Genomic DNA, 226,561 nt, shown 5'->3' on the forward strand with positions numbered 1-226,561 from the left:
TAATGATGCAGTGGCACTGCCAGTGTGGGTGGGTGGTTGCTGGTGGGCACAGCCACCATGGGATGGGTGTATACTGGCTGCCAGGGAGAGGTGGGATTGAAAGCCTTGTCTTGAGGCTGGCACAGCTCAAAGCAGGGGTTGACCATGATTAGCGAGGGTGGCTGTTCCTTTGTTTGTTGATATTATCCTGCTTTTTCCAGCTCCAGACCTACACAGGAAAAAAGGAGCAGACCATGGCGCACTCCCATCCTCAGCCACAGAGACAGAGAGATCTCTGACATTCTAAAAGGACACGGACAAGAAGTTAAGGCATCAAGAGTTTGGCACAGCCCTGGGCAGCCTTTGCCCATGGGAACTGAGGGTGGCTGTTCCAATGTTTGCTATCCTGTCTTTCAGAGTTCCAGGCCAAGACAGAGAATAAGACCAGACCATGGAGCACTCCCCTCCTCAGCCACACAGCCACTGAGATTCCCTACCATCTACAAGGACGCTGATGCTAAGTTAAGGAATCAGAAAGCACATCAGTTCTTGGCACCAACCTAACGATGCAGAGGCACTGCCAGCGTGGGTGGGTGGTTGCTGGTGGGCACAGCCACCATGACATGGGTGTCTACTGGATGCCAGGGAGAGGTGGGACTGACAGCCTTGGCCTGAGGCTGGCATAGCTCACAGCAGGGCATGCCCATGGTCAGTAAGGGTCGCTGTTCCTTTGTGTGTTGATATTATCCGGCTTTTTCCAGCTCCAGACCTACACAGGGAAAAGGAGCAGACCATGGCGCTCTCCCGTCCTTCAGCCACAGAAACAGAGAGATCTCTGACATTCTAAAAGGACACGGACAAGAAGTTAAGGCATCAAGAGTTTGGCACAGCCCTGGGCAGCCTTTGCCCATGGGAACTGAGAGTGGCTGTTCCATTGTTTGTTATCCTGTCTTTCAGAGTTCCAGGCCCAGACAGAGAATAAGAACAGACCATGGCGCACTCCCATCCTCAGCCACAGAGACAGAGAGGTCTCTGACCTTCTAAAAGGACACGCACAAGAAGTTAAGGCATCAAGATTTGGCACAGCCCTGGGCAGCCTTTGCCCATGGGAACTGAGGGTGGCTGTTCCAATGTTTGCTATCCTGTCTTTCAGAGTTCCAGGCCAAGACAGAGAATAAGACCAGACCATGGAGCACTCCCCTCCTCAGCCACACAGCCACTGAGGTTCCCTACCATCTACCAGGACGCTGATGCTAAGTTAAGGAATCAGAAAGCACATCAGTTCTTGGCACCAACCTAACGATGCAGAGGCACTGCCAGCGTGGGTGGGTGGTTGCTGGTGGACACAGCCACCATGGGATGGGTTTCTACTGGATGCCAGGGAGAGGTGGGACTGACAGCCTTGGCCTGAGGCCGGCAGAGCTCATAGCAGGGGATGCCCATATTCAGCAAGGGTCGCTGTTCCTTTGTTTGTTGATATTATCCTGCTTTTTCCAGCTCCAGACCTACACAGGGAAAAGGAGCAGACCATGGCGCACTCCCGTCCTCAGCCACAGAGACAGAGAGATCTCTGACATTCTAAAAGGACACGGACAAGAAGTTAAGGCATCAAGAGTTTGGCACAGCCCTGGGCAGCCTTTGCCCATGGGAACTGAGAGTGGCTGTTCCATTGTTTGTTATCCTCTCTTTCAGAGTTCCAGACACAGACAGAGAATAAGAACAGACCATGGCGCACTCCCGTCCTCAGCCACAGAGACAGAGAGGTCTCTGACCTTCTAAAAGCACACGGAAAAGAAGTTAAGGCATCAAGATTTGGCACAGCCCTGGGCAGCCTTTGCCCATGGGAACTGAGGGTGGCTGTTCCAATGTTTGCTATCCTGTCTTTCAGAGTTCCAGGCCCAGGCACAGAAAACCACCAGACCATGGAGCACTCCCCTCCTCAGCCACACAGCCACTGAGGTTCCCTACCATCTACAAGGACGCTGATGCTAAGTTAAGGAATCAGAAATCTCATCAGCTCTTGGCACCAACCTAATGATGCACTGGCACTGCCAGGGTGGGTGGTTGGTTGCTGCTGGACACAGCCACCATGGGATGGGTTTCTACTGGATGCCAGGGAGAGGTGGGACTGACAGCCTTGGCCTGAGGCCGGCAGAGCTCACAGCAGGGGATGCCCATATTCAGCAAGGGTCGCTGTTCCTTTGTTTGTTGATATTATCCTGCTTTTTCCAGCTCCAGACCTACACAGGGATAAGGAGCAGACCATGGCGCTCTCCCGTCCTTCAGCCACAGAAACAGAGAGATCTCTGACATTCTAAAAGGACACGGACAAGAAGTTAAGGCATCAAGAGTTTGGCACAGCCCTGGGCAGCCTTTGCCCATGGGAACTGAGGGTGGCTGTTCCAATGTTTGCTATCCTGTCTTTCAGAGTAACAGGAGCAGGCACAGAAAACCACCAGACCATGGAGCACTCCCCTCCTCAGCCACACAGCCACTGAGATTCCCTACCATCTACCAGGACGCTGATGCTAAGTTAAGGAATCAGAAAGCACATCAGTTCTTGGCACCAACCTAATGATGCAGTGGCACTGCCAGTGTGGGTGGGTGGTTGCTGGTGGGCACAGCCACCATGGGATGGGTGTATACTGGCTGCCAGGGAGAGGTGGGACTGACAGCCTTGTCTTGAGGCTGGCACAGCTCAAAGCAGGGGTTGACCATGATTAGTGAGGGTGGCTGTTCCTTTGTTTGTTGATATTATCCTGCTTTTTCCAGCTCCAGACCTACACAGGGAAAAGGAGCAGACCATGGCGCACTCCCGTCCTCAGCCACAGAGACAGAGAGATCTCTGAACTTCTAAAAGGACACGGACAAGAAGTTAAGGCATCAAGAGTTTGGCACAGCCCTGGGCAGCCTTTGCCCATGGGAACTGAGAGTGGCTGTTCCATTGTTTGTTATCCTCTCTTTCAGAGTTCCAGGCCCAGACAGAGAATAAGAACAGACCATGGCGCACTCCCGTCCTCAGGCACAGAGACAGAGAGGTCTCTGACCTTCTAAAAGGACACGGACAAGAAGTTAAGGCATCAAGATTTGGCACAGCCCTGGGCAGCCTTTGCCCATGGGAACTGAGGGTGGCTGTTCCAATGTTTGCTATCCTGTCTTTCAGAGTTCCAGGCCCAGGCACAGAAAACCACCAGACTATGGAGCACTCCCCTCCTCAGCCACACAGCCACTGAGGTTCCCTACCATCTACAAGGACGCTGATGCTAAGTTAAGGAATCAGAAATCTCATCAGCTCTTGGCACCAACCTAATGATGCACTGGCACTGCCAGGGTGGGTGGGTGGTTGCTGCTGGACACAGCCACCATGGGATGGGTGTCTACTGGCTGCCAGGGAGAGGTGGGATTGAAAGCCTTGTCCTGAGGCTGGCACAGCTCAAAGCAGGGGTTGACCATGGTCAGCGAGGGTGGCTGTTCCTTTGTTTGTTGATATTATCCTGCTTTTTCCAGCTCCAGAACTACACAGGGAAAAGGAGCAGACCATGGCGCACTCCCATCCTCAGCCACAGAGACAGAGAGGTCTCTGACATTCTAAAAGGACACGGACAAGAAGTTAAGGCATCAAGAGTTTGGCACAGCCCTGGGCAGCCTTTGACCATGGGAACTGAGGGTGGCTGTTCCATTGTTTGTTATCCTGTCTTTCAGAGTTCCAGGCCCAGACAGAGAATAAGAACAGACCATGGCGCACTCCCGTCCTCAGCCACAGAGACAGAGAGTTCTCGAACATTCTAAAAGGACACGGACAAGAAGTTAAGGCATCAAGATATTGGCACAGCCCTCGGCAGCCTTTGCCCATGGGAACTGAGAGTTGCTCTTCCATTGTTTGCTATCCTGTCTTTTAGAGTTCCAGGCCCAGACAGAGAATAAGAACACACCATGGCACACTCCCGTCCTCAGCCACAGAGACAGAGAGATCTCTGACATTCTAAAAGGACACGCACAAGAAGTTAAGGCATCAAGAGTTTGGCACAGCCCTGGGCAGCCTTTGCCCATGGGAACTGAGAGTGGCTGTTCCATTGTTTGTTATCCTGTCTTTCAGAGTTCCAGGCCAAGACAGAGAATAAGACCATACCATGGAGCACTCCCCTCCTCAGCCACACAGCCACTGAGATTCCCTACCATCTACAAGGACGCTGATGCTAAGTTAAGGAATCTGAAAGCACATCAGTTCTTGGCTCCAACCTAACGATGCAGAGGCACTGCCAGCGTGGGTGGGTGGTTGCTGGTGGACACAGCCACCATGGGATGGGAGTCTACTGGATGCAGGGAGAGGTGGGATTGAAAGCCTTGTCCTGAGCCTGGCACAGCTCAAAGCAGGGGTTGCCCGTGGTCAGCAAGGGTGGCTCTTCCCTTGTTTGTTGATATTAAACTGCTTTTTCCAGCTGCAGGACACTCAGGGAAAAGGAGAAGACTATGGTGCACTCCCCTCCTCAGCCACAGAGACAGAGAGGTCTCTGACCTTCTAAAAGGACACGGACAAGAAGTTAAGGCATCAAGAGTTTGGCACAGCCCTGGGCAGCCTTTGCCCATGGGAACTGAGAGTGGCTGTTCCATTGTTTGCTATCCTGTCTTTCAGAGTTCCAGGCCCAGACAGAGAATAAGACCAGACCATGGAGCACTCCCCTCCTCAGCCACACAGCCACTGAGATTCCCTACCATCTACCAGGACGCTGATGCTAAGTTAAGGAATCAAAAAGGACATCAGCTCTTGGCACCAACCTAATGATGCAGTGGCACTGCCAGAGTGGTTGGGTGGTAGATAGTGGACAAATATACCATGGGATGGGTGTCTACTGGATGCCAGGGAGAGGTGGGACTGACAGCCTTGGCCTGAGGCTGGCAGAGCTCACAGCAGGGGTTGCCCATGGTCAGTGAGGGTCGCTGTTCCTTTGTTTGTTGATATTATCCTGCTTTTTCCAGCTGCAGGACACACAGGGAAAATGAGCAGACCATGGTGCACTCCCCTCCTCAGCCACAGAGACAGAGAGATCTCTGACATTCTAAAAGGACACGGACAAGAAGTTAAGGCATCAAGAGTTTGGCACAGCCCTCGGCAGCCATTGCCCATGGGAACTGAGAGTTGCTCTTCCATTGTTTGCTATCCTGCTTTTCAGAGACCCGGGCCCAGACTGAGAAAACCAGCAGAACATGGAGCACTCCCCTCCTCAGCCACACAGCCACTGAGATTCCCTACCATCTACAAGGACGCTCACGCCACGTTTAGCAATCAGAAAGGACATCAGCTCTTGGCACTATCCTACAGATGCAGTGGCACTGCCAGAGTGGGTGGGTGTTTCTTGGTGGGCAATGCCACCATGGGATGGGTGTCTACTGGCTGCCAGGGAGAGGTGGGACTGACAGCCTTGTCCTTAGGCTGGCAGAGCTCAAAGCAGGGGTTGCCCATGGTCAGCGAGGGTCGCTGTTCCTTTGTTTGTTGATGTTATCCTGTTTTTCCAGCTCCAGAACTACACAGGGAAAAGGACCAGGCCATGGCGCACTCCCGTCCTCAGCCACAGAGACAGAGAGTTCTCGGACATTCTAAAAGGACACGGACAAGAAGTTAAGGAATCAAGAGATTGGCACAGCCCTGGGCAGCCTTTGCCCATGGGAACTGAGAGTTGCTCTTCCATTGTTTGCTATCCTGTCTTTCAGAGTTCCAGGCCCAGACAGAGAATAAGGACACAGCATGGCACACTCCCGTCCACAGCCACAGAGACAGAGAGGTCTCTGACCTTCTAAAAGGACACGGACAAGAAGTTAAGGCATCAAGAGTTTGGCACAGCCCTGGGCAGCCTTTTCCCATGGGAACTGAGAGTGGCTGTTCCAATGTTTGTTATCCTGTCTTTCAGAGTTCCAGGCCAAGACAGAGGATAAGACCAGACCATGGAGCACTCCCCTCCTCAGCCACACAGCCACTGAGATTCCCTACCATCTACAAGGACGCTGATGCTAAGTTAAGGAATCAGAAAGCACATCAGCTCTTTGCACGAACCTAATGATGCAGTGGCACTGCCAGCGTGGGTGGGTGGTTGCTGGTGGACACAGCCACCATGGGATGGGTGTCTACTGGATGCCAGGGAGAGGTGGGACTGACAGCCTTGGCCTGAGGCTGGCAGAGCTCACAGCAGGGGATGCCCATGGTCAGCGAGGGTCGCTGTTCCTTTGTTTGTTGATATTATCCTGCTTTTTCCAGCTCCAGACCTACACAGGGAAAAGGACCAGACCATGGCACACTCCCCTCCTCAGCCACAGAGCCACTGAGATTCCCTACCATCTACAAGGATGGTCACACTAAGTTAAGCAAGCAAAAAGGACATCAGCTCTTGGCACCAACCTAATGGTGCAGTGGCACTGCCAGTGTGGGTGGGTGTTTGCTGGTGGGCACAGCCACCATGGGATGGGTGTATACTGGATGCCAGGGAGAGGTGGGACTGACAGCCTTGCCCTGATTCTGGCAGAGCTCACAGCAGGGGTTGCCCATGGTCAGCGAGGGTCGCTGTTCCTTTGTTTGTTGATATTATCCTGCTTTTTCCAGCTCCAGACCCACTCAGGAAGAAAGGACCAGACCATGGCGCACTGCTGACCTCAGCCACACAGCCACTGAGATTCCCTAACATGTACAATTTTGCTGATGCTAAGTTAAGGAATCAGAAAGGACATCAGCTCTTGGCACCAACCTAATGATGCAGTGGCACTGCCAGTGTGGTTGGGTGGTTGCTGGTGGACACAGCCACCATGGGATGGGTGTCTACTGGATGCCAGGGAGAGGTGGGATTGAAAGCCTTGGCCTGAGGCTGGCAGAGCTCACAGCAGGGGTTGCCCACGGTGGGCAATCATGGTGTTGCTTTGTTTTCTGGTATTATCCTGTGTTTTCTTGCTCCAGACCCACAAATGGACAGTACCAGATTATGGTGTACTCCCTTCCTCAGCCACAGTGCCAGAGAGATTTCTGACCTTCTACAAGGATGCTGACAAGAAGTTAAGGCAGCAAGGTTTTAGCAGAGCCCTGGGCAGAGGTTGCCCATGGTGAGCCCGGCTGTCTTCCCCTTTGTTTGTCATCCTGCCTTTTCCAGCTGCAGTCACAGACAGGGACAGGAGCAGGCCATGGCCATCTCTCGTTTCCTCCCTCTGCACCCTCTCTGCCAGAAATTTCTGCAGCCTTTGACATAACCTGTGACCTAGGGACAAGGAAATACACACAGCTCCAGTCTGCACTGAGCCATGGTGCCAAACGCAGCTTGAGGCTCCCCACAGCCATGGTCAAGGGATGCTCCATGCCACCCTCCCTCTCTCTCTGAAGGTGACCTTGAAATAAAATTTTCTGATTCATGAACCATTGGCTGGTTCTTTTACATTGTCTTGTCTTTTGGGGGAAACAGCCTGGGGCTTTTCCATATTGTCTTTATTACACTGAATGTCTCAATCTTTATATATGTCTATAGACAAAAATATAGCTTTCTTAATCTATAGACATACAGAAAATGTACCTGTATCTTCCATATGGGAAGGTAGTGGGGAGCCAATCAGAGGCTGATGTGAGATCATGTGGGTATGATGTTTTCAAAACATGGAAACCAGCCAATCACAAAGCAGTATGAAAACGTGTGGGGTGTGAGCCAAGAGCCATGTCCTTGGGTCAGTGGGATGAGGTAGGAGGCAGAGGTCAGGCTGTGGTACACGGCCTCCATGCAGACCTCACCACGAGGTCATTTGTTTTCAAGTGCACAGCTGGGATGTTCTGCACTCTGTCTCTGGGAATTTTCTCCTGAGGCCATCAAAGGAAAACACTTCACTGTCTTACCCGTTGTTTCCTATAAAACATCCACTTGCCACGGAATTCTCTCTAGATTCATATAAAGATGCATATAGCTGCTATTCTGAATTTTTTTTTGTAATATTACCACATAGTGCATCAAACCCAGGGCAGACTTAAAGATTTTTTTCCCCAACATTATATAGATTTTAAAACCCCTCAAATTCTCAGAAAACCATAAATCTAAGTCAATGATGATAAGACAACATTGGTATCTTAAGAATGTCTTGGTAACTTCCTCGAGTCATGGTAGAATCTAAGTTTTGCCAAAGTATATAAGCCAAATTTTTATGATTCAGATATCTCTGGGGTAGACTATGTCATGAGAGCTGGTGCAGTGCTCTTTTAATTCCTGTGTAGCAGATTCTCATTTCCTGTCTTTCTAGGATTCTTTTTATTATTATTCAAATCAATGAGATTGCTAATCAGATAATATGATGAAACTAATGTACAGGAATAGAATACTGTCTAGAGGAGACTCAGAACCTTACATTCATTGGCAATCTAACATCTGTGGTGTTCTTTGCTTTCCCTCTGCTCTTGATTTTGCAAGCTACACCTCTCCCAGAAATGTCAATGCATAGAAAGGAAGTGCATAAAAGTCACATTTTGCAAAGCCAAGTGTGACATCCTCATATTACTCAAAGTGTTGAGAAAAGTGATTTGTTTAACACAGGAGGAGTGTTAGAAGAAGATCTGTCATGATAAATATTAGTCATGTTTCCAAATCATTCTCTAAAATACTTTTTTACTTTTTTCAATTGGAAGGGCATGCCAACTTGTGAGATGACACATACTACAGCTCCTAGTAAGCTTGAGCTAACAAGTGCACCAGACCTAATCAGCCTGGGATCAGGATTTATGTCATGAGGAACAGTGCAAAAAGAGGCCAGAAGCAGCAGCAGGGAGACTTCACCATATTCCACAAAGAGCATCCCAAAGTAAACAGCTGCCATGGCCACCCTGCCAGCCCAGCACACCCATTTGCGCTATCCAGCTCCTTTGAACTCTAACAACATCAGCAAAAGCTGCTTGCCTCACTTCTTTTTATTAAACATCATCATCATCATCATCATCTAGTATTACTTTTTTATTATTTATTATAATGTTTTCTTATTTTATTTACTATTTCCTCAACTTGTATAACTGATTGCTTGAAAAGAGAAAAAGTAGAAACCCTCACCATGTTCAACACAATATTCAGCTGGGGGAACAAAAGGACAAGTCTTGTTTTCCAGAATATGCCACATACAGAAATATAAAGAAAGCATCATTTCTATTGAAGTGTCTTCTGTACTTTCTTCCAGCCTCTATTTCAAACTATTTTCTGTTTCATTTTTAATCCTGTCATTTCTGCTCAGTAAATGTCCTTGATGGCATTCATTTTCTAGTAGGTTTGCTATGAGTTCAGATTAGTGTCTCTGGAACCAGCATCTCTTCACATTGTTTAGTTTTGTATGGTGATCATACTTAACTTTCTGGAACACTTGTTTCACAAAAATTAACACAACAACAACGTGTTCATAATGGGCCTGGATGAATGTGTAACAGAAACAAGGAGAGCACTAGGATCCTCCTCCTTCCTGAACACAAGAGAAGCAGCCAAAAATGAGCCGGTGAGCACAAGCAGGCCCCCCCTGAGTGCTGGCCGCCCCAGCCACAGTACCAATACAAGACAGAAAAATACTCCTTGCAATGGCAGCAGTCACACATGACCTGCAAAGGCCAGAATTAGTGCTCAGGCGCTTTTGATCTGATGATGCCATAATAATGCAAAGGCAAACCGACAGCTCAATAAGAAAATCAGGACACTTCTCGCAATGGACACCCATCATTACCAGAGTCACTCCAGTGGACTACACAATTCCTTGCTACGGTCCCTCCTTTAATAAAAGATTCCTCTTGGCATCTGCTTGAATTACATCAAACCAATGGGATTTTAAAAAGCTGTTTTGTGGGACCTCTCTACTTCCATACGTATCTTTCACACGTCCTTTCCAAAGGCAGGATGGACTCCCTCAATATTCAACACAAAAATACAAAATTACTTCTGGTCCAGAATTCCACTTCCAGGAGTTGGAAGGAAAAGCCTTTGGATATAGTAGTCCCCCGTCAAACATCATGCAACCGTAAATCCTGTGAAGGAATAAGGCCAATTTCTCAGAAGACATGACTGGAAATACAGTTTTTAAAGGTTTATCTAGAAGGGTACTCTGAGCAACCTGATCTAATAGAAGACATACCTGCCCATGGCAGGGGCGTGTGACTAGATGACCTTTAAAGCTCCCTTCCAACCCAAACCATTCCATGACTCTATGATATCTGTATCAGGAGATCAGGCTACAATAAGAAAAGAAAATAATTCTAGTTCATGGGGGTACCAAGTAGAAACCATCTGAACCCATTTCAGACAAATTAATCTCCCATTCACATCAGTGTAAGTCCAGACATCTATAGAAGTCATCCTGCATTTAATCCAGATAACACAGTGTAACAATTACCCCATCCTACTGATAATAAAAAACAACACTTCGTGAGGTTTCTACTCCATATTTTTTTAAAGTGTTTACATGGAAATTTTTTTGCCCATTCAAACATATCTCAGAACAATCAAATGTGTCACATTCATAGAATCATAGAATGGTTTGGGTTGGAAGGGACCTTTAAAGGTCATCTAGTCCAACCCTCCTGCAATGACCAGGGACATCTTCAACTAGATTCCCTATCCTTCCCATTTTTTCTAAAGATTAATATACTGTAAATGACTTTACCTCGGGCGGGGGGGAGGGGGGGGGAGAACTTCCACATAGATCTTTCTCTCCCATGTGAGCAGGAGACTGGGACTTAATAGAATTTCTCAAATTATGAAACCCATTCAGCAAAGAGCAACTTCGCCTGATTTTCAGTTTGTTCATTAAAGCATTGATTTTCAGATGTGGTCAGCGTTCAGTCTTCTGTGTCAACTTAGGGAGAGTTAGTTAAGGATGCTTAAGGTCTTTTTCCTTACTTTTTTCATAGAAAGCATTCTAAGCTAAGGCTCCAAGACTCAGACTGAATTTTAGACATTCCATTTTGAAACCCTACTCTTACAATAACATAAAGCTTTTTACAAACTCCATTGCTTCTGGCTAATTAGGCATAAAGATGTATGTGACTTTCTAGAACTGTGTTTATTTTTTCAAGTTTTTCTTTTTTAAAAATGAGGTCACTATTAGCAATCTCTGTTTTGATTAACGGAAGAGTTCATAAACACAAGATTTCATACAGACAAGATATAGATTTTAATATTTAGGAATGCCATGCTGTGCTGAACATTATCTCAAGCAACTGCTAGTGCCAAGTACCCTGGCTGATGTGTTTAAGTAAGTGGGAAATTCATTCCTCTGATGTAATTATATTTGCGTGAAAATATGCGTTTTCATCTTTAAAAAAAGTGTATTTCCAGGTTCATCTCGGAGAATGTTCTGTAATAGGTATTTTCTCCAGTACTGAGAATTACTTCTGAAAATCAAGATCTGATTTAATATAGCAGACTGCATCTGTGTTCATATCTATTGCTATGAGCTCCCTGTCTTTCTGTCTGCTTAGACATACATCTATACCCAAGCCTGAATCGGATCGCAGAAGCCAGCTGGGGTTAGCCTTAATCAGCACTAGGACAGACATAGAATCACATGCCCAAATAGTACCTGCTAAATGCTGAAGGAAGCAACATTGTCCATGCCAAACACATAAATCTCCCTGTCCAGTACAGTGTGAAAACAATAGACAGCTGCACCAAGGGCTGCGCCATTAAGGCCCTGTAACAGATTTTGTCAGGATAGTTGTTTCTTCATCCTGTCAAAATGGTCATGCTCTAAAATCGACTACTCCCTTCTGGATCACTGAAATTCACCTCAAGTTCCAATTAGTAGGGTTTTTTTTGTTTGGTTTGTTGTTTGGTTGGTTGGTTTTTTACTATTTCCCGGTTTACACTATTATGAACATTTGTGGTGTCATCTCTGTAAAGTGTCTGCATTGTACTCAGCCAACAACATCCTCTTTCTGTTGCAGCAGAACAGAGAGAAGTTAGCTATCTTGCTGAGCACCCTAAACTCCCAGTCGTCACTGAAGTCACTGAAGTGCACTTTCACTGGAAACTGAATAATCAAAAAGTCCACTACACTTAATTTTCATAAAGTATTTTGATCCCTGTGGAAAAATTGCTGTATAAGAGGAAAGCACTCTATTTTTACCATTTAAATTACCCATTTGTCCTGATTTCAGCTGGGATAGAGTTAATTTTCTTCTTAGTAGCTGGTACAGTGTGTTTTGGATTTGGTGTGAGAATAATGTTGATAACACACCGATGTTTTACTTTTTGCTAAGTAGCGCTTATCAGAAGTTAAGGATTTTTCAGTTACCAATGCTCTGCCAGCAAGCAGGTATACAAAAAGCTGGGAGGGACCACAGCCAGGACAGCTGACCCAAACTGGCCAAAGGGATATTCCATACCATAGAACATCAAGTTCAGTATATAAGCTGGGGGGAGTTAGCCAGGAGAGGCAGATGGCTGCTCGGGCATTTGTCAGCAGGTGGTGAGCAAATGTATTGTGCATCATGTGTTTTTTCTTGGTGGGTTTTTTATTTTGTTTTATTTTATTCCTTTTCATTACAATTCTTCTTCTAATTATTATTATTATTATTGTTAGCATTACATTTTATTTTACTTTAGTTACTGAATTGTTCTTATCTCAACCCATGAGGTTTTTTTTCTGATTCTCCTCCCCATCCCACTGGGAGGGGGGGAAGTGAGCTAGCAGCTACATGGTACCCACTTGCTGGTTGGGCTTAAACCACACCACCACACAAATCAGGTCAATTGTGACTGGAAGTTTTTTCTTTCTGATAACCACTACACTATATGGGAAGCAGCTAGTTGTTGCAGTCAGTCTCTTACTCATCAGAGTACAAGACAACAGGAAAAAGCGGCTAAGGACTCAGCTGGTATGGTTCCCATATTCCTGATCATACATACCCCAGGCTTCTGGGGACCTTCCATACCAGGCTCCATGCTTTACCAGATCTCTGGTTGAAAGGGTGCATGCCTCAAGACCTGCATGCAAAACTATGTCCCAGGCACAGCATCCACAGAAATACAACACTATGCAGTTTTAGTACAAAATTCACTACAGGACCTAGCACTACAGAGTTTGCAGAACAGGAAAGCCATCAGGAGGTTCACACTTACATCGGCTACAATACAGTGATAAAAAATCTGGTGGTGTATGGATTGGAAAATTTAAAGCTGTCCAGGAACAGAAAGTTCATAGAGTTAAAGGCTTTTCAAACAACCACGTATACATATCTTTCCCACTGAAATACTTGAATTATGGTTGATTTTCATTACAGTTGTTCACTTCTGGGCCAACACTAAGCTCAAGGAAATGGCAGTATTCATTTATAGCATGCTGACGCTTCATGCAGGCACTACTGCTTAACAAAATATGGCTAATCCTGGTAGTGCCAATACAATTTAGAATTTAATTCCTTACTCTTTAAAAAGTATGCACGAAGCAACCCAAACAAATGCAGATTTGCTAACACCCCTGATTAAGAGGATTGCCAGTTTGGTCAACCTTGGTTCTTATCTCTCCTTCTATAGAGCTCGAATGTTAACTTTGCATTGCCAAGAAGCATGAATTAAAGCTACCCTTGCCAGTATTTCAGCAAAACATGTTGCATGTTCCCATCTTTTCTTGATTAGAAATACTTTGCTGTTAGCTAGCAGTGTTGCTCTAATGTCTAAGAATATAAAAATGACATGATTTGTAAAGTGAGGTGTCATCTCTTATATTTGGAATAAGACATTTTGGGGTGGGGAATAAAAACTAGTTTATATGTTGGATCCATACACAGCAGACATCAAGCTAAGTACAGGCTGGGAATGACTCTTCTGAGTGTAACCTAAATTAATATTCCTCAAACACCTTAAGAGAGGAAGACAGCTGATCAAGTATGTCAGCTAGGAGAGATGACAGACTATAGAAGTGAACTTCTGTGGAACAACAATGGATGAACAGTTGATGAGATGTACGGAAAACTATAGTGGTCATAAAACTTTTACTGAGCAAATACTGAGTCTACAGTTTTCAATACTGAGCGGAATTGGTACTTCTGGTTCCTAGGTTTGCCTTTGCAGGTCTTTCCTGAGGCTCAGGTTTCAGATGTGAATAAAAAGAGTTATCCTTGTTCCAGTGGGGTGTTTCTGGTTTTAATTGATCATCTTTGTGAGTCAACCCTGCCGTGGAGCTGTTGAATAAAAGGAGCTTTTCTTGTTCCAACTGGGTGTTTCTGGTTTTTTTTATTGATGATCTTTGTAAGTTAACCATGCTCTGGAGCTGTTATTTGGTTTCACCCACACCATCTCCACAAAGCCATTTTAACATCTCAAGGACAAAATGGGTCTGAGATATTTATGTTTAGGATCCATGGATTTTGACGATTCTGGGACTTTCATTTGTAATACTTGTGTGAATGCCCTAGCAGTTATACATCTACCTCACCAACATAAGAACAACTTTCACCAATCAGGGACATTCCTCTAAGAGGTCAGATTGTACCTGTGAATGAACTGCCTGAATGTCAGGGCCATGAGTGCATTACTAAGCCTTAATTGGTAATAATAAGCCCTGAGCAACCTCACCTGGGACCTCCATTCACACACCCTCTGCTCATTCATCCAGGAGCAATCTTTCAACTCTGGCCTGAGCCTTCAGTCCCTGCCTGAGCTGCATCATAGCTCTGCCTGTCCCCAGCCCTGTCTCCGACTGCCCTGATTTAGTGACTGGTTTTCCTGGAAGGACTTCAGACTGACAAAGGTGGTAGTGTTATATCCTGTCCCCTGGATTGGCATAGGACCTATGCCATAGCCTTGATTCTGAGCCATCCCCTGCTGTTCCCTCCCAGCTGGACTCCCTGGATCCAGAGCATCACCCTGACTTGTCCAAGACTGCAGGTGGACCCTGCCACTATCACCACCCCACCCTGCTCAGGTCCTGTGGGACTGCACCCTGGCTGGTGAGCTCCTGTGGTCACCCTCAACACCCAGCTCACCTGCACTGTGGGGTAGGCCCATTCTTGCTGCTCCCTGACACTGAATATCATGTACAAAATTAGGAAAAAAGAAAAAAAAACCCTCACAAATCCTATTTTTATGTGGGAATCTATACAGGAAATCATTAATTACACCGTGTACTAAAAGGAGATGATAATTTCCACTTAATTTTCTCAGAATGTTTCCTTCTCAGCATATAAACAACTCCCAGCCACCTCCAGATACATTGTCAGAAATTCACCTCCCACAGAACAACAAACACCAAATGAAACAGGATCACACCAAAGCAATCAACACAAGACCTTCCAACACCTCTGCCTTTACGCAGTAAAGAGCTTGTACTATATTGCAACATGTCACAGTTCCTGCTAACTCATGACTTCTACAGGAGTTATGTAGTTATCTCCCACAAGCCTATAACTTCACTTTGTTCCATGTATCTTAACTCCTCTTGTCCTGCAGACAAGAGTTGAGCAATGGTAATTAGGCTGTTCCAAACTAAATTGCTTCCAGTCTGTTCTAAGCCTGATGTTCACTGGAATTGTGCAAGAGCTGAAGGACTTACATAATTAATATCTTTATCCTCTAAATATATGTTACTTTAATAATAAATATTCTTTCTCACTATAAGCTTTTCCTCTATAGCCAAACAGAGGCCCTTATACTTAGTAACATATGGATTACTAGTATTTCTAAGCTCTTCTGGAGTTAGGCTAGCTGCAGATATTACTCTTACTGCCATCATAAAAAAAAGCTTTGGAGGACCATCTCTGAAAATTCACAGGAAAAAGTTGGTCTTCGGGTTTTTGTCATGAGGACCACACAGGAAGCAATGCAGAACAAAGGCGTAGGAAAATGCCAGAAGTATAACGCACAGACCCATTTTTCACTGAACGCAAACTATGGGACCTAATTCAGCTATAATTAAAAAAAAATTAAAAATCTTCACTCAGCATTTTAGTTTACCACTTGCTTGCTGAGACTTACAGAGCAAATGCATGTAAAAGGATAATTCTGTCATTAGGGAAAGGAGCTAGGTTTCACACACTACCTGAGCACAGTTTCACAGCCTGTCTGCGAGCTCTCAGGCCAGTCACTTTCCCTCTCTGGCTCAGACGGATCGCTTGACATGGAAACATCGTTGTGCTGCAGCAAACATAAATGTAGTAACAAGTGTTAAATATTCTACTGCGGCTTTGATGATGATCCTACAATTATCCACATTAAAAGTGTTCTTCTCTAACTTATTAGAGAGCGATTTGTAGCAGTGTATAGTCTTCCTTCCTTTGATAAATAATTTTCAAGTCGTTTTCACTCTTAAGAACTTGTTAATAAATTCCCTTTGAAAAATAAATTTCTAACATCAACTTCATCTTAGAAGAACACAAGAAAAAATTGAAAGAATTGAACACAGTTGTTACCTTTCACTTTTCCCTATCACCTTTGCAGTTGGTTTCACAATTTTCTAAGTGCATAGGGAAATATCGGAATATGTTCTCTACGGCATTAGCTCTGGTGACTAAACACAACCAGAGGCGGTATGAAAATCAGCACCACGTAAACGGACTGTGAACGGCAGGACAGTTACGGCCTGCAGCACCTTCGTAAGGTGTTACGAAGACGCCCACGGTGAGCTGCAGATGGACAATCCTGATAACCGCCTTCTGTTCCATGTCATTAACAAGGAGGACGAACCCTCGCTGTTGAGGGCTCTGGTGGGAGACGCTGAAACGGTATTCAGAAAGCGGACGGGCTTACGTTAATGACCGTGACCGCTGCCGGCGGGCAGGACTCCTGGTCCTCGGCACTCCGAGTGCTCGGCCCCCGTTCCGGCGAGAGCTCGCGGACCCGCCGAGGGCCGCTCGGCCAACCGCCTCCGCGTGCACCTCGTCAAGCACGGGCTTCCCTCCGCTCACTAGTCTCTCCTCACGGACGCCACAGCCCTTGGCCGCCCAGCCTGCTGTGAGACCGGCGGGAGAGAGGGCGGGACACCGTCGCGGAGGAGCGGGCTGAGGCCAGACGGCGGGCGGGCCCACGGCGGCCGGGCCCACACCGGGCCGGCCCACACCGGGCGGGCCCACACCGGGCCCCGCCGCCCGCCCCGGCCTGCGCCGCGGAGGCCGCGCCGCGCGGGGGCAGAGCGCAGTTCGCCTCACGCGCAGGACGCAGCCGACGCACACCCCGCCCCGCCCCGCCCACGCCGGCCCGGGCAGGCAGCGGCTGGCGTGCTCCGGCGGGTCCGCGCCCGCGGCTCCCTCCGCGGCCATGCGGCTCCTCACCGGCGCTGCCTGCGCGCTGCAGGCGGCAGCGCTGCTGCTGCTCGTCCCCGGATCCCGTGAGTAGCGGCCGCGGGGGGGACGGGAAGGGCACGGCGGGCGGCAGCGCTGCTGCTGCCGCCGCTCCTCTCCGCCGGCACGGAGGCGGCAGCCGGTCCGCCCGGTGGCTGCTGCGATACCTCCGCCGGGAGGACGCGGGCCGCGCCGCGTCGCTGGTGGCTGGGAGCGGGAGCCGGGGGGCGGGCTGCGCCGTCGCTGCCCCGCCGAGCGCCCGTTCGCCGGGGCTCCCGGCCGGGAGGAAGCCGGGTGGTTGGCCGAGTTTTTCTTTCCACCTTCCCAAAGGAGAGCCGGGTGCGATTGCACCGTGCGCAGGGCCGGTGTCTCCAGAGCGGACCTGTAACGGAGACAGGACGCGAGAGGCTTAATAGTCAGGATGTTTTTGAAGTAGAAACCATAATTTTAAGAAATAAAAAGCACCAAGGACCGTTTGGTGGTGGGGTGAATGTTTGCACACAACCGAGGGATGGGCGAACGCGCCCTGCTCCTGGCCCTGCCCCCCCGGCTCCTCTCTCCCACCTGCCTGCGCGTCGGCGGCGGGGAGGGGGCGTGAGGCACAGCTGGAGGTGTCGTGAGGGGGGGGGTGAAGGCAGGAGGTGTCGTGAGGGGGGGGGTGAAGGCAGGAGGTGTCGTGAGGGGGGGGGTGAAGGCAGGAGGTGTCGTGAGGGGGGGGGTGAAGGCAGGAGGTGTCGTGAGGGGGGGGTGAAGGCAGGAGGTGTCGTGAGGGGGGGAAAGGCAGGAGGTGTCGTGAGGGGGGGGGTGAAGGCAGGAGGTGTCGTGAGGGGGGGGGTGAAGGCAGGAGGTGTCGTGAGGGGGGGGGTGAAGGCAGGAGGTGTCGTGAGGGGGGGGTGAAGGCAGGAGGTGTCGTGAGGGGGGGAAAGGCAGGAGGTGTCGTGAGGGGGGGGGGTGAAGGCAGGAGGTGTCGTGAGGGGGGGGGTGAAGGCAGGAGGTGTCGTGAGGGGGGGGGGGTGAAGGCAGGAGGTGTCGTGAGGGGGGGGGTGAAGGCAGGAGGTGTCGTGAGGGGGGGGGGAAGGCAGGAGGTGTCGTGAGGGGGGGGGGAGGCAGGAGGTGTCGTGAGGGGGGGGGAGGGGAGGCAGGAGGTGTTCCCCAAACCCTGCGGGTGTCCCAGGGCGTAGAGCGGGGACCGTCCCGGGGTGGATGTCGAGGCGAGCGGGCCGTGGGGGAGTCGGGGAAGCCCCGGGCAGGGCTAGGCTGGAAGGAAATGCTTCCCTTGCCCTTCTCGATGCTGTTCTCTGAGGCGTTCTGTAATTGTGGCGAGTGGCTTTTATTAGGTTGGGGGTCGTCGTGGCTTTGCTGTTAGGACAGATGGTGTGTTTTGTCGCGTTTCGGTCGGGCGCTTGCAGCAATGCCTCTTTTTAACGGCTGATTCTAGTAAATACACCACCTTCTGTTTTCTTGTGCTTTAACTCAGGTGGTAGACGACCAGATTCAGGGGATAATCGTCAACGTGCACTCAAATAAAATGAGCGATACAAAAGTCTGAGCTGCCAGAGTTGCCTTTTCGGAAGACTGAAATGCCCCATACAGTGCCCCACAATTTTCCAAAGTAAAGAAGCTGAAAGATAGGTACCAAAATTAACCTGTCTTAAATAATGTTAAGGACTATCAGTCAGTTCAGCAGTGTTAATATGCTGTTGTTTAATCTGGTGAAGCTATAATACAAATTGATACAAAAAAAGTAAAATGAGGAATGTAAACAGCTTTATAATTGCCCTTCCAAAAAAAGCAAGCTTTTTTGGAAGAAGTTTGCTCGTAACCTGTTTACTGCTTTGCTAAGATCGCATGGCCTCCATTTTACAACAGTAGACTGTCATTTCATTTGATATAAGATTTCCCTGATCTGTCTTTTATCATGCTGCTTTCTGAGTGCATATGCTGGTTTACCTCAGTGTACAGTCAGTGCTGTCTCCTGGGGCAGGGATGATCTCATCTAACTTTTGACAGTCAAATGTAGTCCTTCCTCTTTATATGAATTTGTTGTCTAGACCCCATTTATAATATGTTGAGAGAAGTTGTGCCCTTTTAAGGCTCAGTCTAACGTATCTACTGAAGTTTCTTTTTTTTCTGCCCACTTACTCAGAAACTTCCAGAAACTACTGCTGAGATTTGTGTTGGTTTCAGCAAAAGTTTGTGATTCACTTAATGAACACTATCAGAGAAAGTGTGAAACCCATCAAATACTATAATACTATGATCTGCAAAAAGTGACAGTGGCAGTAGATCTGTCCTCATTCCAGTTAAGATTTTTGGGCAGGCTGGTTATTTCAATATAATGCTGTTCTTTTACTCTGCTGGAAAGCCTATTTCTATGTGTCGGTCAAGTCAGTGGAAGAAACATAACCAAAATGTTACAGTTTAGGAAAAAATCCTTCTCAGTGTTGTGTAAAATCCAGCTGGCTTCCTGATATCTGAGTGAGTGAGGAGAATCCACACTCCCTGGCAGGAAGCTGCTCCCACCCCCTTCCTCTGTTCAGAAAAGATAGCTAGCAACATCTTCCAAGAGCTTACCTGTATACAAAACTACTCGCAGTACAAAAAATGAGCAGCAGCAACCGCCAGACCTAAGAACAGGCATGGCGTTTTGATTTCAGCATATTTCCTTACTTCTCTTAGATTCTTGGGTGACAGCAAAAGGTGGTGTAGTTTTTCAGTCTTGGATTGACCAGGGTTGAGAATCAGTTACTTGGGTCTGTGTTGTTTTGCTAGTCATCTATGCATTGTATGCTTTCATTTGCAAGACTGTGAGGTAATTTCACAATGTTAAGGTATGAGAACCAGTCCAGAAAGTTGCTGAGATAATCCTGCATGACCTCCATCTCAGAATGACCTACCTTTTTGGTAGGTCCAGAATGCCACTTCAAAAATAAGTACCGAAAGACCTTGTTGAGTCAAAGGGAAAAGAAATACAAAGTTTCCAGACAACAGGGATTTGAACTGATAGTCTGTGAAAATTGCCTGGCAAATGTTACCACGGATTTGGGGCCAGGGGGGTGTTTTTGTTTTAATCTCCAGAATTTGAGTTTCATCCATTTCAACTGAGAATGAGTACCCTGATGGTGGAGACTACCTAGGGGATGATTATATATTCATGTTACTGCTCTAACATCTCTGCTTTAACCATTCCAGCACCTCAACTGTTACTCATTTGGATTGCTTAGATGTTACTGTGCAAGTCGGAGATCTTTCTGATGGACTGTGCAGTGTCAGTGCCTCTGTACTTTTTGTTTTTTGAAGCAACAAAAGTGGAATGGCTTGGGCATAAGATGCTCCTACTTACTTGCTATGAATCAAACTTGAAAGGAGAAGATGTCTAGACAGAATTTTATCTATGACTTTTGAAATGTCCCCTAAATGAATGCATAAAATTGTGCTTAGTAAAAATGTGAGTTTGTATACCAACACGTTTCTGCAGCGTGTGGTGTAGTTAGACTAGATATAAAGTCTGTAAGTCCTTAGAAATGCGTTTGTCTTAAATGTGAATTTGGGAGTGGGCAAATTGACCTTTGTCACATGCAGGGAGTTGAATGAGTAGTGCCAGTCACCAGTGTATGCTGCTTCTACCAGGCTTCATCTACAAAGAACAGTAATTTGGTACATATCTGAGCTGGAGAGTACAGATTCCTAATGTTAAAGGTTCACAGGTGTTATCCAGTGTGTTGATTTTTGCAGGATCTGGCAGAATCTGTTCGTTTTCAACAAGTATCAGAACTATCCCTATCACGTTCCCTCCACCTACCTACGTGTTTAGCACAAGAACGGACCTTCAGTACCTGTGTCTGAATGCCACTTCTGGAAGCCGAATTCCAGCTACAAAGCTGGAAGAACTGGCCTGATTTTGCCCTTTTCAAAGTTTGCTTATCCAAATTGTCTCCAATTTAGGACTTCTTACGTGCTAGAGCAACAAAACCACGAGAGGCCCTGGAAGCGCTCAGCATGCCAAACCGTGCCATAGCGTTTCATAGGAAGCATGCTTGCCTTCACATACACCCTGGCCAGCCACAAGTAGTTATGTTTTTAGCTGCATCTGTGCCTGACCTTAAACAGAGGAAAACAGAGTTGTCTGACAAAAATGTTGTTACTCCCTCTTCCCTGTCCTTTTCTAGTATGTGGTGCTTTGGTGCATTGCTTTAAGTTGGGTATTTCCTTGGTTCAGTTCTGTTTCATCATCAAAAATGAACATGGAGTTTTGTGGGTTTTTTTTCTTCCCGTCTCTCCTGTGGATCATGGCGGGAACAGGGATGAACACAGAGTTTCTCTACTCAAGATTTCTAGGCCCAATATTGCAACTAATCCTGTGGCCCAAAGAGCTTTACTTCTGCTCATGTGCAGGACCTTCCACGCTGCAGCTGGCTGCCAGCTTTCTCCCCGCTTCCTTCCTGTGCTCACGCCTGCACATGTACACCTGGGACAGTGCAGACTTCTAACCCTTGCACTTCTGCTCCCTGGAGAAGGCCAGAAAACCGCACTGTTTCACTTTGGGCCAGTTCCACTGTGCAGTCTGGTCTTGAATGAGAGTGTCCAGTTGTCAGAGCCACCGCTGTGTAAAAAGTGTATGCTGCTTTTCCCTTTGCCTTAACCCAGGAGTCCTTCCTGCCTTCCTGGTTGAAGTTTTCTGCTGTCCCTGCAGTGATACACACAGCTTCAAATCCGAAACCACATTCCGAGGATAGAGAACAGTTTGGGAATAGTGTCATTTTAGAGATTTTCTTTTTCTCACCTGTCCCATTCACAGCCACGTGTTCCAATGTGGCATATGCTTATGCAGTACCCCATATTAAGATGTATTTGTATTCTGGAGCAACTGCTTGTGATCCAAATTAAGAAACTTAAATTTTTTTTGAGAAGGAAAAAAAAAAGTATCTTATAAGCTGGATATGGTCCTTGATGTCTTTCAAGATGTGCAGTCCAAGCTGATCTGAACTAGGACTAATACAGTCCTGTCTTCCCTTCCACCTCTGGTTCCTGCCCCTCTCTTTCATCTAATGCTACAGGGAGCCCATTCTGCTGGTTGAGGCAGCAAAAAACATTGTGTGCTGTTGGGGAGGGGGGTAATGTCAGTTTTCTGTTGGCTTAGCTTCCTCAATCAGATCATTGTTAAATGCAGGAGGACTAACTCTGGTGTAGACCACTTTTTGCAGGATTGGGCCCTTGCTGGGGAAGCTTAGTTTAGCTGTGTTCCATTCTCCCTTTTTTGTTTGTTTTCTCTAAGCTCCCTAATTAAACAGTCTAACATATCTTGCAGTGCTGCCCTCAATCTTGATATTGCAGGGATAAGATGCAAATGATTCGCCATTTGTATTTGCAGATTTTACCATTCTGAGATCTTTACTTTGTAACTACTGTGAAGTGCCCTATTTCTGTAATACTTAGTTCAGGTTATTTGCTTGCCTTTAGCAGAATATTGTTATAAGTGATCAAAACTAAACTCTGCTTGGCAAAGGCAGAATCCACAACTGATCCTCTTGCATGCATGTGAATGCCAGACTTTTCATTCTGTGTGGTTTATCTTTAAATTTTACCATTTGTTTGTAGATCAGGCCTAAGCACAGAGTAATCAGGCCTCAGTCTTTAGGATATGATGATATTTCAACAGAAGCATGATCCTTCTGTATCCCACTGCCCACCTGTGAAATGCTCAGTGGGTGGATTAACATGCTGTTAGTCCCAAACTAAGCAATTCAGCATCTAAGTGGAGCTTATTGTCTTACCATGCTGTCCATATAGGGGCAGAGCAAGCACTCATCTGCTTGCAGAGGCCTTGCAGACTTCATAGGAAAATATTTACATGAGAAGTTCTTTGCCTTCTGCTGTAGGTGATGCTGGTCATATGTTATTACTGAAGGAAGATGCCTGATTTTCTACCTCTTGCTTCTTTCAGTCTCCTTTCATCTCAAGGAGGAAGAGAACTTGGGATGGTGATGGTGGGGAAGATAAAACTGAGGATGGGAAGGAGTTCCAGTTCATTTGATGGTTGGGTAGTGCAAATGTTGTCATTTTTTATGTGCTAAGAGCAGGCTGTTGTGGTACCATGCTTTTATATCATCATTATACCTAACTCTTGTCCATGGTAGTTTGGTCATTTATATGCCCAAAGCAAGTGAGAGATGCTGTGCTAACTTTTTTTGTTTGTTTCTTAGTAATAAAGAACCTAAAACTATCTTATTCTTCTTGGGTTTTATGTAGGAAATGAAGAGACGAACAACTCCAGCAGTACTACACCCTTTACTACGATGCCAGACCATAAGTTGCAACGTAATACTTTTGGCATTTCTGTTGTTGTTCCTCAGTAGCATCGAGAAAAGCGATATGTATTATTGTATGCCTTAAACTGTCCTGTAATAGTTTGCTCTTTATTTTATTGAATTGTGAACAGCTGTAGGGCAGGAGGGAAGTACGCTGATTGTTGCATCTATTCTGCGACAACTAAAGATACTGAAGAGGAACAGTAGAACACAACTCAATCCTCGTATCCTTAGGTATCCAAGAGCAACAGAAAGAGGAGAAATAAAATGGGAAAATTTTATGTATTTTATGTAGAACTAGTTCCATTATGTAGAACTAGAAATACCTGTCAACATCAATTTACAGTTAAAAAGAGAACCAGCAGCTCAAGAAGTCTGCTGGGCTAGAATTCAGTGCTCTTCAGAAAAAGGGGCAAGGCACTTTTTCATTTGATTTTTAATGTCAAAATGGATCCTAGGCCCACTGTGCTTGAGCTCATTGCCAAAGTACATGTTTATTTCATAGTGTAATCTCATTTTGACTGCATTAAGCTGTACACCTCTAAGCACATGCCATGCAAAAAGCATATTCCTTGAGTCACTTTTACCCTGTACTACTTTGCTTATCTCATTTGCTATTGGCCAACAAGTGAGATGTATAGCCAATACTCTGTTCATTGACTCACTCTATCTTGAGTTAATTGCATCACTGACTCACACCCAAATTCCAGGCAGTGTACATGGCTTCTTTTCACCTGTATGAGCACGCAGTCCACATCCAGACGTGTTCCCAGGGTTGCAGAAGTAAGCACTCAGAACTTGGGGGTAACACAGAGCTGCGGTCTGGTTACAGTATTGGGCCAGTGTGGGAAAGGTTTAGCCCCAGGCGTATCTGTGGCTTACGCTGGTACAAAAGTCAACATATCCAAGAAAGAATGTGTTTGTTTTTCAAAGGCAGTTAAATTTGCAACTTCATATCCCAGGTATGTCAATGTAAGGATTGTGTGTGCAGTACACAATGGTGGGGTTGGTTCACTATGATTACACCAAAGAAAAGGCAAAGTAATTCCCTCTGTAATTCCCCCCCCACACTTTTTGGTAGGTGATATGGAGGTGTAAATTTGTTGCATTTGTTCTTAAACCTGAGCTTGTTCATAACGTGTATGCAACTACAAAGAGGGTTGACAAAACTGGTTTAGACTAGACTTTTCCAGTGGTAAGAAAAGCAGATCTGTTCAAAGGAAATAGGCCTGCTTCTTGATTCTGGTAGCTCTCTTGCTATTCTCATCATCTCTGAGGTTATGCACTTTGTTTTCCAGCCATGCCGAAAAGTGATAGAGCTGCTGCAAGGTGCATAGCACTAACATGTGGGAGGATGCTGTAAAAGATCAGTTCCTTCAGAGAAAAGAATCACAGAGTGGGCGTATACAACAGTGCAGAACGAAGGGAGGGAAGTATGGGCAGTGACACTTCCAGGAACGGGAGGTTCCGAACAGCCCAGTAGATCTTTGCCAGGAGGAAGAGACCGTTAACCTGTAAGAAACATTGAAGAGGGGTGCAGCAATGAGGACAGAAGTGAGAGTGGGAGGGTGCCTGAGAACCTAGAAGTAACATGGGGGGGGGGGGGAGGGAGAGAAGGGGTTTAGGGAGAAGAACTGGAAAAGTAGAAGTGAAAGAAAGGAGGGAAGGACAAAACCATTAAGGATGAAACATGGTTTATATTTTAAGTCTTTGGAAACAGGTACATTCTTAGGACCCTTTCTGTGTAGAGAGAGCATAAGCCCACAGAAAGATGTTTCACAGGGTATTGGTCTGTCTCTACTTGACATGACTACAGTATGTTCCTAGCATGAACCCAGTTTGTAATAGAGATGCAGCAAAAGGAAAGAAAAGATTAAGGGACAGGAAATGGAACTGAATCTAGAAAAAAAACCACAGTGCTTAAGGAGGTCAAGAAAGTCAGTGACAGTATGGCTGCTGACGGCAACTGCAGTACAGCATGATGTGGAAGTGGAAGAGAGCAAAAGAGGAGATGTAGAGAATTCAGATGCAGACCATTTGGGCACTGCTGTGCATACAGTGTAACTATGTTCTTGCTGCACTGAGATCTGGAAGCATTTTGCAGAGGGATAAAACCATGTGCTTTGGGATGGAACACTCTGCTCTATTCCCATTTGTAGCCTGCAAACACAGATACCCTGAGGAGAGTACTGTGTTGTGGGTAGTTTACTTATAGTATATTAACATGAAAATAAATAATATTTCTTTTCTTGTTTTCTTTTTTCCTTGAAGACAATAGCAGTTCATCCAATCTCACTGTTATGTCATCCACACAATCTACAGCAACATCTACAGTAGGTACGTATGTGTTCATCTGTCCGTTACTATGAACCTAGAAGCTAGCTCCAAACCTACCCCAGACAGTACCAAATTCTAAAGAAATATCCATCAAAAGTGGGTATTTGAGAGAAGCGTTATCATTTTAGGGCTGGGAGGCAACATGTAAAAAAACTCTGAGATGAAGTTATACTGTGTTTCAAGTTTAGGTAGCACACTTCATCAGTAGAAGCAATGATATCTGTGGTGCCATTGAAAAACAGGAATCAAAACTTCAAAGAAGTTTTGAAGAAATGAAGGAAGAATTGAAAGAAATTGGTCTTTTTAATGTTCATTCTTTGTCTCTAACCAAACTTCTTTCATTTTCATGGAGTAAAGATGAATGGGTTGTGGTGCAAATAGCGCATATCTGTTTAATGTTACTTCACAGTAAATAGATTTAGGGTATAACAAAGTCCTGGGGGCTTGATTTTCAAGAGTAAGACTCCATTTCCGTTTAGGTAAGACTCATGGCACCTTATACAATAGAAAATAGTCCTTATAGAGCTCACAGCATAAAACAGTGGTTTTCAAGGAAGACATGAGCGGCAGATCTGTGACAATCTGTCGCGGGTACTTCTGCATTGTTCTAGCACTACTGTCTTTCCTTCACAACTTGGCAAAAGAACTGTAGGTAAGAATGATTTCCCAAGGCAGCAGCGTTGCAGTTGTGATGCTTCAACATAAGTAACGTGTTTACAAAACACATCTTTGTAGAAAGAAGAAATAGCTGTATTAGATAAACTAGTAGAGTTTGAAAGCAGATACTTAACCTGGGACAGAAACAAACAGTTCCTCCACTTGTATTTGCAGTGTTCCAACTGTTGGCTATGTCAATGAGAGATTATTAATAAAGGAAATTAAAACAATTATTTTCTGGAAGAACTTGCACAGGCATATTTTACCACACTGGATAATAATTAATGTCATGCAGTTGTTCAGTCTGCAATGCACAGATACAAGGTTGTATCTGAGAGAAGAGAAGCTAGTTCCATGGATGAACTGGGTCCCCTTTGTGCTAAGAGCCATGTGAAAGCAGGGCAGAAATATTGTGTGTACCTCACGATGCTTTGTTTATTTGTGGAGTTTTATGCTGATCATAAGGTCCCAGCTACGTCATTCCATTTCCAGCACAATTCTCACTTTGTGTCTCTGTAGTCTCCAGATAACCTCTGAGCTACCACAATCAGAAGTTGCTTCTTATTAATTTAAGAATAAAATACTCACCAGGGGAAAAAAAAAAATCTCTGCAAAGACCTTCCTTTTGATAGCAAGGAAGTGGTGCAGTGTCTCATTCCATTGCCTGCAATGTACCTGTTTAAGCATGTCTGACTTGGAAAGTGGAGAGATTTTTGTAATCCCCTTGTTGCCTTAGGGCCTTACCCATGTGTAAAGCCATTGTTAACCACAGGTGTTTCACCCACCCTGTGCTCCAACCCTTCCACCCTTTGCTCCAGTGCTGACTATGGGTTTCTTGCAGGGGTCTGAGGTTTGTCTGGATAATAACAGTAAAAAGATGCCTGAGCCCTTTACTGCTCGGCACAGTACAAACCTAACAAACAGCTATGCCTTGATTCACATTGTTTATGATTCACATCCTTCTTTGGCTTTTTCCTTTTTTTTTTTTTTGTTATAAACTTCATAGATTTTAAGACAATGTTCAGCCATTTTGATTATCTGTCTTGACCTCTTCGGAATAAAGACTACAAGATAGATGCATTTAATTTTGCTTAGAGTCTCTGCCTTTTTTTTTCCTTTCTTTTTTTTTGGAAGCTTTTCATGGCAGAAGCAAAAGTCTCTTTCATTCAATCATTTTCCATGTAAAGGAGAGTATTTATTTATTTTAGGAAGAGCATTCAATAATAATACAAAAACAATGTTTTGTATATTAGCACAGTGCTTATGCAATTTGAGTTCTGTTTGTTCTTGTTGAGTTAGAACGCTAAGGGGGTAGTGCATGCTGCTAAGAATTATTATCTTTATGCTATATATATAGTTTGATGGATATAGCATAGCTATTTAATGTTTAAACACAGGTAGCATACAAAGTAAAATATTTGTCTCTCTTAAAAACAAAGCATCATAAACCTGAATGATATTACTGGCATGCATCCTTTTTAAATAATAAAAATTAACTCAGGCAGTCTGGGTTTGTTTAGCATGATGTTCAATGAAGCCCAGCTGGTCTTTGGGGGGAAAAGTAATTAGGGAAATAAAAGGACAGATGTTGCTAGCAAATGTTTTTTCATCTTAACTCTGTTGGTAAAATAGTATGGGTAAGATGTTTCAGAGGCACAGAAGAACAGATTGGTGCCCAATTCATGTCAGCTTCCCAAATTTTCCAGCTGCCTCAGATAGCCTCCCACTGATGTTTTGAAATGACTGGTGCTAAATATATCATGAAAAGATAAGTCTGTAGGAGATTAACCAGATTTTACTTCTAATGTTATATCACCAAGTGCTGTAATCTTGATAAAGTAAGAAAAAAGGATCGCTAGTAGGAAAGGGGGCCGGGGGGGGAGTAATGTGCAAATCTTGCTGAAATTCCTTACGATAGCTGCTTGGATATTTTTTGTGCTGACTCACGTTTTCTGTAGGGTAATGTAATGGCCATAGGATAAGTACCATCTCTGTGTAACATGGTTTAATAATGTTACACATAGAACAAGTAGCCATTGTGTTGCTCAGAAACACAAGCCAGTTTGACACCAGAAATCAAAATAAAAAAAAAAAAAAAAACACAGAAAACTGACTGATTGACACTTGCATTTAGATTAGTCTTTCTTCTGGTATCTTTCGTATTAGGAATGCAGTTACCAGCTGTGGTTTCATGTCATGTAACTGTAGATGGTTTCCATATAGACATTTCTGTGCTTATTTCTTACAATGAGGAACCATTTGATATTTTTAGATCATTGTGCCTTTGGGGAGTTTACCTGTCAGTATTAAAATGTGCCCTGAATTTTATCTGATGTATTTTACACATGCTTCGTAGAGGAACTGAATTTCCTAAGTGTAACAAGGTAAGCACATGAATATAGTACTCAGCTGTTCCATCTCAACGAATGCTCATTTCAAAGTGTTTCCTAGGGTTGTGGCACAATACAATTATAACATCAAAGAGCAGGAAAATAAATAACATTTATAATGGGGACTGTATTGGGCTGTTTCAGTAGTTTTAATGTTAAATGTCTCAGAAAAGTGTTGTGTAGGCCAGTTCCTTTCTTAATGTTTAAATTGTATTGTTTGGGTTTTTTAAATTTTTGCTATTCACCTCTGCGCAGGAAGCAGTGATACTTAAGTCTTAGCAAAGACACCATTCTGTGTGTAGCTACTCATGTTTTAAACCACACTTACAGGAAGATTATTCCATAGAAGCATTTTAGATGCTGTATAAAAAAAAAGCGGAAATTGAATTATCAAGTTTACTGTGGAATTGAGATGAAACTACCTGTTCTTCAGTTGTTCTAGTTTTAGAGAGTTTAAAGAAAACATGGGTATAATTAGACATTTGAATATCCGTAATGAAAAGCTTTTGTGGTGTTTAAAATGAACTCGGCTTGTGTTAGGTTATAGAAATAATACAGTAGTAGACAGCTGCAAAGGGAGCTTTTTCTCCCTAAAATTTCTTCATACGTAAAAGCTATTTGCCTCATATTGTCTGCTTAGAGAAATGCTAGTTGCATAACAGGCTCATGTTTCTTCTTAGTTCCTTCTTAGAAAAATAAGTAATTATTCTTAAGATCATTCCAGCTGACTGCCTTCTACTAAGGCTCTAAGAATTTTGCTATAAATATCAATCTCTATTATTCTTGAATTTTGTTTCATGGTATTTTTATTCTGAAAAGTTCATTACAGCTTTCTGAGGAGGGAAGTGTTAGGTAAAAGCAGAGTAAAAGTTAAAGACACTAGGTGTCAACTAAACTTGTGAAACAGCATTCCAATCTTTGTTTTAACCTTGGCAAGACAGCTCACTAATAAATAAATTATACAAGCCAGCAGATTTACTTTAGTCAAACTTCTGTCACGTGTGGAAAACCTTGAACGTTAAGTTTAACATACATACAGAATTCTTTCTGGTAAGTTTAATATACGTGCAGGCTTAGTAAAGCCGGTGTTTCATTCAATAGCAAATTCAAGATTACATCTTTTTTAAAACTGGGGGGGAGGACGGGATGGGGCATATGTTTTCATGCAAAATCCATTCTTATCAGAAAAGCTTAGTTACCTGAAAAGTTGGGCACTTCAAATGGAAAGTTACTCTTGATCCAGAATTTTATCACATTTTAAAATACTGTTAGGTGTGATTCTATGGAATTGCATAGTGTTATCCTAACAAAATTGGCCCTCTAAAAGTTCTCAGGTATTATCCAGGTTTTATTTACAGCCTTTCCTTTAAACCATTCCTGACCCTCAGCCCCAGAAATCAGAAGTTAGGTCTTTCCAAAGGAAATGCATAGGGGAGGAGTCTGTATGCAATCCTGGATATGCATGCACTGGCATTTTCATTGTTACTCTGCCATACTATTTGGGCATGATAAATGCTATCATATTCAATGCGTATACAGTTTATTATTTTTAAGTATTTTTCTTTGTGATATCACAAATAAAAAATTTCCAGGTATGTCCACCAGTACTATTCATCTGACCAGTACCAGTCAGCCCACCAACACCACTACATCTGTCACCTTGATGACTCAGCCCACTAAAACCATCCAGACAACAAGATCCACCAAAGCTTCATCAGTCACATCATCACAACTCAATATTACAGTGGTGACCACTTCCAAGATTTCTTTCACTTCTGTAACAGGTGAGTTCACATTTCAAGAAGCTCGTAAAGGCTTGTATACATGTTGACATGTGTTGTACAATTGTAGAGTTGTTAGTTTGACAGTAGTGTAACAAAGAAAGAAGGTATATGCATGCTGAAAAACAAGAGTAAGGTAGGGTTTTATTATTAAGTTGGCTACAATCATGTTCCTCTGAGTATTCCACTTAAATAAGGCTTCCCTTAACCCAAGAGACCTGGTATATTTAGGAAAAAAAAAAGTGAGTGGTCTGAACCAGCAGCCACCAGCAAGGAGATTAGCAATGTTGGGAGAAAGCCTGGCTTTTGAATACACCTTCTGTATTTGTTCAGCTCTCCCTTCTACAGCTTACTTGAACTCATCTCTAATACTTCCTTTTTCACAGCTGACCTGTGGCTCAAAATACGTCTGCTGGCTTGGTAGAAAGACTGAGTTCTGTTAGCTACATTTGTAATGAGTTTTATCCCTAATGGAGGATAGAGTATGACTGTGACTGAGTCACACTTTATGTAAAAGTTGTCAAATGCAGTTTGACAGTACCCTTTAATACAAAAACAGTAAGCGTAGAATTCAGTATTTCCTTGCGGTTAGCTGCTTGTTGACAGCACTTCACGCTTGCACTTTTAAACAGATCAGGGTTGCTCACATGTCAGTGAAGCATTCTTGGGTAGGTGAAGCTGTCATCAGCAGAACTTTTAGTTGGCCACCTAAGGCTCCCTGTGGCAAGTACAAATAGAGATGGGCACAGACTGGGTCTTTCAGTGGGAGTTTGTAGCAGATAAAACACGTTTTCACACAGAAACTGCTATGGCTTATCTGAGGTCTCACTTGGAGAGTGAGGGTACAATTCCATGACACAAGGTAAAGCAATCCAACAGCTCATCACCACCAAAAGTATTTTACTCGCACCACATAACTATACTGACTGACTTGGTGGTTGTTGGACCCCTCTGCAGACTGACTCGATACGCTCACCTGACTAAAAGCAACTTCCTTTTCTGCCTGGGCTAATTTCAGGCCAGCCTAGTGAGTTAAATTGGCTCATGGAGGGTATGAAAAATACTAGAACTGGCCTAAGAAGGGCAGGAGCTGCATGTGTGGAAGGAGGGGAGAGCGGGGGGGGGAAAGGTAGGGGAGAGAGGGAGGTGGGGAGGAGAAGGGGCAGTCAGTCTTTCAGAGAGAGCAAGCAGTTGGATCAGCTGCTCCGGCATCACCAGAATCCGGCACTTAAAAATGGAGCTCTAGGTTTCAGTGTGCTTGGCTGGTATCTTGCCAGTTGATCTATGTTAAATTTGTCTAATTGGGTCTTTAGATGATATGTCAATGGAGAGGGCAAGATAGAGAGGAGTCCCTCAAAACACAATTTTGCAAGCTCTGTAAAAAGTGCCTTTTGTTTTCTTCTTTTCAGCCACATCAAAATCTGAGGCTGTCGTAGCCAAAACCTCCAAATTTGATGTGGGCAGTTTTGTAGGTGGCATCGCACTGACACTTGGAGTCCTAGTTATTCTCTACATCGGATGCAAAACCTATCACTCTAGAAGAGGCATTCAGTACAGAACCATGTAAGTTCTCAAGACATTGTCCCATGTCAATTTATCACTTTCTTGAGGGGAACAAGGACAAACAAAACAAGGAGAATGAACTCTGATACGTACGTTTGTTTAATGTACATAATATTAATATCATTAAGAGATTTAACTGTAATATTTTGTCTTTCACCACTTCAGCTATTCCTCATTATTATTATGCCTCTCTTCTGTGTGGGGTTGTTTTCTCTGATCTATTATATAAAGTTTGGGATTTTTTTAATAAAGGATCCTTGTCCTTCAGCTGTTCCATGAATAGCTAACATTTCCTTCAAAACATTTCTTTGAAATGTTTGCTGCAATTTGCAAGACTTCTAGTTCTTCCTGACACTTTCTCCTAGACTCTAGATTTGTGTATTCACTCTGGCATTTTCCTCCCCTTTGCCATTAACTTTTTTTGTAGTAGCTCTGTTTTCTATTACCTGTATGACATCTTGTTGGAACTCTGCTACCATCTTTTGTATCACCTTTTATGTACCTTCGAGTCTAGTTTGAGCAGCCAGTTTTAAAGCCAGACATCTAATACTCCACATTCTTAAGCCACCACTGTTGAATTGATTCATTTATTTATTGTCACAGAAAACATTCAAAGATAATATGGCCATTATTCACATTTTTAAAAGCACAGTATTTGATTATTGTCAATATATGAACTCAAACTTTTGCCCCATCTTGTAATATAGGCAGGCCAACTGGTTGATTTGTAAGACTTAGTTTTCTGCGTCACTTTGTTCTCAACTCCAGAATGTCCATAAAATTGGGTGCACTGAACCTGCTCTAAGTACTATTCACAAGTCCATGAAAGGAGAAATCATTTAACTGAATACAGGCATCTGCATCTGAACTAGTCATTTCATATCATTCATATTACCCTAAAGTAGGGTAAATCTGTCACACGAATCAGCCTATCCATGCATTTTTGTATTCACTTACTGTGAGGGCAGCTGAAGAGTCTTAGATAAAGAAGTCTGTGCTGTGGGTATTGAAAGGTATAGGGTGGATCCCACCTATAATCACTTGTTTACCCTGTCCTCTGTGACTTTAAACCTTCTTTGAGCTGCAGGCTGCTGCTACTTTCCCTGTGGAGTGTAGGTGCTGTACAGCAAATACAAGCCTATTGAGAGTAAGCGTGCTTTTCTTAGTTACCTTTTCAAGACCCATTAGAAGTTGTCTGTTGGCTTCAGACAGTCTGTAGACTACAAGTTAAAAAACACTGATTTAAACAGATTCTCTGCCACCAACTTTTTCCAGCCAACGGGTCTCTCTCCTTTATGATTATCAGATTGGGGGACAGGAGGTAGTAGGTCCAGTCTTGTCTTGGGTATGGTTCTTTGTGGAGCTACTCTTCCTCTCCTTTGCAGCATTCATTTCTGAGAGCACAGAACCAGTCAGACATCTATGATTTTGACTTCATCTTGTATCTCACCCCTTTTGTAAGTGAATAGTTAATCAAAATTGTACTATCCCATTTGCCAGTTCTACTCAGTTTTCTTCCAGGCTTCCAGACTTGCCTCCTTGTCCCACATTTAGTTTAAGAACTGGGAATTCTTAAAACTAGGTTGCTTTTCTTTTTCCTATTCAGTATCATCCATCTCAGTTGAGAAGCTTGTTTTAAGTGAGGTGATGTCATTAGATTTGTTGGGATGCTAGTGTTTACTCTCTGTCTTGACTCCTGCTTGCTGGTCATGGTATTCAACCAGTCCCTGCTGCACATGTTTACCCACAGTAGTGTTTGAATGGATATTGTAGAATTAAGATCAACAGTATTTTTAAAACAAAAGAAACCTGTCGCTGACCTTATAAACTGGCTTTGATTAGCTGTTACTATTGGATATAGGTAAGATAGATAGGATAAAAATGCCTGAGCAACAGCTGATCTAAAAATATGTACTTGAATGAAATGTGAAAGCCAAAATGTCAATAAGGCTAGTGAAGCTGGCAAGTGTTGACAAAATGAAATTGTTCTGTTAACTTCAGGCTTGGCTCAGAAAGAACTGTAACTGCCAGATCAACGTGCCCTTAGCCCTTTCTGGCAAGGTGGCCTCTGTTCACAAAATGACCTTCTTAGCAGCAGCCGGGTGGCTGTTTCTCATGTTGACTGTTGCTTGTACTGCAGAACATTAATTACTGTGTTTCTATTACAGTGATGAACATGATGCCATCATTTAAAGAGACTGCAGGGAAGACAGTGTTGGACACCCATCCTATCACAGCTGTTGTAACTTCTGAAAGAGTTCCTTTTGTAAAGATGATCAATCTCTAAACCTGTCTTGGTTTGCGATCCTGCAAAATGTTGAGACACTCTTTAAACATCCTGATTTTTTTGCATTGGCTTTCATAAGAAGAAGAGGAACTCAGCACTTTGTAGAGACAGTATTTTCTTTTTCCAGTATTTGTAACCAAATTTAAAGAACGCACATATTGAGTCACTTTAAGGTACACAGACAAGTCTCTGAAATAGCTAATTAGTAGCACAGTGGATCGCATAATTACGCTTCTAAGTAAGTTCAATTATTTCTCACATACTGTGCAAATCCAGTGTGTTCCATAATGGATATAGTAGGTTAAGTAGGATACCTTTGAGACCAAGTATAGGTTTTTGAAAGTAAAATGGGGTTTTTTTCCTAATATTTTGTATTCAATTGTATTTATTTTGAAGTTTGGTGTGAACTTCAGTTTAGAAATTTTGGGTTTTGAACAATTCGGTTAGTTAATTTTTATTAGGCTATAAAGGGACATGGTTTGCTGTGTAGAAGGTGATAAAGAGTACTTTAAACTTCAATCATTAGCTCACCTGTGACCTGCAGAGACTTTCCTCAACAGGCTATACAGTGAGACTAGCTGCAGGAAGCACAGACAGACTGGAGATATCCATCCACAACCCTGTTCTCTAACTGGGTCCTTATAAGAAAACAAATTATGCGATCCATAGCTTTTTTTTTTCTTGCATGTACAATTGAAGATAAAATAAAAATGGAAGAAGGTAATTGCACCATCATAAATACAATGAATTTGTATTTATGAATGGAAAATTGCTTCTAGAAATTGGCTTTTAAGTTGAATGTAGCAATTGCTTTGCTCTTGGTTTTTATTATTATGAAGCTGTATGCAATGTTTTAGCAGCATTTGATAAGCATTGAAAGTTACACAGAGAAGTGGAACATCTGTAAGACAGCATTTTAGAAGAATATAATCTGCATTTTTACAACTATTTTCAGAACTTGGTACTGCAGCACACATGTACAGAGGTCTGGTCAAAAGCCCACTGAAGGCAACAGGGCATCTCTCAGGCAGCCTTTAGATGGAGGCCCAAATACACTGGGGGTCCTGTGCAAGATGGCTGATGCTGCTTCCGTATCACTTCTGCATCTATACTGAGGTAAACCTGCTGACCTAGTAGATGGGCTCCTGATTTACACTGGTGTATGGAAAACTAGAGCAAGGATCAAGAAACAGAGGCCTGCATCTCCTTATGTCACTGAATAATTGTTCAGTCCTGCTCAGGTTCTATTTGTAGACCTCTCCCTGGTGAAGAGGCTTGGTGTGGTGGGACTTGACCATCCTGGTTACTGCTGGCACTAGTCCATCACACAGGGCACAGGCAGGAGGTGGGAACTGCATCTAGGCTGGGGTACAGCACATCAGGGAAAACAAGACTACAGCTCTGGTACAGGTTAATTTTTTTGTTGAGCAATAGTTTATTCTGCCATGCAATGTTAAAGTGGCCATATAGATGGGTTTTTTCCTTTTTCATATGGAGTAGTAGAACTGTTGTGTCTGAGGCACAGCCAGCTCCAGCAAACCATGGCTAACGAATAGTCTTAATAGCACCAGCCATGCACCCAAAATGGGGGTAGCAGAGCTGTTTAATTTTTCACTGAGATTGAGGTACAGGGGGAAAAGTGATTTGAAGTAACGCTTGTGATTTTTCTTAGTTGCATTGTTTGGTGGAAAGCTGGTTTTGACTTGAAGAGTTTGGAAATAATTCTTCTATAGAACTGCAATTCTTTACTTTGTAGAAATTAAGACAATTAAGTGCAACTCAGTTACTGGGATTGTCTCACCTCTGTTGTACAGATGAATAAATAAATCTTTGGAGTTACTGTATCAATTTCAGTTGGATTTTTATTTTATTAGATGGTTTCATAATTCCCTCAACCCCTTCCACAGTCATAACCATTGAATAAGAAGCATTCACTATATATACCTTTAAATGCTAGAATACCAGACCTAATGCATTTTTGCCCAGTTCAATCATTTGTAATGTATTTTGTAATCCCATTACTACAATAAAGCAAAATTATGTGCTTAAGATTTCAGAGGTATCAGTGCAAATACAAAACCTGGCCTCCTTTCAGGTGTTTGGATAGTAGACAAAGTAAGGTACAATAATTGATAAATTTTACCTTTAACTTTACATTTCCTTTCCCACAGTAAGTGAAAACCCAGCTTCAAGTTACACACCTAAAGTGGGATTAACAGGGCAGCTTTTCAGTGTACCATACCACTAAGTACATATTTAGGCCTCAGTCCTGGAGGTCACTTTACAGCATTGGAAGAAGCAGTGGACCTGAATTTAGCTATGCTCTACACATGTAGAGGGGCTGACCGTATTAAGTAACTGAAACAGTAATTTAGCATTCAAAAATCCTGATTATGTTAACAGAAGATTGGCACTTAGTTTCTGTAAGGAGAGAACATTTGGATTTTGGTCTACCAAATCTTAGACCTATATGAGATACAAAGCTGACATAGGAGCAAAAGACAGAAAAAAGTCTTTCGTCTCATAGACTGAAGTCTAGCACTATCCTGGGCAACTGGGGAATAGAATATAGAATAGTTGGAACAGACCTACAACGATCATCTAGTCCAACTGCCTGACCAGTTCAGGGCTGACAAAGTTAAAGCATGTTAAGGGCATTGTCCAAATGTCTCTTAAACACTGACAGGCTTGGGGCATTGACCACCTCTCTAGGAAGCCTGTTCCAGGGTTTGACCACCCTCTCAGTAAATAATGCTTCCTAAATATCTCTTCCTCATGGAAGTCTCTTCCCACTCACTGCTTTGGTGATTAGTTATTCTAAATTCAATCCTAAGTTTATGATCTGGTTATATTCATTTTATGCACCAAGTTTTTAGCATAAATAGCTCCTCCCATTATCTTGGTATACTTATCCTACAGTCGGTCTTTCAGCTGTTCCTTAACTCAGTTTATTAATACTGTAACGATGATTCAATTGTTTATAGTTCAACCTCTCAACAGGACTGCCTATCTGTTGCTCATAGCTGAGCAATACAGTTCAAGGCAGAGCTATGATTAGGAACCCCTCTGGTGACACATCACAGAACTGCATTTACAGTATCATGTTTTGAGCTCATCACCAGCATTCAATTGATTAATAAAGCAACCCCTCTAACTCATTTTTAATCCTCAAAATTCACGAGTTTGTGCTTCATATGAAAATCTATTTATTTCACTTAATACTACAGGCTTGGGAAGTCATCCAAAGGCTACAGAACATAGCCACCTTAGGTCAGGTATCATCATTTCTTTTGCCCTTCAAACATGGCAAGATCAACCATATGGCCACATCTCAGGACTCCAGCATAGCATCCTTGCTTTTCCCTCACAGGTCTGTCTTTCCTTTTTGCACAACTCTCCTTGAGCCTGTATTCTAGTACCAAATCATAGCCCTTCCAGCTTAATTTTTTGATGGAGCCCTGCATCAAAGGCTTCAAAGCAGTCCAGAAATGCTGCAGTGCTATGTTTTTTTATTAAAAAAAAGAACTATTAAAGCAAGATCATGTTACTGGGGTAATATTCAGTAACTTGAACATTATCCTTTTATAAATTTACTTTCATACCTTTCCTTTTTGTTCAGAGACTGTTAAAGCTCTTTTACATATTCATGCCACTCTGTTTTTGCCCTGAAAACATACATAGCATTCTTAGCATGCTTTATTGAAAAAGATACAAGCAACAAAATGACAATATTGCCAAAAGCAAAGTAGGACAGCATCGGAGACTGAAAATTGCCTAGATAACTCCAGAAGTTAAGAATTTAGCTGTGATATGGAAGCAGATAGAATGAGAATGGACCTGTACAGAATGTAAACACATTCTCTAGACAACACTGAAGGAGGCCCGATTGGTGTATGACTGAGATAGCAGTCTTAAAAAACAGAAACGTTAAATGAATTTAGGAATCTGAATTTGACAGTTCTCACAAACACCACAGACACAGGGACTGCCAATTCCTGGTGTTGATCCTGCAGTGTCTAAGCTTTAGCTTGCATTAGAATTTCACATTTGCTTTGCTATAAAAACACTACTTTGAAGACTGGATCAATGATTAGTTTAATCCCTCAGTGCCAGGTCATCCCTATACTTCAAAACATCCAATTCGGGAACTCTGAAAACTAAAATAAAAGGGAGTCCACGTTCTGGAGGCTAAGTGTCCTTTTAGAATACCAAGAGGAAATATATTCTCACTCTGATACTCAAAATTTTGATTTTGTCTATTGTTTGTTCTGACCTTTTCCACATCATGTCTAAAGCAGTTTAGAAACCAAGGTGTTGCACCTGGTCAGCACTGAGGTGATGGGTACTTCTAAACTGTTACAAGAAAAACTATGTAACATAATTTCTTTGACAGGGTTCATAAAGAAAAGTAACAAATGTCTGTACAAATGGGGCGCTTGGTTCTTTTGATAGTTGCATATATGACAATCTTTTCTAAAGACTTTATTCTTCCCTTAGAATTAACACTGTCTTCCACTGGGCAAATCACAACCCTAACTACTATCCTATACTCTGTAAGTACCAAGTATTTCACTTCTCTATCTGCCAAAAGTAGAGCATCAGTAAGTCAAGCTATACAGATCCAAAAGAAAGAGATCTTTGTTCTGACCACATCTACACCCTCTAACACACGAGCTTAGAAACCTTTGGCAAGTTCTCCAGCATTTCCCTAAAAAAATTTCACCCATCAAAAACTAAATGGGACAGCCACTGCTAGGATATTGCTTATTATGCACACAATTTCCTGCTATGTTCCAGTGTATTTTGATCTCTTCAAAGAGAAAAAAAAATAATTCGCCTGTTTCTGTTTTGAAAATAGCACAGCAGGATCTGCTGTTTGGAGTTCTGCTCTTCCTTGTGCAGGATGTATGCAATACCCCAGACTCTCAGGCTTGAAGGGTCCCATGCCAGCAGCCATCAGTGAGGAAGCTGGGCTGGAGCATCAGTAACCATTGTGATCAAACACTCAAGTTAAAAACAGAAACAAAGGGCTGGTGATTTATTATTGTCTCAGGAAGTTTACTCCCTGCACTAGTAAACTCTGGAGCAAGAGTGACAATTGCATGTTAAAGCAGTTGAACAGAAGAGATAATACCTTTTCATGTCCAGAATACACCTCCTGCCTGAACTCACATACCTGAGGCAGGTCACTTTAGGAATCACTAACAGCAAGAAAACTGAATTTGCAAGTTCAGTCCATCTGAAACATTAAACATGATACCACATACCTCAGCCTCACTACACTACAATTGCCACAGCACAGAATTAAAGGCAGATGAATACGCTGTTTACAATTTAATGTGCTTCTCTTCTGATGTCTTGTGAGGAATATAGCATGGCACTATGGAGTTACTAAACAACCACTAACTCTCTCAGTCACAAAAAGCAGCAATATAAAGATTTTTCTTTTATGTCATGCTAATGGAGCTCCTAGACACTTCATGTATGGCCATTCATTTCAGCATATAAGAGCAGTGCTCTGTTACAAAGACTGGTGGCAGTCTGACCACTTGTGGATACTAGGACTGCATGCTGTCTTCAATTTGAAGAGCGCTGGGCTTCCTGGTCAATGCTCAAAAGCAAACAGAAGAGAAAGATACACACTCAGTTAAAAAAAAAAGAGAACACACCAAAAAAAACCCCATGCATGAAACAAGAAAGCTTCATGGCACTTGCTTCACAAAACATAAAGCTGCTACTCGGGAAGCCACTGTATCTTGCAGTGTATCTCTCAAAGCAGTATGAGACACTGCAACTGCTGGAGGTTAGATCCTTTGCAGATATGATAAGCTTTATTCAAGTAAAGAAATTGCTCATTTATAGAAGCTGGAAACATTGCCTTCTATCTTCATCTTACAGCAAGTCTGACCACTGAACTCCAATGATACCAAAGTTCCCACCCTCTACACCCCATAAGCCGTGCAAACATGCTCTGCTAGCTCAACCTATGGACCTGGAACGCTGATGTCTGAGAAATTGAGCTGCTTGATCAGCAGAGCTGCACAGGAAGCTGGGGGCAGGGGGTGCTATTTATTGCTGTTTAACCCAGTCAATGCTCTGGAAAATGCTTTCAAAGAAGGAAGTGGACACAGAACAAAGTGTGAACATAGTCAGCTGGTTCACAAGTAACAGAAGTCACTTGATCCTCTCCGAACATAACACTATGCAGACAGTCTTCTCCATGGTTTAACATTTTGCTAGGGTTCTGTTTGCAACGTGCTACAGACAACTAGTTTTATTATAGCTTTCTTGAAACAGTACTGAGGAGAACGTAACTACTCACGTGTACAGCACTACAGATCAGGGCAACCACAATCGCTATAGTGGGGAGTAGTGGGAAGCCATAACCTAGATTAGTCTTCCTGCCAAAAGTAGGTCAAAGAATTTTACCTGATAGTTTCTAGATCAAGTTCTTCCACTTCTCAGAAAGCCATTCAGGTGCCTAGATGCAGGCAGCCAGTGCTGCTTGAAGTTGCCCAGGACATTCAAAACACTCACCAACCAGGGCTGGCACGTATGTTGCAGGTCCTGAGATATCCTCAGGCATCACAAATGACACTGAACACCTGAATCACTCTGTTTTTAAAGCCCTGTATATCCTGTCATCTGATCTATACAGAGTAACTGCAATGTTTGAAAAACTCTAACCCCATATGGTTTTAAAGAAAAATGCTTAAAAAGTCTGCCTCCTACAATGCTTTTCCCTATTCTCTTCCCTGTTCAGAAATAGGGCTTACCACACTCTTCAGGTGAGGCTGACCTCTCCAGTTCCCCCTGCAGACTCATCCTAATCTGTAGAAAGTATACTTCGTTCTAGTATTGCAATTTCTGGGTCTGAACATCAAATTTCAAGTGATGTGCTTTATTCCTTAACAAGCTGTCATAATCTTTGATAACTTTTTAAGTTGCTAGACAAGACAGAAGAGCCTTTAGAAACATTTCAAAACCAGAAAAGCAAGAGTATGTTAATCAAAGCTGTTTAAAACTACATGCTTTCATACATACGGGGTGGTCTCTTTTTAGAAGAGAGAACACATGTATAGCTAAAGCCACATACGAAGCAATGAAAGCCAGTTACATGCACACAGCTTGCAAACATTGGCATCCTAAAGCTTGAAGAAATGGCATTTTCATCTTACACTACAGAGTATAAGACACCAGAGTACTGTTAAAAACATCTTATTGCTGGCAGGTCTGAAGATTGAGAGGTCCACTCTTGGGAATTAAGATATGACTGAAGACAACTGACTTAATTAGAGCCAGATAAACTGACACCACTACTGCAGGATCTGTTGCCATTATGCTGGCAGTATTATTCCACTGTTTGACATGAAATCCTTGCAAAATACCTATAAACACTTCCCCTCTGTAGGCTATCTACTACTATGCAAGTCTAGGGATACAAAGCTAAAAGGTAGAGTCAACCACTAAGGAAATAGATGTCCCTAGACTACCAGCTTACAAAACAAGACCCAAGACTTCAGAGGTGGCTGGAAGATCCTACTATTTAATTGCACAATCACTATGAAGTTCAAAACACAGAAAAGTAGCTTTTAAATTTTAATCCCTGGCTATATTGTTGTACAACTACCCTCTGCCTCATCTCTAAGGTCATGAGGACCATTCCCGGCCAGGATTTCTATGCTTTGAAAAATCAAGACAGAAAGAATTATCAGATGCTGTTAGGGTTTGGGGCAAGGGGGCGGGGGTGGGTTTGTTTTTAAGTAAGGATAAAAATCTGAACCTCCTACTTTACCAGAGGGCATCACCAAGCAGCATAGAAGCTCACTTCCCTGTTCAAAAATGAAAGAAAGACACAGAATTAAGTTTTATTGTACTTTTGCAGGCAAACAAACCACCCTAAACTTTTGTCAGGACAAGACAGCACTCTAGTCACTGCAGTCTACAGAGAAAAGCCATCAATTGGAACAGATTAAACAAGCACTCATTTGAGAAGTAGAAATATTTTAATTCAGTCTTCATATAAACTATTATTAATACATATTACACAAGCATCTAGACATGAACAAAACTTAAAAAAAGTCCTGCTGTTCCTGCAACAGTTAACCTCTTTTCTCCTCAAGTCCACAAGAAAGCCAAAACAGAATCAAAACAGTAGCTGAAGTTAATTAATATTAATTACTAATAAACAGCAATCTTAATGTATTTCCTCACATCCACATGGAAGAAACTCACAAGAAGAGTTATGCCAAGCTCCATTTTAGGAGCTCTACCAGAAAGTTTTTTATTCAAAGTGACACAAGGGCATACTAGTGAAACTGCTTTCCTTACTCGGAAAGGAAAGCTACAAAAACTTCAGTGTAGTATTGAGTTAGTTTCATGAACAGAAATAGCCTTTGGCAAGGAAGACCTAGCATACTCATAATGATGATACGGTTTACTATTACACAACAGTGTTAGGTAGTTGATTAATCATCTTCTGTACCACAATTTTCCATTCTTAAGACACTGCTGGCTTAAACTTCAGCAGTTGGAGGATGACAGGAACAAAGACATTTTGCAAGTTTCCCTCTTTACGAAAGAAATGTACGAACTGTACCCTTTATTGTCCCCCTGCAAATAGGGCATTTTCTAAGGGACGGTGCGCATTCTTTGCATACCACTAAGTGACCACATGGAATAAAAACAATAGAAACTTCTTTGTCCATGCAAACTTTACATGTTCTTTCCTCTTGCAGTCTTCTTAGCTGCTCTTCCATAGGTAAACCTGGAAAAAATTATTTAACTTTTTAAGAATCCTGAATATATGTGCAGTCTAATTAGAATACAGCCATGTTCCATTTTACCCCTTATTTCCCTGCCTGTATTCACCAAATATAGATGGCAGTGAGAAAATAAGTACATTTTCCAGAGCTCAGAAAGTGGCATGCAAGAACTAGTTTGTATTTTCCACTTTTGTGAGATGACAAACAGCTCAGGGATTGGAGGCCAACTGTAGTTCTTAAGACCAACCAGTGTTTACATTTTAGCAAGTGTTCTACTTTTCTTGCTTGGATATTAGAAGCACAGAGCACAGCCTCACTGGTGATAGTGAGCTATATGCAGGCTTGTATACTTTTCTGCAGTCTATTAACATATTAAACTACAGGACTAAGAACAGAGCAAACTCAATCCCATGCCTGACAAGTTTTTACCTACCCAGCTGTTGGTCAAGCTAGATCTTAGGACACCTATAACCCACTCCAGAAAAGTAGAGGTGATGGCACCTGCTGTGAAATGCTAACCTGCTATTCACTGTCCAGTCTTTACCAAATGCCTGAATGAGAGCTTGTACGAGGATCAAGTCCAGCATGTGCTTGACTTGCCGAGCTCCAGAAAGCTCTGCCTCCTATGGTGCAAAAGTATGCATAAGGCACAGAATACATATAGCTTATAGCAGAGAGACTTGCTTGCAAGTCTGCACATGCACTTAACTTTTTCAGATAAGTCCACCTTACCAAAGCAGAATTAGGGAGAGGATAAAGCATAAAACCCATTTCTTAACCAAAGTAATTTTCTTTTTTATGATGTTAGCTATTTGCCCCACAATACCCTTTAAAGTAAGAAGGTAGAGTTTAAGGTACCTGAAACATCTTCTGTGGGAACATACTTCATGTTCTTCTCCACTAAAACAAGAGGAAAAAAAAATCCTAGTCATTTAACTAATCTATATTCAAACAGCATCTGATTTTTTTTTTTTTTTTTAATCTTTAGGTTGCTATGACAGCACTGGTTAGAATTCTATAAACTTACATCCTTAAAAAAAAGACAGACATACCAAATAAATCTTTGTACAGTACAGGGTCACAATCTCGTAGACAGTTTCTGAATATGCTGGCTGCTTCATTTCCTTTCACTAAAACTGTATCTATCAGTTCCCTTGCTTGCAATGGTGTCTGTGTCTTTTGCTTAATAACATCATGCTCAAGTTCTGTTATCACTTTAGCAGATAGTAAGCTCCCAAGGATTGGAAGTACACATGTTAAACGTTGGAATAAAGCCATTCGATTCTTCCGGATTAAGGACAAATCATCTGGAATGTAAAAGAGATTAGATGTTTGTTAAGAATACACTACTCCAAGTTAAATTTCTGCTTAACAATAATTGATACATTCTTTAAACTCTACTTGAAATGTTCACTTACTACACATCATTAATAAAGACCTCAGTAAGTTTTAGTGGTATTCACATCAAACACAGACTTAAGAAAACCACATACAAGCAGCTTCTGAGCTGAAGCCTTTTCACCAATGAAACCTCCTGCTCCCATCCCTAGGTTAAATTATCTGAGGGGATCTCGTCTAACTTCGCACTAGAAAGACTTACATTCTGTGCAGCATTGCAAAATATAAACAATGCCTCTGTATAATACCAATGCTAATTCACCAACAACCAACAGGTTAACTTTAGTCAGTGACAGGCAAAATTATGTCTGAGATGTAGACAGAATCAAGCTTTTCTAAGGTGTCCAACAGAATTATGTGCAAGAAAAGCAGAAGTACAGCACAGCCAGACACAGGTTTTTTTAAACAGTCTTTACAAACAACAAAAAGAATCATCCCCATTAAGATTTAATCAGTGAATCCACCTATGCTTTTTTGATAGAACATGCAAGTAGGAAAGAAGCAGTCTCATTGCAATTTATAATTGAGAAGTTTCATTACCGCTTCAGAGACTCAAAAATAGTAGGATTTTTTTAGGCTTCAAAGCTTACATGGTATTAAAACAATAGGAAATGTTAAAGACATCAAATAAACACTGTTAATAGCTGACCTACATGGCTGAGTCAGACACAGAAATGCAGACCTTTGGACATCTTACAGAATCTAAATTTGTAAAAGTTTATGGCCTCTTCTAGAAGGTAGATATGGTGGCTCACCAATTCAAGTAGCTTAAAGAGCAGGCAAATTTGGAAAATAAAATAACTCTACTAATTTTTTAACAGCAATATAAAGACATACAAATTTAAAAAAAAAAAAAATATGGCTTTGTTTCTGTGGAGAGAATCAGATGATTCAGAACCCTTGGCACCTCTATTAACCATCCTCCTGAAAGGGAATGAAACAATTCTCAGACTGCTAGTTCCATACAGATACCCTGACAAAGCTTTTACAAAAGCTGATCCTAATAGCAATTAAACTAAATCACTTAGTGAATAAAAACAATTATAAAAACTATACACAATACAAACCACTTCTGCTTTCACTTTTATTCATGCCTTATGCATACCTGATGCCGCTTCTTCAAATTGTCTCTCTTTCTCTTCTTCCCTCTTCTCATCTTCAGCAGTGAGCAGATCAGACACAAGATCATTAACAGTCTTGTAGTTTTCTCCAGTGGCCAAGATTTTACTTTGCACTGTTTGCTTTATTAGCCTTCTACTGAATCCCATCTCCAAGGCAGCTTTAACCACAGGTGTGTTCATCATGATGGCATCTTCTGAGTGACTCTCTCCAGGTTCAAAATGAATAACTAATCAAAGAGGAAAATCACCATGTATAATATAAAGAATAAAATACCTATACAACCCAGAAGTCAGACACATCAACATTACCTACACACATGCATATATACATGAATACGTAGCATTAAAAAGTTTCAGTGGTTAAATAGGCTTTTTTTTAAGTAGGTAGTTTTAAAAATGGAAGCCAGGTACTTAGATTCAATTGGATTGAATCCATGATAAACTTCAATCCATGTCAGGCCTTCACTAAAATCCAGGATAATCCAGAGAAACCACAGAGAATTCCATTGCATCTTAGTAGCTTTGTTTATACTTAGTCATTTCTAGCTTCAGCCTTGAAAAACATCTTGCGGGGGGAATCAAAATTCAGTTTATAGTACAAACAATTGCTCTATTCCAGCTCTTGATCAGTATTTTTCCATTCAACTTACTAAGCATCAGACACATGGTATTCTGACTCATTGTCCTAAGCCAGCAGGGGCTATGATAGCATAACCCACTCACCCTCTGGGAGGAGTTTATTTCCACCGTAACTAGAGTCCAGCTCAGAAAGACTTCACTTTATCAGTTCGTCCTACCCTCTCCTTGACCTGCTGCTCAACTCAAGAGCATTTACCTAGCTATGTGCCTACAAATGGAGTTGCATAACCGCGTAGTCATGACACCCTCTAGCAACTGTTCCACCAACTCCAATACCATAGGTCAATTTAACAAATGCCAAATTGACTTGTTTAACCCAACCATGAAACTAAAACCCACAGATACAGCAGATGCCAAGCATTCAAAAGGAAAAATCTTAGTCTGAGCTGCTAGCATGAAAAGAAGAAAAATGAAAGACAAGATCTCTTAAAGGTGCTTCCTTGAAGTTTGTTTGTCCACGTAATGTTGAAGCTATCTAAATTTTATCATTAGTTAGAAAATCCTTATAATATTGTTGTTTCCAAGAAAATCTAAGAATTGTTAAGCAAGTTAGCTTTGGATAGCCAATTACTAAGTTTGCAAAATGTTGAGGAAGTTTAAAAACATGCTTCAATATACATACTTGGGGGATCAATGTTTTCATCTACAGGAGTATCAGAGGTTGACAAGAGCTGTAGAACACAAGAGAACTACATTAGTATCAGAGTACTGCTTTTTCCCCTACATACCTTTCTAACACATTCTTCCCTCATCAACTACGCTAAGATTTTTTATCTGAATGGTATCGTTAAGTATTTTACATGGAGTTACACAAGTCTGCAGATTTGTGCAACTATATAATCAATATAAAGTTAGTGTTGACCATTTCCGTGAAGAAGTTTGGCTTACTCTTGCCTGAAGAGTTATGGGTAGAAATAATTCAGGCTGTCCATAACCGATTTCTGAAATAACAATTACTGATCTGCATTATTCACTGAAACATATATAATCACAGTTTCCCTCTCCTGACACAAAGGAGCTCACTGCTTCATAACACTTTCCATGAGTAATCTGTACTGGTTAAACTCTACTAGTCCAAGTCCATCAGCCATGGTTCAGCACTGGTTTCAGTTTTGCGCTCATGAAGAGCATTTATTATGTTAGAAACCTAGCAGAAATACACACAGAAATGAGGTAGAAGGATGGACTGAACTCCCCAAAAGAATGTAGCACTCTTCAACAAGGGAAAACCAAAGTTACAGAACAGTAAAGTTTACCTGTTCAAGAAGATGGGGGAACCTGGCCTGAATTTGACTTACAAACTCTCCTCCTTTTACACGAAGCAGATACTCACACCTGAAACATTGACAAAAATGTACTAAATTATACTGTCTACTTGCCAAAGGAAAAAAATGCAGAAGAATGAAGCAGTTTACAACGACACAGCATAACTTAAATACATATTTCTCTTCCTTCAGAAAGGAAAGTTCTCTTACTTGGAAGCTTGACATAGCCTAGTGTCTAGTGACACTTTGATAAAGCTTCTCCATGATGTTCAGCAGCTTTACATTCTGCTACCAATTCTAATCAAAATGGCATGTCATGAGAAATGACACCATGTCAGCATGAGTACAAAGTGCAGTGATAAACAGTTTCTATCTCTCATTGCACCATTCTTACCTCCTACTCAAATCATTCAAAATAAGTCAACAAAACTTAACACCACTATCAAAGCCAGATCTGCTTCACTAATGCAGAGTTATATCTCTTAAGTACATTTACTGACAGATATAACACAGAAGGAAACAAAGGTGTCATTTAATTTTACATACATCGTATAGTCCAACAGTAGCTGGTAAATTACCCCTGAAAGACTAGTTGGAGATTTATGATGTGAAGAATTATTATTAGCTTTTCTGAAATTAAGTGCAGCGATTTCTGTCATTAATGTAGGTGGCAATTTCCACAGGCACAGAGAGCAATTAGGTATGCAACTGTGATTTAATTATGGGGGACATTAAAAAGTTATTTCTGTCGGTTTTCCAATAGAGATATATTAAACAGCTGCTGAAACCTTCTTCACAAGCCTTTCCACACCTAAGAAACTAAACCGCATCAGCTGAAAAACTGGTTCAAGAGCATTTGGCATGTGCACAGAACTAGACCAAGGGAGTTAGATGTTCCTTCCACTTCATGTCTCAGCAGTTTTTGCTCTCCTCAGTCTGCTTTCTGACTGCTTCTCTTATATAAGTATGCTCATTAGCAATGCAGTCCCACTTGCTACAGGTGCTTTGGGGATGCACACAGCTTTTAATTATGAAATGGAAAGCATTAAATATCATGTTTGATGAAGAATTGTTTTAATTAAGGCCACCTTAGCACTTCAGAGCTTTTAGATAGAGGTCCATGAAATACATCCAAATGAAAGAGTGAATTTGTACATCACATGGTGAAGTTAAACAAAACTATCAAGTGCAGTACATATCTGCCAAAATCATAAGTATTTAAGGATGTGAACGAATTATGATAGAGATTGTGCAAGTTACCTTGGAAACCACTTTGCATGCTCAATCCATGGATCATCTCCAGATTCCCAGCACCTTAACCCACCATCACAGCAAAAACACTTGACATCATCGTTCCGGCCTTTAAAAAAAACACAAGCCAAATTATCTCGCAAACGTTCGCACAACTTAAAGTAAATGCTGACACAGAAGTATGAATAATACCAGATACTTCAGTTTTTCTTACCTACATAGTAAAAGCCAGCATCTGCAAGCTGTTCAGGCTGAACTGGAATTCTAGTTGGCCAATTTATGAATGTTTTAACACGGGCTTCATGGGTTTGCATGCTCACATTTGAAACATTGAAACTTGGCTGGTCTCGGGTAAGATTTTCCACAAAAGGGCAGTTCGGGAAGTGTCTCCGATGCTCTGACACGGCATTATCTTTTGGTTCCCAGTTACTCAGCTGGCCACCACAGGAGAAACAAGCAACTTTGTCTGCTGTCCCCAAGTAATAAAGTCCAGCCTTTGCCAGATCAGTAGGCGAGAGAAACGTCAGTGGCCATGAGTGAAAAGTGCGTAGTCTAGCATCTTCTGTACTCATAGAAGGATTGTGAAGTTTAGGTCTCAAGAACGAAAGGTCTTCAACTGCCCTAGTAGTTACTGGGTCTTGAGGAAAACTGGAAAAAGAGCCACTGAAATATCCAACTTGTTCTAAACTTGGAGAAAGGGCTATGGAATGTAGAGACGGTGAGGGAGTGTTTGCAACCAGAGGTGAAAAGGCGGAACGAGAGGACAGTCCGAGGTTGTTAACTGAAAGCATGTTTTGAACAAAACTGCAGCTAGAATACAGCTGCTTATGTTTTTCCATAGCATTATCTCCTGGTTGCCAGTTGTCCAATGTTAAGCCACAACTGAAGCACTTAACTTTATCTTGCACACCAGTGTAATAAAACCCAGCTCGGGCAAGACTCCGTTCTGACACCGGCACATTAATGGGGAAAGTAGAAAACGTCGACATTCTGTAGAGTTCACAGGATAAGTCATACTTCAGTTCACGACACAAAGCACCCTGCTTCATGATGCTAGCCAAGAAAGGGCTATTTTCCATTATGTTCATAATGGACTATTTTTGGAAGAATGGGACAAGTCTTCCTCTGGGAGGTAGTTGTGTGCATTAAAGGCAATTCGGAATAACCCCTGCCTCTACAAAAGTAAGAACCTGAAAATGAAATACTTTGAATGCATATGTGAATAGAATTAGCCTCATGATTAACAGCTTTTAAACATTTGGGAAGTTCTTCTACTTTAGCTTACACAACTGCTTTCAGTGCAAAAGCTGCCCCGTCCCTTTTTGACAATTGAAGAAAGCATGTCAAAAAGGACTTCCCCTTGAATCATACGGGCATTACACGCTTTCCTTGTACTGTATGTCTGGGAGAGCAGCATCAATTTGTCAGGCTAGTGGAGGTGGGATCCAGAGGGGAAAAACCTCAGATGGGTTTATCAAAATCCTTTGTCAATAAAGAAACTAAAATGGGGGCCAATTAAAATGCCATCATTTTTAACCAGAACATATGTTAAGTGATTAAGAACTATTTCACCCTAGACAGCTGATGAATATGCAGCTTATACACATGTAAAGACTTTAGTTTGTAAACCTCATTAGGAGGCTGAAAACAATGGTTTATCAAGCCCAAAAGGCATATGAAAAAAGAGCCCCTGAACTGACATTACTGAACTGATCTGGAATATTTGCTACTACTAGACTTCCAAAAAACCCTCAACTTCTGCATATTGTTGTAATAATTGTTAAGACTAAAGAAGTTAGCTTATACTCAACTTCACATGTATAGAATATTCAGCTACGAGATAAATCCTATACACTGTCTCTGACAAGGATGAACTGCCTTAATTAACAAGCCTGGAATAGCCTCAGGCTTTTCTGTCTATAACGTCAGCACAGACTGAACGGGGCATTACAGTTTTAACCTGGTGCCTTAGTTACAAGTATAGGGTTATCAAATTTAACATAAATTAATTGCCTTGTATGGGGACATTCTAATGCTTTATAATGTTGAATTGAGTTTTTTCTGTATTCCATGTTTATGGCATACAGAAACAAACAGAATCCTCAGATTAAAAAAAATTTTTTTTTGAAGCCTTAGTTTCTTTATTTGTGCACAGAACTACCTCCCAGAGTTCAGACTGAAGTCCCTTCTAAGGTGCCTACGCCTCCATATTGATACTGACTGTCCGCCAGAAGAAACTGTAAGTATCTATGGTTTCAATCATTTAATTCTTTTGGGCAGAACAAAACCTGCAGGGAAGAAAGAGAGGAGTGTTTCAAAATATACAAAAGGAGGTGCATGTAACATCTAGGCAAACAGAAACTACGCAAATAGAAACACTCAAATCTCAATGTAAGCTTTTTTGTAACATTAGCTAGGAAGTTTCAGGAAGTCAGCTTTACATACTGTCATATGGAGTAGATTTTACACACTTAACTTCCCTGTTACTCATACATATGCAAAACTGTTTAATCCACAAGCAGACCTTTTCTGGTAGGCAGATGAATCGGGCTGCTTGTTGGCAAGCTGTGTAACTAAAGGTAAGATCTTGTACTAAAGAAGTTGCATCCATTTAAACTGGTTTAAGCCTGCAGATTCTCAAAAAATGAAGGTCCAGTTTTATTGCACTAACCTAAATTAAGAGGACTGAATTTCTTATTTAGGTAAATCCAATGATACTTGAAGCAGAGGACATCAGCAAAACTGAACTTCATCAAAAATTTCAAGTAAAAGCAAAGACAAAGTTCAAAAGTTTTTGAATATACAGTTTTATATTTATACATATATAGCATTCTGGTTTACAGTATCAGTTCCTAAAAAGTTCTTCCAGGAAAGATTCAAAACAGATATATTTGTCATGATGACACAGCCCTAGAAAAATCACCTACTGGAAAACAGCAGAGCATTTCTTACTCATCTCAATAGCTCTCAGTAGATTTGTTCTTAATCTGGTCACACTATTACTACTACTAGCTTCTTAATCACTGAGGACACGAGTTACAAATGCCTTACACCAATCCACTTCTTTAACACAGGTAAGTGGGACTAAGCTATCAACATGCATGAACGATGCTAGTCCAAGAAGCTAAGCCAGTTTCCGTACTGGAAAAGGTCAGATACCTCAGAGTATATGCTAGAAATACCAGTGCAAACTGCGACCCTGATAATCCTAAAACATTTAGGATCACTTAAACCTGAGATCCTGCGGTCATTTTCTGCCAAATGCTCTTCTAATATTATCCTCCGCTATTGCCCTGAGTATCCTTGATTTCCTGAGTCATCCAACTGCTCTGAATCTCATGGGTTGTTTTTTTTTCCATTATCCTGCAGCGACACTAAGAAGTTATTTAAGCCCAGAGCAGTGAAATTTAAAGTACAGCAACCTCAAAACTCCATTTAATATCCTTCCGCTCTTGCGTTACAAACCAGGCAAAACAAGCTTACCTCCTAAGCACCCTTCGGCAAGTCTCGAGCACCGACATCCACCCAGCGGGGCCTGTGCCCGGTCGCACCACCTCAGCGACAGCCCCATGCCCGCCCCGTCCCCCCCCGGCACGGCAGGGCCTCGCTCGCCGCTCCTCCTCCCTCACGCTACCGCCGGTTGCGGTCCCGGGCCTCCCACAGGGCCCCAGCCCCGCTCCCCGAGCGGCGGCCACCCAGAGAGACCGGAGACCGCGGCCCGCGGCGGAGCGGGCCCCTCAGCCCGCCCCGCGTCCCCTCTGCCGCCGGCCGAGCCCAGCGGCCGCTGCCCGGCGCCGCGAGGCCGCTGACAGGCGCGGCCGCCCCCGACGCGACGCGCCGCCGCCCGCCTCAGCCGGGCGCAGAGACCCGACGCGCACCCCCGCAGCGGCGGCTGCTGCTGCTGCAGCAGCGCCCGCCCGGCAGGGCCCCGCCAGGCCGCGGCCCGGCCCCCGCTCCCGGTACTCACGGTCTCCGGCCGGACCCCCCGCAGCGGGCGGCCCCGGTGCGCGCCCCCGCCTATATGCGAAGCCTGGCAAGGGGGCGCAGGGGGAGAGGAACCCCCGCCCGGCACCGTTCCCGCCCGGGAAACTCCGACTGCGGGCGCCGCGCCGGGAAAGCCCCGGCGGCCCCCGGGCGCATGCGCAGCCTGAGGCGGAGGGTGGGCGGCGAACGGCACCTCCCCTTCCTTCCCTTCGTCCTTCCTCCCTCCCGCCGGGCCGGGTTGTCCCTCCCGGCCCTGGCGAGCGCCTTCGTGTGGCGGCGGCCGCGCTCCCCGGGGCGGTCCGTGCCCCTCAGCCCGGCGGGGGTGAGGGCAGCCGGCTCCTCCGCTCGGCCTCGCCGCCCTCCCGCTCACCCAAGTAGCTGCGCGGAGGGGCGGAGGGAGGCCCCGGCCCCGCCGGCGTCAGCAGGGACGTTAGGGACTTTCCTCCCGGCCGGGGAAACCCGCCGGGAGAGCGTGGTTCCCCGGCGGGCCGGCCCGGCCCAGGGCGGGGATTTCCAGCCCCGCGGGCCCGGCGCCGTGCGAGGCTGGCGGGCGGCCCGTGGTCCCCGCCGCCGGCAGGGGGAACGGGCGGAGGGGCGGCGGCCCAGGCCCGCGGCCTTGCCCAGGGGACCTCGCACAGGCGCTGAGGGGAGCAAGCACGGCCGCTGCAGAGACGGCCTTTTGGGGTGCCCGGGGTGGCAGCTGGGCCCTCGCTAGCAGCTAGCACTGCTCTCCCCACAGCAGTCGGCTACAGACACAGCCGGCTCGTACGGTTCTGCTGTCCTGAGGGGGTGGCGAGGAGGGGACTTGCTGCATACCCCGCGGTTGTAGCTTTTCTCCTGGACGCCAGCGTAAAACGCAGTTGCTTGGCCACATTTCCTAATATAGGCAGCTCTGCAGGCTGCAAGAGGGGAAACGGCGTGACTGATGAGGACTGCAGACATTGAGAGTCACGGGGGAAGAACAGGAGGAAGACAAAATAGAATATAAATTTCCACTGGAGGGGTTTAAAACAGTATCTCTGCATACAGAAATCTCAAAAACTTCCACGGCAGGTACCAGAACACTGACCGAAGCTCAAAATCTCCCAGCACGGTCATGGTCTGGCATTTCCTATGGAGAATCAGCAGATAAAGACAAAAAAAAAAAAAACATTTTGTGATGACAGATTGGTAGTAGGGTGTTTACACAAACGAGAACTGAAGAGTAGAAATAAAGGAACCATAACTGAACAGAGCTTTATGACGCTAGCGGGTAATTTTCTGTAACAGTTCCAGTAAGATGAATTTGCAAGAGACTTATTCATATCTTTTCTAAAACTGTTTCATATTTCCTGTCATATGTGATGACATTTATCATACATAACAATACTATCTGTCAAATTTCAAGCATCTAGCTGTGGTGACAGCTAGTGTATAGTATAGCTACTACTGTAACACCATTTAACTTTGCATGATTATAGAAACGTTTGCTGTTTCAGCAGCTCACAAAAAAAAAGGTTTAAAACTCCTTTTAAAAGTTTAAAATGGTTATCACATCACTGTGTCATTTTAAGGAAGCTGCTAACATGGAGAAGACAAAGGCTACAGGTTCAAAAATTGAGTCAGCTTTCCAAACACCGTATCTGAAGAGTGATGGGGTGTGGGATTTAGAGATTTATTGGATGTAGGGAACTGTTTAATGTCACATAAGGAACCGAGCCCTGTATATGTACATGTGTGGCTTTTATTGCAACTGCTTAAAGATTTACTTTCACAGAGCAAGTTGGGAATGCTCCCAGTTTGGGGACTTCAAGCAGGACTCCCCACATGAAGTTACATTGAATCTATTGTGAGAGATTCTTGACTTTTTACCATACATTCTCCCAAGACTAATTAATCCAGTGTTCCTCCTTAACTCTCTGCAGCCTGTATCCCTCTCTCCCTTGTGCCACTCCACCCCCAGCCACATATCTGCCCTTTGCCCCTCTGCCTCCTTCCAATCTGACAATATAAACTGCTCTTTCCTCCCCTCCCAGGCCTCAAGGCAAGCAGTTTCAGGCTCTCCCTTTCTGCTTGGCAAGCCTCATGACACAATGAGGAGGAAAGGAGTGGGAGGAACAAAAAAGCATGCTAAAATGCTTGTGATAGCAGAAAAAGAGGTGTAGCTGCCCTGAGCTGCCAGGCTCTTTCTGCTTGCTTTGTCTCTTCCAAGTATAGTAGCAGCTCTCCCAGCCCTCCATTCCCAGCAGTTCCTTTGCTTTTCAGAGAAAGAGGTAAGAGGGAACTTTCCCCATCTACTTAGCTGTGATGATGGACAGTTCTTTCCCCAAAGGACATGAAGTAAGAACATAACTAAAAGTTTCTTCTTAGGACTGAAATTCCTGAGGAACAGCGCGTTATCAGCATCTTGAGCCTGGCTTCAACCTGGGATCAAGGTAACTCTCCAGAGGCAGAGAGAGAGGACAGCAGTGGTGCTTAAGTCCTAACCAAGCTAAATGCAGGCTTCGGCTTTGGTTCTGAGGCTCTGGCACATCACAGTGGAACTGATCCTTATTCCAGCCCTTTCACCTGCTGCAGCAAGCTTCCAAGATCACAGTCTTGACCTAAAAAACAGTAGGATTGATAAACTGAAACAAGGCACTCTGCTGACTCTTAGCTCTGGAGACGGGGGAAGAAGATAAAGGACAGATAAAGCTGTCCTCAACCAAAAGAATCTGCTTTCTTAAGGAGTCCCATATAATCATAGAGGTCGAAGTGCTAATAAAAGCCTAGCTGCCACATTACCAGTGTTTATGAAAATAAACCTAATGGCAGTGTTGACTGAAACAGCAAAGGTGATACAGCACATTTCTGGAGGTGGAATGCAGTGACCCTACAGCATGAGTGCATTATCAATGCCAAGATCAGGTAGCACAGACAGCCCTTGAAGTAACTGATGTAACCACGTGTCCAGAAGCCTTCTCGGACAGGCCTGATGACTGTCAGTCTCCTCATGCTGTCATCCTTCTCTGATGCCTTCTCCAGTTGACTGTCTTCCACAGCTTTAAAACATCTGGCTTTAATGGTGCCTCTGTAACACACTCCTAAACATCTATGAAGGGGAGAGAGGGAGAAAAGGCACTGTAACTTGTCTTTCCATTGCTACTGCTCTTCTCTCCCATAAATTACAGAAAAAATACTGTTACCTAGTTTCTCACCACTATAAGTGACTGTCAGAATATCTCTCTAGGATATCAACCTTACCAATTACACACACACAACCTTAACAACCTGACATGCGCAAATATTAACCATGATTTTTATCTTAGCTGTTTTCTGGAGATACAACCAGCTCAAAGTAGCAAATTCATCATGTCAGTGCTACCAAGGATAAGATACAACATAATCTTCAGTTTCAGTAACACTGCTCTGCTCTTTAATCCTAGCCAAGAACGTAACCCATAGTTGCTTTTTTGTCTTAGGTACAAACATTCAGTTAGGTGAAGAAAAAGTACTCCCTAGAACATTAAATGTGTTATTTCAACTGTATCTATAGCCCACCTGGCTGTTCATATATAGAAATAACAGGAACAATCTTAATTTGAAGCTGCTTTTAGGAGTGAAAAACAAGGCATTTCTCCAAGGCCTCACGAGGCTTCATCGGAGAGCCATGCAACTCAGCAAGTGAACTGAGCGATGGAAGGAGACTCCTGTACCCACTCTCCCACAAATCTAAACCCAGCTATAAAACCTGTATTAAAAACCAAAAACAATTATCACTGGCTAGTGCCCACATTTTTCAGCTTCCCAAAGGTATCAAATGCCTCCAGGGAACATGATCTACTTATTCTGAACTTTGAAGCATTAGCTTTATTGCGAGCATCAACCCCCTTTCCAGCAGTAAAGAGGTAGCGTTTCTCTGTTAAATTGATCTAAGATGGCAGTTAGCATTCCACAAAAAACTACTCACCAAATTTTCTTTGGAAGATGTGGCTCATCAACTCCTTCAGAATATAAGAGGAAGATAATGACGAGAGAAGTAGGAAAAAAAATAGATATTAAGGAAAACTTAGGAAAAGCCAACTTGAGACCGAAAATATTAACTGTAGATAAAGTTGCACTATCTATTTAATTTACAAATGAAGCCAAGTCCCAAGAGCAGAGTAGTTCTGACATCCTGTAAACATGAGATCAGACAAACTATGTTTTGATAATCTAGGTGGATGCAAACTGCCCACTTTGTTTTGACTAAACACAGCAATAGGGCACCTACTTCTAGACCAGCAATAACTATTACTTTTTTCTTTTTTTTTTTTAATGAGACTTTTTTAATTGCATTTGGGCATATAGCAAAAAATGGGTAAAAAGCTCACAAGGGACAAATATCATATCTAGACATTAAGGGCATCCATGACTCATTGTAATAACCTCAAATGTTCAAGGAAAAAAAAACAAAACCCAGAGAGTACATCTTGCTGCTCCTTTACTGAAGGTCAGTACATTCACAATCTGGAAAGTTTCCATTCCCTTTGTACCCAGACAGAGTTTTGTTTTCCACATCCTCCTACACAAAAGATCACAAGTACAAATGTTAAAGTTTACCTAAATCAGTTTGGGGTTTTCTTTTCTCACATTTAGTGCTCAGATAAATTCTCCCATAAGCCATAAATAGTCTCAAGAACATATCAAAGCCACACGGAGTAAGTTGAGGCTTTTAAATCAGTCAGAAACTCTCTTTCATTGTTATTTACTTGGAGGATAAAAAAGAGTTGGAATGAGTTGCAGGAAGATCTTGGTAAACTTTGAGTTCAATTCCCTTTTTAGATTTGAGAATCTGCTCACTTTTCTAAGTTTTATTCTCTGCTTCTAGGAAGATAATTTTGTTCTCCTGATGGTATAATAAACATTACATTCAGCAGGAGATAGGAATGTGAAGAATGCCAAAACAGAGATGATTGGACTAAAATAAGCCACATTTAGGTGGGAAGAGGGTGACCTATATATCAAAGAAATCAAAAGGCTGCTATTCAGCTGCATCAAATTGTGTGAATTCAGAGCTCCACATTCCTGGTTCTTCCAAAGGAGCTGTCTTTCTAAACAGCAGGTTGTCTACTTTGGCTCCAAGTTACTTCCTGCTGTCATAGTAAGAAAATTTCTCTAGATCTTATTTCCCTCATTTATTGCCCATCATCTCTGCAAATTTTAGATCCTTCCTAAGGTGTTTGATTTGCTTTAGTTGAACTAGCTGTTGCTATTCACTTTCTTGAGGAATCTTTTATGTCAATACTCCTTCAGCTGAAAGAGAATCAGATGTGGCACTGTTTGATTTCCTGAGGATTACACTGGAGGTTTACTACCAAGACAACTATTAGGTTCAGGAAAATACAAGTGGCTTGTGAATCACGCTAAATGCGATTACATCACACTTTACCTAGGAACTGGGTCATTGTCGTGATGAAGCGTTCCATTTAAAAGGCCAGCTACCTCAAAAATTAAATCATCCATTCAGAGATACAAGGTGAAGTTTCCCAAGGTATCCACATCGTGGTTTCAAATGGCACATAAGCACATGGGAATTCACTAACTTCCAAAAACCTGTGTGCAAAAAGGAGCTGAAGTCTTATGTTGCCACATGCAAAATAAGGCCCTAATTCTGGAAGCAAAACCAGAAATCTGAGCTCTGTGCCTGAGTACCCAGTGCGGCTAATGGGGAATCAATCTGTGGTTTACAGCAAAACAAACAAAAAAAACCTGCTGTTTGCAAGCTGAACAAGACATAAATCAGCTCTACTTGAACAATGATGGCACAAACATTTGTAGCAGACACAGGATTCGATGACAGGAGCAGGGGCTGCTTAGGTTAATCCTGCTGCCAAATGGTAGTAAAACTGCAGCCTGAGGGAAGCTGGGCTTTCCTTTTTGTATTCTGCTGTGCAATACTGTGTTTTCTTAAGCATATTTTGAGAAATAAGAGGAATCATAGTTGTACGGAAAACCTTTTGTCTTTTTAGCACTTATGGGAGTGAATAAATGAAAAGTAATCTAACATGCACTACTGAAAAAAAAACTTTCCTTTAGACTTTGTTAAATTTGTGCTATTTTCATAAGTATATTAGAAGGAAAAAACGCAGTGAAAACAGGAGGAAGGATGATGAGCCTTTGATAAGGGGTTAAGCTAGTATTTTTTGGCTAGCAGCTACAAATTGAATATTAACCCACATACCAATACCCATTGGATACAAATAACGGTTTGGGGGGAGAAGGAGACAAGTGCTAATTGAGTGAATATAAATAGCTATTTAGTGAAAAGGTTAGAAGACTGGGTTTCCAGTGGCTGGAGTTTGCTGTCAAATTTTGACAAATTTGCTGTTAAATTGGTCAAACAATTGAAAAGTGATTGTGGTAGAATAGACAAACAGATACATTCTTACACAAAAAATGATTGCATAAATGAGATGCCAAAATCAGGCTAAAAAACACACACTAGACATCATGCTGAATACTCGCTTCTTTTTTTTTCTAGTGGAGTAGGAAGGAAAATTGCTCCATTCCTGGTGCGCTCATTCAGAAGGACCACCTCATACTCAGAAAACAAAGAACATTCTAACAGGGCTTAATTTAGCATCAGCCAGTGGCTGCACTGACCTAAAATCTGTCTATCCCGGTACCAGCCAGTACCAAACATCTCAGGTAGCAGATAATCTGTTTATGGAATGGAAGCCATCTGGACCTCTAATACAACAATCTGGGCCTATTATCTGGAGTTCTATGTTACTAATTGTGATAATCCAAAAGGTCACTCAAGTCCTTAGTTTATGAACAAAGCTTTTTGGGAGAAAAGAAGATTGAATCCAGATAGAAACATTCTTGGGCCAGAAATTCAGAGCGCTGGCAAGCGCAGCTGGCTCAGGGAGCCGGAGCTAGATGCTGAGTTCATTACCTCACGGTGCTGCCGAGACAGAGGATACAGCAGCCTTGGAGGACCAAAGGGTCCTTTGTTACCGTGTTGAGTAATTTCAGCAGAGAGAGACCATTTTTAGCTGGAAAAGCACTGTCCTAAAGATCACTGGGATCAAAGAACATGAGGAGAAGGAACAAATTAAGGTTCTCCTGTCCTTCCGTTATGTGAGATTAAGGAAACAAAATAAAACACCCCATTGCTAACACACAAAAGCAATGAGAGCGTGTTTTCAACAAAAAGGAAAACCTGGTAAAATATGCTTGTACAGCATCTGGAAAACGAAGCCCTAGTCTCTGAGGCTTTAAGAAGTCATTATTTCAGAAGACATTAATGTCATAAGTAGACATGAGATGGATTTTATCCTGCTCTGAGAGTAAGGCACATATTTAAAACAGACAAGACCACCAGTTCTGAGATTCAGGGTGTTGTGCTCTCTTCAGGCTCTGGTACTAGTGGAGATTAAATTACCATCTAAGAGCTGGCACAGAAGAAGTCTGTGTGTCTCAGTAACAAACATTTTGAAGCCTTAAGCACATAGCATCATTTCTAGCACCAGCTGTACGTTGGGAAGTACAAATGCAAGGGTCTGAATAAAGTACCAACATCTTGGGTTTTGATACTGGCCTTTTGCCACTTCCTTATGACTTCCTTGGTTTTATTTTAGAGAAAGTTAACTTTTACCCTCTCCCAAAGCTCTTCCTAATATAATATGGTTTTGAATGGATATCAAACTGTGAACCTGGTTTGTATCTGAGGTTTGTCAAACACATGCTGTAGGTCTGCAGAACACTGTCTCCTTCACTTGCCCACTCAGTTATAAGCATAAAATAAGCTATCATGAGAACATATCCAAAATTAAGCAGGTTATCTTTCTCTGAAAGAATACACAACAGTTTGGCATCAACCCAGGACTGCAGGAGTTTCTCTGTTTTCTGCGCGTCTGTTTTTCTTACTTGGAAACAATAGTGGTATTCATGCCTAGGCAGTTCATGAGGTTACCGCTTCTGAAGCTGCATTTCTCAATATGCCGCAATTGCTATAAAAGATGCAGCATACTTCAGACCTTAGCACATTCAGTGTTACCACAGTGATTTCCCTTCTGCTGGCTCCTATGGAGTAATTAAAAAATTAATTTGTTTTGAAGTGAAACATTGCATGTACATACGAAGCTGCTCAATCCTACATCCAGACATGTAGACCTATGGGCCAAGGCTTTGTAGATTGAAATACATATACATTGTGAGTGCAATTCTTTTGTTTCTGTCCTTTCAAATCTCTTTCCCCCTCCGCTCAGTTCCCTTCTAGCCAATGCTAATCTTCTTCACACAGAAAATGAGAACATTTATACAATATCCTGTTTTTGAAATGTTGTTTTGTCCCATTAGTTATTACACACAAGTACTCTTCAGCTGACAAGTTGTCAGCTACATCATTTGCAGGTTCTCAGGCCTCCCACATTACTGTATGTTTGCCTAGCCCCAGCAAGAAAGACTATGGCTTTTTCACAGACAAAGATAAGCTAGAAATTTCATTGTAAACCAATTTCTTCTGTTCAATAAATAGTAAAACAAAAGACAAGCTTCTGCAAAGCAATGTGTGTTTGTCTTCTGTGATATAACACTACGACAGGCACTACGGAAAGCTATAGAAGGCAGGCATGCTACAGCAGTTCTGAAAACAAAAAGAGCTGCTGACCAACGAAACTCTTAGGAAACACCAAAAAAGGGTGCAGAATTTGAATGTCAGGCAAGAGAAGGACAAAGGTTACAATGATGCAATTAGCAAGAGAGAATTATCTAGTAAAATGTAGAAGAGCTGTAGCATAGATATATATCTCTGAGCTGGTCAGTCTTTATAGTCAAATGAAAAGAAAAAGGTGCTTTTAGGATGTGTTTTTTATTAAATCTTGAAATAGACATTTAAAATGGATTACATGCAGCAACCTGAAGTGCCTTTTTCCTCTCTTAATTGCTAAGGAAGTGAGAGTGTTAAGTGACCAGCGAGCCTGTTCCGAGGCTATTAGGAAACATAACAAAAAACAAATCTGTTTTTAATCTCATGTTTCTGTGACATCATAGGAGGCTCATCTAACTAAAATCAGTGGACGAGGGAAAATGATAAATGAATCAACGCTTGCTCCAGATCTACATGCTTTTCAGTGCGTGGCTTAGGTATCAAAGGCAGGAACCCAACAGTTTTTCCCACAAACTGGACCTGTGGTCTGGCTGGGGCAGTCTGCTGCCATTTCTAGGAGGAGCAGGATACCAGAAATTCTACAGCAGGAAATTATGGATAAGCACAGTAGATCTTCAGATACCTTTGTCTTTTTGTTTCTGTCCATTTTCACTTTCGTTTCATCAAGGACAGGATTTGATAGAACTGCAGAGAAATGAAACTGAAATGTTCCCTTCTGAGGTAGGGGATCAGAACCCATGAGCTAATTGGGGTTTTTTTTAAATGCACTGCTTTGGGGTAGTCTTCTTCTTTAGAAGATAATCAGGAAAGGGTCATTGTTTTACTGGAATAATTACACAGAATGAGCTATGACAATAACATATTCCTAGTAGGACACTAAAAACTATCTGTAGATGTCCATTTGGCAGGCCTGAGCTCCTAAAACACCAGCCCAGAAGGCCCAGGCTGTGTAGCCACATGCACTGGTCCCAGAGAGCCTCTTCTAAGCAGTGAGTACCTTCTTTTGGCTTGGGCTGCTCCTCCCTGTGGCTCAGGGCACCACTGTCCCCACTGCTACTTCTGAGCATGAAAATCCAGGTACCCACTGGTCACAGCAGCTGCATCTCATGCATTAGCAGCACTTCTGCCATCTTGTCCTCATTCTGTGTGCCCAATAAGTAAAATGCAGTAAGTGGCTGCTGCTTGGGCAGCCAGATGGGAAGAGAGGGCATAGTGATAAACTGCTCATCGGGAGGGTGGTCCTGCAGAAGAGCACAACAGTGTGTTTCACACATCAGGATTTTGGAAAGCTGAGCAGTCTACAGGCAGGTTCAGACACATAGAAACTTTTAACTTTCGACACACTTACGAAGTGTGGCGTGGTGCCAAATTTCACAAGACAAGTAGTCAAGCTAATCAAAATGATCTGGCTGTTCCCACCAAGGGCTGCATTTTCCAGAGTATGATCTATCACACAGCGTGACAGTGGGATTTTATTGCCAAAGAGGCTTCAGTGGAATCCTCAGTGAGGTTTCAGATTGGTTTCTGGGAAACGAGGTTTCTGGGAGAGGGCAGGAAATTTGGCAGGATTACCCTCAAAGTTTGTGGGATTCATCTTTGAGGCTGAAGGGATGTGAGTTTGTGGAGTGAAGATGGGTCTCCCAAGCCCATGGAGCCAAGGACTCAGAGGAGAGAGGCACACCACTGCTGCAGAGCCAGAGTGTTTCCATGGTGAACATCTGCTTTTCCGGCAGAAGCGTATTCAGCAGGGAAAGTCCACCCCTGGGGTTCCTTGGTCATCATAAGAGCTCCAGACCGCACACCTCTATGGAAAGCTGCTGTGAAGAGAGGGCAGCAACACAGCAGACACTCTCTCCTTTGCCTTCCCCTTGGCATTCCCCTTACTCCCAAACCCTCATCCCCATCCTCTCCTGCACCCAGCCACCGTGGAGCCCACGAGGCCATGCTTCCCCCATCTGTGCCCCAAAAGGGAGCCACAAACAGCTCGCTCTCTCCCTGAAAGGAGAAGTTATGGGGTCTTGTTGACTCACACCACAGGAGAAGCCAGGATTCAGGTAATTCCCTGTTTCCTGAGCAGCCTGTGAACTGGAGGAGGTCCAGCCCTGGCAGAGCACAGGAACTGCCTGACTCAGTGTCACCCACAGGCAGCCAGTGTGGGACTCAGTGCAGAGGACAACCTGGTCGTGTCCCTGGCACATGGCCACATTCCTGGAGCATGAGCTGGTTCTTGGGCTTTTCACACAGAATTTGAACGATTAAGAGGTCTGTGCACATCAGCAGGTCATGAGCTATAAATTAGGCCATTAACCCCCAACACTGCTTCTGGTCACAGGAAGTTAATCAGGTAAAAACTGGTATGAAGAGGGAGAAAAAGTACAGCCTTGTCTGCAAGGATATAACCGCCTGTGTGCCCATGAGTGCTGGGGATGCCTGGAGTTTTTTCATAAAACCAGAGTTCAGAGATACTATTACAATTGTCCACACAGCATTATATTACAAAAATTAATACAATAAATGTAATCACATTGCACACTATATAGGTTTTTCGCACGGATTTTAACTTCAGAGAATCCTCCCCACGTACGTACTGAGCCACTTGCCATTTTGTGAGTGTTGACTCTGAGAATTAGAGTTAGGAAACCTGTCTGGCTGTTGAAATCCTGATCCTTCTTGCTGTGTGCCACTCCACACAGGATGGGCTCTGTGCTGGATGCTGAACCTCAGGCTCATCTCACACACTACTTTAAAAGTAATTGAACCTGAAGAGAGTTGTGTGTTGCAGATTAAACTTTGGGTTCTTCACCCATCTTTCTCGTATCAGAAAAAATGATTTTTTTTTTCCCACAAACTTTGCCAAGCAGCGTCAATTCTCCTCTGTCAACTCTTTTTGAAAACAAAAACAGAATCCCAAATTAATTAAATTATAAGCAACATAGAGAAAAGGATCATGGGTTTGCTAATCTCTTCCTGTGTAATTAGGTGTGACGAGTCTTTTGTCTTGTTTATCTCTGTTCCATTGGAAACGAAGCACCAGGGTAGGAAGCAGCAACCCAGGGAGCTAATTAGGTTTCCGGGCTATTGGATTTGTAGAGGTAGTTTTTTAAAGCCGTGACTTGAACATCCCCAAAGAGCACAGACACTCTGCCTGACACCCGGCAGTGAGAAAATGCCAAAAAAAGGGCGGTGTTGTTTTAGCACCACCGAGTGGACAAATAAGGGAAAAAAATTCATTTTTGAGACTGCGTGCATGGGCGTCCTGGGCAGGCGATGGTCCCACCATGGGGCTGGAGCCCCCAGCAGTGCTTCCCCGTTTCCCCTCCATGTTCTTCTTATTGACAAGTGTCTTGGGAAGCTTTCATACACCTTCTTACCAAATCAGGCTTTTTTGTTGCAGTGCATGTGTCCCAGAGTCTGCAAAATCACTCCAGAAAACATTGGATCTGTAAATACCAACATAATATCTGTAATAAATATAACTGTAACGTAAAACCAAACAAAATCTGCAACTTGCAATACAGAATTTCAGTTGCCTCAGAAATAGCTCAGATACTTCTCAGTATTTTCTGCCAGTTCTGTGCCTCCCTTGAAATCAATGCCCCGTTAGGAAAATGAGTGGGTCACACCCTAAATCACAGGAAAAAAAAAACCCATTAATGTAACGTTTCAAAGTGTTTCTTATACTCCAACTGTTTTGTGGGGCTTTTGGATAGTCACTCTTGTGGGTGGCTGGCCTTGGACAACTTTTAATGCTGTTCACAGAAGATCTATGAAGACACGTAGCAGCTGTAGCTACATAAGAACTACTTTCCCCTGGCATCAGATAAGATAGTTTGTTGAATTAGATAAAAGTGCACTCACTCACCCACCTATATTCTCTATACTTTACTGGCACACTTCTGCCTAAAGCTTTGGCCAGCTCTGTCTCCTGTGACTTATCTGTTACGGATCTATTCTTTGGATTACACTACAGGCTAGGGAGCCCTTTGTGCTACTCCACAAATGCACTCCCTGTCTCTTTACCGAAACATTTACTATTGGCTGAGATAAGCCAGGGAGAAAATGAAAGCATGGGCCACTTTTGCTTTCTCAGCAGCTGTGCAGCAGGACCATCGAGATGGCCTGCGCTGTGCGAGGGGTCTCGGTGTCCTCCCTCAGCGAGCTGGTGGAAAGCAGGCAGAGATGGCTCCTTTCCAAGAGGGGATCTGCATTCTGGTGGAGAGGCAACGCTCCTGAAATACATCCTATAAAAGGTTAACACTTGGATGGCTGGTGAGTATCCTTTGGGATACCTGACCGCACTGCTGTGGCCAACAGAGCTCTCCTGGAACCAGTGCAGGGCAGACTACGTACACCCTTTCTGCAAATTCCACATTTAACAGCACGTTTGCTGCTTGCTTATCACATGCAGCCTGCTTAAAATAGAAGCATCTGAGAGAGAGCTGACGTCTTGGGTCCTCTCAGCTTTGAATGAAGGAGAAAAAAAATCCCCTTTGAAGATTCAAAGGCTACAAATTCTAGTTATTGCTAATCTTTGTTGTGTACTTCCCCTCCCACACACCTCTGAAGGTCAAGCAAATGCTCAGAGCCAGGTCTGGCAGTAGATTTCTCAGCTGTTTATAAGACATCAGAGCACCTAAGTCCAAAATAATGCAGCCAAAGACAACTAGTCACGGGTCTAAAGAAAGCAAGAAGCCTGACTACTATTTTGCTTGTTAAGCTGGTTTGGTGGAGGAAAATCCACCTCCCTACCTACCTGCCACGCTGCCGCACCAGAGGAGGCACTCGCCTCTTCAGCCCTCTATAATCCTTGGCTGCTTAATACTCCAAGCACCTATAGGAAGATCAGCAAATTACAGCATTATTCCAAGTTATCTATAACCCAGGCATGTTGGTTGTACTCATTTAACCCTTCAGAGCAAGGAGGGAATTCACATTGGGTCCTCCACATCCTGGGCATATGAGCTGTGCAGCAGGCTACTAGGTGAGGTGGGCCAGCATGATGGCCCAGATGCCAGGGCTGGGTCACCTTCTTCAGCTGATGGCACCAATTTGCAGTCACAAGAGCACAACTTCTTACTTGCTTATGGGCACTGTGCAACTCATGGGACTGGAGGCCTGAACACATGGGGACACAAAAATTATTCAAAATCTGCAGGGATATGGAATAAGCGTGTTAGATCCCGTGCAATATGCCCTATCACAACAACGTCAACCAAGCCTATCTCTTCTAAGATAAGCTTGAGCCTTTCTTCCAGGAAAGAAATGAATTGCAAAGACAGCTGGGCTCAAGGGACGCCTCTGAGCTATGGACCCTAAGTAAAGCAAGGCAATGAAAACCCTGAAAGGCAAAATTTTAACCTGTGCTTATCCCTAGAACTTCTTTCTGGTTCGTTCTGAGTAGCTTCCCACAAAACAGCTTAGTATTGGGTGGCTCTTGCTCTACATGTTGGCATTTTGGATCCCTTTGAGATCATCTGAGTCCTCCTAAATAGTGCATGCAGGGAAGGCTAGTGCCTAACGTGGGGTCCAGCTTCCATTCCGCATGGGAAGCTCCTTAAAGTCGAGCTTTGCAACATTCAATTTGTAAGCACATAAATCATCTTTTACATCTGGTTCTCAACATCTGGAAGATCTATTACTGAGCTTGTTTAGAAAGTATATTTGATCTCGGTTCTGGCTGGAGCAGAGAGTCTGCATTTTGTCTCTCCTCATTCTGCATTGCCCAGCTGCTGGAGTACCAGCTTTCTGTGTAAACAACCCTGCTCCTGCCTGTTTCATTCAGCAGTTTCACAAGCTGGCATCTGTGACCTTGCAATTCCCAGGCCTCCCTTGCAACAAGGCTGATTAAAGGAGAGCTTGTACTACCCCACAGCTGTCCCGGTACCTCACAGTAATGGGAAAAGGGATACGGAAACCTAGGACCACGTATGCACTTGAATACAATGAAGATATTGTTCCAGCTCGCCCAGCTGTAGCAATGACATTAAGGAAACCAAAGAGTTTGCACTATGATTTTCATAGTAGGAATACGAAGACTTTAAAAAGTGCAGATACAGTATATTACTCGGGTCTCTTGTACCCTTCTTGCCACGTGGCTGGCTCAAGCCCTCAGGCTGACTTACCTGCTGCAGTGCTTTTCAGAGATGTAGCAATCCATTTTATTTCCCAGCTGAACAGAGAGCTAAACCCAGCCGGCTCAGCAGCACCCACCATCTCCCTGCCTCTGGGAACCAGCTTCTCCCCCCATCCCCTCCTGACCCTCTCTGGGTTCTGATCCTCCCCAGGAGGCACCAACGAGCAATTAACCATTCTTCTCCTGAGCTTGTTTCTCACAAGCACCACCCAATAACAGGCTAACGGAAAACAGACATGGAAAGGAAAGAGGACGAGACCCAGCTGACAGCTCCCCACACTCCACATGCATCACATCACCCTACCACACCACATCCCTCTAATCCACAATGCACCGACCAAACTACCCCATTACATGCACCTCCTCCAGAAGACAGTGAATAAAGAAACCAGAAAGGTAAAGCATGTAAAAAGAGTTTTGAATTATAAAACCCATAAATAAAGAAAAACAGGAATTTCCTGCAATTCTGATCATTCTCAGTCGCCTTTCTGATGACGTCTGCAAACATCTCCAGAGCAGGATTCAACAGCTGTGCAAAGGCAAACGCCTCCTCAGTGTAGAATCCTCCCTTTGCTCCAAGTTAGTGGGAAAAGAGATCTTCGCTAATAGAAAACCCAGGTAATTGCATTGATTAGTAGATTGTAAATTAGTTTAACAGCAAATTATGTAAACAAGCCTGCTATTGAAATGTAATAGACTATTTTCAAAACAAATGTTCCTTTTTAACATCTGCAGCTGGTGGAACAGTTCTCGTCCCAGCAAGGAAAGTGCTTTCCTGTGGGGTAACAGAGATGTCCATTAGTATGACTGTGATTAAACTGCTGGTGTTCCCTAGCGGTTGGGTAACTCTGCATCAGAGGGATTCATCACCATGAAGAAGGTGCCAGCTATTTAGGTAAATTTAAGTGTTCACAAGTTACACCCATAGTTAACCTGAAAGCATTACAGCTGCAAAACCTCGGGCATCAACGTGTGAAGTACCTAGAGCTACTGTAAAATTGTGCCCAGGCATTGCTTTTTCAAGAAGACTCTGGTCTAATTGAGTAAACCTCAGTTCAGGGAAGTCCCACAGCCTATGTTATGCAAGATACCAGATTAGATAACAAACCTCTCTCTTGGATTTACAGCTGTGAAAAGGCTGAATCCTTCCTACAACTGACTGGGCAGAATTTTAACCCTCTGTGAATCCAAGCAAGAGCTGGCCAAGCAAGTTGACTTGTGGATAGTTTATCCTGTGTGGCTGGTGAGCAACATACTCTCCAAAGTATACCACTCATATCTATTAGCTCATTTTTAAGCTTATATCTGAAGATTATATAAATGAGATCCAGACAGTGTCCACAAATGGGTGTTATAGACTATCAGGTTTTTTAGTTAGCTTTACCTGAAGCTCATTCCTATGCTAAATCGTAAGTTAATACGTCTTCCTTGCATCTCACGTGGAGATTTTTTGCAGCATCAGCAGTTTACAAAAATCATTTAAAAACAGGCAGTGAGTGAAATGAAGCATCCATTTAATATTTCTGGTTTTGGGAACAGACTAGATTTTATTAAAGGTGTTTTTTAAGATGGGCCTGATCTAATCTGTCAATGGCTTTTCCCCACTGATTTTTTGCCTTCTTCTAATGAATGCCTTCTTCTAATAATGGCTCATGATCAGGAAATAGCTTTACATAAATTGCCCAGTGAAAGTCAGTATCATAAATGTTAATGTATTCAGGATCACATGTATTTGTAAATTTGCCTCCTTTTATAATCCTTTTTAAAACAAACCCCTAATAATCTCAGCTGAGTAAACCATTTCAGAGATGAATATTAGCAGAATGAGGAGAAAAATAAGAGAAAAAGAAAAGGGATCCCAGATATGTACTTAACTGAAAGCTGACAGTAGAGAGTTGATAGAAGAATACAAGAACGCCATTCCAGATGGCAGGAACTACAGAGGAGGAAGAGCACGACTGTGAGAAGCAACGAAGGGAAGCTCACAATAGATGAAGTAGGATGAGAAACAGACACTCCAAGACATGCATCCAATTCTTCAGGTTATGTAAAACTATCTTTACCATTTATGCACTTCCCTCCTTTTCTGGGTGATGCACATTGCAGATAGAGTTGGTAGCACTGCTTGTAATTACCACCGCCTGACAGTTCTCGTTATAAGCTCCTGCTTTCGGTTGCTGGTAAGTTTGTTAGATGTTACTCATCCAGGCTGAAATGTCCTCTGCCAAGGCTTGGCCTCGGGTTGATTCTTCCCCCCTCCATTTTCTTTTAGGAGGAGGAAAGGGGAGGGCAGTTTCAGTAAAAATGGTTCTGTGGTTTCCAGGGCAAGATTAGGCAACCGTTCATTTGAGCAAGAGCTTGAAATTTGGCAAAAGAGGGGTGAGGTCACCCCGATGCCAGAAGACGTAGCCAAGTTATAAATGTGTTTTTAAAAAGTCTGGCCTCACGTACTTTAGCAGAGGCTCGTCAGCTTGGCAGATGAATTTGCAGAGGATTGTGTCAGCACAAGGGCACGCCGTGTCCCCTGCCAGCTTCCAGGCCCTGGCAGGACTGTCCCCGGCAGGCAGCAGGGCTGGACGCTGCCTGTCCCCAGCGCTGCTGGAGCAGGGGCGGCCGCCTGCCTCTGGGTGCGCAGGGAGGCTCAGGGCTGAACGAAGGTGGGTGGGAGCAGGGGAGCAGGGCTGAGTTAGCAAGGGAAAAAGGCACTTGATTACAAACCGGCGAGAGCGAAGCTGTGATGACGTGAGGAACTGGAAAGGTAAATGCTAGCGCCCCAGCCTAGCAAAGAGCCCAGGACCTGAAGCGGGGTGACTGGCAGGACAAGAGGAGCAGGGTGATCAGTGGGAGGAGGAAGGAGAATGGAGGGGAGAGGGAAGAAAAACATCTTGGTGATAGCTAGCACGTCCTTTCCAGAGCCCAGAGCAGAGCTGAGGTCACCCCCTTCCTCTTTTACCAGCAGAAATCTGGAAGTTGGCTGGCACTGCAGTTCTTCCTGCTTGCAGAGGCTTCCTACACTGGCTGAAAACCTGTTACTCCTGTTCCTTGGTTAGCTCTACAGCTTCACTTCTCCACCAGAGAGATGCATTAGTGCTTCTCCTTTGTGGAGCACCTCAGCTTGGGATCAGGGTAGACTTCTCTGCCATCTGTCATGCACACTCTCCCCTAATGCTGCAGGGGAGATGAGAAGTCTGATGTGGTGCATAGCCAGACTAGCTGTCTGTGCTCCCTTCCCTGCTGCTTGGAGGGGGAGAAGAAAAAGCGTCTCTTGGCAGGCTGGGCTGCACAGAGATGATAAAAGGCCTTAATGCCACGTGTTGCTGCAGGCCCTGAAGCATAACACAGAGCAGTTACGGAGGAAGAACCTGAAGAAAGGCGAGAAGCAATGGCCATTAACTGCATCCTTACTCATATGTCCTAATGATCTCTTTCTTCCCCAGCCAAGTCAACAGCCAGTCTCCCCTCACACCCTCACCAGCTCCTCACCCCAATATTTTCAATCCCCATAAAACTATACTTCTGCCCCAGTCACACCAGCACGTCCTCGTTCTGCACCTAAGCATCTCCCAATACCATTGCCCCCAGGGACTGTTATCCCTCAGGCCTCTTAGCCCCAGTATCATCTGAATATCCCAGCATCCTCCTGATAACTCAACCCCAGCAACAGCACCCTGGAGCCCTTCTAGCTCTAGCATTAAACCCTGTTATTCTGTAGCCTCTACACCCTCACGTTCCAGTCACGCCCCCCATCACCAGTGACCCTGCTCACCTTCAGATTTATCCATGTCATCCCAAATGACTATTCCTACAACAACTCCCTCATCCCTGCTGCTGCCCAAGTCTCCAAGGTCTAGTTCCCAGTGCCATCCTTAACACCTTCTCCAGCTGCTGCCTCACCTCTCTGCAAGGGGAGCTGGACAAGACACCTCACCAGCAAAATAGCACAATGCTTTCTTGTCTTTTCTAGATACAGTCGACTTGGTCCTGAGGGTTGGGGTTCTTCCCAGCTGCCCTTAGACACCAGCATCCATCCAAGCGAGCATCAGTTTCCTGTACAGTGAATGGAGATAACTGAACGCTTTTAGGGCACTGTTGATCTAACTCAGTTTAGACGACATTTACTTTGGCTGCCCCAAAAGCACTGTTACCTCTCTAATCACTGTAAGTGGAGATAAGGATTAGCTCAGTTTAGATATGTCCCCAAACAACATTGCATATTTACCCTTCTTTCTTAATTCATGCGCAGCAATGATCTTTATTTTCCTTCAAAACAGCATTTCAGGTTTCCAGGGGAGCGTCCTGCATCGTGAGCTTGCCCAGCGAGGGGTGGCTCAGCAGCAGCAGCAGCACCGTTGGCTGATCGATGCCATCAGCACACTACCGCACCATACCATACCGCACCATACCATACCGCACCATACCATACTGCACCATACCATACCGCACCATACCACTCCATCTAGTGGTAAGACCGTGGATCTCAAAGCATGGTGTAGAAAACAATTCATAACACAGTTGGGCGCAGAAATGCCAGGGCGGTTGGCGTTGTTGAAAAGCAGGAATAACGGAAAGTTCCAGGAATGATTTTTCCACCATTTCCATCCTTGTGCCTAGAAAGTGCTGTTCTCAGCTAGGCGTTGTTTAGAATACATTCAAGAATACGTGATATCTTTTATTAAGGTCAGTATGTTCCAGTTTGATCAGCTTGACCAGAATGGGTTGAAAGTTATAGAGGCTGGAGAACAGAGATGACGACAATTTTATGCACTGGAGAAATCCAGGGGGGGCTTACATCTGGAAATCTCTGGGCAGTTTTCTCTATTGAAAATGATAGCGTAGAAACGGAACGGCGCCCAGAAAGGCTCCAAGGGCACAGAGGTTTGGGACCAATTTCACACAGGGAGTACTTGAACAAGCTACAGTTTTTCATCTCAAAAATAGAGAGGACTAAGGAGAAAAACATGAAATATAAACAGGAAGACAGTGAAGAGGAAACTACTTCTCACCCGCTCTTCCGTTACAAAAATCAGACAACATCAAATAAAATTAGCAGGGACCAGTTTCAAGACAAGTGAGATGCAATGGCTCTTTGCACAACAGTTAATTAGGCTAAGAACTGTATAACTCGTTGCCACATGACATGGTGAATACTGAAATCCTTACCACCTGTCAGGAAAGCATTCAGGGCTTCAGGAAAGCATTCAGGGCTTCTACACTGTACTCACAGAATGCAGTCTGTGATAATACTTCTGTACTCTGGACTTCAAACAGGTATGTATACACGTGCATCTTCCTGTGCTTACAACCTCTCTGCTGTTGGCCATGGCTGGCAATGGGGTACCTGCCTCGGCAGAGCTTTGCTCCAGGAAGTGGAGATGTTCCTAGGGAAAAAAAATTGTCTTTAAATATGAAACAAAATTCAGAAAAAACCCCACAGTGTGCAAATATATTGATAAATATATCCAAGATTTTTTTTCAGTTCATCTTGAACAGTTGTTTTCAAAGTTTTACAATAGAAAAACTAAAAATGATTTTTTATTGTGCATTGAAACAAGAAAATCTGAAGCAACATGGTCTTTCAAAAATTAATCTTGGCTTGGCTCCAAGATCCTTTTACATAGTATAGGTTGGTTGCTCATTCACTGAATATTTTCATTATATGCTTCTGTACGGAAGATGATTTGTAGCCATATTTATTTGAAGACTCTATTACAATGAATAAGCATAAATAATGTATATGAGAAGGCAGGGTAGGATTGCCTGGCAGCCTTCAATCTGTCATTCCTATGACTGCTAACTTGGCAATCTTAACATAGCTTTTTGTGGGGGACAAATTATAAAACAAATAATCCAGAGGTAAGGCTTTCATGCCTACACAGTACTGAATGTATTTATTTTTCAATTCCATTCAAGTCCCAAGTGCTGTCAGAGTGCCAAAGTTTCAGTCAATATGATTTTTCATACTGCAAATCTTCTTTGTTTAGTTTAAAAATGTCACATCTCTCGTGATAACTGGGGAAATGGTTTTTACAGAGATATCAAAAACTATTGAAACATTTCAAGGTCTCCTGAAAATTTGCATAGGGAGACGAGGCCATTGAGGCACACTGAGTCACATCCAGCAACAGCTTGTCTGGAGACTTACAGAGGACCTTATCATCTCTTGAGCCTTTCTCTTTGAGTCTGGTGGTTTAGTAGGTGACATGGCACCCAGCAAGAGCTGCAACGAGCATGTCACGTAGCCAAGAGCCTGAAGGTCCCTCTGCAAAAGCATCACCTGAAAGCAAGGGCTCTGCAGGTTCCCCTCAGTGTGCATCTTCAGCAACACCAAGCATGGTAACTTCATGGCGTCTCAGCATCAACTCGTAATGAAGGAATGTTACTCCTTAATGCACATTGCTCATCTTCAAGGTGCTCTCAAAGGCTTTTTCTCCCCTTTGTATATGGGCAGGCAGTGGTTTGTCTGGGAGTTGGGAGGTGAGCAGATCTCCTAATGGTCTCCAGCAGTTCATTGTCTCCTTCTTCTTCATATAGAAGAATATAGTAGAATAGAATATTCATATAGTGAATAGAGGGGGTGGGAAGGAGGAAACCGAGCCCACTTCTGGGGATGCAGCAGCTGAAGATCCAGTTCAAGCTGCCAGAGAGATTTCATCTTTATTTACTACTGCAGAACAAAATACAATTACCAAGGATTTGGTTAATCTATCATATAAAAAAAAAAATCAATTGACCTAGAAGGCTGATGCTTTTCTTTATATCTCTATAAATGATACATCCTTTTGCTGTTTCAAGATGGGTGGCATGAAAGTTTTAACAATTAAATAAAAAGCTAAAGTAACCACATTAAATTTGTAAGTATGCACTGTGAACAAAATAAAAATAGCTCAGGATGCTAGAATTGTTCCAAAGCAAACACAACCTAAAAATAATGAAGCTAAAGTTACATTTAACAGAAATAAAATATATTAAGATCCAGGAAATCTTAAGCTAAAAAAAACCCTGCTTTGCTCTGACTCTTTAAACAGCTATTTCAGGATCATAAACACTATTTGGATTTATAGTGAGCTGCGATTTTTTTTGATGTCTTATCTATATTTTTTCTTCTGTTTGAGATTCTCCCCTTTACAAATGTTTAACATTGGACATTTATGAAGCAATTAAGCATTTAGAAATGAACATTCCCAACTGACTGTTATGGCTAAGAGATTGTTTTTTAAGAGGTAAAGAATTGAGGACAAAGGAAATTCTTCAATTTAAGATATAATCGGTTCAAAACTTGAGCACTGCTGTGCATAAGAGAATTTTGGTTGAATAATGAAATTTTTAAACAAAACCAAGAAACATATAATGCCATTTACTTCACACTTGGTAAAAATATCATTCAAATACACAATTAAATGCAATCTTTTATGAGAATCTCTTCCGGATTTCAAAACATCAGCAAGAAGATATTCAGGTTGTACATTTTGGGTCCATGCTGATGTATTAACTTTTCCAAATCAGTGTGGTTGCTACCAATACTCCTCTGAAAAGCCCAAAAGTTTCTGACTTGCTGTTGGGGTGGTCTTATCCATCTGGGGGTCCATGGTTTGGTGGATGCATTAGCTAAAACTGCTATGTAGGATACATTTCCTTTTTTCTTTTTTTATGCAAGCAGCTGGTGCAAACTCCATCTCTTTAAAAATTAGTTGTCAAGTATTTTTTTCTTTCTTGGGAGATGGTTTTTATTTATCTCAATTTTCCATCAAGGTGGGTTGAGGGGCCCATTCTGTTTGGGAGAAGGAGGGGAAAAACTGTTGCTTCGTATAGGACTGGCTGCATCCATTTCAAATTCCTTTGGTTTTGAAAAAGTACCAGAGTTAGGCCAGAAGAAAAAAATGGGAAGGGCCAAAAAGCACACAAAAAGTCAGTTATAATTTGTAGACTGTTCATTTATTGTGAAGAAGAGATGAAGTCCTAGTTTTTTCTGTCCATCAGTGAGTAACTGAGAATATCCCAGCTGGTAACAGAGCAAAATTCACCTGGAGTCTGATTATGAACTCTCTCCCCCAGTCAGCCATGAACTTAACAGCTGCTATTGGCACAAATGCCACAAAATAACAAAAGTCAGCTTCAGCTGGAGAGCAACTGCTCTCAGCCAATTTCAACAGCACTAGTGTCCTAAGGACCATCTCACCAGCAGAAGTTAGTTGGTGGCTTCTCCAAAGCCATCAAGCCAAATCTGTCGGCGCACACTTCTTTTCAGATCTGCCTAAAGCTATAGGGATATCTTAAAAAAAAAAAAAAAATTTCCCTTGCCCACATATAGCACTGCCACAGAAGACCAGCTTTTTAGGGGGATCCCTGTTGTTACTGGATTTAATGGGTTAATCCTATTGGCACAAGATCTTTCAGACATGTGGGTTTCCAAGGACTTTCTCAGGCAAGGATGCTGGGGCCTGAGTCACCGAATCACTGGTGGGACAGGAGATCCCAGGCTTTGATATATAGTCCCCTATGTTTTAGGGGGTCTCTGCCAAGAGGAGGGCAGTGCACAGAGGGCTCCTGGAGTATCTGGCACCCTGGCAGGAACACAGGTGGTTCAAAGCAGATCAGCATTGTAGCATTTGGATTACTTTTCAATTCCTCCCAGATCTTTTAATGCAAAGGTGGAATTTACACTGCAAAGGGAAGGTTAAAAGCATGGAAGTATTCATCAAGCAAAACTAGATTCAGTTTGTTGGAGGTCCCTTACGCAGATCTATGATTTGCTTTAGGCTGAAAGCAACGTTTAGACTTCTCTGTCACGGCTCTTAATTATGTTGTGCAGAGCTCCAAGCTTATTTAAAATTGTAGCAGACAATTATAAATTTGTGTGTTTAGGATCAGGGTGATTCACTCAGCCACACAAAAACGCGTGGCCTGCACTGGCAGGGGTACAGCTTGAGGTCTGCTGAGAAGGGGCTCTGCTGGTATCAACTTCAGCTATTCTCTTACATTATAAAGCCAAAAACAAGGAGCAGTTTGAAAGTTATAGTGAATTACTACTGTAAATCAGGGGAAAAAAATCCAGTTAATGGAGAAATCGCTTTTAGAGGACAGACCTCCTACTGTTCCATCAGCTGGGATTCCAAGTAAACTTTTTTCCCCCCAGGCAGAAAAATAAAATAGGACCTAAAACAACAATTGCATTATTAATTTGCAATTTATGGCATAGCAACAGCTCTCCAAAAGGATGCAGGATTAGCTGGCTCTGTGTTTGCTTTTATCTATCCACATTGTGGAAGGATGCATTGAATTAAGCATTCCTTAAGTTTTAACTATGGTCATGCTTTGACAATTGAACTACACCCTGGGAATGGGATTTATATAAATTTCTGACATCTGGCAATCACACCCTCCACTAAAGAATCACAGCAAAGGTAATGTAATGATTTTTTTGTAGATGATGTAGAGACTCCACATACCTACCAAATGGATGAATCAAGCAACTTACCTTTCAGCAAAAACATTTTAAAGGTAGCTTTACAGGATTAGTAAAATTCATGGGAAACAACAGATGAATGACTGTGCTGTCATTGAAGTAATTGTACTGGGCATGACTGCATGCTTACTTACACCTTTGTCACCATTTTTTTCCAGTACCAAGACTGACTACAGATTTCCGTTTCCCTTGTCTCTCTAGACAGAACAGCATTAACAGGTTTATATTGAACTGCGAACACAGTTGAAGAACATCCCAGGGAGAATTTTCAAGGGTCTGTACTACCTGTGGCTATTCATTTCTACACCTGTGATTCGACTTAGTAGCATTTTGCTCCTGCTTTTCGTAGAAAAAGCTGCACAGTGTCTAAAGCACCGCAGAGTCCAGGCACCCTCTGGTACAAGCGAGAGATGCCAGCCTTGCCAGGGCAGTCTTCTGGCATGCCAGAGTTTCATGGCAGGTGCAAGCGTTGCCAGGTATATGAAGGTGACACCATCGACGAGCTAAGCTCCAAGAGAAGGCACTTGAAATACCTCTGGAGAATAGCAGGCCAAGTGCACCTTGGCTCCCAAGGAAGTGTTTCTGGGCCAGGTTTTCTCACTTCCAGGAAATATTTGGGTAGTTCTTAACCCTGCTGTTTTTTGTGGATGCCTTTCAAGAATGACTTGTTAGCTTGCAAAGGGAAAGGAACCTTGAAATTACTTGATAAAGCAAGTTAGCTTCATAGTGGCAAATTAACTATACCCATTTCACAGGTGAGGCATGTGAAGGGAGGAGGTTTGCCAGGAGTCTGTGGTCTATTACAGTTCAGGGTTTGGCTTGTGATCCTGTGCGATACCCCTACCCACCCACTCCCCAGTGACTACTCCGCTAGTCAGAAGTATCAGATTACTGGTTTTGCGGTTTGCCTTTCCATGCAAAGCAAACTAGAAAAGATTGCTTGTATAAAATAACTATATTTTTAATCTCTTATTTTCCATATCAAGGAATCAAGAGAATCAGTGCATTTTGTAGAGCAGGCATCTTGATTGCTGGCATTAGGTGCTGGCTGGGTACCATACAGTTAATAACCTCAGAAAAATGGTGTGTTGTCCTTTGGGCAAGACAGAAGCACATGCATGCTAAGGAGTTCTCTGCTAACTGGACTCAAATACTACTTGAAGGGAACAAAGTGTTCCTATCCCTCTATCCAAAAATAGAAGCAGGAGAGACAATACTTTTTCAGGCATTTGCCAGAATGATAAGGGAGACGAACAAAAACCACTCCCAGCTCTAAAGCTCTAGTTTAAGTTCACCAAAACGCTGCTTCACCCAGTCCAGTGCAGAGAGAAGCAGCGATGCCATCTTGTCTGCATTTTAAAATAAAATCATTTGAGGGGAAAAAAAAAATGCTAGCAAAGTTCTGAAGGAAGTGACAAACTCTTTGATGGTATCACCTAATTTGGCATGCCCGGACTTGAAACTCCACCTCTTGCATGTTGTTTGCTGTACATTTGGTTCACTAAAGTACATCTTCAGGGAGGGGCTGTCTCCTCAAAGCTTCAAGCTACATTGCTTCCCGTCTCCCTAATCAGCTGTGCAACAGGGTAAATTTAGAAACAAAAGGCAGTGCAGCAGTGCTGGCAAATGGATTTAGTGCACATTAAAACCTGTTTTGGAAAAGTCAGAACAGGTCGTGCATGTCCCCAGCTCAGGCAGAACTGACAGGCTTTGCGCAAAATAATAAATGACTTGCATGCATTTAGCACCTTTCATCGTGAGAGAGCCTGAAGTATTTTACATAATAGGAGTTATCGCCTACCCACCCATGAAACAGGCACCTGTGGAAGGCAGGCTGCACAAGCCAGATGGGGCACAAGAATTTTAAAGAGGCAAGTGAAGACTATCCTCTCCTCTATTCAAACACGCAGGAGGAATTTAGGTGGGCACGTGAATTAGCCAGGTTGGAATTTAGCCAGGAAAACAGCCTATGAAATAGTCCTTGCTTGGCAGTAAGTACAGTGAATTATTTAATGACCCTGAGCCAAACACAGAGCATTTCATCTTAACTTACTGAAATTGCTCCAGAGTCCCAAACAGGTTTATATTCCAAAAAATTCTCTTTCAAGTCTCATGAAGCTTACTTATTTAAGGGTGGAATTGCAAACAGCATAAAGTCAACTACAAGGAAGACCTTCCTCAGTAGGAAAAAAAGAAAAAAAGATATTGTAAAGAGAAAGTTTTAAGGTGAAGGGGGGGGAGGAAATGTGCCACTCCCTTAAGGGAAATATATACCAGTAAACAAATGATGTATAAGTCTGCAGGCCATCATTTTTACCACTGTGCTCTGCACCAGAGAACATGCAAAAGACTGTTCCATTAGAAAAGACCACACACTTCTGCTGGATTTTTTCCCCTCTTACCCAGTCTGATGCTTTTGTTTTTGCCAAGACTGGTATCTGGGCTTAGCTTCAAGCTCATCAGTAGTTCCCTTAGAGCTTCAGCCAAAAATACATCTTTTCCACAAAGGCTGGATGATTTTCAGGATGATTTTACTTCTCTGCAGGAGGTTTTTCTCCTACTAAGTGGGAGCTGTGCTCAATCTATTGTATCTTGGCCACACTCAAACTCGACTAGCTGGGTTAATTCACAGACAAATTGAACACATGCAGTACATTTAGTTAGAAGACAGATAGCACTAAAGCGCCTTTTACCACAGTGGAAACATTTTGTCCAGATCATTAAAGCAGTTGAGCTTAATTAAAGCATGTGAGTATTTTCAACAGAAGAAAAGAGCAGGTACTGAAGGACTTCTTATGCAGAGAAAGAACCAACGTTTGGAAATCAAAACTGGACAAATATAAATAGCAAGTAAGGGTTTTTTTTCCATTTTTATACCATCAGTGTGATCGTCCATTGTAAGGAATTACCAAAGTGGTAGAGTCAAAACTGCACCTTTCTGAGGTATTTACCTTAGCTAACAACAAATTATAGGAGCAACAGGGGTTACTAGGTGAACCAAAGATGGAAGGAGTCCGCTGATCTGAAACTCTGGGAACCTGCATTTGCTAACCCAGTGCTTAGGCTCTAACACTGGCCCCAATTCTTTGAGTTGGTACCTGGCAGTGGACCTCAGAGGTCAGCTAGACCTCAGCTAGACTGAGGCTGGGTCAGCTCTATCCCATCTCTGAGAGATGCTCGTCTAACTTGTCCTTTGAAGTCTCCCATGACAGAGCTACTGCAACCTCCTCAGGCACCCCAACAAGGCACTCAGAAGAATAAAAGAAGGTTCTCCTAACCTAAAATTTACCTTACTGCCACGTAACCGATGACTTCTCATCCTTTGCTCTGTGGATAATAGATTCATAGTAGCAGTTGCTTTTTACTTCAAGATCATCTTTAACCATTTAATCAGCTTTTCTCTAGATAAACGGCCCAACTACTGTAATCTTCCTCTCTCACATTTTCCTCATCATCACTACTCTCCTCTGGACCATCTTCAGTCCATGTCTTTCATCAAATTCTGTACCCAAAAGGCTGACCAGCACTCCAGCTGCTCACTGACATGAAGCAGTGTAGAATTGCTTTGTGTCTGTTGTATTTGCTTTGTGCATCTCATGAGAGAATATGCATTTTTTATAACAACAAAAAACTGTCAGATAAATCAGTTTTGTGAAGTTCTTCTGAGTCACAAAAGCAATTTTATCTACTAAGCTACCAGGTCCTAATCTTCAATTCCTGTAGCTGACTATTTCCGAGTACATACTTGTGTATCTGTCTTTATTGGTTTGCCTCCATTTTCTCTCCAAACACTTCACTGTCTGATCTTGTCTTATAGCACACACAGAGCTCCTCTAAATTTCATGTGTGTATTTATAAATACAATTCACAAATATATGCAAATGTATTAATACATATAAATGCATAAAATACAAACATCCCTGTGAGGTCTGAGTATTTGAATAACACAGAAAGTATATTGTACATTTTTACAGATGTTGCAATGGAAAAAAAAAAAGAAAAAATTCTAAGAGAGTGGTCACTGGAGTCAGTACTAGAAGCAGTTAGAGCACTCAGTTTGCCTGTTATGGGATATAAAAACCTCTTTGTTCAGTAGCAGTCTAGGTCCTATGCAAGCACAGCATGCAGTCCAAAGGGCTGATTCAAAACCTAGAGGTCAAAGACCTCTGACTTCAAAAGCACCCTGAATCAGCTTCAAATGCCTAGACATGAGCTTGTCATCTTCTATTCCAGTGCTACCGTTCCACCAAAGAAACACCTAGCAACAAAGTTGGTAGCACAGAAATAGTTACACTCAACTGTGGAATAAATCCACGTGTTAATACGTTTAAAACAGTCTAGGTCCACCCATGGAGGCAGCTTAAATCTTCAAAAACAAAAGAAACCCCAGCAACCGTCCTAGGATCTTGAGGATGGGGAAGTAATCAAAAAACATCTTAATCTCTATTTACAAAGAGTAACTCCAGCAAGTAGCACAGTATGTGCTATGTATCAGTGGAACATGGCACTCAGTTGTATTAGGCACCCGTTAGCGGTTTAATCCCTGCCACGAGTGAACATTTTGCTCCTTAAGTAACTGTACCAGTTCTCTATCTCCTTAACCACACATACACGTCTCTGTGTATGCATGTATATGACTATGCAGTTACAGAATGTACCTATACTAAGATGCATAGCATGGATTATGCATTAAGCTTGAAGGTAAACTTCAGTGTAGACAAATCTTATTTTGAAGCCAACTTCCCTTCTGTCCCCCTTAAAAGCCACAGATGCGCTCTCACAGGAGGGGACTGACTGGCAACCCATCTTCTCTTACCCCTCCCCTTTGGTTTGGTTTTTTTTTTGTGTGTGCAAGGTGCTTTTAAGTCCCCAAAAGCTAAACTAACTTACATATGGTGTGCTATGACTACTCAAGACTGGTTTCTTCAGAAGAAGCACAGCTGAATAACATGTGCATTCACATTCTCTCTCATTGTTCATTTTGGCTTTCTGATTGAAATGCTCCTACATCACACCTAAAAACCTGAAGATTTAAAAATAAGCAACAACCATGCAGATTTTGTAACTGGGATGGCACTTCTATTGTTTGCTTTCCTAATGAGCCTTGAACAAATATCGTAATGTTCACGAGAATCCGAGTTGCCTTTAGGCAGGAAATTAGTGTTTATATATGGTATGTCTATATATAGATATATACACACAAATGCATGCAGCATTACTCTATGTGTATATATGTATAATGATGCAAGATTTCTTCCCCCTCACACTCATAATTAATCAATGTACTTTACACCTAAAAGATTACTTTGGCTTCCCAGAGAGAAGACCAGATAAAGTTCAACAGGAACGCTGAATCTGAAAAATAGCTAAAAACCTAAGGACTTAGGCACAAAAGTTTTCAGAGAAGGAAGAACTGCTGCATATTAATCTGTCAGTGGTAACTGTGCACAACTGTCTTCTGCCAAATACAAGCTCACCCTTCCTACTGAGCATCCACACCCCAGTGAAAACTATAATTTGATATGGACTAACATATTACCTTTCTGTAATGTATTTGTGGGTTTAAGCTAGTATAGAATCACATGCATACCTCATACTACACTGCAAAAATTGATTTTCTGATGTGGTGATGCCACTCAGTAAAAGACCCCCAAAAATAACACAGTTTGAGAATGAATTAATAGAAAGCACTTACCCTCAAAGCCTTTTGCAAACATTAACATTTCAGTGCTCCCAGGACACAAGTAAAACCGTGCCACCCAGCTTTCCTGGGAAATGGTAAAATGCCTCACTTAAAGGCTAAGCAGAAAGTCAGATGTGCCACTACAAGGTGGCAGTCCTCTTCATCCAGGGCAGTGTGTACCCAGCTAGAGTGTACCTGACTGCATTTTAAAAAAACATCTTTATCCTTTGCTGCTGTTGTCACCAATGCACTCACTTCAATAACATGGTCATCTGTTAGATGTTAGTGACATTAAAAATAAAGTGCAAACAAATGTGAAGCCAGTTGCCACAAAGACACAAGTCCCCCAGATGTCTTCACTTCGTTAGAAACGAGACATTTGCAAGAGCAGCTAAGAAACTCCGGCCTCATACAGCAGTACAGGTCTGCTTCCTTCCTATTCGCATGGACCTCACCAGACTTCATTATTTTATTTTCAAGGTAAGGATAAAGCAAAATCCACATAGCACAACAGTAGACTCCACCGGCAGAGATCACAGTTGTAAGGAACCTGAGCCTTACTGCAACCGTGGATCTTCATGTAAAACCAGCACATTTTCCAAGCCATGGCTCGGATACGGAGGAGAGGAACTTGGATATTGATATTACTGTTTGGGTGACAGGTTTTCTAGCATTCTTGCCACTAAGCTGCAAAGAGAAATTTCTATTTCTCAGTGATCTATTGATGCTTATCACATTCAGATTAATTCTTAGAGGAATCTATGTCCATATAAAGACTAGCAGATCCTGAAAGGCTGTTTACCAGAGCAAAGACCTTTAAAAGAAGAGTCATGTCTTAAGTGAAAAACAAAAACTAAGACATAAAGGAGGTCACAGAGTTTTACATACTGGTGTATATAAATCTAAAACCCAGGGCTTTAAAGCAGTTGTTAGAATCACCTGTGGGCAGGACGAAGGTGGTGGGAGGTACAGGCTGCAGCAGCAGGCGAGCTTTAACAAGTCCAGCAGTTGTCACCTTTTGTAGGCACCGAAACTCCTTGGCAGCAGTCTTAATCTCTCCTGTACGGAAAGTGTAAGGCTGCCACACAGGCTTTGCTTTTGCTAGCAACTTCTTGGACTAAACAGACATCCATAGCCCCTTGCAGCCTGCAGAGCACAGGCTGAAGGCCACTGGTCTAACCAGAAAGTATCTCACAGTTACTGCCATTTGCTGTGAGGTATCACCACCTAAATCATGCAATTTCTTAGAAGTGTGTGTCTGGGATTTTGTCATAGACACACATGACCAGTATCTTGTTTCAACTGTAGACTTTGAAAGTCCAGAATTGCAACTGAACCTCTCAGAGGCCTCTGGGTCATACTCTTCAACAACGGGTGATGGGGACGAAAGGATTATATTGCTTGGTGAAGTCTGAAAAGGGTCACTTGTCAGTCAAGAGAGCTAAGACAACTGTATTTGCATGCCTAACAATGAAACTTATGAGTGAAAGACTGAGTAAAACTGTCAGCTTTAAAAAAAAAACACTGTAAACATCAGGTTGAAGTGCTGGTTAGAAGTCCTCCAGCAGGCACAGTGGCACTGGTGAGGGGAGGACTCCGTACCCCTGCTATGACAGCTAGCTGCAGAAATCAAAGCAGCGAAATAGGAAAAGCCGAACTTTCCCACTCTCAGGGAAGTCAAACCAGAACAGGAATACACCACTGCTCAAAATCATGCCTGCCAATAACCATCCTGTGACAGTAGGTGGGCAGCATCTTTGGAGTCAAAACTGCAATTTCTGCATTATAGTACAGACTTTAAACTGGATGACAGCTGAATTCTGGAGAGGAGGAACTCTGCTCTCCTTTGGGGACAACGAGCACCTAGCACTACAGTCCCAGACTTTAGGTGTTAGGCAGGCAAAACTTGCAGGTGGTAAATACAATAATTTAAAGCATGCTAGCGTAGCTCAGAAATAACATATATGGAGAAGGAGAAAGGGTATTTCAGGTGAGATCTAACATATCATATTTATGGAGCTCTATTTTGCTGTTGCATAATATTGAAGAAAACCTCTTCGGCTGCTCCCGGCTTTCCCTGCCCCCCCCCCTTTTTTTTTTTTTAAATTACTTGCTAACAAAAATACAGGAAAATCCAATAAAATTACTTTGTTCTCTGTTCTAATACAAGCCAGTTTAATATAGAAAACACTATAATCAGAGTGACCAACTTCACTGCCTTATAGAGAAAATAACACCAGTCAATAACAGCCTACATCTGTAGCATTCACTGTTACCACCTCTGCATTAAAGAGAGAGGAGCATGTCAGGAAAAGTAAAAATCATGAGTTTTCCACAAAAAACATTAGGCAGCTTTGTCAGATCTATAGATATTTATCCATTTCTTATTCAACATGCTTCCTCAATCTTTTTTCTTTAGAGAAAAACATACTGGCTTTTTGTTTAAGAGACATTAAGTACTGGGTATAGTAGTTGGTACAAAGCTCTACCCCATATTCTAAAGACAATTTGGTTTTTCTGTTAGTGTTGGTTTTACCATTTCATGTCAACCAAGATTTCTCATGCTGTACAGATATTTTGATGACATCTCAATTTAGAGGATGCGGATAACTATTGTTAGCAATAATAAGTGGTGATGACAAGGGGCACGAAGCACACCTTTACTCTTCAACAGAACATGTAAGCTATGGATGCTGATACTGTAAATAAAATCAATGGTCCCACTTTATCACTGAATGAACCTCCAGAACAGGAGGTGCTAGACAGATCATAGCCTGATCTCAGATAATTATTTTGTAATGATCCTAGGTGAAAAACACTTTTTTTGCCGATAACCTGCAACCATAGGGAAGACTCAAAGCTTCCTTGGAAGCATACTATATCTGGCTTACTGAAACCAGTACTTTTTATTTTTAACTAAGTGTTGAAAATATTTCAAGAAGAATTGCCAAGCAAGCCTGGACCACCTGAGCCGGATATCTATCCTGCTTTGCTGTAATACAGTCTATTTAGGGCTGCCTCAGAAGGTCACTCATATTTCAATTGCTGCAATACATCACCACCTTATAAAATGGGAGAGAGTGATATCAGCAAATAAAATTGGTGCCTTGTCATGCCCTGGTACTGGCTTTCTGCTCCCAGGTGCAAGGTGTGATGTTAGGTTTAAATTTAAAGAATCTGAGTGACTAAACCTAGCTACAAACTCATGAGTAAAAGACAAACTGATAGAAGCATCGAGCCCTGGACCTCTAAGAGAACACACAACTGCACTGAATTTGACAGGGTTGAGGCATTTCAGTGCTCAATAGTAGTAACTCTAGAACTGCTAAAATGCAAATAGTGTATGACTTCAGCCACGATGAATTACATTACATTAAAAAAAACATGTTTCAGAATTTCTGTTTTACAGAAGGTCAAAATAAAAAAATCTTGACAGGATTCATTAAAACTAAAATCTTCAGACACTTTCAAGGTATGTCATTACATATTTCACAATTCATAAGTCAAAACTTGGAAAGGAAAATAACGTGTCTTTATTGATAGTCTGCCACAAATTACTGTATAAACGTAGAGTTACCCAAAAACGTATCTGCTACGTGGGAAGATCCTGAACATTGCAAGCATATCTGCAAAAAGTGGATGCTTTCTTATAGTAGATAACAGATGTTCTGTTACCAGCTCTCACTATAGTGCCATATGCAATTAAAGTATTGTTTTATACAAACTGTATGAGGCTCAGTAGTCACTGTCTCTTCGTTATTGCAAACACAGAGATGCATACTTTAACGTTAAGCCTTCACTGACTTCAGTGGGGCTCCCTTGTCTCTTAGGTGAGCTTGTACACAATGTTTGCAGGACTGGAGTTTATGACTACAAAAGCAGTGACAAGGGGGACGAGAACAGACATACTACAATAGGAATTCCAACAATTCAATGCATCCATCTTACTGAAGGAAACAGTATCTTTACATACTATTGAATGTTAAAAACAAACAAAGATGTTTAAGCACAAAGTATATATTTATACCAAATAAAACAACTGAAAAAGTATTACATAAAGAAAAATAATGTAACAGAACGTACTTAAGTACCTAACTTACAGTCATGCTCATATCTAAAAGTAACATTGGTAACTAATATATATAGTTTTTGACAAGGGTGCATTTAAGAGTTCTCTAACATACAACATTCTAAATGTGGAGAGTATTTTTTCCAAGATACAGAAAACAAATTATTTTACACAGGCAAACCTGTTAATTTGTATAAAAAACATGCTTGTAAGTGAAAAGGTCACTTTAGTACTAATTTACCAGATGTGTGAAAGCTATGTAGCGTTAATCATGTTGAAATTGTCTCTCCTCCTTTTGCATTGGTGAGCGCCAACACTGAATGGTACAATATTTGTTCTGTATGGTTTACTGACGCTGCAGCCTGTTTCCAAGCCGTAGCCCTGCGCAGGTGTTGAACAGCACAGTACTGTACAGCCCCATCTCTGCATGTAGTGTATTTATAACTAGAAGCTACTACAATTATTACAATGATTTCTGTTTCAATATATACATCAGTATAAAATACTACCCAAAACACTTTCGCATTTCAAACAATTTTAACCACTTCATCAAACAATGCATTTGCAGAATTAAAAAAAAAAAAAAAATCCAGATTAATGTTGATTGCCAACAGTACAGCATCTCTATGGTATGTTTCCTAATAAATGAGAGAACGGAAATGTATTAAAATCAATTAAAATAAGTATCACAAAACATAATTCATGTTAGAGCAGTTCAAGGATTCCCAGTTTGTCAGTATCTACCCTAAGCAGTGCTACCCAAATACAGTATAAGCCATTTAGTGTTTCTACAATGAGAAGAAAACATTCATATATTAAAGCTGTGACAAACACACAGAAGCAAGGAAAGAAAATTTGTTCTGTACTCATCCCTGTTGTAGCAAGGTACAGCATGTCAGGAGTTTGCACTCAGTGCATCGTATGTGCTATTATACCTGGATACAACTGTGGAAGACAACTGAAATGGAATCAACTCTGAATTTCCTTGCTGTTGTGGTTTTATGTCAGACCATTCAAGTTATAACAACTTAGTGTCTTTTTTTCCTGAAAGGAAGAAAGAGAAGAATTCATAATGAAATTGTAAAAATGCTACTAAAATCCCTATCTTGGACACAATAAACTGCTTTAGGAGCTACTGTGTCATTGCACAATATAAGTGGCCTATTAATCGCTGAATTATTGGTGTAGCAGAATGTATTTGTCATTGTGGATGTGTTTTGAAAATTGGTATTTTAAAACCTGCTTGTATCCCATAACAAGTCGCAAACAATTTTATTTATTTCAAACACTAAGATTATGTAAAGTAGTAAATGTAGATTTGTAGTGGCAAATTTCACATCTCTGCCTCTACTGCTTCAGTTTTAAAATGAGACTTGGTTCAGAGTTTTCATTCTTTATATTATCCCAAAACAGAACTACTTCTGAAGCATAAAAAAACTCAAATGATAATAATACGGGGTTTTTTGTTGTTTTGTTTTGCTGGTTTGTTCCAAACTTGAAAAATAATCAATGTCTTTAAAAAAAAAAACACAAAACAAAAAAACCCCAAAAAATCTCTCCCCAGGAGAAGTCCCTGCTAGCTGAGATTTTTTCCAAAACCAAGTTTCACGCTTACAGTATCTTTATAGCCATGTTATACACCCTTGAAAATAAAGGCTCATGTTGAGAATGGTGACAGGCCCTTAATTATAGAGGTGTTAACTGATGACACTATTTTTTATCAGAAAAAAACAAAAGCCCCACAAAACTTCATAGCTTATACTGAAAGTTTGATTCATGCTCATTTTGTTCATTTAAAAATACTCTTTGGAAACTGTGTCAACTCCTGCAGACAACTTAGTGATACATCTTTTCCTGTTAAAATAAAGATAATTCATATTCACCTCTACCCCATGCTAAGCTCTACTACTAATATACACTTCATTACCTGCTCATGTCACCATCTAACACATATCTTTACATTCTTCTACATATAGTGTCCAGGGCTTATTTTTCACCAAACAGAATTTGATAACTATTACACTTAGGAGTTTTTCTGAGGATTTTTTTTTTTTGGTGTTCTAGCCTTTTCATTGCAACTTAAGAGTGATATTAACAGTTCAGACTTTTTCCATGCTAACTTAAGAGAAACTTTTCATAATTTTTTTTCCCATTAAGGATTTTAAAATCTAAACTCACTTAGATATCAAAACTGAAAACCAGAAGAGAGATTAGATGTATCTGACATTTTAAAATGGTTTCTGCTACTTTAAAATGCATTTTAAAATTGTACATACAGCACTTAGGATTCTAACTTTTACATTGCTGCAATAAGATTCTAATTCAAAATCTTGCAAATAAACATGAAAAATAAGCCACTGGTCATGAATTCTAATGGATTACATTCAAAGCTAGCCTTTAAAAAAATAAAAAAAGTTACAGGCAAAACATACTGGTTTATGTACTCACTAGCTTATCAGGCTACAATAGGCATGTTTTAAGTATAAAAAAGCAGACAATTCAGATTTAAATAAGACTATGTGAAATCAGGAAAAAACCCTTAGATTTCACTATTAAAAAAAAAAAAGAGAACACCTATAATTACTTCCCATCCTACAGCTACAGTTAAACCAACTAACAAAAATAATCAAACTATTTTTGACAAACAAAAGTTAGGCTAGAATATGTGGCAACAATCAAAGTTCATATATGTTTCTATGTAAAATGACTCATGATTTACTATAACATAAAATATGAACAAGAGCACTTTGTGACTAATGAAAGAGCTACTAGTAGAAACACTTAATGCCAAACAGTCTTCAGCCCTCCTTTAAGTTGTATCTCCAAATCAGTATTGACTTCTTTTGACCAGATACATCATTTTTGGCTTGTCACCCCAGTATGTCATGTTTTACCACTTGCCACAGGCAGCAGGAGACAACTAGCTGAGCAAACTACAAGCAGTGACATGCAGAAATTAACTCTCAAATCTGAGTACTTAGATAAAATGATATGCAAGCGCACACTAGGACAAAAGGAATGGCATTCGTCATCCAAATAGGCTCATCACCCCTCCCCACCCCCCTTGAACAGTAGTTGCAACAGCAATAGAAAAAGATCAAGAAGATGTCTGTTCTTCAGAGTCAACTGTGGAAAAAAGTCAGCAATATATAACAGCAGCGATGGACAAGGAAGAGCAAAATGAAAAGAATCTTGTTGAATATCTGTTCATTTACTTTTTCTGAACACAAGCCAAAGTGTGCCACACTGGCTTGTTCTGAACTTCAGATACAGATGTCCTAATCTCCTTAGATCCTTCACAGATTTAGAATTCAGTCTCCCTGAGGCCCCTATAACCAAGTAAGAAAACTCTCTTTATCTAGCTTGGTGGCTGCCAAGACAGATTCCATGTCATTAAGGATGTCAGAGCTCAAAGCCTCTTGCAGACTTGGCATCAGTTCTTCTCCTTCTATATTCATCCCATCTCCTTCCAGTGTCCCAAGGTCCACATTTGTCCCTGGAATGGCTTCAAGGTAGTCTGGGAAACGGTTCTGATGGGACGGTATGTTACTTTGGCTGATACTGTCACCTAGTTATAACACAAAGCAAGATGGATATTAAATATACTGGAAGTACTAAACCCACAATTTATCAGGACAACTGGTTATATGTCTTGCATCATACAAGCAACATGATTCATAGAAATCCATCACAAAAACCAAAGATGACTTGACTGCGTGCAGATGTACAAAGAACATGCCTTTGTTTCAACGTTTTCACCTCTTGACCCAAATCTCTACGTATCTTTGATGTCATTTAGCATATTTTAATTTTTATGCTTAAAGGAAAAAGACAATACTGAGTCAAACATTGTTTTGCAGCAGTATTAGCAACACTGGACAAGGCACTATTCTTAGGTCTGAACAAATGATATTACTTAAAAAAGCAAATGAACACTCAAATTCCATATAACAGGAGTGATACTATTTATGAGTAATCACCCATCCTCTCAGTAGAGTTGATTACAAGTTATGTTTTTCACAAATCTATCCATAATATTTCTATTAGAGAAACAGAAGAAGGTAGAAAAACAATGCAAAAATTATCACAGCTTCTCAGAGTTGCTTGTTTTCATTGCAAATGGATACAAGTATATTTGGAAAACATGCATTAAGGCTGTACACAAAAACAGACCTGTATCCATCTCATCAACACTGTTCAGGAAGTCATCGGGGGTTCTGGGGACACTGTAACTGCTCATGCTAAGTCCACTATCTGTGCTTTCATCTCTGGAGTGATATGTTCCACTGTAACAGAAGAAAGGGAGGAAAAAAATGAGGGTAGAGTACTGAAGAAAATAAAATAAATGCTTGTTTTTGAACCAGTTCAAGGGCTTTGAAAACACTGCTGTTAGGAGAAATGCTCTATTCTAATCAAAATCTGAAGCCTTTGTCTGTGTGAGATACCTGTGTTTTATTTTATTTTATGCAGACCTTTTCCAAACCATTGGAAGCATATCACAGATAGTCCCTAATTATTATAAAAATAATAATAATAACAGCATACCTTTTCACACTTCTATAAGGATAAAAAAGTATTTCTAACTACTAAAGGCCCCATGTTTAACCTAACACTGAAGTCTATTTTTAGGTCACTGCTGTTATAAATAAGAGCTATAGTTGGAACTCCTTTAGTGATTTTTCAATTGCTTCCCACTGTTGCATTACTACTAGTTCAGTCATACATTTCACGGCAAGAGAGCACCCTAATATAAATCAAATACTGGTACAGAAGCCATCCTGTAAGCAAATCCTGTTCAGAACAGTCTTGTTGATGGAACAGTTAACAAAACAGTGATGGCATGGGACCTTACATGCATTCGCTGCCTTATTGCCATCTGACTGCCAGTGGAGCGAGGAAGACCAAGAAAGCTGCAGCGCGCAATTTGGGATGGGCCGGGGGGGGGAGAGCAGGGAGGGAAGTAGGCCAGTGTATTGAGTTTACATAGCAAGGTTTTCGTAGCAGGGGGGCTGCAGGGATGGCTTCTGTGAGAAGACACCAGGAACTGACCCCATGTCAGATGCAGACAGTTCCAGCTAGCTCCAAAATGGTCCTGCCACTGCCCAAAGTTGAGCCGGTCAGTGATGCTGGTGGCACCTCTGTGATAACATATTTAAGAAAGGGTAAGGAATGCTGCACAGCAGCTGGGAGACAGGAGTGAGAAGATGTGAGAGCCCCAGCCCTGCAGACCCTCAGGTCAGTGCAGAAGGAGGGGAGGAGATGCTCCAGGCGCCGGAGCAGAGATTCCCCTGCAGCCCGTGGGGAAGACCCTGGTGAGGCAGGCTGTCCCCCTGCAGCCCAGGGAGGTCCATGGTGGAGCAGATCTCCACCTGCAGCCCGGGGAGGACCCCACGCCGGAGCAGGTGGGTCCCCGAAGGAGGCTGGGACCCTGTGGGAAGCCCGCGATGGAGCAGGTTTGCTGGAAGGAGCTGTGGCCTGCATAAGCAGCTGTAGAAACATACCATTACCTCCCTCCCCCTGCATCTCCTAATACCCAAGCTTCACAAAATATTTTCAAAATCTGTATTTCTTCAGGTTGTGGTAGCATTCACTGAGAATCCTTACTGATTTTCCAGCTTGAATACTAAATGAAGATCAACTTGACTTACTGTTTGAATTAGCATTTGAAGACATACTGATCCTTCCCATAACGTGCTCATGAAATACATAGTGTATGCCTTTTTGTCAAGTATGAAAAACCAAACAGATGATGGTTGAACAGCTATTCAATATCGGATGCAAGTAGAACGCCATCAGCCATAAATATATATATATATGTATTAGATTTCACGAAGACATCTTTGCCACACAAGAAAGAAAACCTAACATTTCTTTATAGTTAAATCATAAATATTTATTTTATTTTTAGATTGATTTAAAAATAGTATCACCACACATTTGATAACAATCCTAATAATTAAGCTATTTAAAACTTATGTGACAAAAATGCTGGTTTACTTCATGGGACCAAATACTAAAAACAGAACTGAGACTATGCTGAACTAAATCACTCTAGTAGAGGCAGCTTTTTGGCTGCTGCTCTCATACTTGGAATGTCCAGCCCTTCTCTTCAAATCACTCTTTAATACACATTTCCTCTTTCTTCAACAAGGATTTCTTCATTTAGTAGTCACACCACCCAAAATTACCACACGCAGCTAAACTGCATTACTCAAAATTGAGTGGATGCTTCCTCAACTAATACTTGTTAGAATATGTGTATACAAAAGAAATCCCAATTTAGGAGTTAAATGGAGAATTACCATCACTACCAATATAAATCTAATAGACAAAAACATATAAACAGAGTGGCAAACTAAAAAGTGAAATAGTCTAATAAAGTCTGCATTGCTGGATGTCCCATTCAAAAAATAAAATATACCACAATGACAGTAAGAACTGAAGACAGCAGGCAGAAGACTGACTACATAAATCAAAACACTACTGTATATTTTCTCAAATTGCTCCAATGTAGCAATTATTTTCTGAGATTTTTCAGATGTTCTGATTATGTAGGCAGTGGAAAATATTCAACTACCTAAGCTTTGCATATTCAACTTTGGTACCCAAAGTTAGGAGGACTGTCTCACCAGGAAATTATATATACCCTATAAACATAGAAGTATTTCTCTAAGTCTGAACTTAATGGACATCAAGGAGATCTTTAGGGCACAACTACTGGACTGCTGCATCCAATTCAGAGATAGCAACACATATCCACAAATTCCTTTTTTAAAATTCCTTTCCCTTATCCACATGCCAGAATTAAGTGTGGTAATGTACATAAAATTACTTAGGAGGGACAATGCTCAAACGAAAATGCAAATTAAGATATTGTGAACTCAAGTCAGGTACAGGTTTTCAGTATTTTGCATGGGGTAAGGGCTACAAAAAAAGCCCAGTTAAACATATTTGCAATTAGGCAAGTAGTATCTTTTTGCACTTTACAGAAAATAGTCCTTGCTAATTATCAACCTGCCAAAAAATTACAGACAACATGAATTTGCCTTTTCTAGCTTTTTTTTTTTCCTGTTTCTAATTAATGGTAAAGATCCATCATTTTATATTTCATGCGTGTAGACTCACAATGGATAAACTGCGTTAGTCCACTGCCATGGCCATTTGAAACTTGAAGATGTTTCTTTCAGGTCAAAAAACAGGTTTTGAAGATGTGAGTATTCTATATCATTTAAGAACAAATTTCAAAATATACCTGGGCTCAATGTATGATGGCAACAGCCTTCCAGAAATTCAAGCTAGTATGTTACTATAACACATAAAGGCAATCATCCATCTACAGAGACTTCTCATAGGACAGCAGGTCAATTTTAAGATTCCTTGTCCTTTTTATTCCTTGGGACAGGGCCAGCACAGTTAAGGCTCACACCAGATCCAAGGATTAATTCTATGGAGGACAACCCCTCCCTCTAATAAGAAATGAAGTTTTCTAATCAGATTTGTCTGTGGAGGAGGTAAGTCTTCCTGAAGGGCTTATCCAAAATTTGGAAATACCTCTTACTTCCTTAGGGAGAGTTTAATAACAAAACATTACTTTCTTCTCCATGTGTAAGGCTTTTTTTTTTTTTTTAACTTGGTTTTCTCCAATATATACAAAGCACTGCGTACCTTGAGACAGAAACTTTTTTTCTCACTCTCACAGTAGCACACATAACACTAGCACAGAAAATACTTCATGCAGTAGGCGAAAAAGCTTAAGAGCAACAGATGTTATTTACATAACCTAAACTATATGAATGACAACAGATTTCACTGGCAAGATGGAGGCTATGTTCTTGCACCATCTCCACTGAACTTTACTAATTTTGAGAATTAGAGTGAGGATAGAGTATATGAAATGACAGAAACATCTCCTGGAAAAGGCAGAAAATGAAACAAACTTAAGCTAAGCTGATGGAATATCAGTAACTGGAAAAGTTACATGGAATGACAGTACATTTTTAGGGATGAAGAACCTGAGTGTGTGATATTAGTAACATGAAGTTATTTAACAGAACATGGGAAGGTATTTATAATTGCAGGAAAGGTTTACAAAGATTTTAACTGTTTTCAGCATCTAAAATTACGGCAGGTATTTAAGCTTGCCCTACTCCAAAATCATGCCAGTTCTAACATGACGTGGACTTATTACCTTACAAGCAGGTTTGAAACTGTATTGGTGGCAAAACCCATGGAAGTCAAGATTTACATTGAAAGAATCAAGATGAATTTTATGGGGTTTTCCAGGAGTATAATAATGTACCATTAAAGAGAAGGACGAGTATGTTGTTATAGTTCATGAGCACTTACAATAAGCATCCTAAAGTTAGGATAACACTTCAAGGTAATGCAGAAAAGCAGTGATGAACTCTGACAGAATATGTAATTTTTCCCTTTTATGGTAGGCGATACTGAGTTGATATCAGTTTAGAATGCTGGCAAAATACAGTCCAATGAAGAACTACAAAATTAACTACTCCAACTTAAGATCAACTACTTGATACTGCTGAAAGGTCAGTAGATTTTTACGCCATTAATTAAAAGTTTATGTGGCTTGGAGATTTGACTGTTCTACCATTTTCACCTTTTCTTTCCAGCATGCTAAGCAAAAAATACAGATACAATTTCTCAAGCTGCAGAAATTTCTCCAAAGCTGTAATGGTTAGTATGAAGTATTTTCAAGCTGTAATTAGAACAGTATTTCCAACAAAACAAACACTCCAACTTAGAGGGATTAAGGAAAAATTTATATGAAAAAGACTAGTCTATACTGTAAAAATCTAAATCCTGAATTAGAAGACCCACTTCAGAATAATACAGCATTTAAAATGAAACATGCCACTGTTTGCAGACCTAACATTAGCAGAGTAAAAATACTGCTAAATTAAATACCCAAAGTGGAGGGGAAGGGTGAATGGAGAAACCTTAAAATGAACCTCAAGGTGTAGTCCTAAATGTGCCTTAACAGTTCATTTGATCTCATAGCAAGCTATTCACAAATTCTTCTGAGACAGTAATTTGAAGTGACTGTTAGTCAACAGATTATGCAGAGGCAAACATGTTATGACTTTGAATAAAAAACCTTCCTACAAGTCTGAACAGACTACTTCCTCCCACAGGAGACAGCTTTTAATCCTCAACTTTTACTAGACTTGCCATTTAAGGAAAGATTCATTTACAGCTGTGGCTTTTGGCACAGACAGATGTTCAAAATAAACTATTACATGCACCAAACAGAATTCTAAATCAATTTTTTTCCCCTCTAGCAGCTACTCCTACAAACCTGTTAAGAAAGGGATCAGAACTATTTGTAGTCATTGTTCTCAGTTCCTGAGACATTCCAGGAGATGACACAGGATTTTGAGATCCACCGTCTTGTTCCATTGTTGGAAGCTGGCTACGGAGAGCCAATTCCTAGAACAGGAGGAGGGGGAGAAAGAAATATCATGTTAGGCATTTGAATACACTTTTCAGATAAATAAACACATGACATTATAGGTAATTGAGGCTTTTACTGTTTGCAGTTACAAGATTTCAATAAGTTTCTGAAGACAAAACAAGAACTTTTACTGGCTTCAATGACAATGAAAGTTCCACCAGTCAAGCCCAGTATTACAGAGACATCACTGTAAATATATTTATGGATATATATATCTGTATGTTTATATAAATCTTTTCTAGTTCACTTCAATATCCTTTTGCTAAGTCTATTCTTAAGATCAAAAAAAGAATTGTTAACACTATATGACCCCTAAGATATGTCTGTCTAGCTCTGCTGACTAGTACTTTTTTCCCATTTCTTTTAAGTTCTGATTTAGTCCCTGGTTTCCTTACCTTGCTTGTTTCATTCAGCAAAGTTTAAAGTCTTTCCCTACAAGTTCCCATTCACTCCTCCTGTTTGAGGCATGCATTTTGAAATTTCTAACTGATCAAATCAGTGATTTGTCCCACACATAAATCTTAAAGCTCTTCAAAGGAATTTCTTAGTAAAACTAAGACACTGCACTTCTGAAGTTATGAACCTAGACTGCATATATGTTTTTACACATCTGACTGTGCACCAACTTGAATCAATTCATCCATAAAGCTTGTCATTACTATTTAATGAAACTAAGTTTTAATATGCACAAAATTAAAGGTGGATGGAGATAAGCAGCATTTTACATAATTTCCAGTGCCCCCTCTCTCCCTTTTTAAATAGGTAATCCATGAGTTACACATGTAAAAAATAGAATAACTTTCTTCAAGCAGCTCTCCTAAAATATCATCAATAGCTCACCAAGTCTGTGCTTTGTTAATGTAGAGACTGGTAAAGAAATCTATTGACTATCTTGTTACCCTTATTAATTAGTAGTATGTGATTTCCAGGCTGTGCCTGGGAAGCTAATCTCAGGCAAAACCAATCTTGTCACTCTTGACAACACTCAATATTTCTCACTTGTAAAATAAGAAGCCTTCATCCATTCTAAATTAAGAGCCTAAGGACTACTGTAGACTTTTGATATATAAAAATAATCTTTCTCCAATTCTTCTTCAAAGTGATTTCTTTTTAAAAAAGTCTAAGGCTATTTTATTTTCCAGCAGATTGTGCCAAATATTGAATGCTTCCCTACACCTTTTTTTTTTTTCCCCCCTTTGCTAATCTGCATATGCTTCAATCCCATTCCTGTGGATTATTATTCTACATATTCCTTTAATATCAAGTTTCATGTTCGTACTAGTTTTTCTCACTCCAGCTGATTACACCTTTGCAGAAAGTGTACAAACATACCCCTGGTTTTTGTGTTCATCACACCCAATTGCCTACTCCAAGTAAATCCAGTCCTCTGCTCACCATCACTTACTTGGCCACTGTTCTAATAAACAGTAATAATACTCCTCCTCATTTTCAGATCACAGGATGGTAGGCACCTTTTAATCATTTCTATAGGCTTATCCATCTGATTTTCATTTGCTTATGTAATAAAACCAAGTGCAAAGACTATATTATAAGGTCTTACAGCTAAGATATTATAAGGTCTTAGCTAAGTTTACAAAATTCTATCAGTCACATCAGCCTTGATACAAGAAGGTTGATATACAAGTGGACTCAATCCATTTAGGAAAACAACAACAACAAAATGTTCTTTCCTGGAATGCTTCCCAAATGGTGATCTGAGGAAGGTAGAAGGCCTTAGAGCAGCCATCCCAGAGATGGCTCAAGAACTGCTCAATCACACCACAATCTTTATGCCATTCCTCTGGAGACTAGTATTCTTCCCAATGTCACCTGAGCCTTCCCATCTCTGAGAAACTGCCTTCCTGTGGTAGCTACTTTTAAATATTTCTATCTTGCTAGCTGTCCAATGAAAGAGGAAGGAAGGAAAAAAAAAAACCCACCCAACTTGATTTTGCACCACTACTTCTGGAACGTTTTCAGCCTTGGGTTCATACCTGGAATACAGTACACCTTTCTTCACTCTGATAGCAGAGCTGTCAATCAGGGAGTGCTCTGCTCTTACGTACCTACAACTGCCTCGCTGTGGCAAGAATGCTCTGTCCTTTTCCCCTTCCCTCTTGCTTTGATCTGTGCGTTGTGTTTTTATTTCCTTGGGCTGCAGTCCCTGACTAGGATGAAGAAGTGGGGCCAAAAGTGCCAGTAGCCTGCGGAAGGAGCTTAATCACACACCAGTGCCCCAAAGAGTGATGACAAAGCAAAATCAACACAGAGTCATTTCTCTATGTAAAGCACTAAAGTGACATAGTATCTCATTGTGTGATAGGCCTGGTCTTTCCAATCAGCACTGCCTCTTGATGCAATAGTTTTTAAAACAAAAAGGGGCAAGGAAGGAGAGAGAAGAGAAATCCATGCAGGTCCCCTTTTCAAGAGTTACTGACACCAGGAAAGAAAACATGCACAAATTTCTCTTCTGTACCTTACGAAAAAAAGTCATTACAAAGGAATAAGCAATTTGGAAAAATGGGAAAGTTACCTTCGCATTTTCTAAATCCTTAGAGGGTAGGAGAGATTGAAGTTTCGTCAATATATAAACTTAAATAGTACGGTAAAAACAAATGTAGCTCAGATACTAGCCAGCTAAAAAAGAAAAATCACATTTCACTGAAGGCCCACTAAAAAGAGATGTATTAAACCAGGAGAGAGAACTGTATTTTGCTTATTCTTTGGCACATACAACATAGTAAAATAAGGCTTTTTAATATTAGTACTACTTTTATCCTTGTTTCAACAACATTGCTAAAAGTGCAAAACTACAACTATTTTTAACTATTTGTAAGTAGCATTACTGCTACTTTTTCAGGAGGCAGAACTACAGCGCTTCCGCCTAGAAAGAATGTTATTCCATTACTCATTCCAGTAATAAATTTCTATCTGGGGAGTCTGAAAGAGAAAGGAATTACCAAAAAAGACGAGCTCTTCAGAAACAAATACAGAGCAATTTTTAATCATTCCATAAGATAAGCAAAGTTTTCTACAAGCCCTGAAGAGTGTATTAAGACTATTTTTCCTAAAAGGTGCATGTAATGGAAGCTAAAGTTGTGTTGCTTGGAGAATGGTCTTTTCATTTCTTCTTCCTTATAAAACTGATTTTCAATAAAAAAGTTATGCCTTTCCTATACTTAAAAAAAACCTATGGGAGTGTACAAGCCTCTCCCAGCTCCAAACAGAGCAATGTGAACTCTAGGCTTTTAGTTCATGCTTTAAAATATATCCTTTATTAGAAGTACTTAAAGTCTGGAGGCAAAAATAAAACCATGACAAAATCCTGGCTTAGATTTCTATAACTTGATCTCATCCTCTTTTTTGTAAGTATGTCAAACTTTTTTTTAAGTACGTCTGGGAAAATAAAAGCTTAGCATTCCTATTGTTAACACAAAAGCTGAATTTTGGTTATTACATAAAGACCAAAATGATCTCTCATCTCCTTAAGCAAAGTAGTTTTAAAAATAAGGTCAGCATCGTGTAATTTATCTGGTTGACCTTATAAATTTTTTTAAAATAATTGCATACAGATTAAGTTTTACATGAAGTTCCAGGTCATTCACACCATGTCCAAATTAACTTTATAAAATTACTCTTTTCAGCGCATTTTTATCTTCATCGTGCTTTTGAGGAAAGGTAAAAGACTCCCTTGTGCAACTCACGTATCATATGCTTACTGTATTAAACATATGATATGCTACTCAACTTGAATTGATATATCCTTATAATTGAGGGTTTTTTGGTAAATTTACTTTAAAAGGTCCAATTGTAACATTTCTGCCCCGAAACACTGCTCAACTATCAAATGATCCACAGGCTTCATTCAGCCAGGGTGGGAGAGAAGTGTTAGGGGAAAGAGAAGACCACAACACTTATGGGCAGACTTACAGCACCAGTTATTTCTTCAGACGAAGTATTTATATTCTTGTTCGAGGGCCACAAAGTTACAGTATATGTACAAAAGACTCAGGGAAAACACATGGACAGATGAAGACGAGTTCAGCAATGAGGAATTATGCAATTAGTGAAGAGTAAAGGGGAAGAATAAATCATTCAGTGTTGCAATCATAAAAACCAACAAAATTAATTTAAGAGGTGATACTGATAGAGTGATAATTAATTGTATTGTATACACTTGCCAAAAAACTCGATGCTACGCAGAGCATTGCAAGTGCAGATAAGGCAGCATAAATTTGAGTAGACATTTGTAAATAAAGTCTGGCTTCTTATCTGGTTTTGCAGTCCTTTGCTGTGCCACTGCTTCATACTCCTCTTGCTGTCTCTCTGCCCACGGCTTCAGTACTGCAACTGCCCAGCCGAGGTGTCTCAGAGCACCAGTAAGGCAGGTACGTGTCAGCAGGAGTCAGCAATCGTGAAGGCCACGCAGAGCTGGATGGCCTCCCTCTACCGATTTTTGTTTGCTTCTAGCAAAAGCTGTTATTCACGGCCATCTTGTACTCAGGTCAACATGACTCATATCTTCTGCTGACCAATTGCTTTAGCAGTTGCTTTAGCAATTGGTACTTCTGTGATTAGGTTTTGCAACTGCAAACAGCACCAGTGACTCCAGGAAATCCATTGCAGTGAGCTACAACTCCTGTACAGACACAAAATGTGTCCTGAAGCAATTAGGGGCATAAAAAACAATGGCAACGAACGCAGATTTGATTTACTCTACAGACTTTTAGACTGGGTATTTATCCATAAAGATCTAAATTCACAAGCAATCAACAAAATTATTTTGTTAAATGCTGTGAGTGGAATCAGAGCTTCTGAATTTTCAAGTTACTCATATCTTTCCTACTGTGTAACTTCTAGCTACCAATGCTCAGCATTTCCCACTTAAGCCAACAGAGCGTGAAACACAAATTCTACAGCTCTTGCCACACAAACACGTTTCACTTACTTCTATGGTTTTCAATAAGGAATGAAGCTATACTATTTCGGAAGCTGAAGAACATTTAAAGCACTTCGTTTCCAAGATGGCTGAACAACAGCAATGTTGCTGTTGCAGTAAAACTAGCTGAATTCCACTTTTTGTATGTTTTGATGGCAGCCAACATACCCTTACCCCCCAAATCCAGCCACACAGGACTCCCTTTCAGTAATGCTTGCCTATTTATGTCCAATCATGCTTGCATTTTCTAGACAGTCTTTAAAGTAGTACCTTAGTGTACTGCTCACCAGAAATACCAAAGACTTAAATAATAATTAGGTCAAGGAACATCTCCATAATTTCTAGAGGACATCCAACTCCAAGCTGAAATTGCCAATGCTTTACAAAACTTTCTGTTTTATTTAATCGTGTTTAGAAGAAGCAGAGTTTGTTAGTCAGGACCAAGGAAGATGTGTGCTTTGATCTCTTAATCACTGTGGGTCACAATCCAGGGGCAATTCCAAAGTGACTTTTTACTTATCATTACAGGCAGCATGTTCTTACCCCTCCCTTCAGCTGGAACTAGCATTTGCACAGCCATACACTAAGACAAGTCAAAAAAACAACCTAGCTGAAAAATAATTTTTCTGATAGATCAGGTGTCTGATCCGTCTTGCAGTGTAGCCACACCAATGCTTCAGCTACTAGATTATGAAAAAACAATGTTAGACATATCCTGTTCTGCTGCCTTATTATTAAGGCAATCTCTGGCAGACAGCTGAGTTTAATGTCTTAAAACTGCTGCAGTTCAGTTTGCCAGATCATGTCTATCAGACCTCTCAGTTAGAAGTCATTTTATTAAGAAGAAAGTATTTTGCTTAAAAAATACCACATAACTCCTCAGCTGGAGTCTTCAGCCCCAGTTTAGGATGGCTCTAGACAGCTGGTTAAGCCTTCTCCTGAATTAATTTCTAAAGTCATGGCACTGCATAGGTGTGCTGCCTTACCTGTAAGCCTCATGGTACTCCACAACAAAGCTCTGTGCAACTGATGCAGAGTAAATGACAGGTACATGACAGATTATCTGAACTAACCTTTAGCTACTTAAAATACAAGCGCCTTCCTAGAAACAGATACCTACTTAAATAGAGGCAATATGCTAAAATTTGTTATTACATGCTGAATTTACTACCATAAACTAAAGTCAGTTCATTAATTACAAAGATTTTTGGAAGGTAGTCCAGTGAATAACAATGGTTTGTTACCTAATGAAGTAAAATATTCCTGCTAACAATAACGTAACAACAGTTCAAAGAAAACTGAGATAAATGCATACAAAATTGATTTCTGTCACTTGGAATCTTCAAGTTACAATGTGGTACATGCTGCTCAGCTCCCTTATCTGCATGACAGTTTTTCAGTAATATTTTGTTATTGGTTTTGAAGAGTAAGAATTTAGTAGCAATTTCTGTTCATTGTGTAAAAGAAAAATCTAACAGAAAACTTAAACCACAAGGAACAAAGCAAAACTTAGTACTAGAGCTATCAAGTGAGTAAAACACAACAAAAGGACAAATATAATACCTGAAATTTCTCATTTTAGTGGAAGTAAATATTGTTTGTGACTACTGATTAAAAAAAGTTCAATCAGAAGCAAAAATTTTAAATGGGAAAAAAACTTTGTTCAAAAGTATCTTGTTCTTCACTGTATCTTAGCTAGCCCTCCTCAAAACTTTTCATATAATGGATCTCTTCAGAATAAGACATATCACAGACCATTTTCTCTACCAAATAGCAAGCAATAAGGCAAATTAAAACCAAGGGACACAATACAGCTATGAATTTGCTGCAAGTATCTTTTAATTTTCTTCCTGTACCTTGTAAATGTACTTTTAAAAAATGTTTCCGTATATCAGTGATCGTATCTTCACTGGTCAAAAAAGCCATGTTCAAAGACTAAATGGCTGGCTTCAGTACCTTATCTCTGTTTAAAAAACAAACAAACAAACCTCCCCTCCCAAAACAACCAACCAACAAAAACCCAACTAAAACCCAACATCAAGCCCTCCCCGCCAACACAAATACCCTTGACAAAACCAGGACAAGTCATTTATGTTGTTAATCTAGGTGGGCTTTAGATAACACATGAGGAACGGGAAACGAGAAATTCAAGGGACAGCAGTGTTTGGGATTCACTAAGAAACTAAAATATCTATTGCCCATGATTTCTACCAAGACTTGAAAACAAGTATATCTTGTTATTTAAAGACATATCACAGGGAAGAGAAAAACAAACCAAAATGTAAGTCCTCAGTAAAATTTCCATCTTCACTAACAGCATGGAAGTTCAAGAGTACAGAATTCAAGACAGTACTTGTTTTTAATGATGTCTTCCTTACTTTCTAGAAAATGTCACAAATCTGACAGTAACACAGCTTTGTATCGGTGTACATGCAAAGTGACTGAAAAAAAATCTTTTACTGAAAAATAGTAATAGTGTCTTAAGAAATAACTACTGTCCTGGAACACTGGAAATCTTCCCAACTAAGCTGATGAAAGGTGTCAAACACCAATTAAGATGAACTTTTAAAAAAACCAGAATCATAGGAAACTAAAATAATATTCCAAACCCAGTAACTATTCAATACTGTAAGTGCTTATATTTTACGCAGTAAGAGCAAAGATGAAAGAAAAAAAAAGAAGACACAAAACCAAGTGATTCAGCAAACAGTGACAGACTGGCCATATGTCTTTGCAGATTCTTCACTGAGTAGGGGAATTTCCAGAATGTCACTCAAAAGTTTATAAGAAGTAAGTCCGGGGCAACAGAACAGAGAGCATGAGAGGTACTTCATAAAATATAAGGCACAAAAGAATGGAGACAATTAACAGAAAGCACATTCCAGGTATGCAGGACTACCAAGAAAGCAGCACAGGGATAACAGAAAGGTAAGTTGGAGAGCACAACTGAGCAAAGTAGCAAGGAAGCAGGGCTGTATCTGGTTCTCAGACAGGGATCTCCATGCAGTGCTAGAAACAAGCAGCAGATACGGAATGAGTGAGCACATAGAGAGGAACCTATCACATAAACAGCTGTGTAGTATGCTGGTCTTACTAGCAAATACCCTAATACTAGCGGCAGACAAATAAGAAATCTTCCAAGTCTTAGCACAAGAAAGTAGTCTGCACAACATCCAAGAATAATGCCATCAGTACCTCAACATTATTTGCCTCTATTTCTTTCCATCATATACTGGAAGGCAAGAAATCTGTTACCTAACATCTAGCGAATTTTATGATTTATACAAAAGTTGACTTGTCATTTACTTTAGGTGAGACACTGTTCACAGCCGGATGCTAATTGCAGGAAAATGGAAGGAGAGCTACTGGGGATGGAGAGAAAGTCAAGTTACTCAATCTCTTAACTAAGACAGGTAGGCATCTAAGGTGTTCACACATAAATGATGATGAGCCTAAGTAACTGGACAGATGGTTGGTGTTTTCAAATTCCTAGGATGTATCAATAGCTCTTGTTTATACACAGTAAATATGGAAGTTGTAATTTTTGCTTCAAATACCTTCAACTTCGACATTTTTAGAATTATAATAAAACACACCCTCATTCAAACAAGAAGAGTCTTTTACAGTACTTGCCACAAAAGATGGGGCTGAGCAATTGCTTAATCTTTCCAGGAGGTATTTCAGTGCTAATGCTTCCATACATAACACTTTGAGTGTTAGTGTCACCACAGCATACTACAGTATCATGGCAGAGAGATAAAAACTGGCAAGAATACAATGTTCACTCAGTACCAAAAATCCTGAACAAAGATATCAATACAACATTGGCACTGTATCCAGGTTACACGGACAAAAATGTCAAGAAGGAAGAGGAGGTTGGGCTGGATGCAGGATGTTGGACTAGATGACCTCCACCAGTCCTTTCCAACCTATTTGATTCTGTGATTAAGAAAAGCTCAGAGATCCAGTTAAAAGTTAAGGAATACTTCTCAGGTTTTTTAATCCATAAAAAAGAGATAATTCATTAGAGGTGAGCTTCAAGAATGCTGGTGTCATATAATTTCTTTACAAATGGAAGACCTTGGCAATCCCTCTCTAAAATAGACTTAGTCTTCCCAGAATTAAGAGCACTGAACATATCAAGATTTTATTTTCAGTATTTCTTAAAAGAACATCTAAAATTTAGCAAGAGAAGCTATTATTCTTCCCCCAAGCACAGCTTTATCATCATGAAAGCAGATAATCCCTCTAAATTTCATTAATTTTATTCACAAAGGAAAGAAAGGATCTGTCAAAAAGAAAAAGTTGACTGAAGAAATGTTCATTCTTTCTATAGATTTTTCACAGATTCACAAGCTTGGCTATGACCTGACAGGATGTACAGATTGGGACTTCAATAGCAGCATCATTGGAGAAGGCAGACAACATTTGCCTCTACAGTACAAGGCCTCAAGAAGCACTTAGAGAACAATTTCCATAAGCAGTTCTCTAAGCACCTTCTTCCATATGTGGTTGCTCACTACATTATTGAAGTGACACATGAAAACACAAAAAATACATTTAGATCATACGACATGAATAATCTAGTATTATAGAACTTTTAAGTTTACACGATTGCCTACTTTTCTATCTACCAGATCACTCAAACACAGCTTGAGTCATTAGCAAATGCAGACTAATAAAACTGATCTCAGGCAGGTGAGTATACAAGTGAGCCTGGTATGAAGCCACTTTACAGGTAACTGGAATCCTGATTTTTGCATAAAACCTTTCATCAGTTCCCATCCCAAACAAAGCAGAGTGACCACTACATATAAGTTTAATTAACTATCAATAAGGTCCCTGTGAGTTTTTGCAGCTTTTTAGTGTTTTAAGCCACGATTTCAAGAGGTTCCAAAAATCTGATCTTATGAAGTACGAAACTGATCCCCAAGTTCTCCACATGCTGCATACTTCTGAGTTGGCAACAGGAAGAGGTTACTGTAGAAGAGTGAACAATTGTATGACAGGGCTTCAGCCATACAAGAAAACATAGAATACACTTTTGGCATTCAGTTAAGAAAAACACGCCTTCTGAATGACCTAATGGTGGCAGAAGATAAGGTGTTTCTAACTGGTGTGGAGGAATGTGCTTCTCTGTTTATTCCCTTGTATAACAGCAATTCTTAAGGAGTTTTTTTCTCGTCCATAATAGGATCTAATATTGATCAACGAGATCATTATGTGGTTAATGCTCTGTAAATGAATCAGATGGTTACATCTCAATTAGAATGCTTCAGTTCTAGAGCTGCACTGATACTGCCAAACAAAAAAGTATTTTTTCCAGGGTGTCAGTATTATTTCTAAGGTCTAAGGTCCTTATTTTGAAGATGATCTTCTCAGGAGAACTAGTAACATACAAATTTTGTGGTACTCTTCAGAATGCAATAGGACACCAGTACTCATGGCTTCCAAACACAGGATGCTTTCTTTTATTCTGTTTTTCTTGCCTAGTGTGTAGAGTGTTTTTTCTTAGAAAAACAAAGTACAATACAAGCCAATATAAACATTGTCCTAAGAACTGGTAGATTAAGAATACTGTTAGCAATAGCAAGCAAGAAGCTCTCTGAATATATCCATAAATCCACCCTTTCAGATATTCATTCCATATTCAACTTCTTAAGAGCCTAAAAGAAGTCTGCATTAAACTGTTTATTATGATTCACATTTTGACCAATTTTCTTTTAGTATGACCTTGGGAGGCTTTTCAGAATTGTTTTTTCCTATACAGAAAATGTATCTGTGCAGGAGCCTGTTAAATGTCAAAATGGAATAATTACATATTATTTCCCCATAGCAATTATTTTGTTATTCTAGTCTATTAAATAATTCTGTTACACTGTACATGCTTAAAAATCATAAATATTTCAAGTGACTTTTTATTAACTGATTACAGATATCCTTCTTTAAGATCATACCTGTTTAAACAAACTGATAAGAACATTCATATGAACAGTACTTAAAAGTCGCAAACTACTACCTTAGATATAATAGGAGGTTTGCTTTAAATACACATCTTGATGACATCAGGACTGGAACAGCAGTATCCTCAAGAATGCTAAACAAGAAGGTTGTTTTCAATGCAGAAAAATGTGCAATGAATTCATCATTTGCTTTTAAATACTGATATAAAGTTGTGGTAATGCAGCACTCTTAAAAACAACGTTAGGGTCGTGACCAGAGAAGTGGTTCAAAAATGTGTATGGCAGAGCTTGTTTTGTTTGTTTTTCTTTTTCAGAATGCCTTCATGTAGCAAAAAGTTCCCCTGCTAGCCTAATTTAATGCTTTCATTTTTCTAATTATGCTGAAACATCAGTTAAGAGCCTACCTGATGTTTTGGAGAATTTGCTGTGCTGGGATTGATATTCCGCAATGCCTAAGAGTAAAAATAAGATGGATAAAAATTACTTTAGCTGCATGGTTTGCCTATGCAGGCTGTCTTATAAACACCATCTTGTAGTATCAAGCCCCCAAGACAGGCCAGATGAGACAGGATAAGGGAGTTAAGAAACTATGAAAATCACGACACAGTGAAACAAAACTGACAGATTTACCAAGGATGCGTATTTGACAGGTAAGCTTAACAACCAGGGAGAACAACGTGAAGGGAACTGGCTGTCACCTGGTCCAAAGTTAGTCAGGTTCTTAATGACAACTGAGGAAGAAGACAATTAGAAGCCCTATCTAGAAGCATGGTAGCACAGGGTAAAATGTTTGTTGGTGGATTAATTGCAAAGCAGGAACAGCAGAAGCCCAGGTGCTTAAGCGGAGAGAAAGTCCTGATGTCACCTTTGCAATGTATTCTTACCTAGAGTGCTATAAAAAGTAACGGCTGTAATGATGACCCATCTTACACCAAGAGATGCTGAAGATTCCTACAAAACAGGCCTTGACTACAAAGGGGATAATGGGAGTCAGATTCCAGGACAGAATACTGCAGGTGATGAAGAAAGAGAAAAGCTGTCTTTGAGGACATTAAGATATTATCCTCTCCTCATACAAGGCCCATCACCCAAAGTGAAAAGGTAACAGGGTAAGATTTTAGAAGGTTTTCCTCAAAGAAAAGATTAGTGCTTTCTCTGGCAGTGTCAAAAAACCAAAGAATATCCTAAGTACGTAGCACAGATGATAGTAACTCTTAAAACATTCAGATGGAAAAATCAAAGCAGAAGGCTTAGAGTCAAAAGGAAGTCAAGCCCAAATTCAAAATCCAGAGATTCCAATGTCCAGTCCTACACTTTAACATTTGCTACAGCTATATTCATATAGTAGAAAAATACTGAAAGGAATAGTTTGCAGCCTAGTTATGAAGTTTGAAATTCTTAAGCATATGAAAACCACAGATTCAAAATGCAGCACAAGTGATTCAGTTGCTCCATGCTCCACTCCACCGTTTAACAGATAAGATTTTAGCAACAAGGTGTCTCCTCAATATATCTTCTATAAACTTTAAAAGTACTTTGAAATCCTACAGACTGTAACAGGTTCTAAAAGTGAAAGACCTTCCTCCACTTAAAAGTGAGAACTAAAGCAGCTGTGGGAACCAACTTCTTGCCTTTTTGCATGACTCAGAACTCAATGAATATGAAATACATTCTCAAGAGACATATCCAATCAGATCAACAGTCCATGATGTCACCCTAATAGTGAAGAAGCCTGTTCTCAGAGAGTTTTGTTAGAGAGAAGAATGAGGGAGGAAAGTAAAATCCTTCAGTCTGGTAAGTCAGATGCTTTCACTACCAAGCTGATATCAGTAGCAGAATGAATGCAGACCTTTTTAGACCTCAAAGATTTTTGTACAGTCACTGGTCTTTAAGACTCACTGAAACAACAATTTACCCAAAACAAAACATAACATACAAAAGAAATAGTGGAAGTAGGTGTCTAACCTGTGGCCTCACCTGCCGAAGCAGTTCTTGATGCTTCAGTCTCAGCCTTTCCTTCTCCATCTGTAGCTGCTGAAGTCTCATCTGTTGTTGCTGATTGGAGCTACTTCCACCCATCACACTGCCTTGGGGACTCTGAGGAGCCAGAGGGGGTGGCTGCTTCACTGGAGCACTTTGGCTGATTCGCTGATTCATGGCTAAGGAACCAAAACAATAAACATTGAAAAATGAAATTCAAACAAATACATGCAAGGCAAGTATTATCCTTAGAAGGCATACATTAAAAACTTTATAAAATTACAAGCCATGACAGTACAAAACATGCAGCTACACTGATGTTCAGACTGTGAAATGTATGCGCACATGTTATTCCTGTGAAATCAATGCAACGGTCTCATGTTTAAGAGTACATACTTGTTCTAAAAGCTTCTGAAAACAGTTAAATGTATAAGTTGGTGAAAAATTCAAAAGTGGTAGTAAAATATTTCAAGTTTAATTAGAAGGATCACTCTTCTTCCTAATAAACTATTCTCAATTTAGACACAACACAAAATCACTTTTCTTATTCATGTGAAATCTTAGAGTCATTAAACTTGAGAACACATAGAATGACAAAACAGATCATCTCACTTACTTCAAACTACATTTGGTTAAAGGTTACCATTCTTCCCAATGTGGTACAGGTCATGCTACTACCATTCACACCCTTGTCACATCAAGTTTGGAGTGTTACAGACTCCATTTAGGGCATCTTGACATGCAAAATTAGAGCTGGTACATAAATGGCAGATGAATTACACAGCCAAAAATACTGCCATCAACATAGGAAACATTTTGCTAGCGCTTCATTTTCTTTTACCCCACAGAAGTACGTGATTTATCTTTTCTGGGGTGTGGAGAAGGAAAAGTGTTGTTTTGTATGCCTAATGCACAATGAGAACCCATCTGCCCTTCCCCATAAAAGAAAGACCTAAGACAATTTTATTTTATAAAATAATGCATGACTGGGATGCATCTACTTGACAGGCCTGATTTTTCCCCCACACAAGGCCAATATGGTTAGTCAACAGAGGCACTGGAGTTCCCATAGCGAAACAGAGGGCTGGGAAAGGCTGAATGTATTACAAGGACACTATTTTCAGGGGCTTTCAGTTTCGGAATTAGTTCTCCATCTTCTTGCATGGAACAGCCTGAGTCTGTCAATATTCACAATATACTACAGAATATATTTGCTGAAGCAGTGACGGGAGAGTGGTAGGGATTTTTTTTTTTTTTTTTTTTCTGGGAATGAGGATTATGGTTTATGGGAACTAAGAAAAAAAAGGGAGTGAGCTTCTTTTACGATGACAGGCCGATTTGGTGCAAAGAAAACCATCTGTTGTATTAATCTGAATTAACGTTTTCATCATATATAGAGGATTCCTGGAACACTAACACTTCTAACTATCATAAGAAAGGAGAATTATCTCATAAAGAATCTGTATTATCTTTTCTCTGAAAAGCCCTTCAGTCTCCACTGTCTTTTCAGTGTTCAACTTAAGGTACAGTAGTGCTTTTCTTCTGTTACAAGAAAGCCTAAATTTATTTATCTCACAATAGCAGTAAAAATGGCTGTTGCTTCACAGCTTTCCTCCCTTTTCCCCTTGCCACAGCTCATCTTTCCATTGAGAGGTAACATATGAAGAAGAAATGCCATATGCTCACTGGAATGAGAACAGAAAAGAAAAAAAAAAGTAAAAAACAGTTACAGACTCAACTCTCTAGTCTATCTACCCTTTCAACTATTCCATAGGTCCAGCACAGAGTCAATAGTCTAAAGGACAGGTGGGTCACATTTTCATGAGACAAGTCAAAATAAAATGAAGTGTCAAATAGTTTGAAGTAATTTGAAATAATCTTTTATGCAGTTACTTGTGAGAGCACTTCATACATGTGATCACAAATAAAGTGAAACTTCCTGTAAAGGTAAGTGAACAGGTGAAATAGGAATAGAAACTGAATCCCAGTACTAAGTAGAAACAACAGAGTGAATACAAAGGGCTAGAGGTTCAACTCCAAACTCCAAGTCCCATCCTGATGCAGTGGGGAAAAAAAAATAGTGGGAAGATGACATTGCTGTGGATTAAAGCTTAAAATCAAGCAGGTGATCTTACGAGGCATCCAGCACCACTTCACCATCAAAACTAAACTTCAGGAAGAAGGTGACCAGGAGGAGCCAATCAACCAGCTTTGCGACATGAGCTGTGGTCCCTAGGCCAGCAAGAGGAAGAGACAGGACAGCTTGTTCCTCTGCTGAACAGACACAGAAGGTTCATATGCCCCAAGACACCAGAAACGGTTAAGCAAAAGTTTCAACAGCACCAACAGATGTCCTACAAGGATGTGAGCAGTGAACTGTAATTACAAGCTCCAGGACCTCCACTGGGCAATCTCTGCTGAAGGCTGACAGCAATTAGACTAACTACAGTTACCAAATTAGGGCAAAGTTGAAGCTAGAGGGAGCAATGCAAAAAGAAAGGCAGCCCACCTAGCAGCTCTAGACAAGCTAGATATGGCACTGCTGGAGTGGGGAATATACCTCCTCCTTTGTCTCTTTTTACCCAGAATCCTATCAAGTCTGGAACCAGGACCATGCCTTTTGCTTTTTATATCTTACCCTCTTCACCTTAAAAGCAGACAATGAAGGGGCTAGTAGGGGACAACAGAAAACAACAGTCTTCTCTTGCTGTTAGCTAATTCTGCAACTCAAGCAGAAGTCTGTGCTACCCTTCAGAAGTTCCAGGATTCAAACCCTGTTATTAAACAAAATGGAAGGTCGATTACAGTGGAAAGTAAAGAGAGACAAAGGTTAGAAAATTACAATCACCTACCTGAAAGAAGCATATCTGAGTTAAAAGCAAGCTACCTAGCTTGTAAAAATTAAGTGCCCAAGGCTGAAGAATGTCAATTTTCTCTTGGTTAAAAAGGCTGCCTTTATGGTCTAGTCTCCAATTATATAATCATGGTTTCGGAGTCCATGCCTCGTGCAGTTCACAGCCAAGTCATGTTACAGGTAACCTCATAAAAGTTTAACAGTTTCTAACCTTAGTTAAGCACTTAAGTGCAGTATCACTAACATCCCTTCAACATATTAAGAATTTGGTTTTCCTGCATGTACCATACAAGTATTACTTCCCTAGGTCTCTTTTCCACTAATATGCAGCTTTGGAAATAATTTCCTTCTCACGCCAAATTCTTCATATTTTATATTCCTGTATCTTTCTGACAGCTGCTTGTATTATTCCTGTTCTCTCTGATCACAGTTTGCTTCATTCTTCCCATCTACTGATTTTGCAATTAAAACTGTAAGAAACAAATCATGTTTAACTGATGTTTTTCATTTTATTCCCTCATCCTAGATCCCTGAAATCCCTTCTGACATCCATTTTGAAAGTAATGTTTCCAAATAAAAGTGTATCTAAACCAGGAATATCATAAGATATTGATACTTCAGTGTATACTTAATATTCATCAGTAAATATTGTGGGAAAACGCAACTATATGATTTGGCAACTCTTCAGAAACCAAACCTAAAAATCTGGTTTCTCAATTCCTGTTCAGGTGTCCATTAAAAGGATTTTTCTGAGCATTTTATTATTTCAAGAATGCAAGTGCAAAACACTTCAAATTGACGAGATTTTCAACTGTCCGCAGAACAGACCATGGAGATGTTTTTCATGTAAGGGAACTATTTTTAACTGTGAAATTGAACTAGAAGTTTGGACTTTAAAAGAAGATAATGTTAACTGAATTTTACTGACTTAACAACATACCCAAGTGAAGAACCAATGGAAAAAAACAACATTAATAACACTGAATGATTTTCAGCCATCTTGGCTGATTACACAAGTGTGCTATCTTCAAGGGGAAACAGAAAAAATAATGTATTTTTCTGTAATTTGCAACACAATATTTAATGAAAAGAGGGAAAACACATCTTGTTTCAAGTGACAGGAAAAAACAGAGGGGTTTAAAGGTTTTTTGTTGTTGGGTTTTTTTTGTTTGGTTGGTTTGGTTTTCAGTTGTTTTGTGGTTTGTGTTTTTGTTTTTTAATTCTCAATTCTCCATTTTTTACTGAGGACATGACTGCAGAAATCTGCACTCTGAAGAATATGCTTATCAGTGTGATCTCAGATGAGCACACTTTATTTTTTCCATACCTCCTGGGTTTGTGATGCTGCTGACCCGCACAGCTCTTTTTAAGTACTTTGAATTCAACGGCAAAGAGCTTCATTTATCTATTAGAGTTAGGACTTTACAGTTTTCTAATGCATCCTGTTCCTTACCTTCCATGGCTATGGAAAGCATTTAAATAAGGGGCTCTGCACCCACACAGCAGAGGCTGCTAAGACCTCACAGGCAGAGAAGGAACAAACAAGTCTTTGTTTCTAGAAGAGGGGGATTTGAGGGAGGAGGAGGAGGAGGAGGAGGGGCAGACAAGTTAAAAAACACGGGCAACTTAAGACAATAAAAAAAGATCTTGCCGTCCTCTAATATGGCTTAGATTCACAATCTGCAGAATACAGTCAATTGTAATAGCTGCAATATGCTTTTAAGAACAGAGAATTAGTGGTCTTCAAATGTTACACATTAAACGTTCTACTGTCCAAACTCAACAGCAATATGCCTGTTCTGTACTGTAGGAGATAATACTTGACAGTTACTGAAAAAAGTTTAGACTGCTGTCCACATCCTTAACGAAAAGAAAAAGAGAAAAATAAAACAAAACAAAAACAAACCAAGTGAGAGAAACGATTACCAGTCATTGGTGCTAGAGAGAAAAGGCCAGCAGATTGTTAACAACTCAAACATAAAAGGCTAATTCTCTCCCCAGATCCTATGCCAATTTAAATCACACGTCCCAGGGCACGGACAGTTTTCAGTGACACAGTACCTTTCCCCTATGGAGAATTATGTGCAAAGATTGCTGTAGAGCACCCTTAATCATTAATAAGGCACAGCTGAATGTGTTTTTTTTGGTTTTGTATTTATCATTTCACCCTTCAAAACTAAAACAAATTTTAATCTTCAAATTTAAAGATGTTATTTGTTTGAACAAACAACAACAAAAAAGCTCAGGATCTGAGCATACTATAACTTACTGCTCTTAAGAGTAAGAATGAATGTTTTTGTTAAGGGAACTGAAAAAAAGAGTACTTGTCCCCTTCAGCTTCATTTGGAAACCAGACAGTTTTTGTGCATAATTTTTGGCTATGGCCAGGTTTTTGAATGGTGCTAGTTTGCAGCACTGCAACAAAGGCAAAAATCCTCTTTGATTAAGTTGAAAAGACCTGTGAAGAAAAAAAAATTACCAGCAGGATTTGAAAGAATGAGTCTCGGAAGTAATAAAAACTTGTTCCAAGTGGCTTTTTTAGAGAGACTTGGTACAACAATTTGTTTAATCAGGATACAAGTCATGTTTCTGGATTGCATTCTTTATAATGCATTCCTGTATTACTTTAAGGAAATCTCAGTTGCAGTTTCATAATGCTGCTGTTACAAAACAACCTAAAAATTAGCACAATAAAATATTCCATTGTTTTCAGTCTCCGGTTAATCTGAAAATCCTGGAGCTTGGAGTAAGGGGGAAACCTGAAACAATTCTCTGGGCTCATCTTGCTGTCTTAAGTGTACAAACAAATCTTAGTGTCTTAGGTAAAAAGGAATATTCACACACTCCTGAGCTGGACTCTTGGTTAAAACAAGATATATCCAATGCAAATATTCTCTATTACAGAAGCATGTCCAAACTACAGATTGATTACTCTGCATTTATCAATTACTTGTATTCAAATGAAATTAGTATTTTTTTTGTTCTGCTATCACTATGGCACCTACTGATTAAAACAATATAAATTAATTTAAAGAGTTCTTAGTTTTCTTTGATAAAGCTGCCATTGTTTTTAAAAATCCTTCTGTATCCTAAAATGCAGAGGTGCAATAGCTGGATTGATTGACCACCACTAAGACTCTATAGCATCCACAGACAGACTCTTAACACACTGGAAACTAAACTGGAGCAAAATGCTGTTGCAGTTGTTCATGTATCTAACTTTTTTCCCCGTAGAAGTTAACAGCAGTATTTATAAAGCACTTTAACTCAATGTATGCCAGTTTCAGAAGAACTGAAATATTCTGGCCAGCCACAAAAGCAAATATAAATGAGATTCAGCAGTAACGTAAATAGCTATAAGAAACTTCTGCTCAGTGAATGCATATAAACCAAAACATTTTCCATTCTTTAAAAAGAAATAAGTTTCAATTTTGGAAGTCTAAACAATTTCTTAAATATTTGACTTTATTTCAAAACCTTCATACAGAATGCAACTGACAGTGTAAGTATTAGGACAGGAGGACAATGCAGGGCACGCTGCATAGGACAGATTACGAGAAGAAACCTCAACTAATGTCATTAAGTTGAAACTGTATGTATGAAACACTGAAGACTACAGAAAGTGCAGGACTCAGCTCATCAAGGACCCACGTCTGTCCACTGAATATCTGGCAAAATATATTTAAGCAAAGCTAGTGTGTGCTTTAGACCAAAGTTTAATCAGCAAAGAGTCCACATTAAGGGTATTAGCTGCAAACAGAGTTTCATTGCTTAATCACCACATAGTACTTCCTGGGTTAATTAGGCCAAAAGACAAGCTTCTGTACAACTAATTATAAAACAATGTCGTTTTGTTTTGTTTTTTAAATGCAGGTTTCCTTCAATTTATTGGAGGGAAAGAAACCTTGTGTATATGTATGTGCACATCTGCATCTTTTTTTTAATCTCTGTCATAAACCCATCAGAAATGATTAAACATGAATTACAAAATGCAGTAAAAACTACTGTAATTAAAAAAATAAAAATCAACAGTATACTGTCAAGAAATGGAGAAAAAATGTTTTCTGTATATAAGGAACTGAAATCATGTTTCAACAGATTGAATTTAAGGAGGAAAAAAGCTGACGCTTCTTTGAATTTTAGATTATATATGATTAGATATACAGTATATAATTATTGTGTGTGTATACATATATTTAGATTACAGATAATGAATGATGTGTTCAAAACGATGCACCTTCAGTTTTTAACATAGTATGCTCATTAACAGAGACGTGCAAACTGCAGTGTTGGAAGGATATGGTGGAAAAAATGACCCTATTAGGAGTGCAGTTTTCTTTCACTGTCACAGCTGTTCTAGCACAAAACTGGAAGTACGCATTATTTTTATTGGCATAAAGACACCATTACCAACAAACCTCCTTTCTCAAACAGGATTAAATTATTCTGAAAACAAAACAAACCTGCAAACAGGTACAAACTTACATAAACCTACTGCTCTGACAAATCCTTAATAGAAGTGGGTTTTTTTTCCCTTTTTATTAGTATACAAGTAATCTACATAAAGGAGATAACTGCATCCTTACGCAATACTTGTGGAGACATTTAAAGATTTCTTCAGGTCTCAATACATGCTGCTTTTGAACAAAACAAGATTTCTCTTTGTTATGATGATGAACAACTAATAAGCATTTATTGTCCCTACTGTAAGAGCAGCATCCCCTATTACAAAGGGATGCTTACCAGTGAAATTTCATCTGCCTCTGCAGATTCGCAACAAGCTCACTTTGACACAAGTCACTGGTTCACTGAAAACTGATGCTACTCCATCTGTACACATTCTCTGACACACATACCAAAATACAGAAGTCTTTTCCCCATCCTAAGTGGTCTCCTGAAATTGTTCTGAAAAAACAGAGATAGGGAAGTGAAAAATCTAATACCAATAGACCTTTCACATGAGTCAAATCCACTTTGTTTTAGAGAGCATGTAAAGAGATTATGCCATTGCATTCGCAGATCAAAACCAACTGTGGCTCATGCTCTGCTTTTGTGCACAAATGGAAGGCAGATCTTGAACTTAAAAAAATCTGAAATGCCACTGTGACCAGAAATAAGGTCTGGGCTTTTTTTTTTTTTGACCACACAAAGGCCCCCCCAAAAAAAGTTTTCCGGTCTAGGGTTCTAGTTCTATCTTGTCCACAAATTTGCCTCTGGCAAGGCTCCTAAAAACTCATGTGAAGAAACACATACTAAACAAAGTGCCAGACAGGTAAGGTATAAGAAAGCAACACTATGGCATACTTTCTTTTAATTTCTGATACTTAAAAATTAGCAGATGCTCTGAAGCTTAAGGTTTTAAGTACATTTCATGTCTGTTGTGCAGTTGGATTTGGTTGGTTTTGGTTTTTTTTTAATTGAAATGATAAATACATGTTTCAATGAAATCTACAGGTGCATTTTACTTCAGTATTTCCGAACAAGCCCTTTCCATTGTTTCAAAGGTATAATGTTATTATATTACAAAAGAAGGAAGCAGAAAACCCTGGTGTGCATTCTCTATACTCCTACTGTTATCACAGAATCATAGAATGGTTTCATTTGGAAGCGACCTTAAAGATCATCCAGTTCCAACCACCCTGCCATGGACAGGGACATCTTCCACTAGACCAGGCTGCTCAGAGCCCCATCCAACCTGGACTTGAACTCTTCCAGTGATGGGGCATCCACAACTCTCTGGGCAACCTGTTCCAGTGTCTCACCACTGTCATCATAAATTTTTTCCTTATGTCCAATCTAAATCTACCCTCTTTCAGTTTAAAACCATTGCTGCTTGTCTTGTCACTACAGGCCTTGGTAAAAAATGTCTTTCTGTCTTTCTTATTAAGCCCCCTTTATATATTGAAAGGCTGCAGTAAGGTTTTCTTGGAGCCTTCTCTTCTCCAGGCTGAACAACCCCAACTTTTTCAGCCTTTCCTCACAGGAGAGCTGTTCCAGCCCTCTTCGTGGCTGGACTCACTCCAACAGGTCCATGTCCTTCTATGCTGGGGGCCCCAAAGCTGAACATAGTACTCCAAGGTGGGGTCTCACCAGAGCGGAGTAGAGGGGCAGAATCACCTCCCTCGACCTGCTGGTCACACTTCTTTTGATGCAGCCCAGGATATGGTTGGCTTTCTGGGCTACAAGTGCACATTGCCAGGTCATGTTGATCTTTTCATCAACCAACACCCCCAAGTCCTTCTCCTCAGGGCTGCTCTCAATCTGCTGATTGCCCAGCCTGTATTTGTGCTTGGGATTGCCCCGACCCATGTGCAGGACCTGGCACTTGGCCTTGTTGAACTTCATGAGGTTTGCTTTTATCATCGCTTTTACTCCTTTTCCTACTTGCGTAGCTCCAGCAGCTACTGTACACAGAGCCCCTGTGGCACCTTCCATAATGATATTAAACACTGTCTTGCCTTGCCTTCCCCCTCATCCAAAATTGATACAGAACTTCAAAAAACATTAACATAATCTCTAAGTGGGAGTGATAAAAAAAGTTGTGGCAATGATTTAAATCTGAGGTCACATCTTTTGCTTCATACCCTGTATGGCAGCTCCAACATTTGAAAGAATAGAAGGAAAAAGACTGGGTGTGTGTAACACTGGTATGATCTCTAGTAACAAACCTATAAAACTGAAGTCTGGAATAAAATAACAAGAAAACTGAAACAGTATCTTGCTTTATTCCAATTCCTGCAGACAGACTTGTCTGACTACGCTAATGGAGTACTCTTGTTTAAACACAAGACTTACATTAACCCAATACAGACACAGAAATCAACTGCCAGTTTCTGGTATTTTCCCACTTTGAGTTCACCATCGCATCTTAGAATTTAACAAATTAAGTATCCTCAAAGGGCAAATTATTTTAAGTTGCATTTCAAAACCAAGTCCTATCATCTGCAAACTTAAATAACAGTTAAAATCCCTTTAATGGTATTCGATACAAAAGCCAGTTCTTGGAAATTTGTAGCAATAAAGCTGAATGATTCCAAACTTCAACTGGTTCTAGGAAATTTAATTTTATAGAAAAAGCAGATGTTCTTCTACTTCACCAACTCCAGCCACTCGGAATGCACAGCTGACCTGTTTCCTACTCAGACATTCTTTGACTATCAAGAAAACATACTAACTTATCTGGAAGGCTTAAGAAAAACAGTAGGATCTGTGAAAAATGACTAATGGACAATAGCAGAATCTAGTAAAAGACAAAACAGTCCAAAACACAAGGTCAACCTGACAGTCCAATCACCTTAAAGAAATAACCTTCTAAAAAGAGTAATTTGAAGCCCCTTCTACAAGGCCTGCAAAGGCACTGAGAAGGTAGGACAGCATGTTTCTACCAGATGCTCCACTAGACAAGAATCCTGCTGACACAGGCCTAAGAACCACCCCCATCCCCATTCCTTTGATCCCATGTCATCTTTTATGATTGCCTGTGCTTGGCATGAGAAGATCCTCCTTTCACACTTGGTTCTTTCTTATATTTTTGAAGTTTGTGAATTCTCCTAATGCAAAACTGTTCTAAAGTCAAATATGTAGACTTGGAGGATCAACATCTGAGCCACAACAAGACTTCACTGCTGTTTAAGTGGTGTAGCTGAAGACCTCAAGCCCACTTCAAAGATGTTAGATCTGAGTCTTGGAACAAAGTTCTTCTCTTCAACTCGGGTTTGGAGCACTCAGGTTTTAGACTCGGCCTACTCCACAGCCAGGTACTCTGACAGGGACTCTTATTTGATACATTAGTCTTAAAAGCCTGCTCCAGGAAAGAATCCATATTAACTGCATCCTTTAATTTTCTGTTTAAAAGCATGAATGCAATACCCAAGTTTCCCTTACCAAGTAATTCAGTAGGTGTGTCTGCCTAAAACAATTTCTTCAAACTGATCCTCCTTCCTTCTCTCTTTTCTAGCCACATTAATGGAAAATTCCCAGCACTACTTAAATAAATAAATAAATAGATAGATATGCACACCTACTAGAGAAAATAAAGATGAATGCAAAGTTTCTATCTGATGAGGAATATACAGAGATAGAAGGGCTGTCTCCCTGGAAGCTAGGCATTCAGAAGCAATAAGGGCAAAGACTCTTCAAACCTTCTGTTTCTGAATGCTGGAACAGAAGAGTATGTTTGCACATACCATTCAATTGCTTTATTGTTTTCAATGGTTCTTCAGATTGGTGGAAGTGGCAGTATCTAGGAAGAAATGAATTTCTCCTTCATCTTCAATCAACATTTATATCACTGTAATAATCAAAAGCTTCAACATTACAAAGATGAATTCACCTAGGATTGCTTCTGAAAGTGTTAGCAGTCAAAAAATAGTGAAAACCAAGCCCTTATATTAAAACAGCGATAGAAAAGAGTATGGTGATCCTCAGGGGGAAAAAAACCAACAGGATTTTCAACCTATATTAAGCACAGAAAGGTAAACTTCTGAGTCATTCACATGCTATTTAGGGTCACAGCACATACTTGTTGAGGATCTCCACATGATAAATAAATGCAAGGCTCAGTAAGTTAGCTCTGTCAAACAGATTTTTTTCTTCTTTACTGGAGCGACTTAAGGAGGTCACAAGTGAGAAAGCAACAGGAACAAGATTTTGTATTTTCTTGGCTCAAATGATAAAAACATAAACCATAATACAATGCGTACAACTTAAGATTTCAAGGAAAACTCCTTCAAGCTCAACAGCAGCTAGCAGCTTGTCTCTATTTGCCGTCACTCTAGATCAGAAGAGCCCACATGCTTTTTTTTTCCTTTCCTGCCCCTTTCAGTTACACTTGAGCTCTTTGACTGAAAAGGTCTGGAACAGATTAAAAGTCCGACCACAAAATAAAGAGCCTTGGCATGTACTCAAGCCTGTCTGGGATACACATATGCAGTGGGCCCAAAAAGGGAAGCTATGCAGCAAGAAACCCTTATGCAGTCTTTTGGACATTTCTAACTTCTTTCAGTTTAACTGTGCAGCCTTAACATTTGATGGTGTTTCAGTATGCACAAGACGAGTCGCTTTTGCCCTTACAGTTAGACCATAGCATTCACAGGAGTACAAAATAGTTCTGAGAAACAAGATTCATCTCACTCACAACCTCTGTCAATTAAAGCCTTTTCCACATTCCTTTTTAATTCCAGTTCATCATTGGAAACTATAATGTGATACAAAGAAAAGAAAAACACATACCCTGCAAAATTACTTAAGTAAATATAATTGACCTGCCTCTTTTAACAGCAAAAGGCAACATTAATTTTCAAAATAACCACTTCCTTCTCAGCCTTATTCACATATTAAGTAATTGTGAAGTTACAAATTACCCACACACTCCTCATGCAACACACAAACAGGTCTGCAACTCTGGCTGGTGTTAAAGCCAGCATGGACATTTGCCAAAGCTGACAACCTTCAATACACCTTGAGCCCCACCTTTGGGCTCAAGTTGCACAGTGGTTCAACCTGTCTACAAACTGGTGAGCAGTTTATAAACAAAGTGTGACAATCTGGTGTTCTCCATAAGACCAAACGGATGTCTAAAGTAAGCACTCAAGCCTACAAAACAAAAATGCTGAAATTTCTAACAGCCATTTCAGAAAAACAAAACAGAACGGTGACTGTTGAGTTTTGTAGCTCTGTGTTTATACGGCATTCATGGAGTTAATGCCTCTCCCAAAAGGGGCCCACAGTTGTTGTTAGGTCAACCCCTGTAAAGCTTCAAAGGCTTTGTATCCCCTCAGCCTGACCTACTCAGTGATCTGCACACTGTTTTCATTTAGTTGCACCGAGTCCAAAACTAAAGCCTGAAAACCACAATGATCTCTTCTTTTTTTTAGCCCTACTGTTTTTTCCATGGCTCTGGAAAAATAACTAAAATCCAAAGAAGTTGAAAATAGTAAGTTATTGGGAAAACAAATCAAGGGCAAATTAATACAGCTAATAAAGCTTACACACACAGGTCATGGCTTTATACAAAGCCTAAAGTTGTAATACCACCTTAAATGCATCAGAACAATCACTTGGACAATCTGAGAAACTAGTTTAGCATTTCTTAATAATATATGCTATTGCTATTCATCAGTGCCAATATTTTATTGAAATGTTTGCAGCTCTTCTCTTCATATAGATCAAGAACATTACAAAAAATGAGTTATCAGTTCTATTTTGTTGAATTTTTACATCTAGACCTTGTGCTCCCTAATTTAAGTTACTATTTTTATTTCCAACATTACATAGTCTTTACCCCACAAAAAGATTATTAAAGTAGAAAAAACAAAGCTAATCATTTCTCTCCATATTGTTTAAAACAGAAAGTTTTGTCATGATCATCACTGTGACAAGCTGGAATTATAAGCTGGTATACGTTTCAAATGTATTTAAACAGCATAAATTATTACTAGACAATGCCTTCTTTAAGATAGCGCAAAGGAAAGTATTTGTTTGGGAATTAAAAGATTCTTCTGTGGTAATTTTTGCAATTTTAAAAGGGAAGAGTGAGCTTGGCTGAAACTGTAAGTAAGTAATTTCTGAATGCCACCAACTTTGGGAACTGTATGGATCATATGGCAAAATACCAACCCCTACCATTAGAAACTCTGGTGACATACACTCCTAAAGGATATATGCTAATCCTTTTTATCTTTTTTTTTAAAAATAATTATTTCAATAAGGTCTCTATAATTCAAATTAAAATATATTTTAATCGTACTATAAAAAGTTTTCAAAATATGCTTGCAAAATTAAAGCTGAGTGAACTGAAGCGAATCAAAAATTCTGAAGCGAGATGAACTTTTACCAAAGCGTGGGTCAAGCCTTGGGTCTAGCCAAGATGTGGTCTTGTTCTTATGGTTTATGTAGTAAATTTCTCCATCCTGGGTCATAGCTTGTTCCCATCCATCGGGGAGTGGGCCTGCAATATAGAAGGAAGGAATTGATGGCGGGCTCTTGTTTGCTCCAGCTGAAATTGATCTAAAAAAAATTCCAACATTTTACATATATAACAGTATATGAAACAGAAGAGTTTCAAGCTCATGTCTAACATTTCTGGGATAAGGGCAAGGAAGTGGTGGGTGGGAAATCAAAGAACAGAAAACACTTGTATCATTTTGATTTAGGATTTGGAATTTAATTTTATAATTTGTTTGCATCCTTACATATCCTTTTGACACTCCCTTTTGCTATAGCATTATAGTACAAAACCAGCAATAAGTCAAGCCTGCCAGAATGAAACCAGCATGAGCACCAGGAAAAAGAACAAGCACAGAGATATTCTACCTCTCATGGGAAAGTTCATCTAGTGATTAAGGACCGGCAGCAGCAACAAGGTAACACTAATGAGATCCTGAAATATTCCTCTATCTTTCACAAACAATTTTAAAAAGTGACAAAACTAATTTTCCCTTTACCTCATACCATTACTTTCTGTGAAAGCATTAAAGGCTTAAGCAAGCAAAAACACAAACCTGAAGAACAGGAGGCAAACAGACAATGAGAAAGCAAAGGTAAGAAAACACCAGGAGCAGACATAGAGACACAGTGCTACAAACAACAGTGCTATGCCTCTATGAGCAGGAAGACAGAGGCAGGGAAACCTACATGTAGGAAATGGTAAAAGGGAGGTAGGTGAGGGTGTTCTGGAGTCCATAGCCAATGGCTGAACACAGAGTCTTGAGGTGTGTTTCCCTTATGTTCCAAATAGCAGCTCTTGAGAAAATCACCTTTCATCGCTATACAGTCCATAAACCACTCACTGCCACCTCTATATGATCATGTACATTTATCTGTATTTTGCTTAGACTGAAAACTATTCTTGAAGTTACATTCATCTCATCTTATCTGGCAGATGCTTTACAAATATATGTTTTTGAATTCTTATACTAACGTAGATATGGACTTCTAAAAATATCCAAATTAGATACAGGAAGATCATGCCTGTATTTCTTTAGATTTAAGTACAGTCCTAAGACGGTATAGCAAAAGATCCACTACAAATGTTAAGAATGTAAAAGAAATTAGAACAAGACCTGCTGCAGGAAGCCACATTGTATTTCAACCTCTCCTTCCACTCTTCCTCAGTATAATATGGTAATACACTAGCAAAAGCCATCTGGCTGCTAGACTTGGACTAACAGACCATTCTGTACAATGTGAGGTACATTAAATATGCACAAACGTCATAATTTCACACATGAGATTCAGATAGACACACAAAAATATGTGTCTGTATCTGATAAATGCCCGAAGTACCTACTAAATCCATTTTTAAACTACATTAACTCTTTGCCTGTCATTTTGTCCTAAAGTCACACTCCTGTTGAAGAATTCGTTGTCTAAAGCTGGGGGGTGAGAGGAGAGGAAGGACATATTTGTTTGCTTAATGTCAAAAGATGTTCTTGGAGCAATGTCAAAAAGAGTAAAATAATAATTCGAATGCATTCCAGTAATATCCCAAGGCATAACCAGGACAAGAATTTCTTACTGTGGTCTTTGAAGATCCCCTGCAAACTACATTTCTAATTTAAACTCTTTCATTTTGGCTCAGAAAACAATGCCTTTTGCTAGCAACCTCACTATTCCACCATTAGAGCTACAGGTTTTTGAGTGAGGAAAACCAGTGATCTAACGGTTGGACATTTCCTTCCCATCCTTAATGCTCAAAAGCTTTACATGCTGCATACAAGTAACAAGAGTACCTCAGCTTTTATCAGAGGCTAATGAACAGAACAGACAAGAAAGAGCGACAACACTGCAAAACATTCATAAACCGTAACATACTCACAAATCCTAACACATTCACAGTGTAACAGGACTTCGATGCAGAATTGGAAGCTCAAGTGTGAAGAACCCTATACTTTGTTACCATACCCAAAGACCAGCCAGCTAATCAGTGAGATGCTATTTTATAAAACAGGGGCAACACGAGCACAGTGATATGCCCCACATCATCCAAGTGTAGAAGCCAATGAAGAACCAAAAATGTTCCAACACACTGGCCATGTGGGCAGACCTTCTCACTACCATTCTCCTCAGAGTCCTTCTAAGCCACACATCCCTCAGAGATGAAACTCAGCAAGAAATTCTCTTTTGAACTGCAAAGCCAAAAAACCCAGCTGGCTCTAGGAAAAACAAAACTAGCCTTGGGGTGTCAGTCCTGCTTAACATTGAGTAAAGCATATACTGGTCCAGCGTGTTCCTTTGTAGTAAATAAGAACAAAATGTCTTTGAAGCAGGATGCCAGGAGCTGATCAGTCCACCTATCTGGTGGAACAATACTGCTTATGAGATTCAGTGATCTGATGAGTACTAGCTTACTAGAGACAAATCTGGGCAAGGTTCTTTTTCTAAATAAAATGCAGAGCTGTGGACAGGACAGGAAAGGAAAGGTCTGTCTGCTCACCTGGCTGTCATAGTAGCAAGTCTTCCTTGCTAAGTGCCATCAATGGCTGCAGAAACAGAACTTTTCGCTCTAGAAACTTGGCATTAATCATGATGTTGCTTTCTTCCTTGGCCAGTAAACTGCTCTCGTGTTTCTGCTGTTACCCCTACATGTTGAAATGGTAGTTCAAAAATTGATTAGTACTGCTTTCTGTAATTCCTGTTTGGTTTTGTGAGCAGCTGTGAAACCAGAAGACTGTCAAGTCTGATTTTGTAACTGGCTGTCTGACTATGTCTGTATTAGAGGCAAGTAACAGAGGAAAAATGGAAAACCATGGTGAAGAACAGCAGACACACTCACTCAGAGCATCTAGGAGAATTCTTGTGCAATTACATGTCCCTTCCCCCCCAAAAAGACTCAACAGGAACAGAATTCCCAGCATTACCTTAAGACTTAAGTTATATAAACTCTATGTTGCTGCTTTTCAGACCTTCTCACTAACATTTCCATAGTTACTGTAGCCCACGTTGTACAAAACCAGCCATGCTGGGTTTAACCACAAGTCCACTTAGCCCAGGCACCTAGCCTGGGGTGATGGACAGAACTTGTTGCTGAAAGCAGCACGTTTAGTGATTGTCACACTCTATAAACTTTTAAATAAAGCACTGAATACACATATTGACCCAAAAAATACAGTGGCTATGAATAGTCACTTGGCCTCCAAGTACCTCAGGTGATTTTTTGTGCCAGATTCTGTCTACTTACTAGGTGCCCAAGGATCTCTCTTTCAAGTACTTTGCCAGTCTCCCTTTGAACCTTCGTAAACATTTAGCACCAACAATATCCCTGTGGCATGGTCTTCTACTAGTTCTGTTTGGTGCCTCCTAGGTCAGTTGAACACAATCACAACCATAAGCTTACAATTCTATGAAATTATTTGCACAGGGGAAGACAGCTTTTCTAGGGAACTCACCATTTACTGCGGTATTTTCAAAGACAAGGTTATCCAAAAACTAGATTCCCATTTCCGAATGTAAGCGCTCCTTACAGAACTACTGATAAGGCATACCTCTGTAAATAAATATTTATATAATGGTGTAACTTAAATACATGTAATTTTAAAAGTCTGTGTGCGTGTCTGTTTGGTGCATGTCTCCATTTTTTTGTGAGTTTTTACTTTCTCAATATACCATTTTTGCCATGAAATGCAGAGTCTTGAACACAAAGCAGAGCTCACTGCTGGCAGATAGAAAGCAACAGGAAGAGTAACAAAAGCAAAAGTGTAGTAGAGACTCAAACAGTGGTGGGATATAAAGTAGAACTTGAAAGTCCCTACGATTTCTGATATTTAATTGTAAAATAAATGTAAATAAAGATGTATTTTATCAAAAGGTTAATGCATATTAGAGAGCATCTGTATCTAGATATTAAAAGAATACGCATAGACAACCTAGGAACTGGAACACCTATGTTCAACAGCAGGAATCACCTTCACCTAATACAAACACTGATCTCTAAGAACCTTCCTAATCTTTCTCTGTGAAAGCTGAAATTTTTCCCTTCAGTGACTGTCACTGTGATTCCAAAACTTTCTAAAATTATATCAAAGTCTACAAAATTTACCTGAAGTCCACCTTTATTCTGTCAAATCAGTAAAACTTACAAAAAGACACTTAAAAAGGGGGCATTTTTTGCAGATGACGAAAGAAATGAATATTACTGTCACGCAGATACTTAGAAACTCAAGTTTCACAACAGATCATATGTAGTGTTGACTGTACACAAAGCAGAATTTGTAGTATGACTGGTAACACAGAAGAGAAATCTGCAACTGAAGGGAACAAGAATCTTAAGAAAAGAGCTAGAACTTCTTTTAGTAACTGCCATATTCCTCCTTACCCTCCTGCCCCCCAAGGGGGAAAAAACCCTCAAGAGTTACGAATTTGAGTGTCCATTTTCCTGCCAATCTTTAACATAGTACTACAGACTTCCCCTAAGAGGCAACGGAATTACACTAGGTCTAAAAACTTTCACCAGAAAGCCCAATTCAAAACTGCAATGTAAGAGGGAAGACAAGAGGACAAAGATAGGTAATCTGCTCCAAAGCTAATTATCTAATGTCTATGCACAAGCAGAAGGGGCTAAAGCAGTGCTGTAAAGCGTGATTCAGGAATTAAAAGTATCTGAAGAATGGAAGTATGTAAAAAACAATTACTATCCCATCTCTGTTATATCAACTGTAATTGTATAAGAAACAGGCATTGTTTACTTTCAAATTTATAACTTTACCTCAGTAAGAAATGCATAGGAGAGGTTCCTCAGAAGAACAATATACTGTTATTACCTTTTTTTTTTTTTTTTTTTTTTTAAACCCAAGACAGAAGAACATAGTTTCTCCTGTAATACCTTTAGGGAAAAAAATGGTTAGAAACACACACATACACAAAATCAGAACAGTCAACACTAATGTTTATATACATATTGCATATTGAGAAGTAACAGGCTTGTTTTCTTTCCATTATTGATGTGAAAATGCAATCCTATTTCACAGAAGATTAACCAACAAATGCCATCTAAAAGAGCACTGTTTTTCTCTGCATACATATCGCCCAAAACATTTTAGCTGATTACATATAGCAAGCTAAGTTCAGCAAGACTAAGACAAAAAAATATCAAAGAACCAAAACAATGGGGGAAAAAATTCTCACTTTTCACATACTGATGCCCTTCTGTAAAGGTTGTATGCTAACTAACACTCATAAACCAGTTCACTCACAAAATCATGCCAGGAACAGATAAACCCGGTTCAGATGCCTATGAATTTCTTTAAAGAAATGTAACTTACAGCAAGATACCTGGATTATTATCCAGTCTTAGCTGCCTCAAGAGGTGGGATTTCTTAAGGAAAACAACCTAAAACCCTCAACCTCATGCTAAACTATACCTTCCCTGTTTTTATTTTAAATGCTCTTTTGACTTGCCTTCACCCATACTACACCTTCTAGTTTTGCTTTCTTCCCATTTTCCCTGAGCTCCGCTTACCCTATTTATCCAGAAAAGACAATAGGTTTATCTTCAATATGCAGATAGCACCTTTCTGAGTTCTGTTCTCTCTCCCTCTTCAGTTTGTTTTCCTGTTCTTAATTCTAGCTAATGGCTAGAATTCTAATTCAGGCTAAATGGCTAAAGCTTCTAATGGCTTTCAAGACAGCTCCTAAAAATCCTCTCTCATGTTTTACCACAGCAACTTTACTCACAAGCTCCTATGGCAGTCTGTAATTAAATATACTGAAACTTGGACAGTAACTTCTGATTAAGGGTTACAATTAATGAGTGCAATACAAGGATGAACCGTACAGAAAGGAAAACATTCTCCCTTGTGGTATTTCAGACATTTTTTTGCAAGTCAGTGACCTCCAGCTGTCACAATACTTACACTTGGTTTTTCCCAGTATCTTTCATGGAAGGCTCTCAAAGCACTAGGGCATGTTTCACTGCCAGCAATATTTCATAACAGGAAACTTCTGTCTTAAAGGTCTCAACTTTATTTCCCAGTTCTTGAGAATGAATATCCAAATTAGAATATTAAGTAACCTTATATTTATGATGTTAGCACTCCAGATTTAAGTTCCACTGTGCTGACGTGGTACACAGTTACTTGATTTTTCCATCTCTCTCAAAGATTCTTTACAAGGCCACCAATGAAGCCTAAGTTACCATGAACTCAGTAGTAAAAAGTAACAGAACCAGATATAAGAGACTTTAGTAAAAACAAACATACAGCCATAATTTAAAGTTAGTACATAAAGATTTGCCAAATCAGGTATCAGAAGCAGAATCATATCAAATAAATGCAGGTTCAGTATTATTTAATTCAAAACAGACTTTTGTTAAGTGCAAGTAAGTTAAGGGTAAGCAGGTGCATCCAAAAAGCCAGTTCCAAGTCATACTACCTTAACAGATTTAAGCTTAAAAAAAGCAATGCCACATAAACACATAACTCAATATACACAGAAGTTCTGATTTCTTCATGCACTTTATCAAATTCAGAGCACTGGGAAAAAAATCCCAAACTTTACAAGATTTTCAGTTCATATCCAATACAGTATCATCTGTGAAATTAAAAATAAATGTTCAATGAGCTCGTATTCAAACAAGTGCTTTCTCAAGTCATAAGACAACCCACTTAAACATCTCAACTCTTTGTTATTGCATGAGCAACAATATCTATGCAGGATCACTTGCTTACATGCTTACATCTATCAATTACATGTAAACTCTTTATCTTCTCTTAAAAATAATACTGATTGCTAGATTCTCTTTTAGATTTTTATCCCTTACAACTAAGCAGTTTATATTTTTTTTGCTAAGGACCCATCATTTCTTTCAAAGTACATAAAGTGAATCCTACTTCACTATCAATATTTTTTCCTCTTCCAATTCTTGGAACAACAGAAGATTTGAGGAGTTATTTTAAAACACAGAATTTATGTCAATATTCAAACAGCAAGCATCTAGTTTTAGCACAAACAAGATAAGCCAAAAGGCAAGATAGACCAACGGGACTGTTTCCTTTCTCCTATTCTCTGTTCTTCAGAAGTGTCTCTGCAAAAACATGTCATCTCTATTGCTGCAGGTTTCCTGGGATATATTTGCAGAAAAAATAATCACAGATACTATATTTTCACATCAGAGCCTGAGACCTTAATTGCTCTGAATCATGACTTCCTGAACTTCAACAGGACTCTCATTTGTTTCAGGATAATCCAACCTCCTGGCCTAGCCAGCAAAAAGTTTGATTAGCTTCCCCTCTAATACTCAGTCATGAACAGCATAGTTTGGTCACGCCTGTTAATCTTTTGGTATTGTCTGCAGTATATGAATTGCAGCATGAAACAAAGCTGTCTAAACGGACAACAAAAAGCAGCACCAGAGAATAACCTTTGTGAAATACAGGAACAGCAGACATACACAAAATACAATCAGTCTGTGGAAAAATGTATAAAACATGAACCTCAGAGACAGACAGAAGGTGACAAAGCATAGGGAAGAGTGTGGCAGTCAAACTAGCATGCAACCAAATTTATCTGCTGGCTCTCTGCATCATCAGAACAAGAGAGCTCTGAAATCACACAGCAGATTCTATAGCAAGAACAAGCACATTTTACTGCTGTCTAGTGAGCCCCCCCCCCCCCGACTAGCTGAAGAACAGTTCTATATTCCAGGAAAAGATAACCAGATTTCCTCAGCTAGAGGAATAATCATCATGATACAGGATTTTGGAAGTGATAGGAAAATAAGAGGAAAATCAAAACGTCGCTGCTTCTAAACAAGATTTTCCAGGTATTTGCTTTATTTATTTAGGGAAGACAGAGAAAAATGAGATGTTCATAACAAACGTAGGAAATGTAAATGAATGGGAGTATATCAAGTCTAGTAAGTGAGCAAGGGAAGGCAGAAAAATACTGCAGAAGTACTATAGCTTTAATGTAAATTGACACTAATTTAATGGCAATTCTGGTCTTCATTTTCAGTCAGAAGAAATTAGACAAAAATGCTGCTTCTTTAAATGTTTGAATCATCTATTTGAAAAAATAAAAACACAAACCAAAGAACTACAGGATACTTTCTGTTGACATCATATATATTATACAAATTCTTTTACCTCAAGTATCAGCCTCTTGCTTGGTGCATCAGGCATCACCAAATTTAAAGTTTAAAACCAGGATAACTAGAAGGACAATTGTGAGATTTTGACTCCCTCCCCCACAATTAAAATAGCTAGTGTATAATCTTTTTCATAAATATAAGTTTTGCTTACCTGATGCTGAGTTCATGATGTTCTGCTGCACAGAAGGACTGGTGGGAGCTGTAACATTCATCTGGGAAAGCATGGCCTTCCTAGGATCTTGCCATGTTGTTGTTTGATCAATGTGACTAAAACAAAACAAAGCAAGAGTTAGGACAGTGATGCCTTCACAACAATGACCTGCTAGCACTGAAAGTTCAACAACAAAAGGTTAAGCCTGCCAACAATAGTGACATTCAAAATCAAGCAAGAACTGTTTGGATTCTTTCCAAGCATCACAGTATGTCAGGTTTTCAAACCCGTACTCTGGCCCCCACCACTTCCCCAACAAACAGCTGTAGTGATCAGAGCTAGAGCAATGGTGAGATGAGGTTCCACACGAGTATCATGATCTAGATTGTTGTACTGTAACTAGATGTTGTACCCTTGAAATAGACATTCTCTTCCTTTTCTCATTGATTAGTTACTTGTCATTTTTAAAACTGACTTCAGAGACTTTCAAACCAAGCCAGTTATGTTTGGAATCTCAAGCACAGTCCAGTAACTTGGCATGACTGAGTTAATTTTCAGTGCCTAGAGAGTTGTAACAAACCGGCTAGTGAGTAACCACTAGTGTTCCCAAACTTTCTGTCCATAGACCACATTCTCATATTATTTGATGGACTACCCCCCTCACCACTGACAACTGAACAATCTCTCCATGGTAATTTAAGTAACTAGTCACGCTAGAGCAGTAATATGAAAGTGATGTACAGCTGCCTTTCAACTCTATGTGAAAAGATGAGGACAGCTGGACTGTCAAGTAACCCAACTAGCCCTCTGCAGAACCTAATTACAAAACTTTGGGAGCTTAGATTTATCTGTTTTGAAAAAACTGGAAAGTACATTCAGCACTGTCATTCACAAAAATATGCAATTCAATGAAAATACAAAAGTTTAATGAATGATTACTTCACCTTTTGAGTATGTGATTAGCATGTTTGGCTAATGAATAACAAAATGCAGGCTATTCATAACAAACATCAACGTTATCTTGATGCCATTAAGCAACACTGCTCCAAGAAGTACATGCGGACAAAAATAAAACTACTAATACACACTGACTATTGACAACAAAGCTTGTTATTGATTCATTTAGAACTGGTAGCAATTAAGATTCATATACAAATAGTATTGTTCTCAGTTAGAATCCAACGCATCATAAACTTGGTACCATTCTTTCCTTACATTAATAATCCTTACAGTTACTTTTTTCTGGATTACATGGAATGCCTGTATTCATTTACTTCAGCAAAAACACAACATTTAAATCTGCAATATAAATTCTATCAGTGATCTGAGTTCAAAACTAGGTACTCCAACTCATACCTCTGCTTTGTACGCATGTCTTGCATTGTGTTGTGTATGTATCTTGGTGGATCAACGTGTATTTGTACTGAACTATCTATCAGGTTGTAAATTTTCCACCTTCTTGTTGGGATTAAATAGTAATTGTGCAGCAACTGTTCCCGATCCACAGTTTCTCTTATTTTAAAGCATAGTCAAGTTTAGGAGCTGGTACTGTATTATTTTAGACATTCTAAAGGGATAAATAATTCAGATTTGTCACCTCAACACTAGCATCTTTGTGGAAACCGACAGCTGACTTTGTCACCCCGCTCTGCACCAACGAGAAAGGAACCTACATAAGTACTGCTAGGATGTAATTAATTTGATCAATTTAATGAACGTACAGAAGGTGAATCAGGCCTATTTTCTCCTTCGAGAATGGACCCTAAGGTAACTAGGTCAAATACAGTGACATTAGAAGAGATGAATCCCAAACTTTATGTATTTGCATGACCACAACATCCAAGAGCTAATCTAAGACCTCACCATAGGTTAAACTGGACGAACAAAACAGAATATTATTTTCTTCCTGCCCTAAGCAACTAATTGCTATGCCAAGAAACTTACTGACAAAAACCTTGATTCCAATTAATAAAAATGTGCTCCACTGAATTATTAACTGTTTTTAACATGTTCTTTGATGTTCAAAAAATTGGTATTTTTCCCCAAAACACTAAATTTTGTAACTACATCATCATTTCAAACAAGTGACCATGAATAGATACAAATTCAGAAGATCATAAAATGGGGCGGTAGTCACCAAAATAATACTCATGTAGAATTATTTATCACATTCTAATCTTTGAAGGGACTTTCTGTTACAAAGGTAGAAGGTATCACTAAATCGCTTTTAAAAAAGTTCTGGTTTAAGATATGTGTATTTTACTCCAGCAAACATGCACACAAACAATTCCAGGCCAAAGAGTTACAGACACACTGTAGCAGGGTCACAAAACAGGCAGGAGTGTTGCTTGTACAAAAATATAATAGTAAACAAAGCTCTACTTTGTCTGCACGTGGCAACTACTACCAGTTTTTCCTTCTATACAGGAAACCTCCCGTTACTACAGTGTTAATTAAAATGGTGTCACTGCCATCTTAGTTTCCACAATACAGCTCATTTAATACAGGTACTACTAAGCACACTGTGTCTGTGGTTGTGTATGTTTTCTAATAGTTTATTTATAAAACAGGGTACAACATAGTCAAGAGTGCTCTATATATACTGGACTATACATAAACCTTCATACATGAGAACATTTTTTCACTTTTCTGCTGGTCCATTTTGCAAAGCAATAAAAGCAGGTAAAGATAATACAGACATAAAAACACTGCACAGTAATGCTTCACAGACTATGTGTTTAAATTACAGTATCAGCATGTGCCACTCCTCCCCTCTATTTCTGATTTGTTGTATTTGCTCAGCTCAGTTCTGGGAATGGTAGAAACTGGGAAAACACCACTGCACCGATGAGAACACATTCATTTATTTCCATTTAACTCCTATAAAAATCTATGTAACACTATGAACTTATAAAATATCTACCTAAGGTACATACTTTACAGCCTTTGTTTTTATATGCTATTTGATTGTAGAGTAAGAAACAGAAGGAAAAAAGTTGTCTCACTGCATTACAGAACCATTTTTGCAGTTAACTGTAGGAACACACTGAAAACATTCACCAGTTTTTCCAAACATATCTAAATATGGAGTAGATGAATGGACTATGGAAAAGGCAATTTTAAAAGTACCTCCAATTCTGAGCATAAAGACAGCATTATCAATTCCTCCAGACTGCTTAAGGATATAGTTAATGTTCATATGGAGTTGTTAACACAGGTAACTATTTTAGGCAACAGCAGCTTCCAACTTTTCCCTAACTGAGTATCACTTGAGAAAAGTCAGCATGTTCCTTACTTGACCAACTAAACTCCCACCAGTAGTTGTCTTAGAGCAAAAAGCCACAGAAGAAAAGTCTCAAAGTAATAAGCAAGTTGATTCTCAAAGTAAGCAAGCTGTTTACATTAAAACCATACTAACCATAAGGATGGTTCAACAAGGCAAACTCTTTGTCCCCTCCCACTCAGCTCTGTGCCTCCTGACCTACATATCCATTTCTCCCACACCTTCCCTCAAAACCTTTGTCTTCAACCCATCAAACCACAGTCCTTACGTGTATCTTACCTACTCCATATCTTGAGTTTTTGAATACTATATACACTAAGAAGCCACTCAAAACACATCACAACAGATCAGTTCTTTTCCACAACTTCCAAAGTCATGCTCATTAACTTATGGAATACAAAGCAGGCAACCCCCCACTTGAATGGATGAAACGTTTAAATAAATCCTAGTACTACAGGAAGGAAGATCTTCATTTTGTTCAATATGCAGCATGTGGACGAGGGTAACTTACTATAAACACTACATATTTCACATTATCAAGTTAAGTATGGAAACAGCATGTTCTCCACAGGTAAAGATCTTTCCTTCTGTTTCCAATAGCAGCACAGAAAAGGTCTAAATGGACATCACAAGAACTCGACACCAACACTATATTATCTTTCCCTGCACTAAACACATTTTTTCCATAGTAGCTGCATTACATGACAACTGCCCCAATCCTTGCATTCATTATCTTCTATTATGCCCTGAGCCATATCTTGATAAAGCAATACTGTCAACCTCAAAATTTTTTAAAAATATTAGCAAATTATATCAAATCAATGAAACCTATAAATCAGCTATTATGTTTAGTACAGTACTATCAAATTAAACTTAAATTCTACCTACTCACAAACTAGAATCATGGCTCTCTACTGTGTGCACAGAATAAAATGAATAAATATTCTTGGAATTAAAATCAACATCTCTAGGACAATCAAGGAATGTAAGACATTTACTTCATAGAATAAATTCTCAAATCCAACATCTAGCTATCTGACACTATCTATTATTGTTCATTTATGTCTAGGTGAAGCAATCATCATTAAATCAGACAAATGTTGTATAAACTAAGGAAAACAACTTAGACTGTACCATAAATGTAGGTCTACGGTAACAGGCCTTAGAAGAAAAAAGCTAAACCACCCAGAACACGCTGAACATGTGTTAGCAAATTTATGTCAATTCTGGTATCAAAAAGAGTGACTGTCCAAGCCATACCACCCCCCACTCTCCACCAAAAAGCACTTTCAAAGTGCTATGCATTATGAAGAGAATCAAGCTGCCTCTCCCCACCCATCCCCAAGTTTTACAATCATACACAAATTATTTACATATTGACAAGAACAACTTTAAAGAAAAATGTTCTCATTTTATGCACACAAAGCGCATTTCTGCAGTTACTAACAGTCAGAACTTCTAATTGAAAGAAATCTTTATTGGCATTAAATACTATCACATGCCTGAAGATTTGTCAGATTCCATTTCTAACCTAATTTTAAAGAGTTCGTGGCTTGAGCCTTTTTTGGGGGGTGGGGGGGTGGTTTGGTTTTTTGTTTGTTGTAGTTTAAAAATAAACCAAATACCAACAGAAAAGAAGCAGGAGATCCAGAGGCCCAAAAAATCATATTTGTTACTTTTTAGTGAAAATAACCTTTAGATGCTGATAGACTAATAAAATAAAACCACTCCTAAAACCAGAGAACTGACCTGCCTTTGCACAGTGTGACACACCTTCACATTTGTACTCCAGTTGCTGCACTGAAAAGACATGAACTGTATTATGGAAAGCCATGTCAGAAACGAACTAACACACAAAGGACACTCAAAAAAATTAATTAAATCATTCAAGAAATGCTTATGTAAGAGGCCTTCGGTTTTGATATTCCACAGTATCTATTGCAACTACAGTGTCCCTGTTGGCAAGTACACTTTTCAAGGTATGTTGAGGACTTCATTCATACAACAGAATTCTCAGTCATTACAAAACCATGACTCTCTCTTCCTTTTTTTTTGCCTTTATTAACATAAAGTCACTTTACATACTGGTGCACGTCTGCTATGTTATTTGTAGTGAGAACCTTCCTTTCACAAGAAAGGATCTTGTCAGAAAAGATATTAACATAAGCAGGCCAGAAATTGCCAGATTATTTTACTAAAAAGTGTAATAGAAATGTGCCATTAGGAAGAAAATCAAAAGACAGTGACCAGATATTTTAATCTTAGGTACCAGATGAACATACTATACGAAATTTCTGCAACAGTAAAAAAACTGAAGAGGTCTGATCTACACATAAAAGAATACAAACAAGGCAGAATAGATCATCCATCGCTTCTCTTTGCATTTGGACATGATTCTTGATAAAAGGACATTTAAAAAAAAATAGTCACAAACATTCAGAAAGACAAGTTGTTCTTCAGTATAAAAGCATCACCGTAAAAAATGATGCAAGCATCTCTCAATAAATTAATGCTTGTGTTTTACAATGTAGACAAGACATATCTTTTATGTCTGTGAGAAAATTATTTCCAGTCTGTAGTGAAGTTGAGATGACTAACTTTTATTTTGGTTTTCAGATTTTTGGGACTGTTTTAGGAATTCACTGGAAATCTTATTTTATTAAAAGCAAAACACAAACACACGCCACTGACCACATCATGACAGACCTACCAAACTGTTGACTTGGCATTGTGTACTTTTTGTATTGGGGATGGATAGGCAAGTGCCTGTGTAACACAAGCAAGCGCACAAATGAAGTTAAATCTAATTATTTGCTAATCTTGGTGTGAAATTTCAACTTTTCATTATATCCCAAATGTTAACTGCTACATTGGCAAACATGTCACCTATGATTCTGTTTCACCTTAAATGACTAAGCTACAGATTCTATTCTTTCATATTTTTTCCTTTGTCTTCCTAACCAGCTGGTTTCCTCAATCCACATAATGCATGACTTTCTGAAAGGTTTTTCCTTTTTATTTTTTTCATCTAAGATCTTTAAAGATTAGATTAATCAAGACCAGAGTAAGTGTCTCCTCATAAATGCCATTACTGAATTATTTCAGAGCTATCACCAGGACATTTTAGTACATCAGGATTTGATGTATGTACTGCAAGTCTGTTGTCCTGGTGGTGCCAGGAGAAACTGTGTATTTCTGCTCTTGAAACGACCATAAATTGTCTCAAAAAAAAAAAAAAAATCAACTTCAAACTAACCTCTTCGCCAAATCTTATACAAACTTGTCCTGTGCATAGGCAGCGTAGGCTACCTGCACAATACCCGTGTACCTATCATTCTAGCAGGCAAAGAAAACAGAGTATCTGCTTCTGCAGAGGCCTAACCTCTACAGAAGAATCACAAATGTGGTGGTCTGACCTTAGGGCAGCTGTGAAAGTGACAGTATCTACTAATTCAAGAACAGAGCTGGATGCAAATTCCTAAGAAGGGTGGCAATAGCTAGAAGGCCACAATCAGTCTGACATGTCAGATGGGCTAGGAGACCCCACAGGGGAATTTTCCACACTTTGGTTTAGAAATGGGATGAAAGAAAAAGTTTAGTGTAGAAACAACCTCAGCATGAACTGCTCTGATTACCACTCTCAAAAACTGGAGTGTAGCATGCAGAGATTTCTGGGTTATGGCTGATGATGCTCTTAGGATATTACACACAATGGAGTGGATTCAGCTTTGCCTGAGGGTAGAAGATGTGACATTCTTTGTGCACCCTTTCTTCTACCCTATTCAGTGGATTTCAAGAATTGGAAAAGATTAAAACATGAAACTAAGTCTTCAGCTATATGGGCCATTTTTAATGAGGTGTTGCTGACTTAAAAGTGAAGTACATTTCTTTGCAAATGCTGTACCAAAGTTAGAGATTTATACCTTAAGTAGCATTAATACGTTGAGATGACACAATTTTCAATTCTAAGCAGCAACAGTAAAGAGAAAAACCTGAAGGGGAAATGAGGCAGCCCTGGTAGCAATTATCTCTACCCCCAATTCAGTCCTCCATAAACACTTCCCTGAATTTGCACCATTACTAGACAAGGAGACACACTTAAAGTGGCCTCAGATCCTTTAAGGACTTTCCAACCGTCTTTGTAAATAATGAATCCAACAAAAGGAAAAACTGTTGGTCACATAGCAAGGAAAATCTCATCTGCTGAGAGATGATAGTCCACCCATTGCTTGGGAAAGCACTGTGTTTCCACTTGTCCTCTCCATATTAACTTGCAATATTTCCTTAGGTTTCAGGATTATTACAGCCTAATACATATAAAAGCACACAGCAGTAAAATCCATAACTTCTTAATCTGTTTCGCAAAGATGTCAGAAAAAAAACCCCTAAAACTCCTAACACAGTTAGCCTCTTAAGGACAACAATGTCTCTAGGCGTGACCTAATTGCCTCAAAGAAATAAAGCATAGATAAAAGTTTCCGAATATTGCTGCAATACACAAGATGGCTGTGTTTTTGAATTTTCCATATTTCTTCTGCTTGACAGGTCTTTATGCATTAACTAAACAAAGCTTGTGTTGGACTACTCCATCTACGCTACTGATGATGTCCTCACCAAAACATACCAAAGGGATACAATGACAGAAAGCATACTGATGATAGGACAAAAGACAGCTCTATCTTACTTTCAGCTTTTAAAAACATACCTTAAAAATCAATATGCAATGTGTTGTGCCACAGCTGTGATCTCATTAACTTTGAGATAGAACACAGGCAACATGCATGAGAATGGTGGGCACAAACATCCTGTTGACCAGGTGGGAAGACAGCCTGTCAGAGCTCCAGCCCCTTGAAGTGTGAAATAGAACCATATATGCTATCCTATGTAATTACAGTCTTAGGCAGCAGAAATTCATTCAACAAATTAATAGTTTTAATCTGAACTAGAACAAGGCAGTAAGAGGAACTTAAATGCCTTAAATGTCTCTGACAAAAGTCTAATTGGCGCAGAAATAGATTTTGCACACAGTCACTAATAGTCAGGCAAGTTCTTCTACAAATCCCTCTGGAATTTATTCCTAAAGTGGTTGCAGCTTGCAAGATGCTAAGAGCTACCAGAAATTCCTGAAAGCATGACCCATAAAGCCATGGACACTGTTACACAAAATAGAGGGGTTTTACAGCTACACAAAATACAGTATTTAACATTAAGGTATTCAAAGGCGCCCTTCATTAGCACTGGCCTGCATGCAGACAGTGCACAATACATATGCCAAGGACTTAATGCTAAGCTTACAGCCTGATTATAAACACCTTGCTGTTTTTAAGTTGCAGAACAGCACCACCGTTCTTAGGAAAGCACTCACAGAAAGGTCCTCACTTCAGAGTGTATAATGCTGTAATGGATGGTGGGCAGTAGGCAGTCTAACCATAAATGCATGACTAACCATAAATGCATGACTAACAGAAGAGATGAAGGCATGATAAGATGTTCAGAGGTTTGCCAAGGTAGCAGCACTTTTATTACAATGTAGTCTTGAAACAACTGGCACTTGTCAAAACAAAAATGGAAGCAATAACATGCTTATTTTTGCATTTATTATTCCTTTTCCTCCTGTCCCTCTTCCCACCCTGCACTCAAGGACATCATCTAGAAAAACAGGGCTAGTATCACAATGCTTAGAAGTATTTTAAATTGATTCTCAAAAATATGATTCTTAGATTCCTCTGTGGATTTCCCAAATAAAATAAGATTATTTTCCAGGTTTCAGAAAAGAAAGGAGAATGAGGGCATTTTCATTTCCAGGGCTTTTTCCAATACTTTGAAAACTATAAGAAACAGCAGTATTACAGAGACTAAGAAGAAAAGTCCTTGTTCTTACAGCCCTTGTACCAGTTCAGTCCTTTCCGAAACTCATAAAGGACTAATTGCTGTGATCACATTCTGCATCACCAGATTTATTTAATTTTACACTTGCCCTCTCAGTTCCACAGCAGAAAAAGAGGCTACTTTTAAAGAAAACCTCCCCCTTCTCTCCACCCTGCCCCCAAAGTTAAGAAGTTTGCTTCCCATGGCCAAGTCACTCAGCACTCTCAGAATTTATCTTTCTTTCTCTCCTTAATTTTAAATGAAAGAGATAAAGATATATCACCAAGGAGGGCAAATCTAAAGGAAGAACTGTCTCTGCTGCTATTTCAAGTGAAATTACTGGGTTTGTTTCACTTTACAGATACCCTCCTACACCCCTGCTTAGCAAACACAGAGAAGACGTTCTCAAGATACAATCATTTTGTCTTCTGTAACACTAAAAACAAGATTACACAAACACTAACTTTCACATTATTAAGGGAAGGGCAGATGATTTTCAGAAGTGATGGGCCATAGAATCTTTTATCACTTTCTTGTCCTTTTATCTCTGAGATTCTATCTCATTTCTCTCTCCTTAGTTCTTAAAAGAAGACAAAGAAAGCAGGAGGGAAATCAAATGCCTCTTTGCATGAACAGGAGCCAGGCAATTTTACGTCCCTTTCTATATACCCTATTTTTGGTTGCCTGAAGGTTTTCAAGTCAGAGAGGCTTGCCTAAGCATGCTGCAATAAAAGCTGCTATAGCCAGCTGCCTTAGTATCTAAAAGGGGTTCCTAGCAAACCTGATGAATAACCCTGAGGCTAACCACCACCAAGGAAAACAAAATATTAAGATAAAAAGATTCTTTAGGTTGTTTCCTCATTGCTCTAAGTAGGAAGTCTCAGAGGGCAGTTCAAACTGGTCGCTTGAGTGTTCAGACAATGATCACTCCCAGATGGCCTTGACAGGATGAGCTGACTCTTAAGAAACCATTGGGTAGGACCTACTGGAAATGAATGCATAGTTTTCTTTACAAAGAATAAGTGAATCTGGTTTTCTTGCCGTTAAAATCATTAATATTGACAACTATTTTTAATGTATGCTTCAGAACTGACACTTCACACCTTAAATCAATCAGCTGTTTAGGTGTTCTCAGTTTTAGTCATACAAATAGTCTTACAGACTATCTTCTCCCTCATTTGAGACTGCAGCTTAGCAAAAAACCAACTCCATTTCCTTTCTCTATACTTATGTGTTTTTTATATTTTTCTTTTTTTTTTCCTTCTTCACTTCCACTTTCTGTATTACAGGGTTTTTTCATCCCTTTTTGACTCCTTATGACCATGTGTCAGGGAGAGCTTTTTACTTTTACAATTCAGACAAACACTACGTGCAGCTGAGGTTGGAGGCAATTATTCTTGTCCCTGAAGACTTTGCAGATTGCCACGTAAAACAAAGAAGAAAATCTTCCAACAGCAAGTTGCTGCCTGAGTCAGTACTTATGAGCTACCTGCTCAGCCAACTCTAGGCAATCTTGCATACTCTATTTTTTTGCCAGCAGATTATTCTTTTTCATCTCCCATGCTTCAACCCCCTGGAGACAGATTTCCCAAGCTGCAATGCACCAGAAGCAACAGATTTCTCGGCACCCAGATACAACACATTATCTAAAGGCTATGCTTTGAAAAGTTACTTTTTTTTTAAACCCATTTAACCTAGAGTGGCAAAGACAATACAGAGCAAAAGCATGAGAAGAAATTAAGCTACTTAGATTATATCTTTTAAAATGATAGCTATAATAACTAAATGTGTAGTATACTTAAATATAATAGCAATTATATTTATTTTTAGAATCGACCTAAAAATGTTTTCAACCTAAGGATTTTCAAGTTCCAGGTTCTACATTTCCCTTCACCAGTCACAAAGAGTTTAAAGAGCATCAGTTTAAAAAGTATTTCAGAAGCACATTGTTAAATAAATAATGCAAAGTAAAACCAAATTTGAACTCAAATTTCATTGCAAGATTCAGAAGTTATCAAATGTAAATTTTCATTTCTATTTTGTTTTACAATTAAGAATTTGGGAAGGTAACAGAAACTTAAAGTTTGACAGTGAAATTGTCATCAGCAAAACAAACTCCACCTTCTTTCTAGAAACAAAAAAATACTGACTCATGTATTCTTTAAAAGAAGTCTTAATTTATTCCATTAAATCAACATAATAAATACCAACACTTCAGCTTTTATGTATTTGATTTGTAGTAATTTGATTTGCTTTCTGAGTATCTTTTGGTATAGAGGGAATTAAAAATAGTGATTATAACATGTGCTAAGCACAGGACTTTATTTAAAAGCACAACTCTTAAATTACTAACAGTTCTTAAAGTACAAATTTCATTTAGAGATATCTAACAGTTTAGTCTTTGCCAAAACTAGCAACTATGATGTTTTATCAATAAACATAGTGAAGTACTTATTTAGAAGCTGTTCAACCCTGCCCTTAGATGCAAAACAGATCACAAAACAAAAATCACAGATCTCCAACTTTCACTAAACTTCAGCAGGAGATGTATAGTAAGAGTTGAAGTCCCCAATAAATCCTAAATAACTTAAAATTATCACCTTAACTTAGTATAAGTTCCAAATTTACAATCCCTGCAGTCTTCATCTACTAGTTATGCAAATCAGCATTCAGCCATTGGGGGTGGGAGGTGGGTGGGAGGGGGCATGTGCTGCTGCAGTGGGAGAAGGGGGAAGAACATTATATTTACTTACTGGCATATATTTTTAAAAAACATGTACTCATAAAATATATTGTCTAGCATTTAAAATCATGCTTACTAGTAACAGGCCTCTCTAATACAATAAAGATATCAATACATCTTACCTGCATAAGAGATCAGAACACAGGTCACACCAGAAGTTAGTTGTGTGTCTTTTTTAATGGCTAAGTAGCTCTCCTTCCAGCACAGTCCCTCTCCACTTTCTCATAGTCCAGTTTAGAGAATTCCCCAACCCAAACTTTATGCTTGAATAGTATGGGGTTTATTTTCCGTTTAGGAAGTGAGGCCAGCTCTTAATACAAGAACTCCCTCACAGTGTTTGCTGACCATTAGTCAGCACTTCCCTGTGACCCATCCCTTTCCTCCACTCCCTTTCAGTTCCAAATGTCGCCATCATCAACTTCCAGCTTTTCCTTTTTCGCCTGTTTTAGAAATTCCCTTGACGGTGAAGAAGCTTTTTTCCATCAGTATTAAGCCACTTTGAACTCTTGGACAAACTGAGTTCCTTTAATCTCTTCTATAAGATAGACTTTCTATAGCCAACAGTCTTCTTATCACCATTCTACAGGGCTACTTTTGCGCACCAACCTGGAACCCAAATTGTTTTAAACCCCTCAATTCAAACAAAATTGTAAGTGCAAGCTCTGAAGGTTGTTTAGGTTTTGTCTGCTTGCTTGGATTTGGCACATTCAGTAGCTATAGCATATAAAATTCCAGAGACAAAGTGTATTTGTTTCACAACCTGTGTTTGGAAGGTATACTGCTACTGATCTCAGAAGTGCCAATATGTACTATCACATATCAGTCATTTCAGCAGCTAAGTAATAGGATACAACTCGTCTGAATTTTAAGCAGTGAATTAGAGAACACAGTTAATGGAACAATATTCATCCCAATTCCATGTCAACTTCTCACAAAACAAGCCTTTAAATAGGTTACCCGATGTACACGCACTGGGACAATCTGCATGAACTGAAAATCAACACACCGTTACAACATGGCTCCATCATAGGGACTCACTGTCACTGCAAACTTCAGAATATATCCACTCTTGCCCTTTAAACTCAGAAATCTAGATTGTAATCTTCAGATCAGAAGATGTAAACCAGTATCTGCAGGCAAAAAAAGGAGGATATATCGAGAGAATGAAACCCTGATACCTTTTTTAATTACTATTCCTTTGTAGTCATCCACAATTAGCCTGCTAAAACCTTATACTGAGCTAATATAATCCCTTTGGTTTGCCCTGCTCCAGTAATTTTCAACATTGTCATAAAATGATCTGTGTTTAGTGATCTGAATCAATTGCTTCTAGTCACCATGTACTGAAAGCTTTTTAAGACATGTTATTTCTTCACATCAATTTTGTATTCAGAATTAGGGAAGAAGGAAACAAACCACTCTGCTCTTCAGCTCCCAGTTTCTTAGTTTTGAACTGAGAGGCTTGAATAAACCAAAAAATAAATACTCACTTGGCTAACGCTTTCTGAGCTGTGGTTTAACACTTTATAGCTCCAGGTACTTACTCAGCAACTTCCTTCCAGAATTTATCACTCAAAGTTCAGTAGCAAACATGCACTGTTCAGTGTTATCTTTAAAATTTATTCTGCAATCACTACACAGGTGATAGTTTTAAACTTTATCTCAAAACCTTTTAAAAGTAAACTGTACATTAAAAAGAAATAAATCTATTTCTAGATACTGTGACTCTAGTTCTACAAATTGGCACATTACACCTTCTAGTCATCTTCTTTCATACCTTGTTATCCTTTAAATATATTTTCAGAAATCTATTTCTTCAGAAAATTATTACAAAATATTTATGGTCCAATGAGAACTGAAAAGGACTGTTATGGATCTGACAATATCATGTTCTTCTCTACAAGAAACCTACTTGCATTTTCATGTGCACTGAGAAGAACAATATGTAACAGCAAAACAAGGGCAAAGAATATGCTGAAGATGACGGACAAAATATCCAGTATGCAATTCAGAAAGTGGACGTGGCCCTGGAGTTGAGTGGCTCTATTTCAGAGTTCCCCTTTCTTTGTGTTCCATTGCTCCTCATCTCTGACTTGACTACTTATATTCTGAACTCTTCAGGATTGCAATCTTACCTAACACTAAATGGAGCTTGATTACAGTAGTCCTGTAATCTAGCAGTCTATCTAGCAACTCACCTACTCCACTATAAGGAACAGCTGCTTGGACAGCAAGCATCACCCAAGGAGCCAAATACCACCTTCTGTGCTGGAGCATGCACAGAGCTGGCTGGAAGCTGCTGCTGCCGACAGTGCTTCCACATGAGAGAGGAGGAGGAGGGCCTGGAGGCACACTCCTCCTGCTCACAGAGCAGGCCAGGAACTGCTCTTTGCCAATTTTGTCAGTGCAATCAATTGGGGAGGTAGGAGGCAGATGTTGGATTTGTCCCTTAAATACAGTAGCTGCAGTGAGACCATATCACACTATCAGTACAAACAATACGAATCTGCTGATGGAGTCACTCTGCTACAATTTACTTAGAAGTTCATTGGTGATGAGGGACTTCAAGCAAATCAGTTTCCTGGGTATCTTCATCAGATGCCAAGTATCTTATCTGAAAAACACTGTATATGTTTGACTAACAGATGTCCTGCAGGTGAAAACTACTGAAGAACAGTTCACACAAAAATCAATCATGTCCATGGAAAATTAATGCGCATCCTATCCAGAACTGTGTGAGGACCTAATAAACTGTTTAATTACTGAAAACCTGTAGCTATTTTGTGAGACAATGAAACTCATTTAAATTTCTGCACTTTCATAAAATTGAAGCGCACTACACTCCAAAACAATGCAGATCGGAAAACTTGGTTTACCTGGCTCCATAACTGTGGAGCTGATTATTTATTTTCAGTCATGTAAGAAAGAAGAAAAACACTGTGAACCACTTCAGCACAGTACTAGGGGTGATTAAGTAGGGAGTGGCAGAGGAAAGGATGAAACATCAAAATAAAGTGAACAGTGGAAATCTAAAAGAAGAAACATGACTTGCAGAGGAATCTGGCAATCTGGCAATATCCACATCTCTTAAGGAGCCAAGCTTCATGAAGAGAAGCTGTAGGTAGCCAAGGAAGGAGGTCAAAATCTGCAAGTTTACAAACCACAGGAAGAATTCTTGCTGAGAATGAACGAACTGTTGAGTTCACTAGACAGAAATATATTGGTCTGGGCGATTAAACTGGGAGGCAGACTCTCACTGGAATGGAAGGAAGTAGTGAATAAAAACATTATGAACCCTCTCCTGTTCTCAGGCAGAGGAAGAATACAATGCACTTCAGCTCAGGTGGAGGAATTAACTCAATTTGTTGAGCAGAAAACTATCACAGGAGGAACACAACTTACCAGAGAAACTAGCAACAGAAGGATACAGCTGCAGCTAAAGAACAGTAAAAAGAACATAACAGAGGAGAAGCTAAAAACTGATACAAAATTTTCCCAATATAAGAACAGATTTTGTTTGTTTTCAGATCTGTACAAGTTAAAATAAAAATTTACATACTTGCAAAGCAAAACCACTGTTCCTTCTATTAAGCATCTGAAATGCATTGTAGGCATCAATTGAGAAAGAGGAAAACATCATCAAAAGCTGCAAAGCAGTAAATTTTACAGTAAAAAAGTATATGCCAGCTAAGAAATGTCCACTTCTCAATGCTAGAATTATTTTTCAAGTGTTGTGCAATTCCTTCCTCTGTTTTGAAAAACTCGTCCGCTAGTGTCCCCCCCAAAAGGAAAAGTTCCCTCACTCTCACATTGCAAATCATTAGGTGAAACACTTTCACTTCATTGTAACTAGCAACAACCAAGATTTTCCCTAGTTTTGAACAGAAGGATTTTCTAAAACTATGCAACAAATATCCCAAGACCCCATAGAAATGTGTATGTATTCTATGTAAGGTGGTAACGCTGTTCTCAGCACAGAGAAAGCCAGCACTGACTTAGCAGTTTTGTGCACAAAGCTGCCCAGTTGCTCCTTGCTCTCCTTGTTTTTGCTTTGCTGATCAAAGAAGTTGCCAAGTTTTTTCTTTACCATTACAAGGCAGGAAAAATGGCTCTCCTCGGAGAGGCCCCTTGCGAAGGTCACAAAGGTTAGCTCCACAAGCCCTGGAGCCTGCTCTGATGCTGGAGTGATTGGCTGGCTTCCCTGCAGTTACCCTGCATTTCCTCTTCTTCACAATAGTGCGCTGGTTATGGAAACTAAATATGAAAGAACGTGGAGGGGGAGGAAAGAATTTCTATGGAGACATAGTCAAAAACACTCTGAAGTTCTACTTGTTTCAGCAGCCTGAAAATCTAGCATTCTAAAACATTTGATTTCCTTCTGGAAAACTCAAAGTAAAGATCTCGGCATGTACTTCCCCCGTAACAAAAATTCGAAAGAAAAAAAAAGGAGTTTGCTTTTTCTTAGAATACAAACAAATGCATACTGGTCTGCCTTGGTCTGGAAAAAGTTATTTCTTAAAATGTTTACTTGCCCCATCCCTGGACTTAATCAACTGGAACCCACAGGTCACACTCTCTTAAATGAAGCCGACTAAACAGGATTCATATTTGTAGCACCTTCCAGCTCCTGAACAATATCACACCAGAGACATTTTTAAAATCTTACAGAATATATGAAAGCTTATTTATAGGCATCAGACCCCAATTAGTTTTAGGTCCTAAAGTTAAGTAATGAAGACATCTTGGAACACCCAGCAAAACAATTGTTACATTTCAGATGGCTGATTGAAAACACTCCCCTTTTTCTATAAATTCAAACCTACCAATCCATAGGCAGCCACAACTATTTAGGTTTTTCTTAAATATAAAAAAAATTAAACTGTAGTGTATACACTGAAAACTCTAGCCACTTCGAAACATCTGCTCCTAGGAAACAGAATCAGTGTTGGTCTAAGTAGGGGAAAGTAGCATAAAATTCTGTATATTGAAGAAGGAGCTGTTTGGGGCTTCATATTTTGGGGGGGCAATTTCATGTCACTTTACAAATAAAACTTTGATTCTCAGCATTGCTCAAAAAGCTTTCTTACCACCCTGAAAGTCAAGCCAGGCTCTTTCCTCTCTATATAACTGTAGGTGTCAAGTTCTGCCTCCAGTGCCATCACCCATATGTTTGGACAGGTGAAGCCAATTAAAACTCAGTCATCAGTGTTTGATGCTGAACCCACCTCTGCAGCTGTTTTGAGTTCATTATGTTACCAGGAGTCAAAAGTACTTCCAGAAGTAGTCAAGTTGTACAGCCCCACTAACGAGGTATTTTAATCTGTTTAAGTACTCTCAAGATTTAACAATATCCAGCAATAGAGACTCATACTACAGCTTTTTCTTCCTAGGAAAAATCAACAGGCTTCCTCTTCCCACCTAGTCACCTCTGTTCACAAAACATCTAGGAAAAGAAACTGTCTGTATTGGGAGACAGCAGTGACTGACAATACCAGAATCCTAAGGAAACTAAGCTGAAAACAATAAGAAACATCATTAAAGAAGAAGAAATATCATAGTTCATAAAAAAGCAAAGAAGTCTAAGTGTGATTTTGACCCAGTTACTTTGATCTATTCACCTGTAAAAATATACAGCAAAAAGTACAGACATCTCAAGGGGTCTCCAGAACTGCTTCACCTACAAATCCAGATTCAAATGCAGAAGCATCAGGAGAGCAGGGAGAAATCTGCGCAATAGCCATACCATAACAAAAAGCAAAAGGTATATATAGGAAGGGGCTGCACCTGATCAGCATTACTATTTCTTGGAGAAACTTCTAAAAAAGCACAAAACCACAATACCTAATTCCTCTTTTCCTCTTTTGCAGGAGACCTTTTATGACCAACATTTGTCTTTCTTTTTAGCTGCTGTAATAAGAGATAGCACTTCTGCCTGAAAACCTTACCAAATTTCTCAAGCCTCTTTGAGGGTGGCTACAAAGGCCAGCACACCTAACATCTACCAAACCCAAGCCTTCCTCAGCTCCCATACAAATGCCAGGTACACAGTGTGTTGGCCACCAGAAGACATGGTCACCACGTTACCTGTAACATTTACAATGCCAACAGATCACTTATCTTTCAAACTTGCTATGACAATAAAACCCAAGAGGAGAAAGAATTGAGTCAAGAACCAATAACACATGCTATTTTGCTAGCAGGCACATCTTTGACCACCTCTGTATGGGACAAAAACTCTTATCCTTCTGGCTGATGTTGCTATGCAGGCAAAAAGTCTCCCACGGTACATGCTGTGCCAAGATTAAGGCACTTTTGGACCCGCCTTGGTTACTCAGATGATGCAAGTACAAGGCAAAAAACTTTTGTCACCTACTGAATCCACACTAGGGGGCTCTGCTGATGTAATCACATTTTCTGAGAGGTACTTGCTTCATGACTAGATTAACCCACTCCTACCTAAGGAATTAATGCAGTATCTGGAAGAGGTGGAACATCACCACCTTACCGCAGCTCCTGTATTCTTTCTTCCAGATGCCATGGCTAAGAGGAAGGCAGAAAAATGAAACAAAAAAATACTTAAAATATCCACGAGTATCAAAACCAACAGAAGACACTAATAAATGAACAAAACCCCCTCCATAAGCAGCAAGACCAAGGCTCCACCCAAACCTGTAACATGGAATAAGGCTAAAGTTTAGGACTATAGTTTTGTAAGTTTTTATGTTAAAGGTTCAGATTGCTGTAATTCTTTAATGATGACACAACTGGGCCAAGGAACAGACACACTGTAACCAGCCTCTTCTTTCTGCTGTATGTAATGCAAGAGGAACTTCCAAGACAGCTTTGGAAAGCAACCCCCTTCAAAAAGACATTTTAAGAAAATGCTGCGTAATTCCCTGGTACAAGAGTCAAGCAATACAAGAATCTGTCAAGTGGATGTAATACCAAGTGCCCTACATCAATCCTGAAACTGTCCAGAAGAAAGATGTCCAGAACTACTGCCTTTTTTCAAGCAAGTTAAAATTACAGGAAAATTACTAAAAACAGCCTGAGCACCTTTCTCAAAATTTGAAAGGAAAAGCGTTTGATGGATGGCGAAAAGCTTAAACATTTCATTAGGTACCTCAGTTTCTTTTAGTTTTATGATGTGCGACGTAACCAACAGGTCAGTAAGCTCATAATTTTTAAATTAACAAAGAATTACATAAATTGATCACACAGAACATGAAAGGAGAAAAAAAAGGACAGAAACAAGGATGCAAATCAAAATCAGCTAGTTTCACACTTTCTACTTCAGTGATACAGATGGCTCAACCCATGAAACATCACATCTAACCTCCAAAGTTAGGTTTTTAGCTTAAACTGTGGCAGGCTTTATTTTTTGTATTTAGCCTATAAACACCAGTAAATGTAACATTACGTTGCTTAAAAGTGGCCAGTGTTTCCTGGAAATTTCAATTCTGACATCATATAAAAGTGCAACTCCTAAAATTTTTATACAAGCAACTGAATCAAAGCAATCTTGCCACAATTTAATTGTTCACACCAGAGACAACCTCACATACACCCATAGAGGTAAACCTGATCAACTAAAAACAAAACTGCAAAATGCTTTGTTCCCAATGTTTTAAACAAGAAGTTACATGACAATACAGAGGTTTTCCGATAGGAAAGGGAAGTAGGACAAAGAACCCAACAAAAACACACATGCCAAAATGCTTGTGATGAGGTAGCTTAGACAAGTGGTTTCCAAACTTTTTGACCACAAACCTTATCAGTAAAAAATTTTTGAATATGCACCCCCAATATATGTATATTTATAATTTATATACATGTACTACATATTATGTACATTATAAAACATATACAAAATTAAGAAGTAAAAAAGGGTGAGCTAAAGATGAACTAAACACTTACAGTACAAAATACATTTTCTTTCCACACTCCAATGGACTCTCTTGCATACCACTTGGGATGCACGCACCCCATGTTGGGGAACACTGGCTTAGACTGTCTAAAAGGTGAATGTCATCCTTCTGAAATGTACTCAATTTCAGAACTTGGAATATGATTTCCCCTAAAGTAGCCAAAAATACAATTAAATTGTTTTTAAAGCAAATTACGCTGGTTGACCACACTGCTCTTATATGTTTGTTGTACAACTATTGGAAAGGCTGATGAGAGCTATACTTTAAGGCTAAAAAAATACATTTTGTTTGTAACATACTTTTATTTTTAACAGGGATTTTATTTGTTACATTCCACCAAAAGTTGCTAAGACTTCTTCTAGAGGTACAGGGAGGAGACAAGGGAAAGCTAGCAGCATTTAACACTGCAAAATATTATTTTACAAGAGATTACATAGTTTCATCTTTCCAACTGGGAAATCCATTTAGGCACATTACAAATACTACCTGAAATTAGGAGTCTCACACTGAAAGCTACTGGGATTCCTTTGCCTTTCTATTTTCATAAATGCAAAGACAAATCTCACCTGGAGTTCATGCTGAAGGACATCCAGTCCTAGTAATTCTCCACCAAATACAACACTATTGCAAGAAGGGGTGAAATGAGGAAAAAACGGTTGTTCTAGTACAAAGTCAAGTCTGAATCCAGAAGACAAGACAAAATCATAGCCAGCAATGAAGCCAGGGCGACACAAAAGGCACAAGCTACTACAAAGGCAAGGTTCCCCCCATTCACTGCTTGCTGCAGTGAAGAAATCCTTTAGTTTGCCACAATTTTAACACCAGCAACCTGCATCTAAAGAGCAACCAGCTAGTCATTGATCACCGTTTGAAAACTACTACCTCAGAGGATGCTGAGTTTAGCTTGAAGGATGTCCTATTAAGAAAACACAGCTATTACAATCTATACAGGTATTTATTTCTTCTAAATGTTATTACTTTTTGCTAGATCAAACAATCAGGTGTTCAGAATGTATTCGACCTAATGAGAAATGGGACAGGTTGGACATTCAGCACTACCCTTAAAGATTTTTGAGTCATTGGGCTACAAGGTTCCATTTCTACATATGGATCAACAGAAAAAAAAAAAAAAACGTGCCCAGGAAACCAAGAGAGACAACACTTGGAACAACAGCCTTGTTTTGACCCAACACTCCTAAGCACAAAGTAGTAGCACCCCAAGCCAGTCATCAGAAAGACTCAAATTCTTCATCAGTACAGTTGACTTAAAAAAACCCAATTTTTATTGGGTTTTTTTTTTTTACTACCAATTTTTATTGGTAATGTGGCAGAGGAAATTATGGCCCACTTACTAAGCCTACATTTGTTATGTGAGAGTGCTATTTATAATGTCACATGCTGCAACTTGTTTCCAAGCTAGCTAAACCTACATGCTTAATTGACTCAATAGCAATGCTGCACTGTCAAGACTGATCTTTTCCTATAGGCTACAGTTTCTAAACCATGAAAGCTTTTACAATTTTAATTTTCTTAGAAGTTCTGAAACAAGAAAACTTCAAAATACACACACAGATATATACACACACAGTATGTATTTGGGTAGCTACTATACTGACTACCACTACAATTCACATATCCATATGCAAACTGAGTCATCAGGAAGTCCGAGCATTTTAACGAACATGGGAGCCAGCAGGTTCTTTAAGTTCCTATTTCAGACATCCAAGATAGAAGGGACTAAGGAAGAAAAAGCCTGGAAACAGATTCATGTCACCAGTATACACCATGTGATGCATGGAGCAGCAGCTCTCACATCACACTAGATTTTGACTAAGCCCCCTTATAAAGTATTTGTTTCAGATTACTTCCCAAGAGTAAGGTTTTGGGAAGAAAGAAATCTAATTAATTTAAAGTCTGGAAGTTGTCAATTAAGAACTAATTTAAAGATTATTATGAATGCTGCAGACAGACTGGATTTCCAACTTCTGTAGACTACTTTTTACTCATATTGATGAAAAATGCTTTCAGGAAAAAAAAAAGGCACATTTAGGAAAAAAAAAGTCAGAAGAGATGAAGTTTTGCACAGTAAACAAGTTTCATGAAGTAATTCACAGTGAAATGGAAATTCAGTTTTTCAACATTTGTATACCAACTATCAAAATAACTACTGAATTTTAGGAATTGAAGTGATTCAATTACTATTTATTTAAAACAGCAAACTGGTTCAATCTCTTCTATAACCAGCTTCAGAAAGCTGAAGTTCATTCAATATCTCAGGATACACTAAGCAATTTTACTTTTTAATATTCCTCCTGCCTCCCCCAAAATTGATGAAAAGAAACATCTTAGAGAACAACACTATTAAATCTCAAAAGCTCTTGAGCAGCTTTAGGAAAAAAATAACAAATGAAGAAGAAAAAAAATAATTAAACTATGCCTTCTCAAACTATTGCCAGATGTAAGTGACCAGCAGAACTGAAGTCTTTGTAATACTGCCAAGCAACTCTGATAAGGGCAATTGAGTTCTTTAAGAAGCTGAAAGTCGATCATGATCAGCTGGTCTAAATGCCTATAAACCACACAACTAAATACACCAAACAGTTACCAAAAATACAGAGACTAAAAGACAAGCTAAACATTAAAGACATCCATGTACAGATGTACATATATTTTTCTGTACAGACTGTTTAATGAGTTTACATTTCAAATTTTTATAGTTAGAATAATGAAGATTGTATTTGAACTCACTCTTGTCGCTAGTATCTCAACAAGATAGCCCTCGACAACAAAAACAGTCTTCCCCTTTTAAATGGCAATGCCTTACTGTAAAGGCAGCTTTCAAAAGGATGTATTCAAGTACATGCAACATTTCTTGAATCCAGCAGTCATGAATGACATAGCTGAGCATATTGCATACAGCACACTGCGGATAAAACCTGTTTCAGATAGTCTGCCGTACCTTGTGTTTCATTAACTCAAGCTGAAAACAACCTTCTAAAACAAAGGAGGGTTAAATTAACAACTATCATGTCTTTCCTCTATAATGTATCTCCTTCTAATTTTCCACACCAAGCAGCCGTCGGGTTTATACTGTAGGATGAAACAGCTTTGCAAAAACAATGTATTACTCCATTTAATAACATGCTGAAGGGCATCTAGTCCCATTTGTTTCACTTTTTTCTGACCTTCACAAAAACACCATTATTCAACCCGACTGCAAAAATTAAAAAAAAAGTTGTAGATAGAAAACTGCTAAATTACTTAAAGCATAAAAAATGGACTCCAAAAAGCCAAGCCACGTTGGAAAGATGTTCTTTCAGTTGCCACGGGGTCTAATGATATTTTGACAAGACTGCAATTATGCTTCTGTTACATGAACAGATCTTGTTCTCCATGTCTTGGCCAGGATAATGCTGCTTTTAATTAATGCTTTTGTTGTGAAGTGTATCCTCAGGCAGTAGTAAGTTTTATAATAATTTCAGTATGTAGCATGTATTTCCCCACACCATTTATTCAAAATTTCTCATCATTCAGCCTCATAGATAATGCCCGAGCCCATACTTCCCAGAATTCTCCAAAACAAGGCTAAACACTGTTGTGCTGAGCAAGACAATGTTAAAACATGTCTTCGTATGGTTGTTTTCCTCTGCTTCCTTCAAGAAGAAAGGAACATTACGTGCCTATCAGACTGGCACAACCACAAGAGAACCAAATTTCCTTTTAAACTTCGGTCCCAGTTTCACTTTCAGTAATCGGCACACATGTCTATCTTCTTTTCAAATACTTGCTACATGCTTTTAGTTTATTAACTTTTAAATAGAGTTATAACCAGAGTTATATAAGAGTTATAATTGCCAAAGTGTCATAAGGTGCTGATCTTCAATAATGTTTACTGTTCACTAAACTTGGGTAAAAAAAAATATACAAGTGCAGCTTTTATTCTTACAATCCACTGCATAACCCACCTCTCACATTTGAAAAGTTGCGCTAAAGGAAGTTACAAACCAGAGCTTCACCAAACAAACAGGCAGTTACTGAAGCCACAGAAATCTAGGCACATATTTATCCAAAGCCTGAGAAAAGTAAAGTACTGTGTGGGAAATGTTATGAAATCCCTGTCAAGAAAAGTAGGCCTCAAATTTAATCCACTGCCTCTCTCTACCACAAACAGCTGTGAAGTAACTAACTTATTTTTTGGTTTAAATGTTATTAATTAATAAAACATGACTGTCTAATTAACTCCACAAGAAGGTGGAAAGTTTCAAACCAATTCTTTTAAGCCAATTAAAATTGGCTTTACAATGTGTTTGGATAAATTGCATTGGCTTTGAAAAGTAAAGTCAATATGCAAACTGCTGCCTTTACAGATTGCAGGGACCCATTTTTAACTGCCACATGTTCTCTGACCATATTCAAGAAAAGAAATTAAGATTTTAAATCTCACCTCCATTGGAGTATTCAAGTGTGGAGTTTGGTTTTTTTTTAAATTAAACTGATGCCTATATTTTAGTAGACTCAGTTCTCCAAAGTGTTCGAGCACTGAAAACGATATTAAGTTTATACCTGCAACAGGGAGAGAAGTTAACTTTAAACATTATTTCTATTTATTTTCCATTACTTTTTAATTTCTCTAATAAAACTAATCCAATATTCTGCCTGATCTCTCAAAAGATAAATTAATTTCAGAATCCTATCCCCATTTCACATAGAAACAATCTTCAGTTTCTCCTGCATGATCTTTGCATGACTTCACTGAAAGTAAACATTTAAATAGCACAGTATTTGGTAAGAATAAATGTACATATTGTCAACAGCAAAATTCATGGATTACTTTATCAGGCCTTTATTAAGAAGGTTAAACTAGGTGACAGCCATCTCTACTGTTTCCAAATTCTCCTGCTGTTGCTGGAAGGTGCATCTGTCTAAACGGGCACCACTTGAATTTTTTTAGTCAGGTTGGACTTGTTAGTGCAGCCTAAAATCTGATGAACTAGTAAAAACAACAGCAGGTTGAACTCCAAGTTGTGTGATATTTGCAAAAACAACTGGTAGAAGAGTTCTAAGGCTTGCAACACCACAGAAAATGAAGTTATTTAGCATGAACTCTATTTAACAGCTTAACAGACATAAGACCACTCACACAGAGACACAAACAATGGAATTGTGTATATGTAATTATTTTTAGAATTAAACCTACCACAACTTTGAACTTTTGCAATCTTAACTGCCAGTTTCTTCTACACCACTGACATATTTGCCCAGCAAATAACTACTGACGGACTTAATCAGAGAGGTCAAAGCCAAACCAAAAATAAAGATGTTAAGCACACAGGCTTTCCTTATAAGAAGTGGCTGAATTGCCACAATCAATAGAAATCCACTGGTTGCCTCTGAACAGCATGCTATAAGCACTGACTAAAGAAATTATCTTTTTGACCATTCCCCCTTTTAAGAGGAAGCCTTACTGCATTACTCAGTTCCCAGTATGTTTCTCGGAATGAAGCAAAACATAACCTTGGAATGAAAATGGATTCATCAAACAGAAGCAGACTGAATAAAGAGTTAAAATACTAGACTTCTGGTAATCAACCTTAATATTATTAATACCAAATCATTCACTAAAGAAGGAAGTATTCAGTCTCTAAAAACCTGTAAATTGGCTTCAATTAACTGTACAATTAAAAAGCTTGTATCTTGATACAGAGCAGTATTAAAAAAAAGAAAACTAAAGAAATATAATTTTTACTGTCTGTCTCCTGTTGTTACTGGGTGACATTACCACCAATGGTATATCTAGTGCTACTAGAATGAAAAAAATAGGTCACAACCTAGAGTATAAAAAAAGTGCATGACTCACAACCAACATTTCTTCCCTCTCTTTACGATTTTTGTCACACTGGCTAAGCTGCATAAAGTTACTCTGTAAAGACTATTAAAGAACACATGAAATAATTTCAAATACAAAAATATCCAGAATCAAAACTACAACCTTTAGATCTCAGGCACACCTGATAATTTCTACTTTGAAAGAACAGAAATTTCATGCTATACCAAGTCCTTGACTAGATTTACACAAAATATCTAACACTGTTACGCCTTTTAATTCCAAGGATATGTCAATCATTAAAATTCTACATTGAACAATGAGAATTTTAATTACATTTATTTCTTAAAATTTGTTTGTGTGTTATAATTCTGACTTCTGATTAGAATAAAATTTTATACCTTTTGATTTATGTATCCAATTATATACATATGGGCAAATAAAAGGTTCACAAATGAGTTGAATACATCTTTCTGTAATGAACACATACGCTGAAACTATTTGCTCTATCATTATCTAGTAGGAAAGTTAATTAAAACATTAAAAGTTTCCTTTCATTTCACACAGCACAGCAGTTAAACCAAGCTGGTCAACTGGAAGAACAAGTTATAAATAAAAAAGGAGCTATGTGTAGCAAGGAACAATTTCAGTTTTTATTCTGGTGTTTGAGATGAACCATAACTGCAGTAACTATTTACGTAAGGAACAAAGTTTAAAAAAAAATTAAACTTTAGAAAGTTTATAAAATACTACCGTTTATTCACACTTTTAAATGTGTAGTAGAATATCTGAAGACAGACAATGGTACAAGCTTAAATTCTTTGTTAGTATCAGTTCCTCCAAGAATAAACCATGACAAATTCTTTTACTAGCAGACCTGCACCTACATGTTTCTTGTTTTCTTGTTTCCCCACATCAACTCCTGCTGGTCAGACACTCAATATTCTTTATCATCCTGCTTTGCCTATGGCAAAATAAACAGCCACCTGTACTTCCTGAGTGAAAAACACAGCACAGAACAAGCCTATCCCTCCTCTTAGGATTCTATATCAAGCCTAACTTGACTACAGGAAATAAAGCAGTAGCATGCTAGTTTTGTCACTGAAAAGCATAATACACTGTATTGTATAGGCATGCAATTATCACTTTAAACTGCCATTACTACTTAAAACTAAGCTAAATCATTACCTGTTTTATTGCTTTTGTGGAACAGCTTTGCTTCAACACAAGGGAGAAGTGAAGAAATGCCAATTCTGTATTGTTTTTCAGTTCCTTTCTATTTCAGTCTCCCTATAAACCCTCCCTCACATTACCTGCTGTATGAATTTGTACCTTGTTCTACACTTGTAAGCTGTTCAACAACAAAACCACCCCCCCCGCCAAAACTGTAGTGTGGATACAGTTATGAACAAAATTATGTAATTAACCTTTTCTTAATAAAACTTGCACTTTTCATGATTTATTCTACTGATGTAGATCATCAGAACAGCTGAGATTTCTGCTTGCACAGGTGTACTTACATAACTTTTGAGGACAGACAAGTACTCATTCTGATTTTACCTGGACCAGTAATGGTCAGTCAAAATAGACCTACTAAAGAGTTGTGCACTAGTTTCAGTGTTAAATACCTCACTTAAAAATAGAACAACTCAGAATATTTATCAATACCCACTGTAGTTCTAAACCACCCTGCTTTTGTAAAAGTGGGGGTTCTTTCTCCATTTTATTTTTAGCATGCTTTGATCAAATTATTACTGAGAATGGTTTCGTGCCAACAAGGCAGATACCACAGTGGGAGTCTGTCATAGACCACCCAACCAGGATGAAGAGGCAGACAAAATATTCTATAAGCAGCTGAGAGAAGTCTCACAATCGCTAGCCCTTGTTCTCATGAGGGACTTCAACTTACCAGATGTCTGCTGGCAATACAGTACAGCAGAGAGGAAACAGTCGTGGAGGTTCCTGGAGTGTGTGGGAGATAACTTCCCAACACAGCTGGTGAGGAAGCCAACTAGGGAAGGAGCTGGACCTGTTGTTTGTGAACAGAGAAGGTCTTGTGGGTGATGTGATGGTTGGAGGCTGTCTTGGGCACAGCGTTCACAAAATGCTGGAGTTTTTGATTCTCGGAGAAATAAGGAGGGGAGTCAGCAGAACTGCTACCTTGGACTTCTGGAGGGCAGACTTTGGCCTGTTTAGGAGCCTGGTTGAGAGAGACCCTTGGGAGGCAGTCCTGAAGGGCAGAGGAGTCCAGGAAGGCTGAACTTTCTTCAAGAAGGAAATCCTAAAGGTGCAGGAGCAGGCCATCCCCATGTGCTGAAAGACGAGTCAGCAGGGAAGAAGACCGACCTGGCTGAACAGACAGCTTTGGCTGGAACTCAGGAAAAAAAGGAGGAGAGTTTATGACCTTTGGAAGAAGGAGCAGGCCACTCCGGAGGACTACAAGGATGTTGTGAGGTTATGCAGGGAGAAAATTAGAAGGGCCAAAGTCCAGCTAGAACTTAATCTGGCTACTGCCATAAAAGACAATTAAAAAAAATGGTTCTGTAAACACAGTAGCAACAAAAGGAGGGCTAAGGAGAACCTCCATCCTTTACTGGATGCAGGGGAAAACATAGTGACAAAGGATGAGGAAAAAGCTGAGGTACTTAATGCCTTCTATGCCTCAGTCTTCAATAGTAAGACCAGTTGTTCTTCGGGTACCCAGCGCCCTGAGCTGGAAGACAGGGACGGGAAGCAGAAGGAAGCCCCCATAATCCAAGGGGAAATGGTGAGCAACCTGCTACACCTCTTAGACACACACACAAGTCTATGGGGCCAGATGGGATCCACCCAAGGGTACTGAGGGAGCTGGCAGAAGTGCTCACCAAGCCGCTTTCCATCATTTACCAGCAGTCCTGGCTAACCAGGGAGGTCCCAGTTGACTGGAGGTTTGCAAATGCAGCACCCATGTACAAGAAGGGCCTGAAGGAGGATCCAGGGAAGTCCTGGCCTGTCAGTCTGACCTCGGTGCCGGGAAAGATTATAGAGCAGATCATCTTGAGTGCCATCACACGACACATGCAGGACAACCAGGTGATCAGGCCCAGTCAGCATGGGTTTATGAAAGGCAGGTTCTGATCTCTCTCCTTCTATGACAAAGTGACCGGCTTCATGGATGAGGGAAAGGCTGTGGGTTATGCCTAGACTTCAGTAAAGGCTTCGACACTGTTTCCTGTAGCATTCTTCTGGAGAAACTGGCTGTTCATGGCTTGAATGGGCATACACTTTGCTGGGTAAAGAACTGGCTGGATGGCTGCGCCCAAAGAGTGGAGGTGAACGGAGTTAAATCCAGCTGGCGGCTGGTCACAAGCAGCGTCCCCCAGGGCTCAGTTTTGGGGCCAGTTCTGTTTAGTATCTTTATCAATGATCTGGACGAGGGGATCAAGTGCACCCTCAGTAAGTTTGCAGACAACACCAAGTTGGGTGGGAGTGTTGGTCTGCTGTAGGGTAGGAAGGCTCCACAGAGGGATCTGGACAGGCTGGCTCATACCTCAACTGTATGAGGTTCAACAAGGCTGAGTGCTGGGTCCTGCTCTTGGGTCACAACAACCCCATGCAGCACCACAGGCTTGGGGAAGAGTGGCTGGAAAGCTGCCCGGCGGAAAAGGACCTGGGGGTGTTGGTTGACAGCCAGCTGAATATGAGCCAGCAATGTGCCCAGGTGGCCAAGAAGGCCAACAGCATCCTGGCTTATGTCAGAAAATGGTGTCACCAGGAGGACTAGGGAAGTGGTCATCCCCCTGTACTCCATGATTAAAAGCCACTCATAGGTCAGTCGTTAGTTGAGCTGTTTTTCTTTTGAATACCAGGTGTACAAAATTTACACTGTTAATAAACCGAAATTAATATTCTGATCCCTCGTTAAAAGTTATCTACACTAAGATGTTGATTTTGTGCAGATTTTAAACCCTGTTAAAGGCTTGAACAGGCTGAAACTCTGTTGAACACCTGTAGGCTTAAAAATTAAACACATATGCAGCGACAAATATCCAAGCTGTCTTCCTCCCAACCCTCTTTGCAAAACCCACAGTATTTCAGATCTTCCAGTTTAGCTAGAGGTTTTTCACTGATAAATTACAAGCAAAAAAATTATTTTTTACAAAGGCAACATAATTTGGTTTCAAAACAGCTTTATTAGCATACTATCCATGATAGCATAACACGTCATACTGGCTAACAGCTCAATTCAATGCCCAAGACATTTTGGTTTTTTAATTTAAAAACCCCATTAAAAAAACCAAAAGCCCAAACAAAAAAAAAAAAAAATTCCAACCACAAAACCACCACACACACCTTGCTGACTTCAGCTGAATTTAGTTCACACATCGAATTCGTAACTGCAGCAAAGCCAAATTTACACATATGTTTAGAATAAAACCAAGCTCAGATCTCAGAGTAGCAGCTACAGAATACATACCGGACCACAGCCAAGTATTATACTTATCCATCATTAAAGTATGTCTGTCTTCTGTTTTTTTAATTGCCAGTCCTAAGTAACTAAGATGTGTATTGGTGGGATTGGAAGAACCACTGTGTCAGCCTAGTTCAGTTTCTGTACAACAGGAAGGTGGTAACTCTACACAGATGTCTGCAATAAAACTTCAATTTCAGTTTACAAGCCAGACAAACACCAATGCTGTTTAATTTTTTTTCTCCATATGGCTCACTAAAACCTGCTCTTCCCCATTATTTTATTTGCTGGTTTTGAAGTTCATATTAAGCTATATATTAATGCATGGTTTTATTTACTGAAAAACAAGCAAACAACCCCAACAACCACCCCCAGAAAAACTCCATCCAAGACAATGATTTGTTACACCAACTTATCTGTACTATTTCCACTGTCCCCCATTGATGTACCACATATTCCTAGCAGAAGACTGACATTTTCTGTTAAAGACACTGAAATAGACCATCATACACCATGTTTCAGATTACTCCATTCTGTGCTTCTATAAACAGCACGGGAATGCATATTCCACAACAGAAGAAGATACTGAACACAAATCTACAGGAGCTCAAACACAAGGTTTTTTTGTGTATGTTTGGGGTTTTTTTTAACCAAATATCCCAAAATACTATTTTAAGAGTGAAATCTTGTAGACTTTTTAAGCTAATTTTCTTGAGGATTGCAGTCAGTCAGCTCTCTGAACTTTAGATTAAGAATAGCTAGTTTTGCTGAGCATCACCATAGCTGCTAGGATGCGGGTAGAGATTAACTGAAAAACAAAAAGAACCTCTTTTCTGGAGGTTCTTAATAGAATCTGGATTCAAGGAAGACAACAGTGAATGTTATACCTTATTACTGGCTTACTCTTGGAATGACTGCGTTCAGTACTCACAATTAATTTGTTTGCAACTAGCAACAGAAGAATACTGCTTAGAAACTTGAGCCAAAAATTAAAAACTAACATTTCAATAAAGCTTTTTAAAAATATTTACATCATCTTCTCTGTAAATGTAGTTTTCTCATTCAGCTCTGCCATTATAAGGTTGATCAAAATATTATTTGAGTAAGTTAGGTTAAAAGACACTAAAAACAGGCTTCAGTTAAATCTAAAGTATATTTATGGAAGACAGTAAGAATGGATCAAACCCCATCTGAAGCTGCCCAGGGTAGAGCAATGTAGAATCCACCTATTTGTCCATAGGAAATTGTAACAATATATTTTGCATTGCAGGGAATAGTATTGACAGTAATTCTAAATAATAAGCAAACTAAAATAAAAAGCCCAAACAAAACACCACAACCAAAAAGTCCCACCTCTAAACCCCCAAACCCATTCAGTACATTCCAAAGAATAAATCAAGACTGTTTTACTGGCTCCAAAATTGCATTTGGTCTTCTAGGAAAATATCATTATAAATGTGGAGGGATCAATAAATTTTTTTTTTTAAATTGATTACATCATTTACTAAAATAAAAGTCTCCAATGCTGTACAAATTATTTTAAAAGCTCTAAAAACTTGAAGTATTTGGTTTATGATTATACTGAATTTTAGATTAACAATACTGAAATCCATCAGCAATATTTTACAGAGTAGTGGCTTGTTCTGACTAAAAAAGAAAACTGGATTCCTATCAGATGGAATGACTCCACATGCATCTCTCTTTAAGAGTAAATTAAGCCTTAAATCAGTGATGCCATTATCAGCATCTGTCTCTACTTCCTCCTCTAAGCAGTCACACCATGAACTGGATCAGAGAATGGATCCAGTTGAAAAAAAAAAAATCATCACAGAAAAAAACCTGGTACACGTCTCATGACATAACTACACAAGTAGCTATGCCAGCACAGCAACAACTATGAAACTCAGAGAGGCTGCCTTAAACAAAGTCTACAAACAAAGCTTGCTTTCACTCTTCAGACCCAACCTATCCTAACATAAGAACATCTTCAACCTCGTTATGCTCTGCTGTCTTCTCATGAGTCTCCTTACTCCCATTCCATGTGCCGTGACAAGTTCTCCAACAACTGACTTGCAGAGAAAAATTAAAAGTAACTGTAGCAGTAAGAACCAGGGAGTAGCACCCAAAACTGACCAAGTACCACTACTAATGAAACAACTGTATCTGTGTATAAACTTGGCTACCTTGCATTACAGGCCAACTACAGGAATCAGCTGTGAAGTTAATGTTGTAAGACTTTTTTTCAAAATCAAACTACATTAAAAATAAAAGACACATTTTCCCAATGGAAATACATTTTTCGCTGTTCTGTCTAGTTCTCTCTTCTCAGTTCTATTTATCTTGTTCAGAAACCCATAATTACAGAACACCAGGAGTTCAAATGTGGAGGATGATTTCATAGACAAGCAGCAATTTCTTCTATTTTGAATAGGATTCCCTGCAATTATGACTTAACACACAGCATATAGATCATTTAAGAAGCCATGTCATGTACTAGCTGAAATGCTATTACTGTATTACAGATCCAGTAACCTGTCAGAGCTTCAAGCAGCTAAAAAGGAATTGCATAGATATGATCACAACAGTAAGCAATAACCTAGAAAACCGATATACGTCAACCAGACATTCCAGGAAGGCAAGTCCCTGTATTAATTACTGAACACACACAAGATTGTAGAGTAGAGCACGATCATTTGGACAACTTATTAGATGTAAGATGGGACATGGGATGTCACCACACATGACTATCTTATGTATAAGAAACAGACCAAGCAAGTGTGGTGAGCTGACCCTGGCTGCCCACCAAAGCTGCTCTATCACTCCCCTCCCCAGCTGGACAGGGGAGAGAAAATATAATGAAAGGCTTGCGGGTTGAGATAAGGACAGGGAGAGATCACTCACCAATTACTGTCACAGGCAAAACAGACTCGACTTGGGGAAATTAGTTTAATTTATTACCAATCAAATCAGAGTAGGATAATGAGAAATAAAAGCTAAGTTTTAAAACACTTTCCCCCACCCCTCCCTTCCTCCCAGCTCAACTCCACTCCTAATTTTCTCTACCTCCTCCCCCCAGCAGCGCAGGGGGACGGGGAATGGGGGTTGGGGTCAGTTCATCACACGTTGTCTCTGCCGCTCCTTCCTCTTCAGGGCCAGGACTCCTCACACTCTTCCCCTGCTCCAGCGTGGGGTCCCTCCCACGGGAGACAGTCCTCCATGAACTTCTCCAACGTGGGTCCTTCCCAGGGGCTGCAGTTCTTCATGAACTACTCCAGTGTGGGTCCCTTCCACGGGCTGCAGTCCTTTAGGCACAGACTGCTCCAGCGTGGGTCCCCCGCGGGGTCACAAGTCCTGCCAGAAAACCTGCTCCAGCGTGGGCTCCTCTCTCCATGGGGCCACAGGTCCTGCCAGGACCCTGCTCCAGCACGGGCTTCCCATGGGGTCACAGCCTCCTTCGGGCACCCACCTGCTCCGGCGTGGGGTCCTCCCCGGGCTGCAGGTGGAGATCTGCTCCCCCGTGGACCTCCCTGGGCTGCAGGGGGACAGCCTGCCTCATCAGGGTCTTCCCCACGGGCTGCAGGGGAATCTCTGCTCCGGTGCCTGGAGCACCTCCTCCCTTTCCTTTCTTCACTTAGTGTCTGCATAGTTGCTTCTCACATGTTCTTGGTCCTCTCTCCCGGCTGCAACTGAGCAGGTTTTTTTTCCCCTTCTTAAATCTGTTATCCCAGAGGCACTAACACCGTCACTGATGGGCTCGGCCTTGGCCAGTGGCGGGTCCATCTTGGAGCTGGCTGGCATTGGCTCTGTAGGACATGGGGGAAGCTGCTGGTGCCTTCTCACAGAAGCCACCCCTGTAGTCCCCCTGCTACCAAAACCTTGCAACGCAAACCCAATACATCAAGTTTAACTGCTCTTTTGTTCTTTTTTTCAAGTCCTAAGAAAATCCTACCTAAAGCATGACATTTCATTTTTTTGGCTAGTAGAGAAACTACAGCCCACTTAAAGTCATTAGGTGTGAGCTGTCCATCAGGAGCTACACTGTATGTTTTGCTCTGCTGCAGAGAACCATTTTCTGAAGGAGCATATTACCAGGAGGAAGGGAGGTTGTGGGATCTCCATGCTTGGAAGTTTTCTAGACTTCACTGGTCACTTCTGACCTGATTTAGCTTTAACAACATTCACGCTTTCAGCAGAAGGTTAGATGGATGACTAACCTTCACTAAATACTAGGCTGGCTAGATAATAATAAAGATACCAACGGCTGTGTTCTTGAACTTTGAAGAAACAAACCCCCCAAAAAACCAAACCATGTCTAGATCACCTGGCAAATTTATGGCTCTTTGAATCTTCCAGCCAACTTAAGACCCTGACAATCCTGAAGCTCCTATGCAGAATTAATCAACCTTCACTGCTGGGAGAAGAAAGCTTCCATCTGAACCACTCAAGTTTTTTTTCAGACTCGGACAATTGTCACTTACTATCCAATCATTTACTGATTGACACATTCGAAACAACATATTCAGCATCACAAAATCAGTTAGAGCTGGTTTACAATCTTAAACTCACGAATTTGGAGAGCCAAATACTTTTCTTTTGGTTACTGAACTGTCGTGATATGTAGACACAGAAAACCATGGCATAAGCATCTGGTACTGAGACACTAAGAAGTAAGACAGGGTTATTGACAGAAGCTATTTTGTAACTAAACTTGAAAGTAGAATATGAAATGACAGTTCCAAAACAACATTGAGATCAACATTCTTTCAGCATTGCTGGAACTGAGTATATGAAGAAATATAACCTGTCTTCCAAATACCCTGGCATTGCTTACTTCTCTAATGACATATCCATTCAATTAAAAACCTACATACATGTGTAGAATCAGCCATAAAATATTTTCTTCTAGAAATTAATCTCTCTTGGATTTTTTTTTTTTTTAGTGACATACACAACATCATTTTATCACACCAGCGTACTTCCGTTTTGTTGCAGCAGCTCCCAGACATAAGCCTGAAGCAAGTGCAGATAACCCTTCCCTTTCAAAGTGAATGTACCAACAGAAGTAGCTGCATCCCAAGACACAACTTCTGGAGACACAGCAATCATAGCAGGCATTAAGTTCCAGAAACCAGTGACTAGAAGATCTGATTAGGAACAGCAAGTATGGTTTGGTTTTGGTTCTGTGGGGTTGGTTTTTTTTTGTTACTACAGGATAAGGATAGGTCCTGATACGACATGAACAAACAGTTACCTGTGAGAAATTAAAAAAACCCAAACAAACAAACAAAAAAAACCCCAAAACCCAAGACAAAGAATCAAGAGCTTTTGCACCAGAGGTAGGCCTCTGGTCAACTTCCACAGGGGCCTATATGCTAGGACCTATGCAAGGAAAAGAGCAGCAGCATCAGAAAGTTTCCCAACGACACAAATTTACTCTTGGTCAATTGCTAACTGCAAAGAACTGAAAAAAAAAGAATATAGAATGAAAGGACAAGCAGCAGAATGAACAAATTGAATTTATTTTATTTTTTTAGATGATGGATGTTGTAAAACATTCTTAACCTTTCATCTGAAAAGTAACAAAAATTGGAAAAGGCTTAGAGAAGGACTGCAAGGATCACTTTTTTCAAGCTTCTATCCCAGGAAGACCCAGCAGGTTAGGAATCTTCAAGTTTCAAAAGAGATGACTTCCAGAGGAAAAGATATTAATCCTGAGCAGAACAAACATGCATCAACTGTTCATTATCACTTCCAAAATAAGAACTAGGCACCACTGAATAAGGCTGATGGGAGCCAAGCTTAAAACAGAATGAAGGCGTTTCTTCATGGAGTGGATAGACAACCAGTGAGACTCCTTGCCAAAGCATGCAGCAGATGCTAAAAGTTTCTATGGCCTCAAGGGGAGACAGCACAAGTCTTGGAGGACAGTTGGAAGCTGGGAGAGTTCTCAGAGAGAATATCACATATGCTTGCCCTGTTCTTATTCTTTCCAAGAAATTTGCTCATGACCAGTACTGGCAGCAAGATACTGATCTGGACAGGCACTTGGTTTGAATCAATCTGGACAGTTTAAAGAGATGCTGCTAACAAGCTCTCTTATAAGAGCAAAGCTGGCAGGGCCAAACAGTTGCTAGGTTTTAAAATTGAACATCTTATCAAGAACAGCAGATGAAGACTTAGGGAGAACAGTATAGCTGCTTCTACTGCCTCCCTACTCCCAGTATTCCTATTTTTTTATCTCCACTGCAACCACACATCATCATCTGAATTTTTTCCTTCACCTCATCATTTTAAGTATACCTTATATTTATTATTACACAAAAAGATACCCATATGAAACAACAAAACATTATCATCTGATTCTGCAGTTCAACCTTGCTATGTCCACCAAAAGCCAAATATTGGCTTTGTAGGATCCACCAGAGGTGTAACAGCTAGGAAATTTTTAGCTGATCTAAAACGCTGGACAGGAGCATGAGCAAAACAACCTAACAGCTTTGACAAATAAATGTTTTTTCTTTAGCAGAAATATTGCCTCAAACAGTATGCAAGTGATATACTAACCTAAACTAAAAGCTACTAATCCTAATGAAGTGCAAATGAAAAGATTGTTTTATGAAGCACAATGTGACAGCACCAACTGCTACTGCACTGCAGTCTGTATCTTCATTAATAAAACTACTTCTTTTTGGACTCATCAGTTTGATAAAGTAATTGCTTAAAATTTGCATCCTATTTTTCTGCAGCTTGCAAAACAGACAAAAGATTTTTAGCTCCAAGTCAAGAACTGAACAGCATCCTATACAATAAAAGAACATGTGCATCTACTTCTTTTATTGAAGGTATATCTTGCAGTTTGACTCAACGGAGAGACAAAGCATATGCATGTCTACCCACATATGGTAGGTGGGGCTGAAATATTTTAATCAACTATGGGTATGTAACTGAATGGTTAGTATTCTAAGCTCTTGTAACTTTGTATCACAACTATAGATAAGGGCAATAACGTTCAAATATATTTATCTGTAGAAATTGGATAGAAGCTAGTTATTTCAGTTAGTTATGAAATAAAAGCATCATGGATTAGCAAAATTCTAAGTTTGCTTATAACTTTCATATAAAGAATTTTACAAAGTTGTAGGCAAATTACGTGCAGATCCTGGCAAAGCAAGAAGCATCAGCACCACGATCTCCTGTATTCCAAATAAATTCCGTACAAACAAACTTGTTCTGCATGCACAAAACAAGACCTCAATGGCTTCTTGTGAGGATAAAAATATTCTTCCCATAAATTTATTTACATAAAATTTATCCATTACAAAAGCTAGCAATTTTCACTTTATTGCAACTCCCTCAACTATTTAAGTTAGCTGTTACCTTGGCTTAGAAAGCACTTAAAATCCTCCCCCTTTGGTTTCACAGAGCAAGCATTTGAGGCCATTTTAAAAGGGCAGAACTTGGCACAGACCTGGGTCTACACTCCTACTCTGATAGGACTGCAGAGTGGAGGAATCAATTAAAGTTCACACGCAATCTTTGAGTTACTCACCATCACAGCATAAACAAGATTCAAATTGTAGCCCTGAGCAAAAGCCACACAAGTAGTTGCACCAGAAGCAAAAAAAAGTCCTTCTTCTGCATCCCCCCCTCCTGTTCCAATGCAACCTTAAAACCAGGAGTTGGAAAATGGGTACCACAACTATGAAACTGCATTAAGATTAAATTTTCTTGGAAACATTACCATGTACAACTGACATTTAATTTATTAAGAGAACAATGAATTGTCCAAGTGCCTCAACAAATCCCTACAATGCAAAGCTGATCATGTCAAGACCCATGTAACAACATAATAAAAAATGGGCACAATTTGAATCGCAAACTATTTCTTAAAAGAATGTAATTAAGACTTCCTTTGACCTTGTTAATAGGGATGCTAAAATGTTAATTCTTAACTGTTTATGCTGATGTCTGTTTCACATTTTCTCTTCCTTATGCCTAGGCAGTGACTAAATTATCAGGATATTGTGAAATATCCAATAGATTTTTTTCTAGTTATTAGTCATTATGGTAAAAAAATAAAAAATATATATATATACACAAGACCCAAAACTCCACAAGCATACAGATTATAACAGTTCTCCTAATACTACAAATTTGAAAGTTCCTGTCCTCTGTTACCTAGGAATCATTTGGTCCCAATATCATAGGTCTGCTTTAGAATAGTTTCAGAAAAAGATTCCCGTAAAAAGTGAAAACCTGAAAGACCAGTTATGAAAGAGAATGCTTACTTCAGTCCAAATGTTAAACTCACTAGCTAGAAGAGTTTAAGTGACATACACAGATGGAAATTAGGTGTGCATGCTTTTAGGGACAGAAGGCAGGAAAATGAAACACAGCTCTACACTGATGATAACATACAGATAATTATGTCAACAGCAGTGTAACAAAAAGCTCTCAAAAATCTATCCACTCACAAACTAGAACGCAGGTAGTTTTAGCTTAGTCAGGCTTATGCATACAAAATCCTGTAACCACAGGTTCTGCTATTAACTCTTTTCACTGGAAAAGACGACTGGAAGTATTTTAAACTTTTTATTGTTAAGCAAGTATAATTCATCCTGACCTAAAGAACAGTGCGGAAGTCAATGGACACCTAAACTCCAATTAAAGCACAGTATTACTTTTTTTTTTCTACAAATATGTTTTTCATATGTATACAAAAATGGCCTATAAAGTTGGGCATAGAACATCCTTCCAAGTCCTTTCACCTTTTTTTGTAACAGCCTTGTATATGTCAGATTACACCTTTTTAAGTATATCTCATTTCATATCCTTAACTCATGGAAAGCTGGTTATTCTGACAATGACAAAGGTTTTGTAAATTAAAAAAAAATAAAAACCACCACTGAATGTGCATGGGATATTTACATCTACCAACTATATTAACTATACCATCAGCATAGTTAGTAAATATGGAAAGAAACTTCTCTTCTACTCTATTTCTCATCATTCTAAAGAGACCACATAAATGCTGGAATGAAAGTAACTGCAGAGGACTTGCCAACCAAGCTTTTCAAATAGGAACAACAAATTTTAAAAAAAATAAAATTTTTGAAAAGTTGAGATCATGTGAGAAAATATACCTGAGCTGCATTTTTCTTTTATCCAGAGAATTCCATTTTGCCTATACAACTTATGCTTGTTTGCTTTCAGATAATGTTTTGTTACATCATAAATGTCTAATTTTACAACATATCCGGAAAAGGCAAAAAGTTTACTTAGCATTTCAGTTACAACAGGTAATCAGAAAGGGAAAGGCATCCTTAAAGCAGTAACACTATTTAAATAAACTTGTGTACTGCAGACAGACTTCCAACAAAGCTCTCCATAAATTATGTCCCACTGGACATAAACTAGCAATAGTAAATGACCTTTACCTGACTTTCCTATAAAACAGTTCAGCAGAAAAAAACTGGATTCACAACATCAATGTAATAATCAAGAACTAAACTTAACCACTAACACTGATCTAAGTTACCAAACAGCATGTCAAAGACTAAACAAAAGGGATCTGGTCTTTCACTATGACGCAGCAAAGTCTCTTAGTGAAATTAAACCAAAGTCCAAGACTGTTTTCAAGACAGCTTTGTTTCCTTAGCAACTAGCATGACTGGCAGGCAGTATACTGGTAAAAGTCTTACTTTAAAAGGCAGCTTTATATTATTAGCTTGACTTAACCAGCAATTTAGACTACCTAGCTGTACTTGCCTGAAACACAGCCTGAAGTAACCTAGTTAAAAGCCAAATAAAACACCAGCAGAGTGAATCCCAGAAAACAGACTCCAGGAAGCACTTCAGAAGGCCATGAGACAGCGACACAGCTTAGTCACACCTTTCAAAAACCCCAGTCCTCCAAATAAAACTCCAGTTTTATTTACCAAAAAATAGCTATTAGGTACCATTTTCATAATAAAGACAAATTTCCCCCATACTCCAGATTCCTATTTAAATGCTTAACAAAAAATACAGTTTATCTGGTAAATTTCCCAGTGTAGCCTTACATCAAAATGAGGTTTAGCAAGCTGTTTGTGAGAGTATGTCCTGCCATAACGTGGCATCTAGCTGTTAACATTCCAATGCACAGCCTCCTCCCAAGAATTTTGTTTCACATTATGCTAACCCCCAGGTTGTCGAATTTCCCCTACAGACAATTCTGTCTTTCTGTTCAGTCAACTACATGGTATCCTGACCATATCCTAGGGGCACCTGCCAGAGGACTGCTACACACACAGAAATATCCTGTAAATTTCCTACATTCAGCCAAGTGGAATTTTCTTTAGAATTTACAAGATAAACTGAGTCATTTAAATATTAGGGTTTACATAATCACGTGCAGCTTGTTTGGGGGAAAAAAAAGGAAGGGGGGGGAAGGGGGGGGAAGGGGGGGGAAGGGGGGGGAAGGGGGGGGAAGGGGGGGGAAGGGGGGGGAAGGGGGGGGAAGGGGGGGGAAGGGGGGGGAAGGGGGGGGAAGGGGGGGGAAGGGGGGGGAAGGGGGGGGAAGGGGGGGGAAGGGGGGGGAACCACACACCTTGAAAGAGGGAACAACGTTTATGCAAATAGTGACAGACAGCAAGTTCCACCATTAATGAGTTTTACTGCATATGTATGTTTGGATTGTACAAACAATAAAGGCAAATATGTTATAGAGTTTATAAAAATACAAGGACACAAAATTAATAGAACTGAGTAGCTATCAGTTTCAAAAGGTTAAACTACATCTAATTACATCATCTGAATTTGTTCCCAGCTATGAAGATAAACAAACACATGCAGTGGTCTGGCCACATATAAAAAGAAGAGAAACATCTCTAGTTTTGGCCGACAGCTCTCTATAGCTGTTTACCTAATTTTTTGGTTTTTTCTTTGGTTGGCTGCAGGGGTAGGTGTCTAGTCTTAATCAAGAGCCTGAAAGAAATTGCTTGTTGTTAACATCAGACTAGTTTTAACAGTTAATCTTGTATCTCAACCCTGAATAACACATCTTGTTCTCCTGGGCATCATCCAGTAACTGCTTATGTCTGATATGTGAAAATATTTCTTTGGGAGCAAACAAGGAACTCTGCTTTAATTTCACATGTGACACAATTTAGGTCCTGCAGTTAAGTATTTCAGCATTCCCAGTGCTGATAAGTTACTTTCTCTGAAAGTCTACTCTAAGAATGGATGAACTGAGTGAAAAATCCACTTGCTTGCTCTGTGTCAGCTTTTAAAAATTTGCAGCTGTTGTGCCACAATTGCAGAGGGAAACTGAGCAAACTATAAATGGAGGGTTTATATTTGGAATTTTAAAGCTACTGATTTTTTTCATTTGCAGAAGAGGAAAGATAAGAGCATAAGAGCTTAACCTTGTACAAGTAGGTATGATATGATTTTACCCACATATGCCACTGATCAGTTCAACTGCGTTTACCCATTAGACGTATTTTTTGCAAAAAACTGGTGGCGTAGTGCCTGTCTTACTTTCATGGGAACTTTCAAATTAACATTCTCTTATTATTTTACTGCCTTCTATCGAGCAGGAATTTCCATGATGTGACTGATGAGTTACAGATTACCCTGTGCTACAGACCAGATGACTACTAAAAAACCACAACTATAATTCTTTGCCATCTTCAACATACAGAAGAAAGGCAGAAGGATAAGAGAGTCCAGAAGACACTCATCTTGATTTATATCAAATTCTTGTTTGTCTTTAGAAGAGGTCAAGACCTGAGAAAACAGAAGTGGTTCCATAGCGGTGTAATTGCTCTCACACAGCTTGATGCTACTGCTTTAACTAAATATAACTTGACAAAAATCTTTAAAAAGCAGAATTGCAGAAGCATTTTTTTTAAACAATAAATTCTGATTAAAGCTGTTTCAGAAACCTCTTCTTATTACTGGTCAGAAACACTCTAAGATTTCTCCTTATAAAATACCAGTTAATAAACCTCTCAGTCACAATTACAGCTTTCAACATAATACAGTTTTCACACCACAGTAAGATAAAACTGATCTCAAATTTGATTTGGGAGATAGGAAAGCATTGCTATAAAACAGTATCAGGCATTTAAAGCATATATATATACCAAAACTACACCAGTGTTCTCAACAGCTAAACCAGAATTAATTTTGACCAATTCCATAAGGGAAGTATCAACTTTTAGTTTTGTACGTCTGCTATTTGAAACAACTGTAGTTTTCCTCCTTAATGAACATTGTGTTAATACAACCTTATTTTTCCAAGTATGCCATTGCTTTCTCTCTCTCTTACATGTATATTCAGATCCTATGTAGATTTGTAAGAATTATATTCACATTGTATTTTCTACAGCTGGCGCATGCTCCCTGACAGTATTAGAAGCTCTTAGTAGAGGTTTAATCCAGTGCTTTCTAGAGTTTATGAAAGATTTCAATAGGCAGCAAGTCAGACACTATAAAGCACAAAGATGGTTTTTATGAGATATTGAAAGGCAAAACCTGTGGGGAGAAGAAGTACAGATCAACAGCCATTTTTTAAAAAAAAAATCCTCATGTAATTTAATTACTAACTTACAACTAATTGCCACAGAGCCTATATCTTTCCCCCAGTTCTATCTTCTGAAGATAATAAATGCAATATGCTTATGAATAAAAGGAAAATACATTAGTGAAAACCACAGGGTATGCTTTTTGTTTACCTGAAATCACATCTATTAAACTGTTTTTGGAATATTCTTATAAAACCACCTTGTATGGCAGGGTATTGAATGCATGGGTATCACTGTTTGCAATTTTTCTTAAGCAAAACAAAACTAAACACAAGAAAAGCACCGTGTGCCATTGCTTTCACTGATGCCCACCCACTAAGCTGGCTGCAAGTTCTCTGAATTCAGAGGGCTGAAGAACATACTTTCATCCTCCTCCCAGCTCAGCCTCAGTGCTAACACAAATAAGGCAGGTTTGCCCTTATTCTTTCTCTGCCCTTTTAAAGATACAGAAATCTTTAGTACAACTGCAAATTCAAAATAGTTTGTATCATTCTTCTTTCACAGGACTCTTCAAGTAAGAGGCAGAAGGAAAAATAAACACTTAGTAACACTATGACTGTCTTCTAAGACGAAAAAAAAAATAATCTTAAGTTGCCAAAAACACACCACAGCATGTTTTACTTTAAAAGTGTTTTAACTAATATTTCTTTCCTCCAGCTATGTTCTGAAGATGACAGTGCCCATTTTCCCCTGGACAAATTTTATGGCTTTTTTTTGGTAGATCATCGATTTTATGAATATTTTCATAAACACTCAGAAATCATCAATGTAAAAATGAAATTAATTTGACATATTACAAATAAAATTTAGCAAACAGAAAAATCTTCAACTGCTTTTTAGTATAAAAAGCATGAAAAACTAGACAAACCCAACAAAACCAGTGGTTGCCATTTCCATTTCCAACAATACAGCTCTTTTAATGACAATCTAGCCTGAACTATAGAACCATAAACACAAGAGCTCACATTAACTGATGATTCTGAATATGCACTTCCCCCGTAAATTAAGGTATTCAATAAAATATGCAACCGTGGCAGCAGTTTTTCCAAAAAACATCTTCTGCCCTGTAAGATGAAGATTACTTTGGCAGGGTAGGGAGGAGAGGAGGAGGGGAGTAGATGATATTGGTGTAGTGGGTGGTTCCTGTCAGGGGCAAAAAGGGGATGGAAGAGAAATTTAACAGCATTGCTGGATATTTTTCATGTGTGACATGAGAGGGGGGAAAAAAAAAAAGCAAAGAAACAAACTTCCCTGTTATATTAAAACTATTTGGTTTCATAACATCCAAAGCCATACCTCTGTACAGAGCACATAAGAAATGTGTAACAGCAATCTATTTTTAAGGTTTCTGCCAGATGGGTAAACACCTCAAACACACCCACAGATACTAATGAAAACCACCTTGGCCTCCTTCAGGAAGTCATTCAACACTTCACAGAAAAAAATAGGAAGTTGTTGATAAACTGCTTGCAAGAACTACTTCCTGTAGGAAAAATAATTACAAGACTTGTTTGCTGGACAATCAGTTAACTTTTCCTCACACTGCAAAATGAGAAGAGGTATTACACAAGTTTTGTGAAAATTAAAAACATAACACTAAGGTAAAATGATACAAGAGTAATTCTAAAATTGAGTGAAACTTATTTTTTCTTTCCGCAAGTTGTTGTCTGCTACTCTCACAGCATATTATCTTTTGCCTAGAGAGCGATCCCCTATCTTTCTCCATAGTTCACTGAAATGTCAACCAGCAGCTGGCTAACAGGAAGTGGTTAAAAAGCAATGCAGTTGACATCACCACACAAACCAAGCAAGTCTTTTTCACTGCATGTTTAAGAATGGGCTAAAGCATGCTGCACAGCAATGCTGAGATGACTCAGATGTGACCACTTACTAACCAGGCAAGTCTTAACTTACGAGCTCTATTTAAGTAACAGTTTCAGTAAAAAATACTATTAGTTTTACCAGCTGTATAGCAAGCATGTCTTAACTCACTGGCCAAAATCATCTGCATTTTCACTAATGGAAAATTATACTCAGGAGTCCTACTCATAACAGTGAGATGAACACTAATGAGTGAAATTCTGGTAAATCATATGTTGGGCATTCATACATAAAGGGGTTTATTTATCTAGATGGCAGACTGATTTACAAGAGTATTTCTAGCTCAGACCCTACACTATCACTCTTGCCCTCTTTTAATATGTATGGATACATGTGGTGTGTATATAAAACATCTGGACAAATAACTCGGTGCATGTATCTATACATATAGACAAGTATTTTCTCTTCCATACACACCATTTTCATTTCTTTGCACAAACTACTATGGTTGCAGTGGTTGACCCATTGATTACTGGAAGTGACTATATTCCGGACTGTATTAAGTACGGTACTCAATTTGATATTATTCTGTTTGCACTGTAGTATATTATTATAACTACAACCATAAGGCTTACTGACATCTGGAAAAGATCTAATACTGTTACCTATTCTGCAAAGGTCTTTCTAGAGCCTGATTACCAGACTGTTCATGGAGTGGCTACAGAATGGAGCAAATGGAAACAAAGAGCAATGCAGCCAATCCAACAAAAAAGCTGAATACTTGGAAGACATACCAAAAATCTGCATATGGTAGAAGGAACCACATTAAATGTATTTAGCATCAGGAATCTTTGTACTCATGCTTCAAGCAAATTTAAGGTATAGCTAGACAAGATGTGAGTTTTAGCGGGCTTGTAGGTATGAGATAGAACTTATAACTCAACACTGAAAAAAGCTTCTGAAATACAAACTTGCTAATCAAAATAACTCTTACATTTCTTTGGATTTCCTAAACATACAAAGCAAACATTTTGCTAGTACTCAAAAAGTTTTTTACAAATCTTCATGAACTCCAATGGAAGTTGGTGGATCTCACCTGTAGATAGTATTAAACAACCTTTTAGGAACAACCAATGTTCTTCAAGTGTGAACAGAGCCTTCAGAACTGTCCTCATTAGACTCTCCCATACCACAGCATCACCCAAGGAAAGCCAAAAGAAAACAGCCCATTAAGCTGTTTAAAATCTCCCAAGGTCAGCATGTGACCCAGCAGGGAGAGGTTCAAAAAGTACAGCCTTTATTTTTCTTCCTAACAACCTGGTTTGTTTCCACTCCTTTCCCCTTCAAGACATATCCTTCACAGCTAGCAGCTCTTTCAATCATTTACTTTGGATGTCTGCTTGAGAACAAACGATCTTGCTCATGCAGATGAGTTTGCCAGACTTGTGTGTACTTTCCAGTCTCAGGCTCTTTATTGTTCTTGCTGAAACCTGACCCTTTGAAATGGATACCAGGACACCAAGAAAGGACAGAAAAACTTGCAGAAAAAAAAAGGAAAAGATTTTTTGTGGTAATAATGAAACTGCAGAAAAGCTTTCCAAGAACAAATCTTTCACTCTGATTTCACCTGAATGAGCATAATTTAAAAAGTCAATTATAAGAGCGTGAAGACATTTTGCAACTCTTAAACAGTTCTACTTTCTGTAAAATTGACAGCGTTATGAAAACCAAACACTTGTGACAGTAAAACTTAAAAATCAAATATCTATTTTTCATGCTTCAGAAGCTGCTCTTTAAGAGCTCTCACCGGGCAGTCAAAATTAGGCACAGTCAAAACAAAGTTTGCTTTTCATTTCGAAACTCAGTCTGTGCTTTCCTCAAGGTCCAATGAGGTACAGTTCTCAAATGGCATAAACTTACAGTTCCAAAAAAATTCTATTTGTGCCCACTGAAGAGTTCACATTCTAGAATACGCTGATTTTTTAAACATCACCAAAGAATATATCACGTCTTCAAGATCTACAGCTAACGCTCATTTTCGCATTCCTAATACAGAATGATTGTTTTCAAAAAGTAACCTTCAGGCTCAAATAATGTCAGACAACTGCTGTAACCTCTTTTCAGTTAAAAAAAGCGACGCTAATTTCTCTGTATGGTAACAACATCACTATAGGAACAAAAAACAGTTTTAAGAAGTTCTGCAAGTTCCATTTTCATTGCAGACAATGTAAATGTGTTTTTGAAGCTACAAACTCTACTACTTCAATCAAATGCACATATTAATGACAATGTTTTAGCAAGAATGGTAGGGATAAAGATGTTTTTCTTGGCTGAAATAAGTTTTACATAAATAACACACTGTGCTGCCCCTCCCCTCTCCTAGCCCTGAAAATGACATATAATGGGTTACTTAAGAGACATGCAGTTAAATAAAATATTCAAAATATGGTCAAAATATTTGAAGGCCAATTATGTGTCTTGGTGGACACACTTTCAGAAATAACGACAAGCTCCTGCTGTTTTAGAAAACTATACAGCATAAGAGATGTTCCCCGATGGATTAGGTGTCAGATGGCTGGCATATGTAACCTCTTCAGGTACAGAAAAGGTGATACTAATTTCACTGTGTGAAAAAGCTACAGCTGCAGGAACAAGAAACAATGTTAGAAGTTCTGCAATTTCCCTTTCACTGCAGGGAATATAGGCAAGTTAAGAGTTACAGATCCAAATACTGCAATCACATATGTTAATTTCCTCATGAGAGTAGGCAAAAATGTTTTGATTGCATACTTACATAATTGTCCTTATTCAAAAAATAAGAAGTCCTGATACATTCTCACTACAATAGCTTCTAAAGTTACTCTGTATTTTTATCTATATATCATAGATCTCTATATATCATAAAAATGAGGTAAAATGTATTTTGACCTGCATAAGAACTCTGGCAAGGTTCAGCAAATCCAAAAGTCACATTGTTTAAAAATCACTATGTGCATTTCACTATTTTTAAGTATACAATATAATGGATAACATTCTCCAGCTAAGATTAAGATAGGATAAATATTCACAGAGTACCATACAGCTTTCAGAAACAGCAGAGAGTTAATACGGAAGGCTGAAGCAGTAGGACCTCCTACTAAAATCAGGACCATGTTTTTAAAAATATGTATTTTAAACACAATGAAATTTACTAAAATTCAAAGACTGTAAAAAAACTCCAACAAACAAACAACAAATAAACCTGCCAAAGATTCTGCTAACTGAAAACAAGTTTTACTTACTTAAGAAAGTATCTCTGTCCAGATGGTGTCTTAGCCATCTCCCAACCTGGTGGCAAAGGTACATCATCAGGGATCTCAAATGAAGACTGGCGGAGATGTTGAGAAGATGGAGCGCCAGGTCCAGTCACTACTCCAGAGGGTGTAAGCGTCCCTGGAGAAACAGCTCCCAGCTGCAGTGATGCTGGAGAGGAATGAGCTCGGACATGCTGTGGGGTCAGGGCTCCTGCTGTCCCTGCATCAGTGCTGGCCTGCCAGGAGTGAAATTATTCCCATTAAGATTCTTATATTTCAGCAGAAATGCAGCTGTCAGAAGACATTTCACTTTAAATGAACCTTTCAGAAGAAATTCATAAGTCAGTCATTCTAAAGTTCTGCTTATTTTCTAGCTGTTGCTGTTCCAAGAGAGCCTCCAAGTAGGTCGGTCAATTAGCATCACAAAAGCCCTTTGTAAGTCAAGAAATATTAACTTTAAGTTATGTGCTAAGTGCCTTTAGTTTTATTTTGAAAACTAAAGTTCTTATTCCTTGGTGCAGGGTTAAGAAAAAAACATGCTCGCAGTCAGCAGACCTCATACAACATATTGCATGGTTCACTACTGGACTGCACCCACACATTACCATCACACACACTTTCTCCTGGAGGAGTTAATTTCCCACTCTCCTTTTGAAATGGGGGTGAGGGGGTGGTGCAAGGACACCCACACTTACACCTTCTGCAGGGTTTTAAAAGATTACAGAAGGAGCAAAGCAACAAAGAAATGCCAACCGACAGCAACAGAGGAAGGCTCCTGAAATCAACCATAAAGAAACCCTATACAAGAAGGCTGAACGCAAAATTTCCTAACCTGCACACAAACCACGATTTTAAGGGTATCAGGAGCTCATAAAGAGTCTGCCCAAGCTTCAGCAAACTGTTTAACCAGTCAATCAGAAATGACTCATAAAAGCGTTCACCAGTTACCAGTCATAAATACATAGAACTTCCTTGCCAGTAGTAAATACGTGTCCACCATGAAACAGAAAAAGCAGCTCTGAAAACCGGATTAAAGTAATATTGGCCTTTTTTTTAATGTATTTACCAATTAATTGACTTTGTAGATACACCAGGACAACATGGACACCTATAAGAAGAAGCATTTATCAGCCCTTGCCACACCTCTCTACACAAGGTATTGCACCATACACGAGGCCCCACTTACACAGTCTTACGGAGACTGACAATTCTGTTTCACGATGTCTGTATGCAAGCACATGTGAAGTTCCATATATTAAACTGGAAACAAATTAGCTTACATTTAAACAAAATACGTAAGTTGCAAATCAACTGAATTTGAGGCATTTTAATTCTTGAAAAATGGGGAGAATTACAGAAACTTACAGACTTTTTCTGTTAAACAGCGTATTTTTGTGGCACAACTAAACAAAAAGGAAAAGCAAAACAGTCTTATTTTAAAAGACAGTCCGCAATGAAGCAAATGATTCTCTGGCTTTAGCTGGATTTCAAGTTTATGTTTTAAGAACCACCGACTGGTACAAGGAACAGTGATCCAACTAAAGATGCATTACAGATGAAAACTAACATACACAAGCAAGATAACGCTCACCTTAAAAGTACAACTTGTATGAACGTCACACATTAAGTGCATTTCAAACGTGATAGCTATTTAACTGCAGTTACTGTATTTAACAAGACACAGCACCAAGTGTTAGCTGAATGCGTATACCAGTTCACATTTGTGTACTGCGATAAGACTTGCACAACTTAGAAAAAAATATATACAATAACCTTATTCCTCGCTGGATTTCAGTATGTTATTAAAGGTCTGCAACTCAGAAGCAAGCAAAACTACAGAAGCAACTCAGCCCCACCCCTTTCTATTTTCTTTCCAGTCTTGCAATATGAAGGCCAGACTGATTTTTCGAGTATTTGGAAAATGAATTAACTCCTAGGCTGAGAGACTACGTGCCAAGGTTCAGCCTGGAGTGAACTTCTGAAGCCAAGTTATAAATCCTTCAAAACAGAAGTTTAATAATGGAAACGTTGACAGACCCTTAACAACAAGAGTACCAGGCACCAGTACACGGAGCAAGTTTCGCTCCTACTGGCTACGCAGATAAAGTGACAATAGCCAATAATAAAACCTATTTTATAGCTTAGCAACAAAGTTCATTACTTCATAAAGCACTCGAGCAGGCACAGCCTCCTTCCAAAAAGTTGGTAACAGCAGCCTAAACATTAACTTCCAGTCCTACCCGCACCAACACTTCGCTCTCGGCACCAAAGTCGCTCTGCCTGAAGACCGAACGCTGCCGGAGGCCGACCGCCGGCCCTGCCCCGCAGCCCACCCCCCAGGGCCGGCCCCGCCGAGGCCTCGGCAGCCCCCGGCCCCGCGCCCAGGCCCCGGCACTCCAGCTCTCGGACGGCGGCTGCCCAGGGTGCGGGCGGTGAACGCGGCGGACCCTCGACGCCGCCAGACCTGCAGGGCGGCCCGGGAATGAACTGCTGAAGCGTGCCTCTGTGTGTGTGGGGGGGGGCTGTTAATCCTGCTCGACCCAGCGCAGTGATGAAATGGTGGAAGAGCTACATCCATATTGTTTGGCGGGGCTGGGAAGTTCGGCACAACCTCATTACCCCCGGGCAACAGACGGGCAGCCCCACTACGAGGCAGGATTAGACCCCAAAGCGAGATCCTCCCCCGTCCCCCAAGCAAAGCGTTTTCACCGAAGTTTCAGTGGCTCCCCCTCCCCTCCCCGCCGCCTTCCCGGCGAGGCCGAGAAAGCGGCCGCGGGTCTCGCCAGGGAGCGGATGTAGCGTCCGAGCCCCCGCCAGAGACCGGGCCCAACGGCCGGCCGGCCGCCCTCCCGCCGCGGCGCCGGCTCCCCTCAGCGCCCTGCGGCGCGGGAGGAGAGGAGCCGCCGGCGCCCCCACCCCTGGGGAAGAGCAAACAAGGGGGACGACGACGACACATAGAACGGCCTCTCCCCCGCCTTGCGCGGGAGGAAGAGCGGCAGCGAGCACCGCGGCAGCGAGCACCCCGGCAGCCCCGGCCGGGCGCCCCCCGCCCCGCTCAGCCCCGCGGAGGGCGGATTCCCGCCCCGGCCCCCTCCCCCACACGCCTCCCCCGGGAGGAGCTCGGCGGCGGCGGGGAGGGGGAGCGAGCGCACGGCCGGGCCGGGCCGGGCCGCCCCTTGCCGCCCCCCGCCCCTCGCCTCCCGCCCGCGGCGCGGCCGCCCCCTCCCCCTCACCTGGCGGGAGTGGGCCTTGGGCTCGGGCGGCTTGAAGAAGGAGTCGGGCAGCTTCCGAAGCCGCATGGGCAGCGTGTGCGGCACGTTGGCGCCCTTGGGGTTCATCACGGCGTTGAACAGCGCCTCCAAGTCGGTCTCCGAGTCGCCCCGCACATGGACGATCTGGTGCCCCGCCGGAGGGGGCCCCGCGCCCGGGGGCTGCGCCGCGCCGGCCGGGGCCCCCGACACCGCGCCCGGGGGCTGCGGCGGCGGCGGCTGCTGCTGCGAGGCCGGGGGCTGGGTCGCCTGCGGCGGCTGCTGCGGTTGAGGCTGCCCGGGATCCATGGCTCCGTCGGGACACCCCCCCCACCCCCCCACCGGCGCTTCCCTGGCGGGGCTCGGCGGCTCAGAGCCCGGATTCCCAGCCCCGCATGCCCCGCTCCCCGGGCCGCGGCTCGTCCTGCTGTCGCCGGCTAGCTTCTCACCCCTCGGCAGGGAAACCGACCCGGCCGCGGCAACTGGCAAAACAACTCTGACCGTGCGGCGCTTCCCCGAGCCCGGCCCAGCCCGGCCGGCGCCTCTGTCCCGGCGGCGGAAACTAACTCACACGACACACCAAACAAAAGTTCGGAGTTACGCCCGCCCGAATCACTCTCCGCCGCCGGCTCCGCCCCTCCTGGGCCCGCCCGCACCGTATCCGACCGAGGCAGCCTCTGCCGCGCAGCCCTCCCGCGCGCGCCCGCCCGCACCGCCTCCCGCTCGAGGGGCGCCCGGCGCGGGGGGCGCTGCCCGCCCCCCCCCCCCCCCCCCCCCCGCACCGCGCGCGGCCCGCTCTCGCCTTACGCCCGGGCCGGCCCGTCACCCCACCGCCCCCTCCTTGCGCGCCCGGCGCCCCTCTGCCGGCGGCCGCCCGCCCGCCCTCGGCTGCCAGGGAGCGGTGCCGCCAACCAGAACTTTTTTTTTCTTCCCCCCCCCCTCCGAACTTCTATCCCGACTTCCAGGCGGCCGCTCCGCCAGCGGGTGGGGAGGGGCGGCCGCGCTCCCCTCCCCCGCCGGCCCGGAAGCGGGGGGCGGGAGCCCGGGCCGCCCCGCGCCGGCCGGGGAGCCGCCGCCGGGCGGGGGGGTGCGCCCCCGCCCGCGGGGCGTGAGAGGGGGGGCGTCGGCCCGGGCCGCCCTCCCCCGGCCGCGGCGAGGGCAGCCGCGGGGCCGAGGCGGAGGGGCCTGACCCTTCTCGGGGCGAGGAGGAGGCCGGGCCTGGCCTGACGGGCCCTTCGGCCCCCCGCCTCACCTGGCGGTGACGGGGCGGCCGCGCCCCGGGCCGGCCCCGGACTCCCGGGGCTGTTACGGCGCGGGGCGAAGCGGGGGCTGGGGGCGAGGGGCAGCGGGGGCTGGGAGGGAGGTCGGCCGGGCCGGGCCGGGCCGGGCCGCCTGACGCACTTTCTCCCGATCCCGCTGCGATTTCACTGGCTCTGGAGCTTCCCCCTGCGTTTACGCGTCGTGGATCTGAAAAGCCGGTTCCTAAAGGGACGAGACATCTAGAGAAATACCTTCTATTAGATAAAACGGGGCGGGGGGTGGGGGGGCAAAACTGCCGGGAAAACGGCTTCAGGAAGTGGGAGTTTTAAATACAGAAAAACTTTTGTCATTTAACCACATAGTAACATCGACGTGAACGTGTAGCCATTCAGAGCATTGTCATCGAGGAGCACATCCTTCCTCGTAAGAAAGCGAGGCAATTTCTACCTGAATTCGTGCAGAGAGAAGGCCACCCCCATCATAAAACTGGAGAACAGCCAGGTTCATAACTAGTTAGTAAATAAGCTTCCACCAAAACAGTGGTACAGAACATGTACGTGTCGCTTGCAGGGATCCACGATCAAATAGGCAAAAGTCTGTTCGTGGCTTTTGCTTGAAGGGTAACATAGGCCATTATCATCCTGAGAGGAAGTAAAAAAAAAAAAGTATTAGCGACAACATGGATACCCATGAGAGAATTGGTAAAATCTGAATGAAATGTATCACTTTGTTCCCATTGTAACTTTTTCTTTCATGGCAAAACAGAACAAATACACCATAGTTCATTTAAGCGGCATTGTGACTCCATGAGGATCTCGACACTACAAAATGCACGGCATTCTAAATGCACAGTTCTGTCTGCATAGTTCCAATAACCCTGAGGCAAATGTAATATTAATACAAAATGTGAAGTTAAACATGTAAGCATGTATTTACACAATTAGAGCCTAAAATACGGATGATTAAATATCCAAGGGTCCAGTCATGTTTCCTTTGAAACAGAAAAATGTTCAGGGACTCTATGCTAATACATAAAGCTGTTCTATCAGGAATTCTTTTTCATTTAACATTTGCTAATGCATCTGTTCAGTTTCAAATATTTGCATTTAAGGAAAACCCTCATTACAGCTCTTATTAACAACTTTAAACTGTTCTTGAAAACATTTTGTGTGCCAGTCCTCAGAAAGAGCTTGAAGGGAGTCTAGGCACCTAGCTCCAAAATCCTCATTCTGAAAAAACACGTTCAGCTGACAACCAACACTACAAGAACTGGGCTCTTCAATTTAACATCCTAAGTCTGCACATGTCAACAAAAGCTTCAGCATTGACAGGGCAGCACAGCTTGACACACGCTTCAAATCCAGTAAGGATCCAGAAACTAGATGGGGGGATTTTTGGAGGGTTAATTTTTTTTTATTATTATTATTATTCATTCAGTCTGGTAATTGAGCATCTAAAAGATCAACAAATACATAGCTGACACCTCCACCTCCTTTCTTTTAAAACATGTAAGGGTTTCCTCCTGCTCCCAGACACCTTTATACAACAGTTGAAGAGATGTAGGTTCTGTACCACTTTTTTGCCTGAGGGAAATTCCTATATTGCCTATATTGTCCATTTTCTCCAGGAAAATTTTAAACTCCTGACTACAGACTATTCCAGATTAGAGGCACATCTCTCACATTCTTTTGTTGAAGCTGTCTTCCTTTCCATAAAATAATCCATCTTTTTTTTTTGGACCAAGGAAACATGAAAACTGTAACCTCTCTCAGTGGTTAAGGCAGTCAGCTTAGAAGGAAAAGGTCTGTGTTCCAATTTCTGCTCCAAGGACCATTTGTGAATTTTATCCAGTAGCTGTTACTGGCACCCCATTTTCTCTCCTGTTATTTCAAAGAGGATGAACCTTCTACTATGTGTTCTGGTGTCTTCCTTTGGGGGATTATTCAAGACCATAAATCTTAAATTAAGATAAGCACTACCAAAAAAAGCATTGTTTAAGACAGGTAGACATTTGATAATGTTTATTCACAGCATTTTCCGATGGCAGTCAAATGCGGCACGCTAAAAATAACATTCTATTTTTAAGCAACGCAGCATACAAGCTCTGTAGCTCCGATTTTAAGATGCCTAGCTCTCTTCAGGTGTTTTTTAGGGATACATGTGTATCAAACACTGGATTCTCAACTGCAGTAAGGAGAGCAAGCTTTAAGATTTTACAGTTCTCAGCATCACAATGCCTTTGGAGTTCGACCCAAAAATAACCTAAGCTCATGCACGAAACCAAAAAAAAAACCAAGGGAAGACCAACATCAAGATGTGATTGCTCATTAAACATTTTTCCTATTGCTACTGAAGGTCCCACTCCTGCAGTCCTTATGGAATCAACTGATGTCAGTAGAGGTTTTAACTGTTTAAAGGCAGTGTTAGCACACTGAACATTTGTGCAACAACTCAAGAACAAAAAAGAGTTAAGTTCTGGTGATGAGGCATTCCAAGGAACTCCAGAATACACCAAACCTGGTATCAGAAAAATAATAAATATACTCTAATTAAATGAAAAGGGTCCTTAAATTTATTTTAATTAGTAAAAGAGGTCATAAACCCCCTAAAATACTTGAGCATAAAGGCTCCGGCATTTACACAGGCTTACTCTGGTTTTTAGAGCAATAGGGTGCACATAAACCAATTAAGAATCATACCAATTTCATCTGCAGTGTGGACTTTGGTTCAGACATGCAGGGGGTGTAATGATTGATTTATTGATGTTAGAGTAGGATAATTTTATTTTTTCTTTGTAGGAACACAGATAATCAGCTGATGATTTAAGAGTACATATGCATAGCATAATGCATAGCATTATACAGAAATAAAGATACTGCTGAACATCTCTCAAAACTGCATCATTTAACTAACAAAGTTGGGGTTTTTAATACTTTCTGAATAAACTATGCATTACAGTGATTTCTAACACTGCCATAGTTCCGGCTCAGGTAAAGAAAGTTCCAAAACACCAGTTAGCATCAAAATACTTCAGCTGTAACAACATTTCATTATGTGCAAGCCCCAAAGCTCTCAAGGGTATTTGGAGTTCAACAGAGTACTTGGTCACAAGATTGAAAATTATTTCTCTTTGATGCCCAGGTCTATCGAGTCTTGATGTTAAACAGATCTACAGGCATTTATAACTACACCTTGAAATATTTACATCTCTAATAGCATGCTTTTTTAGATACTGTTTCCAAAACAAGGGCTTCTTAGCCACAGCTTAGAAACCTAATAAAAAGGAAGGGATTGTTTCAGGATGATGTTACATAGTTTTTAATTCGTGATTCCATTTGTACTGGTGCAAATACACAAGTATATTTATTTGTCCATTTATTAATCCAGCTTGCAAAAATGTGTGTTCTTCTAGCTTCTCAGCTGCTCTTCAAGTCACTTTTACCAGAACAGCTTTTTTTTAAATTTATATCAGGCTAAGAGGGGTATGTCCATTTCTTTCAGATACAAACCAAGAAAACAGCTTAAAAATTAGCAGCTTAACATTAAGATTATAATAACACACTCTACAGTTATTTACCAAATGAACTCAGAAACTAAATCTACTGCAGAAACGTACTTATCTCCTTGAGAGAAACTTTTCATCACAAGCACAAAATATTTGTGCTCCAGTAGGTGGCTTTCCTGTAATTTCCAAGCAGAGTTTAAAGAGTTTTGATCCACAGAGCCATCAAAAAATCTCAACATACCAGTTTAAGCCTTTCTCTATTCTGAGAGAAAATTCTTCAGGATGTTCTTTAATGGAAACCAGAATTTCACAATTCTCCTTCACCTCAAAATTTTCAGAATGTGCAGTAAAGCCCAATTTTCCCCCAAGGCTACAGGGAGGATAGGCTGCTCTGTATTTACACTGGATCATCTTTTGTCCATCCACTTTTTGTTTTCAAAAAGTTGCAAAAGTTCGTCTTTTTTTCTTTTCTTGTTTTTTAATACTGATGATATTTAATGTATGGCAAAGACAGTTAGGGGAGCTCTTAAATATCATGCATCTACCTAAACATAGAAATCTGCAAAGTTCACATCAATCATTTGATTCAGAGATGGGGAGGAGACTAATAACAGAAGAACGTCAAGTTATCAGGGGTTTGCTTTTTTATTTTATTTTTATTACTGTCTGCAGCCTAGTAGAAAGGTAAATTTTGATACACCCATAAAGTGCTTATTTTCAAAAACCTTTCAAAACCCTTTTATGAATCACACATAGTACCTAAAAGATGATGACCCACAGATAAACAAATGGGCTATTGGCAACTTACAGGGAGGTTTGTGCAGTCTGAAATGACATCAGCTAGTTCTTTTGAAAGTGGGTATGTTATCTGACATTTAATTATTACATATTCTGGTTACTCAAGAAGAATTTGGAGTAGTTCATCCTACTATAACAATTAAATGACAGATATGCTGAATCTAGTAAACATGCAGCCAGTTCTCAAACTTATCTTGATGGTAAGTGTATGATTTTGCAAGAGAAACAGATAAGAATGAGACTTGACAAGGGAGGGGAAAAGAGGTTAGCAGTCATCTCACCATCCCAGCCTTTTTGTATACTAAACTTCCTTGCAGTCTGTACAGAAACAGATGCAATACAAGCTATTCAGAAAGTTTCTAGCAACATTTCTAAAACCAGAACTATACAAAGTCAAAAGTGGATTCTTAATCCTTACTGCTATCACAAGTAGATCTAAAACCATAATTATTCAAGCCTAAAGATACGTTTTTTTCATAAACTAGTTTCTGGATGACTACTATGACTTCAAGTGTAATCGAGTAAAACTATTTTTAGTGAGCTACCAAATAAAACTTTAGTTGGTGGTTACTGATGAAGAGTTAGTAAAGAGGACAAGAAAGCAGGATGAGACCAGGGAAAGAGTTCATGAATAAAAAATGACAACGACTATGGAAAAATAGCCCTTTAAAATGGAATATTAAGCTTTCATTATATAAATTTCAATTCATTATTTTCATGTTATGCATGTTACCTCAAAAAAAATCCTGTACTAAAAAATCATTAATACTTACATATGCAGACACTCTGAAGACTGTAGAAATTATACATATTTCTTTTGTTTCAGGATTCTTTTGAACACTGAAATACAGGGGAATAATACATACTTAATATGTACAGTAAGCACTGATTATTAGAATCCTTCATTTAATAAATACTTTTATAACATATGCACTGTGTTCTCACTCAAATTTGATCAAGTTCAAATTAAGAGTATCGGGTTTGTGTGGCAAGGTTTTGGTAGCAGGGAGGGTACAGGGGTGACTTCTGTGAGAAGCTGCTAGAAGCTTCCCCCATGTCCTACAGAGCCAATGCCAGCTGGCTCCAAGATGGACCCGCCACTGGCCAAGGCCGAGCCCATCAGTGACGGTGGTAGCGCCTCTGGGATAACAGATTTAAGAAGGGGGAAAAAAACCTGCTCAGTTGCAGCCAGGAGAGAGGACCAAGAACATGTGAGAAGCAACTATGCAGACACTAAGTGAAGAAAGGAAAGGGAGGAGGTGCTCCAGGCACCGGAGCAGAGATTCCCCTGCAGCCCGTGGGGAAGACCATGGTAAGGCAGGCTGTCCCCCTGCAGCCCAGGGAGGTCCACGGGGGAGCAGATCTCCACCTGCAGCCCGGGGAGGACCCCACGCCGGAGCAGGTGGGTGCCCGAAGGAGGCTGTGACCCCATGGGAAGCCCACACTGGAGCAGGCTCCTGGCAGGACCTGTGGCCCCATGGAGAGAGGAGCCCACGCTGGAGCAGGTTTGCTGGCAGGACTTGTGACCCCGCGGGGGACCCACGCTGGAGCAGTCTGTGCCTAAAGGACTGCAGCCCATGGAAGGGACCCACACTGGAGTAGTTCATGAAGAACTGCAGCCCCTGGGAAGGACCCACGTTGGAGAAGTTTGTGGAGGACTGTCTCCCGTGGGAGGGACCCCACGCTGGAGCAGGGGAAGAGTGTGAGGAGTCCTGGCCCTGAAGAGGAAGGAGCGGCAGAGACAACGTGTGATGAACTGACCCCAACCCCCATTCCCCGTCCCCCTGTGCTGCTGGGGGGAGGAGGTAGAGAAAATCAGGAGTGGAGTTGAGCTGGGAGGAAGGGAGGGGTGGGGGAAAGTGTTTTAAGACTTAGCTTTTATTTCTCATTATCCTACTCTGATTTGATTGGTAATAAATTAAACTAATTTCCCCAAGTCGAGTCTGTTTTGCCTGTGACAGTAATTGGTGAGTGATCTCTCCCTGTCCTTATCTCAACCCACAAGCCTTTCATTATATTTTCTCTCCCCTGTCCAGCTGGGGAGGGGAGTGATAGAGCAGCTTTGGTGGGCAGCCGGCGTCCAGCCAGGGCCAACCCACCACAAACTCATGTCACATTGATCATGAAAAGGTACGTTGACCATAGATAACGTGGTCATTTTACTGAAAACTATTGAACGTATCTAGTCATCTGAGTTCGTTTTGCTGTTTCCAGCTACTAAATCACAGCAATATTACCGAGGCCTAGATGACTCCAATATAAAGTTTGCATTTTGATAGCTATGAAAAGTAATTCAGCTAAACATTTTGTAAAAATTGTTTCATATACTCTTTGAGAAAAAAACCTGTGAAGTAAAGTGCACCTTAATACAGAGTACAAGAAGCAACAGTAGTACTGGTGAAGAAATGCAGACTTTAGCTCATTTTTAATTAATATATAATTATAGTATAGGTTCATTTTTCCTCCTTTGGAATGTTGTATATATAGACAGCTATGCAACTTAGGATGACATTAGTTCTGAATTTTTACATATATCTAGACTGTGTTTGTTGTGAAGACTGCCATTTCTTTCATCACAGTTACTAATAACACTAAGATATTATTGCAAAGCATCCAGGCATCTCAACATATTTTGAATTTAAGTATTTTGAAATCTGTCATTTTTCCTCAGGTCTGCTTTAAGTGATGCTTACATTTCTTCATAAATTAGATCATGTAACTTCTATTATTTTATCTAATCTCACAGATTCCTATTTACATTAACTCACTGTGGAGCAGTTAAGCCTTATGAATTCCATACTTATACAGTTCCAAGAAATGCATAGCTCAAAACCTGCCTTGTCACAAACGGATTCAGTTCCCTGGAAAGGTCCCAATATAGCCAAGTTGCTAGAGGATGTGTGTTAAACACAGCCCAGTTGTACACCGCACCAGCTCCAAGTTGTCTGTGACAGCAGTCCCCTATTACCACTGCTTTTGCAAAGCTTCTTTTTATAAGAACAAACAAACCCCAAATCAACCAACATAATCTTTGTTGATTCAGTCTCTCCAACCAATAAAAGAAATTGACTTTCAGATTAACTGATTTCATCTGTAGAGTAATGACACAGTCATGTATGAATTAAGCCTATAGTGTGAAGTTGATCTTTCCTGTGGTGAGTCAGTAACGAGGCTTTCTCAGAATTTTTTGTTGCAGCTGACATGTTGATATACTCAACAGTGGATTAAGACAGCATTGCTGAAACTGGTACTGGCCCCAGTTGTCTGCCTTACCACCCCTCTAGAGATTACTGCCTTCCCAGCAGGGACAGCTCAACTGGTTCATGACTCAGCTTCTGAACCACTGCAGTTTACAGACTAGCATATTAAGATAAACTAACACGGATGTCAGTTTATGCTAATGTACCGGGCTGTAAACTCCAGCAGTTCAGAAACTGTTTAACCATCTCTGCTAAAAGAGTGACAATTTTCAGAACAAGGTATGGAGGGTTAGTGGTGTGAGCGCTTTCTACCACATATCACCACCTCCTAAAGCTACAGTTGTATTAAGTTATTCTGGCTTCATATTCTTGTGTCTGAAAACAATGCTTTCAGTTTCTGGTTTCTTAATTTTTATGTTATATATATCTAGGATACCAAAGTAAGGGATGACAGAGGATAAGCCTTCCTATTTATTCCACTGCCTTGAGAAATATTCCCCTTGTGGTTAGCTTCCTGTAAGTCATTTGTCAGACTGAGTGTTTATTTCTAGTACTTTGGTTAATTTTTAAGGCAAAATAATATATCTGCCAAAATCGGATGAGATTCTTCCCTTGCCAACTTGAAAGAAACCAGGAGGTTGCCTTTGACAAGCTCATTTGCTCTATTTCTTTTTTTGTTTTCCCTAAAAGGTTTTAGAAAAAACTACATTCTCTTCTTGAAGAGGATAGTATTTCCTTAAAAATGGTCTTAATACCCCCCTTTGTTCTTTCAAATTGTTAACTTCTAAACTATTCATTTAATATGGTAGTTCCTTCATCTTTTTAATGTGCATCTATTCTCTTTTTATGAAAAGCAAACTTCCTCATCATCTCTCAATTCGCCTTGGGTTCTATTTATATCCTAACCTTACTGGCAATATTTTATTAGCCTTTCCAAACATTAAAAGAACAACTCAAGGCTTTTGCATAAATTCATGTAATATGGGGGAAAGGGCATGGCGATGGCAAAGAAGAAAGAAGAGAACAATGACTACAAGATACTACAGCAGCTGTCACCGTGGAGAGATACTGTCAGAAAAATCAGGGGTTAAGTATAGAAGACAAGGTTTATCAATAAAGATTCATAGATTATATTTTAATTAACAAGTTTTTGTCATGTAAATGTATTCTTTAACTAAACCAAAAATACTACAACAAGGATTTTGAAATTATTTAGGTTACATAGGATGTGACACTTAATGCTAAAATTTTGGATGGATTCAACTGGTCACAGAATAATTACTGCTGGATTAGTAACAGACAACAAGTTGTGCATTAATTCATTAGGAAGCAATTATTACTCTTTTTACAAAGGAGAAAATGTCGGCCATTTAATAGTTGTATTTGGAAGTCCCTAGCTGTGCTTGTAAAATATCTAGAGCAGTTAATTTCAAAAGATTATTGCGTTCTCTGGTAATAAAGCAATATACATGGAAATGCTTTAATGAAATGAAATCTCAAGCCTTTTTACACTATTTTGAACACTAGTGCCTTGGAGTTAGAACTCAGGAAAGGCCAGAAGAAAGGCTATAGGAAAGTGGGGAAAAGTTCATAAGAGGCTTGCCACTCCTGGCACTAAAGAGACTTTTGTGGAACTCTTCATGCCAAGGCTCTTTTCTATAAGAAAAACTGTTACAGGACCAAAGTGTGGTGGTTTACACCTCTACAAGCATATCATGATTAGATTAAGTTCATCTGTGGGGGCTAGTTTTTCAATGCACATCAGATAGCAGCTAATAATTATTGTACTATCCATTTGGTTTTCACCAAGTGTTCTGAGCCCTCAAGACATAAAAATTGAAGCTTAAGAAGAGTACAGTTTACAGAATTCTTTAATACCACAAAAAGTTTTTACTATCACTTTACAAAGAGTAGAAAGTATCCAATGTGACTGCAGTCCAAGATGAAAAGAAACCAGACAGAGGATAGCAGTCTAGAAAAGAAGAATTTAAGGAATATTTGATATTCAACAGGAATTTGAAGGTGAACTGGTTGGTAAACAGAATTTAAGAGACCACTACTCTCATTAGCAATTGTTTACTGAAAATAAGAGGCCATAAGAAAGTAATTTTCATTGCTTTATGTTCTGGTGTAATTTATGCAAAAATGAAGTAAGTAACAGTGCAGAGCATGGACTAGAAACTAGAAATTAAGTCAAGACTGTGGCATGAGTATCCGTCTTCAGTGCTGCATTGCTTATTCTTTCAGTGGCTTTTTCTGTCTTAAGATGGTGGTAACAAAACATCATTTTGGATAAACTGGGGGTGGGGGGAAATGAGACAAAGCAGGAGACAACTATGTGAAGGGGAACGGAAAGTCTGAAATGTCAAGATCAAAAGCTTTCTCATGGGACTGACAGAGAGCTTAATATCAGAGGAGCAAGATAAAAGATTTAGTTAAATTATTAGTTTCTTTTTCAACTGCTAGTCAGTGTTAACGCCAGCTCCACTGGCAATGAGAAACCAGAAGACATTTATAGGCACAGAAATGGAGAGACACATGGTAGATAAATATTGAAGATCAGTTATGTCACATGACTGAGTAGATGTACTTCAAAACTTTAGAGGATAGAAAGCAAGCTGCCAACTGGAAAAAAACAAAACAAAACAAAAAACCACCCAAACACCAAAAACCAGAGGAATGGATCTTGAAAAGTTTTCTCCTGATATTGTATAAAGGACAGAAGTAGCACACGCGAAAAATCACAGACACATATAAAGGGTCAATAGGGAACAGGTTGAGGGTATAGCAAAAGCAAACCTTGAAAGCAGGATGAAATTGTGGGGACGATTTTGGCAGCTTTTTTTTTTTTTTTCCAGGTAACAAGAACTACTTGACATCCTTATCAAATTTTACAGCAGGAAAAGGAAAAAGAGGGGGAAAAGGTTTAAGGAGATAGGAAGGTAAAGAAAAGGAGTGGCTTAGAACAAAACTTGAAAATGTTTAGGAGAAAACAACTCAACAGCAAAGGAAAGCAATAAAGTGAAGGAACTGATTGGATCTGTGCTTTGTCCTAGGTCAATTCAACAACACAAGAGCAGAAGCAGCTCTAGTCAATGCAGAGTCAACTAAGGCCAAGGATTAAGGTAACAAACAGCTTGTTTCAAGTGCAGAGTGAACAATTTAGAAGAAAGGGGAGTGTAGAGCTGAAGCACTGATAGATCCTTTTATGTCATATTCTCTATTTCTGAAGAACCCACTTGATTTCCATCTATGTATGGTATGAAAATAACAAAACTAATCACACTAATAAGAAAGCTCTGGTGACTAATCACAGTATTCAAATTAATACATGCAGCAATCTAAGTTAATTATTTCTAAAAAATCTTCTTGGAATATTGATAACGCTCAATTTCTCTGTTTCAGTGGTTTCTCTAAAAGTATCAACTGTTCTACTGCTACTTTGGGAAACAGCACATGACTAAATCAACTTGCACCCTGAAAAGTGCTGACCATTAGAAAATCTGAAAGCTGCTTAGAAGTTACTAAAGATATATAAGCTTCTTTGGTTAAGTATTATGAAAAAAATTCCCAAAACCAGCCAAATATTTTTTTTTTAATAATTTGTTTGGATATAGTAATCTATACACAAGTGCTATACAAGTAAAGAAATATTCAGGTGTTTAAGAATCACTGGGTCTAATCCTTTCACTGTATCTTTGTTCAGACATATAAATTTTACTCTTACGTTTATCCAAAGACATTTTAAGAACAGTCAATGATGAATACATCTTACACGATTTTTCACCTAATATGCTTGTGTATAACCTTAAAATAGGAGTCAATTGGTCATCACACCATTCCAAATAGAACTGAGAAGGAAGAAAAATATCAGTTCCTACTTTAAGCAATTTGAAGCCTTTGTAGTGTACATTGTAGTGCATTACTTAGTATCCACATTATCAGAGTTCTTCTACTATCTCTCATTTCAGAGGTCTGCAATTGCTTTCCATTGTTCAGGTTAATATTGTTCTTTATACTACCCCACAAATACTTACTGTGAGTGGCAAAGTATAATATAATATAAAATTTTGGTAATATTATTGATGATCTTCATATTCCCATTAGCTTAACTATGAATGAGTCTTTGCATAACCGAAAACTACATTCCATTTCCCACTAACCAGGAAATAAGAAATTTTGTCAATTGGAGAAGTCAGCATATGGACAAATCAAAACAGGGCAAAAAATTGCCTGTTTTTTCTGAATTTGAACCTCTGATCAATCACCTCTAATCTCAAGAAAAAAAATACATAAAATTCCAAATGATTCCATACACCAGACCTAGCAAAAATGTGTGTTAGTCCACTGCATCTTGTTAACAGCCAGATTCTCTCACCCTTAGCTTTATGCAGTGAGAAGTGTATTTGTGGAATTAAGAATGCCAAAATCCAATTGTATTTAAAAAAAAAAAAATCAGCTGGAATAAAATACATACAGAACTAAAAATTACAACTGAAGTACTTCAATTTTTAAATCCTAAACCAAAAGCAGCTTGAAAGTAGTCTAACTATACATCCAAGACTTAACTGTTGATATTTTATCAATGACATTGGCAACACAATCTGGTTCCAATGCCATGCCATGTTTTCAGTAGACAATTACAGAAACAAAAATCTTTAAAATGGGAGTTGAATTATAAAACATCAATGTCCATATATGTAGTATAAAAAAAATTTTTATGTGGGACAGATGCCATTAAAATTGCATATATTTTTCCATTGAACTATTACCATTGTTACATGGTATTTTGATAGTTGAAGACAAATAAGCATGCAGATTGATCAAATAACAGCCCCATTTTTGAAGCAGTAATGAGCAATAAATTTATACAATAAATTGACACAAAGTATCTATGCACAGCACATACATATACAATTGTATAAACCAGAAAACACTTACCTCACCAAGTCTTTATATAAAGCTTTTGTAGTTTCTAAGTATGGGCCAACTACATCTTCAAACTGGCAAAGAGTTCCTCCAATGCAAAGATGCTTAAAAAGACAGAATAGAAATTCCTTGCGATCCAGTTGACTGAATAAGTCATAATGGTCTGAATCTTCAAGAAGCAAGACCTTGCGGAACAAGAAAATAACGAAGAAGTTGAATAGATGAAAATTTCTTATTTGAGATTAAGTTTATAAACAATGCAACTACTTTGCTGTATGTCACACAGAGTTTATGTCTAATGCATCTTCCAATGATGCAATTATGTTCAAAATTTATAGATACAATATAAAGCAGAATCACTGTCAGATTTGTGCCCACAAGACATAAGGGAAGATTTTTCAAGAGTCTTGTTATTCACTGGTTAATTGCTCATCATGCTAATGAAATAATCAATAATCTGAAAATAATCTAGCTATATTTGGCATGTTGATCACTGGCAATTAGTTTGTCTTTGGTAACATTGCCTACATTTGCTTTTTTACTTTAAGTTTTCACAGTTATCTCACATTTGTAAAGGAATCCCAAGGATCTCCCAGAGGAGATGCCTCAAACGCACATCATTCTTTACTGCAGACTCTAGTGAGCCTTTATCTGTAGCCTGGATTAACCAGACATGCTATCCAGCTGCCTCCATGCATCCCACCTGCTTTTTGCTGCAATATTATGTGAACACAGAGGACTTGCTAGATTAGTTCCAACAATGCACACTGTAAGGGTGGACAGGAATTGTAACTCAGTATGGCTTCAAGATGTTTGAGTCACATCAGCCAAACTGCAGATGCCAACTCAGGCAAACTGGTCAAAGCTACACATGAACTTACCGCTCTCTGGCCCTCTTTATAACATTACTACACAACCTGAGTAAAAAGGGGTCAGGGCAGCAACTGTTGTTGATGGCCACCTCATATGTATCCCACCCCCTTCTTGGTTGAAGCAAGAGAAGACCTGGCAGGTAGGAAAGAAACGTGGCGTTTTGCAGCTGAGGGCCACCCTCCAACACCAGCAGACAGACAGTTTGCTGCCCCCTACAGTCTACTGTCCTAGGGCGCTGACTAATTTAATGTGAAGATTTGACGTCATTCCTGGAAGATTTTGACTCTTAATTCTTTCTGCCGTCTTAGGTTGTACGAGTAGGAATCACATTCATTTCAAACAAACGTGAATCCTTCAACTTGTAAATGCAGACACACACATCCCTTCTAAGGGAAGGAAACTGGAGAGACTGAAACCCCAATGATTTCTTATTTAAAATGATGCCTGTCACTTCCCTACATCAAATATACTTAATTTTCAGAAAAAAATTCACACGCACCCAGCTTATAAATAAATACATAGTATTTTTAACTGCTAGGCTACAAACCACATCTGAAATTCAAACATGAGCTTGAGTTCTCTCGTTTTCCCAGAACTTTACAAGACAGACCAGTATTTCAGGCCACATCCTGTAACCAGTGTCACTGGTTCAAATACATTGCCTTCAAAGGGTTTGCCAAGTGCAAATGAGTGCAACTCTATAATTATTAAGTACTTATGTTGATTATATATACAAGGAAGAGCAAAATCCAGTTCTCCCACACTATGCTTTGCTAATGCTAAACAAACATAAGTTAAAAAAAATGTTTTAGTTTATGAAGCTTCAAAAGAAACACAGTGAAGACATATGTTAATTAAGAAGGTAGCACTGTCAGAGAGATTCTTTTTCAGAATAATCTGCTCTCTGACACCTCCACTGGGGTACAACAAACAGTTTTTTACCTTGCACGCCTGTTCAGGAGTTATATTTAGTCTTTTTCCAGTGTTACACTGAAAAATAATTTCCCTTTTCATAGTTTCCTCTCCTTGGTTTCAGTGAAAATACATGAAGATGACTTTCCTTAAATGCCTTCACATATGATATGGTCAGCATTCCCGGCTAGGAATGCTTCAGGATGTAGCTATTGACTACATTCAATTTCTTCAACTACCTGGAAGGTTGGATGAACCCACAGCTCTGGGTATCACGGGACCTTTCCATTGGCACCACTTGTTTTCCCCTCCTAGGCAAATGAGTAGCTGCATTTCTGCCCCCACCCCCACCCCCAAGCACTGACTACCTGAGACAAGGGTGGGTAGAAGAAGTTTTTACCTTTTTCTCCCACCTGAAAAGGAAAGAAGGCCCATCTGGAAAACAGCCATTGCTTTCACACATTCAGGCACTGCAGTACCTCAGTCATTTCTATCACGTGGCTATTGATGGCCATTTTTACCATGGAAAGCATGTATTGTCAGAAAAAAAACCCACTGAAAAATGTGTCCTTATGGTACCTAATAGAGTATGAAAAATCATAAGACATTATTCATTGCTATACTCACCTTCCTTAATTCATCAGAGATGAGAATATCATCATAATAGTCATCATAACATTTCACAATAGCTCCAGTTTCTCTAACAACTCCTTCAGAGTATAGCCGATCAAAAAATGACATGGAAATCTGTGTACAGGGCACCACCGTAGCTTCAATTTTTGTCACTCTGGAACCTGGAATATAGAGGAAGGCTTCACTCCAAGTCTCTTGCAATAAATAAAATAGGAGAATTTCCATGAACTAATGGTTTTACAGTAATTTGTAATTCGATACAGTGTGGAAATAATCAACTTTTCTAAACGGTTGTGTGACATATTCTTTAAAAAAATACAGATCACAAACTCAATGACTCAATCACACAGTCCCTCAAAAACAAAGAAAGCTAGGAAAGAAACAAGCGTAAAGAAAACATTAAATTCATCTGAATGCTACCCTCCATTAAGACTCATGTGTTTGCTCCCCCTGTCGGTAATACTATCAACAGAAACAAGTAATAGATGAAACACCCTGGTGAACTTAACATCATGTTAGGTTACACCCTTAGAAAATCATATTCCACAGCTTAAGCCTTAAAGAATCTGAGAACAAATACCAAATTTGGCGTGATGAAGTACTAAAGTCAATAGCTGCTAACAGCACCCCACAAAGTAAAAACCAAAATGAACACAGCCCTGATGAATTTTTGGTTTCTTATTATATCTGAACTTTCTGAAAAGTTATTTTGTAGCTACTGTAAGCTTTACTAACCAGTTATTTCAGAAGTGCTATTATAGTACTTCCTGTATGAATCTGGACTATTATCTCTATAATCATTAAGTGCAGAGTACATTTTTCTACAATTTTTATGTTTTCTGTGCTTGCAAGTTATTCAAGGCCTGATCCTGTTGCTCGTAGACATCTAGTGCCATTTGAGATGCCCTACAGTATTTTCCTTAATGAGGTATCAGTTCATAAGGGCACATATCTTCTCTATATACAGTGTTACATCTACGAATCTGTATGTGTGGTGTTAGATAAATTATGGCATATCAAATAGCATTATACTCCATGTTTAAGAAGCCTTGGACTCAGTCCAGTTCCATCTGCTCTCTACAGTCCAAGTGCTCAGACCAAATGTTAGAATGTATTCTCTACTCATCTCCAAGCCCCCCTGAACGCCTTTCAAAGTGCTTCCGAACAGGAGAGGGGAGGAGAGCACAAGTGAGCATGAGCATGCATGAACATGCAACACAAAGGCAATGTGTCTTGGCAGAGATAATATTCACAGCTTTCCATGAGTTACTCTTATCTTTTCTCCTCTGTAGGTTCCCTTGATGGGAGACTGGTCAACACCATCACAATGTCAAAAGGCTTTTGACCATACAATTAAAGATAAAATGAAGTGGTGTCCTGACAAACAGACCTAAAGGATCGCTAAAGACTAGTATGTAGGAAATGTCCAGATTTCACTCTAGATGACAGTATTTCAGGAACAGAACCATGCCAAAAAGGGATGTATGAACCACAATGCTTCCAAGAGCACCTATCATTTCATCTGATCCTAATCTTTGCAAGTGTAGCATAACCTAACATTTCTCTTGCCCCCACACTTCCAAAAAGTCCTTGGGATTTCTTCCCTATATGAGCATTTTGCTATCAAAACACAGGTAAACTGTAATACCTACCTGATCAACACTAAGAAAAAAATTAAAGAGAAGTTACAAGTTGATGGCTTGAAGATATGTCTACTTAAGATAAAAATACTGGCATGAAATTTTATAATTATTTTATTTGCCCAATGTGATATAAAGAGAATCAGCTATAGAGAAAAGCGCAGCATTTAATTGCTTGGTTTCACATCTACAGCTATGGTTATGAAAAAGGGTACCTTTTACTAAAGAAAAAAGGTTCAGGACATTCTCTTACCTGTCCACATAGTGACTATCAAAAAATAATCAAATTATGTAACTAAAATCACAAGTCACAGAAAACCTATCTTACAGCCTCACAACCTAAGAAAAAAATCAAACTGATTTTTATTTATTTATTTATTCATTTATGCTTTCTCCCACCCCTCACCTCCAGACTCCTCTAACTTCTAATTCTCCAGCTTCCTTTCACAGGGATAGAATTTAAATCAGCCTCTAACAGAAATTATTTTGTAAAGACCTATGAATCAAAAACTGAATCAACACCAATAACAATCAATGTTAAATGACTTGAGAAAAAAGAAACATCTTACATTTTCCCAGTTATTGAGCTCAAGGTATAAGAAATTGAGCTATTTATAGGCCTTCAAACTGTTATGCTTTTATTGGGTCGGGGGTGAGGAAAAGAGACACACTTCTGCTCTGAAACAAGATCTTATGAAAACTTTGATGAGGAAAAAAATAATCAAGAATTTTGTAATTTATTCAGTAGTTCAGAAAACCAAACTATAAATGGAAAAGTTTAAATATACTGGAAGCTCCTATTCTCCATTTGAGAGGTGAGATTTGAAATTGGAGATTCAGAATTTCCTGGAAAAGAGTGACCAGTTTTAATAACACTGTAAAAGTGAGCAATAAAATAGGAAGAAGAAATGCCTTGACAACTCTGCAAGTGGAAAACAAAGAGCTGAGAAGTACTGAAGCAGATTAAGCTTCTTAGAACAGTTAGCTCTGGAATATCTATAAAGTGCTACCAATATACTTTTAAATGAACACTTTGCATATCTAGTATAGGGTAGATAAACCCCAGATTAGGTATATTTAGAATTCCTCCAAAGTTTAAGAAAGATTTTTACCTCAGGGAAAATTTTACAACTTACCATTTACAAAACAGTTTATATAGAACTTACATAATACAAGTTCAGTGCTCTGTACTAAAAAGATGGTATTTCAAAAGTAAAAGGTGCAGGTTGATGATTTATAGGTTCAAATAAGATCTAAAATTTTTGCAAATTATAACCTATAACAGTAGTCTAAAAAATTGCTGATTTAAGATTACTTTCCAGATTTTAAAAGCCCATTCCAAAGACAGCAATTGTTAGAGCTTCAAGTATATATGGCAACTCAAGAATCTTTCTTAAGCAAACACTGAATTTCTATTTACACAAAGACAGTAACCCTATCCCTTTGAAGATAACTTTTCAAGTGTTAATTGAGCTTAAACAGATACAGTCCTGCCTCTCCAAGACTGCTGACAGGTGCAAGGCCAGTAGTGTGTCCAAGGAAAAATTACTATTTAGTTTTCATCACAGCTATTTAAAAATACAAGTCTCAAGACATAAGTTGGTATGCATCAAATTTTGCTGCTTCTATTTTAGAAATATGAGAGTAACAGGTGAAAGGGGAGCTTAAAGTACATGACAGAACTATCAGGTACTCTGCCATGCAGCCGCCAAGAGGGGAAAAAAATACCCCTACTACAACAGGCAAAAAATTGTGGTGTGAGAATAGGTAATTAAGTATCTGCATGATCAGATGAAGCAGACTAGAGAATATCCTTGTGTACTGTTTACCTAAAATGTTATATTTCAAGTAATGTTAAAGCTGGAGACCTTGAGATGATGTACTATTGTGGGATGCTACCAGGAATCCCAACACGTGGGGGAGCTGAGAAGAGAGGTAGATGTTGCATTCCTTGGGGACCCCCTGTTTTATGCCACCTTTTGATCTAACAGATGGAGACTGAGGATATTACAGTCTGATAATATTAAGGTGAGGATGAAAAGCAGTCAAGAGAAGAAAAAAATGAGATTAGACACAGGAAAAAAACAAAGTAATAAAGAACTTTTAGAAACAGATTTTAGGAAAAGGAGATACACAAGTAAGAGAGAAGAGGTAGAGATAAATATGAAAGTGAAACCATGAATTAAAAAGAAAAATAAATTCTTAATGACAAGGTAAAAGGGGACCACGGCCTGGAAAAAGACAAAAGGATTATGAAAACAAACTATCTCATAAAGTAATGTTATATTGATGTTTTATATAATGCTAACATTTTTTTGTAGGTCCATATATACTTTCAGCCCAAGCTCATGGCAGGGAGGAGAAGGGAGGTTTTTAAGAACCTATCTAAACCCCACTTATATTATGCATCCAAAATATCTCCCCTCTGCAAAAAAGCCCTATTTGCAAGAGAATGAATACAGTATTCAAATCAACCTAGGTTATGTAATTTTCTTAATATTTTCTAAAAAGAAAAATAAGCCCATTTCCAGTATTTTCTTTCAAGAACAGGAACTTGTTTTTAAAAGAGTTACTCCACAGTGATAAGTAAATGATATATCTGGCTTAATATATTGGCATGTCTGAAGAAGAAAATACTAGAAGATCATTTTTTACCTTCTCCCACTCAAAGCTAATTCTTACTATATTTTAAAAAAATGCACATGAAGACTAAGTATAGAAAAATGTGCCAACATTCCTCACCAAAAATAGGCAAAGAATGGGAAGATGAAATTTTAAGAGCAAATGGGGTATACCAGCTGTTCAGGATTTAGAAAGGGAACCCTTCCAGTCCTTGGAACAAAATGCATTACTTCTGTGCTCAGAAAGACTGAGCAGAATAAGGAGTTAAGCTGGGATACTTGGCAAGTGAGCCTCCACTCTTAACACAAGGTATGTAACCTACTGACCTTCACTACAGGGACTGGCAAGTCACAGGCTAGACTGATAGCCTAAAAAAATTCTTGCCTAAAGCAGGAAAAGGTTTACCCATGGTTCAAAATATATTTATTTTCTTTTTGCTTGCTAGAGTGAAAAAGAGGTACCTGAAGAGGAACTGGAGATATTTTTTGCATCTTATATATTCCAATTGTTTTAACAGCCAGATACAGTGTTTGGAAAATGAATTTTGCTGACAAAAAGGTGGCCATGTCTAGTGTCATTGTATATAGTGGGGAAAACGTATGCCAATTCCAGAGAGTTGAAATAGAAAAGTTAGAAAATTCCCAAAGCTCCATTAAATATTTACACACAGTAAAGTATCTGCAGACAAATGAAGAGAACTGAGGACTTCCCACAAGCCCCTTTTAAAATATTCCTATTAAGGAAAGTCACTTAGTGATATCAGAGTTCACATTATGCATAAAATCCCATTACATTATCACATACAATTTTCATGAAAATTTGCGTGTCATTTACAAAATCAAAAATACAATTTCAAAGTGGTGCCATAAAATCATGTGCTATTTGCTTTTGGTCTTTCTCCTTTAGTGTCTCATCTCCATCTACAGACATAAGTGTTATAAGCAGTTAATGACATGGCAACAAACTAGAAGTCAACCTCGTGCTACGATTGCAACTAGAGCAACCTATCACATGGCTCTCTTTCTGCACCTAGATCACTTTTGTTGTGCAGATAGCATATTTACACAAGCGTGGGGGTGTGCTCTATCTAATCTTCTGCTCTCTCAACTTTAATGTGTAACAGAGCAATAATCTCAGATCTGTCCTAAGCTGGTTGCATCTATAGAAGAGTGTCTTTCTCCAAATATTATCTGAATAAGGTAGTACTATAATTCCACAATTAATGCAGTTGATTATATCTGGATACACGATCAGGTCAACTGGATGTTTAAAAACACTTCTAGTAGCTTGGTTTATGGATCGACACAGGGGTCAAGGAAAAAAAAGTGTAAAATATGACAATTTAGTAACAAACTATGTAAGAATCTTTTCTTATTATTTAGTAAAAGAAGTAATTCTTTAAGCTATTTCAACCAGATGAAGATACACATATATGAACTGTCATTATTACAAAATGGTAACTTAGAGAAAAATAGTTACAACAGAGACTTTTTTATTTAAGATTAATTTATTCTAAATTTACCCAATGTAGTCCATTGTCCTGAAGCTGAGAGCAACTTTAAACTGGAGTTCACATTTTGGTCATTAAAAAATGCCTATAATATTCAAATAAGAGAATACAAGTTAATGAAATGAAACATAAAATCATCCTTTATAATGTCTTGGATACTTTCAAAGTAAATTATAAGGATCCAATTAGTAAGTAGATTCTGTATGATCTTTCAGTTTGGATACTAAATATCACACCACTAAATACATGTTATGTAGCCAGCATCTTTTATATATTCAAGATATCTTCATGTACATATTTTTATATGCAGTATTAAGGTTTTACAGTAAACCGCTTTTAGTCCAAGAACACACAAATAAGATGTATGAAATCCTTGGAGGTACAGAAAATGGAAGAGGAGATGAAACAATTCTATCTCTGCATGCAATGTTGTTGAAGTAAAAAATGAAATGCTACGTATGATTGTAAAATTTACATTTTGTAAATAAATTTGAAGCTTGGAGAAGTGTAGAGACACACAAAAATTATTAAACAGATACAGAAGAAATCCATAAGTTATTGAAGGGATGGAGAAGTTGTTCCACAGTAAGATTTGAAGTATTCAGTCTTATTGATTTATCAATTTAAAAAAGGAGACATCCATAGTAATATTGGTAGCTGACAAGTTTAAATCATAGATAAGCCAATTAAGAAAACCCACACTTATGTATATGTATACAAGCATAGTGAATAATCATTGATGAAGCTGCTAAGAAAATGATGGATTTTTCAGTCTTTGCATCACCAAATCTCTTTACCACCTCTCTGGGATACAGAGAGATCAGACTATATAATATAATGGTCCCTTTGTTCTCAATTAATTCACAGCTACTCAGAGTTCATAATTTCATAGTGATATTTTTACATTTTTAATTCAAAAGAGACAAGCATTGAGAAGGTAATGCAAATTTTGTAAACTTCAATCATTTGAAATGTTTATCAGTGGGAGATGAAATATTGGTATATTTCTGTGTGAATTTCTTCAAAATACAAAGAGGCTGAATTCTTTATCGAGGATAACAATATAAAGTAGACATACAACCAAGCAAGGAGTTGTTTTTAAAACAACAGATGTAAAAAAACCCCTGCTTTTAAAACCAAAAATTTTTTTTTTTTCTGTCTGCAAATAGATGAACAGATCTGACTTCGCAGACAACAAAAGTGGAGGACACAAAATCAGGAAAAGACTTGAGTCTCAAAAAGCTTAGAGCCCAAAACTCCAGTATAACACAATGGTATCCAATGAATTTTAAAATCTTGTATTTTCTCATATATGGTGCATATGCATGTCTAATTGCACAGTGTATTTCCTGTGACAAAGCAGTAATAGCTGTGAGCAAGAGTACCAACTGCATGTACGCTGTTTAAAGTCTCCCCTGGGTAGACTTTCCAACATTAAATGTGGTGGCCAAGATCAGCATCCAGTTCAGATTCCCACTCTTGGAAATCTTGGATGACTAAATTGTTCCTTCTTAAAGAAGAGTAACATTAGTACAGACTGAAATATTTTTACTGGACAATACCGTTAACCCACAAAGTAAGACTTGAGCACCACACCTAAATCACCTGCTTTCAAGGAGACAGCAAACAGGCGAAGAACATGCTAACACTGCTACAATGTTTGCCATTATGCAGTTTTCCAATAGCTATAATTTCATGGAAAAAAGTCAACTTAAAATATAAAGGACTTAGAACTACCATAACAAATTCATCCTTTTGATAGGGCTTAAACTGCTGGTCAAAACTGAATGCTTGTGCTGTCATCCTGCCTTGCATGGACCTGAAACAGAAAAAGGGAGATTAAATATTCTGCAGACATACTAGGTACTTACCTGCTCTGCAATTTTGCCTAGGTACACTACATAAAGTCCTATTCTGACCAATAATTATACTTTTTTTTTTTTTCATTCTCACTCACAACCGCCTCCCACCCTTCCTGGGAGGGGTGGGGAAGCACAACGGCTGCTCGAGCAGCATCAGAGCAACGCTGAGAAGCTGAAATAGGTGTTGGCGAACTCTGGAAGACAAGGATAAGTACCGTGCACCTCAGAACAAGCGTTTTACGTGCCTGAAAAATACTGAGGAGACTTCCAGCTAAGGGGGTGAGGTGAGACAGACACGGACTCGCCGCCACTTCAGAGCGGGAGCCCTGAGGGCGCCGTGAGGGCCCCAGCCCTCACACCGCCCGCCCTTTCCCTCCCTCCCACCCTCCTCTCATCGCTCCCCGCCACCCCCAGCGAGGCGCCTCTTGCAGCGGGATTTCCCCCTCCCACCATTTGAGGAGTCGGTCCTGGACGTCCCTGTCCTCCAAGCAGGGGAAAGCTTTCTGGGGCAGGGAGCGGAAAACGAAGCCCGCCACGCAGCGCCGATCCCCGGCGGACATCTTCCAGGGCCGGCGGCGCCTCGGCGGTTGCCGTGGAAACGGCGCCGCGCGGGCGGTGCTCTGCCGGCGCGCTCCCGCCGCGGGGCTCGGCCCCGCTCCCCAGAGTTCCGCCGCTCCCCAGTGAGGGCCGCAGGACACCGCTGTCCCCCTTCTGACAGGATTTCTTTGATTTTTACCTATACAATCCCCTAATTAAACATCAGCCTTCTCCCTCCTCCCCTCTGCTCCTGTCTAAGCCCCGGGAAAACTCAGGGTTGTCGAAGGAGAGCCTAGCAGACCGGCATGCGAAGGCAGGGACTACCGTTGCTGGCTTAATCAATGCCACCCCCAATAACTTAATGCCAAAACGAATTATGAGAAGCGCAAAGTTATGAATTATGAAGCTCTAATGAATCAGGGCTGCTTCTTGCTTCCCAGGGTGTTGAGCCATTTGGGAATAGCGAGGCCCAAGCTCTTCCCGGTGGAAAATTTAAGGAAATTACATTGTTACTTAAGGAAGCTATTTTTAAAAGTCCAGTAAAGCAAGAGACACCTTGCAAAATTTGGGGAATTTCCTGCCCTTTGCAGGGAAAGCAGTGAGATTTTAAGGCTGCGGCGCGTCTCGTGCTATACCCTTTAGCAATCCACCCCCCTCCAAAACCAGCTCTCACTTTGCCGTAAATCTCCCAAAAAGTAATTTTCCCATTAATCTGTTGCTCGGGCTAAACAGCAGACCCATTTCTAAGAGGTTTAGCAGTGGTTTTGTTTGTTTCTAATAAAAAAAAATATTCAGCTGAATCCCATTCAATTTGATTAGAAAGCAGAAGAGAAAGGTGCAGCGTGCCGTGACAGCAGGGAGGAAAGCTGAAACTGCTGACATGCACTCCCCTGTCTCATCAGCCCCCAAAAGACATCCTACAGATTTAACTTGTAAGACATGTTAGTCAAACAGGCTTGTACCAAAGGAATCCAGAAGAAATAGATCATAAGCCTGTTAAGAAACCCTGTTTTAACATAGTTTCAGTAGAATTCATCGCTCACTACATACTCATTAAATTTTGTAAAAGAGTGCTTACACCAGCGGGCTGCAGTTCAGCAGATCAAGTTATTGTGTAGCAGCTATGTGACATTTAAGGAGCCGTTCCCCTGTATCTCCTCTATCCTGTTTTCTCCACACACTTCTATTTTTTTTCCCCAAGAAATTTTACTTACACGTAAACAATAGAAAATAAAGCTACCCTATACTTCAAGATGTTTCAATGGTAGAGACAGTTCAAGAGGGAATAAAGAAGTGTGCCTTTCTTCTTAGTATTTAAATATGATCTAAACAGGAGGCACCTGAACCATTATTGTAACCTTATTCTCAACACGTCTCCACCTACTCCAGCACTACCCCATCTGTTAAATTCCTCTTGCCACTAATAATACTAGCCAGAGATTAAATAGCCGAAGTGAAAGAACTGGTTTGGGCAGGGAGTGATGCGTAGCAACAACTACCAAACACATAAATTTTTAATTTCGAGTTGTGCGCACTCAAATACAGGATTAAAAAAAAAAAGAGTGAAACTTTAGGTCTTTTGGGGCAAAAATTCCTACTGACTTTAGTGAGGATTTTCTCTGATTAAAGTGTTGAATCAACAAGCATATGCTTAAATCCCACTGAAATCTAGAGTGTTTAAGTGCTTTGATGAATCAGGAGTAAGGAAATGAGTAAGGACTTCAGGACTGGCTCAGGAGGATCAGGACAGGAAGCTCTAAACCATAGAATTAATTTCTTTAATGTTGTGCCATCTACCTATTGTAGTTTTATAATTCAACATTTCCAGTTCTAAGCAGTTGACAATAATAAAATTTAAACTGGGACTTTCAGTTTAAATGCTGACCTCATTATCCTCATTCACAACAGCCTGAAGTAGTAAGTCAGGCACAGTACTCTTTTAAACACATTTAACTTGTTTTTTAAAAAGTTAAGGATTTTGTGGTCTCACAGAAGATTTTTGGAGGGTGGAAAATAGGTTTTTCTGCTGCAGAATGAAGTCTTGTAAGTATGTATTATTAAGCAATAGTAGTCCCTCACTTTTGACCAGACTAATTTTCAGCATTGCTTGTTTTTTCACATATTTACTTATATGTGATTTTGAAGAGTTTTACAGTCCTGAATAAACTGTGGGCCTTAAGTGCAAAGCAAACAAATCAGCCTTTCTATGGCAAACAAAACTCAAATTACAGCGGACCAGCCCTGTTGCACCTTTGTGAAGTGCATCAGTCTTTAAGGCAAAGGTCAGTTGGTGATGGAGCAGCAGCCCGTTCCATTCGGGGAGGGAGCGAAGAACCAGAACATCAGCTCCTCCCTTCCTCCTGCAGAAGTCTTCAGCATCGCTGAGGGATAGTTAAGCTGCATGAATTAGCCGAACAGAGGAGGAAAGGGATAATTATCAGTATACATCTGTGAAATAAATTAGTCTTTCCAGTGTTAAAATACTGTAGGAAAAGTCTGATGGAAAATAAATTAAAGTCCAGATCCTGCATCTTGTCTGTAGTGAGGACTAGAACCCCCCAGAATAGAAAGCACTGTACACTACAGTGAAGCTCAGCTCCCGCAAAAGACTTACAGGGTATCATTGTCCAATTCTAGGCACTTGCACTGATAAAAGACTTCAGGTTTAGGTCTGCGAGAGAGACAGAAGCCAATTAGAAGCCAATTAAAAATATCTCTAAATTAGCAAACAGGAAAGACACTGGTATATCTGAATTCCCCCTTTTCTCCACCCCCACCCTGAGTGTTGCCCTTCAGTAATCCAAGGCTGCAAGGCAAGAGTCCCTGTCCGCTCCGCAGCCAGGCTCTGGATCCTCAGGTGAAGGCAGGCAGCAACACCTCTGCTTGCAGAGAACTGCCAGAGGTTTTCTTGTAAAACACAACCAAAGAGTGGCCACAATCACAGTGGCCACCTTCACACCATGCACTTAGAGCATTCACCCGGGAAGAGGGAAATCTGGATTTTAGCCTCCTTCAGCATGAGGAAGCTCACAGCTTTTACATCTAAAGTGCCTCAACTACTGAGGCTGGTGCCATGTCCCCTGAGTTAACATATCACCGTCCTAGCAAGCTTATTTCTGGATCATGGTGTCAGGGCCCTGCAGAGACTCAGTAAGCACTTTTCCCCAGCGATGTGGCTGCCTGCACTCAAGGCCAGCTCTGCTGTAACCTTGAGTCAGATGGCTGCAAGAAGACTGGGTGGGACAGAGCTGTGAGGCACCTAGGTGGGAACCTCATCGTTTTGGCTTGGGAACTGTGTTTCAGCCCCAGCTGTTGCCCCTGCTCCTTGCTGGAGCTGCACAGACAGCATGCCTGTGCCTGGCCATGAACCCCACTCATCCTGAGCCTGACCCCAGACTCAACCTGTCTCATCACTACAGACTGGTCTGGTGATCCAGACTCGTGGTTGAATGTGGTCACTGTCACCAGACCTGTTTTGCTGTTCTGGTTGGGGTGCTGTGGGACAGGGCCATGTCAGGGAGGGCACTGCCCTACCAGCCTCACATCACCCTCGGCTCCCAGCTCACCCTGTCTTACAGAGCAGCCCCCTCTTGCTGCTGCCTGACACACAGTATGTGGTAGAAGGATGGTTGCATTTATGCTAGCTTTGTCCATGTTGGCTGTTTTAGTTCAATCAGCATGGTGTATCCGAGTGACTGTTCCATTAATAATCTCTGCTTCCAAAGGACGTGTGATATATTGCTTTATACGTGTGCTACAGCCTATTATGAGGCTTAATTCAAAAAGTGATACCAAAATAGATAATTTACAATTTGCATCATAAAAAGTATTCGGAGATAAGTAGTAAAGAAAATATGTGAGGCTAAATACAAAAAAGCGAGTTTAGGCATTAAAGCAACAAGCATTGCAATGCCTAAATTTTCTTTGGTCCTCAAAAAAGAGACATGAGGTGCTGGAGATGTACAGTAAGAATTAGAGTGAGGCCCAGGAAACTCAACACTGGTGTGTGACACCATCCAGCCCTAAGAGGGAAACAAAGAGGATTCATGCACTTAAGTGTCATTTCTCTTATACAGTTTATGTACTCCCCTGGAGATTCACTGCCTTAAAGCTCTCCTTCGAAGGCTGGTGTCTAAACACCCTTTCTCTAAATCAGATATGGGTTGCTGTTTCTTTTAAACCCAGCAGAAAAGAAAAGGGTTACTGGGCTGCTATTCCTCTTCTCAAGCAATACGTGAGTTGTTCATACACAAAAGTAGCAATTGAGATGCCCAGTTTCAAATTCACCTCATGTTTTGAGAGTTCAGCTCTATAACCCCTTTCTTCTAGAATGCAAGCCAAAACCACACAGCTTACATACATAGTTTTCATACACAGTTTACATACAAAAGCCTATAAGGTGTCTGTGTAATTGTTTCTCAGAAACTGTTTACCTGTGTAGAAAATAACATTTTACTATAGTAGTTGGAGAACATAAACATGAATTTGTCTCTATAACTTCTTGGTTATGGCCTTTAGGAGGGAGGGGGCAACTCTGGGGCCTGTTCAAGGCCCAAAGACTGTGTATTACTTTTATCCAGTGACTGCCTGGCTGATATGAAATATTGAAGTAATCTTGGATTTAGGCATGCAAATTCTTCAGCAATCCTATTTTAAATGCTTTTTACTGATTCTGACTGATTGGGGTTTTTTTCTTATTATTTGTAGACAATTGTGTAGCCATGCTGCAAGGTATTCTGTTACCCTGCACAGTTTTTACATATATACCAAGAACTAAATTTTGCCTATAGACGTGTTTTTGTCTTCATTGATTTTTGATGTTCACAACTCTTGTACTGAAAACGAATTCATTTAAAGTGCAACAGTTCCTCTCCCTTCTATGTGCATGAGTACAGCAGTACCAGGCTACAGGATGTGCTGTTTTTCTCTGGACAGTGATCAGGGTATTTGTAGGAGCGACTGAAGGTCTAAATCTGGAGGCTTTATTAAGTTGCTTGATGACTGCTAACATTTAAGGTCCCTCAAGGGACTAGAACATCTTCATGGGGCTGTCAGATATGACATGAGCCCTAGAGGAGACCTGTGCTCAGACTGGTGGCTGGAGATCAGGTGGGCATTTCAAATGGCACTAGACCTAGAGGTGAGAGCTGAGACATGGGGGTGTGTTTCAGCTTCAGAGACTTAATTCTAGGTATCTACTTGTAAACATTTACGGGTCAGCTAAGCTTCCATTATCACCAGGGGAGATCAAGATCTCAATTTAATTACATAGGGATGCATTTCAGATGCCCAAAGTACCTTTCAGATTGCCCCAGATACCCCTTTTGTGATTTTCTGGAATGGCAGCTAGAGGCTGAATCTACTCTATAAGTAATGATATATCTGCCAGCTCCACTAAAGGCAATATGCTGCTTTGTCTCAGATGGAACTAGGTGGCCATGTGCAGGCACCTGAATTGAGCCCCAAGTCAGTACTGTCCTTAGAGTCAAGAGATTTATTCAGCTGACAAGATGTCTACCATAAGGTGAGCTCAAAAAGATCCTAAACTCCATACCTGAACTCTATTGAATGTATGATTGCATGTATACCTAAAGTACATGTTACATGTATAAATCTACCCATCAGGAATCTAAAGTTAGGATTCAGGGATGAATTCCAGCTGTGGAGGTGCTGGCTGAGTGGCTAAAAAAGCACACCTGTCCCTTCTATTGTAAATTTACTTACTATGCCTCTTAGCTATGTACACCTTATACTCTTATACTTTCTACCTATACTCTTGATAAAGCATATAAGACTATTACTTTCCCCACCAGTACGTTGTACATCCCACTTTAGCCCCACTCCCCCATACATATGAGCAAATTACATGTATCTCCAGGAACCCAGTTCCTGTGCACCTTCCCTCACTCCCTTCCATCTTTGGCACATCATACCCAACCTTGGGTTACTTTGTCCCTTCTCCTCCCACTGACCCTCAGGGATCTTTGCATCCTATGCTGCTCTCTGCCAGACAGTTGTTGACTTTCATTAAAAATAGTGGGCAGAAATATCACCACTATCTTTTTCACCTTTTTTTCTTCTCTGAAAAGGGCTATATATTATTACTATATTTAAAAGGATTCTTTTTGCATATTTTATATTGACTACTGAATTAGAGATGAGTTATAAGCGTATCACTAACGTATACTCCTTGGGTGCTTATTCTGTTACTTATTCACCTTGATATTCCTTGGCTTTCCTTCTTATTGAATGGGATTTTAGAGGGTTTCCATTTTTGGATTACCAAATACAAAATTCAGTTAGTACTGAGGGCTTTACAGGGAGTGATACTGCATTTGAGGAGTTTATAAAAGGTTTCAGTGAGGAAAAAGGAAAGCTTCATTTCAGAACGAAATTGAGTGTGGTTATCCAGCAGGATATATTTACCAAAAATATTGTCAGGGTGACTTTGGAGAAATGTGTATGTGTTGAAATTAGCAAGCAACAAGCAAACGCTTGCCTACAGTATTGATTTCACACTGAGAGGGATACATCAGTGACAAATCTCAATTTAGCTTGACATGAATGGTTTGAAATTAGGATATTTAGAACCCACAGAGACCTTGATTTCTCTCCTGCAGTGCATGTGAGCTGAGTGTTTATGAACATGTCCCATGTATGCAAGCTACCCATCAATTTACTTTGCTTTGAAAAATTTACCTAGTGAAAAATTCTCACCTGCTGTAAAAGTCAAAGGCTATGAAGGGTTAAGGCTAAATGCATTTTTTTTTCTCATCAAGAGGGTGGGGTTAAGGCAAGGAGGGAAGCTATAAACATGTAAGATTTGGAATGTAGCACTGTTGCCTAACAAGACCTCTGTCTTTGACATTAAAGTCAGTCTTTTTTCAGGGCTGGCAGGCAAAGCAAGTTCTAGTGCTCTCTCAAAAGCTGGGTAAGAGGCCATGTGACTTTTGCATTCATAAAAATAGCTTTTATTGCAAAATCCAGTTTCCTTTGTCTGCTGTTTATACTGTTTAAACAAAGTTTATGAAATGTTATAAAATAAGGTACCCAAATGTCATCTTCCATTCAGTCTGACAAGCATCCTTCATTGCATAATCATGAATCTTAACCTAGGCCATCTGAGGGACTGGCAATCTAAACCCTGAACCAGTCTTGGAGGGTGGAGAAACTGTTCTGGTTTTGGATTTGTTTACTAAAATTATGAGGTCTTTGCTGAACTGCAATATTTGTTCTTTGACCTTTATAAAATGACTTATGTTTGGGAGTTTATTTTAAACCATTAAGTCTAAATTCCTACGCAGATTTTTTTCTTGCTATTGTTTTCAATCAGTTAAGGAAATCTAGTCTATTCTGTTCTTCCTAGAAAGGGGAGGAAGAGATGGGCTCTGCTGTGAATTGCTTCTTTTGGGCTTTGGGAACTGAAGTCAGTTCCCAATGTGAGCACAAAGCTTCTACTGCAACTTAAGCATGTAATTTAGCACTAGACCCACAAAGGACATAGAAGGTAGCGTTGTTGGGTTGAGATGCCCATCAAGATCCAGATTCTTAGTTACACGTCTGGGCTACCACTTCAAAATAGGAATAGTTACAGATATCCCCCCAAAAGCCCCAGTCTAAACAAAATTATGCTAAACTAGCCAACAGGAAACAATATCTGACAAAAGGAGAAGTTTCATATGAATTATGAGGACTGAGGCATGCTCTTGGATTGAAGTCTCCCTGATTTCAGTTGAATACTCTGGCCACTAATTTTTATGCTCTTCAGCCCAACAAGTATTACACTTCTACACAAGCAGAGACAGTTTCAACAGTGAGACTGACGGATATCTGTCCTATACTGCCCTCTGATCTGCAAGTTATAAAAGGCAATACATGAATATACATTTCCCCTATGGGTAAAATCCAGCTTTACCCACGCAGATGAAAGGATAGGGGTAACACAGCCACTGGCTCTCTTGTTCTGTGCAGGATTCTGTCTACCAGGACAGCACTGGGAATGCTTACTGAATTGGGCTTGGAAAGTCACATAAAAGAGGAAAGTCTACGCTTTGAATCCTGATGCTGTTTACGTGTAGGACAGATGGTCCACAAAGTCAAGATTAAGGTCCTTGTAGGCTTATCCTCTAAAACAAAGAAAATACCAAGAAAAAGGTTCTTTAGGGGAAAAATATTTTTTTCTTTCATTTGAAATTTTCCAGCTGACAGTTTTACTGTTTTCCTCCACAATTATGACTTCTACAGCAGCCAATAGACTATCAGCCAAGACATTTATTTCTAGAGGTAATGCCAGTACCTCCTGTCATGGAAAAGGCAGAGTAAGAATGATGTTTCATGCAATTTGACCTGCTCAAAGTGAGATTAAGATTCTGCCAGGGAGCTGGTGATAATGGGCTCCTTGCTAAATATCATGAGCTATGACTGTTCTTTTTCACCTCTGCAAATTCAACTCTAGGACAGACAAACATGCCTAGGGACCTAAGGATAATAATTACCTGGAAGCAGATTGGCACCCATGTAAATGTCTGAAGCAAAAGTTTCTTGTTATTCTACTCAACCTAAGAGACAGGCTATAGCAATCAGGACTAATTGAAGAGTGAGGGTAGCCTTTCAAGGATATCTATTTTGGGTTCACTAAGGCAGCACAGCCTGAGGTCAACAAATATAGGGTCAATTTAGGAAACACTGGTGTTGTCAAAACGAAACCGTCAGCTGGTTTGAACAAAAATTTGACATTTCTACATTTCCTACAGCAGAAACAGGAAATAAGTTTGGAAATAGGTAACCATTTTGGTTTGAGTTCCAGGAATTCTGTTGTTAATTCTCACCTGGTGGTGAATCTGGGGCTTTTTGTCAGTGTTGGAGAAGTCTACAGGGTTTCTAGTAGTCAGGAGAACCCCGTGGAGTCTCCCACGGCAGAGCTGAAACTCTAAAACTTGTGTTCCACAGCTTATGATGGAGGTTACCAAGTGTCCAGGCTTCTTCCTCAGTGCCAGGGTGAAGTCCTCGTTAGAATTAGAAACTTTAGGCTCTGGGAACAACAATATAGAGTTTGGAAATCCAGATCTATCTGCACAATAGATCTGTCTTGAATTCACAGGCTAGGGAAGACCAAGCTTCTGATTATCCTACCAAGCAGTGTTTTTTTGGTGGCAGGAAACTAGCAGGGTTTTTATTCAGAATTCTGCATGAGTTTTGGTGAAGTTGGATTTGATTCATACAAATTGAGATTATCTAATGAAAGCCCGCTTACCCAAAGCATCCAGTTACACAACAGAATAAAATAACATATCAGAGAATGTGATTGCTATGTTATATTCACAAGCTCCTCCTCCTGGATCAGGTGGTGTTTTTGTTCTCTATTTTCTATTCTAAGCTGCTGTGTGATTTGCTGTGCAGTGTTAAATGCTGATCTGACAGTAGTGTGCTTCAGAATCCATGTTGAAGGAAGCAATTCCTCTCCCCAGATGCAGGTCCAAGACTGTAAGGAGAGTGTGGAGCTTTTGTTTATGGGTACAAAATTTGTGGCCTAAATCTTGTGCATGTCCTCTGGTAGGAAACCAAATCCAAGAGCTCACCACTTTATCTACAGATGCCAATAGATAAGAAAATACATACATTAGTGTGCTTCTGTAATTTATCTGGTGAGAATAAATTTGCACCTGCAAAACAATGGAACAGAAAGGCTGCTGCAGATCCACAGTGGATATAGCAGGATAGTATACTTTGCAAGTGCAAAAAATTCTTCTAGAATCTGTCTTTATATTGTTTTCCCCACCAGGTTTCCATCTCCTTTCAGTCTTCAGTCTTACAAATCATGCTGTGTAGTTAGAACATCGGCATCAATCCCATCTTCCCTTTAACTCCATTCTGAAAGGATCAGTATAAAAGAGATTAGCTTCGTCTTAGCATTCCAAATGAGTAGATATGGCTCAGTTACTAAAGCAATACTGGCCTGATGAGGAAATGACAAACTCATTCTAAGATATGGGCCAGGTAAGAGCCTCACTTTTTTGTTATTCTGCACGGTATCATTTGAATAAAATGATAGGCAAATGCTTTCTCAAGGTGTTTCTGAGAATATATACCTTCTTTTACTTGAAATAACAAGAAGCCAAATTGAGCCCAAAATTATGAAAATTTATGGAAACCAATCAGTTCCATCCCCTGCAAAAGAGATTGGATTGTCCTTCCTGATCAGCTGACATGATGAAGAATGGATAATCTACTTTTATTCCTTAGCAATGAGTCTGAAAGAGAAGTGGCAACATTTTACTTTTGACTTTAATACTTTCTGTATTTCAGTGTCTAAAATAAATTCTCCTTGCTAGAGCTTGAGCTAAGAAGTGATTGCTAAAGGTTTCAACTTACAAACTTCAGAATCAGAAGTCCTGACAGAAGGATGTGAGGTCTTTTTTCTTCTGAAGAATGCACAATTTAGTGCCTGGTCTGGCTCCCAGAGGGAACAATGGGATTATTGCCATTTTGTCTAAAGTTGCAGTAGTCTTCCTAATCATGTTGTAGTTCATCTGAGGGATATTTAGACTAGAGTGGTAAATGTTTGGGTATTAAGACCCTCTCAGAAAAAAAGAAAAAGGGGTCAGGGAAGCAACATTTAGAGAAATTATTTGTATAACAATAGACCAAGAGATCCTTGCCAAAATATAGACTAGTTGTGCCAGACATGTGCGTACAATAAAAGAGTTTGTAATCTGAAGGAGAGGTGTTAAGGGTTTTCAAGCCTGTACCCAAGACACAAGTAAGGAAAGGATAAGGTGCACTTAATAAACCTGTAACTTCCATCAGAGCTTACAAAATCATCTTTTGAGTGCATTCAGAATGGTACAAAATCTGATGCTTTATAATTCTATCTAAAGATCTCCATACATTTCAGAAAACATTATTTAATTTTCTAGAGAGCTTGTAAGCATTTCCTTATTCCATAGGCACGAAGAGATACAAAGATTTTTCCAAAAGACTCTTCCAACAGAACGTATTATGCTTGGCAAGCCTGGAATTGGCTGTAAGGTCTTTGTTGTTTGTTTTTTTTTTTTTCCTTGAAGGTAAATTTAAGTTAATTCATAAACAAGCTTTACTACTGTGGTGGGTTTTTTTGTTTTGGTTGTATTGGGCTTTTTTGATTTTTTTTTTTTTCTTTTCTTGCTAGCCATTTCTCTTCTCCATTTTAGGTCCCTGAAAACATTTCAGATGCTATTACCACTATAGTTATTGAGTTCTGCTTTTTATTTCAGCAGCGGAAGGACTGGAGTCATACATATTATTCATATGTGAATATCTTGAGATGCAAACATATCACTTTTGGTGGATAATTAGGTTTTCAATCTTAATACACAATTTTAAAGAACATACTTTTAAAAGTTAGATTTAGAACACACATTGAGAGTTAATAAGGGAAAAGAAGAGTGTTCAAGGAATAAACAAGGAGTCTCAGGAAGCAATTTTTTATTCCTATATATTTATATACTCTTATGTGTCATAAATTAAATCAATGATGCCAAATATCCTGTGAACTGTAATTATGGCAAATCGTCTGGCTATAAGATAAATTTGATTAAGCTGGAAGCACTGGAGGTCATGCTAGATATGTAAGGTGGGCCCTGCATTCAGATATTAACAGAAAAACTTCAAGCTCATTGGCATCTACTTCCCTAAGGAAATTGGAAACATAGTCAGATTTAACTTATTCCCATTCATTATGCAGTTAGCAAGCAACTTAAAAGGTTGGCAAGCTCTACCTCTCCCCCTCTGAGGAAAAAATAAACATAAAATTAAAGTAAATGCCCTTCCTAGCATCCTGTTTATTTTGAATGTCTTCCTTATTCCAGACTTTTATTTTACCAAAATCAACATGTTGACTACATCCTAGTGAATCATTGATAGTAAACCTGAACACTCCTTGCAACATTATCAGAACAGACAGGTTTCTCAAACTCTCATCCTATCATTGGACAAAAGCCCTTAGCTAGACAATACAACAGCTTGATCTGTGGGAAAGGCGATGTTAAAAGCCCTAAATTGGCATTAAATGGAATCAGAACTGTTTGCTCCTTTTCATCTCATTGAACATACAGACTGTTTGGCTGTGTTTATACTGCTGAGTTGATTCAAGCCTTGCGGCTGAATAGCACTAGCTGGCTTATGTCCACACTCCACAGGGTCAACTCCCTCTACGACTGACTTCTCTTAGTGACAACTGAAGTGGTCCAAAACAGAGCCAAGGAGAGCACTAAGAATTAAGCAGTGTGCCAGTAAGTGTGAATGCCTGAGCTCATTACCTGGTCTTCTTTGATTTAGCAGTATAGATATGCCCTAAAGAAAAAAAAATATCCAGTTGCTGTAAAAACTTAAAAACAAGTGACCAGAGCAACAGTGATGATGAGACCGTTAGATGTGTGAGTCTATAGGGGTATGTGTCACAGCCTAGGAAGAGGGCTTCTCCCTAGGATTCTCAGTAATATTCATGTCTGGAGAAGCAGAGACCTGCTTCTCAAGATTATGGTCACAGCAATCATGGATCACAAAGAACTCTGCTGCAGCTGCTCTTACAAGGTTCACATGTACCTTGGTATAGCATAGGCAGCTATGCTTGCCTGCGCCCAAGGGCTGGCTACCCCTCTTGCATGTATGTACACACACACATATACATATAGGAGACAAAATTCATATGCATATACGTAGATATACAGATAGATATATGAAATAGAACCAGCAGTGCACTCCAGTTTGTATAAAACCAGCTTGTGCTATGGCACTCAGTATAATTTTAAATTGCTGCTAAGAAATCTTCCCGACAATGGAGTCATTGATTTGAGTATGCTCCTTTTAAGATGTTGCCCTGGGCTGCTGTTGGGAAGCTGCTTCACAGTCTGCCAGATATGTCTTTTTGTTGTGTAACACCAAGGGTGACTTAGGACATGCGGCCATCTGAAATACTGGTTAGTCTGGGAGAAGCCAAATCCAATGTGAGTCACACTCATACTGTATCTTCATGCAGTGTGGGGGTGGGACACTGGCACACACCATCTCTTAGTCTCTGCCTAGTTCTTCCCAGCCCAGAAAGAGCTGCGCTTGCTCCAGAATGGAGCTTGAGGGTAAACTAACGCTTAGACAGCATGGACATTCAGGATGTAAGACTTGGGCACAAAACTCTAGTAGACACCAACAAGTCAGTATAGATGTGATTTTTGTTTACTAAATTTGAAATAGTATTTTTCCTATGTGTTAAATTTTCCGTCTAGAGTAACTCAAACCTTTAGACCAGAGTTGGTCAGGTTGGATTGGGAAAATTATTTAGGTAACATCGAAAATTCTGCCTTGAATGATTGAGTCTAGAGACTAAGAAGCTGGAGTATCAAAACTCCACTCCAGTTTAATATTGAGCATGCTACTGCAATATATTGTTTTCCCTTGATATGCCCTCAATGTCCAATTGAAAATACAGCCAACTGTCCAATATTGATGGCCAGATTATCTTTGTTGAAGTTAAACCACATCCTAGGCATGGAGATGTATGATCTGGCTGCCTGATGGAAACTGTAACCCACATTCACATAGCAGCATGTATGAGCCAATATATTTTGTTAGACTCTTAAACCACCTCTGTAGCTACACTGGAAACATGTAGTAATGCAGGGGATGGTATTGGGCACTGACCTGTTAATGGTCTATACAGTTTAACTGGTGGCACAGCCCTTGGCATGGTATGGCCTGTGCCAGCTGGCACTTTCCCAGACAGTGTCCAAGCCCAGCTCAGGGCCTGGCACAGTCCTGGGACTCTTCCCAAATGCAATATGAACAAAGCCACCTGTTCTAAGTGGAAAGAGAGTTTAGCTGGGTGGTTGCAAGCTGTGGCATGCCGCTTGCTTTTGGAGCTAGAGAATTGGCTCTGGTCCATTTTATTTACTGTTAGAGATATAGCCAAACTGATCTATGCAGAGTCAGCTTAGCTTCTGTATACCCAGTGTACCAGTTGCACCGGACATGTTAGGAATTAGGATGCAGAGATTTCAAACTTCCTCAGTTTAGGTTTGGAAACATTTTTTCATTTACTTGTGGAATCCCAACACTTCAGTTACTTGGATAAAGGAGAATTGACTGCAAGGGAATAAAGTCGCATCTAGAAGGGTGTGACCAGTTTGGCCAGGTTATGCCACAGGTGCATATGCATTGGCAATCATCTCATGTTATACATCCTTTTGTAGCTAACTTTGGTAATCTCAGCTTCAGATCTAGTTTAAAAAAACCCAGCAGTATGCCAAGAGAAAAACTGAAGAAGTCAGTAGACCTCTTCTGACTCTGCCTACAATGGCATGCATATCATCTACCCGTTCTACACAGTGCTTATGTCTGAGCTAGTCTCTAAGCTCTCTTTCAAGTCATTAGAGACAAATAGGTACTTTTAGGGACTGATACATCTGACCTATTTTAGATATATAGGGGCAGATGAATCATACCTTAAAATTGTCTATTTCTCTCCAGTTGTTATAAAGGAAGCACATGGCAATTATCTCACACACAATTTCTACACATCTACAAGAGACATACCAATCTTTTAATTCCTCAGTCCACAATGGTACCGTACAATTATTTTTAACATTTTCTTCAAACTTTCTGAGTAAATCTATACACAGCAGCAGTAGGCTACCAAGGAGTAGCTTTTGGCTTACATCCAGTCCCCCCATGGTGGCCAGGCAGTGAAGGGCAGGGGCGCAGACCTAAGTGGGAGGTGGGTGACACAGGGTGGCCTGGGGGGCGGCTTGGGGGCCCTCCTCAGCAGACGGCAAATGCAGCGGCCATGGACCTGGTGGGACTTGGGCTCTGCTACAGCTGCAGATTTACAGCATGTTAAACCTCTGGCTACTCAACTGCCAAAGGAAACATGAGTGTCCACAGTAGTTACGTTCTTTATAGGAGATGAATGAATCTGATACCCCACATATGAATGTGTGAGTACTGTCTTATTAAGGACAAAAGAGATCTGAGGAACAGGCAGAGGTGTGAAATGTAGTACTCCCGCTTTTTAAAATATGTTAACAACTCCATCTTCCTTAACCGTTCAGTTTTTCTCTTCCCCAGAAAAAAAAAAAGAGTAACTTTTAGACTCATTGGGTTTAATATATCTTGCATTTAATAGCACCAAAAGGATCTTAAAATGCTGTATTAATTACAGGCCAGATGTTGTATACAGTGCCAAGCTAAATTGATAGGACTGTTCAGAGCTGTAAGTGCTGTGCCACAAAGTTATGTGTTTGTAGTCAGCTCTCAGGGGAAGGGTAACATGGCTGGCAGCTACGCACCACTGAAAGAGAATTTTGACACAGGCAGACAGGGAAAATCTGTATGATTTTAAGAATTATGTTATTTTTTAAAGTCTCTTCCACATGACTTCTGGAAAGGATTTACACTTTGGTATTCAGGAACTTAACTAGGCATTTCCATTGGATTCACCTTGATCTGCTGCAATGCGCTCTGTAAATTTATCGCTCTTTCTGGGTGCTGTTCAAATGCCATGTTTGTTCTTGGTTTATAAATCATATCTGAGATTTTTAAATATTTCAAAAAAATGTGGACACCCAATTTCCATTAAAATGAATGGGAATTTTGAACCCTGTCCCTTCAGGTGTCACTAAATCTTCTGAAGCTGCCTTGGACTACTATTACATTGTACAAAAAATTATTCAATTCAGTATGCTGAATACTTTATTTCACCTTCTCTCCTTCCAAAATGAAAACAAAACAAAACAAAACAAAACAAAACCAAAAAGCACTTCCTTTGATAATTTCATGGCAACGTATTTGTCTTGAATTTGGATTTTTATCAATAACACAAAAGCCAATTAAAGTATTCTGCAGAGACTAGTGCCACTTTTCTTCAAGATGATCTAGCTTTTACATTTAAAAGAAAAGTAATCTCTTCCTATATTTTTTATATTCCTAGCTCCATGCAGCAAGCCACAAAACTCAAGCTTTTTCTTGGCTTCTCATTTTGTAGAAGACACCAATATAAAAATAAGTATGTAATGACATTATTAGCAACATACAATAAAATATGTATACAATATAGTATATATACTATAGTGCTTATTTCATATATTTGTATATAAAAATATAAGAATGTTGCAAAATTGCTTTTATAATGCTCCCCCTCCCTGTGGTGTAGATCCCCAAAATTTTTAAAATCTGTGAGTAACAGATTCTGAGCTATCAGTATGCTGAGTTACGAGGGATATCCGACTCCCCAAATGGCATCTGATCTGTTATACCTGTAGCGTTCGCTACATATCAAGGTGCCACGCTTAGATCACTGGTCGGCCCGGACCAGGGAAAGAGACAGATAACACACACAGTGTGAGCGCCAACTTCCGCCTTTTATTGCGCAGTTAACTCCTTTTATACTAACAAGGGGAGGTGGGGTTACAGGTACATCACAAGGCTGCGACTAACCCTCTACCTTTCTGTGACATCGCAAGATCTTCCAAACGCCGACCCTACAATACCCAATTTGTTCTAGAATATAATCATACTTAACAAATGGCATTTGGATTTAGTGTCTCCCAATAATCTCCTTCATCTAAACCCTTAATCAAAAGATTTTGTCTTTCATATAGTTTCATTTAAAAATCTTTGATATGACCGATAAGGAACTTGAAATGTGCTTTCCTGGAGCAGCCTGTTTGTGTAAATGCTACAAGCCAAAAAGGACACTTGCAAAGAGAGGTGAAAGACTCTTAGTATTTACTGTTCTTGTAGGAATAACTGAGCCCAGATGATAGGACCTCAGAAAATAGGCCCTTGAGGCGTTCTGCAGAGAGATGGTACTGACTTTCCTTCATGCTGTTCTGGTGTTGAGTTGAAAGTATGGAGTTTTCTTCTGTGTGGAGTCTCTCTTCCTCCATTAATGGCAGATGCAGAAAAACTTAGAACTGTTCTCAAAGTTTCTTTTTGTATTGGATGAAGAATGGAGATGAGCCACTCTTAAAACAATTTCAGCATAGTTTTCTGTACGTTATTCAGGCCAAGTTTGCCCTGATGATGTTCTCATCATTTGGGTTGCTATAAGATAAAACTATGCAACTACATTTGTGCAGAATCTCTCAAACAATATGTACCCCATTCCTGATTCTTAGGAATCGGGTGAAAGAAGAGATGAGACTGGGTCTGCTCTAAATCCCAATAAAAAGTAACACAAAGCTAGGGGCAATATGCTCTCTCCAACTAGTATGTGTGAAGGACAGTTGCATTGGACCCTACACGGTGAATAAAGACCACAGCTGTGCTGGAGGTAGTTCAGTAGATCTGGCTGTTGAAACTACCAGGTGTGCCCAAATGGCTTTTGGCAAGCTCTGCACCTTGCTGCAGGGTCTCCTGGGAATGGTGCTGCCCATAGTTAGCTCCGTTTGCAACTCCTCCTCCTTTCCTCTTCTCCTTCCCTGCCTGTGGAAGCTTGGATCCAGAAGTCTCTGCCTCTGGCCCTGCAACCATTCTCCTTTGATATTGCTCTGGCAATGGATTTAAAGACAGTAACAGAAAAAAAAAAAAGAATAAAAAAAAAAAAGAATAGGCCTAAACTGAGAAGAAAACAAGCTTCTTTTAACTGCAATCAGGAATCCTTGAGATATTAATCTAGGTAGCCGGCACCTATGTATCTACGTAGCCACTGTCTTGACATGCAGTGTCAGGTGCAGTTTCTGCGTTGGAAATGGTCTCTGTGCAGTGTTTATTATAGTGCCGTCTCCTCTCCTATCCTGTCATGTTCTCATGACAGGATAGAGCCTAAAACATCTACCAGGTCCCTGAAAAGAGGGGAAGGTGGGTGGGTATTGTGAGCATACACGGGCTCTCTCTTTTGGAATTATGTATTTTCTATCCAATTACTTCTTATTTGAATGTCCCCTGTCTAAGAGCACTTGGGCATAGCCTGCCAAACAGCACTGTTCTAAGTGTTTTTACTTCTGGCGCTATCCATGACGAGGCTTGTGAGTCAGAGCCCTGAGGTGCCCCAGGTCCCAGCCCTGGGTGTTAACTAACATGTTCTGGGCTGTGAAGTAGAGCTGAGCTATGGAGATACAGATCTTGAGAGACCAGGAGGGTGGACAGACGAGGTCTGTGACTCCTCAACATTGGGCCATGGCTGGACTCGATGATCTTAAGGGTCTTTTCCAGCCTAAATGATTCTGTGATTCTAACACAAGCTATCAGAGTTTGTGAGCAAGGGGCCTAATAGGGGTTCAACAGCACTGAGATTGGACCATGCGGTTGGACCATGGCAAAGAAAGACTCAGGAGATGGCTGTTTGTTTATTAGAGTGGGATGTAACCTCAATAATCTTGAAGAAGTCTCTTATGTTCCTCTTCTCTGTCCTAATTCATTGAGATAATGAGACAGCACAACTGCTATGACTATTGGTGTATATATGTATATATATTAGAATGACTAGAAGCCAGAAATAATTATTTGGTTCTCTGAAGGATATTAACCTCTGGGAAGATCCAGAATGACATGCACATATCTAAATGGATAAATAAGATCAGGACACAGGTCCAGTACCTAATCCATACCCAGAGTTTGGTTCCTGCCCATGCACAGGAATGCTACTACCTCGGGTTAACAGACTATCTGGGCATCAGTCCTAGGTCTAAGGCTTTTGAGAGTCCAAATCTACATGTCCCTGAGTACACGGGCTCTGAAAAGTAAGGTACGCTTAAAGTACACCTAACAGATGCAGATAACATGGAGCACACATCAGAGCAAGGTAAGGGGTGGAGGAGGTGGCCCTGGTTGTCTTTTGTGTAGGGGTCTAATGCTCAGAGCAGTCCCTCAGACTGTCAGTTTGCCATAATGATTTGCTCTTACCAATAGGAGCCTTTCTGTCAAGTTTGTCTTTTTCAAAACCAAAGTGTGTGGGTCTAATAATGTGGCACTTACCATTTTGATTGTGTGTGAGTACAAAATATGATTTAAGAAAAGACATTGTGGAGCTTGATTCCAAAGCTGAGGCCAGAAGCTTTTGCATAGCATCCTCCTGCATAAACAGCCCTGCTTTTCCCGCTGTGGGGCTAGGTCCTCAGAAACATGAAAAGTGCAGTTTTCAGAGGGGAGGCTGGGTGATCCTGCTGTAAGTACTGCAGTAGGAGGGTGTGAATGGCGCTGAGAGCTTTCCAAGAAGGGAAACACAGAAGACAATTGAAAGTGTTTTTTGGTTGCAAAGATTTAACATTGTATTCATTGCTTTAAGCATTGCCTTGTCAGATTGTTGCACTTTGACAGAGCTTTAGTAGCTGGAGTAGAACAAACTCTCTGGATTGTCTCTTCCAGCTCTTCATAGTAACAGAAGCATAAAATGCTAGAAATCAACTGCACTTGGATAGGAAACTTGTAAAGGAGAACTTCCTTGATGGAAAATAAGATTTATGGGAAGTGTGGCTATTGTGGGAGATAAAGAATAGTTAATACATTTGGGGGAAAAAAAGAAGGAAAAGTTCACATTTTTCTGTCACTTAACACCAAACATTCAGCCAAAGGAAAACAGGTATGGATTAAGCAGAAGACTGCCAAAGTTAGTTAAAGTTTATCATTCACATATTGCCTAGAAAATGTCATCCATTACTATCCTAATTATTCCATATTTGGGCTGTCTGGCATTCAGCGACAAGTCGTTAGTAAGATAGAAAAGCTGCTATTGCAGTACAGTCTGAACTTTTCTGGAAAAAGCTTGCAAAACAATGAATAGCACAGAAAAAGTGAGCAAGATGTTCCTATTTCCCCAGGGTCACCAGAGAGCAAAGGTACATGATATGAAGCTGAGATAACCTGACTCTGTTTCAAAATCTGTTTAAAAAATGAAGA

The 226,561-nt window shown here is 40.2% G+C and overlaps 4 protein-coding genes across 14 annotated transcripts; 1 reads left to right on the forward strand and 3 right to left on the reverse strand.

The window, feature by feature from the left end:
* Positions 1 to 17,143: 17,143 nt before the first annotated feature.
* On the forward strand, positions 17,144 to 36,605 carry TMEM123 (transmembrane protein 123). Its single transcript, XM_075050035.1, has 6 exons — positions 17,144 to 17,280; positions 23,483 to 23,551; positions 25,813 to 25,878; positions 30,518 to 30,709; positions 32,116 to 32,269; positions 34,438 to 36,605. Exons 1-6 carry the CDS (start codon positions 17,211 to 17,213, stop codon positions 34,460 to 34,462), a joined length of 576 nt encoding a protein of 191 aa, XP_074906136.1. The 5' UTR covers positions 17,144 to 17,210; the 3' UTR covers positions 34,463 to 36,605.
* Positions 36,606 to 42,420: 5,815 nt separating this feature from the next.
* BIRC2 (baculoviral IAP repeat containing 2) lies at positions 42,421 to 53,145 on the reverse strand. 3 transcript variants are annotated; one of them, XM_075050033.1, is made up of 10 exons: positions 52,963 to 53,145; positions 49,210 to 51,283; positions 49,005 to 49,104; positions 47,736 to 47,814; positions 47,102 to 47,150; positions 45,825 to 46,067; positions 44,374 to 44,628; positions 44,180 to 44,221; positions 43,841 to 43,944; positions 43,190 to 43,323 (listed from the first exon to the last, which is right to left on the reverse strand). In XM_075050033.1, the coding sequence occupies exons 2-9, from the start codon at positions 50,081 to 50,083 to the stop codon at positions 43,862 to 43,864; spliced, it is 1,725 nt and encodes a 574-aa protein (XP_074906134.1). In that variant the 5' UTR covers positions 50,084 to 51,283; positions 52,963 to 53,145; the 3' UTR covers positions 43,190 to 43,323; positions 43,841 to 43,861. The 3 variants fall into 3 exon arrangements, with proteins under 3 accessions (XP_074906132.1, XP_074906133.1, XP_074906134.1); XM_075050031.1 differs by lacking the exon at positions 43,841 to 43,944 and having other exon boundaries at positions 42,421 to 43,323; positions 52,963 to 53,143; XM_075050032.1 differs by lacking the exons at positions 43,841 to 43,944; positions 52,963 to 53,145 and adding an exon at positions 52,479 to 52,594 and having other exon boundaries at positions 42,421 to 43,323.
* A 33,237-nt stretch (positions 53,146 to 86,382) lies between these two features.
* On the reverse strand, positions 86,383 to 183,106 carry YAP1 (Yes1 associated transcriptional regulator). 8 transcript variants are annotated; one of them, XM_075050036.1, is made up of 9 exons: positions 182,400 to 183,101; positions 179,155 to 179,402; positions 131,388 to 131,503; positions 122,987 to 123,100; positions 109,284 to 109,477; positions 107,723 to 107,770; positions 96,261 to 96,391; positions 91,115 to 91,227; positions 86,383 to 90,509 (listed from the first exon to the last, which is right to left on the reverse strand). In XM_075050036.1, the coding sequence occupies exons 1-9, from the start codon at positions 182,721 to 182,723 to the stop codon at positions 90,271 to 90,273; spliced, it is 1,527 nt and encodes a 508-aa protein (XP_074906137.1). In that variant the 5' UTR covers positions 182,724 to 183,101; the 3' UTR covers positions 86,383 to 90,270. The 8 variants fall into 8 exon arrangements, with proteins under 8 accessions (XP_074906137.1, XP_074906138.1, XP_074906141.1 ...); XM_075050037.1 differs by having other exon boundaries at positions 109,296 to 109,477; positions 182,400 to 183,099; XM_075050040.1 differs by lacking the exon at positions 122,987 to 123,100 and having other exon boundaries at positions 182,400 to 183,106.
* Positions 183,107 to 183,949: 843 nt separating this feature from the next.
* Positions 183,950 to 206,825, reverse strand: CFAP300 (cilia and flagella associated protein 300). Of its 2 annotated transcripts, XM_075050433.1 has the most exons (7): positions 206,609 to 206,825; positions 206,034 to 206,115; positions 204,309 to 204,381; positions 198,519 to 198,685; positions 196,119 to 196,291; positions 188,751 to 188,817; positions 183,950 to 184,315 (listed from the first exon to the last, which is right to left on the reverse strand). In XM_075050433.1, exons 1-7 carry the CDS (start codon positions 206,716 to 206,718, stop codon positions 184,184 to 184,186), a joined length of 804 nt encoding a protein of 267 aa, XP_074906534.1. In that variant the 5' UTR covers positions 206,719 to 206,825; the 3' UTR covers positions 183,950 to 184,183. The 2 variants fall into 2 exon arrangements, with proteins under 2 accessions (XP_074906534.1, XP_074906533.1); XM_075050432.1 differs by lacking the exons at positions 188,751 to 188,817; positions 196,119 to 196,291.
* Between the last annotated feature and the right edge of the window lie 19,736 nt (positions 206,826 to 226,561).

This window comes from Buteo buteo, chromosome 18 (assembly GCF_964188355.1).
Source record: "Buteo buteo chromosome 18, bButBut1.hap1.1, whole genome shotgun sequence".
NCBI lineage: Eukaryota > Metazoa > Chordata > Aves > Accipitriformes > Accipitridae > Buteo > Buteo buteo.

Bases quoted from the DNA above. Each gene is read 5' to 3' on its own strand.
- TMEM123 (XM_075050035.1), top strand. From the start codon at position 17,211: ATGCGGCTCCTCACCGGCGCTGCCTGCGCGCTGCAGGCGGCAGCGCTG. The intron at 17,281-23,482 runs GTGAGTAGCGGC...GGTTTTATGTAG, and splicing joins GCTGCTCGTCCCCGGATCCC to GAAATGAAGAGACGAACAAC. The intron at 30,710-32,115 runs GTGAGTTCACAT...TCTTCTTTTCAG, and splicing joins TTCTTTCACTTCTGTAACAG to CCACATCAAAATCTGAGGCT.
- BIRC2 (XM_075050031.1), bottom strand. From the start codon at position 50,083: ATGAACATAATGGAAAATAGCCCTTTCTTGGCTAGCATCATGAAGCAG. The intron at 47,151-47,735 runs GTAAACTTTACT...TGTGTTCTACAG, and splicing joins TCCCCCATCTTCTTGAACAG to CTCTTGTCAACCTCTGATAC. The intron at 44,222-44,373 runs GTATGTCTGTCT...CTCTTGTTTTAG, and splicing joins ACTGTACAAAGATTTATTTG to TGGAGAAGAACATGAAGTAT.
- YAP1 (XM_075050036.1), bottom strand. From the start codon at position 182,723: ATGGATCCCGGGCAGCCTCAACCGCAGCAGCCGCCGCAGGCGACCCAG. The intron at 179,403-182,399 runs GTGAGGGGGAGG...CACTCCTGGCAG, and splicing joins CCAAGGCCCACTCCCGCCAG to GCCAGCACTGATGCAGGGAC. The intron at 131,504-179,154 runs GTAAGTAAAACT...GTTTTGTTTTAG, and splicing joins GGACAGAGATACTTTCTTAA to TCACATTGATCAAACAACAA.
- CFAP300 (XM_075050433.1), bottom strand. From the start codon at position 206,718: ATGTCCGCCGGGGATCGGCGCTGCGTGGCGGGCTTCGTTTTCCGCTCC. The intron at 198,686-204,308 runs GTAAATTTAGAA...TCTATATTCCAG, and splicing joins AGGACAATGGACTACATTGG to GTTCCAGAGTGACAAAAATT. The intron at 184,316-188,750 runs GTAAGTATTAAT...ACTTCCTCTCAG, and splicing joins TCTTCAGAGTGTCTGCATAT to GATGATAATGGCCTATGTTA.